The sequence below is a fragment of the Desmodus rotundus genome, chromosome 4 (assembly GCF_022682495.2).
Source record: "Desmodus rotundus isolate HL8 chromosome 4, HLdesRot8A.1, whole genome shotgun sequence".
NCBI lineage: Eukaryota > Metazoa > Chordata > Mammalia > Chiroptera > Phyllostomidae > Desmodus > Desmodus rotundus.
This window is the reverse complement of record NC_071390.1, coordinates 71,203,410-71,491,767: the sequence shown is the minus strand read 5'-3', so window position 1 is coordinate 71,491,767 and position 288,358 is coordinate 71,203,410. Positions and strand designations below refer to the sequence as shown.

At 44.1% G+C, this 288,358-nt stretch overlaps 3 protein-coding genes and 1 pseudogene across 17 annotated transcripts; 2 read left to right on the top strand and 2 right to left on the bottom strand.

Annotated features, from left to right (window-relative positions):
• Positions 1–21,006: 21,006 nt before the first annotated feature.
• Positions 21,007–99,039, top strand: RET (ret proto-oncogene). Of its 5 annotated transcripts, XM_045196112.2 has the most exons (21): positions 21,007–21,249; positions 27,511–27,555; positions 66,546–66,809; positions 68,503–68,790; positions 70,968–71,209; positions 72,416–72,611; positions 74,128–74,327; positions 75,685–75,943; positions 76,693–76,818; positions 77,559–77,669; positions 78,251–78,373; positions 79,294–79,550; positions 84,138–84,285; positions 85,745–85,852; positions 87,192–87,406; positions 87,488–87,610; positions 92,865–92,935; positions 94,207–94,344; positions 95,460–95,559; positions 97,039–97,186; positions 98,469–99,039. In XM_045196112.2, the coding sequence occupies exons 1-21, from the start codon at positions 21,183–21,185 to the stop codon at positions 98,624–98,626; spliced, it is 3,387 nt and encodes a 1,128-aa protein (XP_045052047.1). In that variant the 5' UTR covers positions 21,007–21,182; the 3' UTR covers positions 98,627–99,039. The 5 variants fall into 5 exon arrangements, with proteins under 5 accessions (XP_045052047.1, XP_024417046.1, XP_045052049.1 ...); XM_024561278.3 differs by lacking the exon at positions 27,511–27,555; XM_045196114.2 differs by lacking the exon at positions 78,251–78,373.
• Positions 99,040–139,921: 40,882 nt separating this feature from the next.
• On the top strand, positions 139,922–254,172 carry CSGALNACT2 (chondroitin sulfate N-acetylgalactosaminyltransferase 2). 11 transcript variants are annotated; one of them, XM_045196011.2, is made up of 10 exons: positions 139,930–140,057; positions 140,897–140,947; positions 183,192–183,270; positions 183,410–184,121; positions 185,445–185,661; positions 186,964–187,065; positions 190,846–191,024; positions 193,914–194,008; positions 197,148–197,229; positions 217,898–220,213. In XM_045196011.2, exons 4-10 carry the CDS (start codon positions 183,461–183,463, stop codon positions 218,188–218,190), a joined length of 1,629 nt encoding a protein of 542 aa, XP_045051946.1. In that variant the 5' UTR covers positions 139,930–140,057; positions 140,897–140,947; positions 183,192–183,270; positions 183,410–183,460; the 3' UTR covers positions 218,191–220,213. The 11 variants fall into 11 exon arrangements, with proteins under 11 accessions (XP_045051944.1, XP_045051947.1, XP_024416923.1 ...); XM_045196009.2 differs by lacking the exon at positions 140,897–140,947 and having other exon boundaries at positions 139,922–140,057; XM_045196008.2 differs by having other exon boundaries at positions 183,192–184,121.
• LOC112305407 (proline-rich protein 3-like) lies at positions 153,723–156,252 on the bottom strand (annotated as a pseudogene).
• On the bottom strand, positions 238,790–274,859 carry RASGEF1A (RasGEF domain family member 1A). The gene is made up of 13 exons (XM_045196018.3): positions 274,830–274,859; positions 255,676–255,875; positions 249,075–249,197; positions 246,429–246,566; positions 245,347–245,568; positions 244,602–244,676; positions 244,093–244,185; positions 243,532–243,634; positions 243,369–243,448; positions 242,421–242,612; positions 241,418–241,541; positions 240,880–240,952; positions 238,790–240,550 (listed from the first exon to the last, which is right to left on the bottom strand). Exons 2-13 carry the CDS (start codon positions 255,868–255,870, stop codon positions 240,526–240,528), a joined length of 1,443 nt encoding a protein of 480 aa, XP_045051953.1. The 5' UTR covers positions 255,871–255,875; positions 274,830–274,859; the 3' UTR covers positions 238,790–240,525.
• Between the last annotated feature and the right edge of the window lie 13,499 nt (positions 274,860–288,358).

Genomic DNA, 288,358 nt, shown 5'->3' with positions numbered 1-288,358 from the left:
GTGAGTAATGAATTTCACCAAACATTTTCTCAGCAGTAGGACCATTGTAGCATTTCTATCCCTCTCCAGCTCATGGGGTTCATTTATATAGAGGTCCACCTATTGTGAAACAGAAGGGGAACATCCAGCTGTGAGGGCCAGCTGAAAGCTCAAATTCTCATGGGACTTAGCAAGGCCCAGAGCTGTGTAGACCAGATCCAGTGCTTCCAGGGTGCCCAAACCAATTTCCAAACTCAGCTACCTCGCTGCCTAGATGGTTGTTTCTGAAAGCTGCAGGTCAGCAGGAGCACTTCTGCCCACTTCCTCCAAGGCTGTTAACTTGTTTTCTATCTTCTGGGCTTTGTGAGCATTCGGGCAGGCCAGCCAAGGATTTGGCGGCTCCCATGTGTAACACCGCAGCCTCCTTCATGTCCACTGGGCAGGCTAGGCTGATGGTATCTAGTTCCTGGGACCCCACAGTGAACTCAGACCCCAGATACACTTTCTTGATAACAGTTTAACTTTTTCTTGAAAAGTTTAACCATTTTCTTGATAACAGTTGGTATTTAACAAATACCAACTTCGGGCTAAAACCCAAACTCCTAGCTAAATACCAACTCCTGGCTGAAAACTCTTTGCTGCTTCCCAGAAATGAACCTGGTCTGAGGCAGACAGTGGAGGAGAGGCAGGATGAGGACCCAGGGCTCCCTGCATGCCCCAGGCAAATTAATGCCTTTTCTGGGACCGCATTCCTCATCTGTCAAGCAAAGGGGCAGATCAGATGCTTTCTGGTTGTTCTCCTCCATAAATATTCAGTGGGAAGATTCCTCTGACTCACCCATCATGGTGCCTGGATTCTACACCAGAGCCAGACACTGTCTCTGTGACTAGCCATAGGCCACCTTTGGCAGGAGGGCCACGGTCACAGTTCCAGACCTTGGAGGAGAGGCAGTTCATTATTTCTGAGTTTGTGGGAAGTACACTTTGAACATTTTGCATCAATGAAAGAAATAATATCTCTTCCAAGAGACCAGAAAAGAAGAAAAATTCAAATTGCTTAGACATCCAGCCCTCGGGTCCTGCTCTTACTACCTGTGTTCTTGGCCACTGAGAGGCAACAAATCCTCATGGGCCCAGAGGAAAAGGAAGAAAAGCATCAAACAAGGGGGTATTTAGTTCAGGAGCACGTTTCCACTTTCACGGTGATTTTGGCCCCCATACAGAACAATACTTGTCTTTAAGGCACTTTCTCATCCCGTGAGTGTCACCTTGTACCTCACCAGATGCAAGGATGCATCTATACAAAGTCATTGTCCCACTGGGGGCCTCCCTTCTGCTCCCCTCACACAGCCTGTGAGTCTGTGCTTGTTTGTTCCATTTTCCAGATGAAGAAAAGGAGGCATTGGAAGGCCATACCTTGCCTGAAACTGCAGACAGAATTTGGACCTGAGCCTGGTCTTGCAACTTAGGATGCTCCGCCACCCACCTGCACCTTCAGCTGTGACTGACAGCTGTTCCCCCAAGGCTTCTGTCCTGCCCCCAGCACCATGGAGGATCAGTCAAGTGTATCTTGGGTTGGTCTCTTCTCTCTTCTGTACAGCTAATCATCATTTGTTCCCCAGCTTCTCACAAACTACATGAAACAAGGCAGTCAATGTAACATAAGATTGAAGGCTGAACCTTGTCCAGGTCAGGAAATTCCAAGAGCAGTCTCCCAGCTTGGCTCCAGTTCTCTCAGTTACCCCCAGGGTCACTTGATCACCAATGCGGCTGAATGTCAGGGCACCAGAATCTGCTGCAGGGGCCCTGCACTCTCCGGGACTTCCTAAGCACCAGATGTTCATTTCCCACTGGCTCCCAGTATAATTTCCTCCCCTCAGTCTAACCCGTTCCTGCATCCTGGTGTTTCCCCAGTCTAGGTGAATAGTTTTCTTGGATTCAAATATACTGTTACTTCTCCATCGAAGACACCCCTCTGTTGGACTCACTTTGCCCTTCAGCTGTGGCCCTGTTTCTTTGCTCCTCTTGACAATAAAACTGGTTCAAATTGTGTCCCTTGTATAATCTCTCAAGCCCTCTACAAAGGCTTGAGACACTTTCATTGCCAATGACCCTTGAGATGCTAAACCCCAGTCAATGCTTGGCCTCACCTTACAGACCTGTCAGGAGTGACTCACCTGTTTCTCACACTTTCCCTATCTGTATCCAGACTCCCTGTTACAGCCCCCCTGCCCCTCAGCCCTCTCCTCACCTTCTGCATACTCCCTCCTGCCTCAGGGCTCTAAAAACTCTATAAGCTGCCTGGCCCAGCTCTCTGCCTCCAGGTCAGACAGGCATCTAGGACTTAAGCTGTGAACCCTGACTTCCAGGTATCCTCAGACCTGCCTGCTGCCTCCTTCCTTTTAATGTAAGAACAGCTTTCTTCCTTCATATCCCATATCTAATCCTGTGGTCATCTTTAAAGTAAACCCAGGACCTTACTTCCTGCTGGTCATCTCCCTTCTACCCCCACCTTCCCAAACACTCTTATTGCCCACCTGGACCCTGTTAAAATGTGCAACTTCTCAAAGTCTTATTTAAAGGCTCCCTTTCCCCAAAATCAAAGTTGAAGCCCAAATGCTAGCATGACACCTCCCTCCCCTCTTTGCCCTCCCCCATGCCTCTCACTTCTTTCATTCATTCCAGCCACCCTTGTCCTAAACTCCCACAGATTCATAACTCTAAGTCCAGCTCTGCCCCTGAGGTCCTATGGCTATCTCTTTTTCAAGTCTTTTCTCAAATAACTCCTTTCCCACCCTGTTTTAAACTGCATTCCTGCCCTGGCACTCTCTATTCCCCTTTGTGTTAGTTAGCTATTGCTGAGTAACAACTTAACCCAAACTTAGTGTCTGAAGACTACTATATTTGTGCATTTGTTATCTCAAAGTTTCAATGGTTTGGAATCTGGGTGTGGATTAGCTGTTGCTCTGGCTATGTGCCTCTCACAGGCTTTGGCCAAGGTGCCTGCTGGGCTACAGTCATCTCAGGGTTGGATCTGCTTCGGGCTCTTTCAGGAGGCTGTGGGCATGAATTGTCTCCTAGAGAGCTGTTGGTGGAGACCCACCATTGTGCTGCTCAAAACAACAGAGTGTGCAAGGGAGAGAGAGGGAGAGTGCCAGAAAGACAGTCACAGACATTTTTAACATAATCTTAGAAGTGGTGTCCCATTATTTCTTTCTTTTCTAGTCATTAGAAGCAAGTCATAGGTCCAGCCTACAGTCAAAGGAATGGGATTGCACAAAAGTGTGAGCTCCTGAAGCCACTTCCAAAACTGGCTTAAAAGGGTGGGCTATCACACTGTTCATAGCATTTCTCTCCATCTAACATACTAGTTTCCTCATATGTTCTGTTCATTGTCTATTTTCCCAAGTAGAATGCAAGCTCTTTGTAGGCAGAATTTTTCTGTTATTGCAGACTGTATCCTTACCACCTATAAGAACATCGTCATGGCACATAGCTGGTGCTGAATAAGAGCTTTTGGGTTGGTGCAGGTGAACTTCAGGAAGTTCTTTAGGATGATTTACCACCATCCACCCAGAGTATTGTGCTTTTATCTCCCTGTGTCACAAAAGCGATCCAGTGACCAACACTGAGGGTTGATTTCCATAAGAATGAGAAAGACTGGTGTGTGAGACCCCACGCTGAGGCCATCCTGGTTCCACAGCCAGTGGCCAAGAAATCACAGTCCCACACCCTCTCCAGGCTCAGGATCACCACTGTGAAATGACACCTAGACCCAGAGAGTGATCTCACAGTCTCAAGACCTCAAAGAGGAGTGGTGCTAAACATGTGTTGTCAAACTATTAAGAATCATGTTTTTAAAAATTCATTGTTGTTCAGTTACAGTTGTCCTATCTTTTTCCACCTTGCTCATCCCAACCCCCCACTACCACAGTCAATCCCCCTCCACTTTCTGTGCCCATGAGTCCTCTATTCATGTTCCTTTACTTGCCCCTTCCTCCTCTTTCCCCCACTATCATCCCTCTTCCCCTCCCCTCTGGTCACTGTCACTGTGTTCTTTTGTTTGTTTGTTTGTTTCTAGTCTTATTTTTTAATATATTTTATCGATTATGCTATTATAGTTGACCCACTTTTCTCTCTCCTTTATTCCCCTCCTCCCTGCACCCCGCACCAGCATTCCCCCTCTTTAGTTCATGTCCATGGGTCGTACATATAAGTTCTTTGGCTTCTCCATTTCCTCTACTATTCTTAACCTCCCCCTGTCTATTTTGTACCTACCATTTATGCTTCTTATTCCCTGCACCTTTTCTTCCATTCTCTCCCTACCCCTCACTGCTGATAAGCCTTATGTGATCTCCATTTCTGTGATTCTGCTCCTGTTCTAGCTGTTTACTTTCTTGTTTGTTTTTTTAGGTTCAGTTGTTGATAGATGTGTTTGCTGTCATTTTACTGTTCATAGTTTTGATCATCTTTTTCTTAGATAAATCCCTTTAAGATTTCATAAAGTGAGGAAATTCCACACTGTTTTCCACAGTGGCTGCACCAGTCAGCATTCTCAGCAACAGTGTACTAGGTTTCTTTTTTTCCACAACCTCTCCAGCACTTGTTGTTTGTTGATTTGTTAATGATGGCCATTTGACTGGTGTGAAGTGGTATCTCATTGTGGTTTTAATTTGCATATCTCTGATGGCCAGTGATGCTGAGTATTTTTTCATGTGTCTATGGGCTCTCTGTATGCACTCCTTGGAGAATATTTTTAAAATATTCTTATAGGAGTTTGGCACTATTTACCAAAGCTTTAAATGCACACACTCCTTGACCAAGCCTAGAATTATTGATTTTTTTTCACTATAGTGACACATGAATGCAAAGATTAGTATATGAGGGGGGAACCACAAAATGATAGAATTATCTTTTGAAGGGTGCACCCCTTGTAGTACAGACTTCCCCCATGAGGTGAGTGTTCTCAGGACCCATCTGTATCAGTGTACCAGCTGGCATTGTTGTGAGAAGCTAAGTTCAGCTTCAGTGAGTTTTTTGAAGACTCTTTCAACGTGTTGGCCCATTTCATGATGGGTGATTTATGAGTGTACCTATCCACACCATGCTGAGTGTTCAGCAGTTTTTGACCAAAAATGGCATGACTCCCATCCCCCACCCTCTCTATTCACCCAATCTCACCCGAGTTACTTTTTTTGTTTTGCCAGGTGAAAAGAGTCTTCAAAGGGAAACATTTTGCTAATGCAAAAGAGATAAAATATAAAATGGCAGAAGAACTAAAAGGCATCAAAATTGACACGTTCAAAAACTGTTTTTGAGCAGTGGAACAAACATCTTGATAAGGTGTATTGCATTAAATGGAGAGTACTTTGAAGGAAACTGAAGTATAAAAATGAAAGAATAATACACAATTTTTAACACATAAATTCTGGGGGATTTGGGGTCTCCCCTCATACAAAGATGTGCAGTGCAACTTTTTTTATAATAGCAAAAGAAGAGAAAGGCTAAATGTTCTCCAGTAGGAAGGTGGGTAATTAAACCTCAGGATATCCACACAAGAAATGTCAGGAAAACCAAGGTAAGCCATGTGTCCTGATGTGGAAGCATTGCCATCTCATTTATTCATTTACTCTACAAATATTTGTTGAGAATCTAATGTTCCAAGCATTGGTCTAGGCACTGAGAGATACAGAAGAGCAAACTCCCTGACATCAGAAGCTTACATTATAGTAGAAAACCACACACACACAAATAAATATGCAAACACATGCAATGGTGCAAATATAACAGAGTTCTAAGGAGAGCAAAGCAGAGCAGAGATAGTGTGTAGGCACTGATTTATTTAGCATGGCCAGGTAAGGCCTGCTAAGGAGCTACATATGAGTAGACACCTGTGCAAAGTGAGGGAGAGGCCATAGGCATCAGAGCTGCTACCACCTCCCAGATAGGGGATACAGCGAGTGCAAAGGACCTGAGGTTGTGAAGTTTCTGAATCCCTCCTGTGAACTTGAAGCAAGCTGAGTTCTGGCCTGTAGAGATACTGCTTTTACTAAGCTTCTACTGAAAAGCCACAGTAACAGGGCTGCTGTGAGCACCAAAACTGGCACTGAGCAGGGTGGATCAAAGGGTACTAGACAACATGCTGCAATTCTCTGGAATAAATTTTACCACGTGAAAGTATATGATTTTGTAACAGGGTGCAGCCAAGGGTGGGGCCCCAAATGGGGATTTGTAATAGGGTCCAGAATTCAGGGTGTGCAGGAAATATTAGAAAAAATATATATATAGGATGTCCTCACCCTCACAAGTCTGAGCTGGGGGATGGGACACATGGAGCAGGGCCATTGAGAGTTGTTTTGAATGGCAACAGTTTTGCAGATAACCTCTAGAGCAGTCATTTAACATATCTATGACCTTTAACTGGTTTCATAGATATGTTAAATAGCTGTGGCCATGCTTTGAGCCAGGGGAATGGGAATGACTTCAACCCATGATGTAACTGGGAGGCTACTCCCTCTGGGTACAGCACCTGCATAAAAGTTTGCAGATGATTGGCTCCATGCCATAGGGCCACACCTGCCCAGACTTACTATGGTAACCCAGTAAGGCTGGAAGAATACGGGAATGCTGGCAGGTGTAACAGATTGTGGGAGGAGTCGGAAACGGTGCTGCAGAGGCAGATTGGCACTGGGATTTAAACCCAGGTGCAGCAGCCACGCTGGGGATTTTTGAGAACATGTAGCTTTGGTGAAAGTTGTGACCATGCAGCTTTAGGGTGCTCGCTTTTTGCCACATGGCTTAGGAAGCATGAGGGACTTTGCCTGGAAGAAAAGGGGTGAAAGGATTCTTGCTGGTGAGCCATGAGAAGGTGCCACATGTTTTTGGATTAACTGGAGATTGACAGCGACACAGCTGATGGTGCCGGAACCGAGGGGCTGCCTGAACTACAGACTTCTACTTCTTTTCCTGAGATATGGTACCCTGGACTAGGCAAAGGAGAGAAGGAAGGACTGTGAATTTGTGGGTATTCTAAAGGACTTCAGTATTTTTAATGAAGACATTAAGTCACTAAGTCTGTATAACTTTGTAAATAAATAATCCCTTTCCTTTTCACCAATCTCTGGCATTGAGAGACATCTTTCCCTGGTGGCAGGCAAGGCGAACCTAGTACAGAGCACAAGGGTGGGTGCATTTGGTAATAGTATATCATTCGTCAACCCCCCCCCCGCCGGGCCTGTTCTGTAACAGTTTTATTTAAAATACATATTGTATGATTACACCTATACCAGCAATGCCCAGGAAATCCTTTCTATCGAAATAACACCAGGCTATTATGTAAAAGGACAAGCAAACACTCAGAAGCTCATTCCTCCATCTCTTTGACTGGAGAGAAGTGCCTTAGTTGGGGTGCCACGGGGTTCCTGATCAATGTCACTGTCATCAACAGAAACAGCAAATCATCACCAAGATAGCAGGAAACGTGGGCTGTGGTTCCTTTGCCCACTCGGTACCTCCAGCAAATCTCTGACCTCCATTCCAACAACGTTGGAACCACCCTCCCTTAAGGGCCACTGCCCCAAGATGTACCAGGCAGCCTTTCCCATCAGCATCTACTCCTAAATCTCTTATTGTTAATCAATACATTTTGATGTGTGGATCAATAAAAACAAACTAAAAAATTAAAAGCAAAACAAATCTGAAACACCACCATCCCCAAAATCAAAAACAAACAAAGCTATCAGCACTTCAAGTTCATTATCATGAAGTTCTTTACAGTCTATATTAGTTTCCTGTGGTTACCACAACAAGTACCACACACTGGGTGGCTTAAATATCAGGAATGTGTTACCTCACAGATCTGGAAGTTAGGAGTCTGACATCAGTGTTGGTTACTTCTGTGGCTGTGAGGGAAGGATCTGTCCAAGGCCTCTCTCCTTGGCTTGAGTCTCCCCACATCGTCTTCCCTCAGTGCCTGTATCTGTGTCCAATTCTCCCTCTTTTATAAAAACCCCAATTACCTCATTTTAGCTTGATTACATCTGTAAAAACCCTATCTCCAACTAAGGTCACAGGCTGAGGTCCCAGGAGTTAGGACTCCAATGTCTGGATCTGGGGGACACAATTCAGCCTGTCACACAATGTAAAGAATGATGTCTGGGTTTACGTTTATCTCCTCAATAAGATTCAGTACCACTCTGTGGTGCCCAAATCAGCATTATGGGCAACACTGCAGCCAGGTCCAATAGGCAGGAGGTACTGCCCTGGGGCCAAGAAGGCTGCTTTGCTCTGTGGCCTTGACCAGTCTCTCTGGGACCCCAGTATCTCCATCTGTATGATGAGGCTTAGATTGGGTGGTCCATCAGGGCCTTTCTATCCCTGAGATTGCGTAGGGTCTCTTGTTCCTGGCTTTAGGCCCTGGAACAGACCCCGTGTGGGTGAGATTATAGAGGCTGCTGTCCTTGGCTGCTCAGGGAAGGGCATGAAGAGATGTCATCAAATGCCTCCCTGGAAGTGCTAGATTCTTATGTCATCAAGAATAGGGAACCAACACTTCCCTGAAAGTCTCCTCCCTGTTAATTCCTGCAGTAATTTCCTTGGGTGCTGTATGGTCAGAGCCCAACAGAATCAGAGGGCATACCTGAAGAACAGTGAGTAGGGCTTAGTGTAAGAGTAGAAGACTAGGCAGGACATGGGGAGAGGATGGCACAAAGAGGAGCTGGTATCCTCTACCCTCTGTGGTTGTGGGAACTCCAGACCTGGCAGGGAGTGTGGCTGATGAAGAGGAACTCCCAGGGGAAAGTTGGGGCTTGGCAGGGAGGGGCTGGGGGACAAACACTCTGTCTCCTGGCACTGGTCTCCTCCAGGGCCTCAATATTGAGGGACAGATGGCAATGTGTTCCTTCCCCCAGGACCAGGTCTAGGGCAGACGCCTCTACAGAGGAGGCCAGGCTCACCGTTCACCCACTGTTCATCCTGCCCAGGTACAGCATGGGCACGGGGGTCTGGAGATGGAATGAGCAAGCACAGCCCTCACCACAGGGGAGCACCTCTACTCTTACCTGGCTCATCTGGCACAGCAGGAAGGCCAGACCTGCAGCTGCAAGATACCCATCTACTTCTGTGCATGAGCCCCAGCTTGAAACTCCCTGCAGAGAATCATCCAAGCACAAGCTAGGAAGGGCTTAGACTTACATCTCCTTGAAGAAAACAAAAGATCCCAGATTAGTAATGGTGAGAATTCATGCTTGCTTAGGCAAGTTTCACCAAAACCAGGAGTTTGGAGCAGTAGTTGTCACAGAGGAAAGATGGGTGTGTGTGTATGATTACCACCAGGAGGTTCCTTGAGCCCACAGGTGTCTCACTGCTCTGGTCTCAGTCCGTGCCTGGTCCAGTCTTCCCTGCCTTCTTTTTCTGGCCACCTCCTGCAGCCCCTTGGAAGGGGAAGGGGAGACAAGGGTGCGGCCTGCCATGGACCAGGCCTTTGTAAACTTCTCAGCCAGTGGCCTGGAGAGGTAGAAGAAGGGGAAAAAAGGAAACTGGGTGGGTTCAGATGGACCCCAGTAGCCTCCAGGGCAGCCCACGTGCTCCCTTTGGCTCCCTTCACCCCAACCACATGGGTAGGCACAACCAGATGGCTCCATTTCTCATCCCTGTGAATTATGCTGTCAGAGCCCTGAAGCATAAAATGTAAATCATTGTCCAAAGGTATTTAACCCAGAGAGTGTTAGATGGAGGTGGCCTCCCTTAGAAATTCTGCATCTGATGTTTTTATATTAATCCCTATAGGGCCAGATTAATTTTTATTCAAATGATTGTTTTCTTCATTGTCTAGGAAATATTTATGAACAGTACATATCTTAAGTATCCTCTGGCTGCAAGGTCTTCATTGAAAACTGAAAATTCCTTTGCTCCAAAGGCTCAGTCTTGGTAAATAGCAATTCATAGACCAACCATAGTCACTGCCACCACTGCCGCTGTCACCTGTGTGTGCTGTCTGGAGGGGTGTGCAGGTCCCCAACCAAGGACACAGGGTCCCTTGACATCCCCATGGCTTCCCCTCTTCCCCAAGCTTCCTCAGGCCCCTGTTGGTCATACAGAAGTCCTGAGTCAGCCAAGTGACTACAGCCTGGCAAAGGCCAGCTCCCCTAGAGCTGAGCATGTGGTCATCAGGATGATGGCAATAGCTGACCTGCTTTGCAGATAAGAGAAATGTGTTTGCTGTAGATTCCCTAAAGCTCAGTATTGTACAAGGGTTGGGTCGCAGATTAGGAATTGAATTTGGCCAAATCATGGGAATCCCCACCCTGTGTACCTGTGCACTGAGGACACTGGACCCTCCATTGGACTCTGAGGAGTCTGAGTCTCACATGAGGGACCCAGCTGAAGAAATGGGTCTTAGAAGGAGATAGAACTGTCTGCAACCACAGGTAGATCCCTGTAAAGCAGCACAGCAGATGAGCTCTGGGTGGGCTCCCAGCAAATCCAGGGCCATGGGCATAAATCAGGGGTGGATGAAGGCTGGGAACAGGGAGCAGATAGAGGAAGAAGAGAGGTATCCTGGCTGGAGGGGGAAGTGGGTGGGAACCTTCCCCCTGAGACCCTCACTGCCTTTCTCTCATCCAACCTTGCACCCCAGTAGACCCCACAGTCTGGGCCTGGAACCAGCAGCATCTGTAGCCACTGGTAATATGTTCCAAGTGAACTCTCTCATCTCACCCCACATTCAGAGTTAGAATCTGGGGGTCAGGCTCAAATTGTTCTTAACCAGCCCTCTACTGAGTGGTATGGAGCAAAGCCTCCAGAAAATGAATACCTGGGCTGGCACTTCAGTGACCTCACCTATAAATAGGACACTGTTATCACCTGAGCAGGAACTGTAATTCTGAATAAGACACTTCCGTCCAGGGCTACCCCAAGGTAGAGTGTCCATAGCCGACAGCTGTGAGCTGTTCTTACTCAAGCCTACTCTCCCCAGGCTTGCCTTTTTTCTAGGAGAGACAATTTAAGCTTTCAAAGGTCTGCCTTAGAGTGACTTCATGTGTACTTTCTTCCAGGGGTCAGACATGTGTAATTAAACCCCAAATCTTTAGGATTTGGAGAAAGCTGCTAAATTACAGGTGCAAACGGGTAATCGATCAATACTTCCCCCCAGCCTGAGAAATAAAACAGGTTATTCCCCCCTGCCCCCGACACAGGCAAAATCATGAGAGCCCCCAAAGTTGGTTCATAGTTGATGGATTGCTTCCAATGTGTGGGCAGGGGCTCCCAAGATATGCTATGAAAAAGCAGAAAAGATTGTTGTGAATGATACAAGAAATAAGCCACATCCAAGTATTCAGATCCTGCAAGGAAATGAATCACAAAGAAGGAGCAAAAATTTAGAAGATTGTGGACTCTTGGTGAGGGTCTTGGCAAGTCCCAGGGGCTAAGGGGGAGGGGGTTAACAGTAGGGGAGGAGTGAGTGGGCAGACACTTTGGGCGGGGAAAGGGGAACCAGGTTCAGGCCTCTCAGCATCCACTGCCTGAGACAATGGGATAAAATGACTGGGACCGGTGACCACACTGGATCCTGTTCACACACAAACTCCCGTTTAGGAAGATGCCAAGATCCTCACAAGTGAGGGTTGGGGCAAATTCTGAGCCCAACCCCTGAGGGCCACAGCTATAAGATGGAGGGGCAAGGTGGGAGGACAGAATAGCCACAGAAACGGAAAAACTGAGGCCGAGTTTCTCTGTTACAGCAGCTGGAGCTGTTGAAAGCATGGTTCCAGGTGTTCACAGAAGTCACCTGATGAAATGTGAAGCTGCTTCCTGCAGCCAACATTGAGTCTTGGTGCATTGATTGATTAGACATTTATGCTGCCCTCAGGAGGGGTGCTATCCTGTCTAGGGTGCTTCTGTCCAGATCCTCACTACCCCCAGTGCCTGTCACAAAGCTGTGTTAGGAGGGGGCCTGCCAACCTGTTCCCTTGGAGCCCACACCACCACTAATCCCCCACGGATTTCCTCTCAATTCCTTCTGTATGTTTTCTGTGAACCAGATCCTGGGTCTCCACGGTGGCCCCCCCTACTTCTGCCTGGGCTCCACATGCCACCTCCCCACCCACACCCACTTTACTGGGAAGACAAGCCTGAAATCAATCCAGCTTGGCCAGGCGAATCCCTCTACCCCCGGGTGGCCCAGAGCCACAACACAGATAATATGAGCTATAGTTGTTTGGTGCTGGCCTCATTTGAGGATGAGTCACAATTCAAAGAGGGCAACCCCCCCCTTCACAACAAAGTTTCCATCCTGGGGGGGAGCAGGTGGGGCTGAAAACAGAGCAGCACCCAGGGCTTGTTAACTAGGCCAGAGCTGGGAAGAGGGTGGCTGCAGGACCCAGAGCTTTCTGCTGGTCCTAGACCAGACAGAGCCCAAGACAAGCAGGTGGGAGCCTGTCTCTAAGCTAGAAGGCAGAAGCTTCCAGACATGATTGCATCTGGCCTTCTCCTTATGTCTCCTCTCTGGCGTAGGGCCCATAGGAAGCTCAGCTCCTGCATACTCCTGGGCTTCAGCATGGGGAACTTTGTAAAGTTTCCAGTCCATAGAATATTTCCAGCCTCTGGAGGCACCCCATCCTCCACACGGAGCCCTACTCATCTTCGAGGACCAGCCACCCAGGCTCCTCTTTGGGTGGATTGGGAAGAGAAACTGCTCTGAGTGAGGAGGACACTTGTAAGTTTCCATATCAGCTTCCTGAGAGACCACCCTCCTATGTGCCCCACCCCCAACCTCTGCTAGCTTGGAGCACTGAGGTCTCCAGAACCTTCCAGAACATTCCTCATTTGAGCAATGCCATCTCAGGGCAAACCCCCAGGGAACCTGGAGGAGAATGTTCCCCTCACTGAGGATTCTTATATCCTTATGTTTAAAAAGCCAGAGAGAAAAGGAGTGGAGCTTTTAAGAGAAAGTCTCTCAACAAAACACCTCCTGATGCTTGTGTTACACTGAAAACCTATTAAAGCCATGAACTTCTATGAAACACTTCTCAAAAAGAAATTTATCGAAAGGGCATCTGTATTTGGTCTGAAACTCAAATGTTCCAAATGTCAGGCATTAAATGATTTATATGAGGCATCTTTTACTCCCCCCAAGAGAGGCAGCCCAAAGGAAGAAGGGGTGCAGAGGGGCATATGAGTATGCATGTAGGGTCTCAACAGATAGCCCCCTACTACCCCAACTGCAGTCCATAGCATACTGCTTCACCTTGGCCAAGCTGTCCTCTCTCCCTGGAGATCCATTAATCACTGTAAGACATTTGACCAGCACTCTGAATCCTCTCTAGGTCCCCATTCCAGGTACTCAGACATAAATTCAGCACAGTTAGACTAGGAGGCACACCAAGCCCCCTTTGGAGTGTCTCCTTGGAGATTTTGAGCATGGACCAGGAAGAGAGGTACATTGGAGCTGAGATTTCTGAGTGATGAGAAGGAGTTGACCAACAGAAAAGGCCAGAAAGAGGCAGGAATCACTTTCTGGGCAGAAGGAACAGCTGGTGGAAGCCAGTGGCCAGGGAGCAGGTGTTAAGTCTGGGGCCACTGGAGGGCAAGGTCTCAGGAGCAGAGCGTTGATGGCTGTGGAGAGGGGACCAAGTGCTGAGCTCCCAGCATTAGCAAGCAGGACCTTGAGTCTCAGGCTGCTGCACAGAGTCCCCTGACAACCCTTCATCACTGCATCTTAATATGCACAAATTCATCAGCCCTTCCCAAAGAGGCCCATGAGAGGAGGGCCCTACCTCTACTGAGTTGCACTCACTCTGCCTTCAAGAGGCAGGGCTTTCAGGAGGCAAGGTCAGGCCAGGGACTGGGCCTGGAGAGGAATAGAAGATGCTCCAAGGCAACTGGGGTGTCCAGGGTATGCCACCCCAGCAACACCACCCTTCTCCCTGGGGCTGTGGATCTTTAAACCACCAGGAAGTTATAAACAGTCTGGAAAGCTGCTGGATCAGAGAGCCTGCTGGGGTTCCCCAGTGCCCTCAGGGCCTGGGGCTGGAAACCCCAGCAGGCTCTGGCTTCTCTGTTCACACTGCAGTGGGGCAGGTTTGTGCCAGGAGTCCATCCCACCCCCAGGAGCTCCAGGGAAAGGCTGGGGAGCTGTTTCTTAAACTTCACTGCCCAATAAGTATACTGGCCACATGTGACTATTAAATTTTACATTATTACAAATTCAGTAAAATTATAAATTCAGTTCCTCAGTCACATTAGCAACATTTCAAGTGTTCAATAGCCATAATTGGCTAGCGGCCATCATATTGGATAGCACAGAGTGGAATGTTTCCATCATTGGGAACATTCTATCAGACAACACTCTTCCATGGGTAAAGGTCAGATTGGCCAACTTCTCAGCAAGGAAAGAGCCAGCCCCATCTGGCCTCTGATGGGTCTGCAGCAAGGGTGGGAGCCCTGTGGGTTCTAAGCTCAGGTAGCTACCTCAGGGAGGTGCTGGAGAGGAAGCAATGAGGGCACCTGTGATTCACTTGAGACCAACACCCTAGGGCTTCTGAAATAGCTGGGTATGGTGTGCAGGGGCTAGTGGGGGTTGGGGCAAGTAAGTGGCATGCTCCTGGCCCAGTCTGCAAACACAGGGATCTGGGGCAGGCATCCAGGCTGTGCCTTTACACATTATACCTTCCCACTGGCAAACAGTGGTCTCCCTGCAGCTCACAGTACACCACCTCAGCACCCAGGCCTGAGATGGATCTGAAAATTGCACATTGTGCTTTGAGCTGCAGCCCATGCCATCCTGGGCAAGGAACCTTCAGAAGCCATTACAGGACATTAAGTCAATGGACTTTCTATTTGTCAGCATGCCAACAGCACAGCAGGTTTTTCTGTCTCCAAAAGACCACCTAGGCCAGAATATTTGCCAGCAGATATTGTGGCTGTAATTGTTTCAGACCAGAGCTGCAGCTTCCAGGGGGGCAAGGGTAAGGTTGCTAAGGAGATGCTCTCATAAGGAGATGGAGAAGAGTATGGATCCTGTCCCTGCTAGGGCAGCGTGGGGAACTCTAAGGCCAACTGCGGTCTCCCTCCCATATCCCAGTGTTTACAGGGAGGGCAGTGATGTCCCTGTAGCTCCATCCTCTTTTCCCAAAGTCAGCTCTCCAGGGCACCCACCCCTGATGGACATACTGCCCTGTATCCCTCACTAACTGGGTCACTTAATAGATGTACTGTACATGTGCATTGTGTGTTGGTGATTGTGAGAAACACCACGAAGGAAGGGTCTTTGTTTTGTTTTTTGTAGTATCTCCATTGCTGAAAAATGCACCTGGAATATAGTCAGCACCCAGCAAATGTTTGTTAAATATATGAGTTCTTCATATGGAAGGACAAATGAGAAATTTGAAGTATAGGCTCACGTATGAGTTTTTAAGCAAAAATAAGTCTCAGCTTTATGCTAGTTGATCATTTTAGGTTCCATCACTGAGGAGAGGGAAACAAAAATATTGGTGACATTGAGGGGGGTCCCATTGGGTCCACATCTACTTGTGGACCCTTGTTAAGTCACTATTCCCCTTTGCCTCAGCATCCTTCCCACAAAGTGGGCTTCCCTGCAGGGTCTTGAGCTCAGACCTCCAGCTACCTTGTTACCAGTTTTTTGTTTGTTTGTTTGTTTGTTTTTATTGTGGGCCATAGACCAAATTAAGAAGCATCACACATCTTACCTGATGGTTTTGCCATTTTAGTCTGAAACTGGAGAAGTCCTATTTAGGTTTTGAGATGGTAATAGTGAGCTTAATTTTTCATTCTCCTCCAGCTAATAGTCAGTCCTCCTCCAATTCCAGAACCAAAAGGAGAAAGAAAGGCTTCCTAGTGACAGGATAATTTGTCAGAAAGTTATGAGTGAATACAAGCAGGGCTGTATAGGAAGTGTGTATTGAATGATATGACACACTGGCTTCTAATTGCTGCTACCCTTCTGATCAATAATACATGTTTTCAAAAAGCCTTCTGTTTGCATTTATGCAATGGACTGTAACTACTGCAAAGGATCCATTAAGACCTATTTTAAAAAGTGCATTTGTAAAAACTTGTCTAAATCTGCATTACAAGGCAGATAATGAAACCACCTGGGGAGATGTTTTTTCTAAAAAGCATTCAGGCCATATTTGCTGTACTTGCCAATTCAAGTTCCCTAATATCTGCACAGCTTGCTTGTGAGCCAGGACTGCCCTTCTTGGCCACGATGATGCAAGAGGCAGCTGCCTTAGGCCAGCTGTGCCCTCGAGCTGGGTAATCTCAGACTCAGTGTGAGCAGAGCCCCTAGGAGCCATGTGGGGCTCCCAAATGTGTAATGAAATAGTCAGTAAGTGCTGCTTTGGCAAAGAGGACTCTCAGGTTCTAGGGCTTTCTCTCCTTCCACTGAGAAGGCTGCAGGTCAAGTGGTGAGGGTGAGAGACAGGTGTTAGCTCAGGCAGTTCAGTCTCAGTTTGGCTGCCATCCCCATACAGGTGTGCATTGTTACCTGTGCAGTTGGGGAGCCAGCCCAAGGGAAGTAGTCATTTAGGTTTAGGGGCCACCTGTTCTCCATGCTAACTTAGCTAACCTCTGTGACTTGTTGGCCTCTATTCCTACACCTAATTATCATCAGTAGTAACAGCTCATCCTGGCTGCCTGGAGATTAACTTTTCATCGGGCAAGCTCCTCCTGGAGAGGTTCTCACAGAGAGAAGACACTGCCAGGACACAACTCAGGGCTACCTGTAGCCTTCACACCATGCCATTCCCCAGCCTCCTACCCAGACAGCTTCCTGGACTTCAGAAAATCTTGGAAGAAGAATGAGGAAAACACTGCTGATTTCCTCAGTGAATGAGGAACTATGCTGATTCTGTTGATGCTTCCTGTGGGTTTAGGCTCACAACACTGCAAGGCAGTTAACATATGACATTCCCATGTTATAGGTGAAGAACCCAAGGCCCAGTGATGCAGTTAGCCAGTTCTTGGGCTAGGTGACAGGAATAGGGACAGATTCCTCTAAGAGAAGGGGGAGGGGAGGAAAAGAGAAGGAACAGCAGAGAAGAAAAGGGAGAAGCCAGGGGAAGGAAATTCAGAGGAGAAAAATAAGTCTGTTGTGGAGGCCCTTGGAAGGGTGAGTTTGGGCTAAGAGTTGAGGTCAGGCCTTCTGGGTGGAGGTGGATCTTATCTGAGCCTCAAGGGGTCTCTGACAGATAGGCAGGACCCAGTTACTTGTGCTCCAGAGCCTTGGGCTCAGGCCTCAGGCACCCAGTTCCTAGTAAGGCCTGAGGAGGGTCCTCTCACCGGCCAGGCTGAAGCCCTGTCTACAGACGCTAGCTGTGGACATGAGGCAGGCAGGCAGGGCCTCCACAGAGTCAGGGGAAGAATTTCCCTGGCCCACATCCTGGTAGCCCAAGCCTGGCGTGGTGTGAGTGTGTTATGGAGACAGCATATTTGACATGGGGGTGTGCAGGCAGTAAGGTTTGCTGGGGGCCCTCAGAACCAACTGGCTCTCCTTGAAGCTGCACCTAGAGGAGAGCAAACAGAAACACCCACAGGGGTAGCAGTGCAGTGGTAAATACTATTACTTATGCTTAGAGAGGGGAAACTGAGGTACAAAGCAATTAGCTACAGCACTCATAATCAGCCTCAAAGTCTCTGCTTCCAGCCTCTACATCAAGATACTTGCAAGAAGGAGTGGGATCCTATCCCATGTCCACTCTGACCACATCTGACCCTAAGTAGGGGACTGAGGGGCCTACATCAGCAGTTCCTGGAATGCTGCCTGGCCTTCAGTACCTGCAGGACTGGGCTGTGCTCCTGGCTTTGTTTCCCCATCCCTGTAAAGCCCCAGGGCCCTGTTTCCTGTCCCTGCACTCAGCCTCTACTCCTAAAGGTAGTTCTCCCCAAGTCCCGACAGCCAACTGGGTCCATGGTCACAAAGCATCCTGCCCTACCTCCTACCCCCACCAGCAGCTCCTCCATACCTGGGCAAGCCTGCACCAAATACCAGATGGGATCCCTGTCCATTGGGCTTGATCTCTATTCTTCCTTCCTTGCGCCATGTTTTAGAACCAGACCCAAGGGAGCTCCATGTAGGCCTCATCTGCTCAGAAGCAAGGAATGCTGTAGGAATAATGTGAGCTACCCACCCACAGAACACCTTATCCTGTGTTGGAGGCAGGGCCTCACAAACACTATTTTAGTCACTCCTCCCAGCCACCAAGAGGAGGTAACACTATTTCAGCCCCCACTTTAGAGATGACAAAATTGAGGCACAGAGAGATAAAGCGAGTTATGCAATGGCACATGACTATCAGTGGCACAATTCAAACAGAGGTCTAACTTACTTCTAGCAGAACCCTGTATCAGAACCTCTTGTGGTACCATTTTTTAAAGATGTGGATAGAAGTGGGGCCCAGGAATCTGTTGTTAAACATTGCCCTGGTGATACTTCAAGGTGGGCTGTGAGCAAGGGTAGGGAGAACTAACCACACTGTGACCCACCTCCTCCCCCAGCTCCCATGTAACTTTTCAATGCCTGTGGGAGCCCACACCCTTCAACAGTGTGGCCAGGCCAAGTCCTAAGTCTGGGCAAGATGATGATTGTGATTTATTGAGCATTTATCATGTGCCCAACACTGAGCTCCACCTTCACACTCCCTTTTTTTAATCCTCATTCCTTCTGAGAGGAGGATGTATACAGTTGGAAACCGAGGCACAGAGGGAGATGATGAGGAGAAGCCAGGGCAAGGAACAGGACAGGAAACCTCCTACATACTCTCTCCAGGGCCCCTGGGACAAAATGGAGAGATTTCTTAGGGAATCAGACTAGCATCTTTGGATTCTGTCCCAGCAGGGCTCTGATCTCACCCCATGGGACCTCAGGGAGGCAGCGTTCATTTCTTCTCTGCTGGGGAAGGAAGTACCTTCCTGCTGCTCTGATGTTCTGGATCCTGAGCCAATACACAGTGCCAGGCAGGGCTGAGTCACTCTCTGCCTACAGTCTGAGGCTAGCAAGCCCAGGGTTTCACAACTGCCCTCTACTGGGTGTCCCTTCAGTCAGGTCCCTGGGCATGCATGTGGGGGAAGGTGTGCAACTATATCCATGTGTGTGAACATATATATGCATGTGTGCCCACATATGTGCATATACATGTATGTACAGTGGTACACATGTGAGGACCCCCAGACACTGATGTAAAAAGAGGGCAATGTCCTCACCATAGTGTCAGGTGTCCACTCAAGACCACAAATGGTGGAGGTAGACAGAGGGTGGAAGGGAGGAGGGAGCCCAGGCAAGAGCATCACCTCAGACACGACACACAGAGCTAAGCAGACATCCAGCCTGTCCAGGATCAACCAAGGCCTGGACAGGGTACTCCCTGGAAGATGGGGGTGTGGGCTGGTTGGAAGAATAGGCCAAGCCACCCCTATTCCTTCTGCATTTTTCTGCCACAGGAGGCTGTTGTAACAAAGAAGTCCCCCCTCCTTCCCTCCTTGCCTACTCACATTCCTTCCCTGGACATAGCCCTGAGAGCGTAGCCTTGGTAGCCATTAGCATCAGAGTTAGGGCCTGTCTACACCCAAGGGAGCCCTCTGCAGCCAACTGCAGCCCCATAAATCCCAGGAGTTTAGGCCCTGGGCATAGGTAGCAGGCAACACAAAGGTCTGATGGCTGCAGGGTAGCTCTACTGAGCTGGCAACTCTGTGTCTTGGCCTCCTGCCAGCAGGCCCACTCCACATATCCTGGTTGGCAGAGCCCCCAGCTAGTCTCTGTCTTGGCAGCTCCTCCTCATGCTTGCAAGGATGACTTCACTTTGACTTCATACCTGGAGAGTGATGTGCAGATCTCCTAATCAGCTCTGAGCTCAGGCAGGCAAGAGGGCCCAGCTCTGTGCACAGCAGGAAGAAAAAACCCTAAAGTAGTGGCCCCATAGGCCTACCTACCCTGGACCCTCCCACCCCAAGGCTTCCATTCCTCTGGCCCAGGTGGAGGCTAGGCCTCAAAAGGCAGCTACAGGGTGGGAGGAAAACAGTGGACCTTTCCTACAGAGACATAGAACCCACCTCCCCCTAGGAACCCCCTGGTAAGGGCCCTGAGTTTTCCCTTTTTAGGATTACATTGCCAATATATGTTTGTGGACATCATTTCTTTGGCAAAAATTAAATTATTTGGGGCCCCACCCTGCAGTGTTCCACCCTGCTACTCGCTCACCTACCCAGTCAGTCCCACATCCAAAGAGTTCTGTTGTGGAAGGGACGGGGTGCAGAATCTAGCCTCCGAGCACCCCACTGGGCCGCCAGCGCCAAGTCTCTTCGAAAGGTGTGTCCAGGCCCAGTTTCCTGCTCCCATTGGTTGCACCAATCCTAAAGAGGTGGTATCACAAACCGACCCTGGGAGACCCCTACCCTCTTTTCCACCGCAAACGCGGACATTGTAAGCCACACTCCAGCTGGTCCCGGGGTTGCTCAGAAAAGACAAAAAGCGCTCAGGCTCCTCCCGGGTCGTGCTCCAAAAGGCTGCGCTTCCAGCGCGCCTCCAGCTCTGAGAAATGGCGGAGGATGCGCTCCGCGTCAGGGCCCTTGAAAGCGGGGCACCCTCATAGCCCCTATGTCCACTCAGGCACAACTCAGCCAGGCCTCCCAGACCCCACATCCCCGCGTAGTTTCCCAGCCCTGTGTGGGCTGCGGGGAAGGGCGAAGCGCTGGCACCGCAAGCTGGTGCACAGGCTAAGAAAGAGTGGCTGCGCTTGAGAAGGGGCGTAGATTGGGCTGCAGACGGCAGGCCGGCACCGGAGCCCTGCACCTCGCCCCAACTCCTGCCCAGCCCCGCTCAGCCCAGGCCCGCACCCAGTGTCCAGCACTAGTCTACTACCAGGGCCTCCCCAGATCCGCACCAGCAGTCACCCCGCGAGTACCCCGAGTCCCACCCCTACTAGCACCACGCCAGCCTCCTGGCCCCGCCCCACCCCGCCCCTGCCAGCACCTCTCACGCAGCCCGCAACCGCCTCATTTAAGCTTCGCGACCAGAGGCTGGTGCACAGCACCGGAGAGCTCCCAGAGTCGTTCCCCAACGTTCGGTGTCTGCAGTGTCCCCTGCGTCCCGGGCGGGATGGGGCGGCCCAGCTGAGCGCCGCACCCCGCTGCCGACAGCCCCTGCCAGAGCCACCACCCCTCTTGCCGCGGCCGGGCACGCACAGGAGATGGCTAGGGCGACGGCTGGCACCACGGGGCTGCGGTGGCTGCTGCTGCTGCCGCTGCTCAGCGAAGGTGAGTCCTAGCGGCTGCTGGTATTCCCAGCGGCCAGGGCGAAGTTGGCGCCGCTTGTGGATGCGTTCCAAAACGCTGTTCTGTGTGCAGTGGTCATTTGCGGGCTGAAGGGACCTGGCAGGGAACGAGATAGCGCAGTGAGCAGGGAGCCTAGGGAGGACTCCGAGTTGTGTGGGTCTCGGGCTGGAGCGTGAAGCGCGCTAGGCCGGGCTGCCAAGATCGGAGCCCAGAGTCTGAGCTGCAGCCCCACATCGCAGCCTGGTGATTCTTGGAACGAAGCAGACTATCTTGTCGCGGTACCGGCGCAGGTAGGGGAGGACGGGAGAGGTAGCCCTAGAAAGCCAGTGACCTGCGCAGGGAGTTCTATTTCTGCAGAAGATTGAGCCCTGGTTTCCTTTTACGCTGCACGTCGGTGCATTCCTCCTCCCGGTAGGATCCTCGGGGCGGCGGCGAGTGCGGAGGCCATCTGCTCTTTCATAAAAGGTTGCTTTTTACCTTGTGAGATTTTTGTCGTCCAACTCTTTAAAAAACCTAAATGCCTGTAGTTTCTTGGTAGGCTGCACTCGGTGGCATGCTCAGACTGGCCCAGCACAGCGGTGTGGAAAGCCTGCCATGATTGAGCCCCACTAGGCTGCTTTAGAAAACACCGCTGCCAGGCAAGTCCACCTGAAGGTGCGGCCTTTGGGTCCATATTGACATCCCTGGACCAACCTTTACCAAGAGCTTTTGACAATCTTGGAGTGGGCTGTAGGCCTCTGTGCCACCATGTTGACGCTAGGTGCTAGGAGTTTATATATGGCCTTGCGAAGGCTGGTCATTGCCCCCACCCCCAAATCCTCATAGGATGAACCTCAAGGCTAAAGAATCTGACCCCTGTGGCCATGCATTTTAGCATTTTAGTTTCCCTCAAACCACCCCTGACTGATCTGCACCTGTAGTACCTCTGTATGCACCAACTTTTCCTTAGACAGAGAAGGAACACTGACCACCCTCCCCCACTGCTTACAAAGAGATTTCCCCCTCTGTGGCCTTTGGAAACAGAAGAGGGGGTGACACTTTGCCTCTAGTCCCAGGTTCTGCATAAATTCTGGGTTCACAGGTCTGCTAGTGGCTTAGTTTCTGTGACTGGATCTCAGTATCAAGGAGCAGATACTGAAGCCATAATGGTCCCCAGGGTGAGACAGCCTTTCTTTGCCCTGGGGAAGAGTGGGAGGAGAGAATCTGCTTCCAGTGCTGGTGCTCCGAGGTCACAGTGCTGCAGGAGGAAGACAGGTTGTAAACACAGGCAGGGCAGAAGTAAACACAAACAGGGTGTTTTAAAGATCTTTTGTAACTCTTGGGTCGCAACTTTGTAATTGTGGCCTTATAATCAGGTGTAAGCCAGATGCAGTGTGGGCAGCCAGGCACTGGCCTTGGGCACTTGACAGGGACAAGGGGCTTTTCTACATCCCTGGCCCACAGAGTTGGGTGGCCAAAGACAGGCTCTCCAACCAAGGGAAAGGGAGACCCACTCTGCCCACCCTTCCCTTGGGATGACCAAGAAACAACAATTGGTGGCACTGAGAGTGGAGAACTGGCCTCACAGCGCCCTAGAGGAGACAGCTGGAGCCTTTGGAGAGGCCTGTGGGAATCCTTTGGAACTACAGGCCCTGATTCTCTGTGAGCTGCTCCAGATTGCTACTGCATCCATACCCACCTAGGTTGGGAGCAGCTCAGCCTGCCAGTGCCCTCTTGTGGATATGGTGCTCCAGTGGCCTGGTCTGTTGCCTGGGGAGGTGGGCTGAGCCTCTAGAGGATGAAGGCCATCCTCTAGCTGGCCAGAGGCCTTCCCAAGACAGAAAACTCCCTTCTGTGCTGGGGGACTGACAGGAGGGGGTTAAAGAGGCAACCCAGATAAAGAGATAGTGGCCAAGACCAGAATGCAGGGAAAGGAGCAGTGCTGCCCCAGGGCCGGTAGGGGTGGGCTGGAGGACCCAAAGAGGCCCAGAGCAAGGTCATAGAATATAGATTGACAACTCCCCCTCCCCCAATACTGGTCCTCCTGCCTCCTCAACACATGTGCACATTCTTGTTATGTGTAACCATGTATACCTTCAGAGAAGTGTGCCAACCCAGGCACAGACTCCCAGAGCAGGGCAGGACTCCTCTTCTCACCCACACCCTTGCATCCATGCTCACACTCACTCAGTCATCACCAAGATACACTCCTGCCCTTTCTCAAGCACACATGCTCATGATGCCTATGGGCAACTCCCACAGCATGGCCTGGCCCCTCATACTCCACCCTCACATAGGGAACACAGACCCTCTCCCTGTCACGCACACACACTGGGATTCTGCATATGCATACAGGTCTCATTTTACTCATAATTGCTCGCTGGAAAGAAGGACTTGCCCTCTCTTCCTGGGGACCTCAGGCCTTTGACTCCCAAGCACCAAAGAAGGGAAAACTTTTCACGACTTGGCAGGCCCTCTCCCCAGGCTGCTGGGCCCAGTCCTCTGTAGTGGGTCCTGGGCAGGCACTCCTGCCTGGACCAGCAGGTACCAGAGCAGCCTGTTGGTCAGGAAGGCTGCTCCATCTAGTCTTCCTTCCTCTTTCAGTTTCTCTCCTCTTTTTGGCTAAGGACTATTAGAAAATGGATCCTGCTTTGCCAGGCTCACCTAGGTCTTGTCCTCTTCCCTCCATCCTGCTAAGACTCTCTGGCCTCTTGGAGCTGCCTTTGTCCCCCACTGGCTGCTCTAGGTCCCAGTAGGGCTCAGCTTACCCAGAAACAGAGGGCTTGAGCCAGCCTGTGGGCTCTAAGGGTGGGGCCTGAGAGCAGAGCACAAACAGGGAAGTTTATTGAGCACATTGCTAAATTGCCTTTATTCTGCAGAATTGCTTTAGGGATGGCTAAGTAAATCACTGTTTCTTTGGTGGTGCGAAGAAAATGGGATGCATTTACCTAATGGGAGGCTAATGACCTTTTAGCCAAGGAAAGAGAGAACAAATTTAAAATTGTGGTATCTGTTAAAACAGAGCCTGAGGTGCCAAGGTAAAGAAGGGAGGACCCTGAAGTTGCCACCTCCCCTGAGGCCTTCCCCCTCTCTGCAACCTGAGAGAAAAGAACTCTTCTGTGTTCTGGTCTTAACTGGATAAGGATGATGCCAGTAGCAGCCGCACCCCACAGGGAGCTCGAAGCTGGTCTATGCTGAGTACTGCTTGTCTGCCAGCTCACTGTGCCCTCCTGAAACCCAGAAGGATGTGCCTTGTTTCTTCATTTCACAGGTTAGGAAACTGAGGCTCCCATAGCCTGTGAACTTGAGCCCAAAGAAAGGACTTAGTGACTCCCATTCCTGGTCCTTTGGCTTTCAGCAGGCCTGTTCTTTGGGCCAGCAATGGTGGAGACAATGGGTAGGGCTGAGAAAGTATTCTGGGAGAGGAAGGTTGTCCTGAGCCTACTCACCCACCTGTGACTCACCTACTTGGGGCTTCAAGGGATCTGGGGACAGCCTGACCCAGGTATGGAAGTAAAGTGTGGCTCTGTGCTGAGTTGCCTGAAACAGGAACCCCCCCTGGGTCCCAGCTGGTTTCTCAGGTGGAACCATTGCTTTAGCTGATGGGGCCTGGGGACTGCCACCAGTCATGGCCCTGTTATAGATGGCCCCAGGGGAAAAGGCATGTGTGCTCTGGTGTGACAGGAAGGGGTCTCCGTGCTAGTGGAACAGGTCTGAAGTGTGTCCCTTGCACCCATCTTCTGCCTAGGGACCCAGCACTTGACAGAAGCAACTGTGCTGAAGAGAGAGGTTTCAGAGGAGGGTAAGGGGATAAATGGGAGGGGCTGGGCTTCGGGGGGGGCATGGGTGCAGTCAGGCTCTCTTCTTCAGGGCCCTCCCCCACTAGGGCTCCAGTACAGGCTGGGAGAAGACAGCACCCAACCTGGCACTCAGAAAAAACAGAAGAGTTGGAGAAGTGTCCCACTAAAGTAGTACTTCCTTCCATCCTGTGGAAGTAGCTACATTTCTACTGTGGGGCCTTTTCCTCCTTCTTCTGAGTTTCGAGGAGGACACTTCCTAGTGTGGGGGTCTTGTGCAGGCTCCTGACCTTGGCTGCCCCTCATCTCAGGCTCCTCCACATGTCATCATCATCATCTTTCTCCTCCTCCTCATTTTTGCAGTTTTTCTGAGTGACTTAATAATAACAATCACAGTAATAGTGATCAATCCACACACACTCCCCAAGGTACCACCTGCTGCCCAGGGTACTTTAAAGGCCTGGGGATGCACAGCAGAGCACAACAGAAGGGCCCTTTCACCTCAGAGCTGTTACCTGCAAGGAGAGACATAGGCACTAAAAGAAGCTGTCACTTATCTCAAGTGTGTATATGTGTATGTGTGTATGTGTGTGTGTATGTGTGTGATTTCAGATGGAAGAGAGGCAGGTTGAGCAGGAGGTGGTGAGGTCAGTAAAACTCAGAGAAGTCAGGCTCAGGGTGTCCCTCTAGGGGTCTGGGGAGGGTGCTTCTGGGGGACTTCAAGGGGTGAGAACACTCAGGCCTCTTGGATCTCACGTGGCTTTCCCTCCCCCACCCAAGTGGCAGAGAACAGCATCCCAGGGCCAATGTTAGGGGTTTAGGGGAGGCTGTGACTCCTGAGTCAGGGCTCTGACTCACCTCAGAGGACCTTAGAAGACAGACCTTCTTCTGGCTGAGGCTCCAGAATATTTGGGAGACCCTGCAGACTGGGCCCTCCTCCCTCCTCCCTCCCCACCTGGTTTTCCCATGGCCCACTTTCCCTGAGCTCTGGAGCCAGACAAAGCCTTGGCTTCCAGAGAACTCTGGCCTCACAGCCATGTGTTTGTTGGATCCTCTGGTACCCCTCTCTGTCCCCAAGGCTAGAGGCTGCAAAGCCAATGGACCTCTGAGCTGTCCATCCTGAGAACCCTGGGCAAGGTAGGTTCTTGCCCTACCTTGGTTGGGCAAGAGGTGGCAGCAAGGTGCCACTGTTTCCTTAGCTCCTACACTGCTGGAACTGATACCCCTAAAAAGGGTGGCTGTGGAGTAGACGATGCCAATGGGACCTTGAGGGAGGCAGTCCAGGCAACACCTGGACCCTCAAGGAGAGCAGGTGGCCAGCCTCGAGCAAACACCTCTGTTTGCTTTTTGCCTTGTGGGTGGCTCCACAAAGTATAGCAGACAAGGTACCACAGAAAGGTCACCTGTGCACCTACATGTACAGGTGTGTGCTCACCTAGAGGGCCAGCCAATGCAGGCTCTCCATGACATCAGCAATGTCCATTGGGGCTCTTCAAACCTGCTCAGGGGAAGCACCTGTACCTCTCTAAGCTCAAGTCCTAGGGGCCCCAGTTTCCCCTCCCAGATTCAGGTACTGGCAGCCGCACCTCATTGCAATCTTAGGCCTTCACTCCTCTGTGACGTGGGTGCAGATGTCTGGGTTTTGTGTGGCCCCGGGCTCCAGAGAAGTGCCTAAGGGACAGTGTGGCCCTGGAAGAAGAGGCAGTGAGGCAAAGTTCCAAGCCCTGCCCAGAGCTCCAGCCCTGACCTGGGCTCTGATTGGAGAAAGGTATCTGCTGCTAAAACAGTCAGAAAGCCCCTGGCAAGGCAATGACCATCAAAAGTGGTTCTAGGCCACCCTTACACCACATGTACCTATGTGATTGCCAAAATATTCTAATGATTCTCACTCTTCCAGAAAGGGAAAAAGAAAAAAATTAATTTCCTAAAATGTAACTAATAGCTCAAAAATGGTAGGAAAGATATGTACTCTTTATGCCAGGATCCAACCGTGGGGGTGAATGTGGGGGCTAAGATGGGGGTACATAGTGATGATGGGCCTCTGAGCAGAGGGAGAGAGTCTATTGAGCTTCTTCCTCAAACTTTTCTAGCCAGTGAAACAGGCAGAGACAGTGAAAGGTGAAAGATACTTGAGGCAGCTGGTCCTGGGCACCGGCTCTCTTTGCCTGCTCTCTATCCTACCCTTCCAGCACTGGCTGTGGGGTCTGCTGCTTCCCCTTCTCTCCTTTCTGGAGAGGAAAAGGTTGGAGTCAGGAGTAGGGATCTTCCAGGCACCACTTAGCCACAGAGTGGGTGCAGTGCCTGTGTGTAGAAAACATTAACAGGCACTTAGCACCACCACTAAGAGGGGTTGAGCCTTTTCAGGTGGGCAGCCTGCAAGTGATCCTTGCTGGACCACAGACATGACTCCACAGAACCTTGAAATGCCTCAACCAAGGATCAGCTGGGATTTTCTTTGTTTCCCTAGCCTCCCACCTAGCTGTATCAACGAGGGCAGGTGATACTGCACATGGTAAGTGAAATCCCTACAAGTCTCACTGACTCAACAGTCTGTGTGTCTCCTGCTCATGACACCTTCGTCAGCCACTCCACACCCACACCCGGGGGTACATGGGGAGGGGCTCAGAGCTCTAGGCAGCCAGGCCTGGAGAGTCCCACAGCAAGCTGCCTATGTTCCATACCCTCCTGGGGGTCTCTTCTCTAGACATGTGCCACTACACACCAGCTTTTCCAGGTCAGCCTCTCCCAGTCAACACAGCAAGCACCTGTGTTGGGCCTAGCAGCTAGGGGAGGAGAGGGAGAGGGACAACATGGCAAATGATTACCATTTCCTTCTTTTTTTTTCTTGAGGTCAAGTTCACATAACATAAAATTCAAGATTTTAAAGTAAACAATTCAGTATCATTTGATAGTGTTGCATAAGCATCACCTGCAGTTGTTCCAAAACATTTTTATCACCCCGAAAGGAAACCCCATATCTATGGAGGGACTCTGCCCACAGAGCCCCTCCCCCTACCTGCCCACCACCATGGATGAGAATAAGTCTACCAAGACATGATCTGCTTGGGGAGGAAAGTGGCCAATCTTTCAGAGGAGAAGGGCTTTGAGTCTGTTCTTCAGTGGGCTTTTATTGGGTTTAATTTGCATAGGAATTCAGGGTGTATATGTAAAGCTCATCAATCATTGTCAGGCAGTAATGATCAAACAATAGATAACATTCAAAGAACTATGAGGGCTATTCTGACTCAAGGTCAGATAGCCAAAGGGCCATAAAACTTTGGGAAACAAACTCATTCTCTGCTTGGACCCTTATCATTTAAGTTGAGGGTGTTCTTAGCAAAGCAGGTTCCACAGAGTTTTATGCATTCTTTCTTAGGCCTGATTGCCTCGGGGGAACCGCCTTTTCCAGCACAGGGCCACACCCACCTCTGGCATTGTTTCAGGCTTAAAATCAGGTGGGGGATGCAGGTAGCCAAGAGATTAGGAGTCTTTTTACAGATAGAATGAAGACTCAGGCTATGACAAAGCTGAGGGGTAAGGGTCCATTGCCCCATTTCTATAGTCCCTTAAGTCCTCCCCTGATGTCCCCTTCATGACTGTGCCTGTCTTAGGTTGCCCCTCCATTTAAGAATCTTACCTGTCATTGGCTAACCAGTCATCCACCTGGGGTCAAGCAGGGTGAAGTAAAGGGGACAAAGGCTGTGCCCTGCTGGGAGCATAAGCTTTGTCTCTTTAGTGGCTTATGGTCCCAAGGTCTTTTTACTCAGCCTTAGCCATGCGGGGTTACAGTTTCTGAAACCAGGCAGGGCAGTTCCTAACACGTAACCATTAAACAGTGCTGCCTATTTTCCCCAGCCCCAGCCTCTGGTAACCACCACTCTGTGTTCTGTCTCTGTGGGTATGTCCATTCTGGATATTTCACACCCACATTGTAGCATGTATCAGTACCGCATTACTTTTGAAGGGTAAGTAGTTTTCCATTGCATGTATAATTACATTTATTTATCCATGACATTTGGGTTGCATCTACCTTTTGGCCATCGTGAGTAATGTTGCTATGAACATTCATCTGTTTGAATCCCTGTTTTCATTTCTGTTAGGTATATGCCTAAGAGTGAAATTGCTGATTCATATGGTAATCCTGTTACTGTTTTGAGGAACTACAAACTCTTTTCCACAATAGTCAAACCATTTTACATTCCCACTAATAGTGTGTGAGCATTCCCATTTCACATCCTCACCAACACTTTCTGTTTATTTGTTGTTGTTTTTTCTTAATGATAACCATCCTAGTGGGTACAAAATGGCATCTCATTGTGGTTTTGATTTGCATTTTCCTAATGCGTAGTCAGGTTTAGCATCTTTTCATGTGCTTCTTGGCCATTTATATCTTCTTTGGAGAAATATCTATTCAGGTCCTTTGTCAATGTTTTAATTGAATGATTTGTCTTTTTATTTTGGGGGTTTACTTTGCTGTATCAAATCTGCAAGTGTTTCTGAGAGGCACTTTCATCCAGTGGCATTTGTGCTAGTGTCTGAGCCCCAGGCCTCTTTGGGGGAAGACAGGAGTTCATCTGATGTGTTGTATGAGGGTTGAGTCACCATGACAACACTGGAACCCTGAGGACATTCTCAGAAAACATGGACTCTAAAGCCACATTGAGCGCAAACTTCCCAGAAGCAATGGTGTGTGAGAGATGCCGATGCCTAGAGACTACCCTGTGAAGGACATGGGAAGGGAGGGATGCTGGGAACCAGTGACCCACCAGCTTATCTGACAAGGCAGAGCTCAGCAGCTGGGGAATCCAGGGCTTCCTTGTCTTGCTAACCCTCAGTCCAGATTCTAAAAACAACCAGGCAGGTGGGGTGGATTACTGTAATTTCCACTGTGTGACATCATGCTTCCCATCTGTTGAAGCAATTTTGGGGGACAGTGGTGCTTACTGAAGCAGAGCTGCCACCTTACACAACTGCCACAGCCCAGCACAGAGGCAGGAAGGCCTTGACTGTGAGGAGTAGCAGGAAGTCTTTACAGGCCAGGACAGATCTGATTCCAGGTCAGGGGAGGGAGAGAGGAGGAGAACTGGCTTCTGTCAGCAGGTGCTCTTTGCTTGGGCCCTCCCAGCAGTGCTTCCAGTGAGGAGTTCACAGCTGGGAACAGACCCAGAAAGGCCAAGGGCCAATCAGGTCACACAGCCGGGGGTGAAGGACCATAGGCCAGCTCTTCCCTTTTCTTCCTGCTTCCTCCTGTCACGCTGAAATCTCTCCTTCAGATTTAGGCTCATGTCTTCCTGACTTATCATTATGGCCTAGGAGGACATGTGTGGTTCTAATCTTATTCCAGCCCCATGTCCCTCACCCCACAGTGGCCACCTAAGCCAAAGCCCACCCCAAGTTCCATCATGTCTCTTGGCCCCTGGTCAGGAAGTTCATTCCATGACTGCTCATGCACAGATGTCACACAGACTCATAGGGGAATCCGAATTTGATCTGAAAGGAGTCTCAGCAGTAGGTACAACCCTCTCATTTTATAGATGGAGAAATTGAGGCCCAGAAGGAGGTGTGAACTGTCACATGCAGGAGAGATATCAGTTGAGGACTTGGTTGCCATGACCCATTCTCCACACAGCCACCCCAGCCCTGAAGTTGGATTCCTTTTTTTACTCTTAAAATTGAGGCATTCATTCAAGGTCTGGTGCCCCCAAGGGACTTGATGACAGCAACAAAATGCCAGTGGTGTGGGCCCCACCACTGGTCTGCTGGGTGTACATTGGGGCCTTCAGTATTCACTGGCTTGTCTGGCTCTACGTCCACGTTCTACCAGCACCTACCTCTCTCAGAGGCTTCCCCAGCTCTCTTAATTCCACCATCCCAGCAAAGCAGACCCTAAGGCTTTCTTTGGGGTCCCCTGTGCTCATGCTCACAGCAGGAGTAGAGAAAGGAGAGGACAGCATTGTGACATCTCAAGCCTGCCCTCCCCCCAGAAGAAGGGAGTGTGTGCTGGGGGCAGGAGGGCAGGTCGGCTTGGCAGAAGTCCCCTAGTCCCCAAGAAGATAGGGCTCCCTTTGAGGGGAGTGACTCACAAGTATGACAAGGAGGCATGTCCAGACTGCAGTGGTCCCAATGAGGCCCAGCTCTGACAAACAAAGTGCTGAGGACTCATGGAGACATCTTTGTCCCAGTTACCATGTATAGGTGTACCATGGTGTGGGCACTGCTCTCCCAGGGGCTGGCCTGACTGTCCCCCCCCCCACCAGAAGTTATAATAATGAGTCACCATCAACATGCAGAATCGGACTTTGCTGGATCCACCTTCTCAATCATTTGGTAGTACTAGGACCTGATAGTGCCATAGGGAAGGACCCCTCAAGACTCACTTCTGTGCCCAACAGGGGTGGTTTTGTCACATCTCTAGCATCTTTGGGCCCCTGGCAGATGCCCCTGTGCATACAACAACCATTATTGTGTTTTTCCCTGTCAGGCAGGAACAGCCTGAGCAAACCCCTGCCCCATTATCCTTTCCTAGGTCTTCACCTTATTTGACAGAAATGTTAAAGAGCAAATTTATGTGAAGAAACATTTAGAGGCACCTGCTTTTTAGAAGAAGGTGAAGGAGGCTGTGGATGTTTATTTATGGTAATATTTTCCACCTGATCTGCAAGCAGGTGGGTGGGTGGCCTGGGTCCCCAGGTCACAGTGCACATGTGTGCATGGCTGACCCTGAACAGGAGCCCTGTGGCTTTGCACACTTCTCTGTGGTGGCCCTGGGCTTAAGACCCAGCTCACTGTCTGAGTGGCCTTGTGCAAGGTACTTAGCCTCTCTCTTTACTTTGATTTCCCCTTCCATCAGAAAAGGATCATAATTGCTCCTACCTCTGGCAGTTGTGTTGATTAAGTTAGGACAGTGCATGTGAAGCACTTTGAATGGGGCCTCTCACAAAGAATGCTCTGTAGAAGTCTCACTAATTAATGTTGAACACCAGTGAGAAGGGTGCAGGGGGCAAGGGGACAAAAAATGGGCAGGCCATGGCTGGTATACCCAATGTTTGCTGGGGCTGCCGGATACGAGAGCCCTGGAGCCAAAGGGGCCTGATGACCTGCACAAGGTCATGAGCAGGCCCCTTGAGTGGCCATTCGTTTTCCAGAAAGGCCTTACCCTGAGTAATAAATGAATTGTAACCTAATTGACAGTTGCCTTTGCATAGAAGCCGGAAGGCACTACCATTGAGGCTGGTGATTAACTTGGAAGCTGGGAAATTACATTTGGGCAGGAGTGCCCACCACCTTAGTCCACTGCAGCTGCTCTGGTCAGCGGTCGGGAGAGTGTAGGTAGTAGCCGCAGGTATATGCTGGGTGCAGTCTGGGTCCCTGGTCCCTGGAAGCAGAAGGCCAGGGCCTGTAGGCAGAGGATAAGTCTGGGCTGCTAGGTCCCATGCTGACTGGCTGCAGATCTCAGTCCCCCAAAACTCAGCCAAGCCCAGCCCCTTCCCCACCTTGGGCAGAGGGCTCCATGGATGACATGGGGGGGTTTTGGGAGAACAAGACCTTGTTTTCAGTTCCACCATGAGTGTGAGAGGTAAACTCTGGATTTTTTTTACAGCATGGAATGGGGAGAGTGAAGTCCCTAACCTATATGGATAGCTCAAGCAAGGTGTGCAAAGAGGGACTTTTCACACACATAGAGGAGTCCCTGTGTGTACAGGTACTGTAGGGTTTTTAAAGCAAGGGCTGGCCCTGGGCCTCTCCTCCTCTACCAGATGCTCTTCCAGATGGCCAGCCACCTTGCCCAGCCAGGGCCCAGGAGGACAGGTGTCAGGGGACATACCTCTGTTCCCCTGCCTTCTCCCACCATGGACCACCCCATGGGGGTTCAAGCTAGAGGGATGATAGTGGGAAGGGCCTTGAGAGCTGTGCCCTGGACCAGACAGGTGGGTAGAAGACCTGGGCTTTGTGCTAGTAGTGGAGTGTAGAAAGCTCCATTGCTCATTCTGGAAAGCCCAGGTACTCAATGTGTGCCAGGATGGATTTTTCTCTTTTCCATGTGCTGGGCCCAATGAGTTTGCTCTTGCTGTGTGTCCAGCCCAGGAAGGCCACTCAGCCTTGTGGTCACAGTGGCACAGTGTCTTGCAGCCATTCAAGGTCAGGCAGGTTCATACAGGATTTGGGCATATGGAATAAAATTCGTGGAGCCATCAGAATGTCTGACATGCATTTATTCTGGGATGGGGATCCACGCATGCTGCAAGCCATGTATCACACCATGGGAAGTCCTGAATCCCTTATATACTAAGTGCACACAAAGCTGGCAGGGTGTCAAGATATTATATAACAAAGTGTGATTCTGTACATGCGGGCCGCCCATTCTCAAGGTTATGGGAATACTGCTTATCTTAGTTGCCCAGACATCTGGGTGAGGGAGCCTGACTGACTCCATTTTCCCTACAATCCACCCCTTCATGGTTCCTCACCATACAATCTACATGAGGGTGTCCTCCACTAGGGTCCCTTGGCAGGAAGGGCAGAGCGCTTTACCCAAATGCTGCAACAGCAGCACAAACTGAAACAGCATGCAACCAGGACACAAGTGCTGCCACTGAAGACAGCAAGGACCTACTGCTACTCAGTGGTTAGGGATGCCCACCATTCCTGCAAGGGATCACCTGTCAGGCATTTGATAGCATGGGTCTCAGAAGCTAATGCCAGTAGAGCTTGGCTAACATTATGGTAGACATCTGGAATGTATACATAGCACTCAGCTCCTAGGGCACATACCCCACCTTGTGATGCAGTTAGCATATCTAAGGCCATACGATTTTGTAAGGCTACTTTTCTTAATTGATAGACTTCCTCATTTAAGAACCTTAAAGAATCATGTGTTGCATTAAACTCATGGGCAGTGTGCAAAGCCAAAGCTGTTATCTCAGTCTCTGACTATTGAAGCAGCTTAAGGAGAAAAAATAGCTAATGGGTAATACCAACAGGGAGTATGCTTTACCCTGTGTCATGCCTTAAATGCTTCCCAGTTGGTTGGCTGGATTGCAAGAGTTTTCTGAACTTGAGCACACAGATAAGGCCATCTCCAGGTACAATGGCCAGTCCAATTTCCTGGCAGGTAAGGCCACCCATGTGAGCCACACACCCAGAGTGTCCCAGTGGGAACTGCAGCCCACATACCATTCTGTGCCTCTCAGTAATGATTCAGAGTATGAGTCTGACATAAAACTATTGGAGTCCAGCCCACTTAGGCTTGTCCTTTGAGGTTCTCAATACAAAGGGGAGCTGGTCCTCAGCCTCAGCCATGGGCCACTCCGAGCCAAACCATACAGAGTAGCTGCCTAACAGCCAGGGCTGGTCATACCATTGCTTTGCCCCAGCATAGATGTCAGTCCAGGTTGCATTCCATAAAGGATGTGCACCGTCCCACTGGTTCTGTAACCAAGTCCAATTTGAGACAGAAGCTGGAGAAATGTACCATGGGAAGCTGGCAGACATGCTCAAGGGGATTTCAGTGTATACCCAGCATGCTGATTGGTCAGCTACTGAGGCATAGGTATGCACCCAGTCCATGAAGGTGTTACTTTGCACTGTAGGGGCAGAAAGACAAAGCAGTTATCAGAACTAACAATGGCAGATCACAATACTCAGGCAATATACAAGCAAGTTTCTAGTCAGCCGATAAGACCGATAAGACTGGCCGAGGCATCAGAGGCGTCTTTTCTAGGCATGAATATCATACCTTGTGCACCTCAACTAGGGGTTCAGCATCTATTTGCAACAACAGTGGAGAACTCATAATGGGCCCTAACGATATCACCAAGTTGCCATGCAGAAGTATTTTGTGGTCTGCTGGCCCTGGGTATGTTGCCTTTAAAATTAGGGGCCATATCCCAATCACCCAGGGCACTATTTGCAAGTTTCTCTTCCCTCTTTGTCCTGAAGGGGCAACAAAAGCCACCTAATGCATGGGGGTGGGGGGGCTTTTATTTCCCAAGACCATGTCCAAGTGGCTGTTTGCCCTCGTTCCAAGCCCTCAGGTGCAGGCAATAGAATATTTCCTTGTTTTCCCATGCCTGCTTTCAGCAAAGCATCCTTAGTCTGTACTTGTAGCTGAGTTGGAGCAGCAGTCTGGTGGAGCAGCATTTCCCCAGAGATGCACCACCTGACTCCTCTCATTTAGAGTCCAGAGGACAGTTCATAAGTGTTTCATCCAGCCTCCCAGCATAGGGGGGGCAGCTGTGGCTCACAGGCCTTGCTTTAAGAGACCATTATACCGTTCAATCATCTCAGCAGCTTGGGGGTGATAGGCCACATGGAACTTCCAGTCGATCTGCAGGTCTCAGACTCATTGTTGCACTGAGGCTCCAGTAAAGTGCATCCCCTGATTACTTTCAATGATCAAGTGTTGCCCATAAGCAGTGCTCCAACATAGCGATTACCACTTTCTGATCTGAGTGGTGTACAGGGTATGCTGCTAAAAGTCCAGTAGTTGGGTCCACACATGTGATTGCATACTTATACTGCTCTGAACTAGGTAGCGGCCTGATTACATCTATCTGCTACGGGGTCAGCAGTACCCCCGGCCCTGTCCCTGTACCACCTGCCCAGTAGTTCCCACAGGCCTCTGGGGATGCTCTCACAAGCAGACAACACAGGTTTCCCAAGCTTCCTATACCCTGCTAAGGTGACAGGTAATCCCCAAGCTTTTATAGTAGACCACATGGTCTTCCGTCCAGCATGTAAGAGGTAATGGCGTAGCCACTGGGCGATTTCTGTTCCTGACAGCCCAGCAAGCACCTTTTCCAGCCATTGCACCTTGGCTAGCATGTTAGCCACATCATTGCCAGAGGAAAAAAGGGATGCATGCCCAGTCATATGATATACAGTGATTTGCTTTTGGTGGCCTAATTCCCATAGGCCTTGCCATAGACCTGCCCTGATAGTGGCCTGTGGATAACCATCCATTTATTTGCATGCCATGTAGAGATCCACAGTGTTAGCCCCCAAAACACTGCCCAACTATCTGTGCAAATAGTCAGGGGCAGTGCTTCATTGGCAGCCATGAGCCACATGGCTCGCAGTTCAGCCCACTGGCTACTCCAACCTGCTCCAGTATCAAACCAGATTGTGTCTGTTTCTGGTTGAATTGCCACAGCAGTCCACACAGCAGGCTGGCCCCTGTTGGACCCATCAGAATACCATGCATCTGAGGGAATAGGTGCCCACCCTTCGTGGAAGGGGCTAGCTACCATTCCTTCCATAGGGGCAGAAGTAGTAGATTTTTCATCTACATGGGTAACAAGGCCCAACACTTCCTGCAGCTCAGTCCATAGGGAGCTAGTCAACAGAGTACTTCTTGTTACAGATAATCCCCCCACTTAGCCATCGTGGACATCTGAGCCATCCCACTACAAGGCTTGGCCATATAGTCTTGGATCCACCCGGCATTGGGGTAAGTGGTCCTTACTGTCACGGGGGCAGTCCCTGTTAGAGCCTCCATGGCCAACAGGGCAGCATACACTGCAGCCAGTTGCTTTACAATCAGGAAGTACCGTACCTCTGCTCCCTTCCATTGCTGGGACCAGAAACCCAAGGGTTGACATAGCCGTTCCAATCACTGACACAGTTCAATGATCCCATCCACAACCTTCTTGTGTCACATGCACATCTAGCTCATAGGGTCTAGCAGGTTGCAGAACATGCAAGTCCTGAGTGTGTTTAACGATGCGCTTCACTCCTTGGAATGCTTGTTCTGAGATTGGGGTCCAGTCCCAGCTCTCTCCCGTTTTTACCAAAGCATACAAGGGGTGAACAACTTGAGCAAGGTGGAACATGAACACTCTCCATTACCCTAGCAGGCCCAAAAATGTCTGGAGCTGTTTCACGATGGTAGGGGTAGGATATACCTGAATTTTATCTATCACCTATTCAGGGACAACTTTTGTCTTACCCAACCAGACAACCCCCAAGAATTCGACAGATAACACAGGCCCTTGCAGCTTGGATTCGTTGATTGCCCAACCACATGACTTCAGGTGTGACAGCATTTATGGCACTGCTTTCTCTAACTCTGTAAGAGAATCACTGGTTAGAAAAATGTCATCAATATAATGGAACAGACACACTCCTGCAGGCCATGGCCACTTGGCCAGGTCCTACGCCACAAGTCCATGACAGATAGTTGGGCTGTGCAAGTACCCTCGAGGGAGCACTGTAAATGTCCACTGTTGGCCCTCCCATGTAAAGGCAAACTGATCTTGACTCTCTGGAGCAATATCAATAGAGAAAAAGGGAGGGATTTGCTAGATCAGCCACAATGTGGTAAATTCCCAGCTCATTAGTTAATCATTCCACCACGTCTACCACAGAAGGGAACATTGCATATATTGGAGGAATGACCTTATTGAGCTCCCAGTAATCTACCATCATTCTCCATTGTGCCATTTGACTTCCTCACTGGCCCCATGGGGGAGTTAAAGGGACTCTGAGTGGCCCTATTTATCCCCACCTTTTCCAACTTTCCTGTAGTAGCTGTGATCTCCTCATGGCCTCCGGGCAGTCGGTATTGCTCTATCACCATCACCCACCTTGGGGACAGCAACTGAATGGGGGGATGTTCAGCATGTCCCCAAAGAATGGCTTTTACCAGTAGCACCCTTAAGCAAAACTCTCCCTCACAGTGGTTTGTAGCCACGATCCATGGAGCACATCAATACCCAGGATATACTTAGGAGTAGGGAATACATAAACAGTATAAACACGGGGGGGGGGGGGCAGTCGCCCAATACCCAGAAAGAGCAGCAAAGCCTTCACCTTTACACTAAGTCCCTCATAACCATCAATAGAGGCGTCAGGCCCCAGGAACTAGTCAGGGTTTCCATATAGGAGAGTACATTCAGCACCTGTGTGCACTAGAGCCGGGACCTGCTGGACATTTGTAGGGGACCAATGAATAGCCAATTCTACATATGGCCTCTGGTCCCTATCCATACCCTGTAGACAGGTTCCTTGGCCTTCCCATTTTCAAAGTCCAAAAGATATCTCCACCCTCTTCTCAGGAGGTTGGCACTGCCAGGTGGCCTTCCAGCCAGACTGGATGGGCCTCTCAAGTTATGTCCCTGGGCTTTCTCCTCATCGCCTTCTTCTTCTGGAGCCACAGGAAAGGGTCAGCTCACAACTGTTTCCAAAGTTCTAATAAGTACACATTTGGTATGCTATCAATCTTAGTTTGATCGACTCCAGCCCCTAAAAGGTCTGACCACATCTGCATCCTAGTCACCCACATGGGAGCACTAGGGAAAGCTCAGGACACCATCCGCACTCCTTTCTGCTGCTGGCGTGTTTCTGCCTCCCCAAGAGTTACCACCATCGTGGTGACGTCATTAATGCGATGGAGTAGACACAGGGCCAGGATTTCTCTGAGGGATCCAAAAGAGGCAGAAGGGGTGTGTTGCAACACTGGATCCTGTATCCCTGCTGTAAAGCATTCACCATCAGGGCCCTGAGTATTGGGATTGAACATAGCCTGGCGCATGCCCAACTCCCTCAGAATTTGCACTAAGTACACAAAGGACTAGCACTTGCTCACAGTGTCTGGCATGTCTCCTGCATCTTCCCAGACTGTATGAATCGCTGCCATGATCCACTCCAACAGAGAATGTGATCCCTGCCCCCTTCCATGCTGCCGGCTATTCTGCAGTCATTGGTGCAGAGAGGGGTGAGTAGTGGTAAAAGCTAACTTTTCCATCTCATTGTCAGTGCACATGATGCTATCCACCTCTAAATCCCAAAGGCATAAGAGCCATGCTGCTGAGGCCTCCCTGGGTCGCTGGTGAAACTGATTTGCGAGGTCGACCTGTTCGGCCTGTATATAGGGGCTATAGGTTGTGTGCTCAAATTCTGGGCAGGACCGGCAGAGTAGCCCCCAGATGCCATGGGCTGCTGCAACTTTATCTTCTATAGCACTACTGGGCAGGCCTGCAGGGAACTTGGTTCCTCCTCCCCCTTCTCTGACTTGTCTACTACGACTGGGGAGGGAGATTGCCCTTATCCCACCATTAGGAGGTCTTCCTTCAGTGTGTAGATCCTTGCCTCCAAGGCTTCCTCTCTTCCCTGGAGTTCACATAACGTCACTGCATCATGAAGTGCAGTCTCCATCTCAGCTTGCAAAGCTGAAAGAAACACCCAGCCCATGGCCCTGTGGCTGCCCAGGCACTCAGCTTCTCCAGGGTCTCCCCTACCACTCACAGGGCCTTCTCTACCATGTTGGGTGTGCCACTAACATCAGGCCAATTCTGGAGGGGAGCCTACACTGCCAGGAGACTCACCACCAAATACCACATACCAATGACTGGCCGCCCTTCCAGAGTTCAAGGGAGCTGATGGCTCCACCATGTTCATATTGTACTGCAATGAATCCTGCTGATGGTGCCAATTGTCTTGCAGCTGTTCAAGGCTGGGCAGGTTCACATGGGATTCGGGTAGACAGAAGAAAATTTATAGGGATGTTGGGCTGTCTGACATGCCTTTATTCTGGAGTAGGGTGAACCATGCATGCCACAAGCCACGTGTCATGTTGTGGGAGGTCCCGACTCCCTTATATATACTAAGTGCACACAAAGCTGGCAGAGTGTCAAGATATTATATAACAAAGTGTGATTCTGTGCATGTGGGCCGCCCATTCTCAAGGTTATGGGAATACTGCTTATCTTAGTTACCCAGACATCCGGGTGAGAAAGCCTGACTGACTCCATTTTCCTTACACACAGGCTGTCCACTGAGGGCTGCTGGCAACGTTTTGGGAAGAAGAAATTTAGGACTGGGACTCAGACTGCACTAGTAGTGACAAGTATGCTCACTGGCATGAGGGAAGTAGCTGGTCCTGGCATTTATTGAGCGCCCATTGTATGCACTAAGCAGTCTATCTGTTGGGCATATATACTCACAGAGGCCAGAGATTTTTAAATTATTTTATCAATGGTTTTGCAAACAGGCTTAAATTCAGAGTTGCAGGATTGGGACAAGCTATCAGATTTCCCCAAATGAGGCATTGGCTGTTGAGTGAGTACAGCTGAGCTAAGCCAGAGAGCCATGAACAGAGACAGCTGGCTCTCAGACTGAAGTGCCTGGGGGACCATCAAGTTGTTAGGGCCTTCCCCAAGCCTTCCCTTCACACCTGCTCTGTGCCAGGCATCAGGCAAGGTTCTGGGGATACAACAGTAAGCCAGAAAGGCCTAGTACTGACTCCATAGGTCTTTACAGCCTCGTTTTTCTCCCACAACTTATTTGGGTCTAACCTGGCAAAGCTGCTTTCATTTGGAAGCCTTAGGATGGCTGGCAAAGTGATGATGGTGGTGGTGGTGATGAAGTAGTGATGGGGTGAAGGTGATAAAGGAGTGGTGATGATTGTGGGGAGGTTGGTGATGGTGGTGATTATGGGAATTTGGGTATTAGGAAATAGTGTTGATGATGGTAGAGGTGGTAGAGCTTCACACTGGGAAGCACTGAACATTTTGTTAGCACCACCTACTCAGGTCCACAACAGGGATGGCCTGTGGGGCCCTGCTCTGTGCTCACAGGCAGGGCTGCTGAGGAAGCAGCCCTTCTATCCACTGTTTGCCCCTGAGCAGAGGCCTGCCTCGCTGCTCCCATCCCGTCCATGGAGCCTGGCCAGGTCCACAGTCTCTCTGATCTCAGCTTCTTCCCTCGAAATTGGAATAATGAAAATAGTCCCTGGGAGGTTGTGATGGTGCAATGAGGTAGAACAGGCACCATGCTGAGGCCAGCACCTGGTACTGGGAAGCATCAGTTATTGCTTCTATTAGCATGAGGTAAGTGCCCTGAGAGTTAAGGGAGTAGTGGCCAGCATTGTCAGGGTCATGGGGGAAAGGGCTGAGCTGAACATGGGCTCATCCAGGAGAGAGGGTAGGGAGGACTGGGCATGTGTGAACTATAGGCAAAGCTGGGCAGAATGAGCTCAAGGCCCAGAGCCAGGGTCTGACAGCAAGAGTGGCAGGCAGTGGCTGCAGGCTCTAGGCCGGGCACAGGAGGCCTGACAAAGTGGTTGGAAAGACACCTGGGTAAAGGTGTGTGTGATAGATGTCCAGGGAAAGTGGGAGGCTGGGAGGCCACTGAACCCCCAGGTTCAGGGAAGGAAGGAAGAAGATAGAGTTTAGTGAGAAGTCAGGAAGGGTGCAGTGAGTGGTTACATGGGGCTCCTGGGAGTGGCACCTTGGCACACATTGGAAGGAGACATGGCCAACAGGCAGAGGGAAGTACTCTGCAACAAACTTGACTGGCCTGGGTCTGGATTCTGTCTTCTCTGTGGGGACCAAGTGACTCTAGAACCATGGCCACATCATGACCACTGTGAGTTCAGACCCTGTTACCTCCATGGGGCCCTTTTCCCATAAAAAAAAGTGAAGTTATGTTTTATGACTATGTTGGTTTGAAGACAAATATAATCCATGCCCCCTTTATTATTATATGTTCTTATTATATTTCCTTTTTCTTCTGATTTTAAAATAAAACTAAAACTTTTGTGTGGGCTTCAGGCACTGTGCCCACTGTGCGTGCTTGGCAGTTGGCGTGGGGGAGCACACAGCAGTGGCTGCAGTGCTGGTGCCTGTCTAGAATGGAGGTCCCCGGGATCCTAGCACTGGGGGTTAGCCCATTTGGCCAGGCCTGTGTGTACCCTCACCCATGGGATGGTGAGCTTCTCAGCCATTCAGGCCTCTCCTGTGGCTGGGCGCTGTGGTCTTGTGAGTGATGGTAGCCATGGCAGGAAGCACAGAAGAAACCAGCAGTGCTGAGTAATTACCTCACCTATGGCAGGCAGGCAAGGGAGCATTGGTGGGATGCCAGATGGGATGCAAGAACTTACTGTTCTGATTGGCCCTCATTCTGGCTAAAGATAGAGCAGTGGGCACATCTTTAAAACTGAGATCCCCATATATGACACCAAAAGCTCAGACAACAAAAGAAAAACTAGATAAATTGTACTACATCAAAATTTAAAACTTCTATTCATCAAAGGTCACAATCAACAAAGGGAAAAGGCAACCTAGGGAATGGGAGAAAATATTTGCAATCATATATCTGATAAGGGTTAATATTCAAAATATAAAAAGAACTCCTACAACTCAATCACAACAACAAAAACACAATGAAAAAATGTGCAAAGAGCTAGAATGGATATTTCTTCAAAGAAGGCATACAAATAGCCAATAAACACATGTAAAGATGCTCAACATCACTAATAATTAGGGAAATGCCACAAATCAAAACCACAATGAGATATTTCCTCATACATCAGGATGAATACTATTAAAAACACAGAAGATCACTAGTGTTAGCAAGTATGTGGAGGAATTGGAACACTGCACTATTACCTGCTGGGCATGTAAAAGTTGTGGCCACTATGGAAAACAATATGAAAGCTCCTCAAAAATTAAAGATAGAATTACCATATAATCCAGCAATTCCATTGCTGGGTATATATTCAAAACAATTGAAATCTAGGCCTTAGAAAAATATTTGTACTCCAATATTCATAACAGTGTTATTTACAATAGCCAAGAGGTAGAAGCAACCCAAGTATCCACTAATGGATGAATGGATAAACAAAATGTTGGTATATACGTGCAATGAAATATTATTCAAACTTATAAAGGAAGGAAATTATGACACATGCTACAACATGGATGAAACTTGAGGACATTATGGTAACTGAAATTAAGCCAGTGACAAAAAGGAAAATATTGGATGATTCCATTTATATGAGGCACCTAGAGTCATCAGATTCAGAGGCAGAAAATCGAATGGTGGTTACCAGGGGCTGGAGGGAGTGAGTAACGGGGAATTGTTATTTAATAGGTACATAGCTTCAGCTTTACAAGATGGAAAGAGTTCTGGGGATGAATGGTAGTGATGGTTGCAGGTCAATGTGGATATATTTAATGCCCCTGAACTGTTCACTTAATCATAAAGACAGTAAATTTGATGTTATATTTTACCACAATTAATATAAAAAGCTGTGATTCCTTTTAAACACCAATCCCCCAAATTTGTTGTTTGCCATAGATGTTCCCCTGATCTGTGCTTTTTTCTTAAAGGCAAAATTACATTACAATCCCTTGAAAAAGCAGTCTCCCACTGGGACAATGCCTAATGATTGCAAGGTGTATGAAGCACACTCCAGGTGACCCTGCCTATAAACATGTGTGCTCATGTGAGCACACATGTTCTGGTACTGTTCCTCAGTCACCAGTAAGTCATTTCCTGAGCTGGGGTCAGTGATTTTATTCTCAGCCTGATGGCTGTTTGCTGGCCTCACCAGGAAGGTGGAGTACTAGAGGGCACTGCATGCCCACATGAGATCTGTGAGCAGAAGGGGCATCTATCCACAGGGTTCTGTGTGCCTCATCCTGCTACTAGCCAGCCACCCAACAGACCAAGCTAGAGTATCTTAGCAGTGTCTGATCTCACCCACATACCTGGTACCATCCATCTCCACCCCAAATTCTGACCATTTCTTATCAGTGTGCAGCCATTTCCCACCCTGTTCATGAAACCACTTATTCACAATTTGTTCGTCAATGACTCATTCATTGGTTCACTCATATGTGAGTTTGCCACTGTGGCCAGAAGGTGGGGCACCTGAGAGAGTAGAAAGGAATGAGTTGGTGTGGGGCAGATTGAACCTCTCCCTGTTGAAAAGCTGTGTTTTATTCTGCTAGCAGTGGACAGTTAATGCTGCACTGCAGACAAAGGGTGACATGATTCAACTAAACCTGATGCTCTTTGGCAAGTGGCAAGTGGACTGTGGCATTAAGAGTGGGCTCAGGGAGACTGGTTGAGCATTGTCATATTGTCCAGGTGAGGGGGGTGAGGGAAAATGGTGGCTTGCCTAAGGTGTGATACAAGGCAGTCCATGAGCTTGTCTAAAGGATAGAAAAGGGAAGGGCTCAGGGTAGTCTGAGGTTTTTGGGCTAAACAGGGCAAGGAAGAGGGACCTTGGCTGGGGTGGGAAGAGTGGGAGGAGACAGACTAGGACATGGCAGTGGAACAGGTTGATGGAGATATGCACCTGGCACTTGGGATTGAGTTGTCAGAGCTGGTGGACTGGTGAACACTGCAGTGTCAGCAAAGGCAATAATTAGAGCTGTAGTGTAACCAAACAACCAGTGGGGTCCTACCACTCACTGCCAACAGGCAAAAACTCTGGAGTCAGAGTTCATTGGAAATGGAAAGTAATCTTTTATTCAAAGGCTATGCAGTTTGAAATAATGGCAGGTTTCTGCCTCAAAGCCCATTTCCTCTAAGACACCCAAAGAAAATCACCCTGCCACCCTCTGCTGGCTCAATTGAAGGCTGCAACAGGAATCTCTTCCCCCACCCAAAAGTACCATCCTTTAAGAAATGCAGGTGGCTTAGCTGGTTTCCAGTTGCTGTCTGGCTTCATGTATCTTTCCGAGTCTTTGTATCTGGGTGTCCTACTCATAGCATGCTGCCCTCTTACTCTGGTGCCTGCCCTCTGGTGCATCTGTGCCTGGCTGGGCAGGACCCACACAGTGCATCTCCAGTCTCCAGTGCCACCATTCCTTCCTGTGTGGAAGTGGGGCATGGGGTTTGTCACCTAGCCACACAACTTCCAGGGACCACCAGCCTGGGCTTCCTTCCCTTCTGCCCTACCAGCCCAGAGCCTGCTGTGCTCCTGGCCAGGCAGGCCTGTGCAGTGCTAGGGGAGAGGTGCCAGGAACATTCCAAGACCACCAGTTCCAAAGCCTACTGGCTCAGGAACTCAAGCCCCTGGCTTTCAGGAAAGAGAGGAGAACACAGATAGCAGCGGTTCTATGCTCTCCACTTACATAGTCTGGTCCCAAAATCCTCTGTGTGGCAGAAGCACATAGGAAAGTATTTCCCTCCATCATGCTGCAGTGTTGGGTTGCCAAGGCACCTGCTCATGTGCGTCCCCAGAGCTTCCCAACCTTCCCCTATCTCCAGGGTTGGGGCAACAGAGTGCAGCCTCTTGTGCTGCCCCTGGGATCCCCGCTGCCTTCTGCCCAGAAATCCAGCCAGTCTCCCCGCCTCCCATTACAGTAGGACTGGCTCCCCTTTTCTAGAGGAGAATTTGGAGAAAGAACAGGAGCTCCCATCACCCAGAGGAGGAGCCCCACATGGGAGGTGAGCAAGCTGGCTAATTGTGGTAAAACAGGAGAACACCAGACAAGAGGTCCTAAAAGCAACTGAAGAGAAGTGAGAACACCAACGAGTGACAATTACAATGAGCATGGAATTCTCAGCAGCCACGGAAACAAAGACATTGGAATCATGCCTTTGCAGGACTAAGAGAATAACTGTCCTACAGAATGCTCTGCCCAGCTAAAGTGCCTTCCAAGAATAAGATGAAATTATTAATTTTTTAAAATTTTTTCAATTACAGTTGTCATACAATATTGTAGGAGTTTCAGGTAGACAGTCCCCTCACCCCCATTCTCTTGCTCACTTAGTACAGACACTAAGCCCTGCCAAGCCCTAACTGTTGGCTCACCTTAGACATTTATATACCTTAAGAAGTGACCACCCCTATAACTCTAGAGTAGGTAAAAGTATTTTTTTAAAGGCAGGAGACAGGCAAGACCCAGGTCCATGTTTGCCATGAGTGGATGGAGTGGATGATGGGGATGTGAGGACAGCAGTTTGCTTAGTACTCAGGCTGGCCATGGGTTCATGGTATTTGTTGTAGTGTTTACTTCCAGGGTGAATATCATGCAAAATTTATTCCTTCTATGTATCAAATATTCAACTAGAATAAAAAGAAAATGTGAATGGGATATAGGAGGAGGGGCCCTGAGTGAGAGGTTGATGGTGCCAAGTATTGGTGTCTGGGCCCTGAGTGAAGGCTGGAGGTACTCTCACACACACACATACAGGGACAGATGGCCTGCAGGGGGAAGGGCCACCCTGGAGAGGAGCCCATGATATCTGCATGCCCAGTGAAGGTATTACCAAACTCAAGGGGTTCACCACTTGGCATGTTGAGACATGGTTCTTAGGTTGTTTTACTTACTTGCATCCAGTAAAAGAGATTGGATGCACACCCAAGCCCTGTCTCCCTAATGGGAGACAGGGGTCTCCCATTAGGCCATTTGCCATTAGCCATTTCTTTTTTATTTTAATTTAATTTTTTAAATTTTTATTCAGTTACAATTGTCTGCATTTTCTCCTCATCCCTCATTTCTTATATACACTGTTTAATTACATATTGAATTCTTCTTTGAAATTAGCTACACTTATCAGGTTGGGTTCCTGTCAGGCTCATCCTGTTTACAGCTGTATCTGCAAAATACTGTGTTACATTTTAATATTTAGCAAGAGTAGCATTTAATAAGAACCTACTAGACCTTAAGACTCTTGCCCTATCTAACAAAGATGACGGCATTAGAAAATAGTCTGTTAAAGAGACTCTGCTGGGACTTAATAAAACTGTCACCTGTACCATCTGGCACTCAGCAAGGGTGGGAATGGGCTGCCTGGTGAGTGGATCTACAGGAAGGGCCTGCACTACACATATATGCATGTGCTGTTGCTGACCACACACACTTCTTGGATCATACTATTTCACAATTTCTTTTTCTAATGAGCCCCCGATCTGGCTTTTGTGTTACCATTTTTAGTTGTCTGGGACTCTGTGGATTTCCATGGCAGGGTGAACAATGCTCAGAACAGCCTGGAGGGCAGGCTCAGAGGTGGGATGAGAGACCAAAGGCATCTGGCCAGGAGGTGCCTGCATGATCAGATGGTAGAACACCCACCACAGAAGGAAGTGAAGAGGTTGAAGGAACCTCAGGTGGCTGTGTGACCCCTAATGGCCTAGGCTGGCCAGGACCATGGAGAGCTGATGAAGGTGAGACATAATCAGGTCTGGAAGGGCTCAGTGTGTCTGCACTAAGTGAGCAAGAGAATGGAGGTGGAGGAAGTGTGCAACAATGTGAATGTGTGTGTTGTGTGAGAAAGACTATTGCAACCATGTCTGTGTGTGTGTGTGTGTGTGTGTGTGTGAGAGAGAGAGAGAGAGAGAGTGAGTGAGAGTGACAGATAGAGTTTTGGGGGAGAGAGAGAGAGTTGTGTATCAGCTTGGGTCCAGTCAGGAAACAGCACCTACACTGCAATTGAAATTGGAGTTCACATAAGCATTATTAAACAATGATGAGAGAACACAATGAGGCATGTGAGAGTGTTTTGAAACCAGACAGTGGGGGTCTTACTGCACGCATGTGCAGTCCTCGGTGCTTCCCAACCCCTTCCCCATTTTTGGGGGGGAGTGTCCTCCTGTTACAATTCCCCCCTTTAACACTCTTCACACTTGTAAACTAACAAGGGCAAGTGGACAAAGTCCCATTCTGTAAATAATTCCTGCTAGCCAAGGGGTGTAGTCCTACCTATCCCCTGGTCCAGAGTTTCCTAACAAAAGGGAATCTGGAGTGTAGGGAAGCCTTCATGCAAGGGAAAAGGATCTTGCAAAGTCCAGGTCAGTTTATTGTCCCTGGAAAGTGTCATGTTTGATGTCCAAAGAATGGCATTACTGGACAGATTAGTAACCTTGTATTCTGGAGGTGAAAAATTTGGCAAGAGGGTTAGAAGGCACAATCAGAAACCACAACTAAATGACAAAGATAAGGACCAGTTCCACAACATCCCAAATTAAGAAAGGGTGGCTTCCTTGGAGGAAAGTGTGCAAGGGATGTCACACCTGTCCAAAGACTGATTGCCAATGCTTTTTAACTTAAATCAGGCAGAAGGGAACACTCTGAGATTCCTCCCTTTAACACTCCTGGGCCCTTGCTGTCTAAACCATTAAGGCAGAAAGGAAATGAATTTTAAAGCAAATAGACTGCCCCATACTTCGCCAACTTAACCATTTAGTCCAGCTAAACTGTTGAGTCTCAGGATACAGATGGGCTTCCTCCAAGGGCCTATACTGTGTAAACAATCACCTAGGTAATGCGATTATAGGCATGCACCCCGTGAAAACAGAAGGAAGAACACAGGTTAATTCACACAACAATCACAAACCAGTCTCTGAGTCTGCAAGAGGATGTCCAGTTGTAAGGCCTTTGCTGGAATAATATCAAGCAGTGAAAATTTGATGAATCTTTGATGAATGTCTATAAATTGGACATCTCTGGTGATGTCATCAAGTGTTGAGGTAATCAAGTTTAATTCTTTTTTTTCTCTTTATACCCCACCCTCCACCAGTTTAATCTTAAGGGAAAATAAACTTTGAGGACATTCAACTGTAGTAGAGTCCAATATTCACAACTAAGCATTGTGATTTTCCTTAAAAACTGATTCTTCTCCCTAAGATCACCCACATCATCAACAAAAGACTGTCAGTTTTAATTTTTTCCTCATTTTTTGCACAAAGACAACAACAGCAGCAATTGATCACACATAGACTATTCAAATCTGCCTTGCAGGAACTTGCATAAGGAACCTTTAAATTGACCCTTAGTGCACCCTTTACAGCACAGAAGTCAAGCCCCATACCTGCCATCCAGTTTTGCCTGCAGTACCTGTATTCCTCAAGTCCTTGAGGTTCTCACTGTGTGGAAAATAAGGTTCCTCCTTGCCATATTTTCAGGAGAGCAACCTTTGTTTCTTCCCTAGAAAGACTGGCATGAACCATATGACCAAACAAGGTACCAGGCCATTTCTCCAGTGAGCTTTTGTTAGCTTCGAAAGTCAGTCTCAGTTCCTCAAAGCTTTCTGGTGACAGCCAGAGTCCAGGCATGTCCCCTTCAGGCATGATATTCCTGTCAAAGTCTTAGTTATTAAAACCATCACTGGAAACTGGTCTTACTGGTTTTATGCAAAGAAACTATATGCCATCACTCACTCATGAATGCCAAATTCTGGAGGGATCAGGTAGGAACGAAAGTACAAAGCAAAGAGGAAAATCCTTGTCCTTAAAATAGCCACCAAAATTGCAGCTCCATGTCTTATCTTTCATTACTTTACTTCCCAACTTAGTGTGAAGTTTTAACCTTTAGAAACTTCAATTTCTTTTCAAAACAGAAACAAAACAATTCAAAGCAAAGACAGAGCTTCAGAAAAAAAGGGCACCTGTGACTAGCCTTAGAATCTTGTCTCACACCAACTGGTCACACAGATGACCTCTCTTAGGTTCAAATGGCACAAAGCCCCAATGGCAGAAACATTCTCTCACCTTACCAGTGCATGTACTGGTTTCCTGGCAGAGACACAACCTCTCACCCCAGCTGGACTCTATCCGGCACCAATGTCACAAAGCCCCAATTTAAGAGGCATTCTTTCACCCCGTGTGGACTCTAACTGGCACTCAACAACCCTTCTAGGTCCCAATGGCAGAGACATGACTTCTCACCTCAGCAAAACTCTCACCAGCACCAATGGCACAAAGCCCCAGTGGTAGAGACAGAGGATTCCCATTATACACAAATGAGCAAAGATCAAACCAAATCTGCACAAGATCAGAAACCAAACAAAGAACAAAGCAAACAAAGAATAATCACACCCAAGAGCTGAGGTTTTCTTTCTTTCAGGTTTAAAACTTTCACATTCTTCTACACCTTCCACAAACTTCTTCAGCTTTCTATACAATTTACAACTTTCTACACACCCTCTGCAACTTTAATAGACCTTTTTACTCACACAGGAATAACCAAAAGTCACAGGAAGGGCCTGCACTACACATATATGCATGTGCTGTTGCTTTCAATCCTTATGCTTGTTAACAATGGAAAGGACCATACTCTAACTCTGCATCTAACAGCCAAAAGTCCTCAAATCTGCAAACATATAAGTAAAGTAAAAGGAACATTGTCACTTTTTATTAGGGCTTGTTGTCTTCTTCCAAAAAAGAAATTTCAAATCTCCTTCTGGAGTACAGGTCTAGCTGTCCTTTTCAGCATCAACCATAGCAGCAAGTTTCCAGTCCTCCCCCATTTTATGTGTGTGTGTTGGATCCAAGGCTTGCTTCCTGTGAGCTTTAGGGAAGAGTGTATTGTCAGTAGGATATCATAGGGACCAGTCCTTTGCTCAGCTAGCTGCTGTTCAGAGTCTTGAATTTTTCAGGTCTTTAGTAAGACTTGGTCCCTTGGCTGGAATGGGTTTAAGGGCTCATCACATGGGTAGGCAAACCTGCAATTGCAAACATGTACAGAATTGTTAGTGATTGCCCTAAGTGTTTCACATATTGCTTAATTTTTGACTCATGCTCGAAATCTGCAGGGTCGGCGTGGGGGAGGTGGTCCCAAAACTGAGATTTGTAAGAGACTACTATAAACTACTTCAAAAGGGCTTAACTTAAGCCCACTTCTGGGTGCTACCCTAATCCAGAGCAAAACAATAGGAAGTGCTTGGGCCCATTTCAAATGTGTTTCCTGGCATACTTTTGTGGGGGTCTTCTTTATCGTGTGGTTCATATTCTCAGTCTTTCCTATAGATCAGGGGTGTCAAACTCATTTTCACTGGGGGCCACATCAGCCTCACAGTTGCCTTCAAATGTGCAAATATAATTTTAGGACTGTATAAATTTGACTACTCCTTAACAGTTAAGCAAGAGCTCAGTGCTGCTACTGAGAAGAAATATGGTGCTGGGCTGGATAAAACAAGGTGGAGGGCTGGATTCAGCCCACAGGCCTTGTGTTTGCCACGTCTTCTCTAGATTGAGGTCTCCAAGATGCATGTAATTTCCATTGTATTTGCAGTGCCTGTCCAACCTTCTGGGAGATCTCCAAAGTGAACAGTGGTCTATTGCCACTCTAAATGTGTGAGGAAGCCCAAACCTAGGAATTATTTCTTTAAGTTTCACTATCTAAGTTGCCTTCTCAGTACTATAGGGGTATGCCTCTACCCAATCAGAAAAAGTGTCCACAAAAACTATTAAAAATTTGAAATTCCCTCTGGTTTTAGGCATTTGTGTGAAGTCTAATTACCAATCCTCCAATGAGCATAACCCTTCATATTGTACTCCCTTTTCCACTGGGGTGTGTTCTGACTTAGGATTGTTTCTGGCACATATCTGAAAGGCTTGGATGATCTTGTGAATGGTCCTTTGCAAATGAAGGCCCTTCAAGTGTAACCTAACGAGGTCCATCAAACTATCCCTTCCATAGTGGGTCCCTTCATGTAGGTGTTTGAAGGTGGCATACACTAGAGAGTGGAGGAATAAGAGCATACCACGGGTGTTGAACTTCCATACGGAATTGGGGTCAGTGTTACTGAATCCCCATTCATGGGCCCATTCTTCATCTTGCTCTGTATACTGGGGTTTAAATTCTAACAAGTCCAAGCAGGAAATCAAAACCCCTTGGTGTAGCAGCCCTCCAGCTGCTTGTCGTGCCACCTTATCAGCAGTTTGGTTTCCATGAGTCATTTATGAACAGTCCCTTTGGTGCCCCGGGCAGTGCATTATGTCAATTTGGTCCAGTAGATTCACTGCCTCTAAAAGGTCCAGTAGATTTCACTACCTGTAAAATCTCTTCTACATCTCTTTTTCCTTGTTCTCTAAGATTATGAGCCCTCTCTTCTTCCATATTGCTCCATGGTCATGGACAATCATGAAGGTATATTTGGAGTCTATAGATGTTAACCTTCTTTCCCTGGGGTAGTACTAAGGCTTTTGTGAGGGCAATCAACTCAGTCTTTTGTGCTGACGATCTCAGCACAAGGGCTTAGGCTTCTATTACCTTGTCTATGGTGATTACCATGTACCCAGCCTGTTATTGGCTGTTATCCATGAAGCTGCTCCCATCTGTATATAGCTCCCAGTCTGGTGCTGCCAGAAGCTGGTGCAGTAGATTTGGCCTACTAGACTGAACTTGGTCAATGATTTTCAAGCAGTCATGGTGGATGGCTGAATCTCCCTCTGTGTTTGGGAACAGAGTGACCAGGTTCAAGGTTGTGCTAGTCTAAAAGGTAACATTTGGGTTGCCCAACAGAATGGCCCGGTATTTACTCCATGCACCTTGTGTCAGCCAATGTCCTCCTTTCAGTTCCTATAGAGTTAGGACTTGGTGTGGAACCAATACCATAGTAGGCTTCCCCAAAGTGAACTTCTCAGCTTTCTGTAAGATATCACAGATAGCTGCCAGTGCTTGAAGACATAGTGGCTATTTCTTTGTCATGTAATCCAACTTCTTTGAGAGATAGGCTATGGGTCTTCAATGCCCTGCTTTTCATGAATGTACAATTGGAAAGGTTTCTGTAAATTGGGCAATCCTAGTGCAGGAGCTGAAACTAGCTTTTCTTTCAAGGTATCAAATGCTACCTCACAATCTCTTGTCCATTTGAAAGGTTCAGAGTCCAGGGGCCTTTTAAGGAATTGTACAGTGATTTTGCTATAAATCCAAAGTTTGGAATCAAATTCAACAGAATCCAATAATCCCTAATAACCCAGGAAGTTGCCTTCTGTTTTCTGGAATTTTTACTGTAGGGTTGGCTCACTTTCTATCTGCCATCAAGCACCTAGTACACTGTTTCAGTTGAAATCCCAGGTAGGCCACCTCCTGTTTGCAAATCTGGGCCTTGTGAGGCAGTGTCTTCTATTTTCTTTTTGCCAAATGATTTAGAACTGTGATGGTGTTGAGTAAACAGTTCTCATAGGTATTGGAGCTATCAATATGTCATTTATGTATTGAAGAAGAACTCCTGATTTCAATCGAATATTCCTTAAGTCCTTTCCTAATACTCCCCTGAATGTAGTCACGGAGTCCTTGTGGCAGCACAGTTCCATAGTGTTGGAGCATGGCTTTAGTGTCTAGGCACTGCCATTGAAAGGTGAAAAGTAGTGGAGCCTGTCCCCCTATTGGAATGCAGAGAAAGGCATCCTTCAATCTAGGACTGAAAGCCATTTTCTATTTCCAGGCACCATGGCCAATCAACAGAGTATAGCGGCTGGGCACTGTAGGATGAATGTCCCAAACAATGTCATTTATGACCATAAGATCCTGTACAAATCAATATTTGTCCGAGTGAGGCTTTTTGACTGGCAAAGTGAGAGGGTTATAGGGAGACTGGCATTACCAAAATAGTCCCTATCTTAAGAATTTTTGTAGTATTGGTTGAATCTCCTCTAAAACCTTCTTTTTAAGGGGTACTATTTTTTCCTTGGGGTCTGCACCCCTTTTTTAAATTAATTTTTATGGGTTGGATATTAACCACTTTAACTGGGGTTCCATCAGCCCAAACAGTTTCATCAACCTGTTCATAGACCTCAGGTGGGAAGAATTTACCTGTGGGAACTTCTGGGCAAGTTAGGAGTGCCTGGAGCTGGAGAGCATGTTCCAGTGGGACCTCTACACATAACTGTTGCTTTTCAGGAGAAAAAAGCTTGTTCATGCAATTTGCCAAGTAAATCTCAGCCTAGCAATGAAATATGTAGTCTGGCATGTAGAAAAAACTATGCATAAACTTTTGATCACCAAGCTGGCAATCTAGAGGTTGAAGAAATGCCTGTTTTGTAACTGTCCAGTCACTTCACTAACCATTACTAAATCTAAACGTTTTTGGTTAACTTCATTTTCAGCACTGATTATGTAGCTCCTGTATCTACAAGGAAGTCAACTAGCTTGTTCAGCAGAATTAACTGTACCCAGGGCTCCCAAGAGGAAATAATAATAGGTCAGGAGATGTCCAAAGGAGTTTCTGGGCCTCCTCATTTGTCATCAGCCTCCCTTCTCTTTTTAAACATTTGTTGATGAGGGTTTTCATCTTTCATCTTATTTTCCCTTTTGAGTTCCAGGCGCTCCTTTCTCCAATGGCCCTTCTATTTGCAATAGACATATTGATTGATGCCCAGTGGGCCTCTCCTTTTCCCTTTGGGGTCCCGCCTCTTCTTCCGGTCTCATCACCCCCATTTCTAAAAGCACTGTGGCCTGTTTTATCTTTCTTGCTTTCTGGGTGTTATAAACTTTAAATGCTATGTCCCAATGCCCCCCAATGCCCCCCACCTAAATGCTGAAGTTTCTTTCTAATATCCAGAACTCTTTGCCCAATAAAAGTCATGTTCACTATCCACACATTTTCTGATGCCTCTGGGTCAGCATCAGTGTGCCTTTTGTTGAACTGCCAGTAGTATCATATTCAGGCTCTTTTGCTTGGGTATCCCTTTCTAAAGCCCTTCCAAAATGCACCTTCTACAATGTTCCAGGAATGCAAAGTCCCCACTATTTAAGTCCCAAACTGTTTCTGTCAAAGGAATTTCCCCAGCTTCACTGAGGGTTCACATTAGGATTATCTTGGTGGAAGCATTGAGCCTCTTTGTTAGCTTTATTTATAACCAGCCATGTCTCATCTGCAGTTAACAAGATGTTAAGGAGCGCCTGTATATCTGCCCAGTTTGGACTATGAGTGGCAAAAATGGAGGTGATAAGACCTACCATTTTCTGAGGATCCTCCCTATAGGAGAGGTTGGAATTCTTCCAATTCAGTGAGTCTGAAGTGGAAAACGGAATACAGGCCCAATAGTAACCAACAGGCTGAACTTGCTGACTTGATCCATCTAGAGGATATTGCCTCCAAGGGAACTGTCTTGCTCCAGATTGGGAGGCTTCCTGGCCAAATTTGGTGCCTTGATGGATCTTCATGGGGGAGACTGATCATTCATCCTACAGGGGTGGGACCTTTGGTTTCCTAGGTCCTATTTCAGGAGTAACTAGCAGTGAAGGTGGTGATGGAGGAGATCCTCCTGCTACTAACCCTGTGTCCCCTGGGTTCAGGGCATTAATGAGGCTTATTTTCTCATTCTCGTTTTCCTCCTGTGTCTTAATTTCAGGAAGAGGTTTTGAGGCCCCCTCCCTTCTCTGCACCATCAAGCAAACCTCTGTCTCTGGTCAAAATCTGTTATGTAATGAGATAAATGCCTTTACATAACAGACTTCATCTCATTTGTATACCTGTTGGAAATATTGTTCCAATTGCATAATGGTACAGCAATCTAGGGAACCATCCATAGGCCACATTTCCCTGTAATCCAAAACATATGTAGGCCACACAGTGTTATAATAATAAACTGATACCTCCTTAGACATTGGATAATAGCTGTACACACTCCAGCCCGCTAAAATTCTACCCAGTGGGCTCCCTCCAGGAACCAACACAAAACAGTCTCTGTTGGCCCAAATGCACAGCAGGCCCAACTCTATGACCAGAAGAATCCAGGAAACCTGGGAACACATAAACAAAACTGGAATCCATGATTCCATTATTCCAACAAATGCTCACAAGCAAGTTTTCTGCCAACCAGTCTCACAAACAGTGACCCCCAGGCAATGGCCTCCCCAAAACTCAACCAGTCCTCCTCAGGCCCAAGTGGCCAGGAAAGAGGGGAGGACAAAGAGAGCAGCACTTCCATATACTCCACTTTATATAGTCTGGCCCAAAATTCTCTGTGTGGCAGAAGAACCTAGGAGGGTATTTCCTTCCATCTTGCTGTGCTGCCTGTTTGCAGGCATCTCTATTCATGTGCAGTTCTCAGCTCTTCCCAACCCCTCTCCCATCTCTGGGAATGGGGTGTCCAGACTCTCATGTTTCTTCTGGGGTCGCTGCTCCCCTCTACCTGATGACCTGGCCAGGCCACCCGCCATTACAAGCTGACAGCAACCCCACCTTGGCTCACTTCTTTCATTGTGACTTTTATTTCTCAGTGAACTAAGGCAGCCCAGCTTAGGCTCTCTTGTTGCTTCTTCTGCCCTAAGCCCTTCCTTGTGTAATTGTCCTCAGCTTTAATAATTGTACTCTCAAAATAGAAATTTAAAAAAAGGAAATTAAGGTTAGGAAATTATGTGCAAAGCTGAAAGTAGATGCCAGAGAACCATTTGGGTATTTTGCCTTTAAAAAGTTCCTCTCTCTGCATTTTCTTGCTTCACAGCTGCTTCCCCATAGTCACAAATGCACATAAGAAAGCACCTGTAGTCCAAGAGCAGTCAGTTGCTTGTTGTTTCAGCTCTAGGCAAGTCTAAGATGTGCTGTAACTTTGAAATGTTTAAGAAGAAGGTGTGTGGCATTTTCAGAAGGTAGCATGGTCCTCAGGTGAGTTATTGGTATTTACATCAGCAAAAAGCTCAACTCTATAGACAGCAAACAAAAATAATAGCTCTTTCTGTTCATGCATTTTATTCTTTTAGAATAAAATAACTACATGCTGCTGTAATAACATTACCTTTAACCACTTAATAAATGAAGAAGGAGAAGGAGATGGAGAAGAACAGGAGAAAGAGGAGGAGGAGGAGGAAGAAGAAGAAGTAGTAGTAGTAGCAGTAGTAGAAGTATTCTCAGCCTAGTTTTTGCCAAAATGGATACCTTTTTAGTCTGTACAAACTGCTAAAACAAAGATACAATGGGCTGCACCATTTATGAATAACGGAAATTTATTTCTCACCATTCTGTTGGCTGGAAAGTCCAAGATCAAGGTACTGGCAGATATGGTGTCTGATGAGTGCCGACTTCCTGGTTCATAGATTGTTGTGTTCTGATGCGGATCCCAGCCCGCAGGATCCAGTGTTGTGGCTGCAATATACAAATACACACGGACTACAGAAATCCTGTGGCAGAAAAGGGGCGGCATGGCCACTCTCTCGAGAGAAGAGCGCCTCTGAGCGCCTCAGCCACTCTCTCAAGAGGAGAGCACCCCGACCCTTGCCTTGACAGGCTTTCATTGTTTTTCTAGGCCCCTTACATCAAAGATGGTCCTCCATTTACTATGCATAGGTTTGTTTTGGATGATTATCTTTTGCAGACAAAGGAGAGGATGTCGCTGAATTTATCAAAGAAGGATATTTGCAATGTAAAGGGAGAAATGGTTGAAACTGGTTATGCTCCACACCTGGAAGGTATAGCTCAGATTTTAGGAAGATAAAGATACTCAGTAGACATTTGCTGCCTCAATTCAGGGTAAGGGAGTTTTTTAGCAAGAGCAAGTCTCATAGCAGTCTGGGTACAATGCAGGCCTGATTTCCCACGGGAGAACCTATCCATGGACATGGGTCCTGCCCACCAACCTCGCTCCCCACTGGCTTTTCTGAGTGGGGGCTGAGCCACATTTCCCACACGTGGAACAGTTCCCCACAGTGTTCTTACTGTATCCTCCTTACACAGCATAATAGGCAAGGGAGATTTCTGTGTCTCTTTTACAAGGACACTAATCCCAAACATGAGAGTTCCACTCTTATGACTTAATGACCTCCCAAAGACCCACCTCCCAGTACCATCACATTGGGGATTAGGAGGACATAAACACCTGTCTATAGATACTAACCCCTGGGTGTCAAATAATGATCATAATCCTAACTCAGACCCATTTTACAGATGAGAACACCAAGGCTTTCCATCACTTTCCCCCAGGCTGAGACCTAATTATAGTGACCACCTGGTCCTGCCAGAAGATGACTGCTCAAAATGGCCAAAAGCAACAGTGTCTGCTGAAAGTTCACTTTCTGCATGGAAAGAGTCCTCAGGAAGGGTACTGACAAGGCATACATATTAATGATATAAAACATGTAGTATAAAAAATAAAACATTTTTTAAAAAGCACAGAGGGAATCTGACATGCCAGATATGCAAGAAATGTGTTACATACCTATTTTCCCACAGATATAAATGTAGACTGATTTTAAAAAAAGAAATGTAGACTGGTTTAATAAAAATTACATATAAATACATAGAATAGTTGAACAAATGTAGTGGTTACATCGATATTGAGAGAATGAAAAGTGTCACATAGTGCAAAAATTAATTCTAAGGGGGAAAGTGGTAGAAGTATGCATACATACACACATACTTATTTTTGTAGGTTGATAAAGGTATGAATTTGTATGTATATAGTGATTAGATAAATGTTTATGTGGACACTATATGTAGAACTTCTTTTTTCATACTTCTTGATAAATAAGATATATACAGTGATTTAATAAATACATGCTCAGATATTTAATAGTTAATTAAGTACAGTTTTAAGGCACCTGGACATTATGAAAAGGTTTTCCCACCAAAATTTCATCAGGTCAAGCTGAGAGTGGTCTTGTCCAGTGCTGTGCCCTAGGGCACCAATGGGAACACAGACCCAAGGGGACAGCACAAGCCAGTGGTGAGAATGGATGAGAAATATGACAAAGTGATGGTAATGATATTGAATCAGCATTGAGCACTCAGTATGTAACAGGTGAACACTGCATTTCAAATTACCTCAAGAGGAAAATTGGTTCTTTTCCCCCAAGGTTAATAGCTCTCTCTCCTATATGTTCCGTGGGCATAGACTACCATGAAGGCATATTTGGAGCCTGTGTAGATATTAACCATCTTCCCCTGGGACAGTACCAAGGCATTTGTGAGGGCTATCAACTCACCCTTTTGTGCTGAGCTTCCCAGTACAAGCTCTTGGAATTCTATTACCTTGTCTATGGTGACTATTGCATATCCCACTTGTTGTTGGCCATTGTCCATGAAACTGTCCCATCTGTATATAGCTCCCAGTCTGGTGCTGCCAGCAGCTGGTCCAGTAAATGCAGCCTGCTAGAATAAACTCGGTCAATTATTTCCAAGCAGTCATGCTGGAGTGGAGGGCTGAGTCTTCCTCTGAGTCCAGGAGCAGAGTGGCCAAATTTGTGGTAGTCTGCAAGGTAATGTTGGGGTTGTTCCAACAGAATGGCCTGATATTGGGTTGGCCAAAAAATACGTTGAGTTTTTTCCATAAAATAAAAGACACATTTTCCATTTTCACCAATAACTTCATTAATTTGGATATTTTGAGTATGCCCTGGTATAACATTGATTTTTCTCAATTAATGTCCCCATTTGATTGCTATCAACTTCAACTGTTCTATCTGACCATGGAGCACATCCAGTGAGAAATCTCCAGCACGGAACTTCACAAACCACTTTTGACATATTTGATCAATCAGTCGCAGCACCTTCCCCATTCACTGCAAAAATCTTTTTATGCATTTCAATTGTGTTTTTACTTTTTTTGAAATAATAACACAAAATACGCTGAAAAGTTGCTTATTTTCTTCCATCTTCAATGGCTATACATTGAACAATAATAAAAAATAAATAAAATGGCTACAGAAAAAATCGCCAATTTTGATGTTTTTAAAAAATGGATGCTGATGTGACAGCTGTCACGATAGAATCTAACAAAATTGTTTGGAATGAAGTTAAAGACAACTAAGGACTACTAGAACCACATTATGGAAGAAAACAAAACAAAATTTTTGCCAACCCAATACTTTCTTATGCTCCCTGCCATCATCAGCCAATACCCTCCTTTCTGTTCCAATAGAGTTAGGCCCTGGTGTAAGACCAGTACTGTAGTGGGCTGCCCCAAAGTAAACTTCTCAGCTTCCTGTGATATGTCACAGGTAGCTGCCACTGCTGGAAGACATGGTGGCCATCCCTTTGTTGTGTGATCCAACTTCTTTGAGAGACAGGCTACGGGTCTGGGATGTTTCCCAAAGTCTGGGTTAGTAAACTCAGTCCAATCCTTTCCCTTTCATGAATGTATCATTTGAAAGATTTCTGTAAATTGGACAATCCTAGTGCAGGAGCTGAAAGCAGCTTTCCTTCAACATATCGAATGCTACCTGACACTCTGTTGTCCATTTGAAAGGTTCAGAGTCCAGGCCTTTCAGGGAATTGTATGGTGGTTTTCCATATGTTCAAAGTTTGGAATCTAAATTCAGCAAAACCCTGTAATCCTTAAGAACCCATAGAGCTGCCTTCAATTCTTTGGTATTTTTATTGTAGCAATGGCTTGCTTTCTAATCCTCCATCAAGCTGCTAGTACCCTGTTTCAGTTGAAATCCCAGATGTGCCACTTCCTGTGTGAAATTCTGAAATCTGGGCCTTGAGAGGTGATAACTTATATCCCTTTTCTGCCAAATGTGATTTTGTTGAGCAAACAGTCCTCATAGGTATTGCTAGCTATCAGTATGCCATCTACATATTGCAGAATTCCTGATTTCAATAGAATATTCCTTAAGTTCTTTGCTAATACTTCCCCAAATATAGTTTGGGAGTTCTTAAAACCTTGTATCAGCACAATCCAGCAGTATTGGAGCATGGCTTTTGTTTCTGGGTCCTGCCACTCAAAGGTGAACAGTAGTTGAGCCTGCGGATGTATTCGAATGTAGAAAAAGGCTTCTTTCAAGTCTAGGACTGAAAATCATTTGCTATCTCCAGGCACCATGGTCAACAGAGTGTAAGGGCTGGGCAATGTAGGATGAGTGTCCTGAACAATGTCATTTATGGCTGTAAGATCCTGTACAAATCGATATTCGTCAGAGTGAGGCTTTTTGACTGGCAAAACAGGAGGGTTATAAGGAGACAGGCATTACCAAAATAGTCCTTATTTTAAGAATTTTTGTAATATTGGTTGAATCTCCTCTAAAACCTCCTTTTTAAGGGGTACTATTTCTTCCTTGGGGTCTGTGCCCCTTCTTTTAGGTTAATTTTTGTGGGTTGGATATTAATACTTTAACTGGGGTTCCATAAGCCCAAACAGTTTGATCAACCTGTTCATAGCTCTCAGGTGGGAAGAGTTCACCTCTGGGACTTTCTGGGCAAGTTAGGAGTGCCTGGAGCTGGAGAGCATGTTCCAGTGGTACCTCCACACATAACCATTGCTTTTCAAGAGAAAAAGACTTGTTCATGCAATTTGCAAAGTAAATCTTGGCCCAGCAGTGAAGTAGGGCAGTCTGGCATGTAGAGAAAACTTTGTGTGAACTTTTGATCACCAAGCTGGCATTCTAGGGGTTGAAGGAACTCTGTTTCTGTAATTGTCCTCTCATTACAATTACCATTACTGCATCTGGACTTTTATTGGTTAATTTTGTATTCAGCACTGAGTATGTAGCTTCCATACCTGCAAGGAAATAAATTGGCTTGTTCCCCATCATCAACTGAAACCAGGGCTCCCGTGGGAAAATAGTAATAGGTCAGAAGATATCCGAGGGAGCCCCTGGGCCTCCAAATTCATCATCAGAATCCCCTCTGATTTTAAGCATTTCTCGCCTAGGGTTTTTGTCACCCCTGTTCTCTCTTTTCAGTTTTGGGCAGTCCCTTCTCCATTGGCCCTTCTCTTGCGATGGGCACATTGATGCCTAGTGTGCTTCTCTTTGTCCTCAAGTTCCTGCCTCTCCTTCTGGTCTCACCCCCTGTTTCTAAGAACACTGTAGCTTGCTTTATCTTCCTTGCTTCCTGGGCGCCATAGACTTTAAATACTACATCCACTAGCTGAGAGGGATTCATTCTCAATGCCCCATCCAAACTCGAGTCCACTTCCAATATCTGAGGCACATTGCCCAACAAAAGTCATGTTCACCATCCTCACATTATCTGGTTCCTGCAGGTCAGCATCAGTGTGCATTCTATTGGCCTGATAGATCCTTTCTAAAAATTAAGAAGGTACCCTTCTTCTGGAAGGCCTGCATCATATTCAGTCTCTTTTGCCCAGGCACCGCCCTGCCAAGCCCCTCCAATATGCACCCTCCGTAAAGTTCCTGGAAGACTAAGTCTCCACCACTTGGGTCCAAATCGGGTTCTGTCAAGGGAATTGCCCAAGCTGGGTTGAGGGTTCCATTGGGATACTCTTGGTGGAAGCATTGGTCCTCTTCATTAGCCTTATTTATAACCAGCCATGTCTCATTTGCAGTTAACAAGATGGTAAGGAGAGCCTGTACATCTGTCTAATTTGGATGATGAGTGTCAAAAATGGAAGTGACAAGATCTGCCATTCTCTGTGGATGCTCCCTATGAGGGGTTGGAATTCTTACAATTCAGTAAGTCTGAAATGGAAAATGGAGTATAGGCCCAATAGTAGCCAGCAGGCTGGCCTTCCTGATTTACTCCACCTATAGGATATTGCCTCAGAGGGAACTGCCTTGCTACAGATTGAGAGGCTTCCTGGCCAAATTTGGTCCTTGATGGGTCTTCAAGGGGGAGACCCATCCTTCATCAGACAGGGGTGGGGCTGTTGGCTCTCTAGGCCCTATTTCAGGGGTAGCTAATGGTGGGGATGGCAATGGCATAGATCCTCCCACTACAAACCTTTGTCCCCTGGGTTCAGGGCATCAGTGAGTCTTATTTCCTCATCCTCCTTTTATTCCTGTGTCCTACTATCAGGAAGAGGCTTCCAGGCTCCCTCCCTCCTCTACACCAACCAGCTGACATCTGTCTATGGTGAAACCCTGTTATACAATGACATAAATGTTTTGACATAATGGATTTCATCCTATTTGTGTAACTGTTGGCAATACTGTGACAATTACATAATGATACAGTAATCTAGAGAATCATCCATGGGCCACCTTTCCCCACAATCCAAAACATTCAAAGGTCACAAAGTATTACAATAATAAGCCAATACCTCTTTAGGCATTGGATAATGGTTGTACATACTCCAGTCCATTAAAATTCTACCCATTGGGCTGCCTCTAAGAAGCAATCCAGAACAACCCCTGCTGGCATGGATACACAGCAAGCCCAACTCCATGACCAGAAGAAGCCAGGCAACCTGGGAACATATAGATAAAACTGACATCCATGACTCCATTAATTCAACAACTGCTCATAAGAAAGTTTTCTGCCAACCAATCTCACAAACAGTGTTTGCCAAGCAATGGCCTACCCAAAACTCAGCCATTCTTCGCTCAGATTCTGGTTTGCAGCCTCAAAACTCAGGTGATCCTTTCTTCTTCCCAGAGTCTCTTCCCTTCCCAGACCCATTTCCTTTCCACCTGCCAGGTGTGTTTAAGTGACTAACACCTCTAGTGGACATGCAGAGAAATTCCCCACAACTGGGAAACCCCACAGTCCCACTCCCTGGCTTGGGGTGGGGAATTGACCTCCCATGACCAACTAGGGCCCCATGTTGGGTGCCATTACTGTTACCAAAAACTAACCAGTGGGGCACTGCAGCAGGAGCTAGAAAAGGCACAGTGTGATAACAAGAAGCATGAGCAAAGCCTTTATGTGCCTACAGTGGCCTCCACTGATGAGGCTTAGGATCTTACTCACTGCAGAGGAGGTACTCAGAGAGTCCCAGGAAGGCATGAGAATGTGTGTGTGTGTGTGTGTGCGCGCACATGTGCTCTTGTGAATAGTTGTACTTAATAAATAAGAAGGAGAAGAGGACTCGGGCCTTGTTCCATCTGCATCAAATATAAATCAATTAAACATCCCAACCAAGTGTGGAGAACTGGAGCCTGCCTTGCCAGGCTATAGAAAGGTAAAGGCAGAAGCAAAACCATAGCCAGGTGACTGAAACTTACAGTTCCCACTTGGCAAGGCCTGTGGGGTTTACTTGTAAAGGAGATGCTAAATAAGGCCCTGCTGGGAGTAGGATGGCACTTCACCCCATTGAATGTTAGTTCTGCATCTTCTCCTTATAGGTGGGGGCAGGGTGAGAAAAGATGGGGTTTTGGGTTGCTGGGTCCTGTCTCTGTTTCTATCTCCTGCACACCTATGTGGACAAACAACATTACACTCATGTGTAGGCACACACAAGTCTTGAAGTATCCTGTAGTTTCTTGGCAAGTGTGCAGGACCTGCCTGTCCCGTGTGAGCAAAGGCCAGCTCCTCACCCCTCAGCATGATGCCGGGGCCCCAGGGCAACCTGAGGAATCAGAAACACAAGGTGCTGCTGGAGGATGATGCTAGCCAAGCCTATCTAGGCAAAAGATGTTAGATATCAGGGGAGGACTCTTTCACCATGTGGCCTTCCAGAGGTGGAAGGCAGGGGATAGTAAATGCTTTGCAAGTCCTGCTGTTGACCTGTCCAAAGTACCAGAGGCAAGTGGTAGAAAGGTGCCAGCAGTAGAGGGGGAGTGGTCATCCAGAATGGCCCTGGGCCTCACAACAGTCTCAGCAGCTGCCTTTATTCTGACTCCTGCCACAACTTTGTTAGCCGTTGTACTGAACTCCAAGATGTAGAATCTCTAACTGTTTGATGTCAGTGATACCTCACCACCCAGTCTCAGTGTTCTTAACTGTGAAATGGGGTAGTAAAGGGATATGCACACAGTGGTTTTGAATCTGAAGTGAGAGGTTTATAGAATACGTACCTATGCAAAGGGGAGGCCTATCTGCACTGACACTGGCTGGTCTCTCTTCAAAATGTCCTCCTCCAGAGAAACTGAGACCCATAGGAAGCCAGCACTCTGCAGGCTGTGGAAATGGACACCAGTGGCCCATCATAGGTTCTCCTCTTCACCCACTGAGATTAGGTGCATCGTTTGTGGGACCCAGTATACAATGAAGATGTGTACCCCTTGTTCTAAAATTATGAAGAATTTCAAGACAGTGACAGTGGAGCATTAAACCAAGTGGGGGCCCTTTAAGACTGCCCAGGCTATACCCCCTTGAGACCAGCACTGAACCTATATCCTCTCCCCATCCTCCAAAACCTCCTTGCAGCATGTGTTTTTCCATCAAAAATTGTGACAAGGGGAAGCATTAAGGCAGCCATGCCCTGCTTCAGGGACCACCTGAAAGGCATTTTAAGTGCATTTAAGTTTGTTTCCACTCACAGTCATTACCTGGTCCACAAATCCCTTTTGGCAGCAACAGACTGGGCTCCGTATGGATTCTGCAGGGCTGGGCTCCGTGAGCCAAGAGCAGGTAGGGCCTATTCTGCCCTGGAAAATGTAGTCTGTGTTGGGCAGGGGACTGGATCACCTTGGAGATAGGGGCTCTCAGGAGCTTGGCTCATCCCACCTCCCAGCCCCTGAACCACTGAAAGTGTGTGCACTCAAGGAGGCTCCCCAGGGAAGGAGCCCCATACTGGTTATGCTCCTATTTGCCTGGCAGCTGGGACACTCTGGGTGAAGTGTCTCTCCCTTGACAAGACCCATTTTCAAGGTGCTCCTCTCAGGGTGGCTCTAAAGGCATCAGGTTCTTCCAGTGACCAGGGCCAGGGGTATGTGTCCCAAGATGTGTCCTCAGAGGCTATGTTGCCTCTCATAACATAAGCTGTGTTGTCAGGTTGTCACACAGTGTTCTAGTGCTGGTACCCTGGAGCAAGAATGAAGAACCCACTTCTGTGGAGGTATCAGGCACACTGAGAACAGCTGGTAGTCTCATGGGCTTCTGGAAGACCCAGACGGCCCAGGTCTAAGTGTCATCTTGTGGATGCACAGCTGCCCTTCCCTCCCCGCACCCAGCAAGGTTCCCTGCAAGCCTTGGGATTTGAGACCTACTGGCAGCATCTCAGATCACTAGTGGTTAGTGCATGCCCTTCTGCTGGCTGTGGTCAGCATCTGCTTTCCTTGTGGCATTCCTAACGCTACCCACAGCCCCTCAGTGAGTGGTTTTTTAGGCACAATTTACTTAGGTTGAAATGCACAAATCTTGGCTGTACATTGTTGACAGATGGATGTGCCCATGTGACCCACACCCCTATCACAATATGGAACCTTTTTATTCCCTAGAACATTCTTTCCTGCCCTACCCAGTCTGTTGCCTCCCCACCCACAACAGGTAGCCAGTTTGATTTCCATCACCTAAAATCAGTCTAAAACCATGCCATGTGTATTCTTTTGTGCCTGGCTTCTTCTGCTTGGCCTGATGTCTGAGACCTGTTCAGGTCATTGTGTGTATGAATAGCTCATCTCTTTTCATTGCTGCATAGGATGCTGTGCTGTTGACTTATCCATTCACCCCTGAAGGTCATCACGGTTGCCTCCTGTTTGTGACCGTGAATAGCCCTGCCATTTGTGAATAAGTCACTTTTATTTCTCTTGGACAAGTGTAGTGGAATTTCTGGGTCATATAGTAGGAATGTATTTAACTTTAGATAAAAATTTGTTGCTTTGTCATAAAGTTATTTTTTTTAATTTTATGTATTTATTTTTAGAGAGAGGGGAAGGGAGGGAGAAAGAGAGGGAAAGGAACATCAATGCATGGTTGCCTCTCATGTGGCCCCCCACTAGGGACCTGGCCTGCAACCCAGATTTGTGCTCTGACCAAGAATCAAACCAGCAACCCTCTGATTCGCAGCCTGTGCTCAATCCACTGAGCTACACCAGCCAGGATTGTAGTAAAGTTATTTGATTCATGTTTGGCGATTCTTGTCTGCTCTGCTTATCTGGCTCCAGATGATATATTCGAAAGCCTGCAGGAACTCCCCAGGTGTGTTGTTTATGTGCTTACCAAGCTTGGGGAATTGAGAACAAGTTTGCAACTATTGTATACTGCTCCTTTTCCTCCATATCCTGTTTTAAAGCAGTACATTTTTAGCTAGTGTTTAGCTATACAAATAATTGTGTCAATGTTATTGGAAGTACAGATGAGAGTCTTACTAAGTTCAGATTTTTTAATTAGTGAAAAATAATTTTTTTTGGTCCACGTGAATCTTTTATCAAAGTCTGAAATAAAGCCACTGTGGAATGCCAGTCTGCCTAGGAGGCCTGCTCCTGGCTCAGTCATCATCCCCTCCTCCTCCCTCACTTGATTCCCTGCTCCCTGCAGCCCCGCTGGGACTCTACTTCTCCAGGGACACTTACTGGGAGAAGCTGTACGTGGACCAGCCAGCTGGAATGCCCCTGCTCTATGTCCACGCCCTGCGTGACACCCCTGAGGAGGTGCCCAGCTTCCGCCTTGGCCAGCATCTCTACAGCGCCTACGGCACACGGCTTCATGAGAACAACTGGATTCGCATCCAGGAGGACACAGGCCTTCTCTACCTTAACTGGAGCCTGGACCACAGCTCCTGGACAAAGCTTAGCATCCGAAGTAAGGCAGCAGAAGCCCTGCCCCCACCCCTTCTTCTCCTCCCACAGCCAATGGCACACTTACACTAAGGCTCAGAGGGTGGACTTCTGCTGAAGAGTGAAAGAGATTGGCCTGACTTTGTATCCAGCCTGGCAAGGGAGCCAGGGCAAATTTGGGGGCTGTTGATGGCCCTGGGGCATTCTGATGCTGCTAGCATTTGGAAGGACCTGTGTGGAGGATGTGGGTACTCTATCCATGCTGGACCCAGATGACTTTACCAGTTGGGTTAACAAGGATTTAGGACTTTGAGAGGGGTTAATAGGCACTGGACAAATCCCAAGGTTTATATTTAACAAATAATCTGGAACTTGCTGGAGAAGGAAAAAGCTGCCCTTGGTACCTGGTAGGGATTTGAGTCTAGTGCCAGGGAGGAGAGTGGAGTGGAAGGAAGAGTTGGCCAGATCTTCAGAGCAGCAGTCAGAGCCTAAGTGAAGCTGTGTATGACCCTGGCACAGCGGGGAGGAAGGCGTGTTAAGTAGAGTTTGGCCTTGTGGCACAAAATGGTGATTGTATACCCAGTAGCTCCCTAGTGGACCCTCACAGCAGCCCTGAGCTTCCATGTGTGGGTAAGAGGCAGACAACCTGTGAATGCAGGTGGGTGGCACTACACTCAGTGCCGTGAATGACTGCACCCATTTGTCAAGTAAAATCAGGGTTCCCAAGTAAAAAGCACACCCTAGGTGGTTCCTGAAGGAGGTGGTATCTGAGATGGGTTTTGTTTATGCACACACTTACTTGCCATCATCTTCATCCCCATCTGTGGGAACTTCAAGAGCCAGGGTCCCTGGGGTAGAGGCCAGAGTGGCATTTGCTAAGGGTACCATTGCATAGGAGGCCTCTTCTGTTCATGATTGGAGCACAGTTCCATGCACCTGTTGAGTAGAGTCAGGAGAGAAATCAGTAATTTAAACAGGGAAAGTTTGTATAGAGAATTAGTAACTATGACAGGGGATTGAAGCAATGAAAAACAGGCTAGTAAGAGGCAAAGAGAACTAATGAATACATAAAAGCAGATGTGAGGAACAACCACTACCCTAGGGCCCAGAAAGAGGGTTCAGAAACAGTTTCATACTCTAGCTGAGGTCTCGACCTTATTGGAAGGGCAGTCACTGTGGTGCCCCATGATGAAATTTGCTGGAAATCCCACCTCTAGGAGCTAGATACTCTGTCCACAGGATATGTCTCTGCAGAAGCGCTCGTAATGAAACTGCCTGGGGGAGGGTGTGAAGGAGAGGCCCACATTAGCAGAAGTGGCCCTGGGGAAGCTCCTGACCTGGTGTTAGACCCCAGGCTTAGGGCACCCCTCTGAGTGACAGAGAGGCTGGTGGGGGATACGGTGTGGGGAAGCCGGGGGTGGGGGCAGAGAGAAGGGGGTGGGAGGTAGGCTTTAGACCCAGCACTCAGGCCACCTTCCTGAGGAGGAATGAGCTGAGACCTGAATGACAAGAGGGGTGGGCCTGTGATACTCCTCTAGTCAGTGGGGGCCAAGCAGGAGGTACTGGCTGAGTCAGAGAGTCCAGCAGATCCCTGCAGACCATGATGAAGACTGGGCTTTATACCACCCCTGGAGCTCCTGCCCCCTCCCCTCTCTGTTCCACATAATCTGACAGGTGTGGCCGATACCCCACTGGGCTTGACTTTTCTCTTTCTGCAGATGGCGGCTTTCCCCTGCTTACCGCCTACGTCCAGGTCTTCCTGTTGCCCACATCCCTGCGTGAGGGTGAATGCCAGTGGCCAGCCTGTGCCCGTGTGTACTTTTCCTTTATCAACACCACCTTCCCAGCATGTGGCTCCCTCAAACCCAAGGAGCTCTGCTTCACGGAGACAGGGCTCTCCTTCCGCATTCGGGAAAACAGACCTCCTGGCACCTTCCACCAGTTTCGCCTGCTGCCCATGCAGTTCCTCTGCCCCAATGTCAGCATCGCCTATAGGCTCCTAGGAGGTGAGTTTGGCCTCATGAGCCATTCCTAGGGGCCCACTGTGTGCCATGCGCAGTGCTCCAAGCCCACAATGTGAGCCATGCAGTTTACTCTTCGCTACCACATCATTCATTTAATGCTACAGAAGTACCTGTCATACACCTGCAGTGTGCTAGGCATGCTCTAAGGGCTAAGGATACAACAAAACCAGCAGAAATCCTGTCTGGTTGCAGCTTCCCCTCCTGTGAATGATGGAAAACACACCCATGTACTAGGAAATCAGGTTGCCTCCAAAAGGGGCCAGGTGGGTAGTAAAGTCAAGAAAATGTGGAGTGTGGAGACTGCTGTCTTCAGTTGGGTGGCCAAGGAAGGAGGCACTAGAGCCAGGGTAGGAGGGTGCCAGGCAGCAGGGCTAGCCCCTTTGAGAGTGCCAAAGTGGAACCCCATGAAGCTGGAGTACTGTGAGTGATGAGGGAGGGTAGAATTGGATGAGGGCAGAGAAATTCCAGGGGAGTGGGCAGAGCTTCCCAGTGAGGGACTAGGGAATCATAGAAGGGTTTTGAGGAGGGCATTGACAGGACCTAATTTATCTTTAAGGGATTAGTCTGGCTGCTGTGAATGATTTGGGGTGGGGTGCGGTGGTTTAGAGGGGGAAGCATGGAGAAAATTGGGAGGCTACATGAGGAATTTCTGAGCAAGAGGATGAGGACTTGGAGGAGGATGGAAGCCAAGGGGCAGTGGGAAGTAGCCGTGTTTGGGGCATGCTTTGAAGGAAGATCCAGCAGAATTTCTTGATGAGTTGAATGTGTGGTGTTGAGGGAAAGAGGAGACCAAACAAGGTTCCAGGATTCTACCCAAACAACTACAAGGACAGTCAACTTGACAAGATGGCCCAGCTTTCAGATGGCCACATGCTGGTCCTGGGTGGTATAGGGGAGGGGAGGGAGTTGGATCCTAGTGGAGATGAGCAAAGGCAGCTGAGCAGTTACATGAGACACCATTTAAAGACAAAGACCTGGGACTCAAAGAGGGTGCAGAGGCTAGACTGCTAGTATGTGGAACCTGGATTCATACCAGGTTTATTGCACACACACAGTAATAATGTTAAAAAAACCCTCAAAATAAAAGTAGTCATGCACCCTTCCCATCACATTTGGTTTGCCCCATGGCAGGGATAGCTCTTTTTGTGCAAGATTATTGCAAAGCATATGGTTTATCATGCTGCTCATTCGGCTAAAAATTACATAACTAAATTTTGTTGAGCATTTTTTTTGTAACCATCAACAGTAGAGGGAAACATTATATGATAAGCATTTCCCACATGTATAATCCATATGTTAATATGTGGCTGTGATGTGAGAGTCTTGCAATTTCCTACCAAGTGAAGTTAACATAACCCTCCTGTGTTGACTTTCAAGCCTTTGGCATTTCCCCTTTTCTAGGTTTTTCCTGGGGGATGAAATTCCAGGACAGGCTTGGATTAAAGAGTGTGTTGTTGCTGGTTCACCCCATACTGAGTTGTGGGAAGATATATGAATTTAATAAATGTACAGAAGTGCCTGGTGAAAAACAGGCACATTATTCTCATCCACTCCCCTTCTGGTGAGGAAACAGGCAACAAAGAACACAGCAACCAGCCTTAGGCCAGACAGCCAGGAGCTATAGAGAGGGAATGCAGAATTTGCTAGTCAGAAGTATTATGTGTTAACATCAAATCATTCACCGAATGTCCTCCATGTTTGTTTTCAAGTGATGGGATTGTGGCTTCCCAGATCCTCTAAAATGAGCACATATTTCTTCCATAATTTAAAAAAAACTAACATTTTTTCAAAAAGCAGCAAATGCTGGCAGATGGATGTCTAGGGCTATAACCTGTTTGAGCTGGTGCCACTCCACAGCTGAGACAAGGTGGGCAAGGGGTGCAGCATCTTCATAGGTGATGAGGGTGAGGACCTGATACAGGCCTCCCAGTCCCCACTCCCTTTGTCAGCACGAGAGAAGGCTGCAGCTACAAGAAAACTCACTAGCATATAGTTTTGCAGACTGTTCTTGGAGTACTGTGTCCCCTGCTCAGCCAAGCAGGGGGAATCCCACAGAGCCCCTCCCTTGCCACCATTCCTGCTGGGCCCTTGAATAAGGCAGCTCAGAATGTCACCAGCCCAGAATCACACTGGCAGTTCCTGGTCTGCTTGTTGTGCAGGTGAGAATCTGCCCTTCCACTGCGCCTCAGACAGCCTAGAGGTGAGCATGCGCTGGGCCCTGGACCGCGAACACCAAGAGAAGTATGAGCTGGTGGCTGCCTGCACAGTACGCTTGGGCACACGTGATGAAGATGTAATGGTGCCCTTTCCCGTGACTGTGTATGACGAGGATGACTCACCGCCTACCTTCCTCGAGGGTGATGACACCGCTAGCGCCATAGTGGAGTTCAAGCGGAAGGAGGTGCCTGCCCCCACCCTGTATGCTTGCCCATTGTCTATCGTCCATCTGTTCAGTGTCTGTCTCTGCTTCTGCCATTTATTCCATGGTCTTTTTGGCTGTCTGTTTAGCCATCCATCCGTGAGGATGACAATCCCTCTAGTTTTTCATTTGTTGGTTATCTGTCAGGGCTTTCCGCCTGCCTCCAGGGCAACCCAGCCAGCTCCCAGCTGGCCCCTGATTGGGGAAGCCAGGGCCCTAGGAGCTCAGCTTGTGTTCCAGCAAGCAGACAAGGCTGAGGGCACGCATCTGGGGACACATTGTGCCCCCCAGGAGGGTAGAGGTTAGCAGCAAGCCAGGAGGACACTTCCTTCCTCCAGCACTCAACTTTCACAGCTGGGCTTTTGAGGATCCTGGAGGGTAGCCCGGGATTGGAAAAAGGCAGGACTGGAAAATCTGAAGGGTCACCCCCCAACCCAGCCTAGCCCCAACCCTCTCTGGTCACATAAATAGAGCAAACTGCCACCTGCTGGGCCTTAGGCTGTCCTACAGCAGGCCAGCTGGAGGTAGCAGTGGGAGAGTGGGCAAGTGGTATGCTGTCTTTGTTTGCCTCTCTGGGTACCCCAGGACTAGGATGGTGAGGGTGCCAGTGGAGAAAAAAAGCACATCTTGTGAGGAGATGTCCCTGAGTCTGGCAGGGCTGCCTTGGAGTGACAGCAGGGAACCTGGTTAGCAAAGAAAGCAGAGGTGCCCTATGACTTTGCTTAGAACCTTCCTTATAACCATCTCCAACCTAATGTACAGATGTTTGGAGGAGAACATTCTGAAATACACCTGGGCATGGATCCTGGCTCTGCTGTGTATCGCTGAGTGACACTGAGCTAACCCTCCACCCTGTGAGGCATGGCTGCCTTGGGGGAGAATGGAGTGCTTACTCTGCTCTTTGGGAACCTGGGTAAGGCCTGTCAGCAGAATACCAGGCACCTGCTCTAATGCATCCTTGTAGGAAGTTTATAGATACCTATTATACTTGTTATACGGGGTAGGTGTGGCAGAGTGGCCCAAGTAGGATGGCTGGGCCAGGCTGGCAAGTGACCCTGTGGAGACTTGAACCCAAGTCAGTCTGTCCCTAGAGCCAACTCTGTGCATACCTGGTCCATCTGTGGGGCACATGCCCTCTCTCAGTCTTATGCTGAAGGAAATCTGACTGGCACCTCCTGTTTTCTGCAGGGCACTGTGGTGGCCACACTCCATGTCTTTGATTCAGATGTGGTACCATCGTCTGGGGAGCTCCTGAGGCGGTATACAAGCACACTGCTCCCTGGAGATGCTTGGGCCCTCCAGACCTTTCGTGTGGAGCACTCACCCAATGAGACATTGGTCCAGGCCAACGGCAGCCTCATTCGAGCAACTGTGCATGATTACAGTAAGAAGGGCTGAGCATGGCCTGGCTGGGCCCCCAGGAAACTGGCAGCCCCTGTTCCTGGGCAGGGAAGCACCTTGTACACACCAACACCTGGCCTGGCCCTCTGAGCCCCAGGCAGCTGCTCCTTCCACCCTCTGCCCAGCCCTTTGTCTCTGCTGGGCTCACCTCAGCCACTGTGGTGGGTTTTTACAAGATATCCTCTCTCCCTGAACTACCTCATGGCTGACCCTGACAGGACCCTATCACACATCCCCATGCTGACCACACCAGGACTCACTGCCCACTGCAAACACATATGTCATTGCCTGAGTCCTTCCTCAGACACTGGCACCTATTTTGCTGCACCTCAGGTGCCCAAGTGCCCGGGGATTATTGCCCTACCCCATTCCTGCCAGCAGCTCTCTACTAACAGCAGTTGGTGTACAGTAGCGGCCCCACGCCCTTGAGCTGGAAGACCCTGAGACAATTGTCCTGTCTGGCTCCTAGAATGGTGCCAGCAGTGTTCTCCTATAGCATAGGGCCTCTTCATTAGCTGCTTGGCTTCCATGCCTCCCTTTCCAGCCTTCCTGCCCATGTTTTCTGTGATCACCTTCCAAATACCCCACTTATACTTGGATCCTTGTCTTGGGATCTGCTTCTGGGGGATCCCAGGTCACTGGTGCCTTTACCCCTTTCTGTCTGGCCTGATTCTATGTGTTTCACATCCTTCCCTCTACTACCAAGCCTTTGAAGGCCTCCTGCTTTGTGTGCAGGAAAACATCACCCATGCCCTGGCATGCTCATTCTGTACTCTGTACCAGAGCCCTCTACCTCCATCTTTCTGTCTCTGTGAAGCTAAAACCACAGCGTTGGCTCATGGCCAGTGCACAGAAATATATAAGATCCAAGGCTGGGGTGGGGGGCAGGCTGTGGAGTCCAGGCTCCACTGGAGGCTGCTACTCTTGAAAATCCTTTGGGGGAACTGGAGGGCCAGCACGGTGTTCCCAGGGCCTCAGTTGCGTTATATCTTTACCTCTTGTGTGGCTATATATCACACACACTCCCAACACACATACCCCATACACACCACACACACTTCTACACACATACCTCACACATACGTTCCCTCACATACATATATACTCCATACATACTCCCACACAGATACACATTCCCATACACATTCCCATACACGTACATATCGTGTACACATTCCCTCATGCACACACACTCATACATATACATGCTCCATACATACCCCTCACAGAGAAACACACATATACCCCATATACAACACACATACACATTACATACCCATTACCTCCCAGCTGAGAAGGGTTCTCTGGACTTCCAGCTCAGTACAACAGCTAACATTTAAACAATGGTTCTAACTTACTGCCAGCTGCTAGATCTTTTATCCATATACCATGTGTGTGAAAGTACCTGTTTTCACCCATGTGCATGTGTGGGCAGGGCATGCATCTGGGAGTAGGCATGCAATGGCATGGGGCAGTCATCACCATGCCCCCACCTGCAGGGCTGGTTCTCAACCGCAGCCTCCCCATCTCAGAGAGCCGCACCCTGCACCTGGCTGTGCTGGTCAACGACTCAGACTTCCAGGGCCCTGGGAAGGGCACCCTCCTCCTCCATTTCAACGTGTCCGTGCTGCCAGTCAGCTTGCACTTGCCCAGTGCCTACTCTTTCACTCTGAACAGGCGGGCTCGCCGCTTTGCCCAGGTGAGCTTTCAGCCCACTGCCATCCTGGGAGGGAGGTTGCACGGTGGGGAGTCTAACAGATTGCAGGCTAGACTAGGGGTGAGTGACACCCTATCCCTGGGCTAATAAGTACACAGAGTGGCCTAGAGAGAGGCATGGACACAGGTCCTCTCCCTTCTTGGTATCTTTAAGACGTGTTTTGTATTAATGTAAGAGCAAAACCAGGTAAATATACATATGCTAACTTGGAAAGATGTTTCAGGAAAATTAAGTGAAAAAGTGGCTTCCAGAAATGTTGGTGTCACATGGCTCCACATGTTCAAAAACAAAACTTTATCAGTGAGAATTTATAAATAATGGTGCCTTCTGCTGGGGGTGGGGGTAGGTGGGGAGCACTTCCACTTTTCTTCTATAAGTGTATTTATATTTTTCAGGATAATAATAATGATTAGAAGTAGAAAAAATAAGAGTAATCAGTATTTATCAAAGAAGATAAGTCAGTATTTAGCATTTGGTGCAGTTCTTTCTAGAATGTAAGCACTTTTAAAGTTACTTGACATTACAGCAGGCATATGGTATAACATGCTGCTTCCTCCTAGTGGAGCAGCTGTGGATGTCATGTTTAAGGCCATGTATTATTGTCTTAGTAGTAGTTTCTGTGGTTGGTTCCCCTGACCCCTTCACTTCCAGCAGCCACCTGGATCCAGCACAGGAAGAGGAGGGCATCCTTCTCCTCCCTAGTACATATCAAAAATCCCTGACTTGCCACCACCCTGGGCCTTTCTTGGAGGGAGACATCAAGGATGGTAGGATGTGACAAGGCAGTCCCTCTTTCCCAGGAGTTTTAGCCAAAGTCCCAGGAAAGCCCCTGGTCCTTTATGAGACAGGTAATCACTGTGCACGATCACGTGGCCAGTGGCAGTTCTCTGGCCAGGTGGGTGACCTGGCAGGGGTGGGCCATCCCAGCCACATGCAGTGAGAATAGGAACTGGTAGTCCCCAGGGCAAAACTGGCCTGGCCAGAAACAGAAAGCATGTTATGTAGGAGAGAGCCAGTTAGCCTTTGTGCCTGAGTGAGGGAGCCAATGTGGAATGAACCAGTGTGTCAGCCTTTCCTTAGAGGGCCAGCTGCTAAACCAGACCTCAGTTTCCTGCTCCTAGAAGTAGGGGTGTATGGTGGTATGATGGCCTGGGCAAGGCAGGGCATGGCCAGGCAGGTAGATGGGACATGGAGGATGGGAAGTTCAGGGGGTAGGGGGCTGCCATTGTCAGGTGAGCAGGAGACTATTCCAGGACTTAGACTGCCAGGAGTCCCTCCAGCCAACATCACGAAGCTGTTTAGCTACCCAGCTAAGGCATCCCCTCTGCCCCACACCTAGGTTGGGAAAGTCTCTGTGGAACACTGCCAGGAGTTCACCGGCATCCATGTGCAGTATAAACTGCAGCTCTCTGGTGCCAACTGTAGCGCCCTGGCAGTGGTCACCTCGGTAGAAGACGCCACCGGGACCCTGTTCGTGAATGACACGGAGGCCCTGCAACGGCCCGAGTGTAGCCAGCTCCAGTACACAGTGGTAGCTGCCGACCGGCTAACCCGCAGGCAGGCCCAGGCCCCATTGCTTGTCACCATGGAAGGGACATGTGAGTTTTGTGGCCCTATGGAGGGAGGGTGGGGACAGATGAGACATGATACTGCTGTGGGCTTCTCCCCAACAGAAAGGACCTGGTCTTGCTCTCTCTCATGGACTGGTGGCTTCCTTGAGCCTGAGTCTCTTTCTCTACAAAATGGAAATAACAGTGCATACCACATAGCAGAGCTGGAAGTATGACAGAGGGGGGAGTGTGAATCAGCTCAACCCAGAGACTACATAGCAAACAGAACTGATCCCCATCACCACTGTGAAAGCATCCGCACATGCACTTGCTTTGGGGATGCCAGATAAAACACATAGCATCCTGGTTAAACTTGAATTTCAGGGAAAAAAGAAAAAGCAATGTTTTGGTGTATGTCTCATGCAACCTCTGCACTTGGAAGACAAATTTCTAGATATATCAATGAAATATAAGGGACATACTTACACAAAACAGGTATTCACTGTTTGTCTGAAATTCAGGATTAACTGGGCATCTCTGGTGTCCTTGGCCAGGCCTGGCCACCTCACATCCTCCCTCCATAGTATCCCAGCCCAATAGCTATCCCCACTTTGTGACTGTGGTGCCACCCCCCTTTCCCAGCAGCCCCATCACTCCCTTCACCTGGTGCTGAGTTACTCCCTCCCGTTTGGGTTCAACCCATTGCAGCAGCTCAGCAAGTACTGCCTCTGTCCTTGGGTGCTGGCTGGACAATGGGCTCAGGCTGGCCTCTGTAACCTGTTTTCTTCTGCTCCTAGATAAGGCTGAGGAGCCAGGCTGCCCCCTGTCCTGCGCAGTCAGCAAGAGGCGGTCTGAGTGTGAGGAGTGCGGTGGCCTGGGCTCTCTGACGGGCAGATGTGAGTGGAGACAGGGAGATGGCAAAGGTAGGCCCCGTAGAGAGCCAGGGCCCTGTGGCCAGGCAATCAAGAGGGGTGATAAAAGCTGAATGGAAATGGGGTCTGTGCAGGCCCTTCTCAACCCTTGTCTATTCCTCAGAGCTTGGTCCCCACTGTGGCTCCTGATACTTGGAGATGGGTATGAGTTCAGGGTATGGGTGGCCCGAGGACATTCAGGTTGTCCATTGCCAACAGAACAAAGGTCCTCAGGGCTGGAATCCCTTTTGGCTTGGGAAGGTCTGGGCCAAAGCTGAGATGTGCAGGGAACAGAGAGGCTCTACCTGGGAGGTCCCAGGCCACAGAGTAGGAAGGACCTAAACTGGCTTAGGTGTGAAGAGCAGCTAACTCCAAGCTGCAACTACCACTATAAGAGTCCCTCTCACGGTGCAACTTTGAGATTGGCCTGGCATTGTTTGCACTCTTCTGGTCCCCTGGGTGTGAGGCTGGCACAGCCCTGGGACAGCTGGCCCCTCCATCCCTTACCACCCAGGCTGCATTCAGGCCCCACAAGCACTTCTCAGGGGTGCCCCTGCTGGTGAGGCCGCATATGTGATTTTCCTCTGCTCAGGCCTTGGAAGGGCAGGACTGGCCCTCAGGGCCTAGGGTATTACCCTTCTGGCTCTTAAAGTCTTCCCAGGGCTGTGCCACCTCAAGGCAGTTACCAGCCTACAGTGCATTGTAGGAGCAGCACCCCTGTGTAGCAGTGACCAGTCTACTGTGTGTTGCAGGTATATCCAGGAACTTCTCCACATGCTCCCCCAGCATCAGGACCTGCCCTGACAGCCACTGTGATGCTGTGGAGATCAGAAACTACAACATCTGCCCCCAGGACTGCCTCCGTAAGCACCCTGTAGGGCCTACCCAGCCCATGTGAGCTGGGACAGGGCACAGGAGGTAGAGTGGCAAGTTAAGGGAGGCTTGGACTCCTCCTGCAATTCAGCCAAACCAACCATGTTCCTGGGTTTTATGTGCTCGGCCTTTTCTTAACATTTTATTTAATGAAGAGCTGTCTCCCTCACGAAATACTGGAGCCTGGTGCCCTGACCCACACTTCATTGTCACCCTGGCTACTCACAGGGGTACAGCTCCTTGCCCCCCAGTCTGCTGGTCCCCCCTGCTACCCCTTCTCTGTTTCTGAAAAGCAGCCATGTGTGGGCCTTAACAAAGGCCCCAGGCAGCCTATGGGCTCCTCCTCCCATCCACTGTGACCAGGGAACTGGCTTGGGAACAGGTCATGCTGAGACTTCTGTCTAGATGATGTGGACTTCTGAGTTCATTACCAGCCCCCACAACCCCCCAACTTCCCACCCTGGGTTTGAGCAGTTGACAGGAGGCAGGGAGGGACCTCTCACACTCTTGTCTGGGTAGTGCTAGCTAGCCAGGTCACCCAGGAGGCTAAGTAGGCTTCCTCTGTCACCAGGGGGCGGCAGCATCATTGGTGGGCATGAGCCAGGGGAACGCTGGGGGATTAAAGCCGGCTTTGGTAACTGCAACTGCTTCCCTGAGGAGAAGAAGTGCTTCTGTGAGCCAGAAGACAGCCAGGGTGAGTGGGGCAGGGCCACATGTGGGGCAGGGCTGCCTGTACCTCCCTGCAAGCCAGGAAGGAAAATGCAAGAAGGCACTTTGAAACCCAGGAGACCTTCATCTTTACCTCTGGGTCTCAGTTCCCCCATCTTTGTGACAAGGAGCTGGGTCAGGGCCTCCATATAGTGGCTTATGACCCAAAGGCTTGATGGTAAAGATTAGGCTGGGAGATTAGTTCTTCCACCAAATAACTCAGTGTCTGCTCAGATTGTCCTTGTGCAAGGCCCTTGGCTTGGTCCCTGGCACTGTTCAACTGGGACTCCACTCTCCCAGCCAGAACCTCCAGGTGCTCCTTCTGGGACAGCATGTGTGGTGGGCAGCATGTGCCCTAATGAGCACATGGGAACATTTCCTCCCTGAGCCCAGGGACACTTTTCTGGTATTTGAGTTGTTACTGCATGGCCTTAGGTCCTGAGCCACTTTCCTTCCCTCCCCACTTTTTAAAAAGGAAGCACAAAATACATTGGAAACACAGAGGAAGAATTTTACCTCTCGAAGGCCCTCCAGGTCGAGCTGACTTCAGTGCAGCAACTGGCGACTGGTGCTGGTGCTGTGGGCACTACTTCTGCTGTGTGGCCTCAGGCAGGCTGCTGACACTCTTCTATGTCTCTCTTTCCTCTGTAAGAAGGTGATAACAGTCTCCAGATAAGGGAAACTTCTCTAAAAGTACCTGCCATGTAGCCAGTGCTGTTGGAGTTTGTAGTTATTCTCATACTTTCACGCCAGCAGCACTTGCCAAGTCACTCATAGTTTGCCACAGCAGCCACTTCCCAGCTGCTGTGGGCATGGCAGGCTAGAGAAGGGTGCCATGCAGACTCTTGTTGGGATATGGGGGAACCCTCCTAGAGCGTTGTCCCTCAAGGCCACCCCTGCCCACAGATCCACTGTGTGATGAGCTCTGCCGTATGGTGATTGCAGTGGCTGTGCTCTTCTCCTTCATTATCTCTGTGCTACTCTCCACCTTCTGCATCCACCGCTACCACAAGAATGCCCACAAACCACCCATTGCCTCAGCTGAGATGACTTTCCGTCGGCCAGCCCAAGCTTTCCCAGTCAGCTACTCCTCATCCAGTGCCCGCCGGCCCTCACTGGACTCCATGGACAACCAGGTCTCTGTGGATACCTTCAAGATTCCGGTGAGGTTCCATATCTGGCTGCCAGAGGCCCTGCAGGTGACACTGGCCTCTGGGAGCTAGAGAGGAGAGGGGGGCAAGCAGCTAATGCATGAGCATTCCAGCAGCCACCCTGCCTTCATCGAAATGACATCCAGGGAAGGCAGAAGGCCATGGGGCAGAGAACATGGAATCAGGTAACAGAGTGGAGACTGATGGGCTCTGACCCAGGTGGACTGAGATTTGGGTTCTGAGGACACAGCGAGTTCTGTCCATGCTATACCTGACAGGGAGCTCCTGCAGATGTCCCAAGGGATTGGGGGCCCTGAGGAAGAATATGGATTTTTCTCAAAGAGTGGAACCCCTGGAGGTTTGGGGTTGCTCAAAGGAAGCCTATGGTCTGCCTTCATTTTCATAAGATTCTCTGTTGGGGAGTCTATAGGGTGGATACAGGAGTGGGAGCCCAGTGATGAGGTACTCTTTTCATACAGGTGAGAGATGGCAGCAGTCAGGGGTTTGGTCAAGGTGGAAGCAGAGAAGAGAGTCCATCTGTGGCATGGAGGGTGGGGCACCGAGGGGTAAGCCGCCTGTGGGGAGGCAGGCCCCTTGACTCCATGACTGGCCAGCTGACAGAGTGCCAGCCAGAGCCAGAAGTTGTCCAAGTCCCCTTCTCAGTGGCCACCAGGATCTGTGGCCTCCCAGTGTTCCTCAGAGCTCCCATCCCATCTAGGTCTCCCCTTGGCCTGCAGCACCCCTTAGTGATTCTCACTGAGAACTGTTGGAGGAGCTAGAAACCACATTTTAAAGTATATATTTTATTGATTATGGTATTACAGTTGTCCCATTTTTTTCTCCCCTTTATTCCCCTCTGCCCTGCAACCCACTTCCAACCAACATTACCCCCACCCTTAGTTGATGTCCATAGATTGTAGATATAAGTTATTTGGTTTCTCCATTTCCTATGCTATTCTAAACTTACCCCTGTCTATTTTGTACCTACCATTGATGCTTCTTATTTCCTATACCTTTTCCTCCATTCTCTCCCACCCCCTCACATCTGATAAACCTCCATGAGATCTCCACTTCTGGATTCTGTTCCTATTCTAAATGTTTGCTTAGTCTTTTTTTTTTCTTTCTTTTTTTAGGTTCAGTTGTTGATAGTTGTGAGTTTGTTGTCATTTTAGTATTCATAGTTTTGATCTTCTTTGTCTTACACTTCCTTTCTTAAATCCCTTTAATATTTCATATAATAAGGGCTTGGTGATGATGAACTCCTTTAACTTGACCTAACCTGGGAAGCACTTTATCTGTCTTTCCATTCTAAATGATAGCTTGGCTGGATAGAGTAATCTAGGTCATAGGTCTTTGCCTTTCATGACTTTGAATACTTCTTTTCAACCCCTTCTTGCCTGTAAGGTTTCTTTTGAGAAATCAGCCAATTGTCTTGTGAGAACTCCTTTGTAGGTAACTCCCCTTCTCTTGCTGCTTTTAAGATTCTCTTCTTATCTTTAATCTCGGCTAATGTAATTATGATGTGTCTTGGTGTGTGCTTCCTTGGATCCAACCTCTTTGGGACTCTCTGAGCTTCCTGGACTTCCTGGAAGTCTATTTCCTTTGCCAGATTGGGAGAGTTCTCCATTATTTTTTCAAATAAGTTTTCAGTTTCTTGCTCTTCCTCTTCTCCTTCTGGCACCCCTATGATTTGGATGTTGGAATATTTAAAGTTGTCCTGGCGGTTTCTCAACCTCTCCTCATTTTTTTGAATTCTTGTGTCTTCATTCTGTTCTGGTTGAGTGTTTATTTCTTCCTTCTGGTCCAAATCGTTGATTTCAGTCCTGGTTTCCTTCGCTCCTTGTACATTTCCTTTTATTTCACTTTTCATAGCCTTTACTTCTTCTTCTATTTAGGGACCATACTCAACCATTTCTGTAAGCATCCTGATTAGCAGTGCTTTGAACTCTGCATCTGATAGGTTGGCTATCTCTTCATTGCTTAGTTCTATTTTTTTGAGCTTTGATCTGTTCTTTAATTTGGGCCATGTATATATTTTTTGTCTTGGCGCACCTATTACAAAAGTTGTAAGGGGTGGAGCCTTAGGTATTCACCAGGGCAAGGTAACCCTGTGTTTTGGTGCTGTATGTGGGGGAGGAGTCAGAGAGGGAACAATGCCACTTGCTGGGCTCTCAGCTGGCTTTCAGTCACTTTCCCCGCTACCCACAAGCAAATTGGGCCCTTCTGGTGCTGATTCCAGGGTGGGTGGGTTTGTATACATTCTAGGACCCTGTGGACCTCTCCAACGAACTCTCCTGCGAGACTGCAAGTTTCTGCCGTCGCCACAACCCCCACAGGTTTTTCCAGTCAGAGGTTGTGAGGCTATGTTTTTCCATGCTGGAATCCTGGGTTGCGCAGTCTGTCTTGCTCCCCAGTTGCTCCTCCCAGTTTATTGGCATGCAGATGTGGGACTGCCTGGTCTGCCAGCCACTGCCTTGCTGGTCCCAGTCCACCTGCTGCCACCAGCTGCTGCCTCACCCGCCAGTCCTCCAGTTGCCATCTTGCTGTGCATCCTCTCTGCCCAGCTGCCCATCTCTGCCCCTCCTACTGGTCTGGATGAATGTTTCTTCTTTGACTCCTTGGTTGTTGGACTTCCATACAGTTTGATTTTCTGGTAGTTCTGGTTATTTTTTGTTTTCAAATTAGTGTTTTTCCTTCTTTTGGTTGTGTGAGGAGGCAAATGTATTTGCCTATGCCTCCATTTTGGCCAGAAGTAGAAACCATGTTTTGAGAGAGACTGAGGAAAATACTCTCAGAGTGGATGGTACATGGAAACAAGTCCCATCACAACGCTGGGAAGGGAGAGTTCTGTGTGTGTACCTCCAGGTATCTCCAGGCAGGAAGTTCAGTATCCAGTGGCTACATTGCCCTGGCAGTCTCTAGTCAGGGCTGGAAGGTAGCTGGGGTTTGTAGGAGGAGCCTTTCCCCTTAATAGGGGTTCAGGCCATCAAAGCCTTTTGCAGGTGCAGTGGCCACTGCAGTCTCCCTTCCAGCTTTTCTAGTTCTAATCACTCTGCAGGTGAAAGGCCTGCAACCTGAGCCAGTAGCATCTCAGCTTCCACTGTAGGCCTCTGGAATGAGTCATGTGATCCCTTTATATATCCTGGTAGTTAGTAGTGGAGCCCACTGGAAGAGAAGGACTGAAGGGTGCTCATGCTGGTGGACACATACCACCATGGTCCATGTCACCTCCTGCCCAGAATACAGAGCAACCAGAACCCAGCCTGAGACCCAAGGGCCACACTGATCAGCTCTGAGGCCTCAAATATGTTACTCAACCACTCAGCCTCAGTATACTCATTTATAAAGTAGGGAGAATGATATTTAATATTTTTAAGAGAATCAAATTGGTGATAGCCACATATGCTCAGCATGGTCTCTGTGTAGTAAATGAAGTTATCCAGTCCAGTGTGGAGGAGAGGACAGCAGGGCAGTGATGACACTGTTGTCAACTCTGACCCTGACTTTGATTTACCAAGGAACCTGAGATAACACCAGGATACCCAGTAGCTAGCTGGAAGGTGCCCCTCGCCAGAAGAAGCTGCCTTTGTACCCAAACATCAAACAGCATAGTTTTGATCATTCAGGGGCAAACACATTCCCAGTGGTGTCGTCTTTATGGGTCTGGCAAGCCTGGTAGTGCACATTGTGAACAGCTCCCAGAAGCCATAGCCATGCCCAGCTGCAGAGAGACTTGGAGAGACGGGTGCCCAGTTCTGGCATAGGAGGGGAGAATCCAGACAGGCTTCAGCATCCCGGTCAGAATTCAAGTGTACAGGCCAAGCTGAGTGTCTGAGAAGGCATCCTAGAGTGGTCTTGAGAATGTGGACAGACCAGTAGGAATGCAAGGTATGTGAAGGGGAGCATGATAAGCAGGTATATGCAGGTTCAGGATGATGGCCGGCTCCATAGGAGGAGCAGCCTCTTCCACAGAGCTATGCGAAAGTTCCTCAGGAGCACAGTAGTACCTGTCCAGAGGCTGCCACACAGGGAAGTTGCCCTAGACACTTCTACTTGTAGGTGCGGATCCTGGGATGGGAGGCAACTTGGGCCACTGGTGCCAATTCAGTCTTTTGGGCATCTCTGGAGAGGGCACACCTGGGCTGGGGATGTAGCCTAGTCAGTGCCTTGTGTACCTGGTATCTAAAGCAGACCCAGTGCCAGGAGAATTGGTCCTGACTCCCAAGGAGAAACCATGCTCCCACATGAGTACCTTTATTGCTTAGTAAGCCCTGAATACCTCATTGGAAAGACAAGGACATGGGCCCAGGGTAGCCCAGGGTATGTTCAGTAAAACAGGGTACAGGCATCCAGAGTCCAGACCAGTCCATGGCAACACCTGCTTTGCCATGGTGGAGACCTGTCATGGAATGACACCTTAGGGCCCACCCGTGGGATCCTGCCCTTATCGACATGAATGACTGTTACCTACTGGTTCAAATCATGGTCAGTTCTCTGCAGAGTAGAGCTTGTTCATGGGTCTTACCTTACTCCTTTTCTTTTATCCTCACCATCTTCCTCTCCACATCTCTTCTTTCCATTCCTTCAACCCGAATATAGGAGGATCCAAAGTGGGAATTCCCTCGGAAGAACCTGGTTCTTGGGAAAACTCTGGGAGAAGGCGAATTTGGAAAAGTGGTGGAAGCAACAGCCTTCCGGCTGAAAGGCAAAGCAGGATACATGACTGTGGCTGTGAAGATGCTGAAAGGTACCTGTCTAGGCAGCACACACCAGTAGCTCTGCCATGCACACCTGTGGGAGCCCCAAGGAGTAGATGAAGCCACCCAACAACCAATATGCTGGCAGCTGTCCTGACACCTACTCAAGAGCCTCCCATGGTTGTTCTTGAGTGGATGAAGTCTGGGAGCCCCACCTATCATAGGTGGCATGGATCAGGGTGGTTCCTGAAGGAGGGCAAGGACTTTCTTCCCTTGAAATGTTCTAGAGTGGTATTGGTATTGCTTCAATACCAATGTTGGGTAGAGATTCAAGTTTTTAAAAATTTAAGAGCCCTTTTGGTTTTGAATTGATAGTTCTTCCCACCACACTCTGCCCCATTCATTTCTCTCAGCTAACTGAGTGCTGGGGTCCTGGTGAGAAGACCACCTGAGAGGACTGGCCCTACCCCCAGAGTCCCCAGAAGACTGGCCCTCCCCAGTCTTGCCATGAGTGACCAGTTGTGCCACAAGCTTGGCTATGAGTGGTCACACAAACACACATTCATGTTTCTCCACAGACACTGGGTAGATGGCCCTCTGCTGTGGCTGGGCTGTGGCCCAAGTAGACTGACCCAAGGTCCCAGCAGAAGTGTGGTGGGCGAATGTTGGTTTGTGCACACATGGATTCTAGTGCAGCAGTCATGGGGCCACTTATTACAGTGCTTCTGGATGCTTCCCCAGGCCCTCAGACTGGGGTCACCCCTTACCCAAGAGAACCCACACCCTAAGAGAGCACAGTGATCTCCCTTGTGTGATACAGGGGGTCCTGATTCCTGATGCACCATCTCCTCTAGAAGCTGTCCTCTCACTTCCAGAGAATTCTGCAGCCAGAGGTAGGGCATGGCACAGATGGGCAGTGAGCCATGGGACTCTGAGCCAGGAGGACTGTTTAGCCACAGCTTCTCACACAAAAACCTCCACACCAGGCTCCTGGTGGGAGATCAAACCCAGCTCCACCCACTCTCAGGATGTACATCCTCCTTATGGTGAGAGGACTTCTGTGAAATCTTGTGATCTTTACCTTCCTCCAGGGCCTTGCCTCCAACTGTTGAGTGCTTGGTCATTGGGTGTTTGGGGGCATCAGGGAGTCACCTTACCTTTCCAGAAGGATTAATGAGAGGAGTCTCTGAGCAGTTCTGTCTTTGGAAGATGACAATTGCAAGGAAATTACTCCACTTACACATAACCCAGTCCTGGGAGGCTATCCATGGAGAAGTCCTATTTACATGGACTTTGGGTCCTCAGGTTGTTATTCCCAGAGGTGGAAGAGGCCAACCATCCTATGGGCTGAGAGTAGCCCCAAGCTGTGGGATCCTGGGGTAAGGTGTTTCAGAAGGAGATAATGGGTCCTTGCAGAGCCCCAGTGTGTGTTAATGTGACCCTGCATGGTCACAGAAGGGGTCTTCACGGGGATAGGTTTGCAACCTTCTTTGTTTACATGTGTTTCAGAGAATGCCTCCCCAAATGAGCTGCGGGACCTACTGTCAGAATTCAACCTGCTGAAGCAGGTCAACCACCCCAATGTCATCAAGCTGTATGGGGCCTGCAGCCAGGATGGTAAGGCCAGCCACAGGGCAGCAGAAGCCTGGCACAGGCCAGGAGCTCTGGGCTGCTGCACTCTTCTTCCTCCTCCTCCCCATCCTCTTCTTCTCTGGCCTTTATTCTGTCTTCCTGGGAGCATGATCTCTGGTTCTGGCTCCTGGCTAGAGCCTCCTATGTCAGTGAGAAGGCTGAGAGGGACTGCTGCAGGAGTGCCTGCATGAGGCCACTGCTCTGGGAGCCCTAGGCCTGCTGGAGCTGCCCAGAGGTATCTGGTAACATTCTGGTTGTTATCACCCTGCTCCAGGCAGAGCTGCAGACAAAGAGCTCCAAAAATGGATGGTGCCTTCTAGGGACCTACTGGGGACTAACCATGCCATGATCTCTAGGTGACCCCAGTCCTTCATGACAAAGGCATTGTCACTATTTCTCACATAAGGACACAGGAGACCAGCCATGAGGGGCCTCTCACTATTTATGCACATGTGTGTGTTGGGGGTGTGAGGGGCCAGGAAGCCAATTGGGAGAGGACAGCAGGGATGCTGGTCCTAGGGTTGGGTGTAGGATGGGGACAGAAAGCAGGTAGGCCGTGTGCAATCCAAACTCTGCCTCCATCAACCATTCCCAGGCCATGCTATGGCAGGACCAAGGATATAGAAAGGCCTGACCTCCTAGCAGCAGGGGTGTGCATCCCCAGGAAGCATTGAGTGCAGTAGTCATCTCCTTGGGCACCCTGGGATAAGGTCATGCTCAACCACATAGGCAGTGGCTTCAGCACTAGCCTCACAGAATGGAGAGCAAATGATGTGAGAATGACCTGGAAATCACCGTATTTTGCCATGATGACACACTGCTGTATATAATACACACCCACGTTTTTGGCCCAGACTTTCAGGAAAGAAATCTTTAATTTTAATTTTTTAATTCAATATTTTATTTATTTATATTTAGATCGTTGTTTTTTGTTTAATAAAGGAATTTTAGCATTTATTTTTGAATGTATTATGGCACAAGAAATTTTATGTAACAAATAATTACAAAACACAAGAACAGATAAAAGGCATTTCAGGTACTACCCATGTATAATGCACATCTTTATTTTTCCCTCAAAAATCTGAGCAGAACAGTGTGCATTATACACATGAAAATATGGTAAGTCCTGAAGCTGCCTGGAACCCAGACATTTGCCACTCAGCAGGGCTGTGTCCACCTGCCTACTTACTGGTAGGATGCGGAGCTGTCCTGAGAAGGCCTGCATCCCCTCCTTCTTTTGCTGTGGGAGGTACCCAGAGTTGGCTTGACCTCCACCTGCCCAGAGCTTGGCAGGCAACCAGCCCACAGTCCCCTCTGCCCCCAGGGCCACTTCTTCTCATCGTGGAGTACGCCAAGTATGGTTCTCTTCGGGGCTTCCTGCGAGAGAGCCGCAAAGCAGGTCCTGGCTATGTTGGCAGCAGAGGCAGCCGCAGCTCCAGCTACCTGGACAATCCAGATGAGCGGGCCCTGACCATGGGTGACCTCATCTCCTTCGCTTGGCAGATCTCACGGGGGATGCGGTATCTGGCCGAGATGAAGGTGTGTGCTGCCCCAGCCTGCACCCCTACTGCCTATGATGGGCCTGGGTTTTAGAGGTCCCCGTTATTATCTTCCTTACAGCTTGTTCATCGGGACTTAGCAGCCAGAAATGTCTTAGTAGCCGAAGGGCGGAAGATGAAGATTTCGGATTTTGGCCTGTCCCGGGATGTGTATGAAGAGGACTCCTATGTAAAAAGGAGCAAGGTACCAGGTTCCAGGTTCTAGGATGTGCTTGCCTGAATCCTCGGATGGGTGGGGATAGCAGTCATAGTGCCCATAGAGGCAGAGCCCTTAAAATACCTGGAGAATATCAAGTGGATTTTTAGAGTATAAACTTCTAGCCGTCATCCCTAAATCCTTCCCTGATCTTGAGTCTCCAAAGACCCAGTTTAGGACTAATCCCTGAGTCCGTTCCTTCTCTTCCTGAGGACCACATCTGCCATTCCTGAGCTGGGCCCTGAAGTTTCTGTTGCTTTTAATCACTATCATTTTTGAAGGTCACCTAATGCTTCAGAAATAGCCATCCTCTTCTCACAGTATCCCTCTCCCTTCTGCAGAACGAAGGTCACTGTTTCCTTTCTGTGTAATTTATCTATTTTCCCAGAGGAGAGTGAAGGGCTGTTCTTTGCAGGAAAGAATGAAGCATATTACAGGTGGAGGTTCCCCTGGGGAAGGGGCCTGGGAATCCCTGGCTGGGTGAGTTTGGAAGGTGCAAGGAGGGCCCTGGAAGTGGGATCCAGAGACTCATTATAGGATCCTCAAAAAGCTTTCTCCAAATTTCTGAAGTAGGTGGTTGGGCCCCTCTGGGGGAATCTGGTCCATGGCATTGGCCAGTTTCCTATGGCATTTGTCTTGGCCCTCTCAGCTCTATTGCCCACTTAGACCCTCTCCTGCAGCCTCCCTATGACAGACAAGACAGGGCCAGCTCACAAGCCATTCGAGTCACAACTGACTTGACATTCAGAACAGATGCTGCTCAAAAAAAACACCACCAAAAGCAGCTGCATACACTTCAGCTTCACTCTGAGGGGTGGGGCAAAGCCCTTATGTTGCCACGGGCTGTAAGGACAATATTTCATTTTTTCTGGGGTTTCCGTTGTGATAGCATATCTCAATGCTGCCAAAGGGGAAGTGGAGAGGGGCTACTCCCCACCCTGTGAAGGGATGTGGACAGAGCCTTCCTGTTGTCGCACTGATCCTCCAAGAAGGTGCTGTGTCACAGAAAAGAGAAACATAAGGAGTCTAAACACAGGGCCCTGGAGAGCACAGGCTGCAAGCAGCATTGTTACAAACGTGTGCCCCAGAAACAGCCACACTTCATTAAGGTCATGAATCCTAAAGAATGCTTTAAAGAAGAAGAAATTACAGTAAATGCTGCATTAAAATTCAGTGCACATATTTTTTAATTGATATGTGCCTGAAGACTTACCTACTGAAAAGCTATCTATCAGCTTGCATTGGGGACACTTCTAGTCAGGATGGCAAAATAAGAAAATTATGCTTGCCTCCTCCTACAACCATATCAAGATTACAACTAAATTATAGAACCACCTGAAAAGACTATAACCAAGAATATAAAGAAGTAGGCACATTGACACTGATAGGGACAAAGGTGCAAAATGGGCTTGTGTCATACCCATGTGTGGCAACTAAGGATCAGGAGGGACATCTCAGCTGTGGAGGTCCTCAATGAGGAGTAAGGGGTCCCATCCCCACACCAGGTTCTCCAGCTCAGATCACCAGTGCCAGGAAGAGGAGTTGCCACAACAGATGACTGTGAAAATCAGTGGGGATTCCTTCCAGGTGAGACAGAGGGGCTACTGTAGACCAGGAGTCCTTGTAAAGGGCCCAAGCACAGACTCACTCACTCACAAACACTCACCCTAAGGTCCAGAAAAAAAGATAACATCTTAAAAAGTGCCAGTGACAAACAGGGAGGAACTGAATTATCTGCCTTCAGAGCAAGGGTAGGAAGGGCAGTTCTCTCCAGGAGCAAAGTGCCTGCAAGCGTCATTGTTGCTTTATTGAGCCATCCACCAACCCAGCCTACAAGTGCAGCCTGACACAAAGTCTGAGTCTCCATTAGCCAGTATAATATGGTTCCCATCCACCCTGATGATTCTCTTACACCCTACCTGGCCCGAATCTCTTTCAGAGGCTAATCCACAGAAGCTGCCAGCCTGTGTTTGCACTGCAGAATTTTCTAAAATCTCTCAAAGGTCCACAAACCCAAACAAGAATCCCCTGGCCTCAGTGTGCTCCAAATCTCTTACTATGTGGCCCCAAGCCTGGTAGTAGTGGTAACTGGCCTTGGTTCACAGCATAACCACCCTGAGATGCCTCCAAGCCCAGGACAGGCAGCTACCAACCGAAAGTCACTTTGTAGCTCCTACCAGGTGGCAGGCACCAGCTGACCTTGGCCTGCACTGAAGCCTCTCCAAGGGGCCCCCGAACCAACACACCTGGTGACTGGCTTCATACCATACCAGAACACCACCCAACTAGCACTACAAACATCATACCCAAAAGGTGAACTCAGCAGGTCCCTGAGCCTCACTATGGCAAATCTCATTCCTGGGGTAAGTCAAGCCTTTACACAGTAGCTTGTCTGCTGTAGTCATGGTCAGTTCTCACAGCTCATCATCAGGAGGGTCAGTCCTACGCACTTATATGCCAATGGCAATCAAGGCTCAACTACAACAGAAGGGCACAAAAACCCACACAAGGGACACCCAAAGAGTATCTAGCTCAGGTAAACAGGGAGACTGTGCCACAGGGTCCCACAGGACACCTACTACATAAGACCACTCTGCCAAGACTGGGAGATATAGATCTGCCTAATACATAGAAACAAACACAGGGAGGCTGTCAAAATGAGACAGACCTGTCCCAAATGAAAGAATAGTGCAAAACTCCAGAACCAAAACTAAACAAATTAGAGGCAAACAATCTACCAGATACAGAGTTCAAAACAAGGGTTATAAGGACGCTCAATTGAACTTAGGGGAAGAATAGATTATCTCAGTGAGAACTTCAACAAAGAGATAAGAAACATACAAGAAGAGATAGAAACAATTAAAAAACAGAAATGAAGAATACCATAACTGAAATGAATACATTAGATGGAGTCAACAGCAAATTAGATTAAGCAAAGGGTTGGATCAGTGATTTGGAAAACAAGGGAGTAGAAAACACCCAATCAGAACAGCAGAGAGAGAAAAAGAGAGAAAGAGGGGGCGGGAATCTCTCAAAATAAGGCTACTTTAAGGGATGGGACCTCTGGGACAACATCAAGCATAACAACATACACATCATAGTGCTACCAGAAAAGTGGAGAGAGCTAGTGAGCAAGGGATTGAGAACCTATTTGAAAAAAAAATGACTGAAAACTTCCCTTACCTGTTGAGCGAAAAAGACACAGAACTCCAGGAAGCACAGAGAGTCCCAAGTAAGATGAACCCAAAGAGGTCTACACAAGGACACATTTTAATTAAAATACAAAAGGTTAAAGAGAGAGAGAGAATCTTTTTTTAAAAAGCAAGAGAAAAGCAGTTAATTACCTACAAGGGAACTCCCATAAGACTGTCAGCTGTGTTCTCAGCAGAAACTTTGTAGGGCAGATGGGATTGATATGAAATATTCAAAGTGATGAAAAGCAAAACCTACAACCAAGATTTTTCTACCCAGCCAGGCTATCATTTAAAATCAAAGGACATAAAGATCCTCCCAGACAAGAAAAAGCTGAAGGAGTTTGTCACCACCAAACCATTATTACAGGGAATGTTTTAGGGACTTTTTGAAGAAGGAGGAGGAAGAGGAGAAGAAAATAAAAAATACAAATAAAAAATATCACTGACAAAGGCAAACATATAATAAAAGCAGTGGATCAACCAACACTAAAGCTATGACAAAGGTTAAAAAGCAAAAGTAGCAAGATCATGTGTAATTACAATAAATTAAAGGATACACCCAAACACACAAAAGAAGTAAAAAATGACAAAAACATAAATATGGAAGGGGTGAGTAATAATGGTAATGAGTAAAGAATGTGTTCAAATTTAAGTGACCATCAACTTAAAATGGACTGCTATAAACATAGCTTAGAACATATGAAGCACATAGTAACCACAAAAGAGATACAAGAAACAGAAAGGAATCCAAACACAACACTATAGAAAATTATTAACATACAAGAGAAGTGAGCAAGAGAACAAGAAAGGAACAGAGAAGAACTAAAAAAAAATCAGAAAATAATAAAATGGCAATAACTACATACCTGACAATAATTGGTTTAAATACAAATGGATTAAATGTTCCAATCAAAAGATGAATGGATAAAGAAGAGGTGGTACATATATGTGATGGAATATTACTTGGTCATAAAAAAGAACAAAGTCTTAACACTTGTAACAACATGGATGGACCTAGAGAGTATTGAAGTAAGTGAAATAGCTTGGACAGAAAGACAAATGCTATATTATTTCACTTACATGTAGAATCCAACAATATAATAAATAAACTAAGAAGCGAGACAGAAGCAAACTCATAGATACAGAGAACAAGGTGATGGTTGCCAGATGGGAGGAGGGTTGAGAGGCTGGGTGAAAAGGGGAAGGGATTAAGAAATACCAATCGGCAGTTACAGAATAGTTTCTGGGATGTAAATTACGTGCAGTACAGGAAATATAGTCAATAACATTGTAATAACTGTGTATGGTGTCAGATGGGTACTAGACTAATCAAGAGGATCATTTTGTAAGGTATATAAATGTCTAATCACTATACTTTCCACCTGGAACTAATAAAATATTGAATGCCGACTTTGACTGAAAAATAAAAATTTTAAAAGTTGCATTGGAAATGATTTGTTAGGTCTTACCCCAGTACCTCTGCAGTGGGGGGCACTGTTCTACAGGATGCTAAAAGGGCCCTGGCATAAAAGGGAAAAAACAGCCTCAAGGCACATTAAACATATTTCTTCCCTCAGAGCTTCTCACAAGAGCCTGCAGTGAGTTAGTTTGCATTGGAAGTCTCCCAAAGTCATTCACCCTCAGATATCAGGTTAGATCTTGCTAGATGATGTCCTTGGCCCCTTGGTTGGGCAGCAGCACCCAGGGTGCCTCAGAGCTCCCAAGATGTGGCCTAGGGGACCTTCCTTGGGCTTGGTATCAACTTCTTGGGTTTTTTTAAGCAGGGATGTGGTTTGTGACAAGCAAGCCCTGTGTATCCGTGGGCAAGCCAGCTGACTACCTCCGTCATCTCAACCACGCCTGGAAAAGCTAGGCTAAATCTCTGGCCCCTCTGAAGCTGTGCTACCAGTTGTGTACCTAGGAATAATCTGGGTGTCATTACTCAGTCCCCCCCCAGAACTGGAAGCACCTGGAACAGGGCCACTCCTCTCCTCCAGTTCAAAAGGTGTCAGAGTAATATTAATGCCCTTCTTTCACTCCCTTTTTAGGGTCGTATTCCAGTCAAATGGATGGCAATTGAGTCCCTTTTTGATCATATCTACACCACCCAAAGTGATGTGTAAGTGTGGGTGTTGCCTTCCTAGGGTGGAGGTCACATGTGAAAGGGATTATGATACTTGTCTGGGCAGCTCAGCTAGCGAACAGCACTGGCCCTGAGTGCCTCTCAGCTCATGCCAACCCATCTGCAGTGAACCCCAAGAGGGAGCTTCCTGTCTTCATTGAGCAGATGACCAGGGCCCAGGCAGTAGTTCTGAAAGCCACTGTAGCATGCATGAGAGCAGTGAGCAGTGGCTACAAATGCCCTTCTCTTCCTCCTCTTTTCCCTCTTCCTCTGCCCTCCCTTTTGTGGGAGTCTTAGCGACACCCAGGTCCAGTCAAACAGTTCCTGTGGGCCTGAGCAGGACTGGGCTCAGGCAGCGGCCCTGGGATTGATCCCTGCCACAGGTGGGAATAGCCTTGAGTAAGTTCAAGGCTGCTGTGCCCCAAACTGCTCAAAGACAGGAACCAAAACTCAGTCTTCCAGGTCAAATTACAGACTTGATAATTTTCAAAAACACAACAGATTTGTTTCTTCTAAGTGTTCTGACATCAACAGATGTGCATATCTTGAATAATGTGGGCTATGACAAGGCAGTTCTTATAGTATTAAACTCTTTTGATTATGGAAGTTGACTATAAGACAATTGGAAAATTTAGAGTAAAGCACGATGAAGAGACTAAAAGTCACTTGGATCCCTAAGTAACTACTGCAGGCTTTCCTAAGCATGGCCTTCTAGTGTTTTCCACAGTGTGCAGGTATTTTCTCTTTACCACTGTAAGTGGGCGCATGTGATAATGCTGTTTTGTGATATGATTTTGTTCCCACTTTACAATTAAATTTCCCTCACAGTTAAGTATTTTTTCAATAGCAGTGATTTTTTTTCTTCTAAGACTTTATGAAAATTTCCAAGCACAAAAAAGAAGGTGAAGGAAGTATGCCCGACACCTGGGCACTTGACCTGGGTCCAGCCTGCATCTTGCTGCACTTGCTGGGCTGGGCTGGGTCATCCCCGCTGCTTCAGGGAACCATTGCCCAGTGCCCCTTATGGGTATAGGTACTGAGCTGGGAAGCATCAAAGAAGCAGGGGCAGGGCAGACAGATGGCTATTCCCACCTCCATCCTGCATCAGTTGGTGCAGTGGAATCCAGGCTGAGACCTGCACTCTGCAGGTGGCAGTAGGGGACTCTAGGCTGATGAGTCAGTAGCTGCTGGGAGGATGAATGTCTGAGCTTCCCAGAGGGCACTGCAGGCCTGGTATAGCCACTCACTGGCTGTCTTACTCCTTGTAGGTGGTCCTTTGGTGTCCTGCTGTGGGAGATTGTGACCCTGGGGGGCAACCCTTACCCTGGGATTCCTCCTGAGCGGCTCTTCAACCTTCTGAAGACGGGCTACCGGATGGAGAGGCCTGACAACTGCAGTGAGGAGATGTGAGCAGGCTCTGTGTGGGTCCAGCCTCCCTGATACAGACACCCTGGGTCTGACAAGGGAGGGGCTTATGCATGTATTCCCTCCCCACTCCTGGCCAGCCCTTGGTGCCAGTCTGTGGTGAGCTAGGTGGTGAGTAATAGCAGGGCAGATGTCACAGAACCACCCTTGGACACGGTGGCAGATGCTGGGGATCCAACTCCACTGGGGACTGGGCAGGCTTCCTGGGGGACCTACAAGCATAAGGGGGAGCAGGGCCCTGGGAGGGCTTGTGGGAAGAATGAGATGAACTTCACACTAAGAGAGCAGCTGAGCCCAAGGCTATACAGACCTGTCCTTTCAGGTCATTTGAAGAGGGGCAGGTAATTCAGACTGGCCCATGGGGCACTTATTGGGGTATGCCCAAGTGGAGGTGCAAAGGCAGACAAAGGGTAAGCAGGAGAAGCCCAGACTTCGGCCCAAGGTCACACACAGAGGTTCTCTCAGATGATTCTTGGAGGACAGGTTGAGAACATACGAGAAAGTGGTTGTTTGTATGCAAAGACATGCTGGTCCATTTATTCCACAAAGTCGGTATGCTTCTGCCGTGTGCCTAACTCAGGGCTAAAAGGTGAGTGGCACCACCACCCTGGCAGCCTGGACTGGCAGCCAGCTGCCCAGAGCTCCACACACAGCAGCGCAGGAGGCCTTGCAGCCAGGCTGGGGCCCCACAGAAATGAGGAGGTGATAAAGGTATAAGACAGAGGTGTGATTGGCAGAAGTTTTTGTTTGTTTCCACATCTAGTTCATCCTTCATAAGAGTTTTAAGGACTGGCATTTCCCACTCAGCCACCATAGTGAGCACAACATCTTGTTAGCTATGTACCTACCAGTGTACCTGAAAGGGACATGAAAACAAATCTCTCGCAAGGAAAGGGAAGCTTATGGTACAGACCACCCTGAGCCCCCAGTGACCCCTTAGACCCTGGCCCATCTCAGAGAAGGATGCAATGATGCAGAAACTGATTTTGGGTTTGGGAACAGAGCCCCCCGCCAGGCCCTGGCCACAGCTGGATGTGCTGGCTGTGACAGGGAGGTCCTTGCTGGGTTGTAGTCACCTATCTACACTCCCCACCAGGTACAGTCTGATGCTGCAATGCTGGAAGCAGGAGCCAGACAAGAGGCCAGTGTTTGCCGACATCAGCAAAGACCTGGAGAAGATGATGGTTAAGAGAAGAGTGAGTACCTAGAGCAGATTCCCAGTGCAGGCCTCCTACAAGCTGACCATGACAGTGGGGTGTGTGTGGTGGGTGGGGAATGGCAGGGGTGGTTTCCAGCCTCAACACAGGTACGTGGAGGTCCCTGTGCAGGCACAGAGCAAGGCTATACAGGGGAAGATAGTCATAGTGACTTCTGAGGGCATCAGGCTTCTTGGGCTTCTTTTCAAATCATGAGGACAGCAAGATTCTCAGTTCGACACTTAGGAAGAGCTCTCAAAAGACAGGTGTAGGAGGAAAATATTCCAAAGCCAAACAAAATCACAGGAAAGAGTAGATGTGAGTGTTCTCACTTCAGATGTTCTGACAGTCCCATCCAGGGTGAAGTGACTAGGGAGTAGGACACCAGCCCCCTCTAAAGGACTCCTTGCTGTAGCTGCGTGTGACCTATAGGAAAATGAATTAAGCATGCCAGGTCTTCTGAGTTTTAAGGGATATTTATGTCAAGTTTCCCACTTTTTAATGTTAGCAACTCATTTAAATGTTCAAAATCCCAATGTGTGCCTCCAGTTTACAACTCTGTAGGAAAATGAGAAAGTCAACAAAGTTTCAACTAATTTATTGAACAACTGCTGTGCACCATATTCTGTCTTAGACCATGGAAATGCAAGTAAACAAACAGACGAAGACCCTGCCCTTGCATTGTATACATAGACCATTCATCCTCACATGTACACATTTACCGACAGTTGTAATTTCTTCAAACAGGAAAAGCAAGATGCATGGTCTAGGCCATTTGTAATAAAACCTAACATTAATGTATCACTTGGGTAAAGCCTCCAAATCCTGTGAATGAAGGGTCACCCCAAACAAGTGTTAGCTAATGCCAAGAGACAACCTTTCCTAGAGCAGTGCTGAGAGGCAGTGAAGAAAATGCTGGGACTGTTTTTATACACATTTAACTAGAGCAGTGGGAGTAGCAAGCACTGCAGGATTGTCCTGCTTGGGACCTGAAGCCTATGAAAAACCCACATCAGTGACTGCAGATTTCAGAGTCTTGATATGATGTTCTAGATGTCAGGAGTCCTTGGAAGAAAGCTAAAAAGTGTCCTGCAGATGGAGGATGAGTCTTGGCACTTCTGCATGAGTAATGGGGCTGCACCAAGCTCCCCCAGAGATCCTCAGGGTTTACAAACAGACCAGTTCCCCACATGGGGCATGTTGCCCACTGCTGCAGAGATAGGACCAGAATAATAGTGGAGGACATTACTGTCCCCAAGGAGGTGACTTTCTAGAGGGAGGAGCAATGAGGACTATGGAACAGGGCTTGGTGAAGCAGGGGCTGTGGGACCCTATGCTGGTAATCTGGTGAGGGGCTCAGATCTCTCAAAGAAACTGATAGGCTGGCATGGGATGAGATATGGCCAGGGTTTCTGCCTAGGGACATGTTCAGTAGTGGCACATGTTGTGGGGTGGTGACCAGCCATCTATCTCTTCTAGGACTACTTGGACCTGGCCGCGTCCACCCCATCCGACTCCCTGCTTTATGATGATGGCCTCTCAGAAGAGGAGACACCCCTGGTGGACTGTAATAATGCTCCCCTCCCTCGAACTCTCCCCTCCACGTGGATTGAAAACAAACTCTATGGTAGAATTTCACATGCATTTACTAGATTCTAGTGACATTGTTCCTCTCTGCACTATCCTTACTCTCTGGAATGCTTTTTAAGAGTCTCTCTTGTCTGAATGAAACCAAAGTCTACTCTGAACCTTTTTATTTGTAATGTCTGACTTTGCATCCATTTACATGTAGGCATTTTTGCAGCTATGTTTTTTTTAAAGGATGTGAAAATAAGTGTAATTACCATACTGCCTAGCAATTTAAGATGATAGAGAGCAGGGCAGAACACTCAGGGGATATTGAGAAAATTATGAATAAATCATTTCTGGGGTGGGTATCAAGTCAAAGTACTTCTAATTTAACTACTGGGATACACTTACCCAACTGGGGGGGAAGGGGCATGTAATTTAGAAAGGAGGAGGCAGCACCACCCTGCCTGCACTGAGCACAGCCAGTGGTCCCTGCAACCCTGTCTGGGTGGGTGGGCAGCTCTGGGAGACCCCTTGGTAGGGGGTTCCCAGCCACATGTCCCACATTGGGGAGGTCACACACAAGCTGCTGTTTCACTCCTTTGCATTACACACTGTCATGACAGTTGTCACTTAAGAAGTCAGTGCTAAAAGCTAGAGCAAATACTTTTTGAAATAACGTAGCCTGGGGTGCTGTGGTCTTGCAATGGACAGTAAGTGTGGTTCTTGCCAAAACTCCTTCTTTTGTCTTCAATTAAACACTTGAATTTTTTTCTGTTTCCTAACTTCATCATTGATTGTTTTTTTGAAATCTTGGAGTTTCAAGCATTTTGCAGCTGAGATTGTTCTTTTTGCATGCCTTGTGAGTCACTTGATTCCTTGCTGGCTTTGGGTCTAGTGCTACATGCCATTTCTCCTGTCACCACTGTGGGACTCACCTATGTGCATCCTTGATCTGGCAGATCCTCTCCCCAAGGATTACAGACATTTTATAGAAGCTGCCTGCTGCAGTGAACCATTTAGTACAGCAAGGTGCTGGTGCTTTACACTGCCTTAGAAAAAGAGTTATAGATAGGCCATCAAATATATGTCAAGCTTGAGAGTTTGAAGCTTATAAAAGTCAAAATTGGTAGTTTCTGTTAAGTTACAGTTACCAAGAGAGCTCATAATATTTCCTCTGAATACGTTTTAGAAACCTGGAGCATGAAACCATTCATGTAATTGACACAGAAACCAGAAGTTTGGTTTGAACCTCAAAGGGAGTTTTGCCAAGGCCTTACTGTCTGCACATGAAATTTTGATTCTTCAGTGCAGAACAAATGATCTGTTTTCATTTTTAGGCATGTCAGACCCGAACTGGCCTGAAGAGAGTCCTGTACCACTCACGAGAGCCGATGGCATTAACCCTGGGTGTCCAAGATATGCCAATGATAGTATATATGCTAACTGGATGGTTTCACCCTCAGCGGCACAATTAATGGACTCATTTGATAGTTAACATTTCTTTGTGAAAGGCAATGGACTCACAAGGAGAGGACACATGCTGAGACCATCACCAGTCCCTCATTTTTTTCTTTTCCTTTGGCTGGTGACTTTCTCTCCTAGCAGATGTTGTGCTCTGGATGGGAGCTGCAAGTGCAGTGTTCAGGTCCTTCATTCCTCTTCTGCGCTCAGCAGCACCAGTGTTGGTCTGTGTTCATCAGGGATCACCATATTCTGTGCTCACACATTTGATTCCCTCACTCATTACCTGGTCTGTTTGATTTTTCTTGTTGCCACCAAATTGGGCAACAGTATTTAAACATGAAGCACACACACACACACACATACCCCACAAAGACAGCAAGGAAAAAAACTGGCCCAAACAACCTGTCCTCATTGAGAATGGGAGCCTTGGCAAGGCCCAGTGGTGGTGTCAAAACCCTGTCAGGGCTGGAATGGGAGAGGGATCTTGGGACAGGCCTCAGTTCAGCATTCAAGATCCTGAGAATATTTTTTTAATTGAATGATTCTTAGGTTTAGCACAATGGAGATATTTGATGCCATATTTGCCATGTAGACAGGCAGTGTAAGGGAAGAGAGCTCACAGACATTTTCCCCATCACTGAGTGGTCACTACGCTGTCAAGAACAGTATGAAGAAAAGGGGCATTGGAGTGGAGTGGCCTCCAGTCCAGAGACTACTGACAGCAGAGATGTGGCTGCTGTGAACCCATCCCCAGCTTTTAATACACTCTATGCCCAACATCAAAAAGCAGTGGCTCATGTGGCACATTATGAGTGGGTGGAGCTAGTGCTCAGTTTAAAAGGGACTGTTTAGCTAGTTATGTTAGAAGTAACATTGACAACGACCAAGGACACCTCCGAATGCAATTCTGATGTGAAAAGGTGTTTTGGCTCATAGAGAGCTTGTATGAAAAAAGTACATGTATCCACTCTTCCTGCGTTTGTAACTTAATGCTGCTATAGCAAGACATTGTTAGATTCTGACCATGATTCATAAGCTTCCTATCATTCTTCTCTGCTTGTCTGTGGTCATAGACACTGTATTCCTTCTGTCTTGTGGGAGTAGCTTTTGGAAAGTCCTAGTGGTTCTTCTGTTGTCTGAGCACTGTAACTTTACTGGAGAGGATTGGTTACCAAAACACTGTCTGGTCTTCAGATATAAAGCACTGTGAAAGGACTCAAGTGTAGTTTTATTACAATACTGTATTTTATTGTCATTTCACAAAAGGAGTAAAATTATCGCATTTTTGTGGCCAAGAAGTCTTGGCTGAGAATCTATTGGAGCCTCATGGTGTGTGTGTGTGCCTCTGTATACACACCCAGGGAGAGAGCTGGAAAAAAACTTACTGGAGATATAACATGGCTGTAGCTGGGCCATTTTTCAGATACACTATAATTAGTTCTTTTACAAATATCTAGTTGTAAGCTTTTGGTTTTCAGATGTGCTTAATGCTAATCTTATTAAATAAGGATAAACTCTCAAATTATTAAAAATGCCTACTCAATAAGTGAGTTGCTATAACAGGTTTGTTTTTATCAGGGTGATAACCTTGAGTCTCAGTGCTGACTCAGTGATTAACTCTCAACTAATAATCTAATTGTCTAGTCCTAAGCTATAAAAGTACTCATACTTACTAATCCTATCAGAATTTTCCTTCATATATGCAGAATTACTAAGTATTAAGTATTACTGAGTATTAAGTAGCAATCTGTAGTTATTAAAATTTGTAAAATCTATTTATGAAAGGTTATTTAAACCATACCATGTTAATTTGCTTTTGTAAATCAAGGTAACTAAGAAAACAATTTCAGTTACGTAAATAAAATCATGTATCATAAAATGTGTAAACTAATTTTCTCAATTCAACATCCTAGATGGAAACATCAGCCTTTTGATTTTGAAGTTTCAATGCAAGGATTAAAATGTCACAAGGGAATCTATTGGAGTAACCACTAAGGAACTAACAGTGATGGAAGGTTAGGAGGCTCTTGGTGATATTAGCAACTTGTCTTGCACAATATGTATGTGTAGGGTAAATGGAGGCAGTCTGGCTTCCTCACCCAGATGTCTGGGCAACTAAAGGAAGCAATTTCCCATAACCTTGAAAATGGGCCTGATAAGTAGTGTTCTCATAGCCTTGAGAGTGAGTCAGATAAGTATTCCCATAGCCTTGAGTAGGCTTGCATGCTCAGAATCTTGCTACGTTATACAACCTGTTTTGGCTCTCTGCCAGCTTTTTTTCTTTTCAGTATTTAAAGGGTTAAGGACTCCCCACTGGGTACCATGCTGGGGGACAAGTGCCACTCTGGGTGCCACGAAGAGGGACAGGTGACATGCAGAGACATGCAGGGGGACATGCAGCTTGCAGCGGGGGTGGCTTGCCCACCCTTGAATAAAGGCATGTCAAGCATTCCCAACAGCTCTGTGAATATTCTTCTGTCTGCCCAAATTACATGAACCTGTCCAGCCTTGAATGACTGCGACACAGTTAATGTTGATGGCAGAATTCGTCACAGAATGGTATGAGGACTCTCCGGGTCCCCAGAGGGGGGCCTGGACAGGTGGCCAGGCTTCTGGTGGCTTGGCCTCCCACCCCTAGACTGGTCCAATGTTAGTGGCGTACCCAAATAGAGAAAGCCCTGCGGGTGGTGGGGAATACCCTAGGAAAGCCCAGTGCCTGTGTGGCTGTGGGGGCCATGGGCTGAGTGTTTCTTTCAGCTTTGCGACACACGGAAATTCCAAGATTCCCCAGAGGGAGCAGAAACCCTGAAGGCTGCAGAAGAGGAGACTGCACTTCCCAATGCAGCAAAGTTACCAGAACACCAAGTCAGAAAGGAAGCCCTGACGGCTTGAATCTGCATGCTGTCCTAAAGCCTCCAAGCGGCTGAGCTGCTGCCATCCCCTCCCCACTCCTGAGCGATTCAGGGGAAAAAGTGGGGCGGAGAGAAACTGAGTTGCCTGAGAGCAGCAGCCTATGGTGCATGGGGGAAGTTTGGGTTTGGGAATCTCTTTCCCTCCCCCACCCCGCACAGATGTGGAACACAGTTGCGGAGAGCAACTGGACAGAAGGACTTCAGCCCGACCTGGAAAGCTAAGAGGCAGGGCCCTCGGTGAGCAAATAGCGTGAGCTGTGCCTGCCAGTCAAGGCCAGGCCTGCGGGGCTGAGCTTTGCAATGGCATTCCAGACGGTGGGGCTGCCAAGGGAGGTACCGACGCTGGCGCGACCAGGGAAGCTGCGAGAAAGCAAGTTAGAGCTGGCACAAACAGAGAAGACTATGGTGGCACCCAGAGCCAAAGGGGCGATGGCGGTGGGCTCCTGGCCTGTGGAACTGTGGAGACCGCGACGCTGCCAGCACAGTTGCAGGCGATTGCGGCGCCGGTCAGCGTGGCCTCAGAAGACCGAGGCGGCGGAGCCCCAGAGAAGCGCAGTTGCTGGAGTCGCAGAAATGGTGGCAGGGCGACCCGAGAGTTTGCAGCGGCGGTGCCAGCAGCCAGCGCTCACCCAGGCAGTGAGCTGGGTGGATGTAGGGGATGCCCCAGAAACTGCTGCCAGGGCCTAAATACACTGGCAGAAAAGGCAGTACAGCTGCGAAAAGATCCAGAGCCTGCGGCCAGCGTGCGGGGTCTCCAGGCACCAACAAGTGAGGAGCTCCTGGTGCCCACACACGGGCAACGGGAGCTGGCCTAAATTATCTGTGCACAACCTGGGGGTGTGACCTGAAAAGGCCTGTCCTGTGCATCTAAAAGACCATATGACTGTGCCAACCTCCCAAGAAGAGGGAGGAAATATCCTTTGAAACTTTGAATAGGGAAATGGCTGGAGTAACCTGTCTATAGGAGACTGGTGGGGACCGACCTGAAGGGTGACCATCCCCTGTGAGTATACAGTTTAGGTGTCCCCCATTCCTGAGTATATCCTGGGTATCAATGTACTCCATGGTCTGTGACTACACAGAACCACAGAAGAGTTTCACCTTGGGTACAAGTAGTAAAAGCCATTTTGTGGGGATGTGCTGAACATCACCCACCCCCAAACCCCTTGCAGTTGCCTCCCCACTACAGATAATGGGGTGAAACAACACCGGTTGCCCAGAGGGCATGAGACTTGTAGAAGGTGGGAATAATTAGGACCACCCACAGTCCTTGTAACTCTCCTGTGTGGCCAGTGAAAAAGCCAGATGGTACATGGAGAATGACAGTTGATTACCAGGATCTCAATGAGGTCATTCCTCCAATACATGCAACAGTCCCTTCTGTGGTGGACTTGATGGACCAGTTAGCTAATGAGTTGGGAATTTACCACTTTGTAGATAATCTAGCAAATGTCTTTTTCTCCATTGATATTGCTCCAGAGAGTCAAGATCAGTTTGCCTTCACATGGAGGGTCAACAATGGACTTTTACAGTGCTCCCTTAAGGGTACTTGCACAGCCTGGCTGTCTATCATGGGCTTGTGGTAGAGGACCTGACTAAATGCGCACAGCCTCCAGAAGTGCATCTGTTCCATTACATTGATGACATTTTGCTAACCAGTGATTCTCTTGCAGAATTAGAAAAGGCAGTGATGCAAGCGATATCCCACTTTGAGTCATGTGGCTGGGCAGTCAATGAAACCAAGCTATAAGGGCCCGGATTGTCTGTCAAGTTCTTGAGGGTTGTCTGGTCGGATAAGACAAAAGTCATCCCTGATGCGGTGATAGTTAAAATTCAGGCATATCCAACCCCTACCACTGTGAAACTGCTTCCCTTAGTTGCCCAGATATCTGGGTGAGGAAACCGGACTGCTTCTGTTTACCTTACAGTATGTGAACGGTGGTCACATTATAGAAACATAAAATCTCACTAGTTCTGCCATTTAAAGAATTCCTTCAGGTTTCCTTCTCAAGAACAGAGCAACAACCAGTGTCAGGTTCAGGTGTTTGCACTTACGTGGCAATTTGCTAGCTGCTTATTTCTTGAAGCTGGAGTTGGACAGCTGTGGGAAAGCGGATGAAGAAGACTATGATCTTGATTGAAAGTCCATTAGAAGTTGGAAAAATTATGCCCCAAACCACTGTGAAGTTTACAATACGAAATGCTTCTGTTTCCATCCTCCTGTTGGACTATGTAGGAATTCTATGAGCTCCTCCTCAAAATGCCTGGCAAGGAGCAAGTAGGTCAGTTGTCAAACATGAGTTGTTACCAACATAAATCTTATTTGTAGTTGCTGAGGGCTTATGTCATTCCCAGGTGCATATGCACACAGAGCTCCTCCGTGCCTCACCCTAGGTCTACCCAGGCCTTGGTCCTACAGCTGCTGGCCCTCAGTGCCTGCATCTGCTTTCAGTTTCTTCCTTCTTCAATCTGGATCATAGGGACTGGGAATAAACCTAATTTCTAGGGTCAATTATTTGTTACAGCCTTTACCTCTGAATGCTTAGAAACACATGATGAGGAAAACTAACACAAAAATATTAACAGCCCCTTTTCAGGAGCATAGAACTCCCATTAAGTGTGTTTGTGTTTGGTTAATTTTTCTTAAAAAGCACATTCTCTGACAGCCTCCACAAACAATCCCTTCTCACTATAAGGCCAGCTTATTTGGGTGCAAATTTAGTTGAATAAAATTTCTGAGAACAGGACTTGGACAAATAATTTATACATAAAAGAAAATTAAAAGGAAAAGCACAATTTACCACAGTATAAATAAAGCTTTTTTCCAAGGCAGAGCAGTAAACAGCTTTCTCTCATTCCTCCAGCATATTCACACAAAGGATATTTAGTTGGTGGTATTTAGGGTGGTTCTGGGAAGTACCTAAGAAATCCTTACCTCTGTGTCCCTGGAAGATGTAGTGAGAGGGTATGAGGGACATGTGCAGCATGGGGCTCACCCCACCTCATATATCAGCATAAAGATAGGTGTGGACACCTGGCTGGTGTGGCTCAATGGATTGAGTGCTGGCCTGTAAACCAAAGGATCGCCGGTTCGATTCCCAGTCAGGGCACATGCCTGGGTTGCAGGCCAGGTCCCCGGTGGGAGGTGTGCGAGAGGCAACCACACATTGATGTTTCTCTGCCTCTCTTTCTCTCTCCTTTCCCCCTCTCTAAAAATAAATAAATAAAATCATTTTTTTTAAAGACACATGTGGAGTTTGTCTGCTCATGTGCCATTATATACAGAAAGCACTCTCACTGCTGAGGCTGTCTGCCATCCTCATTCCTTCTCCACCGCAGCAGCCTCGACGTCCTTGCTAGAATTTTGTAGAGTCTCCAATCTCTTTAGGAAGCTACCACTCATGTGAAGGATTATCTTAGCTAAGATGATACGAAACCAGAACCTGTAGGTAGAGAAGTTTCCAGTTTAGGGCACACTGCCATGTTCTGCAGCTGAAGCTGTAGGTGGTTGTCTAACAGCTGGGAGAATAAGCTTCACTCCTTAAGCTAATGAGGCACACACTTTGAACAGCGCCCCCCCCCAAAAAAAAAATCACAGTTAATCCTTGCAACTCAGGTTTTGATTGTTGTGTCAAGTTACAAGATATATTTGCAGATGTTTCGGAGATGTGCTAAATCATAGGACCTGGCCAACGGAGATCTCTCAGTGAGAGCCCAGGCAAGGGAGAGTGACAGGGAGGATATCTGGCTGTGGTGGCTGCAGATTGCAGGGACATCAGCATCACAGGGAACTGGGCCATGCCCATGGAGGGAGAAATGACCTAAGACTACCCCAACAACTGTGACTCTAGGAGTTCTGTTCCACATGAGGAAAGAGCATAATCCTGCGTCCCTTCCAATGACACTGAACAATTCAAGCCCAAAATGTGGGCAGGCAAGGTAAATAAAGTGTATTCTAAAACTTTAATTAAATAAATAAATATTTTTGAGAAGGAAGTCATTTTGATGTTTCATACAGACAATATTTACCAGGCACACTATCAATTCTTGAATAAAAATGTGAAGTCCATTTTAATTTTGTGTCCACATTTTATTCTTTGCCAATTTTTTAAATAGTACCAAAGTAAACCGTATCCTTTTTGGCTGCTCCTGTTTCTCACCTACCCTCTAGTCGTTTTCTGCACTTGTCACATTTCCCCACTAAGGAAAGTCATTCCTATGGGTTGAGAAAGGGCCTCACCCTGGATAAAGAATATAAAGCTACCTTTTGCTGCCTGAGGCAACAGAGTTTGTCCAGAGGACTGCAGGGAGTCCATACAGTGCCCGTGTCACAGCCCCTGTCCTGAAAGGCTCCTGTCATCAAGGTCACATGACCTGCTCCATACTTTGTGCCATTCTTCTAAGATATTTAAAGAGCTTGAAAATTTTCCTGGAGGTTCTGTGGCCACAGGGCCTGAGGGGCCAGGAACAACCCAAGGGTTTGGGAGACTTCATGAATGTCTGGTGGGGGAAGGAAGACTATGGGAAGTGATTCTTAAGAACAGGAATAACATGGAGAAGGGGAGGATTCTGGTCTCTTTCAAGATAGTCACTGAAAGAAGTAAAAGAAGTGTTGTGGTAGAATATTATATATTTTAAGAGGTCCAATTATCTATAATCCTTGGCTTTGTAGAAACAGAGACCACCCAGACCCAAATGAGAACAAGCAGAAGCTATTTATTCTGAACTTGCTATAGCAAGGGACTCCACCACTATCACTTGTTTTTGACAGAGACTCAAAGGCAGGCAGGGGATTGCAAGACCTTGGTAGTACAAATAAAAGGAGGTGGGGAAGCTTCAGATGTGCTGTCATCAGAGGTGGTTGGCATGGTGAAACTGGAGGCAAGCTAAATAGATGCAAGGCATATTATGTGATTCACTTGGGGAACATTCAGCTTTGTTAGGTTGGTTCTAAGTTGCAAATGGGAGCAAAAAATAAAGAAGCTGGCAATCATTGACCAGGGCTTGATTGTTCTGAGCTGATCACTACACAGGTTGTAAGTCAGAGTTCTTTGGTTTTATGTGGCTGAGCCATTGTCTATTTGCATATTCAGTCTCTCAGTCCCCAATTTTGGTCTTTTTTTTTTTTTTTTTTTTTGCTTATAGGTTGATCAATTCAAGGAAGTAAAAAAATCCAGATCTTTACCACTTGGAGATTGATTGTTCAGTCATCTCCATGGTCAAATATATCAGGAGGTCTTTATCTTTCTGTTATATCATCATGGTGATCATCTGACAAGAAAGTGCCTATGAGGAGCATTTCAGACCCTGGATAGAATGCAATGGACCAATATCATGATTACTATAACAAAGACAAGAACAATTAATAATTCCAGTAAGGTGCTTTGAACCAAGAACTCCAACCCAGGCAAGGAACAAGTTCTATATAGGACACAAGGATACACTTTAGAGAGCCAGGTAGCTTTTGCGTTAAGGCACAGGTGACAAACACAGGGCCTGCTGGCCGAATCCAGCCCTCCACCTTGTTTTATCCGGCCAGCACCTTGTTTCTACCTGGCAGCAGGGCTAAGCTCTTGCTTAACTGTTAAGGAGTAGTTACATTTATACAGTTCTAAAATTACATTCAACCCTTTGAAGGCTACCATGAGGCTGATGTGGCCCCAGGTGAAAATGAGTTTGACACCCCTGCTTTAAGGCATTATATATCGCCTGTCCCAACTTCCTGGTTTCACTGATACAACTACAGTATTAGGAATGGCAGAAACTGTTAGGTCAGAGTCGCTCAAGAAACCAGGCAGACACAGCAAGCTAAGGAGCACGGTTTATTAGCAGGGAGTAAGAGGAAAAGTGGAGCCAACCTAGGGAGATTAAGACTCGTGGGGGAAAGTGGAGAAAGTGCAGCCAACCTAAGGAGGTTGGGGAGCCAACCAAGGGAGGTTAGGACTCACTCAGTTGTTCTTAGGGCAGGGTTTTTAAGTGCAAAAACCCATGAAGTGTAACTGGTTGGGGTGTCAGAGTCTGACTGGCTAGAGCTGGTTGCTGTGTGCTGTTTCTGCTGACCATTGTTCTTGATACATCTTGTCAGGCTCAAGTTAAAGCTACATCCTGTTATGCTGGATAGGCTGACCCCAGACCCTAATCTTAGCTGGGCATCTGTTTGTCCTGGGTAGGGTCAGCAGGCAGTTTCCCAGGCAGGCATTTTCCCAGGCTACAGTTTCCCTCCTGGTGATGTTCCATTCCTGCTAGGCCCACCTAGGTCTGTCAGAGACCATGACGAATCAGCAAGAAATCCATGGACAATCCATCATTGTCCATGCCAAAGAGTTGAGATTGATCTGTGTTTCATCCAGGGAAGAGGTGGTACCATTAACGACTTCTGCCAGAGTTAGTAGTAAGTTTCTTATAATCTCACATGTTTAATTCCCACTAATGAGATTCTGCTAAACAATGAACAGTTATTCCCCCAGGTATGCATTCCATCCTGAGTGCTGAATTTTCAAGGGTGGCTCCCTTTTGGAACTTGTGTCTGAATTAGAATTTTCAGTTTTGATGATTTATAGAATTAGGATCACTGTGTACAGACAAGTCTTGAAATACTATTCCTACATGCATAAGATGTTAGGGTGAAGCAAACAGAACCAGGCATCCTGACCACAAAAGATGTAATATCTGGCAGGGGCACATGGAGATGTGGGGGAAAAAAACCTGCTCAAGACAGAAAGCCAGACCAGGTCTTATACTAGCTGGTTACATAGTTGGATCCCTCTTGGTCTCTTGCAGACAGCAAGTATTTGACTCATCATCTGCTGAAGGCTGTGTGAGTGATAGACTAAAATAACTGGTTCTTTTTCTGAGGAAGCAGGATACTATCAAAGTCACAGGTTAATGTTTTAAAGTAATTTGTCCATGTTGCTGCAAATGGATCTGCCATACTCTATAACTTCCTATTGTTTCCTTTGATGAAATTGGAATTTCCCAGAGGTTTTCATTGTGGAGTTTTGGGGATGATTGGCAGTTGCTAAGATCAAAGGCAGTGCATATTGTTTGGGATAAACTAACAATGGCATTAGAATTAGTATATTCCCACCTAGCAATTATATAAAGAGAGACAGGGGAAAATGGTGGATGACAACCAGGAGTCTATACAAAATAAAAAGAATGCTTACATGGAAACAGATAAAAAACAAAACACAAATTGGACAGAGGTCTTCATCCAACATAATTGGGCAAAAGTTGTCTACAGTCCTAGGTCATGTGCTCATTCTATAAGTCTTGAGTCAGCTGTCTGCTTCTGAAGATTGGCTGTTTTACAAGATCTATGAGAATGCTCAGCTTGAAGTTGCCTATTGGAGTACCCTTCCAATTGTTTGGAATTCAAGGTTTCTTTTTTCTTTTTTTTACAACACTTAATATGCATTTTTTCTTTTCTAGGGCATTGCTTTATTTTTTTAAATTACATTATTGTTGTTCAGTTACAGTTGACTGCATTTTCTCCCCACCACTACCCACCACCCCAACCAAACCAACCTCCCTCCATTGCTTCCACCTTCCCCCTTGGTTATGTCCATGTGTCCTTATAGTTGTTCCTGAAAACCCTTCTCCCCACAGTCCCCTCTCCCCTCCCCTCTGGCTATTGTTAGATTGTTCTTAATTTCAATGTCTCTGATTATATTTTATTTGCTTTTTTTCTTTTGTTGATTATGTTCCAGTTAAAGGTGAGATCATATGGTATTTGTCCCTCGCCACCTGGCTTATTTCACTTAACATAATGCTTTCCAGTTCCATCCATGCTGTCGCAAAGGGTATAAGCTCCTTTCTCTCTGTTGCATAGAATTCCATTCTGCAAATATACCATAGTTTTTGGATCCACTCATTTGCTGATGGACACTTAGGTTGCTTCCAGCACTCGGCTATTGTAAATTGTGCTGCTACGAACATTGGGGTGCATAGGTTCTTTTGGATTGGTGTTTCAGGGTTCTTAGGACACAATCCCAGCGGTGGAATTGCTGGGTCAAAAGGCAGTTCCATCTTTAGTTTTCTGAGGAAATTCCATACTATTTTTCACAGTGGCCTCACCAGTCTGCATTCCCACCAACAGTACACTAGGGTTCCCTTTTCTCCGCATCCTCTCCAACATTTGTCTGTTGATTTGTTTATGATGGCCATTCTGACCGGTGTGAAGTGGTATCTCATTGTGGTTTTAATTTGCATGTCTCTGATGGCTAGTGATGCTGAGCATCTTTTCATATCTCTCTGGGCCCTCTGTCTGTCCTCCTTGGAGAAGTGTCTGTTCAAGTCCTTTGCCCATTTTTTAATTGGGTTGTTTGTCTTCCTGGAGTGGAGTCATGTGAGTTCTTTATATATTTTGGAAATCAAACTCTTGTCTGAGGTATCATTGGCAAATATGTTTTCCCATATAGTTGGTTCTCTTTTTATTTTAATGCTGTTTTCTTTAGCCATGCAGAAGCTTTTTGATGAGGTCCCATTTGTTTACTCTTTCCTTTATGTCCCTTGCTTTAGGGGACATATCAGTGAAGATGTTGCTGCATGGAATGTCTGACATTTTCCTGCCAATGTTTTCTTCTAGGACTTTTATGGTGTCACGACTTATATTTAAGTCTTTTATCCACCTTAAATTTATTTTTGTATATGGTATAAGTTGGTGCTCGAATTTCATTTTTTGCATGTAGCTGTCCAGATCTCCCAACACCATTTGCTAAAGAGGCTATTTTTATTCCATTTTATGCTTCTGCCTCCTTTGTCAAATATTAATTGACCGTAGAGACTTGGGATTATTTCTGGGCTCTCTGTTCTTTTTTTTTTTAAATTTTTATTGTTATTCAATTACAGTTGTATGCCTTTTCTCCCCTTCCCTCCCCCCCACCCCAGCTGATCCCACCTCCCTCCCCCACCCCCACGATCCCCCCCAATTTTGTCCATGTGTCCTTTATAATAGTTCCTGCAATCCCCTCTTCCCACTGTCCCCACCCCACTCCCCCTGGCCACTGCTAGACTGTTCCCAACCTCAATGTCTCTGGTTGTATTTTGTTTGCTTTTTTCTTCTATTGATTATGTTCCAGTTAAGGGTGAGATCATATGGTATTTGTCCCTCACCGCCTGGCTTATTTCACTTAGCATAATGCTCTCCAGTTTCATCCATGCTGTTGCAAAGGGTATAAGCTCCTTCTTTCTCTCTGCTGCGTAGAATTCCATTGTGTAAATATACCATAGTTTTTGGATCCACTCATTTGCTGATGGGTACTTCGGTTGATTCCAGTACTTGGCTATTGTAAATTGTGCTGCTATGAACATTGGGGTGCACAGGTTCTTTTGGATTGTTGTTTCAGGGTTCTTAGGGTATAATCCCAGCAGCTGAATTGCTGGGTCAAAGGGCAGTTCCATTTTTACTTTTCTGAGGAAATTCCATACTGTTTTCCACAGTGGCCCCACCAGTCTGCATTCCCACCAACAGTGCACGAGGGTTCCCTTTTCTCCGCATTCCTCTCCAACATTTGTTTGTGGATTTGTTTATGTTGGCCACTCTGACTGGTGTGAGATGGTACCTCATTGTGGTTTTAATTTGCATGTCTCTGATGGCTAGTGATGCTGAGCATCTTTTCATATGTCTCTGGGCCCTCTATATGTCTTCCTTGGAGAAGTGTCTGTTCAAGTCCTTGGGCTCTGTGTTCTGTTCCATTAGTCTATATGTCTGTTCTTATGCCAGTACCAGGCTGCTTTGATTACACTTTCATATCAGGTATTGTGATCCCTCCTGCTTTGTTCTTTTTTCTCAAAAATGCTACAGCTATTCGGGGTCACTTATGGGTCCATATAAATTTCTGAAATGTTTGTTCTATATCTGTGAAATATGTCACTGGTACTTTAATAGGGATTGCATTGAATCTACAAATTGTTGGGTAGTATGGCCATTTTGATGATGTTAAATCTTCTAATCCATGACCATGGTACATGCTTCCATTTGTTTGTGTCTTCCTTAAGTTCTTTCATCAGTGTTGTATAGTTTTCTGAGTACAGGTCTTTTACCTCCTTGGTTAGGTTTATTCCTAGGTACTTTATTTTTCTTGTTGCTATATCGAATGGGATTTTTTTCCTGATTTCTGTTTCTGCAGTTTCGTTGCTGGTGTACAGGAATGCCTTTGATTTCTGGGTATTGACTCTGTATCCAGCTGTTTTGCCAAATTCATTTATTAGGTCGAGTAGTTTTTGAGTGGAGTCTATAGGGTTTTCCATGTACACTATCATGTCGTCTGCAAACAGTGACAGTTTCATTTCCTCCTTTCCAATTTGGATGCCTTTTATTGCTTTTTCTTGTCTGATTGCTGTGGCTAGGACTTCCAGTACTATGTTGAATAGGAGTGGTGAGAGAGGGCATCCCTGTCTTATTCCTGATCTTAGTGGGAAAGCTCTAAGTTTTTGCCCATTGAGTATGATGTTGGCTGTAGGTCTCTCATATATGACCTTTATTATGTTGAGGAATGCTCCCTCTGGAATTCAAGATTTCTTCTTTAGTTGTAAACATGAATCCAAAGATTGATGCCATAAAGTTTCATTGCTGTGACACATTCAAATCTAAAACATATTCAAACCCCATGGAGGTTAGAAACAATAAAATCCACCTGAAGGTGTAAAAAGAACCCTGGAGAATTCGGTTCCTGGCCATGACCCACTTTTATAGTTTTTCCAGGATTATGTTGTTGACTGGTGACACATGACCCAAAAATAGCCTCGAGTCCTCTCGCCCCTGCTGCCCATCTCTGATCCTCCTGATGGTCTGGATGAATGCTTCTTCTTAAACTCCTTGGTTGTTGGACTTCCATACAGCTCAATTTTCTGTCAGTTCTGGTTATTCTTTGTTTTTAAATTTGTTGTTATCCTTCTTTTGGCTCTGCAAGGAGGCAGAGTGTATCTACCTACATCTTCATCTTGGCCGGAAGTCTACCTTTGAGGGTTTAGATAGGGTTATGACCTTGATTAAGGCTACTTGTTTGTCAGGATAACCTTCTAAAACATTTCTTCTAGCATCAACATTATCTCCTTTTTACATGGTTCTCAATGTTTATAATAGGTACCTCTCTAGTATGTAAAGTGCTTAACTCGTTGTCCATTTTGGTGAGGGATGTAGCATCCCAAAGTCATATACTATTACAAAAGCATTTATGCTATCTGTATGTATGTTTACTATCTAGTCTTCAGCTAATTGACAAGTTCTAACAAATTCAATAAGTTCTTCCATCTGGGCTGATTTTTACCTCAGGTAGAGAACTATATTCTAAAAGAGACCATAAATTAGTGAAAGCATATGCTCTTTGATAACTTCCAGCTTTAGTTTTGACATATCAACAAACAATAAGGGTTTGTTGGGTAAGGGTTCTCAATAGGATACTAATAAATCTGAGTGAGGTACAGAGAGTTCCCTAATTATCTGAAGTAAGATAACCACAAGGCTCTCCTTCTTCTACTGGTGAAAGAGAGTGGCAGAATTCAGGGTGTTTCATGCTCACAGTATGAATAACAGTATGAGAGGGGGAGGTAGAGTAATAGAATTTTATAAGAGGTTAATTAGCTGGCAAATAAATGTGTTCTCAGTCAATAGTAATGTCTGTCCTGTAGGAAGAACCAAGAAGGCAAGTAAGAAGTCTAAAGATAGTGCAGAGAAGAATCAATAAATTTTGTGGCTGGTCACAAGGGGGCTAGGCCTTTGAACCAGATCAAAGGAAGGCTGTAGTAAGCAACAAGTTTTGGGATCATTCTCGTGAAACTCCAAGGGCAAGTGGAGATTGCTCACAGGCAAATAGACAAAACAGCTTCACTTGTTATGGATGATTAGGAAAGGAGGCCATTGAGCAGCTGTCTTCAGTTTTCAGAAGTGCTGTTCACATTTGGCTCTCAGAGGAGAGAAGCAATTTCTGAGAACTTAGTCAATTCATAAAGAGGTATCAGAGCACCTAAATATACAGGCAAACACTGAAGGACATAAAGGCAGAGATAGACAGTAGTAGAGTCATAGTAAGAATCTTTAACCCCCATTGACATCAATGGATAGGTCTTCCAGAAAGAAAATCAAAATTGTAGCCTTAAATGACAAATGAAACCAAATGGATTTAATTGATATTTTGAGAGCATTTCATCCCCAAGCAGCAGAATATACATTCTTTTCAATTGCACATGAAATATTTTCCAGGATAGACTGCATGTCAGGGAACAAAATAAATCCTAGTAAATGTGAGAAGACTGAAATCACATCAAGCATCTCTCCAACCACAGTGGTATTAAACAAGAAATCAATTATAAGAAAAAAACACGAAAAATACAAAAACACATGGAGGCTAAATAACATGCTACCAAACAATGAATAGTTAACAATGAGACCAAGGAAGAAATAAAAACATACCTTAGACAAATAATAACAAAAACAAAATGACCCAGAATCCATCTATAGGACATAACCAAAGCAGTCCTAAGAGGAAAATTCATAATAATACAAGCCTACCTCATGAAGCAAGAAAAATGTCAAATAAACAATCTAGAGAGTTGGAAGACGGCAGCAAGTAGGTGGGAGCAGAGTCCACTTCCCCCTATGCACAGATGGAACACATAGATGATCTTCTGAGGAACAGAGTGAACAGCCAACAGAATCCCAGCATATATGAAGGTTGGAGGCCAAAATTGTAGAGGACACTGAAAAACAGATGGTAAGGAGAATGCTTTGGGATGGTAAGGTCCCTAGGACCACTCCAGGGACTGGGGCTGCTGCAGCCCCAGGCCTGGCACCTGCGGGGCCTGATGCAGGAGTCTTGGAAGAGAGCCAAATCAAAAGCTCCCTCCCCTGCCGAACAGGGAGAATAGAGTGGCACCAGGATGGACCTGGATGCTTGAAGTCACTGGGGGAAATAAAGATGAAGTGGCAGACATGCAGGGGCAGTGTTCGCCCACTGAGACTGTGGACGCTGGCTGGGTAATTACCAGAGAAATTGAGTAGCTGGGTGACGCCTGGAGAAGGGGGGCAAAGTTGGGCTGTGACAGACCCTGACCCGGATAGTCTCTGGTCTGCTTGGAAAATTAGGCTGTATGAGACGTCAGGCACTTGTTAGGAGTGGCAGGCTTGAACAGGAGAATTTTGTTCAAAAAAGGGCTCTCAGTAACTGTTTAGGGAACTCTCCCACAGCAGCCGCCCCTACCCCCACAGACCATGCCCCCACAGCTACTGTAACCACAACCTCGGCCACACCCTCCACCACAGCTGTGGATGCAACACCCCCGCCCCCACAGCCACAGCCTGTGGACAGACTGGCTTACTAAGAGTAAGAAGGAGGCACACCCCCCAGACAGACAGCAGCAGGGCTCAGGGACTTAGCAGTTCCCAGAAAGATTTAACTCAGTGGGGCAACTGAACTACCCTGAAGAGATTTTGAGAGTGCCTAGCACCTGGGACAGCAAAGAGTGAGAATGTGGTATGTGAGTTGCCCCTAATTGGGGCACATCAAGGACAGCACAACTGCTGGATTGAAGGAGCCAGCCTGGCGCAGAAGGGCACTGGGGGCCCAGCAGTGAACTGAGGAACTGGGCTGGAGGCTGGGCAACTGTGAAGAGTGCAGCTCAGACCTGGTCCCCATCCTCAGAAAACCATTGGAAGGGACAAAAGCAATCCCAACCCCCCTTAGCCTGCTGCAGCCACTGAGACCAGCAGAACTTCTCTGGCCGATTTCAGGTCAGCAGGAGGCTTTTCTTTTTTCTTATTTCTTCTTTTTTTTCCCCAAGTGAAATAATAAGACCTAGAACTGTTAAAGGACCAGAGTCAGAACCAAAGAGAGATCACAAGGCTAATAATCCCAGCAACTGAGAAACTGAGACAAATTTCACTTTGCTATTCCAGAGAACTTGCATGTTGTTGTTTACTTGTATTATTATTATATATTCATTGTTTTTACTTCTTTTATTTTATTAGTATTTTTTATTTTGCTTCTTTCTGTTTAGTTTTCCTCATTTTATTTGTTTGCTTAATTGCATTGTTTGTCTGGTTTTCTTTGTTCTCTCTTTCATAGTACATTTTTCATTTTTCTTCATTTACTCAACTTGTGTTCCAATGGCACACTACTCTAGGTTGTGTACTTCCTATTCTTGTTATCCAGATCATATAGATTCTGTCATATAATTGTTGTTCTAGTATTATTGCAAATAATTCTTGTTCCATACAATTCTAAGTACTACACAGCACCCTTCCCAGATCTTAGCCCATTACACTGTCTTCCAGAACTTTATTACTGTTGTGGTTAACTCTATTCTCTCCCACACTATGCCTATTTTCTATCCTTTACCCTCACTATGTCTCATAATCTGACATCCCACAAGCTCACTGTTTTCTAGATTCAACTCCCAATCCTTCCCCCCTCTAACAAATCTTTTTCCATCCTTTCTAAAAATTGGCTAGTTGGATAAAATATCATGGTGAACACTATGCTTATCCAAAGGATCACCTATCTCTTCTCTGCGGGTCAGTACTTTAAATCCCATAGAATACACTCTCACTATCTTAATCCATTTTGCCTTCCCCCTCCAACTGCTCACATAACAGAGTAGGTGGGAGCTGTGAACACCAGCATATCCACTGTAAGAGAGAAGCCACCAACAAAGGAACCACCAACAGATAATAAAGGAAGATGGTGAAGAAGTGAGTGGAAGCCACACTAAACTCCACTGAGGACCAATCTGGAATTACAAGTAAATGATGGAGAAATTAACCAGAACAAACAACTGAACAATAGTGAGAGAAGGCTCATAACCTCACATAGAGAGAAAACCTTCAACACAACCTGTCCGCAACTGCACAACAACATACAAGATGCAGTGGGCAGAGTGACCTTCAGTCAACCAGCTAGACAGTCAACCAGCTAGAGGGAAGGACCTACCAAAGAAAGAACCAACAATAATCAAAACCCAAATACATTCAGAGAGCCAACATAAACAGCAGCCCAAGAGCAGCAAGTTCAGGAGATCAGGGAGACTGCACCACTGAATCTCAACCCAGGGAGTCAGAACAGATCAATTTAAGAAGCAGAGGGAAACATGAAAAGTCTCACAAACAATGGGAAGACAAAGAAACAAAAGAAGGAAGCCTTAGAAAGAATGCTAAATGAAATAGAGACAAGTCAACTATCAGATATTGAGTTCAAAGCCATGGTTATCAGGAAGCTCAATGAGCTCACTGAGAATTACCAAAAACTAAAGGGAAATTACAATGAACTCACTGCAAACTATATCAACATGAAAAAGGAAATAGAAACCATCAACAAGAGCCAAGAGGAAATGAAGAATACAATTTCTGAATTGAAGTACATGGTAGGAGGAATCAAAAGCAGGCTAGATGAAGCAGAGGATTGAATCAGTGAGCTGGAGGACAAGGTAGAAAAATACCCCAGAAAGAGCAAGAAAAGGAAAAGAGGCTCAGAAAGAATGAAGAGGGATTAAGGGAAATGCAGGACAACATGAAACACAATAATATCCATATGATAAGGATACCAGAAGGCGAAGAAGAAGAGCAAGGGATAGAAAACCTGTTTGAAAAAGTAATGATGGAAAATTTCCCTAATTTGATAACAGAAAAAGTCACACAAACCCAGGAAACACAGAGAGTCCCAATCAAAAGGAACCCAAAGAGGCCCACTGCAAGACACATCATAATTAAAATGGCAAAATTCCAAGACAAAGAGAGGATCTTAAAGGCAGCAAGGGAGAAACAGGAAATAACATACAAGGTAGCCCCATTAAGACTAGCAGAAGACTTGTCAATGGAAACACTAGAAACCAGAAGGTATTGGGAAGGAATATTCCAACTAATGAAAAACTAAGGCCTGCAACCAAGGCTACTTTATACAGCAAGGCTCTCAATTAAAATGGAGGGCAAAATGAGGAGTTTCACAGACAAAAGAAGGCTCAAAGAATACACTTCCTCCAAACCGGCACTGCAAGAGATGCTAAAGGATCTCCTTTAAGAAAAGGAAAAAAAAAAAAAAAGTGAGAGAGAGAGGAACGCAGGTACAAAGGAAGTAAATGGCAATGAATAAGTACCTACCAATAATAACCTTAAACGTAAGTGGGAGTTCCAGCCTACATGGAGGCATAGGTAGAAAACCTTTGCTTCTTCACACAAAAAGGAGGATAACAACCAATCTAAACTCAATAAACAACCAGAAGTGCCAGAAAAATCAAACTGCATAGAGCTCCAACAACCAAGGAATTAAAAAAACGGTCAAACAGAAAAAACAGACTGCTAAGAACCCACTGTGAGGGAGCAGGCCATGCTGGTGGGGCTGGCTGCATGGGAAACTGAGACTCAGGGCACACTGTGGACCACAGTGGTTGCTGGGAGAAATGCCCAGTCTCACACGAGAGTTCATTGGAAAGTGAGCTAGAGCCAAACAGGAGAGCTGCATTGTTCCTTCTCTGACCCCTCCACCACAGGCAGCGTAACAAGGAGGGTTGCCTTGCTCTGGTGAATACATAAGGCCCTGCCCTCTTACAACTTAACAGGTTCTCCAAGACAAATGAAAGAATGGAGCAAAGCTTCAGAAAGAGAGCTAACTGATGAGGAGATGGCCAACCTATCTGATGGAGAATTTAAAGCCCTGGTTATCAAAATGTTCACAGAACTGATTGAGCGTGGTCGAAAAATGAAAAAACAAATGAAAGATACCCAAAATGAAATAAAGCAAAATATTCAGGGAACCAACAGTGACAGGAAAGAAACCAGGACTCAAAGCAATGATTTAGAACAAAAGGAAGAAATAAATGTCCAACCAGAACAGAATGAAGAAACAAGAATTCAAATAAATGAAGAGGGGCTGAGGAATCACTGGCACAACCTGAAACATTCCAATATCTGAATTATAAGGGTTCCAGAAGGAGAAGACAACAGCGAGAAATTGAAAACTTATTTGAACAAATAATGAAGCCAAACTTCCCCGATCTGGCAAAGGAAATAGACATCCAGAAGACCGGAGAGTCCCAAAGAAGTTGGACCCAAGGAGAAACACACCAAGGTACATCATAATTACATTACCCAAGATTAAAGATAAGAAGAGATCCTAAAAGCAGCAAGAGGAAGGGAGAGAGTTACCTACAAAGATGTGCCCATAAGGCTATCAGCTGATTTCTCAAAAGAAACCTTGCAGGCAAGAAGGAGCTGGAAACAAGTTTTTGAAGTCATGAAAGTCAAGGACCCATGTCCAAGATTAATCTATCCAGCAAAGCTTTCATTTAGAATGGAGGGGCAGATAAAGTACTTCCCACATAAAGTCAAGTAAAAGGAGTTCATCATCACAAAGCCATTATTATATGAAATGTTAAAGGGACATATCTAAGAAAAAGAAGATCAAAAATATGAACAATGACAACAAACACAACTATCAACAAATTAACCTAAAAGAAAAGAAAAACCAATGAAAACAAAAACTAAGCAAACAACTATAACAGGAAAACAATCATAAAAACGGACATCACATGGAGAGATTTCAGTGGGGCAGAGTAAGGGAGGAATGGCGGGGGAAGGTACAGGGAAGAAGAAGCACAAATGGTAGGCATAAAATAAATGGGGAGAGATCAAAAATGGTATAGGAAACAGAGAACTCAAAGAACTTATATGTACAACCCATGGACATGAACTAAAGGGGGAATGCTGGAGGGTTGGGGGATGCAGGATGGAGGGAGGTTAAAGGGGGTGAAATTGGGAAAACTGTAATAACATAATCAATAAAATATACTTAAGGAAATAATAATAACTTAAATGTAAATGGATTAAATGCTGCAATCAAAAGACATAGAATAGCTGAATGGATAATAAATCATGACCCACACATGTGTTGCCTACAAGAGACCTACCACAAAACAAAAGACCTACACAGATTGAAAGTGATGGGCTGGAAAAAAATATTCCAAGCAAACAATAGGGAAAAAAAGCCAGGGTAGCAATACTCATATCAGACAAAATAGACTTCAAAAAAAAAAAAAAAAAGAACCATAAAAAGAGACCCAGAAGGTCACTTCATAATACTTAGGGGAAGAATCTATCAAGAAGACACACACATTGTAAATATATATGCACCAACATAGAAGCACCCAAATACATAAAGAAAATCTTGTAAGACTTTAAGAAAGATGTTGACAGCAACACAATTATAGTAGGGGATTTAACATCCCACTGTCAAAAATGGATAGCTCTTCCAAACAAAATATCAACAAAGATATTGTAGCATTGAACAATGTCCTAGATCAAATGGACTTAACAAATATATGTAGAGCCTTTGATCCCAAAGAAACAAACTACACATTCTTTTCAAATGCACATAGAACATTTTCAAAGACAGACCACATGATAGGACACAAAGCAAGCCTCAATAAATTCAAGAAAATTGAAATCATATCAAGCATTTTCTCTAACCACAATAGACTGAAAGTAGAAACCAACCTCAAGGAAAAAACTCAAAAACGCTCCACCTCATGGAGATTGAATATCATGCTATTAAACAGTGAATGGCTCAAGAATGAGATCAAGGAAGAAATCAAAAAGTTTCTGGAAACAAATAAAAATGAACTCACAACAATGCAAAATCTACAGGAAACCAGGAAAACGGTCCGGAGCGGGAAGTTCATAGTGATACAGGCCTACCTAAAAAGAATAGAAACATTTCAAATAAAACAGCCTAACCCTACACCTACAGGAACTGGAGGAACAACAACAAAGAAAGCCCAGAGCAAGTAAAAAAAGGAAGGGAATAACCAAGATCAGAGGAGAATTAAACAACGTAGAGACTAAAAGCACTAAGGATCAAGGAGCTGGTACTTTGAAAATATAATCAAAACTGACAAGCCTTTAAACAGACTCATCAAGAAAAAAGTGAGAGGGCACAAATAAACACAATCGGAAATGAAATGGTACAGATTACAACTGATACCACAGAAATACAAATGATTGTAAGAAATTACTACGAAGAACTATATGCCAAGAAATTTGAAAACCTAGGTGAAATGAACAAATTCCTAGAAAAATATAATCTTCCAAAACTGAATGAAGAAGAAGCAGAAACCCTGAAGGTACCAATAACAGCTGACAAAATTGACGCAGCAATCAAAAAACTCCCGGCAGACAAAAACCCTAGACTGTCTGGTTTCTCAGGAGAATTTTACAAAGCATTTAAGGAAGAGCAGGTAAAAATCACTGATGAACATGGATGCTAAAATCCTCCACAAAATATTGGCAAACTACATCCAGCAATACTGAAAAAGATCATACACCATGATCAAGTTGGATTCATCCCAGGGATGCAAGGATGGTATAATGTCTGCAAACCAATAAATGTAATACATCACATTAAAAAAAGGAAAGACAAAAGTCACATGATCATAGCAATAGATGTGGAAAAAGCATTTGATAAGGTATAGCACCCATTTATGATAAAAAACACTCAGCCAAGTGGGAATAGAGGTACCATACCTCGTCATAATAAAGGCCATATATGAGAGACCTACAGTCAACATCATACTCAATGGACAAAAAATAAAAGCTTTCCCACTAAGATCACGAAGAAGACAAGGTTGTCCACTTTCACCACTTCTATTCAACATAGTATTGGAAGTCCTAGGCACAGCAATCAGACAAGAAAAGGAAAAAAAGGCATCCAAATTGGAAAAGAGGAAACAAAAAACAGTCATTGTTTGCAGATGACATGACAGTACAGAGAAAATCCTATAGACTCCACCCAAAAACTACTCAACCTAATAAGTGAATTTGGCAAAACAGAGAGATACAAAGATAATATTCAAGAATCAAAGGCATTTTTGTACACCAACAATGAAATATCAGGGACAGAAATTAGGGAAAATATCCCATTAGATGTAGCAACAAGAACAATAAAGTACCTAGGAATAAACCTAACCAAGGGGATAAAAGACTTATACTCAGAAAACTATGCAACACTGAAGAAAGAAATTAAGGAAGACATAAACAAATGGAAGCATGTACCATGTTCATGGATTGGAAGAATTAATGTTATCAAAATGGCCATACTACTCTACCCAAAGCAAGTTATACATTCTATGTTATCCCTTTTAAAGTACCCATGACATATTTCACAGATATAGAACAAACTTTCAAAACTTTGTATTTAAATTTAAATGACCCCAAATAGCTGCAGCATATTTAAGAAAGAAGAACAAAGTAGGAGGGATCACAATACCTGGCATCAAACTGTATTAGAAGGCCACTGTAATCAAAACAGCCTAAATTTCTGGTACTGGCATAAGAACAGACACATAGACCAATGGAACAGATTAGGGAGCCCATAAATAAACCCTTATAATTGAGTCAGTAAATATTCAATAAAGGGGGCAGGAGCATAAAATGTAGTAAAAATAGCCTCTTCAATAAATGGTGTTGGGAGATCTGGACAGCTACGTGCAAAAAAATGAAACTGAAGAAAGACTGAATTTTTACTACCTATGTTTTCTTCTAGTATTATTTTGGTTTCTTGACTTACATTTGTCTTTGATTCATTGTGAGTTTTTTTCTTGTATATGGTGTAAGTTGCTGGTCTAGTTTTAGTTTTTGCATGTATCTGTCCAATTCTCCCAAAACTATTTATTAAAGAGAATTTTTACCGCATTATATGGTCTGACCTCCTTTGTCAAATATTAATTGACAATAAAGAAGTGGATTTATTTCTGGGTGCTCTGCTCTGCTCCATTGATCTATATGCCTATTCTTTTATACCAGTACCAGGCTGTTTGGATTACAGTGGCTTTGTAGTATAATTTGATAGCATGTAGTGTCATACGTCCGACTTTGTTCTTCTTTCTCAAGATTGTTGAGGCTAATTGTTGAGGGATCCTTTAGCTTCCATATAAATGTTTGGAATATTTGTTTTATATCTGTTAAATATGTCTTTGGTATTTTAATAGAAATTCCATTGAATCTATAGATTGCTTTGGGTAGGATGGACATTTTAATGATGTCAATTCTTTCAATCCGTAAACATGGTGTATGCTTCCACTTACTTATATCTTCCTCAGTTTCTTTCTTCAATGTCATAATTTTCTGAGTACAGATCTTTTACCTCTTTGGTTAAATTTATTCTTAGATACCTTATTTTTTTGTTGTTGTTGAGTTTAAAAAAAAAAACCATGAGTTTTTTTTAAATGTCTCTTCCTGAAAATTTATTATTGGTGTATAAGAATGCCACTGATCTCTGAATATTAATTTTTTATCCTACTACTTTTCCAAATTCATTTATTAGATCTAGTAGGGTTTTTTGTAGATTCCTTAGGATTTTATATGTACCATATCATGTCACCTGCGAATAAAGACAGTTTTACTTCCTCCTCTCCTACTTGGATGCCTTTTATTTCTTTCTCCTCTCTGATTGCTGTGGTTAGAGCTTCCAGTACTAAGTTGAATGAGTGGTGAAAGCAGACATCCCTCTCTTGTTCCTGATCATAAAGGAAACACTTTTAGTTTCACCCATCAAATATGATTTGGCTGTGATTTTGTCACATATGGTCTTTTTATGTTGAGGTGAGCTCCCTCTGTTATCATTTCACTGGGAATTTTTTTAATCATAAATAAATGCTGCAATTTAATGAATGCTTTCTATGCATGTATTGATATGATCATATGATTCTTATCCTTGTCTGTTATAATATTGCTCCTCCAGCTATTTTTAGTTTCAATTTGCATTGGATATTTTTCCATCCTTTCACTTTCGGCTTGTGTGTACATTTTGTTCTGAGGTGGGTCTCTTAAAGACAGCATACAGATGGGTAATGTGATCTCATCCATTCAGCTACCCTCTGTCTTTTGATTGAAGTATTTAATCTGTTTACATTTAAAGTTATTATTGATAGGTACTAATTTATTGCCATTTTTACTCTTTATACATATGTTCCTCTCTCTATTTTTTAATTATTTTATTGTTGTTCAATTGCAGTTGTCTGCATTTACCCCCCATTATTCCCTTCAGCCCAGCCAAACCCACCTCCCTCCCTTCCTCCCACTCCCCTTGGTTTTGTCCATGTGTCCTTTATAATATTTTAAAAATTATTTTATCGTTTCTCTATTTTTTCTTATTCTTCTTAAAGCAGGCCTTTTAACATCTCTTGCAATACTGGTTTTATGGCAACAAATTCCATTAGCTTTTATTTGGGAGGCTCTATTTCATCTTCAATTTTAGATGATAGCCTTTGTAGATAGAGTAGTCTTAGATGTAGGTTCTTGCTTTTCATTACTTTGAATATTTCATGCTACTCTCTTCCAGCCTGAAATGATTCTGTTGAGAAATCAGCTGACAGCCTTATGGGAGCTCCTCTGTACATAACTAATTGTTTTTCTCTTGCTGCTTTTAATATTCCCTTTGTTTTTAACCTTTGGCATTTTAATTATGATGTGTCTTGGTGTAGGCCTCAGTGGGTTCATCTTGATTGGGACTATCTGTGCTTCCTGAATTTGTGTGACTTTGTCTTTCAACACATTAATAAAAAGTTTTCAGCCATTATTTCTTCAAATAGGTTCTCTATCCCTTGCTCATTCTCTTCTCCTTCTGTTACTATTATGATGTGGACATTGTTGTGCTTGTTGTTTTCTCAGAGGTCCCTTGGACTCTCCTCAGTTTTAAAAAGTCCTCTTTTCTTTTTGATGTTCTGCTGGTGTGCTTACTGTTATCTTGTCCTCTAAATCTCTGATTCTATCCTCTGCTTCTAACCTGCTGTTGTTCCTTGTAGGGTATTCTTCATTTCAGATACTGTATTCTTCATTTCTGACTTGTGCTTTTTTTTTTTTATCATTTCTATGTCCTTTTTAATGCTCACTATCTCTTTGTTTACACTTTTACTGAGATCACCCATTCTTTCCCTAAGATTCTTGAGCATCTTTATAACCATTGTTTTAAACTCTGCATCTGGTGTTTTGGTTGCTTCTGTTTCATTTAATTCTCTTTGTGGTCATATCTCTTGTTCTCCAATTTGGGGCATATTTCTTTGTCTCTCAGCTTTGTCTGCCTTACTGTGTTTGTCTCTCGTAGTAGAGGTAGATCTACTATGACTCTCAAGCTTGATATGAGGTCTTTCTGATATAGGTGCTTTGTTGGTCTCAGTGGCACAATATTCTTGGTCACCTGAGGTAAGTGCTCCACAAGTGATTCTTGTGTGTGTTATGTGCCCTCTCCTGTTGCAGTTGAGTCTTGAATGCTGTTGGTCCATTTGTGGGAAGAGTTAACCCTCAGGCCAAGTGACTATAAAGATAGTCCTTGTTCAGTGTGTATGATTCACTGTTTAGGGGCTTGTTTTCAAGGGAGAGTTGTTTCCAGCAGGGTCTGGTGTCTGTCAGAGTCCCCCTTTGAGTCTACTGCTTGTGTGGCTATCTGGGATGAGCTCTAGTGTAGTTTGAAGCCCACCACTGGTTATGTTGGTTCTGAGCTCCCTTAGCCAGGGCTCTGGTGCAGGTTGATGTTAAACATTGTGTGTAACCACCCTTGGGCCACCTGTCTGAAGCTACCTTGCTATTCACTGTTTGTGTCTGCATCTACTGGGCCTGGGTATGTGTGGGAGGGGCCAAGCTGTGTTCCAGGGACAGCTTTCTGAAGTTCTGAACTAAGGGACAGATTAGTAAATGTCCAAGGCTTCCTGTGGTCATCATCTGCCTGTCAGCTACTCTACCACTCCCTGAGGTTGTCTGGAATTTCTCCAGAGTCTTATAAAGAAAAGCTATATAGTGGGCCCAAGCTTGCCATGCCCCACTGTCCATTCCACATGGCTTAAGCTCATAGGGCAGGGTAACAGGGTTGGTAGGATAGGAGTAGTGGGTTCCCTACTTGGAGATAGCACAGTCAGGCACTCAATGGGGAGGATGTGGCCCCTACTCCAGAGCCATACCACTCAATCTCTGCTACATTTTCCAACTTCAGCTTCCCCAGGAGGAGTGTACCACATGTTCAGGTTGGGTATAACCAGTTGTCCTCACTGCATGAGCAAGCTCAGAAGGATGGGACCACTAGGACTTGGGGAAACAGATAAAGCTTTTCATTGTGAATACCACTGGCTGTGTCATGAGAGTGAGATGAACTGCACTCCCTCTGTCAGCTCCGTAGCCATACTTGCTCAGTTCTGGAATAGAGCCTCTGAAGGAGATGCACTCCAAATGTTCCCACTCTGGGCAGAGCTGTCTTCCCCTGTGGAACTTAGCCCAGCAGGACAGGGCCAGAAGGACTTACAAGAATCAATCAAAGCAGTCTTCCTTTGGGGATGGCACTAGGCTTCATGAGGGGAACGTGCTGCATGCCGCACCGCTAGTTCCTCAGCCATGCCACCAGACACCCTGACTGGAGGCCCAAGGGGTTATCACTGAAGGTTCCAGCTCTGAGCTCTGCCCACTTCTGCTGCAAAGCTGAGCTCAGCAGGATGGGGCCAGCAGGATTTGGAATCCAGATAAAGGCAGCCCTCCACTGAGAGTGTTGCAGGCCTGCAGGAGGCGAGTAGGCTGCATGCCTCCTATTAGCTCCATAGCAGTAGCAGTAGCAGTGCTGCCAGAGACCCTGACAAGGGAGTGTTCCGTTGTGGGTGACGCCTGCTGAGCCTGTGAGGATGTGGGGACAGGGGAGAGATTAGTCCTTGTTGCAAAGCCACACAGTTCAATGACCATCTGAAAGTCTGCCTGTAGTTTCCCCAGAAAAAGGGTGCACCAGAGATCCTTGTTTGGTACAGCCTGTGGTGGAGCTCTGCCTGCAACCACCCCGTTTCCCCCCCACCCCCCGCCCCCTGTCAGCTGTCATGGATGAGAATAATTCTACCAAGACACGATATGCTTGGGGAGGAAAAGTGGCCAATCTCTCAAAGGAGAAGGGCCAGGAGCCTGTTCCTCAATGAGCTTTTATTTGGTTCAATTTGCATAGGAATACAGGTAAAGCTCATTAGTCATTGTCAGTCACTAATGATCAAACAATAGATAACATTCAAAGAACTATGAGGGCTTATTCTGAGTCAGGGTCAGATAGCTAAAGGGCCATAAAACTTTTGGGGACAGAAACTCATTCTATGCTTGGACCCTTATGATTTAAATTGAGGGTATTCTTAGCAGAGCAGGCTTCACAGGATTTAATGTATTCTTTCTTAGGCCTGATCATCCCCGGGAACCTGCCCTTTCCAGCACAGGGTTGTACCCACCTCTGGCATTGTTTCAGGCTTAAATCAGGCAGGGGAAGTAATGCAGTCAAGAGATTAGGAGACTTCTCGTAGACAGAATGAGGACTCAGACTATGTCAAAGCTGAGGGGCAAGGGTCCATCGCCCCCTTTTTCTATAGCCCCCTAAGACCTTCCCTGAGGGCCCCTTCACACCTGTGCCTGCCTTAGGTCATCCCTCCCTTGAGGAATCTTACCTGTCATTGGCTAACCAGTCATCTGCTTGGGACCAAGCAGGGTGAAGTAAAAGGGGGCAGAGGTGGTGCTCCTGCCAGGGAGATAAGCTGTATCTCCTTAGTGGCTTAGGATCCCAAGATCTCTTACTCAGCCTTGGCCATAGAGGGTTAAAGCTTCTGAAACCAGGCAAGGCAGTTCCCAGCAACAGCCAATAGTCCTTTCTGATGGACTCCAGGTTTGCAGGATGGTGTTGCCAATATTTGGAGGACAAGGTTAGTGCACTTCCCCTAGCTGGTACTGTAAGAATAGGAGTGCCTGACCCTAGGAGATAGTGCCTGAGGATGGTGTGGGATAGGGACTCAGGACAGGGACCTCGGTAGCTGACCCTCCAAATGTCTCTCCAGAGCCACGCGACCAAGATCTTTTCCTTATGACTTCCACATGCCCTGAGTTGCCTTCTTTATACCTGAGTCCGGGGTGACTAGCCAAGAGCAAGCTCCTGTGCTTTCGTCCTTTAACAGAGTACCTGGGATTCTAACAGACTCCCTCCTCTTCTCAGCAAAGTCCCCACTGATTTTCACAGCCAGATGATACACAGGTTCCTCTTCCTGGCCCTGGTTCTGGTTTGTGGGTCCCTACATGGTATTGAGACCCCATGCTTCTTGGAGGGACTTTTGCGGTCAAGATATCCCATCACACCTGGGTGCAGGGACCAGCCCTCTCTGTATCTCCGCCCTTCTTACCAGTTTCTGTATAGCTTCTTCTGTAAGTCCTTGGATATAATACTCCTGTTCAGTTGTGTTTCAGTTATTTTTTCAGGTTGATTGCTTTGTAAATTGGTTCCAGGAGGAGATGTGTGTGTAGCTTCCACCTACTCTACAACCATCTTGGATCCCTGGACTACCTTCTTACACCATCTATAAAAATAAACTCCAGCCTTTTGGTTTTTATTTGAAGATGGCGGCAACATAGGTGGGAGCGGAGTCCACTTCCCCTCAACGCCAGGGAAATACCTAGCTGATCTGAGGAGCAGAGCGAACAGCCAACAGTATTCCAGCATATATGAAGATCAGAGACCAAAGATAGAGGACACTGAAAGATCTGACGGTAAGAAGAGTGCTCAAGGACAATAAGGTCCACGGGACCCAGGACCGCGCGGTACAAGGGCGACAGAAGCGCCAGCCCTGGCGCAGGGGCTGCGGCAGGAGTCTTGGGAGAGGGCCAGGCTGCGCTGTGAGCAGCCAGGTGCTTGATTAGACCAGGGGGGCTTGAAAAGGAGGAATTTCTCAAAAAGAAAAAGAAAATAGAGACACTCAGGGGCTAATTAGAGAACTCTCGGTAGTAGCCGAGGCCCCTGGCGCCCCTCCCCCTCCACCCCTGGACTGCTACGCTCACCTGAGGTCCGGTCGCGCGAGCGAGCAGATTAGCGAACGGGACCCACACTTGAAACCCAGGAGGGGCGCCCACACCTGAAACCTCCGAGATAATTTGGACCAGAGTCTAGCTGCTCTACCCACAGGCCCAAAACCTCGGAACCGAGTGCCGCGTGATTCAGTCCCAGGGCGGCCCCGCCCGCCCGAGAGACTCAAGCCCAGGGCGGCTGGATTGGGCCCCCAAGCACAGAGCCTGTGGCTCAGTGGGCTGCGCGCGCTCACCAAGCACAGGGCCGGCTGGGTGCCTGTTTTCCAAATACAAAGCTGCTGGCGAGTGTCCTAACCCCAAGGCGGCTGAATCCGCCACCTGCGCGCCAGCGTTCCAAGCCCTGGCGGCTCTATTGGTCCACCGGCTGCGCGCTCAGGGCACAAAATAACGTCACAGACCCAAAGCGGCTGGATTCCCCTGCTGCGCGCGCACGCGTCACAAGCCAAAGCAGCTGGATTGGCTGATCAACGGACTGATTGACTGCCAGGGACCACACTTACAAAACAGCGAAGAGTGTGACCCAGGAAGAGAGAAAAGTGAAACCAATCCCTCCAAACACCCCCTCCCGTTGCACAGACAGGACACCAGCAGAAATAACCTGACCGGTTTAAAGCCAACAGAAGGGTTTTTTTTTTTTTTTTTTTTTTTTTTATCCTTTTTCTTTTTTTTCCTTTCCCCCTGAATTCCTTCTTCCTCTCTCTTTTTTTCTTTTTTTTCATTCCTTCTTCCTCCCATCCTTTACCATTTTTATGTCTTCTTCCTGCCTTCTTTTATCTATTTCTATGTTTTAATTTTTGCTAAAATTCCTTCTTATCTTGCCTCCGATCTTTCTTTATTCCTTCTTCCCTCCTTCCTTCCTTTCCTCCTTTCCTATTTCCTTTTTCCCTCCTTCCCATCTTTCTTTTGGTTTGTTTTGTGTGTGTGTGAGTGTGTTTTTTTTTTTTTCTTTTCTTTCGCCCCCCCTTTCTCTTTTTCCCACAGGTGAGACAACAAAACCTGGAGTGCTGAAAAGACTAGAGTTAGACCGTGTTAAACACATAAACGTCAGCTCAAGACCAGTGAGCACAGGAGAGTAAGGAGACAGCACCAACGAATCCCATTGGCATTCTACCATAGAAGTTCATATCATAAATCCAGGGAGTCAGAACAAAGCAATTTAAGACACAGAGGCCAACAAGAAGAACCTCACAAACAATGGGAAGACAAAGAAACAATTCCCAAATGAAAGGAAAGGAGGAAGTCTCAGAAAGAATACTAACCGAAAAAGAGGCAAGTCAACTATCAGATACTGAGTTCAAAGCAATGGTCATCAGGAAACTCACTGAGCTCTCTGAGCTCAAAGAGAACTACCAGAAACTACAAGGAAACTACAATGAACTCACTGCAAACTATATCAACATGAAAAAGGAAATAGAAAATATCAACAAGAGCCAAGCGGAAATGAAGAATACAATTTCTGAATTGAAGAACACAGTAGAAGGAATTAAAAGCAGACTTGACGAAGCAGAGGATCGGATCAGCGAGCTGGAGGATAAAGTAGAAAAAAACACCCAGAAGGAGCAAGAAAAGGAAAAGAGGCTCAGAAAGAATGAAGAGGCAATAAGGGAAATGCAGGACAACATGAAACGTAACTATATCCGTATAATAGGAATACCAGAAGGAGAAGAAGAAGAGCAAGGGATAGAAAACCTGTTTGAAAAAGTAATGATGGAAAATTTCCCTAATCTGAGGAGAGAAAAAGTCACCCAAATCCAGGAAACACAGAGAGTCCCAAGCAAGAGGAACCCAAAGAGACCCACTGCAAGACACATCATAATTAAAATGGCAAATTTCCAAGACAAAGAGAGGATCTTAAAGGCAGCAAGGGAGAAAAAGGAAGTAACATACAAGGGAGCCCCGATAAGGTTAGCAACTGACTTCTCAATGGAAACGCTCCAAGCCAGAAGAGAATGGCAAAAAATATTCCAAGTAATGAGAACCAGAGGCCTCCAACCAAGACTACTTTACCCAGCAAGGCTCTCAATCAAGATAGAAGACCAAATAAAGAGCTTCCCAGACAAAAGAAGTCTAAAAGAATACAGCTCCACCAAACCAGCTCTGCAAGAGATGCTAAAGGGACTGCTTTAAGGAAAGGAAGGAAAAGAGAAAGACAGAGGAACACAGGTAGGAAATAATGGCAATGAATAACTACCTATCGATAATAACCTTAAATGTAAATGGATTAAATGCTCCAATCAAACGACATAGAACAGCTGAATGGATAAGAAAACATGACCCACACATATGCTGCCTACAAGAAACCCATCTCAGGACAAAAGACTTACACAGACTGAAAGTGAAGGGCTGGAAACAAATTTTCCAAGCAAACGGACAGGAAAAAAAAGCAGGGGTAGCAATACTCATATCAGACAAAATAGACTTCCAAAGAAGGGCCATAAAGAGAGACCCAGAAGGTCACTTCATAATACTCAAAGGAAGAATCCACCAAGAAGACATAAACATTGTAAATATATATGCACCCAACATAGGAGCACCCAAATACATAAAGAAAATCTTGGAGGATTTCAAGAAAGATATTGACAGCAACACAATTATAGTAGGGGATTTTAACACACCACTATCAAAAATGGACAGGTCTTCCAAACAAAAGATCAACAAAGATATTGTGTCACTTAACAATACCTTAGAGGAAATGGACTTAATTGATATATACAGAGCTTTTCATCCCAAAGAAGCAAAATACACGTTCTTTTCAAGTGTCCATGGAACTTTTTCAAAGATAGACCACATGATAGGACACAAAGCAAGCCTCAACAAATTCAAGAAAATTGAAATCATATCAAGCATCTTCTCTGACCACAAGGGTCTGAAACTAGAAACCAACCCCAAGGGTAAAAACCCAAAACACTCAAAAGCATGGAGACTGAATAGCATGCTATTAAACAATGAATGGGTTAAGAACGAGATTAGGGAAGAAATCAAAAACTTCCTGGAAACAAATGAAAACGAACTCACAACAACCCAAAACCTATGGGACACAGCAAAGGCAGTCCTGAGAGGGAAGTTCATAGCAATACAGGCCTACCTTAAGAAGTTAAAACAGTTCACACAAACAACCTAACCCTACGCCTACAAGAACTGGAGGAACAACAACAAAGACAGCCCAGAGCAAGCAGAAGGAAGGAAATAACCAAGATCAGAGCAGAACTAAATGACATAGAGACTAAAAGCACAATTGTAAGGATCAATGAATCCAGGAGCTGGTTCTTTGAAAAGATAAACAAAATCGACAAGCCTTTAAGTAGGCTCATCAAGAAAAAAAGAGAGAGGATCCAAATAAACAGAATTAGAAATGAAAGTGGAGAGATTACAACTGATACCACAGAAATACAAAGGATCGTAAGAAATTACTATGAAGACCTGTATGCTAAGAAATTTGAAAACCTAGATGAAATGGACACATTTCTAGAAAAATATAACCTTCCAAAACTGAATGAAGAAGAAGCAGAAAACCTGAACAGACCAATATCAGCAAAGGAAATTGAAGCAGTCATCAAGAAACTCCCATCACACAAAAGCCCTGGACCAGATGGTTTCACAGGAGATTTCTACAAAGCATTTAAAGAAGAACTAACCCCTATCCTTCACAGACTATTCGAAAAAATCCAAACTGATGGAAGACTCCCAAACTCTTTTTATGAAGCCAACATCATCCTAATCCCAAAACCAGATAAAGACACAACGAAGAAAGAAAACTTCAGGCCAATATCGCTGATGAACATAGACGCTAAAATTCTCAACAAAATATTAGCAAACCGCATCCAGCAATATATTAAAAAGATCATCCACCATGACCAAGTGGGATTCATCCCAGGGATGCAAGGATGGTACAATATTCGCAAATCAATAAACATAATACATCACATCAACAACAGCAAAGACAAAAATCACATGATCATATCAATAGATGCGGAAAAAGCATTTGATAAGATACAGCACCCATTTCTGATAAAAACACTCAGCAAAGTGGGAATAAAGGGAGCAGTCCTCAACATAATTAAGGCCATATATGAGAGACCTACAGCCAACATCACACTCAATGGACAAAAACTTAGAGCTTTCCCACTAAGATCAGGAACTAGACAAGGATGCCCTCTCTCACCACTCCTATAGTATTGGAAGTCCTAGCCACAGCAATCAGACAAGAAAAAGCAATAAAAGGCATCCAAATTGGAAAGGAGGAAATGAAACTGTCACTGTTTGCAGACGACATGATAGTGTACATGGAAAACCCTATAGACTCCACTCAAAAACTACTCGACCTAATAAATGAATTTGGCAAAACAGCTGGATACAGAGTCAATACCCAGAAATCAAAGGCATTCCTGTACACCAGCAACGAAACTGCAGAAACAGAAATCAGGAAAAAAATCCCATTCGATATAGCAACAAGAAAAATAAAGTACCTAGGAATAAACCTAACCAAGGAGGTAAAAGACCTGTACTCAGAAAACTACACAACACTGAAGAAAGAAATTAAGGAAGATACAAACAAATGGAAGCATGTACCATGTTCATGGATTGGAAGAATCAACATTATCAAAATGGCCATACTACCCAAAGCAATTTATAGATTCAATGCAATCCCTATTAGAGTACCCATGACATATTTCACAGATATAGAACAAACATTGCAGAAATTCATATGGAACCATAAACGACCTCGAATAGCTGCAGCAATTTTGAGAAAGAAAAACAAAGCAGGAGGGATCACAATACCTGATATCAAACTGTATTACAAGGCCACTGTAATCAAAACAGCCTGGTACTGGCATAAAAACAGGCACATAGACCAATGGAACAGAATAGAGAGCCCAGAAATAAACTCAAGTCTATACGATCAATTAATATTTGACAAAGGAGGCAGGAGCATAAAATGGAGCAAAAACAGCCTCTTCAACAGATGGTGTTGGGAGATCTGGACAGCTACGTGCAAAAAAATGAAACTCGATCACCAACTTACGCCATACACGAAAATAAACTCAAGATGGATAAAAGACTTAAATATAAGCCGTAACACCATAAAAGTCCTTGAGGAAAACATTGGCAGGAAAATCTCAGACATTCCACGCAGCAACATCCTCACAGACTCATCCCCTAAAACAAGGGACATAAAGGAAAGAATAAACAAATGGGACCTCATCAAAATAAAAAGCTTCTGCATGGCTAAAGAAAACAGCACCAAATTACAAAGAGTACCAACAGTATGGGAAAACATATTTGCCAACGATACCTCAGACAAGGGCCTGATCTCCAAAATATATAAAGAACTCACTCGACTCCACTCCAGGAAGACAAACAACCCAATTAAAAAATGGGCAAAGGACTTGAACAGACACTTCTCCAAGGAAGACATACAGAGGGCCCAGAGACATATGAAAAGATGCTCAGCATCACTAGCCATCAGAGAGATGCAAATTAAAACCACAATGAGGTATCATCTCACACCAGTCAGAATGGCCAACATAAACAAATCCACAAACAAATGTTGGAGAGGATGTGGAGAAAAGGGAACCCTTGTGCACTGTTGGTGGGAATGCAGACTGGTGAGGCCACTGTGGAAAACAATATGGAATTTCCTCAGGAAACTAAAAATGGAACTGCCCTTTGACCCAGTAATTCCGCTGCTGGGATTATACCCTAAGAACACTGAAACACCAATCCAAAAGAATCTGTGCACCCCAATGTTCATAGCAGCACAATTTACAATAGCCAAGTACTGGAAGCAACCGAAGTGCCCATCAGCAAACGAGTGGATCCAAAAACCATGGTATATTTACACAATGGAATTCTACGCAGCAGAGAGAAAGAAGGAGCTTATACCCTTTGCAACAGCATGGATGAAACTGGAGAGCATTATGCTAAGTGAAATAAGCCAGGAAGTGAGGGACAAGTACCATATGATCTCACCTTTAACTGGAACATAAGCAATAGAAGAAAAAAGCAAACAAATTATAACCAGAAGCATTGAAGTTAAGAACAATCTAACAATAGCCAGGGCGGGGGTGGGGGGTGGGGGCGGGGATAGTGGGAAGAGGGTATTACAGGAACTACTATAAAGGACACATGGACAAAACCAAGGGGGAGGGTGGAGAGGGGGGAGGGAGGTGGGTTCACCTGGGGTGGGGTAGAGGGATGGGGAGAAAAGGCATACAACTGTAATTGCATAACAATAAAAAAATTAAAAAAAAAATAAATAAACTCCAAATGGATTAAAGACTTAAACATAAGACCAAGAAGCATAAACTTCTAGAACAAAGAATACAGGGGCAGTAAAATCTCTGACATTACTCTTAGTAATATTTTTTCTTATGTCCCTCAGACAAGGGAAACAAAAGAAAAAATAAACAAATAGGACTACATTAAACTAAAAAGTTTTTGCACAGCTAAATAAATCATCCACAAAACTAAAAGACACCCTACTAAATGGAATAAGATATCTACTAATGATACATACGATAGGCATTAGTATGCAAAACTTAAAAAAAAAACTCATACTATTTAACACCAAAAAAAGCAAACAATGTAATTAAAATATGGGCAGAGGATCTGAATAGACATTTCTCCAAGGGGACATACATATGGCCAATAGACATATGAAAACATGCTTGATGTCACTAATCATCAGAGAAATGCAGATTAAAACCACAATAAGTATCACCTCATACTTGTCATAATGACTAACATTAATAAATCAACAAACAACAAATGTTGGAGGATGTGGAGAAAGGGGAACATTTGTGCTCTGTTGGTGGGATTGCAAGTTGGTGCAGCCACTATGGAAACAGTATCGAGGTTCTTCAAAAAAATTAAAAATAGAGATACCATATGATGTAGCTATTTCACTTCTGGGATTTATCTGAACAAATGCAAAACACTAATTTGAAAAGACACATGCACCCCTGTATTCAATGCAGCATTATTTATAATACCCAAGTTATGGACGCCACCTAAATGTCTATAGACTGGATATACTCAGCCATTAAAAAAATAATGAAATCTTACTATTTGTGACAATACGGATAGACCCTTGAGGGTATTATGCTAAGTGAAATGAGTCAAGTAGAGAAAGACAAATACCATATGATTTCATATGAGGAATCTGAAGAACAAACTAAAGAAACAAACAAAAACAGAAACAAACTCATAAAGAGAACAGACTGTTTTCACATGGAAGGGTGATGGGGGACTATGAAGAAAAAGTAAAGGGATTAAGAAGTACAAATTGATAATTACAAAATAGTCAAAGGGATATAAAGTAAAGCATAAGGAACATAGTCAATAATATTGTATAATAACTATGTATGTGGCTAAGTGAGTACTAGAATTATCAGAGGGATCACTTAATAGATTATATAAATATCAAACCACTGTGCTGTACATCTAAAACTAATTTGAAATATATTGAATGCCAGCTGTAATTAAACATTGTTTTAATTTAAACATTTAATTAAAAAATGGCACAATCACAGAAAAAAAATTGGTACCCCATTGTCTATAATATCTAGTTAAACATGAAATTCCTCTCAAATGTAGCTTTGTGAGGGGCCTAGGATAGATTTGGATAGTTTTTAGTCTATCAGAAGAAAGTGTTTATTTTCCTTTAGAAGAGTCATGTCCTAAAAACTGGACTGTTTTGGCAAAATTTTAATTTATCTTTTGAAACTTTATGTCTATATTCTGCTAAGGGTAAGAATAAATGGAATCCTCTCAGCAAAGCAGGAGACTTTCTACAAATTGTATAAGAACTGAATCACAAGGAAAATTTTTATTATAGAAGTCTTTTAAAAAATATTTCATTTATTTATTTTTAGAGAGAGGAAGGGAGGGAGAAAGAGTGAGAGAAACATCAATATGTGGTTGCCTCTTGAGCGCCCCCAACTGGGGACCTGGCATGCAACCCAGGCATGTGCCCCAACTGGGAATCAGACTGGCAACCCTTTGGTTCACCGGTCAGCACTCAATCCACTGAGCCACACTGACCAGGGCTGATTATTTAAGTCTTGATTAAAAACCCAGATAAAATAACAGTAAGCTTCAGTCAACCCTACGGGCATGACTGTCCAGGAGGACTGTTGTCCTTACCAGACAAAAGCAAATAGCTATTGACTGTCCTTATTTAACCTTAAAAAGAATGAAATTCTGACATATGGTATAACATGGATACATTTTGAAAACATGCTAAGTGAAATAAGTCAGACACACAGAGACAAATACTGTATGATTTCACTTATATGAAATAGTTATATTAGTGAATTCATAAAGAAAAAAGTTGAATGGTGTTTACCCCTTCATTCAGGGGCTGGAAGAAGGGCAAGTGAGAAGTTAGTGTTTAATGGATACTGAGTTTCAGTTTAAGTTAGTGAAAAATTTCTGAAGATGGATATTGGTGCTGGTTGCACAACAATGTGAATGTACTTAATGCCACTGAACTGAAAACTTAAACATGGTTAAAATGATACATTTTATGCTCACACACACACACACAAAGTTATTGACTGTCCTGTTGCATAAGCACACTGGAAAAAGTTGAGGAAAGATTCACTATAGCAAGTGTCTTCAGCAAGTGTTTTGCAGGATGGTATCTGAGTTTGATGAAATGAGGAATAATTTTGTAGGTGGCTCTTTAGTCTTAAACAAATGGATGTCCCTGTCCACTTGGTTTCTTTACTTCCAGGATGGATGTATTACAAGGGCTAGAGCAGGACATGAGAAGACCTTTGGATCTGAGGCTTCAACTATAGTTTTGACTCCTTCTTTTACTTTTGGCTTCAAAAGATATGGGGAAATTTGAGTGATGGTAAGTAGGTTTTATCTGACTTTTAATAGGTTCTGCTCCAATTATTTTCCCTTATCAGTATTGGGTACAGTGTCAAATACTTATCTGGCATATGCATCAAATATAATGGAGAAAGCAAAGATATATTCAGAACAGAGTCAACTTGTTTATAAATAGAGGAGTCCTCTGGAATCTCACAAATAGTCCTAAATACTCTGGCGTTCATTTAAAGTTGCAAAGACTCTGCTCATTAAATTTTCAGAAGGGTGTCACAGAGCAAGAAGGAATGTTTTGCAATCAAGGGTTCTAGGCTTATAGTTAAAGGCTGAGAAATAGAGAAGAATCTGTGGGTTATTTGAAATGTTTACTGCTTGTGCTTGTTTATGTTTACTCCCCAAGAAGAGGTTGAGCAAAGATGGCAGGATTAAATGCAGAAAGAGTAGTACTTGTGTGTATCAGAAATTCTGAGGTTGCAGTATATAGTGGGTAGAACTGTGTCTGACAGAAAGATATGTACCAATTCTCACCCTCAGAACCTGTGAATTTGACCTTATTTGAAAATAGGGTCTTTGTAGATTCAATCAAAATGAGGTTATACTGGATTAGGGTGGTGTCCTTAGAAGAAGAGGGAAATTTGTACACAAAGAAAACACAGGGAAGAATACCATATAAAGATGGAGGTTGAGATTGGAGTGATACATCTACAAGCCTAAGAATGCCAAGGATTGCTAGCAACCACCAGAAACTAGAGGAATTGAGAAAGGATCCTTTCCTAGAGCCTTTGGAGGCAGTGTGGCCCTGCTATGAGAGAATAAATTTCTGTGGGAAGATCACTGAAATGAAAACAGGTCTGTTGTAGCAATGGAGTCAGCTCCCATTGGTTGCTTTTGGCAGAGACGCAAAGGAAGGCTAGGGGAGTGGGAAAGCTTTATGTTATGTTTTTTTTTAAGCATCAGATTGGAGATTTGGGAGGAAAAATGTCTTTTTTTCCCCAAGAAAAATTACATTCTTCTGATATTACTCATACCATAATTGTACTTTAGTATTTTCCCCAAGGGAGCCACTAATTTAGAAACCCCAGTATGTCATCCATAATCTTCCATAAAATTTGAATTATGTATTATCTTCTCTCCAAATTCAAATTACACCCATTTAATATTTGATTTGGCTGGCAAAATAATAATAAGCTAACAATTTATGTCCATTGATGGAACCTTAATTATTTTGAAAACAATTCTAATGGAGGAGTCAAATAACAATTTAAAAGAAATGACAGCTAACCTGAATCCTGCTGCTTTAATTTCATACCAGGTCTTGTGCTGGGAGAGGCTCTGAGTTTCTGTTTACTCCACTGTAAATTGAGGACCATAACCTACTCCACAGAGATGGCAGGAGACTTGCACAAGGCTAATCTCTGTACTAGAGCATAACTAGAAACCAGACAGAAAGCTTAATTGTGACAGGCAGTAAATTTAATCAGGCATGCTGTGTCCTTGAGGAGCTGATCAAGCAGTAAATATTTTAGACAATGGAGGGATTCTTCCATGTTCTTATTTTAATCGATTCAGTACATATATATTGGAGACTTATTATGTGCGAAGTACTGGGAAATGAAAAGACATGGTCCTCATCTTCAGGAGTTCACATACCCATGGAATCTATGACTAGTGAGTTCTTTACTCTTGGGCCAGCTTGGGAGAAGTGTTGTTAGGAACAAATCCTCTCCTCCTGGAATGCCAATTCTACTGGATGCACACCCTAGTCACCTTAGCCTTCTGTTCTTAATACTTAATACACTTAATGATGACAGTGAGCGTTCTCTGCCTGCCTCCTGCCAGACAAAACACCAAACACTTAAGATACAAAATTGTGTTTAATCTTCACAACAATCTTAGGAGTCACATGCTATTGTTATTGTCCCCACTAGGCAGCCAAGGAAACTGAGGCTTAGCGAGCCTAAGCCCAAATAGCCTACCAAGGCAACATGGTAAGAAAAGCAGAGCGGTGGGAGGCAAACCCCGGAGCCATTCTCAGCATGGCCGGTCTGCCCAGACGCAGGCAGGATGTTGCTGTCCCGCAACCTCTCGCCTGCGCAGAGCAGGACAAAATATCCTGGGGATATTCCTGGAATAAGTAGTTGAACAGAGAGCCTTTCTTTTTTCCTTTACTAAATTCATACAATGTGAGACTAAGAAGCCATTTCCCATAATATCTACCTCAACTACCTCATTTTCACTTAAGGAAATTCAGGTCCAAAGAAGTGCAGTGACTATTAGCCTAAAGGTCACTGGCAGCCCAGGGCCCCTCGCTGGGGTCTCAAGGGCAGTCCAGTTCCCGAGGACGCTCAGACACCTCTGGCAACCTCTCAGTCTAAGGGCAACCGCTCAGTGCGCACGCAGGTAGGCGCTCATCGCTTTTGCCAGGTGCCAGAACAGGACACCGGGTCAAGTCAGCAGTGGGCCTGAACTGAAATTTCTATCCCTGCAGACGATTGCTTGGGCAGGTTCGCTTTCCTGCTTCCGGCACTCTGCCTCCACTGACCATTTCTGGATCTACACGGACTTTCACAACACACACATATTTTTAACGGATAATCTATTTATTAATACTGTAGGCCAGTAATTGAGCTTTGCAAGCCGGGCAATGGGCTTGGGCGGGGAAGTGGGAGGGGCTGGCGCAGGCACGGGCGGGGCTGGAGCTGCCGTGAGCCAGAGCTGTCGCCTCGTTTTCTTACGCAGGCCGGAAGTGGCGGGTGTGGACGCGGCGACCGGGCTTCCAGGCTGTAGGGCTCCGCTATCGCTATCCGGGAGGCGGCGGTGTGGCCGGGGCCCTGCGTGGCGGGGCGGTGGGGACCGTGCGCAGACTCGTGAGCGTGGTGAGTACCCAGTCTACTTGGTTTGGCCCGCCTGCGACTGTGACGACCCGGGCGCGGCTCGGGGGTTGTGCGTGTCTGTCCGGGTTGGGTCACCCTCGTGGAATTGCCCCCTGGAGAAGCCTTCCGAAGTCTCCGTATCAGGAAAAGCCGCGGGTTTTCGGTGCAGTTTGAGTTTTCTTTTGAGAACGATGCTGCCAGAGATCGTTGGTCTGCTTGTTTATTTTTATCTTTTTAAAAAAACAACCAAGTGCTCTCGTACAGCAGCCCTGTGTGGCAAACGGCAGCACCTTTAAAAGATGAACGGTTGTGTGGGAATCAGAGGGCCAAGGAGACGGCGGAGGGGGCCGCAGGCATTTTCAGAGTTCATCTTGAAAATTACACTAGTCTAGAGCAATTTGCTGAGGAATGATTTGTAAACGCACTAGCGATGCTTTCGTTTGTGACGATGCTTTTGGCAGAACGAAAATTTGATTATAACTCAAACTCTTATCCTTCATTGAGAATTATATACCCTTCTGGACAGTTAACCGTCATTGAAGGTTCTCAGGAGTAGGGTCTTAATTTATGGTAGAATTAATGTTATCTTTTCATGTTGTATTTAAAATAGTACTTTCAAACTGGGAAATGGGAAACCATGTATTTTATGACTGAGAATGTTAATGTTCACTTTGTATTATTATTCTATACCACTCGTTTAAAAGTGTCATGTGACTACAACAATGTAAAAAAGGGATGTTGGTTTCCAGTATTTATGGCTCAGAGAATTTTGACGTATATAAGCACAGTTTAAGTTTAAACGAGTTTGAAAATTACACTTTCTTCTTATCTTTTTTATTGAGGTATGAAATACATATGAAGTCACTAAGGGCACTTGTGTAACCACCAGCTAGGTGAGCATTTTATATATATATAAAACATTTCTATCATCCCAGGAGTTTTCTTCAACTGCTTCCAGCTCAGTAATACCCTTGCCGGGTAATCAGTATCTGCATTTCTGTCTTTATCTATTGGTTTTGTCTCTTTTGGGCTTCATGTAAATGGAGTCGTGCAGTATGCTCAGCACACTACTGTGAGATTGATTCATCCATGATGTTTCATGTAACAGTAGTTCACTCTTCTTTATTGCTGTGCAATACTCATTTGCATCGATTACATGACTACTCTTCTGTTAATGGATATATTTGTGTTCCTAATATTTGATTATCATGTATTTTGAAGACTACTGTGACCATTCTTGTAATGTCTTGGTGCACATCTGTATATGTTTCTGTGAGCTATGGAATGGCTGAATCATAAGATAGGTGGAAAATTACTTTTACCATGAAGCTTTCCTTTTTCATAAAATAGAATCTCTTATTTTAACTTCTGTAACATTAAAGATTAGTAAAAGGCATAACTTATGATTTCAAGACTTAAGTGACTCATTATCTTATTATTATTTACTCCTTGGATTGCAGTATCTATGATGAACTTGTACCAGACTGTCATTACTTCTTTGTTTGTTAGAAAAGTCTGTAAAAGTTGGTAATGATATGTCCCTGAAGCCTGCCGTATAACACTTAGGTAAGATCTATGTTGCTCAAGTTAGTCGTCGTTAGGGGAAATGAAACACCAAAAGATATGACAAAAAATGCTTTGAAGAAACATGGGATTGCAAATCAAAGAGCTTACTGCGTTTTTATCATCATACTACACAAGTATGGGTATAAACATATAAATGAATTATAGGATTAGTTACAAATGTGAATTTACTACAGGAGTACTGTGATTTCCAGGGTACTAAGATACTGATACATTTATAATGGGAACAGACAACAAAAATCACTGTGCATTAGTGGGAAATCAGTAACATGTAAGACAGGCCCCAGACTGAACAAATATAAGAACCAGACTTGAAACAATGGAGTTAATGTCAGAAACAGAAGAAACTTCAAAATAAATATTAGTATGCTTAGATTTAGGAGGATATTATGCCTTTTGAACACATACAAGCTGCCCTGGAAATAAGCAGTCAGTTATTCAATATTAAAACATAGAAAACAGGAAAAAATAGCCATGACATGTAGATCCAGAAGAGTCATTTTACATCTCATACATGTTCCAGGAGTTAATAGAAATTGGAAGAGAATAAATAACCACAGAGAGAACAGAGATCATGAGGGTAGGAGTTCCCAGGCAGAGTCTTGGGCAGCAGAACCCAAACTGAAAGGTGTATCAGTTATGAGACAAAGTACTAGAAAACATATATCAACCCTTTGATGTCTGGTCTGTTTCTTCATCTGTACAGTGGGAATGATCAGGAAATACACCTTTTCAGAGCTTGTGGAAAGATGTGGCACAGATTCAGGGGTTCTGGCTGTTTTAGCAGCTCCTTTTCCCCATTTTCTTCCCCTCAGAAGTCACAACAGATGACAGCTTTCTCATTCCTACTTTATAATAGAATGGAACCAAGATACTGTCAAAGGATTAAAGGAAGAAATCAAGGAAATGTTCCCTGAGTAGAAGTATTTGAGTTTATGAATGGAAAGACATACTGAGAGTCTTAAAAGAATATTGATAGACACACCTAGATATGTTCTGTTGAAATTTTTATAAATATACAATCTCATAAGCTTCCAAAGAGAAGCATATGGTTATCTGTAAAGGAATAGAAATCAGACTTGGCAATTAGACTTCTAATCTGGACATGGAATGTTAAATGACAGTGGAACAGTCATCTAACTAAAATGTGCTCACGGGACTCAGAATCTTATCCATAATGAACTGCCATTCAAAGTGGGAGCAAAATTAAGTCATTTTTACCCATACCCACTAGGAATATTCTAGTATGTGCTATATCAAATTAATAAAATTAATCCAAGAAAAATAGATGTGGAGTTCAGGAAATAGTGATCAGAGAAAATGGTAAAACTTATTTCTCAGCTCCAAGGTATTTTTACCTATAGCTAAGAAATTTAATGTAATGCAGTGCAAAGAAAGGATTTATGAAACAGAGTAGGTATACTTTTAAAGTCTATAATTCTTTTAAATTTTTTATTTATTGATTTGAGAGAGAGCGGGGGAGAGAAACATCAGTTTGTTGTTCCGTTTATTTATGCATTCATTGGTTGCTCGCACATCAGGACAACCTGACAACGGTCTAACCAACTGAGCTACCTACCCAGGGCCTAAAATCTATAATTTGGAACAAACATTCAATGTGATTTGAAGTTGGTTGGGAAGGCTTATCATGTGCAAGGGAGAAGCTATGCATACAGACCAATTACATGTTAGAATAAACTCTTTAAGGAACTATAACCCAGTAGTTCCATTTCCAGGGATTTATCCTATATGAACTAATGTGTGGAAAGTCATGTATATATAAGGTTATTTATGCTGAAATGTGTAATAGTGGCACTAGATTTGGAAGGATACACAAAACTGGAGAGGGGAAGTGTGCCTCTGGGATAGAAAGGAGAGATTTCACTGTATGGCCTTATATCATGTTTAGCCTTGTAATCACATGTATTTATTTTGGGGAATTTTAGAAATATAAAAAATTGGGGGGAGTGTAAAAATGTAAGGATTTAGAGCATGGTCACCAAATCTGGCTGGCCACTTATTTTAATATGGCCTGTGTCCTAAGAGTGGTTTTTACATTTTTAAGTGCTTGGGGAAGAAAAGGAAAGAAGAATACTTTGTGACATGAAAATTGTATGAAGTCCAAATTTCAGAGTCCATTGGACCACAGCTGTACTCATTCATTTACACATTGTGTATGGCTGCTTTCGTGCTACAAGACAGAACTGACTGGTTGTGATGTATACTGTCTGACTCTTCACCTAAAATGTTTGCTAACCCCTGATAGAGGACAGAAACAGACCTCTGTATATACAGGAATTTTGCTTATGATAAAGGACATTACCAGTTAGTGCCTGACACACAATAGGTACTCAAAATATCTGCTGAGTGAGGTGCTGTCTTCCGGTGATCATATTTTTAATTCTAAATACTTACAAACCAGTGATTCATTGACATGTTAAAGAATTCATATATCATTTTTAATACTCATCAGTTGCTCAAGGAATAAAATCTAATTCCCTTCCTTACAAATATGTATGCTTAATGATGTTTTAGTTTTATTTTTCTGACAGTGGTCATGTGTACCAAATAATTTTGTGATTTTGTTTTTGCTGTGTAAAAAGGGAACTGAAAACTACAAATTTAGTTTTTGAAAATTTTAGTAATTATTATTTTACACAGAATATTTAGGAAAATTATACGGAATGTAACTTTAAAATAAGTAGATTGAAATGGATTATTTGTATTGTGCAGTAGGCAGTAGGTTACTCTTACCGCAGAAGTTAGTTTGGTACACTGCAGTGTAAGTATCCTGGAAATGATGTATGAAATACGTATTAGTAGGACCATAAAACTGTAGAATCAGAAGATTAAGTGGTAACTGCCTAAAAAAAAAGGTCATGTCACGAACTAACACTTTTCTGTTGTCTCAAAAACACAAGGCCAATAGAAAGATGTGACAAGACCTTCAGAATAATATTCTACTTTTGGGGAGTGACAGGGGGGCTTAGTTTTGCTTTTAAATCCAAACTTATAGACAACAAATATTCACACTTTTTATTCTTAATGAACAAAATGGGGTTTTCTTACACATGCCTGTTTCGCACTACTGCTAGAACTATATCTGATTTGTTTTTATTTTTTAAACAACTTCATTGAAGTATAATTAGCATACAATGAACTATGCATATTTGAAGTATATAATTTGATGATTTGAACATGTGTATGCATCTGTGCATACATATGCACAAAAATGATGGACATTATCAATCACTATCAAAAGCTTCTTTGTGCCCTTTTATAATTCCTTCTTTGTATATCATCTCTTATGCTCTACCTCCTCATCTTCTCCTCCCTCCTCCCTCCGATCCCAGGCAACCGCTAACGCAGTCTGCTTTCTGTCACTACAAGTTACCTTACATTTTCTAGAATTTTATATAAATGGGGTTTGTACAGTATGTACTCGTTTGTTTTCTAGCTTCTATCAGAGTAATTATTGAGGTTCACCCATGTTGAAGCATGTATCAGTAATTATTCCTTTTTATTGCTGAACAGTGTCCCAATGTATGGCTGTACCACAGTTTGTCCATTCACATTTTGATGGGCATTTGAGCTATTTTTAGTTTTTGGTTGTTATATACAAAACTGCTCTGAACATCTGTGTATGAGTCTTTGTATGTATATATGCTTTCATTTCTTTTGCATAAATATCTAAGAATGGAATGGCTTGATCTTATGGTACAGTAGGTTTATGTTTACCTTGTTAAGAAACTGTGACAAATCTTACATTCCTGCCAGAAGTTTATGAAAGTTCTAGTTCCTCCACATTGTGACCAACACATCAGTCTTTTTTTAAAGATATTTATTGATTATGCTATTACAGTTGCCCCATTTCCCACCCCCCTCACTCCACTCCATTCTACCCACCCCCTCCCTCCCACATTCCCTCCCTATAGTTCATGTCCATGGGTCATACTTATAAGTTCTTTGGCTTCTACATTTCCTACACTATTCTTACCCTCCCCCTGTCTATTTTCCACCTATCATCTATGCTACTTATTGTCTGTACCTTTCCCCCCCTCTCCCCCTCTCACTCCCCTATTGACAACCCTCCATGTGATCTCCATCTCTATGGTTCTGTTCCTGTTCTAGTTGTTTGCCTGGTTTGCTCTTGTTTTTGTTTTAGGTGTGCTTGTTAATAACTGGGAGTTTGCTGTCATTTTTACTGTTCCTATTTTTTATCTTCTTTTTCTTAGGTAAGTCCCTTTAACATTTCATATAATAAGGGCTTGGTGATGATGAACTTCTTTAACTTGACCTTATTTGAGAAGCACTTTATCTTCCCTTCCATTCTAAGTGATAGCTTTGCTGGATACGGTAATCTTGGATGTAGGTCCTTGCCTTTCATGACTTTGAATACTTCTTGCCAACCCCTTCTTGCCTGTAAGGTCTCTTTGGAGAAATCAGCTGATAGTCTTATGGGAAGTCCTTTGTAGGTAACTGTCTCCTTTTCTCTTGCTACTTCTAAGATTCTCTCCTGTTTAATCTTCGGTAATGTAATTATGATGTGCTTTGGTGTGTTCCTCCTTGGGTCCAGCTTCTTTGGGACTCTCTGAGCTTCCTGGACTTCCTGGAAGTCTATTTCCTTTGCCAGACTGGGGAAGTTCTCCTTCATTATTTGTTCAAATAAGTTTTCAATTTTTTGTTCTTCCTCTTCTCCTTCTGGCACCCCTATAATTTGGATGTTGGAATGTTTCAAGGTGTCCTGGAGGTTCCTAAGCCTCTCCTCATTTTTCCGAGTTCTTGTTTCTTCATTCTTTTCTGGTTGGATGTTTCTTTCTTCCTTCTGGTCCACACCGTTGATTTGAGTCCCAGTTTCCTTCACATCCCTATTGGTTCCCTGTATATTTTCCTTTGTTTCTCTTAACATAGCCTTCATTTTTTCATGTAATTTGTGACCAAATTCAACCAATTCTGTGAGCATCCTGATTACCAGTGTTTTGAACTGTGCTTCTGATAGGTTGGCTATCTGTTCACTGCTTAGTTGAATTATTTCTGGGGCTTTGAGGTGTTCTGTCATTTGGGCCATTTTTTTTTTTTTTCTTTTTGGTCTTGGGGCGTCTGTTACTTAAAGGGGCGGAGCCTTAGGTATTCCCCGGGGGCGGGGTAATGCTGGTCGCTGGGCTGTGATGCTGTACGTGGGGGAGGGGCCCAGAGGGAGCAATGGTGCCCGCTCCACTCTTCACCGGACCTCAATCTTTCACTCCACTACCCACAATCAAACTGGGCCCCTCTGGTGCTGGTTCCCAAGTGGGTGGGCTTGTGCACACTCCTGTGAGGCCCCTGTGGGTCTCTCCAATGACCTCTCCCGTGAGGCTGGGAGTCTCTCCTGCTGCCGCCCCCAGCCCCACGGGCGTTTTCAATCAGAGGTTTGAGGCTTTATTTCCCCGAGTTGGAGCCCTGGGTTTTTCGGTCTGCTTTGCTCCCCGCCATTTGTCCGGTTTATCTGTGCGCGAATGTGGGGCCGTGGGGTCTGCCAGTGGTCCCACTGCCTGCCCCCTCCGCCAGTCTCTGTCCCACCACGGCAACGGAAGTCCTCTCTGCCCTGGCTGCCTGTCTCCGCCCTGGCTGCCTGTCTCCGCCCCTCCTACTGGTCTGGATGAATGTTTATTTTTTATTTCCTTGGTTGAACGGACTTCCTTGCCGTTCAATTTTCTGTCAGTTCTGATTGTGCGAGGAGGCGCAGTGTGTCTACCTACGCTGCCATCTTGGTTCTCCAACACATCAGTCTTTAATTTTAGCCATTCTAAAATTACCCATTCTGTGTAATGGTATCTCACTGTGGTTTGAATTTGCTTTTCCTCATGACTAACAAATACCATATGATCTCACATTTAACTGGAACATAATAAATAGAAGAAAAAAGGAAACAAAATATAACCAGAGACATTGAAGTTAAGAATAATCTAACAGTGGGCAGGGGGGAGTGGGGAGGGGACAGTGAGGAGAGGGGATTACAGGAACTACTTTAAAGGACACATGGACCAAATCAAGGGGGAGGGTGGAGGTGGGGGAGGGAGGGGGGTTCGGCTGGAGTGGGGTGGAGGGATGGGGAGAAAAGGCACACAACTGTAATTGAATAACAATAAAAAATTTAAAAAAAAACTGTTGAGCATTTTTTTCTTGTGCTTCACAGATGTATTCAAATCTTTTACCAGTTTTTAATTGAGTTGTCTTTGTTTTGTTATAATTGTATTTTGATAGTTTTTAAAATATATTCTCAATACAAGTCCTTTATGAGATATATGTTTTGCACATATTTACTATAGGTCTGTGACTTGTCCTTTCATACTTTTTTTTCAATTACACTTGACATTCAATATTATATTAATTTCAGGTGCACCGCATAGTGATTAGACATTTACATAACTTATTGATTCATTGGATTGTTTTTTTGGTGTTAAGTTGTATGAGTTAATTTATAAATTTTGCATATTAACCCCTTATTGGATATAATTATTTGCGAATATCTTCTCCCATTCAGTAGGTTGTTTTTTTTGTTGTGTTGATGGTTTCCATTGCTGTTAAAAAAAAAAAAGACTTTTAGTTTGATGTAGTCCCATTTCTTGATTTTTTGTAATGTTTCCTTTGAGGAGATATATCTAAAAAATACATATATACATATATTTATATGTGTATATATACATTTGCATACACACACACAAGTTGGCACTGCTAACGAGTTTGCGATCTCTGTTTTCTTTTGAGAGTTTTATGGTTTTTGGTTCTCATATTAAAGTCTTTACTCCATTTTCAGTTTATTGTATATAGTGTAAGAAAGTGGTCTATGTAGTTTCATATTTTTTTTTGCAGATATTTGTTCAGTTATCCCAACACCATTTATTCAAGATACTGTCCCTACCCCATTTGTATATCCTAGCCTATTTTATCATAAAGTGATTGACCATATAGCCATGGGTTTATTTCTGGGCTCTACTCTGTTGCATTGATCTATATGTCTGTTTTTATGCCAGTATCATGCTGTTTTCATTACTATGGCCTTCTAGTATTGTTTGGTATACTCAAGATTGCTGTGGCTATTTGGGGATTTTTGTGGCTTCATATAAATTTTAGATTATTCTAGTTCTGTGAAAAATGTCATTGGTATTTTGTTAGGGATTGCATTGAATCTGTAGATTGCTTCGGGTAACATGGACATTTTAACAATATTAATTCTTTCTACCCACAGTAAGAATATCCTTCTTACTGTGTAAAAATGCAGCCAATTTTTGAATATTAATTTTGCATTTGCTACTTTACTGAATTTATTTATCAGTTTTAGTAGTTTTTTAGGGGCATAGAATCTTTAGGGTTCTCTATATGTAGTGTCATGTCATCTGAAAATAATGACAGTTTTACTTCTTCCTTTCCTATTTGAATACCTTTTATTTCTTTTTTGTGTCTTGATTGCTGTGACTAGGGCTTCCAATTGTTCGTGATCTTAAGGAAAACACTTTCTGGTTTTTCTCATTGAGTATGATGTTAGCTGTGGGTTTGTCATAATAGCCTTTATTTATTTATTTATTTTTACTTATTTTTAGAGAGAGGGGAAGGAAGGGAGAAAGAGAGTGAGGGAAACATCAGTGTGTGGTTGCCTCTCACGTGGCCCCCACTGGGGACCTGGCCCACCACTCAGGCATGTGCCCTGACTGGGAATTGAACTGGTGACCCTTTGGCTTACGGCCTGCATTCAGTTCACTGAGCTACACCAGCCAGTCATATATGGCCTTTATTATGCTGAGATATGTTCCCTCTGTTCTCACTTTGCTGAGAATTTTCATCACAAATAGATGCTGGATTTTGTCACATACTTTTTCTGCATCTGTTGATATCGTGTGGTTTTTATCCTTCATTTTGTTTATGTGTTGTATCATGATAATTGATTGTGGCTATTGAACCAACCTCACGTCCCAGGAATAAATCCTACTTGATCAATTATGTATGATCTTTTTAATGTATTCCTGAATTAGTTTGCTAATATTTTGTTAGTGATTTTTTTATTGGCATATATTTTTTTCTTTTTGTAGTGTCTTTGGCTGGCTTTGAAATAGGGTAATGTAGGCCTCATACAATGACCTTGGGAGCTTTCCCTCTGGAATTTTATGGAATACTTTGAGAAGGAGAGGTGTTAATTCTTCTTTGTTTGTTGAAATCAACCACGAAGTCCTTCCAGTCCAGGACTTTCCTTTGCTGGAAGTTTTTTGAATACTGCCTCAACTTTGTTGGTTGTAGTAAATCTGTTCAGATTTTTTGTTTCTTCTTGATTCAGTCTTGGAAGATTGTATGTTTCTAGGAATTTATCCATTTCTTTCAGCATGTTCAGTTTTTTGGCATATAATTGCTTGTAGTATTTTTAATAAACCTTTTTATTTCTGTGGAGTCAGTTGTCACTTCTCTTTTATTTTTTATGTATTTGGGTTCTGTCCTTTTTTCTTGACGAGTCTACTTAAAGTTTTATCAATTTTGTTTATCTTTTCAAAGAACCAGCTCTTGGTTTCATTGATTTTTTGTATTGTTTGTATAGACATTTATTTCATTTATTTCCATTCTGATCATTTTTTACTTTCTTCTTTTACTTTGGGCTTTTTGTTGTTGTTGTTGTTCATTTTCTAGTTCCTTTAGGGATAAGGTTAGTTTCTTTTGAGATTTTTCTTGTGTCTTGAGGCAGGCTTGTTTTGCTTTGAATCTACCTCTGAAAATTGCTTTCGTTGTATACCATAGATTTTGGGTCATTCTGTGTTGATTTTCATTTTCCTCAAGGTATCTTTTGATTTCTTCCTTGATCTCATTGTTTACCCATTTATTGTATAGTAATAGTGTGTTTTTTTAGCCTCTGTGTGTGTGTTTTTCATTTTTTTTTCTTGTAATTGATTTCTGGTTTTATACCATTGTTGTTGGAGAAGATGCTTGATATGATTTTAATCTTTTAAAAATTTGTCAGACTTGTTTTGTGGCCTAAGGTGTGTTCAGTCTGGGAAAATGTTCAGTGTACCCATGAAAAGAATGTATATTCTGCTCCATGGGATGAAATGCTATAAAAATATCAATCTGATCTAATGTATCACTTAAGGCCTCTGTTTTCTTCTTAATTTTCTGTCTCGAAGATCTATTCATTGATGTTAATGGTATGTTAAAGTGCCATAATGAGACTGTATTACTGTCGATCTCTTCCTTTATGGCCATCTCTGTTTGCTTTGTATATTTAGGTGCTCATATGTTGGGTGCATAAGTATTTATAAGGGTTATAGCTTTTGTTTGATTGATCCTTTTATCATTATGAAAAGTTCTTTATCTTTTTAAAGTCGATTTTGTCTGATAAAGATATTGCTACCCTAGTTTTTCTGTTTTTCATTTCCATTGGCATGAAATATCTTTCTCTATCCCTTTACTTTCTGTCTGTGTGTGTCTTTCGATCTGAAGTGGGTCTCATGTACACAATTTTCTTAACTATTCAGCTACGCTATGTCTTTTGATTGGAACATTTAACTAATTTACATTTAAATTGATTATTGATACTTATGTAGTTATTGCCATTTTATTATTCATATTTATGTTTTTTATTCTTCTTGTTCTTAACTAAGTTTCTTTAAATTTATTGTAATACTGGTTTAGTGGTGATGAACTACTTTAGCTTTTTCTTTTCTGGAAAACTCTTTATCTCTGAATTTTAAATTACAGCCTTGCTTGGTAGAGTAGTCTTGATTGTAGGTCTTTGCTTTTCAGCACTTCAAATATTTCATGCCATTCCTTTCTGGCTTAAATGTTTAGTTGAGAAATTACCTGACAGTCTTATGGGTGCTCCCTTATAAGCAACTAACTGCTTTTCTTTTGCTACTTTTAAGATTTATTTCTTTATCTTTAACCTTTGCCATTTTAATTATGATGTGTCTTGGTGTGGGCCTCTTTGGGTTCATCTTCTCTGTGGTTCTGCCCTTTTCAGACCCTGTGTCTATTTCCTTCACCAGCTTGAGGATGTTTTTAGTCTTTATGTCTTCAAATAAGTTTACCATACCTTGCTCTCTTTCTCTTCTTTTAGTATCTCTATGTTGCAAATGTTATTATAGTTGATGTTGCCCCAGGGTCCTTTAAACATATCCTCATTTTAAAATTCTTTCTTTCTTTCTTTCTTTCTTTTTTTTTTTCTGTTCTGATTGGGTATTTTCTGATACCTTGTCTTCCAAATCACTGATTCAGTCCTCTGCTTTATCTAATTTGCTGTTCATTTTATCCAATGTATTCATTTTTGTCATTATATTCTTCATTCTGACTCTTCTTTTTTATGGTTGCTATCTCTTTGTTGAACTTGTCACCGAAATAATCTATTCTTCCTTTAGGTTGACTGAGCAGCATTCTTATAACCAGTATTTTGAACTCTGCATCTAGTAAATTGCTTGTCTCTTATTTTGTTTAGTTCTGTTTCTGGAGTTTTTTTTCTGTTTTTTCATTTGAGGCATGTTTGTTTGTCTCCTCATTTGGGCTGCTTCACTGTGCTTGTTTCCATTTATTATGTAGGTCTGCTATGTCTCCCAGTCTTGGTAGAATGGCATTAATGTAGTTTGTGTCTGTGAGGCCCAGTGATGCAGTCTTCTCTGATCACCTGAGCCAGGTGATTCATGAGTGTCTCTTGTGGTTGTTGTGTGTGCTCTCCTGTTGTAGTTGAGCCTTGATTGGTGTGACATGTAAATGGGTGGGATTGATCCTCAGGCTGATTGGTTGTGAGGACTGTACATGAGTACAGTGGCTGAGCTGTTATGCAGGGGCTGACATTATGTAGCAGGATTTGCTTTAAGGGGGCTCTGGTAACAGCCATTTCTGCCCTTTGGGTGTGTTCCTTGTGGAGCTAATTGGATGGTGCTTTGGTGTGGTCTGAAGCTGGCCACTGGGTGTGTTTGTTCTGAGGCCTCTGGGGAGAGGCTCCAGTTCAGGCCATGGTCAGCAGCTGCCTGTGCCCTTCCTAGGGCCTCTTAGTATGAGCCACAAAGTGATCTGTAGATGTTTGTAGGTACCTGAGAGAGTCTAAGCTGCTAAATGAGGCTGGCTGCCACTGGAGCCAGGCTTGGGGCTGTTGAGCAAGGCACGGGGTGGGCATGTTGAACCCAGATTCTGACTTGTTTGGGATTTGTAAACATTTGAGAGATTTCAAGAATGTCCGAGGCATAGGCTGCAATAAGATAATTTGTATGGGAAAGCTGTTCAAAGTGTCTTGGATGGGTCTGCATGTTGAATGGGGTGAGGTCTCAGGGAATCACCAGGCCAGGGCAAACAGTGTTACCAGGTTGATGAAGACTTAGATATGGCACTGGCCTGCACCTGCAGTCTGGGTTGGGGGCAGGCTCAACAAAGGAATAATGGCATCTGCCAGCACTTCTGTCTGGAAGAAACCAGCCCTTCCAGTCCTAGACCTAAGACAGACAATTCACTTCCTCTCTGCTTATCCTGGCTCTTTTCAAGCTGCTGTCACTGTGATGGAGCTGAGAGCAAATGAGTCTGTCAGCAAGTAAGTAAGTAAATGAGTCTGTAAGTCAGTCTGTGTGTCGCCTCTTTAAGAGGAATGCCTAGATCCTAGAAGCCCTGTGTCTCACTCATCCACAATCCCTACTAGTTTTCATAACCAGAAGTAATGGGGATTTCTGTTCCCAGCACTGGAAGCCTGGGCTGTGGGGCCTGGTAGAGGCTGGGACTCCTTGCTCGTCAGGGGTGACCTCTCCAGCCAAGATATCCCTACCGATTTTTCACTGCCACTCATGGGTATGGGACTAGCCCATTCAGTGTTTCTACCCCTCCTACTAATCTCAGCGGGGTTTCTTCTTTATATTCTTAGTTAGAGGACTTCTGTTCAGCTACACTTCAGGCATTTCTCAATGATGGCTGTTCTATAGTTTAGTTGTAATTTTGATATGGTCATGGGAGGAGGCAAGAACAGTGTTCGCCTACTCTACCACATTGACTGGAAGCCCCCTAGTCATCAGTTAATAATTTTGATGAAGTCCAGTTTATTGGTTATGCTGTTAGTGTCATATCAAAGAAATCTTTGCCTAACTCAGGGTCACAAAAATTTTCTACTATGCTTTCTCCTAGTTTTATAGTTTTAGGTTTTACATTTAGATCTGTGATTTATTTTTAATTGCGTACTAGTGGATACGATGTGTACCGCATTGTGAGTTTTTTGTTTTGTCTTCTAGTTCCACTCCATTTATTACTAACATAAAAATTGTTAAAAAGAAAAATTCATTTCAGTTCTCTCACAGCTCTCATCCCTCCATCCTGCCCACACAGTTCCTAACACGTTTCTTCAGGGCCAGTTCAAAACTGAGCCTGTTCAATATTGTTTTCACAGAAAACGACCAATGCCAGAGATATAGGGGAAGAAGGTTGGAAGAAGGCAACAGTACTGTCTAGGTTCTACCCAAAGATAGGCCAGATGGAGATTCAAGAATTGAAATGAAAGGGCTGGTGGCCTCACAATGACGTAGTCTAACTAAAATGGGCTGCAGATAGGATAGTGTAGGCCCATCATAGGATTTAGAGGACATCTTATGGTCTTTGTCAAACTGACACTAGAAGAATCAGGAGGATCAGGGAGGCAGTTTTGTATTAAGTTTCACAATTCTCCCCTTTGGGGAGATAGAGAAAGTCTGGAGGGCACCAGGAGCCTAACTCATTTGGGCAGATATATTCTAGAGTTGGGAAGCCACAAAAATGTCATGAACACTGGGGAAGAGTATGAGGGGATGCATGTACCACAAAGCACAATGATCATAGACCATAGTGGCAGGGATTATGCTAATGATGCAGTAACTATGAAATCTAAAAGCAAGGAGAGTGGCCTTGCAGGGAGTGACTCCATACCACTTATCCAAACTTGACTTCAGGTCAGACAACCTGGTGGTTTCACAGAGCAAGCTTACAACTTTGAGGTTAGGGGATATCACATAAAGAGGTACTTAAAACAATCAACTACAAGAAGGGAATGGTAGGAAACTTCCAGGGCTTAGGAATTGAGGGCACTACTTGGGGCTGGGTGGACAAGTGCACAAGAAACAGCACCTAATACGTTTCCTACTCAGCAGTCAGTTGACAAGGGGAAAGAGGATCCAGAAGGCAGTTGAAGGGAGCAAGAAGGGATCCTGAAGGCAAATCTCTGGAGTCTGAGCAGAAGAAAAGGGCTCTCACCATGCAAGTGATGAAACCCCAAATGGTAGAGGTGATGGATTGGGGTGGGCATCACAGACTGGGGGGGTGGTAGGTGGAATAGCCTCACAGTAGCCGTCATAGGGCCACAGGGAAATATGTGACCACTAGGTCACAGAGCTTGGAGGGGAAGGCACAGTCTCACAGAGGAGATCCATTGATGCCTGGGTGGTAGAAAGCACAGAGGTCCTCATATCAACAGTACCCCTTTTTGGCAAAGTTTTGGCAAACAGGATAGTCAGATTTGTCTTCCATAACCTGTGGTTCATCCTTGGGGAGGGCAGGTATTCTTGACAAGTGACCAACTTTTGAGCCTTTGAGAAAGTCTCTGTTCTTTGTGAAAACCTGCCCTGGAGGGACTACGATGGCCTGATCTAGGAAAAGGAGGCTCAGTATTGACCACCCCCCACCACCAACAACCACAACCAGAGGCCAGACCTGGGGCCTAAGCCTTCCCAAATTGGGTCTCCGCCTGGGAGGAGGTTGGAGACTCAGCAGTGGTGGAATCATCAATCACCTTCATTCTGGAGTACCTCTGTGAAGAGAACTTGCATTCTTTTGTGTCTGCCTTCTTTTCTTCAGTGTCATGTTTGCGGGATTCATTCATTGCCTGTAGCAGTTGTTCATTTTTTATTGCAGTGTAGTGTCCCATTACATGCACATGCAACTATTTATCCGTTCTACTGTGGTGGACATGTGGATAGATTCCAGTTTGGTGCTGAGTTGTAACTACCAAACTTCCCATTGGTCATGGGAGGGGCCATAAGACTGGGTGGTCCAATAGGACTCCCATCCTCTTGGTCTCCAGTTGGGCTGTCCAGTTGGAGCTGCTGCTGCTGATTCTGCTTCTTTCATCATGGTTACGGCAGTGGGATTTGGAGGAAGGACAGTTTATTTTGGTTTTGGTGTGCATTTTCCTGTTGGCTAATGATGTTGAGCATCTTTCATGTGCTTATAGGCTGTTCTTATATTTCCTTAGAGAAATGTCCATTTAGTTCTTTTTCCCATTGAGTTATTTATCTTTTTAATATTGAGTTGTAAGAATTCTTTATATATTCTAGACAAAGACCTTTATAAGATATCTGACTTACAAATATTTTCTCCCATTCTGTGGGTTGTCTTTTCACATTCTTGATGATATCCTTATTTTATTTTTTTTTTCTATTTGTTTTAATAATATTTTATTGTTTATGCTTTTAGAGTTGTCCCAATTTTTCCCCCTTCACCCTCCTGTGTTAAGCCCGTCCCCCACTTCCATAGTCAATTCCCACACTATTGTTCATTTTCGTGGGTTCTTCATATATATTCTTTGACTAACCCCTTCAGCTCCTTTCAAACAGCTCCCACCGCCATCCTCCCTCTTACTGCTGTCAGTCAACTCCATGATTCTATGCCTCTGTTCTCTTTTGCTCATTCATGAGTTTCTTTCATTCATGAGATTCCTTTTATAAGTGAGATCATATGGTATTAGTCTTTCACCGACTGGCTTATTTTATTTACCATAATAGTCTCCAGTTCCATCCGTACTGTCACAAAAGGTAGAAATTCCTTCTTTTCTCTGCTGCATAGTATTCCGTTCTGTAAGTGTACCAAGTTTTTTAATCCACTCATCTATTGATGGGCACTTAGGCTGTTTCCAGCTAGTGGCTATTGTAAATAGTGCAGATATGAACATAGAGATGCATAAGTTCTTCTGAATTGGTGTTTTGGGATTGTTAGGATATACTCCCAGCAGTGGAAATGCTGAGTCAAAAGGTAGTTTCATTTTTTAAAAAATTTTTACTGATATTCAATTACAGTTGTACGCCTTTTCTCCCCATCCCTCCACCCCACCCCAGCCAAACCCACCTCCTTTCCCCACCTCAACCCTCCCCCTTGATTTTGTCCATGTGTCCTTTATACTAGTTCCTGTAATCCCCTCTCCTTACTGTCCCCTCACCACTCCCCTCTGACTATTGTTAGATTGTTCTTAACTTCAAAGTCTCTGGTTATATTTTGTTTGCTTTTCTCTTCTGTTGATTATGTTCCAGTTAAAGGTGAGATCATATGGTATTTGTCCCTCACCGCCTGGCTTATTTCACTTAGCATAATGCCCTCCAGTTCCATCCATGCTGTTGCAAAGGGTATAAGCTCCTTCTTTCTCTGTGCTGCATAAAACTCCATTGTGTAAATATACCATTGTTTTTGGATCCACTCATTTGCTGATGGGCACTTAGGTTGCTTCCAGTACTTGGCTATTGTAAACTGTGCTGCTATGAACACTGGGGTGCATAGGTTCTTTTGGATGGGTGTTTCAGGGTTCTTAGGGTATAATCCCAGCAGCTGAATTGCTGGGTCAAAGGGCAGTTCCATTTTTAGTTTTCTGAGGAAATTCCATATTGTTTTCCACAGTGGCCTCACCAGTCTGCATTCCCACCAGCAGTGTACTAGGGGTCCCTTTTCTCCGCATCCTCTCCAACATTTGTTTTTGGATTTGTTTATGTTGGCCACTCTGACTGGTGTGAGATGGTACCTCATTGTGGTTTTAATTTGCATCTCTCTGATGGCTAGTGATGCTGAGCATCTTTTCAGATGTCTCTGGGCCCTCTGTCTGTACTCCTTGGAGAAGTGTCTGTTCAAGTCCTTTGCCCATTTTTTAATTGGGTTGTCTTCCTGGAGTACAGTCGTGTGAGTTCTTTATATATTTTGGAGATCAGGCCCTTCTCTGAGGTATCCTTGGCAAATATGTTTTCCCATACTGTTGGTTCTCTTTTCATTTTAATGCTGTTTTCTTTAGCCATGCAGAAGCTTTGTATTTTCATGAAGCCCCATTTGTTTATTCTTTCCTTTATGTCCCTTGCTTTAGGGGACATGTCTGTGAGGATGGTGCTGCATGGAATGTCTGACATTTTCCTGCCAATGTATTCCTCTAGGACTTTTATGGTGTTATGACTTGTATTTAAGCCTTTTATCCATCTTGAATTTATTTTTGTGTATGGCATAAGTTGGTGATCGAGTTTCATTTTTTTGCACGTAGCTGTGCAGATCTCGCAACACCATCGTTGAAGAGGCTATTTTTGCTCCATTTTATGCTCCTGCCTCCTTTGTCAAATGTTAATTGACCGTAAAGACTTCAGTTTATTTCTGAGCTCTGTGTTCTGTTCCATTGGTCTATGTGCCTGTTTTTATGCCAGTACCAGGCTGTTTGATTATGTTGCCCTTGTAATACAGTTTGATATCAGGTATTGTGATCCCTCCTGCTTTGTTCTTCTTTCTCAAAATTGCTGCAGCTATTCGGGGTCGTGTATGGTTCCATATGAATTTCTGAAATGTTTGTTCTGTATCTGTGAAATATGTCATAGGTACTCTAATAGGGATTGCATTGAATCTATAAATCGCTTTGGGTAGTATGGCCATTTTGATGATGTTAATTCTTCCAATCCATGAGCATGGTACATGCTTCCATTTGTGTCTTCCTTAATTTCTTTCTTCAATGTTGTGTAGTTTTCTGAGTACAGGTCTTTTACCTCCTTGGTTAGGTTTATTCCTAGGTACTTTATTTTTCTTGTTGCTATATCGAATGGGATATTTTCCCTGATTTCTGTTTCTGCAGTTTCGTTGTTGGTGTACAGGAATGCCTTTGATTTCTGAGTATTGACTTTGTATCCAGCTGTTTTGCCAAATTCATTTATTAGGTCAAGTAGTTTTTGGGTGGAGTCTATAGGATTTTCCATGTACACTATCATGTCATCTGCAAACAGTGACAGTTTCATTTCCTCCTTTCCAATTTGGATGCCTTTTATTTCCTTTTTTTGTCTTATTGTTGTGGCTAGGACTTCCAATACTATGTTGAATAGGAGTGGTGAGAGACGCCATCCTTGTCTTGTTCCTGATCTTAGTGGGAAAGCTCTAAGTTTTTGTCCATTGAGTATGATGTTGGCTGTAGAACGCTCATATATGGCCTTTTCCTTTGGGCTATGTTGAGGAATGCTCCCTCTATTCCCACTCTGCTGAGTGTTTTTATCAGAAATGGGTGCTGTATCTCATCAAAAGCTTTTTCCGCATCTATTGATGTGATCACGTGATTTTTGTCTTTGCTGTTGTTGATGTGATGTATTATGTTTATTGATTTGCGAATATTGTACCATCCTTGCATCCCTGGGATGAATCCCACTTGGTCATCGTGTATGATCTTTCTAATGTATTGCTGGATGCGGTTTGCCAATATTTTGTTCAGGAATTTAGCGTCTATGTTCATCAGTGATATTGCCCTGGAATTTTCTTTCTTTCTTATGTCTTTACCTGGTTTTGGGATTAGGATGATGCTGGCTTCATAAAAAGAGTTTGGGAGTCTTCCATCAGTTTGGATTTTTTCGAATAGTCTGTGGAGGATTGGGATTAGCTCTTCCTTAAATGCTTTGTAGAATTCTCCTGTGAAACCATCTGGTCCAGCGCTTTTGTGTGTTGGGAGTTTTTTGATGACTGCTTCAATTTTGTCTGCTGCTATTGGTCTGTTCATGTTTTCTGCTTCTTCTTCATTCAGTTTTGGAAGATTATATTTTTCTAGAAATGTGTCCATTTCACCTAGGTTTTCAAATTTCTTGGCATACAGTTCTTCGTAGTAATTTCTTACAATCCTTTGTATTTCTGTGGTATCAGTTGTAATCTCTCCTCTTTCTTTTCTAATGGTGTTTATTTGGATATTCTCTCTTTTTTTCTTGATGACCCTACTTAAAGGCTTGTTGCTTTTCTTTATCTTATCAAAGAACCAGCTCCTGGAATCATTGATCCTTAGAATTGTGCTTTTAGTCTCTGTGTCATTTAACTGTGCTCTGATCTTGGTTATTTCCTTCCTTCTGCTTGCTCTGGGCTGTCTTTGTTGTTGTTCCTCCAGTTCTTGTAGGGGTAGGGTTAGGTTGTTTGAAATGTTTCTATCTTTTTAAAGTAGGCCTGTATTGCTGTGAACTTCCCTCTGGGAACTGCCTTGGCTGTGTCCCATAGGTTTTGGGTTGTTGTGAGTTCGTTTTCATTTGTTTCCAGAAAGTTTTTGATTTCTTCCCTAGTCTCGTTCTTGACCCATTCATTGTTTAATAGCATGCTATTTAGTCTCCATGATTTTGAGTGTTTGAGTTTTTTTCCTTTGGGCTTGGTTTCTAGTTTCAGTCCCTTGTGGTCAGAGAAAATGCTTGATATGATTTCCATTTTCTTGAATTTGTTGAGGCTGGCTGTGTGTTCTATCATGTGGTCTATCTTTGAAAATGTTCCATGTGCACTTGAAAAGAATGTGTATTTCGTTCTTTGGGATGAAAAGCTCCATATATATATATATATATATATATATATATATCAGTTAAGTCCATTTCATCTAGGGTGTTGTTAAGTGACACAATATCCTTGTTGCTATTTTGTTTGGAAGACCTGTCCATTTTTGATAGGGGGCTGTTAAAGTCCCCTGCTATAATTGTGTTGCTGCCAATATCTTTCTTGCAGTCTTCCAAGATTTTCTTTATGTATTTTGGTGCTCCTATGTTGGGTGCATATATATTTACAATGTTTATGTCTTGTTGGTGGATTCTTCCTTTGAGTATTATGAAGTGACCTTCTGGGTCTCTCTTTATGGCCTTTCGTTTCAAGTTTATTTTGTCTAATATAAGTATTGGTACCCCAGCTTTTTTTCCTGCCCCTTTGCTTGGAAAGTTTGTTTCCAGCCCTTCACTTTCAGTCTGTGTAGGTCTTTTGTCTTGAGGTGGGTCTCTTGTAGGCAGCATATGTTTGGGTCATGCTTTCTTATCCATTCAGCTAGTCTATGTCTTTTGATTGGAGCATTTAATCCATTTATGTTTCAGGTTATTATCGATAGGTAGTTTTTCATTGCTCTTTTTTCATACCTGTGTTCCTCTCTCTTTTCCTTCCTTTCCTCAAAGCACTCCCTTTAGCATCTCTTTCAGAGCTGGTTTGGTGGAGGTGTATTCTTTTAGACTTCTTTTGTTTGGGAAACTTTATTTGGCCTTCTATCTTGATTGAAAGCCTTGCTGGGTGAATTAGCCTTGGTTGCAGGCCTCTGGTACTCATTACTTGGAATATTTTTGCCATTCTCTTCTGGCTTGGAGTGTTTCCATTGAGAAATCAGTTGCTAACGTTAATGGGGCTCCCTTGTATGTTACTTCTTGCTTCTCCCTTGCTGCCTTTAAGATCCTGTCTTTGTCTTGGAATTTTGCCATTTTAATTATGATGTGTCTTGCAGTGGGCCTCTTTGGGTTCCTCTTGCTTGGGAATCTCTGTATTTCCTGGATCTGTGTGACTTTTACTCTCATCCGATTAGGGAAATTTTCCATCATTACTTTTTCTAACAGGTTTTCTATCCCTTGCTCTTCTTCACCTTCTGGTATCCTTATCATATGAATATTATTGTGTTTCATGTGTTCCTGCATTTCCCTTAATCCCTCTTCATTCTTTCTGAGCCTATTTTCCTTTTCTTGCTCTTTCTGGGTGTTTTTTTCTACTTTGTCCTCCAGCTCACTGATCCAATCCTCTGCTTCATCAAGTCTGCTTTTTCATTCCTTCCACTGTGTTCTTCAGTTCAGAAATTGTATTCTTCATTTCCTCTTCGCCCTTGTTGATAGTTTCTATGTCTTTTTTCTTGTTGATACAGTTTGCAGTGAGTTCATTGTAGTTTCCCTGTAGTTTCTGGTAGTTCTCTGTGAGCTAAGTGAGCTTTCTGACACATTGCTCGAATGTGTCAAAAGTGGTTTGTGAAGTTTTGTGTTGGAGATTTCTCGTTGGAGGATGCTCCACAGTTGGGTAGACCAGTTGAAATAGATAGCAGTTAAATCGAGATGTTAATTGAGAACAATCAGCATCATACCACACAGGAGATAGCCGACATAATCAAAATATCCAAATCAATAAAGTTATTGGTGAAATTGAAAAATGTGTCTTTTATTTTACAGAATGAACTAAATGAACTTTTTGGCCATCACAATATGATGTCTAATCACTGGGGAATACAGCTGAAACTTATATAATAATGTATGTCCACAGTAATTGAAAAACAAAAATATTTTTTAAAAAATGATTTGTTAGGCAGGACCATAGTCATGTTTAGTGTAGAGCAAATTATTTTCCTACTGAAGCAAGGCCTTACTGAGTACTGAGTACCCATTTCCACATGAATTTTTAGGTTTTTCCTGCCTGTCTTTTGGGAACATGCACTATTCCTGGCCATGTATGAGTGCTGAGTTCTGTGTCTAATTCTTGGTGTGGTTCTGTGTTTAGTATCAGTTAGTTTCTTCATATGCCTGCATTTATCAGTGTTTTGCTGAATACCCAGAGAGTGTCTTCTGAGATATCTGGAGTTCTCTCTCTCTATAGCTCTATCCTGTCAAATTACTAGACTATCCCTTGAACCTAGTTGCCTTGGTCCCCTCAGATTGTCAGCTCTATCTCATCAACTTAAGGAATCTCCTGGGCCCTGTTTAGGTTCTACAACCTGTGCTATAGCCAGGAAACAAAGTCCTTAAGCTAGGCAATTGTTTGTTTTTTGTTTCTCTAGGGACCATTGTTTTTTATTACCAATATTCAGTATCTTGAAAACCATTCTTTCGTATTTGGTTGGGGTTGTTTGTTTTTTGGTTGTTTTAAATCCAAGATTAAATCTGGTGCCTGTTACTCCATCTTGGCCATTAGAGAAAGTTTCTTTAGTCTGTTTTAGAAATAAGAATGAAGGCTTCTAAGGTTTTTTGTAACCCTGTGATCTTTGATTTGTATTCCATATCTTTAACAGCAAAATTTTTGTTTCTTTTTTTAATTTTTAAAATATATAATCTTTGTTATATTTTTTCCTATTACCATTTTCCCCTTATACCCCTTATACTCCTTGGCCCCTGTTATCACCACACTGTTGTCCATGTCCAGGAGCCCTTTTTCCTTTTTGCTCAATCCCTCCACCCCCTACCCACCACTAGCTGTCATCTGTTCTCCATCTATAAGTCTGTCTCTGTTTTGCTTGTTAGTTTAGTTTGTTAGATTCCACATATGAGTGAAATAATATGGTATTTGTCTTTTTCTGACTGGCTTATTTCACTTAGCATAATGATCTCCAGGTCCATCCATACTGTTTGAAAGGGTAAAATTTCCTTCTTTTTTTACAGCTGAGTAGAATTCCATTTTGTAAATGTTCCATAGGTGTTTTATCCACTCATCTATTGATGGATACTTGGGCTGCTTCTGTATCTTTGTGATTGTAAATAATTCTGCAATGAACATAGGGGTGCTTATGTTCTTTCAAATTAGTTTTTTGGGTTCCTTCAGATATATTTCCAGAAGTTGGATCACTGGGTCAAAAGGCAGATTCATTTTTAATTTTTTGAGGTATCTCCATACTGCTTTCCACAGTGGCTGCACTAGTCTGCATTTCTACCAACAGTGCAAAAGGATTCCTCTTTCTCCACATCCTCAGCAGCACTTGCTGTTTTTTGATTTATTGATGATAGCCATTCGGACAGGTGTGAGATAGCATTTCATTGTGGTTTTTACTTTCATTTATCTGATGATTAGCAACATTGAGCATCTTTTCATATGTCTATCGACCTCTTTGGAGAAGTGTCTATTCAGGTCCTTTGCCAATTTTTTAATTGAGTTTTTTTGGTGTTGAGTTTTATAAGTACTTTATAAATTTTGGATATTAACCCCTTATCAGATGTATTGGTAAAAATATGTTCCCATTCTGTGGGTTGTTTTTATTTTATTGACAATTTCCTTTGCTGTGCAAAAACTTTTTAGTTTGATTAAGTCCCATTTTACTTTTTCTTTTGTTTCCCTTGCCTGGAGGATATATCCAATAAAAATTTTCTAAGAGCAGTGCCTGAGATTTTGCTGCCTATGTTTTCTTTTAGGATTTTTATGGTTTGGGGTCTAACATTTACGTCTTTGATCCACTCTGAATTGATTCTTGTGTGTTGTGTAAGCAGGTGGTCTAGTTTCATTTTTTTGCATATATCTGTCCAATGTTCCCAATACTATTACTGAATAAACTAACTTTAGCCCATTGTATGTGCTTGCTTCCTCTGTTGAATACTAGTTGACTATAAAGGTGTAGGTTCATTTCTGGGTTCTCTGTTCTGTTCCATTGATCTATGTGTCTGTTTTCTTGTAGTATAGTTTGATATTAGGTAGCATAAATCCTCCAACTTCATTATTCTTTCTCCGGATTCTTGTTGCTGTGCAGGCCCTTTTATGGTTCCATATGAAATTTGAAATATTTGTTCTATTTGTGAAATACATCATTGGATTCTTGATAGGAATGTTCTCCATGAACATTCTTCAACTTTTTTCTTCAGTGTCTTACAATTTTCCAAATACAGGTCTTTTATATCCTTGATTAGGTTTATTCCTAGGTATTTTATTCCTTTTGAAGCAATTGTGAATGGAATTGTTTTATTAATTTCCTTTTCTGTTAGCTTATTATTGGCATATAAAAATGCAACTAGTTCCTGGATATTAATTTTGCATCCTGATACTTTGCTAAATACATTTATCAGTTTTAGTAGTTTCTTGGTGGAGTCTTTGGCATTCTCTCTGTAAAGTATTATGTCTTCTGCCAATAAAGACAGTTTTACTTATTCCTTTCCAATTTGGATGCCCTTTATTTCTTCTTCTTATCTGATTGCTGTGGCTAGGACTTCCAGTACTATGTTGAATAAGAGAGGTGAAGGCGGATATACCTTTCTTGCTCCTTATCTTAAGGGGAACGCTTGTAGTTTTTCCCATTTAGTATGGTACTGGCAGTTTCTTTGTCATATATAGCCTTTATTATGTTTAGGTTATGTTCCCTCTATTCCCACTTTGCTGACAGTTTTTATCATAAATTGGTGCTGGATTTTATCAAAAGCTTATTCTTCATCTATTGATATAATCATGCAGTTTTTGTCCTTCATTTTGTTTGTGTGGTGAATTACATTTATTGATTTGCAAATATTGTACCAAACTTGCATTCCTGGAATAAATCCCACTTGATCATGGTGTATGATCTTTTTGATGCATTGCTATATTCTGTTTGCTAATATTTTGTTGAAGGTTTTAGCATCTGTGTTTATCAGTGATACTGGACTATAATTTTCTTACTATGTAGTATCTTTATCTGGGTTTTGGAATTAGGATAATCATGGACAGCAAAATGAGTTTGGGAGCCTTTCCTCCTCTTGAATTTTATGAAATAGTTTGAGACAGAGAGATGTTAGTTCTCCAAATGTTTGGTAAAATTCACCTGTGAAGCCATCTGGTCCAGGGCTTTGGTTTGTTGGGAGTTCTTTTGATTACTGCTTCAGTTTCATTAAGTATAATCTGTTTATTCAGATTCTCTGATTCTTCCTGATTTAGTTTTGGAAGATTGTGTGTTTCTAGGAATTTACCCATTTCATCCAGGTTGTCCACTTTGTTGGCATGTAATTCATAATATTTTCTTACAGTCCTTTGTGTTTCTTTGGTGTCAGTTATTTCTCCTCTTCATTTCTGATTTTATTTATTTATGTTCTTTCTCTTTTTTTCTTGATGAGTCTGGTTAAAAGTTTGTCAATCTTGTTTATCTTTTCAAAGAACCAGCTCTTGGATTCATTGATCTTTTGTATTATATTTTTAGACTCTATTTCATTTATTTCTGCTCTGAATTATTTCCTTCCTTCTACTCACATTGGGCTTTGCTCCTTTTTCAAGTTCCTTCAAGTGTGAAGTTAGATTGTTTTTTTAAGCTTTTTCTTGTTTTTGAGATAGGCCTGTCATACTATGAATTTCCCTCTTAGGATTGCTTTTCCAGTGTCCCACAGATTTTGGATTGTTGTGTTCTCATTTTGTCTATAGCCTTGGTTTTAAAGTCTATTTTGTCAGATATAAGTATTACTACTCCAGCTATTTTTTCTTTTCCCTTTGCGTGAAATACCTTCTTCTATCCCTTTGCCTTTATTTGTGTGTATCTTTTGATCTGAGAAGGGTCTTTTGGAGGCAGCATATATCTGGGTCTTGTTTCCTTATCCCTTCAGTTACCCTCTGTCTTTTGGTCCAAGCATTTAAGCCATTTATATTTAAGGTGACTTTTGATAGATACATATGCAGTGCCATTTTATTGTTTGGCTGTTTTCCTTTGGGGTTTTTTTTTTTTCCCCTTTCTTCTTCTCCTCCTCCTCCTCCTTCTCCTCCTCCTCCTTCTCCTTCTTTCTTCTTCACAAGCCCTTTAACATTTGTTGTGGTATTGGTTTGGTGTTAACAAACTCCTTTAGCTTTATCTTGTCTGGGAAGCTCCTTATCTCCTTTAATTTTAAATGATACAATTGCTGGGTAAAGTGGCCTTGTTTGTAGGTCCTTGCTTTTCATCACTTTGAATATTTCATGCCACTCCCTTCTGACCTGAAATACTTCAGATGAGTAATCAGGTAAGAGTCTAATTGGCACTCCCTTGTAGGGAACTACCTGCTTTTTCTCTTGTGTCTGTTAGTATTCTCTCCTTATCTTTAAGCCTTGCCATTTTAATTATGATGTGTCTCAGTGTAGGCCTCTTTGGGTCCAACTTGTTTAGAATTCTCTGAGCTTCCGGGACTTGTATGACTTTTTCCTTCACCAGATTAGGGAAGTTTTGGTCCTTATTTCTTCAAATAGGTTCTCAATCCCTTGCGCACTCTCTTCTCCTTCTGGTGTTCCCTTGATGCGAATGTTGTTATGCTTCATGTTGTCCAAGATGTTTCTTAAGCTCTCCTCATTTTTTAATGCTCTGCCTATTTGGTTTTTTTTTCTACCTTGTCTTCCAAAACACTGATTCAATCCTCTGCTTCATCTAATCTACTGTTTATTCCTACCAGTGTATTATTTATCTCAGATATTGCATTCTTTATTTCTGACTGATCCTTTTTTATGTTTTCTATGTCTTTTTTATACTATTGAGTATCCTTGTAATCATTACTCTAAACTCTCTATCTGATAAATTGCTTGCTTCCATTTCATCTTTTTCTTCAGGAAAATTCTCTTGTCCTTTCATTTGGGGTCTATTTCTTTGTCTTTCCATTTTGCCTGCTTCTTTGTATTTTCTGCCTTGGATGTCAAACCAATCAGGTAAACTGATTGGCTGTTAATCTAATCAGTCTGTAATCAGTAGTCTGAGTTAAGCAGCATGGGCAGGGCAGAGTAATTCCTGCAGGCGGGGCTATTGCTTCCACTCAGGCTGATGCCCTTCAGAGAGAAGTGCTCTGCCTGAGAGAGGTGGCTCCTGTAGTGTGGGGAATGACTCAGCATGTGGATCCTGGCAGCTATTACTACAGTTCTCTCCCAGAGCCACCAATTCCAGACTGTCTTCAAGTGTCTCCAGTTCACTCTACCCTCCCTTTACTGGCATCCAGGGTAAGTGGCTACAAATGAAATTTTGTGCTTTTGCCCTTTAAAAGGCTCTCTGCATCCCAGCCGTCTCTGTCTGGCTGACAGAACCACTGCTGCTTTTCACAGCTGGATGTTATCTGGGTTCCTTTCTGAGGCTGGTGCTACAGGCTAAAGGAGCCCAGTGTGGGATTTAGACCCCACACTTCTGTGTGTGACCCCCTGGTTACTGAACTATCCCTCCAGCACTTCAGCTGCTGCCTGTGGGAGCCCAGCCAGCCCTCTCTTGTCTGCTCTGCACTCCCTACCTGTCATATTGTGTTGAAGTGTTTTCTTCTGTTTGTCCGTGGTTGTAAGGCTTCTCTGCGGCTAGTGTTCAGTTGGTTATTCTAGATGGTTTCTTTACAATTTAATTGTAATTCTAGGTTGGTCCTAGCAGGATGTTAGTGTAGCTTCCACTTATTCCTCCACCATCTTGTATCTCCAACAGCTCATTTTTTCATTTCCATAGTATGTTTCATTCTCTCCTCAGAACACTTAACCATCCCCTGTTTATGCTTAGATGATTACTTAGGACTAAATCTGTGCTATGAATGAACCTTATTTATAATACCAACACTTGACATAGAATGATGGCAATCACGATATAACAGCAGAAAAATGTATAAATGTGTTTTTCAGGTTTTTTGAACCAAATCCTACTTATAAATACATTTTCTGTGGAGATTATATATGTATGTATAATTGAAACACAAAGTACTGCTATATGTGATATACACTGATATTTTCTGTTGTATTTCATTGAAAAATAAACTTTTGGTAATTACCGATTGATGGGTTATATCTCATAGTTTAACATCCATTGTCTATATAAAGAAAAAACTATGAGCTACCGTATTAATAAAAGGTAGAGGTACTTAGATTACATGCTGTTAGTTCCGTTATTAAGTTTCACTTCAAAACAGTCAGTATAGAGTAAATATGTATAACTTTATTAATAATTTATACAAGATTACGTCTCTGTGTTTTAGTTTTAGTCTTTCTTTTCCATAGTAAATGGGTTAGTAATAACTTACAAATATTTAAAAGAGGTACTGCAGAGTTTTATTTTTAATTAATGAAATTTGAGTGGTTTCTTATGCAAATAGAGTTTTGAGGCATGGTAAAGTCTTGGAACTAATAATAGCTTTACGTCCTTATTTTTTAATTAGATAGTTTTTTAAAAGTTTTATAAGAGTTTATTTGAGCCAAACTGATGACATATTCCAGGGAGAAAGATCTGAAATGGTTTGGAGAATAACAGTTTGTAGTTTCTTTGCATTTGAAATTAAGGAGGGGACTTCAGGAAGATTGGAGAAGGCAAGATTGGGATTGGATTACAGGTTAGTTAACAAGATTATGTGCTTTCTTGAGAGTTAATATACCTCTTTAGGGGTATTATTTTTAGTATTTTAAAGGTTTGTTAACCTGGATGCATGAGAACTATGGACAGGACTGGCTTAAACCCTTTCACTAAGTTATTCCTGGAGCGTGACTGTCCACCATGACCTGCCCAGTTTGGAATTTATCATCAGAGCACCACATGAGGTTACTTTCCATGGAGCCACCTTTTCTTCCTCAACGTTCCCCCTTTTGGTCATAAATCAACATGAAAGATATATTGATGACTGACTTTTAGGTCAGATAATGTGTTCTCACTCCTAGGAAGTCTCAGTGTCAGTGTCATCTTGTTGACCATTGGGAGTGGGGTAGTACTGGAACCATGGGATCTGAGTTGAGGTCAAATTTTTTTTCCCCAAAAGAGAAGGGCAGGTAAATGGAAGTCTTGCAAATCTTATAGCCTTCATTGTGAAAAAAACACTCTGGATCATTTCTGTCCTATTAATTATCATGATTCAAATTTTGCTTTCTCTTATTTTTCTGCCTTTGGCATCTAGTATAGCAATTATATAGGTCATGGAAAGAGTATTAATAGTTATCTTATACATGTAGAGTAATGATAAATAATTGGATTATATAGAAAAAGCCAGAGAACAAATGTTACTATTATTGAGACCACTATTATTAGCAGACAGGTAGACAATCAATACAAAATGGATTCTAAGTTCAATATCAATCCATAAGTATTAAGATATTGTTGATGTGTTGGAATAACTGTTTATTTCTGATGTCAGCTACCCTAGAAGGCTTTGGTGACCTTTGTATGTGGAGATGAGTGTCAGAGACAAGGGTGGATATCCATTCGTGGTTAGAGGCCTGATAAGGTCCCTTCCAACAAAGTTGGAGAGTGTCTTTTATTTGACCTTCTTTCCAATAGTCAAAATGTAAAGTCTTCATCTCCTTAAGTTCACTGTGAAAGGAAGCAGTTACCAACTTGGCATTTTCTTGATGTAAGACTGTGGCAATAAACTTTGGCAGTAGTGTAAGGTGCCTTCTTTCAGTAATTTCAGCTCATAGTTTCTTTTATATAAGTTCAACTTAAATGTACTGTGAAGCATGAAGGAATGCAAAAACTGAAAAATGAGAAGAACCACGCAGCCGTGTTGGGTGTTCCATAGCCCTAACTCTTCATTTTTTTTATCTCTTATTTTCCCATGCAATTGTACATAAAAGACAAGTATTTTGATATGTTCCAGGGGCCCTTCTGGAACACCACAAAGTTATTACTATATATATATAGTAATATATATATATATTCTATTGATATATATATATCAATAAAATCTCAATATATATATATATATTGAGATTTTAACCCTTAAAATTCCTAGTGAAACCTCAATTTCTAATGGAAAGCATTCTTTAGCTTAGACATTTTATAGCATCTGGAAACATTTTTCATAGATACAAAAGTCAATTATTAACATGGACTAATTTTTGTGAAACCCAGGCAAAATAAAGATATGTCTTTAGTTTATCTAAAAGTTTACCTAAAGCAACAAACTTAAGCAAGCTTTGTTTACTAAGGATTAATCTTAGGTCACATGTACTTGGAAAGCATCTGAGTTAGTTTTTATATTGCTGAGAATTTTAGAGTATCCAATTCTTACAAGTGCTTGACTTTAATTTTAACAGTACCATCCAGAGGTAGAAAATTATCTCACATTTACAAAATACATATGTAGATATATACAGACAGACACAAAGAAAGGATTGTCATATCTAAATTATGTTTAGGAGGCATTTACAATTCATATTAGCCCTTGACAAGTCAAGTTCCAAATGACCTTCTCCCTTTTAAAATAACAACAGCCATTTGTAATAACACAAAGAATTGCATTGACATATGTTGATCAGTTTATCTAAATTCTCTTTTTGAAGCTTTAAGAAATCAATTAAATATAATTTTTATTCATTCTGCCTAACTTATAGCCAGTCTTTTTCTAATTATGCACACAAAAAAATAATTCAGAAGTATCAAAGGATCCTCATTTTGGCCATCTCAGTTATAAATGGGGGGCTGACTGTGGTGAGCCTGCGAGGCATGATTTCCCATGTTAATTTAGAGTCTGAACAAAGTTCTAGGAAAAACCAGCCCTTACATGCATGTCTCTGGATGAGCTAAATGTAATGGATATCTCTATAGGACTGCTTTACACCCTAGAGGAAATTTTTTCTCTAGAAATCCCACAAAGATTCTTCGTCATCTAAGAATACCCAAACAAGGGCCAACAAGAGCTTACTGAATGCAGTAAAAACTACAACACTTTCAACATACAGGCCCCTCTCTCATGTCTCTCTCTCAGGATGAACTCATTCCAGGTGCCCTGTCCTTTTCCTGGGGGTCACACCTGCTTCTCTGGGATCGGCTGCGCTACTTCACTGGATGACTTCTAGTACTCATCTTCGCCACTTTGGATTTGGGGGTCTGAAACAACTGTTGTCAGGTTGGAGAAGCAAGAACTTTCTCTTTTGGAGCTAAAGAGAGCTCAGCCTCTCATTTAATTAGCAAATATTTTGTTCAGACTCTCAGTAAGCAAGCCAATTAAAGAGTTGAAATTAAAAGAGCTAAAGAGAGCTCAGCCTCTCATTTAATTAGCAAATATTTTGTTCAGACTCTCAGTAAGCAAGCCAATTAAAGAGTTGAAATTTAAAACAGCAACCCACCTTTTCTTTCCTCTCCTTGGGTTATCTCTACCATTATCCACTCAAGGATTTTCTAAGAACACCTCAAATAAAGTCATGGCCCAGTATTCACCCAACTTCATTCTGAATACTGTGGCATACAATGGACCCTTGTTTGTACTTAGTAGGGGGACCAGGGCTGCAGAGTGTGGTCCTGGGTGGGTGTCTTTTGAATACTGCTATATTATACCAAGTAAATGTTGATGTAAGAAATGTCCAAACCTGTAGAGAATTTTTATGAGTTTATTTGAGCCAAACTAACAACATGTACTGGGGAGTAAGATCTCAAATGTTCTCTAGATAATCTTTTTTTAAAATACATTTTATTGATTATACTATTACAGTTGTCCCATTTCCCCCCTTTATTCCCCTCTGCCCTGCACACCCCCTCCCACCCACATTCCCCCCTTTTAGTTCGTGTCCATGGGTCATACATGTAAGTTCTTGGCTTCTACATTTCCTATACTTTTCTTAACCCTCCCCCTGTCTATTTTGTACCTACCATTTATGCTACTTATTCTCTGTACCTTTTCCCCCCCTTCCCCCTCCCACTACCCCACTGATAATCTCCATTTCTCCATTTCTGTGATTCTGTTCCTGTTCTAGTTGTTTGCTTAGTTTGTTTTAGGTGTGGTTAATAACTGTGAGTTTGTTGTTATTTTACTGTTCATATTTTTGATCTACTTTTTCGTAGATAAGTCCCTTTAACATTTCATATAGTGAGGGCTTGGTGATGATGAACTCCTTTAACTTGACCTTATCTGGGAAGCACTTTATCTGCCCTTCCATTCTAAATGAAAGCTTTGCTGGATAGAGTAATCTTGGATGTAGGTTCTTGCCTTTCATGACTTTGAATACTTGTTTCCAGCCCCTTCTTGCCTGCAACGTTTGTTTTGAAAAATCAGCCAATAACCTACTGGGAACTCCTTTGTAGGTAACTGTCTCCTTTTCTCTGCTGCTTTTAAAATTCTCTTCTTATCTTTAATCTTGGCTAATGTAATTAGGATGTGCCTTGGTGTGTTTCTCCATGGGTCCAGCTTCTTTGGGACTCTCTGAGCTTCCTGGACTTCCTGAAATTCTATTTCCTTTGCCAGATTGGGGAAGTTCTCCTCCATTATTTTTTCAAATAAGTTTTCATTTTTTTGCTCTTCCTCTTCTCCTTCTGGTACCCCTATGATTCGGATATTGGAATGTTTAAAGATGTCCTGGAGATTCCTAAGCCTCTCCTCATTTTTCTGAATTCCTGTGTCTTCATTCTGTTCTGGTTGAATGTTTCTTTCTCCTTTCTGGTCCACACCGTTGATTTGAGGCCTGGTTTCCTTCCTTTCACTGTTGGTTCCCTGTACATTTTCCTTTATTTCACTTACATAGCCTTCATTTTTTCCTCTAATTTGTGACCATATTCAACCAATTCTGTGAGCATCCTGATTACCAGTATTTTGAACTGTGCATCTAATAGGTTGGCTATCTCTTCCTCGCTTAGTTGTATTTTTTCTGGAGCTTTGATCTGATCTTTCATTTGGGCCATTTTTTTTTTGTCTTGGCACTCCTGTTAATGTAGTAAGGGGTGGAGCTTTAGGTGTTTACCAGGGCGGGGCAACTCACACACTGCCTTGTATGTCTGGGAGGGATCCGAGAGGGAACAATGCCACTTGCTCTGGCCTCTGCCTTTTTTCAGTCACTTCCCCCACTACCCAGAAGGAAATTGGGCCCTTCTGGTGCTGATTCCTGGGTGGGTGGGTTTGTGAACGTTCTAGGACCCTTTGGGTCTCTCCAACGAACTCTTCTGTGAGGCTGGGAGTTTCTCCTGCTGGCACCTCAACCTCCGCAGGTGTTTCAATCAGAGGTTTGAGGCTTTATTTCCCCTCACTGAAACTCTGGGTTACGCCGTGTGTCTCGTTCCCCAGTTGTTCCTACGGGTTTATCAGCATGGGAATGTGGGACTGCCAAGTCAGCAATCTGCCGCCTCGCTGGGTCTGTCAGTTGCCACCTTGCCCACCAGCTGCAGCCTTGACCGCCCTGGTCCTCCAGCCGCCACCTTGCCGCGAGTCCTCTCTGCCCGGCTGCCCATCTCTGCCCCTCCTACCAGTCTGGATGTTTCTTCTTTAACTCCTTGGTTGTTGGACTTCCATACAGTTCAATTTTCGTCAGTTCTGGTTGTTTTCTGTTTTTAAATTTGTTGTTGTCCTTCTTTTGGCTGTATGAGGAGGCACAGTGTGTCTACCTATGCCTCCATTTTGGCCAAAAGTCTCTAGATAATTTCTTCATACCAAAACTTTTCCTATCTTTTGTCTACATCATTTACAATAAAACAAGATTTACAATTTGTAAAATAGGTGATATCATAGAAAAGCTCAACCCACTTATACATTTATGTGAAGATCTCATAAATATACATAATTTTTATTTTTTTATTGTTGTTCAGTTACAGTAGTCCCACATTTTTCTGCATTGCTGTCCCCTGTCCTGCCACCCCAACCTGCTCACACAATCAATTCCCACCCAGTTGTCCATGCCCATGGGCCCTCTATACATATTCTTTGACTTGCCCCTTCCTCTTCCCCTTGTTATCCCCCTCCCTCCTCATCTCTGGTGTCAATTTGTTTTTTATTTCCATGTCTCTGGTACTGTTTTGCTTGTTTGTTTCATTGATTAGTTTCCACTTACAGGTGAGATAATGTGGTATTTGTCTTTCATCACCTGGTTTATTTCACTTAGCATACTGCTCTCTGTTTCCATCCATGCTGTTGTGAAGGGTAGGAGCTGCTTTCTTTCTGCTGCATAGTACTCCATTGTGTAAATGTACCACAGTTTTTTGATCCACTCATTTACTGGGGAGCACTAAATAACGCTGCTGTGAACATTGTGGTGCACAGTTTATTTCAGATTGGTATTTCAGAATTCTTAGGGTATAATTCCAGCAGTGGAATTACTGAAACAAGAGGCAGTTCCATTTTTAGTTTTTTGAGGAACTTCCATACTGTTTTCCACAATGGCTGCACTAGTCTGCATTCCCAACAGCATACTAGGGTTCCCTTTTCTCCACAACCTTGCCAACACTTGTTGTGTATTGATGTGTTAATGATGTCCATTCTAACTGATGGGAAGTGGTGTCTCATTGTGGTTCTAATTTGCATTTCTCTGACAGCTAGGGATGTTGATTCTTGCATATGTCTCTGGGCCCCCTGTATGTCCTCCTTGGAGAAGTGTCTGTTCAGGTCCTTTGCCCATTTTTTAATTGAATTGTTTGTCTTTCTGGTGTCATGTGAGTTCTTTATATATTTGAGAGATCAAACCATTGTCCAAAGTATTATTAGCAAATATGATTTCCCATTCAGTTTGTTCCCATTTCATTTTGTTGACCTTTTCTTTAGTCCTGCAGAAACTTTTTAATTTGATGTAGTCCCATTTGTTTATTCTTTCTTTTATATCCCTTGCCCTAGGGGTCATATTGGTGAAAATACTGCTTTGTGGGATATCTGAAATTTTCCTGCCTATGTTCTTCTCTAGGGCTTTCATGTTGTCATGACTTATATTTAAGGTTTTTTATCCATCTTGAGTTTATTTTAGTGTATGGTGTAACTTGGCAGTCTAGTTTCATTTTTTTGCATGTGCTTGTCCAGATCTCCCAACACCATTTATTGAAGAGGCTACTTTTACTCCATTTTATGCTGCTGCCTCCTTTGTCAAATATCAATTGATGATAGAGACATGGATTTATTTCTAGGTTCTCCATTATGTTCCTTGATCTGTGTGTCTGTTCTTATGCCAGTATCAGACTGTTTTGATTACAGTGGTCTTGTAATATTTGATTTCAGATATTGTGACCCATCCTACTTTGTTCTTCTTTCTCAAAATTGCTGATGTATTCGGGGTCATGTATAATTCCACATAAATTTTTGAAATATTTGTTCTATATCTGAGAAATGTGTTTGGAATTTTGGTAGGGATTGCTTGGAATCTATAGATTCCTTTGGGTAGTATGGACATTTTAATGATGTTAATTCTTCCAATCCATGAACATGGTATATGCTTCCCTTTATTTGTGTCATCCTTAATTTCTTTCTTCAGTGTTGTATGGTTTTCTGAGTATAGGTATTTTATCTCCTTGGTTAGGTTTATTCCTAGTTACTTATTTTTCTTGTTGTTATAGTAAATAGAATTTTTCCTAATTTCTGTTCGTGTATTTCATTGATAATGTACAAAAATGCGTTCAATTTCTGAATGTTGACTTTATATCTCTCCCTTTTCCCAATTTCACTTATTAGGTCGACTGGTTTTTGGTGGAGTCTGTAGGGTTTTCTATGTACACTATCATGTCATCTGCAAACAATGACGGTTTTACTTCCTCCTTTCCAATTTGGATGCCTTCTATTTCTTTTTCATGTCTGATTGCTGTGACTAGAACTTCTAATATTATGTTAAATAGGAGTGGTGAATATGGACACCCTTGTATTGTGGCTGATGTTAGGGGTAAAGAGCTTTGGTTTTGCTCATTGATTGTGATGTTGTCTGTAGGTCTCTCATATATGGCCTTTATTATGTTGAAGTATCCTCCTCCCTCTACTCCCACTTTGCTGAGTGTTTTTATCATAAGTGGGTGCTGTACTGTATCGAATACTTTTCAAGCATCTATTGACATGGTCATGTGATTTTTGTCTTTTTTTTATACGATGTATTACATTTATTGATTTGCATGCATTGTACCTTCCTAGCATCCCTGGGATGAATCCCACTTGATCATGGTGTATAGTATTTTAATGTATTGCAGATCTGGTTGGCCATTACTTGGTTGAAGATTTTAGTGTCTATGTTCATCAGTGACATTGTCCTCTACTTTTCTTTCTTCATTGTGTCTTTTATCTAGTTTTGGAATTAGGATAATGCTAGCCACATAAAAAGAGTTTGGGAATCTTCCCTCATTTGGATTTTTTTTCAACAGTTTGAGAAGGATCTGGGTTAGCTCTTTCCTAAGTGTTTACTAAAACTCTCCTGTGAAGCATCTGGTCCAGGGCTATTGTGTGGGATTTTTTTTTACTACTGTTTCAATTTCACTGGCTGTTATTCATCTATTCAAGCTTTCTGCTTTTTCTTAATTCAGTTTTGGGGGAATATGTGTTTCTGGAAATCTGTCCATTTCACTCAGGTTTACAAATTTCTTGGTATATAGTTCTTTGTAGTAATTTCTTACAATCCTTTGTATTCTGTGTTATTGATTGTAATTTCTCCTCTTTCCTATTTTATTTTATTTGTTTCTCATTTTATTTATTTGGGTCCTCTCTCTTTTTTTCCTGATGAGTTTGTAAAAGGCTTGTTAATTTTGTTTATCTTTTCAAAGAACCAGCTCCTGGATTTATTGATCCTTTGAATTATTCTTTTAGTCTCTAAGTAATTTAATTCTGATCTAATCTTGGTTATTTCCTTTCTTCTATTTGCTCTGAAACTTGTTGTTGTTCCTCTAGTTCTTGTAATTGTAAGGTTAGGTAGTGTATTTGAAATGTTTCTATTTTAGGTAGGCCTGTATTGCTATGAACTTCCCTCTCAGGACTGCCTTTGCTGTGTCCCATAGGTTTTGGGTTGTTGTGTGTTCATTTTCATTTGTTTCCAGAAACTTCTTGATTTCTTGCTTGATCTCACTGTTTACCCTTTCATTGTTTAATAACATGTTATTCAGTCTCCATGTATTTGAATGTTTTTGAACTTTTTCCTTGAGTTTGGTTTCTAGTTTCAAGCCATTGTCATCTGGGAAAATGCTTGATATGATTTCAGTTTTCTTGAGTTTGTTGAGGCTTGTTTAGTGTCCTATCATGTGGTCTATCTTTGAAGATGTTCATTGTGCTTTTGAAAAGAATGTTATGTTTGGCTTCTTTGGGATGAAAGGTTATATATATATATCAGTTAAATCCATTTTATCTGGGGCATTATGCAATGCCAAAAGATATATCTATTTTTGACAGTGGGGTGTTAAAACCCCTAATATAAGTATGTTGCTGTCTATATCTTTTTGAATTCCTCCAAGATTTTCTTTATATATTTGTGTGCTCCCATGTTGGGTGCATATATGTTCACAATGTTTATATATTCTTGATTGATTCTTCCCTTAAGTATTATGAAGTGCCTTTCTCTTGTCTGTTTTTAATGGCCTTTGTTTTGCCATCTATTTTGACTGATATAAGTATTGCTACCCTGGCTTTTTTTTTTTTTTTCATGTCCATTTGCTTGGAATATTGTTTTCCAACCCTCACTGTTGGTCTGTGTAATTGTTTTATTCTGAGGTGGTGCTGTTGTAGCCAGCATATATGCTGGTCACGTTTTCTTATCCATTCAGCATACCTATGTCTTTTTGGATTGGAGCATTTAATCCATTTACATTTAAGGTTATTATTGATAGGTATTTATTCATTGCCATTTTTTCCCTCGTAGCTGTGTTCCTCTCTCTCTCACTCTTTTCTGTTATCTTCTTAAAGCAATCTCTTTAGCATGCAGGTGTATTCTTTTAGCCTTCTTTTGTCTGGGAAACTCATTATTTTGCCTTCCTTTCTAAATGACAGCCTTGCAGATGGAGTAATCTTTGTTGCAGGCCTTTGCTTTTCATTACTTAGAATATTTCTTGCCATTCCTTTCTGGCTTGTAGTGTTTCTGTGGAGAAATCAGCTGCTGACCTTACTGGAGCTTCCTTGTGTATTACTATCTGTTTCTCCCTTGTTGCCTTTAAAATTCTCCCTTTGTCTTTAACATTTGACATTTTAATTATGATGTGTCTTGGAGTAGGCCTCTTTGGGTTCATCTTGATTGGGACTCTCTGTGCTTCCTGAACTTGCGTGATTTTCTGCTCCCCAAGTTAGGGAATTTTCTATCATCATTTTTTCAAACAGGTTATCTATCCCTTGTTCCTTTTCTTCTGGTATTGCTATGACATGAGTGTTCTTCCATTTCATGTTGTCCTGAAGTTCTCTTAAAGTACCCTCATACTTTCTGAGTCTTTTTTCATTTTGTTACTCTGCCTGAGTATTTCTTTCTATCTTGTCTTCCAGCTCTGTGATTCAGTCCTCTGCTTCATCCAGCATGCTTATAATTTCTTCCAATGTATTTTTTCAGATATTGTATTCTTCATTTCTTCTTGGTTCTTGTTTATAGTTTTTATTTCCTTTTTAATGCTGTTGTAGTTCCCACTGAGTTCCTTGAGCACCCTTACAACCATTTTTAATTCTGTGTCTGATAGATTGCTTGCCTCAATTTTATTTAGCTCTTTTTCTTGGGATTCCTCCATTCCCTTTGATTGGGGGGTTCTTTATTTGTCTCCCCATTCTAGGTGATCCTTTTTGGGTTTGTTTTTTTTTTTCTGTGTCTCAGGATGCTTTGCTTTGCCTACTTGTCTTCGTGGAGTGGACTTCTGTGGTAGGAGTTCTGTGGGACTTATTGGTACAGTCTCTTTGATCGTCTATCTGGCTGACCTAAAGTTGCCCTTTATTCAGTTTGTGTGGGCTCTTTTGTTGTACTTGGGCTTTGCCTATTGGTGACTCACTTTTTTTGGGTTCTCCCCTCCATCTGGCTTACTGGTATTCACAAGTACTGCTGTGTCTTATATGCTGTTGTACATGTATGTTAACAAAGCAGTATGAGCAGTATCCAAACCCACACTAGAAGAAAAAATCCTACCATATCAGCATGAATGACCAAGAGCGATGAGCAAAGAGATTAAGAATATTACATACAGGACAAAGGGAATATGAGATGACTAAAAGAAATAAAAATGACTTTGAGAGGGAAGAGGGAGGCAAAATAATAAGAGTAGGGAATAGAAATGAGGCAATGAAAGGGACAGGAAAAATTTAAAATATCTGTAAAACTTGTAAGGGCGATGGCAAAAATGGAGTAAGAAAAAGGAAGAGTACTATGAGGTTTGAAGGAAAATTGAAAAGGTACTGAATCAACGGAAACAAAATTGCAGAAAAACCACAGGAGGGTCAATAGCAACAATAGCTGAATGAAGATTATTAAAGGTGGAAAGGGAGTAAGAATACTGTATAAAGAGAAAAAGTAAATGAGATATCTACAGTAAAGAAAGATAATTTTAGCCCTGGTGGGTGTGGATCATTGATTGAGCTCACCCTGTGAACCATAATGTCACTGGTTTGACTCCCAGTCAGGGCACATGCTTGGGTTGCAGGCCAGGTCCCCAGTAGGGGGCGTGTGTGAAGCAACCACACATTAATGTTTCTCTCCCTCTCTTTCTCCCTCCCTTCTCCTCTGTTTAAAAATAAATAAATATTTTAAAAAGAAAAAAAGTGATTTTGAGTGGGTGAGGGATGAAAACTAATAAGAGTACGCCATAGAGCTCAGGGTAAGAAGGGGAACAAGAAAATTAAAATTCCTAACTCATGTGATTAAGGTCAGGGGGAAGGCAAAATGGAATAAGACAGGTAGAAAGTATCCTAGGGTATTTAAAGTACTTTAAAGTACAAATAGTGAACAAGTAGGAGTTGTGTTGGAGAACAGCAATAACCATGATATCCTCACTCAGCTAGTTACAATTTATAAAGGTGGAAAGCATATAAGACTATTACAAAAGGGGAAAATTAATGTGAGCTGACTTAAGGAAGGAAGAATGTGTTTGCAAGGATAGATGGAGGAGAAATAGTAAGAGTAAGGAATAGGAACATGGCATAGCATGGGAGAAAATAAAGATACGACAACAGTGAGAATGGTCAATCACATGGCACAATGGAGTTAGACCAGGGACAGATGCTATGTGGGATTTGAAGTGTCAATAATATGAAAAATATATATAATCTCAATAAAAATAATAAAAAATAAAACACCAAGAGTGGTGAATTAGTTGGAATCTGATTGAAGTGAGAGAAGAAATATTAAAAGGCTATATGAAAGGAAAAAAGAAGAAAGGAAAAAAGAAAAAAACAAGTTCTGAGGAAGAGCAAGGTGAAATTTATCTCAGCTGTTGGAGTTTGCCTTCTGACTTCTTTCTGGATCCCTCTCTGGTTTTTTATCAGCTCAAGTTCTGGAGTGGCTTGTCCAGCTTCTGGTAATACTGCCTATAAATAACTCTTTCCCCTGCCTCTAGAGAGACCTACTGTTGTGATTGAGAGGGTTAGGCCTCTGGGAGTCACTGTTCATTCTTTTAGGAAATTTGTGTGTGCGTTCCCCCTGCTCCTGCACCTCTCGTCTTAGTCTGTCCCAGTTTATTATTTCCAGTATTGTATAGTTTCTGATTAAATAGCTGTTTGTTTCATAACGGTGCGGGGGACAATCTGCTTAAGAGTGTCAGCTCTCTCCTACGTGGTGTAGACTGCAGCTCTGTATGTGAATCAAGGCTGGGTGGCACCTTGAATCTCCCTTGCTGCATGCTTTCTGAGCTTCCTGCTTTGATGGCCTCAGTGAAATAGGGCCCTAGGACCCACTGTACTTGTCTCCCTGTGGGGAGTTCAAAATGGGCCCTTTTAGACATTTGTCTTGCTGTCTCACTGTTGTGGAAATGCCCCTTGCAGGTTGTTTAGCCTGCCTAGTTGGTTTTGCAGATCTTCGCAGCTCTTGCAGGAGATGGGGGTTGGGCTCAATCTTCCCTTCCCAGAGGTTACACCAAGGAAGGGGGATCAGTCTGGCCTCACTTAATTTCAGATGAACATTTCCCAGTCCATTGCCCTCACAGCAATCAGTGTCCCACACTCTAAACTGTACCACTGTACCAGGCTGGGGCCAAGAAACCACCTCACTTTGCACCCCTTTGATCAAACTGCCCAGGTGTATTGATTGGGAGCAGATTGCACCCACAGTCCTCCCTCCTTGTTGGCAGGGCAGCTGCACATGCAAGGTTCCTGCCAAGCACACTTCAGCTGCTCTTTTAAAAAAGTCTCTTTGGGCACTCCCACTATAGTGCCCTGCTTTCCACACACTCCACCTCTCCAATAAATCAAGAGTCTATCTCGGTCATGCCAATCAGAGCCCTCATTTTCCCACAGGTCCAGGTGCAGGCACTCTCCTGGTTGGCATTCACACCACAGCTAGGGTGTGCTGCAAGCTGTGTGAGTGTGTAGCCTGTTTCTCCCCCATGATTTGCTCCAAGTAGCTCCTGTCCTGGTCTGGGGATTCCTTGCCCTGGGAGAGGAGGGAGCTGCTAGGCTACTCTCTCTGACTGGACTCTCCACAGATGTTAGCACCACGCCTGGAGACTTTTTCCGTTCACCTAAAAACATCCTTACCACCCATTTTGAAGTATCCTCTTTACTCTTTGGCTTTCAAATTTCATATCAGTTAAGATTCTGTTGACTGTTCACATTGTTTTTTGGGAGATCAGCTAAGTGTCTGATTTGGGTGCACAAGCAAGTGGGCTCGGCTCCCACCTCCTTTACCACCATCTTCTCTCTGCCTCATGTGTATATGATTGTAACACAAATCTATATGTGATATACACTGTTATTTCAGTGATGAATTAAACTTTTCAAGGTACTTAGTTGTCATTTGGTTAACTAAAGTAATAAATGGCTAAGGGTAGTTAAGTCCATTTAGGTCTACTAGCCTATATTTTATACAGATATGTGCCACATAAAACACACATATTGCAGCATTTCTCGCAGAAGTATCTACACTTTCCTAATCAGTGAAAAAGTGACTAGGACTCATGTTCCCTGGTGATCATCTTCCACAGGTTCTGCTGCACTGGTAGAGAACATCTGTTAAAAGCTTACTATATTACATATAGTTCTTGACAAGCACTTCATTAGAATGGAGTTTCTCTCTGGGGCAGAGGCCTCCCCTGTTCTCCTGTCTGCTAAGTTTAACCATCTCTATTTCTACAGTTAAGAATCCTTAATTTACAAAGAAAACAGGAGAGCTCACACAACTGGTTGTGGTATGAACTGTACTATGTATTGAATAATTTTGTAAATTTATAAAAGGTTTTTTAATACTGTTTCCCTGAAAAAAAAAAAACCATTAAAATGTTCATGTTTTTTCTTTATATAGACTCTAAGCCCTTCTAGACTTGTAGGAAATTTGTTGCTCTGAAAGAATTATGTGATCTAATGCTGAAATAATCTACTGGAGGATTTTGGATGTAAAAATGTTTCTTAATGTGTTTTCCAGATGTTTCTGATCTTTTGAAACTGTTTTTTCCTCCACTTAATTTTAAGGCTCTTAGATTTGAGCCGTAGAAATTAATGAAGTTGAATTCTTGAATTAATTACTGGAAGAATCTCTCTCTCCCTCTACTAAGCCACTATTAATATAACAAAAACAATTTATAGAAACGTAGTTCCCAAATTGTGATACGCAATAGGTGGAAAGTGGTGTGTTTATCAAAATATTATGTTAATATAGAGCTATAAGCAATATAGTTTCTAAATAATTACATAATTGTAGAATATATGTAACACAAACTATTCTAAATGTAATTTTAATGATTTTTTATTTATTCAGGAGGTTATGGATATGTAGACATTCTGGTTGAGTATTACATGTCCTATCTTAAGATATTTTTCTTAATAATTTCTCCCACAATTTACTGAATATTCTGAATTGTATCAGTGCCTCTCATGGTGCTCGACATATAGTGGTCACATAAGTTTACTGAAGTTGTCAATAATTTGATGTAAAAGATCCAGCAGAAGTAACACAATTGAGCGTGGTGGCTAGGGTACATGAATGTCTCGTATGAAATGGACAGCAACTTGAACATTTCATGTAAAATGTCATATGGTATGCTTGAGTGTGATATTGTTATGTTATAGAATTACATGCTTATGATTTTGTAATAAAAGATTTTTATGTAATAAAAGAGGGGAGTTATTTGGGCTGGACCCTGTATTTAAGGAAACAAAATTCTAATTGGTTCTGATTTGTTTCTTTCAGAAAGGCCACCACACATATAATGGAATTTTATCTGGTTCTGTAGATCTTCATTATGGATATCAAGGTAACGATACAGGAGGTATGCATAATTTCTCATTTCTGCAAGTAGTCTTGACTGCTGAAGGAAGAAATTTTTTAAGCTATGGCAAAATTCATTTTGGTAACTTTTATGGAAATCCTAATTTTGTTTTTAAATTTTTGATAACCTTTTGCTAAAGGTATGAACAAGCAAAGAACTTACCTCAGTAGGCAAGTCCACATTAATAAGAATGTCTAGAAGAGGACTGATTCTTCAGACCCGGACCCAGTGGCTACTATTGGGTCTTGCTTTAGTTTGCATTTTGGTACTGTTTCTGTATCTTCTGGAATGTGTCCCCCAGACTGATGGAAATGCATCTCTTCCTGGGGTCATTGGGGAAAATTATGGTAAAGAGTATTATCAAGCCCTACTGCAAGAGCAAGAAGAACATTATCAAACCAGGGCAACCAGTCTGAAACGCCAAATTGCACAACTAAAACAAGAATTGCAAGAAATGAATGAGAAGATGAGATCATTACAAGAGAGAAAGAATGTAGGGTCTAATGGCATAGGGTATCAAGGTCACAAAGAACAAGTACCTAGTGATCTTTTAGAGTTTCTTCATTCCCAAATTGACAAAGCTGAAGTTAGCATAGGAGCCAAACTACCTAGTGAGTATGGCGTCATTCCGTTTGAAAGTTTTACCTTAATGAAAGTATTTCAATTGGAAATGGGTCTCACTCGCCATCCTGAGGAAAAGCCAGTTAGAAAAGACAAGCGAGATGAATTGGTGGAAGTTATTGAAGCTGGCTTGGAGGTCATTAATAATCCTGATGAAGATGATGAACAGGAAGATGAGGATGGTCCCCTTGGAGAGAAACTGATATTTAATGAAAATGACTTCATAGAAGGTAATGTGAAAAATGTGTTGGTCCATAGTTATACTAGTATGACAGAATGTTGTTATTGTATGATGGTAATATGTCAGTCATTTTCCACAGTATTAAAACATTTGTCTACCCATTTCATTCCACCAAGATTTTGAAGTGGCTTTTTGGAAACAGTTATAATACGATTGTAATAAAGTAGAAAATAAGAACCAGGAAAATAGAATAAATCTAAGCTTATTTAGAGGACTGCTACCCAAGTTGGAGAGCTCTCAGGGCTCTTGTGTATTTACGTGTATATGTATTTGCATTCCTGTCTTCGCTGGTCTTGGTGTTCCTTTTTTATATATTTTAAAAATGTATGAACTAAGGCTTAAGATTTTAAAACTATTTGATAAAGTAAAGGAAAAAACCTCATTCTGTAGATCAGTGGTTATTCTATATTTTGGAGGGAGGAGAGCAGCACATATGAGAATATCAAGGAGGCATACATAATATTAAAAAGCATATTTGGCATTTGTAAAAGTATTTTCCTAATACAAATGGCAATAAGGGCATGGGATTTTTACACATCAAATGGGACATGACTCAAAAGTTGAGGAATACTGCTATAAATCTTAGATAATTATTGATTGATATAAACAGGAATAGATCCCCACCTATCCCCATCGTAATATCCTCTACTGGATATTTAATTGCAGACTTAAAACCATTTTAGATACAATCTTTCTTACAAGTTCTCTTTAGTTGTCATATACACTGTGTGCCACGAGTCATCATGGATGTCACTTGCTATACGTAATACTGCACCTCTGGGCCCTTAGAGGCTATCAGGGAGAACATTCTACTTTCTGGCATTTCAACTGTCCTCTCCCTGTAGCCACCTCTTTTTTCTGCTGTCATTTCCTGCCATTTTCAATGGGTTGTTCCTCTCAAAACTATTCTATTTTTTCTGCAAGCTCAGCTTTTTGTCTTTTCACTCTATGTTTGTAGCTTACAGCAGAATTGAAAGCTGCCAAGGAAATAACTAAGTAATGTGTAAAATGTGTTCACATCTGCCTGAAAAAAAAGGAACCAACACCAGTTTTATATTCTGCTTATATAAAGCAGAATATTTGTAGCATATGCTATGGATTGAATAATAATATAGATAATTATAGCACATCAGTGAACTTTTTTAACTTCTCCTTTTATAAAGAAATAGTTGTGGGGATAAATATTTTCACAAACAGATAAAAACCCTACAGATCTGGTTTAATACTTTTGATCTTTGAGTAAAATCCATATTCACATTGAATTTATAAACTTTGACATGGAGACATCTTTGTCCCTAACTCTTTCCTTCAGGTTATTACCGCACTGAGAGAGATAAGGGCACACAGTATGAACTCTTTTTTAAGAAAGCAGACCTTATGGAATATAGACATGTGACCCTCTTCCGCCCTTTTGGACCTCTCATGAAAGTGAAGAGCGAGATGATTGACATTACTAGATCACTTATTAATATAATCGTGCCACTTGCTGAAAGAACTGAAGCATTTGTACAGTTTATGCAGAACTTCAGGTAACTCTCAGAGCTTAATGATTGGTCTAAGCATGCCTGAAAAAAATCAAACTTCATACACATTTACTTATCTTCAGTGAGTATGATTATTTAGAATTACAGGATAATTTTATCTTTTTTCTTAAAACATGTATAACATATTGTGTTTTTGACAATTTCAACTATGAAGTAAAATAAATTGAGGATGACAGTTACAAGAAACTAACTTTGATTACCTCTATAATTGTGTGTGAATTCATGTAAGGATAAGTTGCACTTTTAAAAATAACATTATTGAGGCATAATTAACATAACAATAAAATCCACATATTTCAGGGGTGGGTTTTATGACTTTTGACAAATGTATACTCTTGTAGCCGCCTCTCTAATCAAGATATGGAACATTGGTATTTCCCCAGAAAATTCCCTTAAGAACAATTTGAATTTTAAAATTGAAATAAGTTTTAGAAATACAAACATTCAACTAAAAATGGGAGAAAGTTATTCCATCTTGGGAAGCAGAGACTAACAATTTTTAAAAGGATTTTTTTGCCATTAGATTTGGATATTTTCAAACACCGAAGTGTTAAAGAATTAACAACTACATATTAGAATAACTACTTGAGTAAAGTTTTGCTTTTTTTGTTTTAACAATTGCCTTGTTTTAAATATTTTAATATGTTCTTTTTAATGCTTTGTAATTCCAGTCTTTATTCGTAACTGAAATTGTTGGATTTAAAGTTAGTTAACACTCTTCTGTAACAATATGTAGAAGTCATGCGTCCAAGTGAGTTTTGCATGTCTGAAATGGCTTACCTGAGATCTGATTTCCTAAGTCATTTTTTATTGCTTTTCTTGGAATTGCCTTTAGATACTACAGTATTCTTTAAAGTTAGTATCTTATTAGTAGCAAATATTTCTTAAATATAAGTGTAGTTTTGGTACTAGTCTGAAGACAAAGTAAGTCTCTAATCAAAAGATGCATATTTATTTATTTGCTTCTGAACTGATTGGGTTTATTTCCTTAAGTAGCTTGTAATTTGCTCCTGAAGGAAATTCCAAAGCAGAAGTTTCCAAAATGTTTTGAAATTTAGCAACATTGTTGGACTGCTTCCATGACCCTCCAAGGGTTGCTCTCATTTAGTCATATACATTGTTATTCATCCACAGTGATGTCTTTAATAATTTAGTACTTTATATTTACTTAAAACTCATGTGATTTTGTCTTTAATAATGCCTCATTCATTTTCTTCTCGTGATTGCTATCTGAATAAGTAGAGCCTCATGTTTTCCTGAATAAACTTTATTTTTTAATTCTGTTAGGGATGTATGTATTTATCAGGACAAGAGGATTCATCTGACAGTGGTGTATTTTGGTAAAGAAGGACTGTCTGAAGTGAAGTCCATCCTAGAATCTGTCACAAGGTGGGTGAGCCTTGTCTATATAGAAGTCCTTGATATATAACATTAGAAGAGTGAGAATGTCAGATATTTAGTGAGTTAATTTGGAATAGCTGCTGTTTAAAAGTTGGCTGAGCATGTGAGTGGTGGTAAGTTTCCTCATTTCACCCCAGGTTCCCTCATGCAACTGTATGACTCATCTTCCCTTACCCTCTTAGCAGAAAGCCTGGTGTGGTCAGTGTGCTGTCATTCTGGAGCCCACTTACTTTCTATGTTTGTCTCCATTTATCACTCCTTGGTTTCCTCCTGTTGAAATCTTTCCTTTTTCTAAATCTAATCCCTTCACTTTGATAATGTCTCTTAAATTTGTCTCTTACTTGTCACTTGTCTTTCCATTTCTTCTCACCCTGTAAATGATGCTTAGGTCTCCCCTTATCCCTAAGAAACTTCCACCTGACTCTACAATATCCACTAGGTAGTACTGTTAGGTTTCTGTCCCTTCATAGCTTAACCTCACAAGACAGTAATTCTCTAACCAGACAACTCATATAGTACCTGGCATATAGTAGGTGCTCAGAATTTTGAATGAATTAATAATTCCTTAATACTTCATTATTAATTCCATAGCTACTCAGCCTTTTTATCTCTAAGTTATCCCAAAGTTATGACTTAATTGCCAAATTCAGCCTTTTCTCTGTCATCCTTCTATCACTTTTTTACGATTGATACCTGACACATACTTTCTTCTTGAAACGTTCCTCTGGTATTAATAAAATGTAAGTATTTTGTAAATGAAATATTTTATAATGTAAGATATTAAGTTGATTTTGTTTTCTGACCATGCCAATTCTGTATCCTTTACTTCTTTGCCTTTCTGCTAGCTGTGGCCATTTCCGAAGAGTCCAGGTTTGTCTGGCCATTCTTCTTGAATCATTCCACTAACATTCATTGAATCCCACCAGGTACGTTCGAGATACCCTGCTTAGAGCCTGGCTGGCGGTGGTTGGAATAGGACTGGGCATGGAAGGGGGAGTTGTAGCTCCTAACTCTAAGGGGCCTTCTCACAGCATTGATGTGCAAACATTGTCTTCCCCTACTGATGGCCCTCTTTTAGTTCAGATTAAAGCCATTCCCATGATCCCCTGCAATAACCAGACAACTCATATAGTACCTGGCATATAGTAGGTGCTTAGAATTTTGAATGAATTAATTAATAATTCCTTAATACTTCATGTTTGATGCCTGAGAGCTAGCATCTTTCACTCATTTTCCATGTCTTATTAGTCAGTCCCTGCTTACTGCATAAGATCTCTTCTCTGTCCTTTCCTTGCTGCTGCTACCACACATCTTCCCTGTAACCCTTCATTTCTTCCCTTCTCTTCCTTCCTTACCATTTTCAGGTCACCTACTAATTGCCAGGCACTCACATCGGTATTTCTGAAGCCATCCCCGCATTAATCAAGATTTCTCTGTAATAAATGATGGAAACCTGTCTTGAGAGCAAAGAAAATGAGTGTTATTGAAGAATCTTGAATAACTTGCAACTAAAGTGATCATTACAACCAGACTTAAAGAAGAAAACCAAATCAGTTTTGATATCTTATGGACTTGAACCAGAGACTTGAATACCATCAAAACTCTCTTATCTTCTTGTCTGTTTTTCTTTGCATCATGACTTTATTCTCCATTGCAGGTTGTCTTTTTCCACTTGTGAGCTTTGCTATCAGAGAGGAAGACATCTTTCTCTCAGATCCAGCTAAAAAAATACCAGGGAGGAACTTTTGCCCACTCTTGAGCCAATCATTATGGCCAGGTGGGGGTATTGCAATTAGCCCAGCTTGAGTCTGGTGCCTGCTCTTAGGAAATTACTGTGGTTGGGATGCTCTATGATTAGTTCTTCCACTGGGTGCTAAGAGTGTGAGGTGGTGCATGGCAATTTCCCTAAAAGGAGAGATTTATATCCTATAATATGTAAGGATATATTTGAATAAGGATATATTTGGGTCCGCCCCTTCATACACTATTTGAATCTTTGCTTCCATCTCTCCATTTCCCATTCTAAGAGGGGGGGACCCAAAAAACCCCAGAATTTATTTATAAAAAATTGTGTACTTATTCTTACATGTTTAAACTTCAGTCACCTTCAAAGTACTTGCCTTGATGCAACACACCTATCAAGATTTTTTTTCAGTGCTCAGTTTTTGAATTCATCAATTTTCATTCCTTTGCCATTTTTTGTTTCACCTCTTCCACATGGGCAGAACTTTTTCCTTTGAGGACTTTTTTCATCTGGGAAACAAAAAAGTCACTCAGGGCAAGATCAGGTGAATAGAGGGGGGGAGCACAGGGGTTATGCTGCTTTTGGACAAAAACTGCTGACCATTCAGCCCAGTATGGGCAGGTGTGCTCATAACATAACTCATCCATCATGAAATGGGCAAACGCATTGAAAGATTCTTCAAAAAAGTTCACTGAAGCCAAACGCAGCCACTCACAACAGTGCCAGCTGGTACACTGATACAGATGGGTCCTGAGAACACTCACCCAGCGGGGGAAGTCTGTAGTACAAGGGTCCCACCCTCCAGAAGATAATTCCAGGTCTTTTTTGGGTCCCCACTTAGTACATTATTATAAGAGTAATCTTCCTGAAAGGTTCCTTTTTTGATCCAACTATACCCTAGTGCAGCAGTTCTCTGCCTTTGACATCAGAGTCACCTGGAGGGCTTACTAACACAGATAATCAACCTTACACATAACACTTGATACAGGAGTCTGGGATGAGACCTGAGAATTTGCGTTTCTAATACATGTCCAAGGGAAGCTGATGCTCTGGATGCAGGGACTTAACAGTGAGAACTACTGCTCTGATGTAAAAACCCTGACTCTTCCTTCCCTTTAGACACTGAGCAAGATCTCTAACTTCTCTTGGAAGGTCCTACTCAGTCTGACCCTTTTCTGTTTTTCTCTTATTGTTCCCATTCTAGGATCCATCTTAGCCAATTTGATTTGTTTGATCCCTGTTATTTACAATGCTTTGTACTTACTTTCCTCTTGCCTTTGAGGATAATTAATTGGAATGACCTTCACACTAGCCACTGAATTCAGGATTTTAACCAAGGCCTAACTTAAATTCCAATTCTAACATCTTCTCTTACTACTCCAGGCAAAAGCAATCTTTTTTTCTCAGAACTGCTGTTTGTTCATTTATTCAGCAAATATTTATTGAACTCCTACTCTATGAGGTCCTCTGTGTCCAAAGTAATGAACAAAACAGAATTCCTCCTCTAGTGGAGATTGCATTCCAGTGGAACTGAGGAAAACAAAGCTGGGCAGTGGGATGGAGATTAAATAGAGGGAGTAGGGGCTACTTCACGTAGGTATGAGGAGTATCTCTCTGATAAGAGGACATTTGGGCAAAGATCTGGAGAACTCAGTAGAAAAGTACTCCTTATTTGTATCATTCATGTGGAATATATTATTTATTACCAAACATTATGGCTGTTTTCCATGTATATATTTCTTATGTTCTCCAATAGGTTTTTAAGATTCTGAAGGGCAGCGGCCCCTCAACACTTACAAACCTCATACCACCATGATGTTGCCTCACATGTGGGTATTTAGTGAATATATGTCTCTGATGATGATCATACACATGAAGCTGATGATTTCTTTACCTTATATGAGTGTAAAACCAACATGATAATATATCTGAAGCCTAAAACATATTTGTAAATTGTATTGAAGGGAGAGAGTTGTTAAACTTTAAGTGGGACTTATAATTTGTTGTATGTGCTTTCCTCATAGTGAGTCTAATTTTCACAATTACACCTTGGTCTCATTGAATGAAGAATTTAATCGTGGACGAGGACTAAATGTGGGTGCTCGAGCTTGGGACAAGGGAGAGGTCTTGATGTTTTTCTGTGATGTTGATATATATTTCTCAGCCGAATTCCTTAACAGCTGCCGATTAAATGCTGAGCCAGGTGCGTAAAATGTTAATAGATGAGCTGAGTGTAGAATTTAGAATAGTGTCAGCATGTCCCATTTTATGAATCAACTTATGTTTTTAAAGTTATATTAGGCATAATTTAACTGGAATATTAACTAGAAAAGTGAAAATTTCTCCCTCTGAAGTTCATACCCTTTGTTCTCTCATGGCCAAATTCTGATGTTTACATTTGAATGCAAATGAACAAACGGCAAAGAAATAAAAAGTCTGGAAATTGACAAGGAAGAACCAGCACCGATCAGAAAAAGAACCAAGCAGACTGTGGAGATGTGTGAGAATCATAAGCACTTAACGTCAGGTGGTGGCACCAACACATACAGAGGCATATACAGGCAGAGAGGTCTTGTTACAGAGAGTGCTTGGTCTCCAGACTATGCATTTAGGATGACTTACTATATTTTGCTTTATGTTACAGATATTTTTGAAAATGTATGAGCAAATGATGTTTTAATAAATTATTTTAAATGTTTTTTAATCTTTTAAATGTAATTTAAATCTTTAAGTGAAAATCTTTTTTGTACTTAAAAAAATCTCATAGTTCTTTTTTTAATGTAGAACTATTTATATCATACAAATTATTACCTCTTACTAATTGGTTTAATAGGATAACTGTCAGGAACTCTCAGAGCCTAGTAAGTATGTAAGGGTTAGGTTTACTGTTGTTACACCAAACAGCATGTTACATCGCAGTTCAAAATGTGGAAGTCGGAGACATTGGTTCAATGTGAAAGAAATATTTCTATAGCCAGAAATACATTTGCCTCTGGGAAACTGAGCTCTTCATCCCAAACTGGGTTTTGAGGAAGGTGAGATGAGTATCAGCTAAGAATGTTGTAATAAAAAGGCCACTACCTTTTTTACAGGGTCCTGGACAGTTACTGAGCATTTCATATTATCTATCTGATTGACCCCAGTCTTAGCAAGGAGTTCCCTGTTGAGAGGAGATGGACTAGTTAGCCTTTAAGGGCCCTTCAGTGCTATCAGTTTGAGTGATAATGATAAGGCTTTCTGCAAGAGCTGATGTAATCATCAGGTCATTTTGATTCTTATCTTTCCAACTTTCCCAAATCTTGTTCAAATCTATCTGCAGTTCTATGTTTTAATTATTTTCTAGTTAATGTATTCACTTTGCAATATCTTTGGATTTACTGTTTCCACGGTTTATTTTGAAGAATGGATTTAATTTAAGTTTCTAAGTTTTTTTGGTGATTGCCAAGGTTAACCTGTATCTACTCTTGCTAATTAGATGAAGTAGTGCATAGTATTGGGTTGGCCAAAAAGTTCATTAAATTCCTAAGTAAAAATAAAAGGCACATTTTTCATTTTTACCAATAACTTTATTGAACAACATATTCACTGTTTTGTCCCACTACCTTCTGCCATCTTTCAGGCAACTTCATAATTCCATCTTCTCAAAACTTTTTATCATTTTGAGCAATGAACTGTTCTGGGTGCCTTTTGTAGTCTTCCAGGGAATTGAAATTTTTTCCAGTAAGAGAATTTGGAAATCTGAAGGTGCAGTGTCTGATGCTAATGGCAGATGAATCAGAAGTTCCTAGCCAAACTGTAACAGTTTTTGCCTGGTCATCTAAGAAACATGTGGTCTTGTGCTATCCTGATGAAAGATTATGCGTTTTCTCTTGACTAATTCTGAATGCTTTTCATCGAGTGCTGCTTTCAGTTGGTCCAATTCGGAGCACTACTTATTGGAATTAATCATTTGGTTTTCTGGAAGGAGCTCATAATAAAGGATTCCCTTCCAATCCCAACATATACACAACATCACCCTCTTTAGATAAAGACCTGCCTATGGTGTGGTTGGTGGTGGATCATTTCACTTGCTGCTACAATCTCTTCCATTCCACATTATTATAAACTATCCACTTTCGATTGCTCATCATAATTTGTTTTAAAAATGGAACGTTTTCTTTACATTTAAGTAGAGAATTGCATGTGGAAATACAATCAAGAAGGGGTTTTTTTGCTTAACTTAAGTGGAACCCAAACATCAAAGCAATTAACATAACCAAGTTGGTGCAAATTTTCAGTGCTTGATTTGGATATTTTAAATGGGTTGGCTATCTCCTGCATGGTATAATGTTGATTGTTCTCAATGTCTCTATTTGATCGCTGTCAGATAGCTTTAACTGGTTCACCCGACTGTGGAGCATAATCCAGCAAGAAATCTCCAGCACACAAAACTTCACAAACCACTTTGACATGTTTGATCAGTCACAGCACCTTCTCCATACACTGCAAAAATCTTATTTTGCATTTCAGTTGCATTTTTACCTTTCTTGACATAATAAAGTATAATATGCCAAAAATGCTGTATATTTTATCATCTTTGATATTAAAATGGCTACACAAAAATTCACTAATTTTGATAAGCTTTTTTTTAATGTACACTATGTGACAGCTGTCACAAAACAACCTAATAAAATTGTTTTGAATGAAGTTAAAGACAACTAAGTGCTACTAGAACCACCTTATGGGAAAAACCAAATGTTTTGGCCAACCCAATAAATGGCTCACCTAATGAATAGCTGAGAGAAGGCCTTTGTGTATCTCCCCAGAGTCAAGGAATAAATGTGTGGAGCACCGTTTAGTTTATTTTTTCTCTATTGTTTTTCAATGCTATAGTTCCATAGCCTAGCCTACTCATATGTTATTAAAAAATCATCATGTTCATCAAATCAATATGATGTTCAGTAGTCTGATTATTGATAATATATAATATTGATAAAATAAAATGATGGAATCAAAGAAAGACTTTAACAGACTATTAATAGATATTGTTATAAGATCAGCCCTTCATTTTATGACTTCTTTATGTGATATAAATGTATATTTTAATTTTTAGGCAAGAAGGTGTTTTACCCTGTAGTGTTCAGTCTTTACAACCCTGCCATTGTTTATGCCAGTCAGAATGTACCCCCTCCTGTGGAGCAGCAGCTGGTAAGACTCCCACTGTGTTATGAAGGGCCACAAAGATCCTTTGTAGGTTATTTTATTCACAAGTAGAATACAAAGTTTCAGTAAAAAACTAGTTATTATAAACACATTTTCATAGTCTCTTCTACCCCCACTCCCTGTGAAATGCTTTCATATTTATTGTTTTAGAATTGTGTCATTGCGGAGGGGAAAAAAAGCTTAGGCCACAGAGAAAACTTCATGTTCCAGAATGTGAAAACTGTACAATTACTTACGCCAACGTATTTATAGTAATACTAAAAGTAAATTTTAATTTTAAAAATATTAACTAGAAATTAAAACTACTAGGTAACTAAGTAGGAAATTACTTAGAAAGCCATTGCATGGGAAAGTCACATGTCACAACTTAGAGTTGTACTTACATCAGCTTAACAGTTACACTTAACGTTTTAAAAATTTTAAATAATTTACTATGTTAAAATAATTTAGATTTACAGAAAAGGTAGAAAGGTAGTATATGCATTTCTAGACTTCACCCAGTTTTTTATAATGTTAACATTTTAAGTAGCCATGGTACATTTGTCAAAAACAAATTAATATTGGTAAGTTACTGCTAACTACACTATGAAATTTTATTAGAATTTCACCAATTTTTCTAATATCCTTTCTCTGTTCCAGGATCCAGTCCAGAATACTATATTGTACTTAGACTAAATTTTTATTGTTAGCATTAAGAAAAAATAGAAACAAATTAACCAAGAAGTCAACTTAAGATGTTAAAAAATTGAATAACTCAGAGGGAAAAAGACAATGACAGAAATTAATTAACAAAAATAATAACTTGACAAATATGAGGTTATTATTTATATGCAAAGAAATTTTTTTAATCATAAAGTAGGTAGATTCAAGGTAAAAAGGAAATTACAGTATTGGAAATTATAATTAGAAAATTGAGAGAAATGAATTTTACATGATAAGCTCTTAAAATTCTGAATAAAAGGAAAGATTTGAGAATTTAAAAACCATTAATGTGGACTAAGTTTATGTTAGTATTTTATAAAAACTGATGTTAGTATTTCTAAATAAAAGAGATGGAAGCTTTGAAGAGATTAATTGCTGCTTAAAAATTGGAACAGTTATCAAAAACAGTATTATACAGTTGGATAGAGATGATGTTTTACTTGGTGAGGTTTTCCAAATTTTCAATGAGTAGGTAATATTTGTGCCATATGATCTACTTAATATATTTTATGAGGCCAACATTATCTTTATACTAATACCTGGCAAAGCATATACAAACACACATACACATCTCTACCTTATCTGTAGACCAGTATTACTTAGGAATATTGATACAAATGGGATAAAAATGGCAAATCAAGCACCCACATTTATCTCACCTGACACCATAAATCCTTTGTAAAAATTAAGAAAAAGGCATATTAGTACTGGAAAGTGATACAGTTATCATTAAGAGTCTGAAGTTTGAGAAATTTCTGTTAGATGGCAGTGGTGGATGGATATAGAATTGATGGAGTAGAGAACAATCTGGAACCTGTTCAAGAGGACACAAAGGAATATATATGCTTGCTTCTCTGGGGTTGTGCAGAGCAGCAGGCATCACAGAGATTGACTTGCAGGCTGAGGCAGTGTGTGTGGCCCCTAGAGCCAGAAAGGTGGGACAGGGTTCTGGGAATATTGAGTTGTAGGGAGGATGCAGACCCTCAGGCTGCAGGGATGAGCTGCTATTGATATGTGCCCTGGACTGTGTTCAGCCGCTCCAGTATCACTGGATATAGGCCCCTGTAATCATAGCTAACAGCCATGGTTTTTTGAACACTGATTTTTCTAACAAGAGTGTACAGTGGTTAGCCAGACACTTGGGGGAAACCAGTGCCATGAGTTCTTGTCACCTCTGCTCACTGTTGTGTCCCAGCTCTCAGACCCATGTCAACAAATTAAACACTTGTTGCACCTATGAGTAAATAAAGGTGGTTTATGAGGCTTCAACCTTTACTTGATTCTGGGGACTCAGGATCATCAAAGCCCTGATTTTCTTTGTTTAGTTGGACTTCAGTGGTGACAACTTCACTTCAAAGCTGATTTCCCTTGTGGTAAAAGGACTGTAGCAATTCCAAACGTCATTACACACTACACCTGGGGTCAGCAAACTTATTCTGTACAGAGCATTGTAAAAAATATTTGGGGTTTTTCAGGCCATATAGTCCCTGTTGCAATTATTCAACTCTACCATTGTATCATGAAGTCAGCTGTAGAAAATTTGTAAACAAATGGGTATTGACTGCATTCCAATAAAATTATTTACAAAATCAGATGGCACACTGAATTAGCCTGGAGGCTGTAGTTTGCTGACTTCTACCCTATACCATCTACAATAAGCAGGTGTCTTTTCTAGTAGCTCTTTTACAAGGACAAGGGAGTTTTCATTTCCAAAGTTCTCAGCCCCTCCCATTTTAGCATTCTGGCCTGAATTTTGTCTGATGCCTGTTAATGAACCAATAATAGGGGGGTGAGACTGTCACATTAGTATAGAGTCCTCATGGCCCAGTCTGAAACTACTGGTGGAAGGAGGTTGCTTGAAGGTCATGAGTTTCATGGGGCCAAAACTACACAATTAGGAAGGCAGTAGGGGAATAAAAGCTGGGTAGGTACCAGATAAGGTTTCCTCTGTAGAATTGATCGTAGTATATTACCGTATGTACAACTGTTGGCGTCCTAGATTGGATGTAGTCCTTGAGATCAGGCACCACACTGTTTGATTATTAGTAACCTCAGCTTGCACCTTATACAGGGCTTTAATGCAAATAAATTGAAAGTGGCCAGAATCTTTGCTCATGGGGATTATAATGCAGGGTGGGGCAAAAGTGGGTTTACAGTTGTGAGTATGTGAAACACAGTTTATTTTTGTATTGTTATTTATTTATTATGGTATTATTTTCCATACAATGACTGTAAACTTACTTTTTCCTCACCCTGTATGTTTTTCGGTTTTATAAGGATTTAATAATATAAATGTGTATTATTCATTATCAGTCATATAAATGACAGGAGAAACTATTTGTAAAGTATTAATTTTTTTCATTGTTGATTAAAACTCTAGCTTTTAAGGGACTAAATTTATTTTTTTTCCTTCTAACTTAAGGTTCACAAAAAGGATTCTGGCTTTTGGCGAGATTTTGGCTTTGGAATGACTTGTCAGTACCGATCAGATTTCCTGACCATTGGTGAGTGTACCTTACATTTAAGAGTAGGACTTTACATATTACCTTATGTCATTTTTCTAAAAGATCTCAAATTTGAGTGTTTTCCTCTTAAATTGTCAATATCTGAGAATAGCTGCAGAGTCTGGAGATAGGAAAGGCAAAATGAGTCTATAATTATTGTCTGTGAATACAAAAATGAGGTAGGTCATAAAAGTAAAATAAAAAGTAATGTTTCTTCAAAATCAAAACACTAGTTTTTAAAAATATCTTTGCAGTTGATTTAAGTTTTCTAACAAAAGATCTTTATATAACTTTGGTGTTGTATTCATGGATTGTTATAACTGGAAGTAATGTTGGGTTATCTAGCCCAAGGGCTTTTATACTTTTTATTGAGAAACAAAACCCCCATTAGTTGTCTATTGAACTGTTATGAAAAATTTCAGTATTTAAAACAAATGAAAAAACTGTTGCACTTTCTGACTGGTTGAAGTTGAAGTGAGGGACTTAGGGTTTACTAGTTTAGTCATTACTTCCCTAAACTACAAGTGACCATGAAGAATTTGGTTGAGGCTTCCTGCCATACCCCAGCTCCATTCTTACACAGCAGAAAATAAAATGTCAGAGCATAGTTTCAGAAAGCAGGCTGAGACTTTCAGTCATGATGGCAGAGTAGGTAAGTACTGTGCTAGTCTGCTTCTGTCATTACATCAAAATTATAACTAACTTATCAAACAACCACCCTTGGGAATCAACTGAAGACTCTGTGAAAAGAATGCCCATAAATAAGCTGAAAGGAATATAAAATGTCCAGGATACAAGGAAGTCATGTTGAGACTATTAATGGGACTATGTGTAACAGGCTAGTTCATATCCACATGTGAGTCAGGAGGGATATCTTGGCTGTAGAGGTTTACTCTGAGGAGCGAGAGGGGCCCAGCCCCACACTGGGCTCCAAGCTCAGACCATCAGTGCTGGGAAGAGTAGTCCCCACAACCTGTAGCTGTAAAAATCATCGGATATTCTGTCCAGTTAAGACAGAGGGCTTCTATAGTCCCTGATATCCCTATTTAGGGACCCTTGCACAGACTTACTTGCTGATGGACACATCATTCTGAGCTCCAGCTCTGGGGCAGCAGCTTGAAAAGTGCCAGGGACAAACAAGGGAGAACTGGATTATCTGGCTTTGGGGTGAATGCTCGAAGGGCAGCTCTGTCTAAGACAAGTGCTGGCAGGCACCATTTTCCTTTGTTGAGTTCTCCCTGTCACCAGCCTGCAGGCACAGGCAGGCAACCAATCTGTGTCTCCGTGAAACTAGTTATCACAGCTCACACCACCTTAGTGATGCCCTGAGACCACCCAACCCAACCTGTGCACCAGCCTGAACATCTTTCAGCCGCTGTACCTCACAAGCAGCAGGTTGCAACCTGTGCTATGAATCTCCTTAAATCTCTCAAAAGTCCACAAATGCCAAATAAGCATCAGCTAGCCTCAGCATACCTTGTACTTCTGGCACTGGTAGCCAGGCTTCAATTTATAGCATAACCACTTCCAGGTGCCTCCAAGCCCAGAACAAGCAGCTACCAAGTGCAGATTTCTTTGTAGCTCCTACCATGTAGCCTCAGGTAAGGTATAGACAATGGCTGACCTGGGCCTGCACTGGAGCCTCCTCCCAAGAGGCCCCAGGAACAACACAGCAAGGCTAGCTTCAGACCACACTAGATCACCAACCAATTATCTCCAAAAAGGACATACCCAATGGATGGACTCCACAGGCAGTAGAGTCCTGCTACAGTGAATCCCATTTCGTGGGGTCAGTCTCCACTCAACAGCTTTTCTGCTCTACTCAGTCAGTCAGTTGGAGGGTCAATCCCACTGATTGATGTGCCAATAGCAATCAAAGCTCAACTACAACAGAAGTACACACACAACCCACACAAAGGATAATACTGGATTACCTTTCTCAGATTACTGGGGAGATGGTGCCGTGACATCTATTACGTAAGGCCAACTGGCCCAAACTGGAACATGTAGCAGATCAACCTAATGTATACAGATACAAAGAGAAATAAGGAAACAAAGTAACATGTCCCAAATGAAAGAACAGGACAAAACTTCAGAAAAAAAAACTTAATGAAATGGAGGAAAACAATATACCAGGTACAGAGGTCAAAACACTGCTTATAAGAATGCTCAATGAACTTAGGGGAAAAAAATAGATGAATTGGTGAGACCTCCCACAGAGACAGAAACCTTAAAAATGAACTAGTCAGTGGAATAGGTGGAAGTTACTCTTACCTCCTCCCAGGACCAAATTGGAATTACAACTAAAATGTAGAATAATCAACCTGAATAACCAACTGAAGACTGGCTGAAAAGAAATCTTACAACCAAGGGTTTACAGAAGAAGCCACATCAAGACTGGAGATGCAAAAGGTGCTGGCCCCAACCCTACAGGTAGCGGTTGAGATTCCAGAGGGATATCTCAGCTGCAAAGGTTTCCCCTTAGGAGTATGGGGTCTCAGCCCCATACTGGTTCCCCAGCCCAGAGCCCCAGAGCTCGGAAGAGGCACCCACATAACACCTGGCTCTGAAAATCAGTGGGAATTCAACTGCCAGTGAGAGAAAAGTCTGCTAGAGACCCAGGCACCCTCTTCGAGGGTCAATGCACAAAATCTCATTCACAGCCATTGACCCTGGGCTCCAGCTGAGGGAGGACAGAGTGGATGAGAGTCTTGTGAGGAGAGACTGGGATTTTTTTGACTCCAGAGAGAGAAATGATGGGACAGCTACCAGGGTCCCTGTGCTGAGTCCTCCCACACCACAGACACCATCTTTCTTCAGTGAATCACTCCTCTCCATACAACATTAGCCTGGGGGAATGCAATAGTCCCACCCTCTGACTTCCCTGTCACACCATACTGCAGGGCTTGAGCCTTGTAGAGGAGTCAGTTGCCTGGGCCCAGAGTGTAGACTTCCGAGCAGACTTGAGGTGTCAGTGACTGAGCTGTGTGGCTCTGAGGTGGAGGCCGTTCTGCCCCCACCTTCCTATGAGTCTGGCCTACGCCTCCCACCCAGGGGAGGTCTACTGGCTCCACCCTCCGTATTTCCAGTGACCTCACCCTGCTGATCTTAGGCTCTCCAGGAGGTCCAGGCAGAGTCTGGGAAAGATTGAGTTGTGTGATTCTAGGACTGGGGCCATTTTAACCTTTCACACCTGAACTGTGCAGAGTCCTCTCTTCATACAGCCAAATCCTGGTATGTTTGGGCCTGATGAACTCTGCTGGTCTCACACTGATGACTCTCTGACACCCCACCATACCACAAAGGTCTGAGGTCACCAGGGGGGGTGGCAGCTAGCCTTGATGTACTGTGGGCCTTTTTATTTTAATCCTGACCCGAGAATATGTTTATTGATTTAAGAGAGAGAGAGAGAGAAAGAATATCAATTGTTGCCTCCCATATACACCCCAACCAAGGATCAAACCCACAACCCTTTGGTGTATGGGACGATACTCCAACTAGCTGAGCCACATGGAAGAGCTACTGTGGGACTTTTGCTCAGTGGCTTCAGACCCAGCACTAACATGGAGTTTGAACCTATATCAATCTGTTGAATACCACCCAGCCCTACCTGGTGACTCACTGAGAACGTACCCCATGCAACTTGAGTACTGGCAGAGGCTCTTTCAGAGACTAGGCTGATAGGCAGCCAACAGGTGGAGGCAGATGGAGGCAGGCAGAGGCAGATACCAGGGTGTCTTGGACCTTGTACTTACCTGCCCTGCAGCTTGGTGCTGGTAGAAGCTGGCTGTGCAGCTTAGCTCCCATACACACCCATGCCTAGCAGAGGCAGCCACAAACTGTGTATTGCATTCTAACTTCAAACAGATTGCTTAGGGCCAATGAGAGGTAGCATCTGACTTTGATCTGCACCAGAATCCCTCCCAAGAAGTCCCAGAACCAATACACCCAGTTGAGGGCTTCAAACACCAGAGCAGGATCCAGTTAGCTTCAGTAGCAGCACATCCAAAGGGAGATTTCAGCAGGCTCTAGCACTTGCTGGGGCGAATTCTGATTTGTGTGGTCAGCACCCACACAGCAGCCCTCTCATTGCCAGCCAGCCTAAGGGTTGACCCCATGCACAAATGGGCCAATAAAAATCAAGACTCAGTTGCAACAGGAGAGCTCACATAACCCACACAAGGGACATTTGTGGAGTACCCAACTCAGGTGATCAACGAAACATTGCCTCTGGGTCTCACAGAACACCTACTACATAAGACCACCCTACCAAGACTGGGAGACATAGCAGATCTAACTAATACACAGAAGCAGAAAGAGGCAGCCAAAATTGGAAGACAAGGATACGTGTGCCAAATGAAAGAACAGGAGATAATTCCAGAAAAAGATCTAAATGAAATAGAGGTGACGAGCCACCAGATAGAATTCAAAACAATGCTTAGAAGGATGCTCAAGGAACTTAGTGGAAGAATGGGTGAAATCAGTGAGAACTTAAAGAGATAATAAGCATGGAAAGGGACATAGAAAGCATAAAAAATAACCAGTCAGAAAAGTAGAATACATTATCTGAAATGAGAATACCCTAGGAGGAATAGACAATAGAATAGATGAAACAGAGGATTAAATTGGTGATTTTAAATAGAAGATAGCAAAAAACACCCAATTAGAACAGCAGAAAGAAAAAAGAGTTTTTAGAAATCAGGGTAGTTTTAAGGTACCACTGGCGCAACATGAAACATAACAACATCTGCATCATAGAGGTGCCAGGAGGAGAGGAGACAGAGGGATTAAGAACCTATGTGAAGAAATAATGATCGAAAACTTCCCTAACCCAGTGAAGGAAAAAGACATATAAGTCCAGGAAGCACAGGGACTCCCAAGCAAGATGAATACACAGAGGCCCACACCAAGACACATCATAATGAAAATTACAGAGGTTAAAGACAAAGAGAGCATCTTCAAAGCAGCAAGAGTAAGACAGTTACCTACAAGGGAGCTCCCATAAGACAGTCAGCTGATTTCTCAACAGAAACATTTCAGGCCAGAAGGGATTGGCAAGAAATATTCAAAGTGATAAAAAGGAAGTACCTATAACCAAGATTACTTCAGCCAACAGGACTGTCACTTAAAATCAAAGGAGAAATAAAGTTTCTCAGACAGAAAGCTAAAGGAGCTCATTACTACCAAACCAGTATTACAGGAAAAGTTAAAGGGTCTTCTTTAAGAAGAAGAAAGAAAAAAAATCAGAGGGACATAGTTATAAAGAATAAAGTGGCAATAAGTACATACCTGTCAGTAATCACTTTAAATATAAATGGTTTAAATACCTCAATAAAAAGACGTAGGTTAGCTGAATGGATAAGAAAACAACACCCAAAAACATGCTATCTACAAAGGACCCACCTCAGAATGACAGGTGCACACAGAAAGTAAATGAATGGACAAAAGATATTTCATGCAAATGTTAGTGAAAAATAAAAGCTAGAGTAGCAATACTTATGTCAGACAAAATAGACTTTAAAAGAACAGGTATAATAAGAGACTAAGGACACTATATAATGATAAAGAGATTAGTCCAACAAGAGGATTTAACTCTTGTAAACATTTATGCACCTATGTTGATAGGAGCACCTAAATATATAAAGCAAATCTTGATGGATGTAAAGAGAGAGATGCCTAGTAATGCAGTTATAGTATAGGGGATTTTAACACCCCATTGACATTAATGGATAGATCTTCAGACAGAAAATCAACAGAAAACAGTGGCCTTAAATGACACACTAGACCAGAAGGACTTAATTGAAATCTTCAGAGCATTTAACCCCAAAGGAACAAACTAGACGTTCTTTTCAAGTGCACATGGAACATTTTCTAGGATAAGACCACACATTTGGACACAAAACAAGTCTCAATAAATTTAAGAAGATTGAAGTCCTATCAAGCATCTTCTCTGACTGGAAGTCACAAAAATAAAACACACTGGAAAACACATGAACACACGGGGGCTAAACAACATGTTACTAAACAATGAATCGGATAACAGATCAAGGAAGAAATTTTAAAATACCTTGAAAGAAATGAAAACAACACAATAACCCATAATCTATGGGATGTAGCAAAAGTAGTCTTAAGAGGGAAATTCATAGCATTAAAGGTCTACCGCAAGCAACAAGAAAAATCTCCAAAAGTATCATTACACTTAAAGGAACTAGAAAAAGAACAACAAACAAAGCCCAGTGTCAGTAGAAGAAAGGAAATAATAAAGATCAGAGAATATAAACAATAGCTTGTAAAAAAACAATACAAAAGATAAATGAAAACAAGAGCTGGTTCTTGGAAAAGATAAACAAGATTGATAAATGTTTAAAGAGACTCATCAAGAAAAAAATAAAGAGCCCTGGCTGTTGTGGCTCAGTGGATTGAGTGCTGGCCTGTGAACCAAAGGGTTGCCAGTTTGATTCCCAATCAGGGCACATGCCTGGATTGCAGGCCAGATCCCCAGTAGGGGGCGTATGAGAGGCAACCATACATTGATGTTTCTCTCCCTCTCTTTCTCCTTCCCTTGTCCTGAGTCTAAAAATAAATAAATAAATCTTTAAGAAAAAAAAAGAAGAAAGAGAGAGGACCCAGATATATAAAATCAGAAATGAGAGAGGAGAATAACAACTGACACCATAGAAATACAATGGATTATAAGGAAGTACTACAAACAAATTGGACAATCTGGGTCGAATGGATAAATTACTAGAAACACACAATCTTCTAAAGTTAAAGCAAGAAGAATCAGAAAATCTAAATAGATGGATTACAACTAATGAAATTGAAAGAGCAATCAAGAAACTTCCAACAAATAAAAGTCCTGGACCTGATGGTTTCACAGGCGAATTGTTACCAAACATTCAAAGAACTAACACCTATCCTTTTCAAACTATTCCAAAAAGTTCAAGAGGAGGGAAGACTCTCAAGCTCTTTTTGTGAGTCCAGCATTATTCTAATTTCCAAACCAGAAAAGAACACTACAAATAAGGAAAATTATAGATTAATATTCCTGTTAAACATAGATGCAAAGTCCTCAACAAAATATCAGCAATTGAATTTTAGCAATACATTAAGATCATACACCATAATCAAATGGGATTTATTCCTGGGATGCATGGTTGGTACTATATCCGCAAATCAATTAATATATCACATAAAGTGAAGGATAAAAGTCATATTAATAGATGCAGAAAAAGAATTTGACAAAATTCAACCCCCAATTATGATATAAAAAACCTCTCAGTATAGTGTGGATAGAGGAAACATACCTAAACATAATGAAGACCATAACAAACCCACAGCTATAACATCATAATCAGTGTAAGGAAAATAAATGTTTCCCTTAACATCAGGATCAAGACTGGCATGTCCAACAGAATAAGTCCTTGCCTCACCAATCAGTCAAGAAGAAGAAATAAATTAGAAAGAAAGAAGTCATATAGGCCTTATTTGCAGGTGACATGGTATATTCTGATTCCTAAAGATTCCTTTGAAAACTACTAGACCTGATAAATGGAGTAGAGGATATAAAATAAATACTCAGAAATCAGTTGCATTTTTATACACCAATAATGAAGTAACAGATAGGAAACTTAACAAAACAATCTTGTTTATAACTGCAACAATAAAAAACACCTAGGAATAAGTTTAACCAAGTTTTAGGTAAAAACCTAAACCCAGAAAATTTTAAGACTGAAGGAAGAAATTGAAGAAGATACTAATAAATAGAAGCATATACTGTGCTCATGGATGGGAAGAGTTAACATTAAATGTCTGTAGTACTCAAAGCAATCGATAGATTCAGTGGAGTTTCTATCAAAATACCAATGGTGTATTTCACAGAACTAGAACAAATATTCTAAAAATTTATATGGAACCACAAAAGACCTCAAATAGACCCAACAATCTTGAAAAAGAACAAAGTTGGAGGTATTACACTGCCTGATATGAAACTATATTATAAGGCCATAGTTACCATGACTGGTATAAAAAAAGACATATAGATCAATATAACACAGTAGAGAGCCCAGAAGTAAACCCATGCTTGTATGGTCAACTAATATGTGAAAAAGGAGGCAAGAACATATAATGTGGTTAAGACAGTCTCTTTAAAAAATGGCTTTGGGAGAATTAGACAGATACATGGAAAAAATGAAACTAGACCACCTTTTTACACCATATACAAGAATAAACTACAAATGAATCAAAGACTTTATAAATGTAAGACCCAAAACTATAAAACTCCTAGAAGGAAGCATAGGCAGTAAAAACTCTGACATTTCTCTTAGCAATATTTTTTTGCTGATGTATCTCCTGGGGCAAAGGAAACAAAAGAAAAAATAAACAAATGGGACTACATCAACTAAAAAGTCTTTGCACAACAAAGGAAACCACCCTATGTATGTTGGCTGGTGAGAAAGGGAGCCCCTGCCCTCAGGGGCACTTATTTGGAAATTTTGGAGTTTTTCTTTCCCTTTCCTTTCCTTCTGGTAATACCATTATATGTAGGTTATTCTTTTTGTAGTTGCGCTGCAGTTCTTGAATATTTTTTTCTGTTTTCGTTTGTTTTTCCCAGTCTTCTTTGTCTTTGCTTTTCAGTTTTGGAAGTTTCTGTTGACATGTACTCAATCTCAGATGTTCTTTTCTCAGCCAATTCTTTCTACCTATTGTCCTACTAGTAGGACATTCTTCATTTCTGTTTCATTCTTTTTTATCTTTACCATTTATTTTTCATGTTTTCTTACAATTTCTCTTTCTTTTCTTCATTACTCATCTGTTCTTTTATGTTGTCTGCTTTTTCCATTAGAGCCCTTAGCATGTTAATCATTGGTGTTTTAAATTCTAACATCCCTACCGTATGAGTCTGGTTCTGGTGCTTGCTCTGTCTCTTCAAATTGTTTTTTGCCTTCTAATATGCCTAGTTTTTTCTTCATAGCTGGACATGACATACTGGTAAAGGAAACTGCAATAAATAGGTCTTTAATAATGTGGTAGTGGGCTGTGGGAGAAGAGGCGCATCTGGACCATGAACTTCACAAGTGTTTGTCAAACACTGCCCCTCACCGTAGGTGGAACAGGGGGACTAAAGTGGGTTATTAAAATGCTCTGGAAGAAAGTTCTCTGTTGGAACATAGTGGCAAAGTAGGTGGGAGCTGATCGCATTTGTTCAAGCACCCAACTTGAACACTTAGCTGTCCTTCTGAAGAACTAAGTTAACAGCCAATGGAAATTGAGCTTACATGAAGTTTGAAAGACAAAGCAAGCAGAGGACACTTCAAAAACGGGTGGTAAGGAGGTTTTATAGGCAGATGGGGAAAGTCCCCAGTGTGGCACCTTAGGTTAGGCTACAGCTTCCACATGGACAACCATTGGACTTCAGAGGAGAGCCAGGCGAGCGAGGCATGGGTCCATGCCCTGAGAGGCTTGCGTAGTCGCTGGAGTGGAAACAAAAGGTGTGCAGGCACACACAGCTAGCTGGGCACCAAAGCCAGGGTGGTGGTCACCAGCTGACCCAGGACAGTCCCTGGGCAGGGCGCCCCAAGCCACAGCTCCTGCACAGACAGCATCGGACCTCAGAAGAGAGCCTGGTCCAAGATAGTAGGCTAGTGGCTCCCTCCCCGCCTAGGGTAAGAAAAACACAGACCTGCCCAGAGAAACAAAAGGTGAGCAGGGCGTGCAGGCACAGATGCAGCTGGCTATGCACCCAAATGGGGCAGTGGCCTCTGGCCAGTCAGGGATGGTGCCAGAGAGTGGTCAAGGTCCTAGTCACACTTGGAGCTGGGAGAAGAGGAGGGCCACAACTGGCAGTGTCTGAGATAGACTCTGGACGTGCCTCAAGAATTGATCAAAGGGGTGTGAAGTGAGGTGGTGTATAAACGTGCAAAGCCACAAAGTGGAGAGTGTGGGTCATACAGGACTCTGAGGGTGTGGGCTGGAAACTAGGCACCTGTGATTACTGCAGCCCAGAGTGAGCCCACTTTGGAACAGAGTAAAGTAAAGTAAAGTAAAACAGCCCACCCTCCACTGCCTGCAGGAGCGGGGAGGATCTGCAAAACCCACCAAGCACGCTTATTAACTACGAGAAGAGTGGGCACTCGCTCTTCATTTTCTTTCCTTTTTTTTTTTTCCCTTTATGTTTTTTTATTCAAGAGTAACACAATAAGTCCTGGAGCTGAGAGAAAACCAGAGACAGATCCAGAAAGAAGTCAGAAGGCAAACATCAACATCTGATAAAAAGTTCACCTTGCCCTTCATTAGAACTTGCATTTTTTAAAAAATTCTTGTTTATTCTATTACAGTTGTCCCAATTTCTCCTTTTTGCCCTCCTTCCTGCAGCCCACTCTGCCATCCCACAGCCCTTCCCCACACCATTGTCCTTGTCCATGGGTCACTCAGTCATAGAACTTGCATTTTTTTTAACTTTAATTTCTCCTTTTTGATTACATAGGGCATTGTTATTTGTTCATTTTTTCTGATTGTTTTGTTGTGGCTTGTTTTTCTCCCTGCCATTGTATCTTTTCTTCTTTCATTTTATTCATATTCCAAATAACTCTCTACTCTTGGTCTTTTACTTTTTATTATTTTTATTCAGATTATATATTTTTTATCATATTGTTATTCCAAAGACCTTGCAGCACCCCTTTAAAGACCCTTGCAGCAGTCTTTATCCATTTCACCATCTTCCTGAGCTTTATTACTGTTGTGGTAAACGTATTTGCTCTCACACTACACTGACTTCCTATCCCTTACTCTCACTATTGCTTCTCCATCTAACTTTGTATAAGTGCTCCTCTTTCTTAAGTCAGCACACATTCTTCTCCCCCTCTAATAAGAGTCTTATTTCTTTTCTTCCTTATATAAACAGTGGATAGTTAGGCAAAATACCATGATTATTGCTGTATTGCTCCAATGGAATTCATAGTTCTCCAATATTTGTTGGTTCTTTAAACCTCATAGAAATCCTCCCACCCCCCCGTCTTACTGCATTTCACCTTCTCCTTGCCCTGGGTCGGTGGAGTTAGGAATCTTATTTCATTTTTTAAAAATTATTTTTATTTGTTTTGGTTCCCCCTCTCTCAACCTGGGCTTGCTTTCTTTCTTTTTTTTTTTTTTTTTTTACTTCTTACTCTTATTAGTTTGCTTCCCCATCCTCTTAAAATCATTTACTTTAAGGTACACATTTCATATTCAATTTTCATTTTAGTACAATATTCTTATTCCAGTTCCACCTTTATACAACTTCTTTCAGCTGTCATTGCTATTGGCCCTACTGTGATTTTTCGCCAGTTTTGCTCCCATTGGTCTAATGCCCTTATTGTACCTCAGACCTCATAGTATACTTTTCCCTTTTCTTACCACATTGTTCCTATCACCCTTACATAATTTATTTACATTTAAAATGTTCTCTCCCTCTTTTCACCTCAGTTCTATCCCCACTCTTATCAATTCTCCTCCCTTGTACCACTCAATAACATTTTTCCCTCTTTGATCATCTCAAATTCCGTTTATCATATCTTTTAATATCCGTAAGCTCTCTTCTCATTTATCACTATTTGCTCAAGTGCAGTGAGATTGCTGATGTGGTAGGGCAGTCCCATTTGCTGGGATATGTTCAGTTGCCTGGTAATACTGCTTTGTTAATCAACACTTATACAGCAGTATAAAAGACAAGGTGGGATTTGTGACTACCAGTATCCTGCTAGAGGGGATAATCCATCAACATAGAAGCTACCAGCAAGTAAAGCCCAAGTACAACAAGAAGTGGAGCTGCCACATTTGGAAGAAGGGCAACCTTCAACCATCCAGACAAAGAGATCACAGAGGCCGCACCACTGAGTCACACAGAACTCCTACCGCAGAAGACCACCCCACAAAGACAGCTGACAAAGCAGAACATCCTGGATTACAGAAATACCCAAAAAGAGTCACTTAAAATGGGGAGTCGAAGAAAGATTTCCCAATCAAAAAGAATGGAAGAACACCCAGTAAAGAGCTAAATGAATGTGAGGCAAGCAATCTACCATGCACAGAATTTTTAAAAATGGTTATGAGGATGGTCACGGAACTCAGACAGCTACAAGGAAGTGAGTGGGAATTACAACAATATGAAAAGGAAATAGAAACTATAAACAAGAATCAGGAAGAAATGAAAAGCACAATATCTAAAATGAAAAATATACTAGTAGGAATTACAAGCAGGCTGGATGAAGCAGAGGACCGCATTAGTGAGCTGGAAGATGGGTAGAAAGAAATACCCAGGTAGAGCACCACCATGAAAAAAGACTCAAAAAGTACTAGGAGAGCTTAAGGGAACTGCAGGACAACATGAAACATAACAACATTTGAATCATAGGAATACCAGAAGGAGAAGAAAAGGAGCAAGGGATAGAAAATCTGTTTGAAAAAAATCACAGGAAATTTCCTTAAGTTGGAGAGAGGAAAAGCCATGTGCAGGAAGCACAGAGGGTCCTGAGGAAGATGAGCCCAAAGAGGCCTGCTCTAAGAAATGATAAGTAAAATGCCAAATGTTAAAGACAGAGAATCCTAAAAGCAGCAAGACAGAAACAGTAACATGTAAGGGAGCTCCAATAAAGCTAGCAGCTGACTTCTGAACAGAAACACTACAAGCCAGAAGGAAATGGCAAGAAATATTCCAAGTAATGAAAATGAATGGCCTGCAACCAAGACTGCTCTACCCAGCAAGGATATCATTTGAAATGGAAGGTGAAATAAGGAGTTTCCAAGACAAAAGAGGGTTAAAACAATACACATCTACCAAACCAGCAGTACAAGACATGCTAAAGGGACTGCTTTTAGAAGATGAAGAAAAAGAGTGAGAGAGGGGAATACAGGTACCAAGGGGGAAAATGGCAATGAATAAGTTCGTATCAACAATAGCCTTAAATGTAAATGGATTAAATGCTCCAATCAAAAGACATAGGGCAGGAGAATGGATAAACAAATATAATCCACACATTCTGCCTACAAGAGACTCACTTCGGAACAAAAAAACCTACACAGATGGAAAGTGAAGGGTTGGAAAAAAATATTCCAAGCAAATGGACAGGAAACAAAAGCTGGGTTAGCAATACTTACATCAGACAAAATAGACTACAAAACAAAGGACATACAAAGGAAACATGGAAGGACATTACGTAGTACTCAAAGGAAGAATCCATCAAGAAGACATAAATATTGTAAACATATATGCACCCAACATAGGAGCACTGAAATATGTAAGGAAAATCTTGGAGGACTTTGAGATATAGACAGTAACACACTTATATTAGGGGATTTTAATACCCCACTGTCAAAAATGGATAGATCTTTCAAACAAAATATCGACAAAGATATTGAGGCACTGAACAATGCCCTAGACAGAATTGACTTCACTGATATATATAGAACCTTTCACCCCAAAGAAGCAAAGTACACATTTTTTTTAAATGCACATGGAATATTTTCAAAGATACACCACATAATCGAACACAAAATCAGCTTCAAAAAGTTCAAGAAAATTGAAATCATATCAAGCATTTTCTCCAACCACAAGAGACTTAAACTGGAAAATAACTTAAAAAAAAAAAAAAAAAAAGACAACTCAACCTAGCTGGTATAGCTCAGTGGATTGAGCACAGGCTGAGAACCAAAGGGTGGCCGGTTCAATTTCCAGTCAGGCACATGTCTGGGTTGCGGGCCAAGTCCCCAGTGGGGGCCACGTAAGAGGCAGCCACACATTGATGTTTCTCTCCCTCACTTTCTCCCATCCTTCCTCTCTCTCTAAAAATAAAGAAATAAAATCTTAAAAAACCCTCAAAAACAAACTCACAGAGATTGAATAGCATGCTATTAAACAATGAATGGGTCAATAATGAGATCAAGGATGAAATCCAAAAGTTCCTGGAAACAGAAGAAAATTAACATAAAGCAGCCCAAAACTTATGGGACACTGCAAAGGCAGTCCTGAGAGGGAAGTTCATAGCGATACAGACCTACCTAAAAAATTTAGAAACATTTCAAATAAACATCCTAACCTTACATGTACAAAAACTGGAGGAACAACAAGAAACAAAGCTTAGAGCAAGTAGAAGGAAGGAAATAACCAATATCAGAGCAGAATTAAATGACTTAGAATCTAAAAGAACAATTCAAAGGATAAATCCAGGAACTGGTTCTTTAAAGAGATAAACAAATTCAACAAGTCTTTACCCAGGCTCATTAAGAAAAAAAGACATGCGAACAAGATGCAGGTGTAAGTAGGTAAACTTTGCCTCCTCGCACAACCGAAAGGAGGACAACAAATTTAAAAAGAAAAAATAACCAAAACTGCCAGAAAATTGAACTGTACAGAAGCCCAACAACCACAGAATTAAATAAGAAACATGCATCCAGACCGGTAGAAGGGTTAGAGACGAGCAGCCAGGATAGAGAGGACTCAGGGCAAGGCAGAGGCTGGTGGGCAGGGGCAGGCGAGGCAGTGGCCTGCATACCAGGCTGTCCCACATTTGCGTATGGATAAACTGGGAGGAACAACTGGCAAGCCAGACAGACAGCCTAAATCAGGGATCCAACGCTGGGAAGATAAAACCTCAAAACCTCTCTCATTGAAAAAACCTGTGTAGGCAGGAGAAACTCCCAGCCTCACAGGAGAGTTCCTTGGAGAAACTCACAGGGTCCCAGAACGTACACAAACACAGCCACCTGGGAATCGGCACCAGAAGGGCATTGCTTGTGGGTAACAGAGGAAGTGACTGAAAGCCCACCAAGAGCTGAGCAAGTGGCATTGTTCCCTCTTGGACCTGTCCCCCACACACAGCACTACAACACAGTGACATGGGTTGCCCGGCCCTGGTGAACACCTAAGGCTCTGTCCCTTACTACATAACAGGCCAGCCGGGACAAAAAAAAATAAGGCCCAAATCAAAGAACAGATCAAAGCTCCAGGAAAATTAAAACTAAGTGATGAAGAAATAGCCAATTTATGAGTTCAAAACACAGGTAATCAGGATGCTCACAGAAATGGTTGAGTATGGTTGCAAAGTGGACGAGAAAGTGAAGGCTTTGAAAAGTGAAATAAAGGAAAATGTATAGGGGACCAACTGTAAAGGGAAGAAAACCGGGACTCAAATCAATGGCTTGGACCAGAAAGTAGAAATAAACATTCAACCAGAACAGGATGAAAAAAGAAGAATTTAAAAAGATGAGGACAGACTTAGGAACCTCCAGCACAACTTTAAACATTCCAACATCCAAATCCCAGGAGTGCCAGAAGGATAAGAGGAAAAGTAAGAAATTGAAAAATTACTTGAACAAATAATGAAGGAGAACTTACCCAATCTGGCAAAGGAAATAGACTTTTAGGAAGTCAGTGAAACTCAGAAAGCCCCAAGGAAATCAGACCCAAGGAAGCACGCACCAAGGCACATCAAAATCACATTACCCAAGGTTAAAGATAAGGAGAGAATCTTAAAAGCAGCAAGGGAAGAGTAAAGAGTTACCTACACAGCACTGCCCATTAGACTATCAGCTGATTTTTCAAAAGAAACCTTGCAGGCAAGAAGGGGCTGAAAAGAAGTATTCAAAGTCATGAAAGGTAAGGACCTACATCCAAGATTATTCTACCCAGCAAAGCTATCATTAGAATGGAAAAGCAAGGAAAGTGCTTCCCAGATAAGGTCAAGTTAAAGGAGTTCATCATCACTCAGCTTTTATTATATGAAGTGTTAAAGGGACTTACCTAAGAAAAAGAAGATAAAAAATACGAACAGTAAAATGATAACAAACTCACAACTATCAACAACTGAACCTATAAAAAGAAAAACAGAAACAAAAATGAATTAAGCAAACAACTAGAACAGGAACAGATTCACAGAAATAGAGATCACATGGAGGGTTATCCGCAGGGAGTGGGGACAGTAGGGGAAAAGTACAAAGAATAAGAAGCATAAAGGATAGGGACAAAATAGAGAGGGGAAGGTTAAGAATAGTATGGGAAATGGAGAAGCCAAAGAACTTATATGTGTGACCCATGGGTATGAACTAAGGTGTGGGAATGATGGTGGCAGGGAGGTTACAGGGCAGAAGGGAATAAAGGGAAGAAAAATATTGGATAAATGTAATAGCAAAATCAATAAGATATATTAAAATTGAAAAGGAGAGAGTGCCCAAATAAAATCAGAAATGAAAGAGGAGAAATTACAACTGATAAAACAGAAATACAGAGGATTTTAAGAAATTACTACAAACAACATGCCAAAAAACTTCTAAGACCTGGATGAAATGGACAAATTCCTAGAAACCTATAATCTTCCAAAACTGAACCAAGAAGAAGTAGAAAGCCTGAACAGACAGATAACAGTTAGTGAAATTGAATCAGTAATCAAAGAACTCCCAACACACAAAAGCCCTGGAGCACACGGTTTCACAGGAGAATTTTACAAAGCATTTAAGGAAGAGATAACCCCTATCCTTCAGAGACTATTTAAAAAAACCCAAGAAGACAGGACACTCCCAAACTATTTTTGTGAAGCCAGCATCATCCTAATACCAAAACTAGATAAAGACACAACAAAGAAAACTACAAGCCAATATCGCTGATGAACATAGATGCTAAAATCCTCAGCAAAATATTGGCAAATCACATCTAGCAATATATTAAAATGATCATACACCATGATCAAGTGGAATTCATCCCAGGGATGCAGGGATGTTAACGATATCACAAACCAATAAATGTAATACATCACATAAACAAAAGGAAAGACAAAAATCATATGATCATATCAATAGATGTGGAAAAAGCATTTAATAAGGTACAGCACTTATTTATGATAAACACTCGATAAAGTGGCAGTAGAGGGGACATACCTCATCACAATAAAGGCCATATATGAGAAACCTATAGCCAACATCTTACTCAATGGACAAAAACTAAAAGCTTTCCCACTAAGATCAGGAACAAGACAAGGGTGTCTACTTTCACCACTGCTATTCAACATAGTATTGGAAGTCCTAGCCACAGCAATCAGATAAGAAAAAGAAATAAAAGATATCCAAATTGGAAAGGAGGAATCAAAACTGTCATTGTTTGCAGATGACACAATAGTGTACATAGAAATCCCTGTAGACTCCACCAAAAAACTACTCGACTTAATAAACGGATTTGGCAAAACAGCAGGATACAAAGTCAAGATACAGAAATCAAAGGCATTTTTGTAACCTAACAACAAAATATCAGAAACAAAAATTAGGGGGGAAATCCCATTTGCTATAGCAACAAGGACAATAGAGTACCTAGGAATAAACCTAACCAAGGAGGTAAAAGACATGTACTCAGAAAACTACACAACAATGAAGAAAGAAATTAAGGATGATGTAAATGAAGCATATACCTTGTTCATGGATTGGAAGAATGAACATCATCAAAATGGCCATACTACCCAAAGCAATTTATAGATTTAATGCAAACCCTATTAAAGTATCAATGGCATATTTCACATATACACAGCAAAGATTTCAAAAATCTATATGGAACCATAAACGACCCCATATATCCTCAGCAATTTTGAGAAAGAACAAAGGAGAGATCACAAAATCTGATATCAAACTATATTACAAGGCCACCATAATTAAAACAGTCTGGTACTGGCATAACAACGGGGAAAAAGATCAATGGAATAGAATAGAGAGCCCAGAAATAAACTCAAGTCTCTATGGTTAATTAATATTCGACAAAGTGGCAGGAACATAAAATGGAATAAAAATAGCCTCTTCAACAAATCATGTTGGGAGAACTGGACACCTACATTCACAAAAATGAAATTCAACCACCAACTTACACCATACACAAAAATAAATTCAAGATGGATAAAAAACTTAAATATAAGTCACAACCCCATAAAAGTCCTAGAGGAGAATATAGGCAAGAAAATTTCAGGCATTTCATGCAACAATATTTTAATTGACATGACCCCTAGAGCAAGGGATATAAATGAAAGAATAAACATATAATACTACATCAAATCGGAAAGCTTTTGCACACCTAAGGAAAACAAATCAAAAGGAGAACATCCATATGAGAAAATATATTTGCCAATGATACCTCAGACAAGGGTTTGATCTCTAAAAAGTATAAAGAACTCACACAATTCCACTACAGGAAGACAAACAATCCAGTGAAAAACATAGGCAAAGGACCTGACTAGATGCTTCTCCAAGAAAGACATACAGAGAGCCCAGACACATATGAAAGGATGCTCAGTATCACTAGCCATCAGAGAGATGTAAAATTAAAACCACAAAGAGACCTACACACCAGTCAGAATAGCCATCATGAACAAACAACAAGTGCTGGAGAGGATGTGGAAAAAAGCGAACCCTAGTACACTGGTGGTGGGAATGCAGACTGATGCAACCCCTGTGGGAAACTATGGAATTTCCTCAAAAAACTAAAAATGGAGCTGCCTTTTGACCCAGCAATTCCACTGCTAGGATTATACCCTAAGAAACCTGAAACACCAGTTCAAAAAAAACTATGTTCCCCAATGTTCATAGCAGCACCATTTATAATAGCCAATACCGGAAGTAACCTAAATGCCCATCATTAAATGTGTGGATGGAAAAACTGGTACATTTACACGATAGAATACTGTGCAGCAGAAAGAAAGAAGGAACTCCTACCATTTACTGTAGCGTGATTGGAATTGGAGAGTATTATGCTAAGTGAAATAAGCCAGGCGATGGAAGACAAATGCCATATGATCTCACCTATAAGTGGAACCTAATTGACAAAACAAACAGGCGTGCAAAATAGAAACAGAGACATGGAGGTAAAGAACAAACTGACAGTGGCCAGAGGGGAGGCAGGAGGGAGACAATGGGGAACGAAGGGGAAGAGTCAAGGAACATGTATAAAGGACACATGGGCAAAGATAGCCAGGGGTGGAGGAAGATTGAATGTGGAAGATGAGGGAGGGGAGGGTGGGCGAGAGTAATGGGGGAAACAATGAGGACAACTGTAACTAAACAATTAATAAAAAAAAAATTCACGTGTTTCAGCCATTACTTTCCCTTCCCTCTGCTGAAATCATTAGGGAATTTTTCTCCCATCTTCACTGTTATAACCTTGTAGAGCTCCTAGAAGTAAAACTCACAGAAGTGTAGGGGCCCTCCTATGAATAGGCCCTCCTGGAGTTGAGCCTCTAGCAATTCGTCGATTACAGCTGAGATTTGTCTACCCTTACACTGGTTCCCCTGGAGATCTCTACTCACAATTTCTGTTCTAATAATTGTGATTTTATCCTACCCATCTATCATGTCTCTCCAGCTTGGGGCAGGGTGGGGGGCAGTTTGCCCCGTGACCTTATTTCTCTGAGTGGTCTGAGAAAAGTTTTTGGTTTTTTAATTTGTTCAGCTTTTAAAATTTGTTGTTAGGACAGAGTATTGACCTCTAAGCTCTTTACGTGCTGAACCAGAAACTTGAAGGTCCGCATTTATTTTAAGTAATACACCATCCCTGACATTTGAAGAATTTATTTGTACTTACAAGGAGGAAAAGCCCAGATGTATCAGATACAGCATTTGGTAAAGCTGTTGACTATTTAAAATAATGCTTTTTAGAGATCCCTGGATTATAGTCATCCTATGAATGTGAAGTTAAGTGGAGTAGAATTACTTGATAGAAGACATAATTTGGAAACCTAGCTTTTAATAAAGTAATTAATTTTTTTAGTATTTAAGAATCTTTTGGAGCTTTTCAAAAAAGAACTGAAAATGGTTTGTGTTATCCATGCTTCTTTAAAAAGATTTTTTGTTCAACTCAAACTAGTTGAACAAAACTCACTCACTCAACTCACATTTCATGTGCCCTCTCTAGTTAGCCTTCTGCCCCGTCATTCTCAGAATTGTTCTACATGAGCTTCTAGGTGGCATTTATGTTACAAGATCTACTTGATTCCTTTTTATGTTCTTAGTTGAGCAGCACATACTTGACCATTTCTTCCTCAAGACACTTTCTTCACTTAACTACTGTGATAGCACATTTTTCAGAATTTTCTCCCTCCTCTGGGGCCATTTCTCAGTCCCTTTTGCAGACTTACCTTCCTCTGTCTATTTAACCTCTATTTATTAGCATTTAGACCTGGCCTCTGCTTTTTTTTTTTATAAACCAGTCATTTCACCCATTCGTTGTGTCTATATCATCTGTGTGCTCATTCTTAAATTTATATCTCCGGCTTAGACATTTCTTTTATCTCCTCTCTGGTAAGTATTATGCAACCCAGAAAAACTTACATCTCAAAGGAGAGAAAGAAAACATAATAAAATATTAATGGTGGTTAGATTATGGGTGATTTATATTTCCTTCTCCTTGACTTTCTAAATATTTTCTATAGAACTTTGAAGTTTCAACGTAGTCTCAGATATTTCATTTCAATATTCTCAACAACAGACTTAAACTCCTAGATGTCATCTGGCAACTGGACTTCCAAACTAGGACATCAGTCCTCAACATGAGGTGTCTGTGGGCTATATTCCATGCCATCTCATTTGAAGCAGAACGTTTAAATCTTTATCAGATTTGACTGTGTCCTGGCTGCTAGGCAGTTACTTAGTGTTAATTTTGATCCCACAGGTGGATTTGACATGGAAGTTAAAGGCTGGGGTGGAGAAGATGTTCATCTTTATCGAAAATACTTACATGGTGACCTGATTGTGATTCGGACTCCGGTTCCTGGTCTTTTCCACCTCTGGCATGAGAAACGCTGTGCTGATGAGTTGACCCCCGAGCAGTACCGCATGTGCATCCAGTCCAAAGCTATGAATGAAGCCTCTCACTCGCACATGGGAATGCTGGTCTTCAGGGAGGAGATAGAGACACATCTTCGCAAACAAGCATACAGGACAAATAGTGAAGTTGTTGGTTAATGTGATCATTAGTCCAAACCACAAGCCAGCACTGAACCTCAAACAAGCACTATTTATTTAGCCTTAATTCCAGTTCCAGATGCAGTGCCTCTTTCAGAGAAGACATGCTTATATTTTATGTTCTTTCTGACATTACCTTGCTCTAGCAGTTTAACTTCATAGAAAAGAGAAAACAACTGTTTCAATGCAAAGTCTGCACTATGGAATCCTTGATAAATTGAAATTTGGTGTTTGGTTCCAAAAATAGTTTTGAGTTAGTTTCTACTCTGTGCCCATGTTCTCATGTGTCCTGGTTGCATCTGTGATGATGATGGATAAGGAGCATCTTGTTCCTGCAGAAATGGAGAATTACAGATGGAGTGTGTGGACAAAGGTTTTTCACCTGCCAACCACTGAGTCAACTTGCTTGGTTTTTAAATGAAGATCTTTGGTCGGTTGCTTGAAGAATCCTTTTTCACTGAAGCAGAGGATACTTAAATGACAATTCTGAAATCCCCAACCAATCAAGAGAAGACAAAAGTAAAAACCCCTTCTTGTTGTTTAGTTCCCTAAATGTCTGTTTTTAAAGAAGTAGGTAATAGTAGGAAATACTTAGAATCTATAACTTGATTAAAAATATAGTGTAATTACTTTGTCATCATGTTCAGGTTTAGAAGTCAAAGTTTCTTCAGACTGTTTTGAATAAACTACAATCAGCATGGAAACGTCTTTAACAGACATATAATTATGTTGGAGCACAGGATACCAGTGGTCTGGGAACATCATGAGCCAGGACTTAAAAGGGCCTTCTACTGGTGGGTGGTTCAGAATAGATGAGCATAGCATGGTGCTATATGTTTTTGCTTTGTATTGTCTCATTTAGCATGGATCCATATGTATTAATGTGCTTTTCCCCTAATGTGTTAATATATGCTACATCTGTATTTGCATTATTACAATACTTTGAGTTGATAGGTTCACTGAAGGGAGAGAAGCAAAATGAGGTATATATACCATAAGATCACACTGATTTGAGGAAAGAGGAGGAGAGGAGAGCAGTATGAATGGAAATCTGGATTACAGAATATTTTAGAGATATATATTACTTGCAGAGAGTAGGATGTTTTGAGGTATAAATTATATTAAGAGACAAGATGAATAGGAAATTATATTCAGCTAGGACTATTCTATGTTATGTATCACACATGGATCTTTTACCATAGGGTCAATTGCTAGATCCAGAAATTAGAGATATGGTAAAAGCCATGTGTAGATTTTTTAACCTTTGGCTTTTAAAAAGGGACCTGTGTTATATTCTATTTATATATAAACCTGTGAGAAATTGCAGAAGAAATTACAGGGCACATAACTCTTTCAGCTCAGTAAATCATATCATTTTGAAATATTATGAATTCCAAATTTCTTGGTGCTATATGACTTCAATTTTATAATAACTCATACTAATTATCCTTACAAGTTTTAAGTTGGGGTAGCACTTAGGCTTGCTTTTTTAAGATGTGTAAAATGTTCTGTGCAAAGTTATTCAGGCTGTTGGCTGCTTTTATGTACAAGTATTATGAAGGCCAGTGAAAAGCGAGGGAACCTAATATTTTCAAAGGTAAGTTCCAGCTTGTTTTTTGACAGAATCAAATGATTTTATCTTTCCTGTTTTTTTAAAAACTAGCCTTTATTTTAAAGATGGAAGCTAAGCATGGAGACATTACCATGTTTTTTACATTAACTGGTACCAATAAAGTATTTTATTACCAAAAATTAAGTGAAAATGTGATAAATTAATTTCTTTTTGTTGTAAATATCATAAGTACAGAGATGTGTATAACATATAGTTGTGTACTTTAAAGAATAATAATGCAAACACCAGGGCACCAGCTACCCAGATTAACATACAGAGCATTAGCAGTAAAACACCTTCTGTGTGTTGTTTCTGATCACATAGCCTCTCTCTCCATAATAATCACCAGCTTGATGTTTGTGGTAATTTTTCACATGTTTTTCATCTTAGTTTTCCCAACTGTCTATTTATATCTACCCAATGAATTTGTATACATATTAATTCAGTATATATTTTTAACTTTCAGTTTTTGAGGTTCACCCATGTTAATCTCAAAATTAATTTGTTTTTATTACTGATTAGTACTCTACTGTGAATACAGCCATGCGCTGCATAATGACCTTTCAGTCAATGACAGACCATATATATGACAGTGGTCCTATAAGATTAAAACTGAGCTGATAAAGTCCTGTCACCTTGTGATGTTAAAACATCACAATCACTGTCTTGAGGACTAAGGAGTACACCATTGCCTTTAAACCAACTGTTCCAAAATGTTTCTTGAAACCCCACTATAGAGAACCAAGATGGCGGCATAGGTAGACACTGCGCCTCCTCGCACAGCCAGAACTGACAGAAAATCCAAAGGCAAGGAAGTCCACACCAAGGAAATAAAAAATAAACATTCATCCAGACCTGTAGGAGGGGCGGAGATGGGCACCAGGGTGGAGAGGACTCCCGTGGCTGTGGCGGGTCCGAGACTGGCGGAGTGTGGGACGAACGGGGCAGGCAGTCTGACCACTAGCAGACCCTGCGGCCCCACATTCGCCGCACACAGATAAACCCAGAGGGCCGGACTCAGAGTGGCGGAGAGCGGGGCAGGCAGAGCAGTGGGTAGCACCCAGCAGACCCACATTCGCGCACGGATAAACCGGACAAATGGCGGGGAGCAAAGCAGACCGCAAAACCCAGGGCTCCAGCTCAGGGAAATAAAGCCTCAAACCTCTGATTGAAAACGCCCGTCGGGCTGGGGGCGGCAGCAGGAGAGACTCCCAGCCTCACGGGAGAGGTCATTGGAGAGACCCACAGGGGCCTGGAGTGTGCACAAGCCCACCCACTCGGGAACCAGCACCAGAGGGGCCCAGTTTGATTGTGGGTAGTGGAGTGAAAGACTGAAACCCGGTGGAGAGGGGAACGAGCGCCATTGCTCCTTCTCGGCCCCTCCCCCACGTACAGCGTCACAGCGCAGTGACCAGCGTTACCCCGCCCCGGGGAACACCTAAGGCTCCGCCCCTTTAAGTAATAGCCACACCAAGACCAAAAAAAAAAAATGGCCCAAATGAAAGAACACTTCAAGGCTCCAGAAAAAATACAACTACGGGAGGAAGAGATAGCCAACCTATCAGATGCACAGTTCAAAACACTGGTTATCAAGATGCTCACAGAATTGGTTGAATCTGTTCGAAAACCAGATGAAAAAATGAAGCCTATGCTAAGAGAAACAAAGGAAAATGTACAGGGAACCAACAGTGATGGGAAGGAAACTGGGACTCAAATCAATGGTGTGGACCAGAAGGAAGAAAGAAACATCCAACCAGAAAAGAATGAAGAAACAAGAATTTGGAAAAATGAGGAGAGGCTTAGGAACCTCCAGGACATCTTGAAACGTTTCAACATCCGAATTATAGGGGTGCCAGAAGGAGAAGAGGAAGAACAAAACATTGAAAACTTATTTGAACAAATAATGAAGGAGAACTTCCCTAATCTGGCAAAGGAAATAGACTTCCAGGAAGTCCAGGAAGCTCAGAGAGTCCCAAAGAAGCTGGACCCAAGGAGGAACACAAAGGCACATCATAATTACATTACCGAAGATTAAAGGCAAGGACCTACATCCAAGATTACTGTATCCAGCAAAGCTATCATTTAGAATGGAAGGGAAGATAAAGTGCTTCTCAGATAAGGTCAAGTTAAAGAAGTTCATCATCCCCAAGCCCTTATTATATGAAATGTTAAAGGGAGTTACCTAAGAAAAAGAAGATAAAAAATAGGAACAGTAAAAATGACAGCAAACTCACAGTTATTAACGACCACACCTAAAACAAAAACAAGAGCAAACTAGGCAAACAACTGGAACAGGAACAGAACCATAGAGATGGAGATCACATGAGGGTTGTCAATAGGGGAGTGGGAGGGGGAGAGCGGGGAAGGGTGCAGGGAATAAGTGGCATAGATGATAGGTGGAAAATAGACAGGGGGAGGGTAAGAATAGTGTAGGAAATGTAGAAGCCAAAGAACTTGTAGGTGTGACCCATGGACATGAACTATAGGGGGGGAATGTGGGAGGGAGGGGGTTAGCAGGATGGAGTGGAGTTGGGGGGGGAATGGGACAACTGTAATAGCATAACCAATAAACATTTAAAAAAAAAAACCAACCCCACTATATGCTTAGTTAGCACTGTTCTAGACACTGTACAACAGTGAACAAGAATAGTGGAGCTTAGCCCTGACCATGTGGCTTAGTTGGTTGGAGCATTATCATGTGCACCAAAAAGTTACAGGTTTGATCCCTGGTCAGGGCACATACCTAGGTTGTGGGTTCAATCCCAGGTCGGGGCACAAACAGGAGGTAACCAATTGAAGTTTCTCGTTTCTCTCTTTAAAAATCAATAAAAACATATCCTTGTGCGAGGATTTAAAAAACAAAAAAGAATAGTAGAGCATATATTGTAGCTCTGGAGTGTCCTGGCCAGGTAGCTCAGTTGGTTAGAGTGGATTCCAGATGACACGCCAGGATTGCAAGTTTGATCCCCAGTCAGGGCACGTACAAGAATAAAACAATGAATGCATAATAAGTGGAACAAAAAAAATCACTGTTTCTCTCTCTCTCCCCCTCTCCCTCTCTTTCTCGAAATTAATCAATAAATATACTTCCGGAGAGAGAAAAGTTGCACTCACGTGTGTGCTGATACTGGTATAAGGAAACCTATGCTGCTAGTCATAGCACATACAATTATGTCAGTACATCATACTTGATAATAATAAATGACTGTTACTGGTTTATGTATTACTGCACTACACTATCATTATTTTAGAGTGTACTCTTACAAAAAAAGTTTGCTGTGAAACATTATGTGGTATTACACTAGCAGCAGCCTCCTACAAATCATGTTTACCACTTCCTATTGATTGCATAATTTTCTTCTGCTTGATTTAATGTTGTGTTTGATAAATTTTGTGTAGCTGAAGTGTAGTGTTTTAAATCTACAGTAGTGTACAGTAATAGCCTCAACCTTCACATTCACCCATCGCTCACTAACTCACTCACTCACCCAGTGCAACTTTAGTCCTGCAAGCTCCATTCATGGTAAGTGCCCTACACAGGCTTACCATTTTTTAATTTATATACTGTATTTTTAGTGTACCTTTTCTATGTTTAGATATGTTTGAATACACAAATACTTAACCATTATGTTACAGTTGCCAACAGTACTCAGTACAGTAACATACTGTACATGCCTGTAACCTAGAAGCAATAGGCTATTCCATATATAGCCTATTGTAGTAAGCTATACCATCTAGGTTTGTGTAAGCACACTCTGTGATGTTCACACAAGGATGAAACTGCTTAATGACACGTTTCTCAGAATGTATCCCATCATTAAGCAGCATGTAACTGTATACTACAATATTCTACTTTGAGTTCGTAGATTTTTGTCATTTGCTTGTTTGTTTCTGGCTGTCACAAGCAGGGTTGTCATAAATACTGCTTTACATGTCTCTTAAAAATGTGAGAATTTGTCCAGGAGTGATGATGCTAGATCATTCATGGTATGCACGTTCAACTTACTTTCCAAAGTAGACTGACCACATCCAGCACTGTGAGAGTTCACTTTGCATTCTAGGCACTGCTTAATTTTGTCAGGCTTATTAATTCTTGTTAATCTAATGGGTTTTAGGCATGAATTATAGTTATAATTTCCATTTCCAGTCATTTTGCCCATTTTTCAGTTAATAGGAATTTTTCACATATTCCAGATAACAATTCTTGTTGCTTACATGTTTGCAAGTATCTTTTTCCAGGATGTGCTTTGTCTTTTCCCATTCTTTTTGGTACTTTTTGATGAATAAAAATTAACTTTACTGTGTCTAATATTCCTTTATGTATTCCACTTTTTTTTGCATTCTACTTTTTATTATCGAGTGCTGACCTCAAAGGGAAGGATGTTTAAAGCTATTGTTTTTTATATATATAATTTTTTTTAACCAAAAAAGTTGGACTTTATGATGCAATGTGGGGATTTTACATTGTTCCCACTCCTCAGCTTTCCCAGAACAACCCTCCTGGCCTCTTGCCTCATTCCTCACCTAGGCCTCCCCCTGGAGGGAGATGGGAAAGAGGCAAAACTCATATGATTCTGCCACTTGCTGCTTAGTTTAATCCCAACTGGTGCAGAAGAAACATGAACCAGAATGTATTTTATTTTAATTAAATGTATTGGGGTTACATTGGTTAATAAGATTGTATAGGTTTCAAGGGTACATTTCTATGATACATGATCTGTATATTGCATTGTGTGCCCACCACCCAAAGTCATATCATCTTCCCGCACCATGTATTTGGCCCCTTTACTCCTCCTAACCCCCTTCCCTCTGGTGACCACCACACTGCTCTCTGTTTCTATGAGTTTCAGTTTTATATCCCACATATGAGTGAAATCATATGGTTCTTAGCTTATTCTGACTGACTTATTTTGCTTAGCATAATATTCTCAAGGTCCAACCATGTTGTCACGAATGGCAGTACTCCATCTTATAGCTGAGTAATATTCCATTGTATATGTGTACCACATCTTTACCTAATCTTCTATTAAAGGACACTTTAGTTGTTTCCATGTCTTGGCCACTATGAATAGTGCTGCAATGAACATAGGGGTGTATATACTTTTGTAAATAAATATTATCTTCTGAATACTTCAAACATAGCTTTGCTTTTCCCAATTAGGTCTTTAACCTAAGTAGAAGAGATTTTTGTGAATTTGTGAGTAATGATTGCATTTTACTTCTTTCCAGCATCACCTTCTTATAAGGTCCATATTACCTATTGATCTGCAAAATCACTCTCATCCATCACATGTTCATGCATTCACAAGTCTGATTTGCGCTGTCATCTGTTCAGTTAGGCCAGCAGTGTCAAACTCATTTTTACCAGGGGCCACATCCACCTCACAGTTGCCTTCAAGGACTGAATATAATTTTAGGACTGTATAAATGTAACTATTTCTTAACTAGGGGCAAGGAGCTCGGCACTGCTGCCAGGTAGAAATAAGGTGCCAGGCCAGATAAAACAAGGTGGAGGGCCAGATTCAGCCTGGGGGCCTTGTGTTTTACACCTGTGAGTTAGGCTTTCTGTCACTGTACCATTACATCACAGTCTAAATTACTGTAACTTTATACAAGTCATTATCTCTGAGGGTAAGTCTATTTGCCATGTTCTTAAAGATTGTCTATCTGAAGCCTTGGTACTTTCATACAAGTTTTAGAATAAGCTTGTTAATTTCCACAAAAACTTTTATGAATGCAGTTGGAATCTCATTGAATCTGTATGGTCACTTCGGAGAAAATTCACATTTTTATGCTAGAGCCTTTCAATCCTTGAACATGACTCATCTGCTTAGATCTTCATTGTCTTCAAATAAGTGTTATACTTTTCACACAGTGGACTTAAGTATCATTTTACATGTTTTCTGGATATGTTGCATTTTTGATGGCATTGTTGTAACTATCTTTTATTTTTATTGTCTATTGCTGGGGTTTAGAAAAAAAAATTAATTTTTGTGCTCAGCAACTTTGCCAAAACACCTAATTCTAAAATGTATTTCTAGTTTCTTTTACATTTTTTTCTGTTATGTAATCACATATATGCCTATGTTACTGACATCACAGGGAAGGAACACTCAGTGTTCCATCACTAAATATAATATTTACTGGAGGTGTTTTTGTGAATACCATTCATCAAGTTAACAAAATTACCTCCTATTACTACTTGGTGAGTTTTTTATCATGCTTAAGAGCATTTATCAAATACTGTTACTTTATTAAGATAATCACATGATTTTCTTTCTATCTTTAATATGTTAAATTGATGAAATGAACTAATCAAACTTTTGAAGTACCCTTGCATTCCTGGGGTAAACTACAATCTGTAATGATGACTTATCTTTATGCCAATTTGCTAGATCATTTGCATATATACACACACATGCCCACACACATACCATGTGCATATCTGTGTATGAATTTGTGTGCACAAGGATGTATGTGTATATGTATTTCAGGTATTTGTCATCTATGTCCATGAGTGAGAATGCTTCCAACTTTCCTTTCTGATCCTTGTTGAGCTTTTCTATAAAAATATACTAGCTTATGCCCTGGCTGGTGTAGTTCAGGGAATTGAGTTCAGGCCTGTGAACCAAAGGGTCGCTGGATCAATTCCCAGTCAGGGCACATGCCTGGGTTGCAGGCTGGGTCCCCAGTGTGGGGGCATGAGAGAGGCAACCACACATTGATGTTTCTCTCCCTCTCTTTCTCCTTCCCCTCTCTCTAAAAATAAATAAAATCTTTTTATAAATAAATACAATATTCTAGCTTATAAAATAGGTTGCAGATGTTCCTTCTTACTCTTCCTCAAAAAGTTTTGTAAGACTGGAATTGTTTCTTGAATATTTTCCAGAACTACCTGAATGCCACCTGGGCATGAACTTTTTTTTTTTTTTAATTTTTATTGTTATTCAATTACAGTTGTATGCCTTTTCTCCCCATCCCTCCACCCCACCCCAGCTGAAGCCACCTCCCTCCTCCACCTACACCCTGCCCCCCGATTTTGTCCACGTGTCCTTTATAATAGTTCCTGCAAGCCCCTCTTCCCACTGTCCCCACCCCACTCCCCCCTGGCCACTGCTAGACTGTTCCCAACCTCAATGTCTCTGGTTGTATTTTGTTTGCTTTTTTCTTCTATTGATTATATTCCAGTTAAGGGTGAGATCATACGGTATTTGTCACTCTCCGCCTGGCTTATTTCACTTAGCATAATGCTCTCCAGTGTCATCCATGCTGTTGCATAGGGTATAAGCTCCTTCTTTCTCTCTGCTGCATAGAATTCCATTGTGTAAATATACCATAGTTTTTAGATCTACTCATTTGCTGATGGGGACTTAGGTTGCTTCCAGTACTTGGCTATTGTAAATTGTGCTGCTATGAACATTGGGGTTCACAGGTTCTTTTGGATTGGTGTTTCAGGGTTCTTAGGGTATAATCCCAGCAGCTGAATTGCTGGATCGAAGGGCAGTTCCATTTTTAATTTTCTGAGGAAATTCCATACTGTTTTCCACAGTGGCCTCACCAGTCTGCATTCCCACCAACAGTGCACTAGGATTCCCTTTTCTCCACATCCTCTCCAACATTTGTTTGTGGATTTGTTTATGTTGGCCATTCTGACCAGTGTGAAGTGGTATCTCATTGTGGTTTTAATTTGCATCTCTCTGATGGCTAGTGATGCTGAGCATCTTTTCATATGTCTCTGGGCCCTCTGTATGTCTTCCTTGGAGAAGTGTCTGTTCAAGTCCTTTGCCCATTTTTTAATTGGGTTGTTTGTCTTCCTGGAGTGGAGTTGTGTGAGTTCTTTACATATTTTGGAGATCAGACCCTTGTCTGAGGTATCATTACCAAATATGTTTTCCCATATTATTGGTTCTCTTTGTAATTTGGTGCTGTTTTCTTCAGCCATGAAGAAGCTTTTTATTTTGATGAGGTCCCATTTGTTTATTCTTTCCTTTACGTCCCTTGCTTTAGGGGACATGTCTGTCAGGATGTTGGTGCGTGGAATGTCTGAGATTTTCCTGCCAATGTTTTCCTCGAGGACTTTTATGGTATTACCACTTATATTTAAGTCTATTATCCATCTTGAGTTTATTTTTGTGTATGGCGTAAGTTGGTGATCGAGTTTCATTTTTTTGCACGTAGCTGTCCAGATCTCCCAACACCATCTGTTGAAGAGGCTGTTTTTGCTCCATTTTATGCTCCTGCCTCCTTTGTCAAATATTAATTGACCGTAAGGACTTGAGTTTATTTCTGGGCTCTCTGTTCTGTTCCATTGGTCTATGTGCCTGTTTTTATGCCAGTACCAGGCTGTTTGGATTACAGTGGCCTTGTAATACAGTTTGATATCAGGTATTGTGATCCCTCCTGCTTTGTTCCTCTTTCTCAAAATTGCTGAGGATATATGGGGTCGTTTATGGTTCCATATAAATTTCTCAAATGTTTGTTCTATATCTGTGAAATATGTCATGGGTCCTCTAATAGGGATTGCATTGAATCTATAAATTGCTTTGGGTAGTATGGCCATTTTGATGATGTTAATTCTTCCAATCCATGAGCATGGTACATGCTTCCATTTGTTTGTGTCTTCCTTAATATCTTTCTTCAGTGTTGTGTAGTTTTCTGAGTACAGGTCTTTTACCTCCTTGGTTAGGTTGATTCCTAGGTACTTTATTTTTCTTGTTGCTATACCAAACGGGATTTTTTTTTTATTGTTATTCAATTACAGTTGTATGCCTTTTCTCCCCATCCCTCCACCCCACCCCAGCTGAAGCCACCTCCCTCCCCCCTCTCCACCCTCCCCCTTGGTTTTGTCCATGTGTCCTTTATAGTAGTTCCTGTAATCCCCTCTACCCACTGTCCCCGCCCCCCACCCACCCCTGCCCTGGCTATTGTTAGATTGTTCTTAACTTCAATGTCTCTGGTTACATTTTGTTTGCTTTTTTCTTCTATTGCTTATGTTCCAGTTAAAGGTGAGATCATATGGTATTTGTCCCTCACTTCCTGGCTTATTTCACTTAGCATAATGCTCTCCAGTTTCATCCATGCTGTTGCAAAGGGTATAAGCTCCTTCTTTCTCTCTGCTGCATAGAATTCCATTGTGTAAATATACCATGGTTTTTGGATCCACTCGTTTGCTGATGGGCACTTCGGTTGCTTCCAGTACTTGGCTATTGTAAATTGTGCTGCTATGAACATTGGGGTACACAGATTCTTTTGGATTGGTGTTTCAGTGTTCTTAGGGTATAATCCCAGCAGCGGAATTACTTGGTCAAAGGGCAGTTCCATTTTTAGTTTTGGGATTTTTTTCCTGCTTTCTGTTTCTGCAGTTTCGTTGTTGGTGTACAGGAATGCCTTTGATTTCTGAATATTGATTTTGTGTCCAGCTGTTTTGCCAAATTCATTTATTAGGTCGAGTAGTTTTTGGGTGGAGTCTATAGCATTTTCCATGTACACAATCATGTCATCTGCAAACAATGACAGTTTTGCTTCCTCCTTTCCAGTTTGGATGCCTTTTATTTCTTTTTCTTGTCTGATTGCTGTAGCTAGGACTTCCAGTACTATGTTGAATAGGAGTGGTGAGAGGGGGCATCCCTGTCTTATTCCTGATCTTAGTGGGAAAGCTCTAAGTTTTTGCCCTTTGAGTATGATGTTGGCTGTAGGTCTCTCATATATGGCCTTTATTATGTTGAGGAATGCTCCCTCTATTCCCACTTTGCTGAATGTTTTTATCAGAAATGGGTGCTGCCAAATTACAAAGAGAACCAACAGTATGGGAAAACATATTTGCTAATGATACCTCAGACAAGGGCCTGATCTCCAAAATATATAAAGAACTCACATGACTCCACTTCAGGAAGACAAACAACCCAATTAAAAAATGGGCAAAGGACTTGAACAGACACTTCTCCAAGGAAGACATACAGAGGGCCCGAGACATGTGAAAAGGTGCTCAGCATCACTAGCCATCAGAGAGATGCAAATTAAAACCACAGTGAGGTATCATCTCACACCAGTCAGAGTGGCCAACATAAACAAATCCACAAACAAATGTTGGAGAGGATGGGGAGAAAAGGGAACCCCAGTGCACTGTTGGTGGGAATGCAGACTGGTGAGGCCACTGTGGAAAACAATATGGAATTTCCTCAGAAAACTAAAAATGGAACTGCCCTTTGACCCAGCAATTCAGCTGCTGGGATTATACCCTAAGAACCCTGCAACGCCAATCCAAAAGAACCTGTGCACCCCAATGTTCATAGCAGCACAATTTACAATAGCCAAGTACTGGAAGCAACCGAAGTGCCCATCAGCAAACGAGTGGATCCAAAAACCATGGTATATTTACACAATGGAATTCTATGCAGCAGAGAGAAAGAAGGAGCTTATACCCTTTGCAACAGCATGGATGAAACTAGAGAGCATTATGCTAAGTGAAATAAGCCAGGAAGTGAGCGACAAATACCATATGATCTCACCTTTAACTGGAACATAAGCAATAGAAGAAAAAAGCAAACAAAATGTAACCAGAGACATTGAAGTTAAGAACAATCTAACAATAGCCAGGGCAGGGGTGGGTGGGGGGCGGGGACAGTGGGTAGAGGGGATTACAGGAACTACTATAAAGGACACATGGACAAAACCAAGGGGGAGGGTGGAGAGGGGGGAGGGAGGTGGCTTCAGCTGGGGTGGGGTGGAGGGATGGGGAGAAAAGGCATACAACTGTAATTGAATAACAATAAAAATTAAAAAAATAAAAAATAAAAATGAAAAAAAAGAAATGGGTGCTGTATCTTATCAAATGCTTTTTCCACATCTATTGATATGATCATGTGATTTTTGTCTTTGCAGTTATTGATGTGATGTATTATGTTTATTGATTTGCGAATATTGTACCATCCTTGCATCCCTGGGATGAATCCCACTTGGTCATGGTGTATGATCTTTTTAATATATTGCTGGATGCGGTTTGCCAATATTTTGTTGAGAATTTTAGCATCTATGTTCATCAGCGATATTGGCCTGAAGTTTTCTTTCTTCGTTGTGTCTTTATCTGGTTTTGCGATTAGGATGATGCTGGCTTCATAAAAAGAGCTTGGGAGTGTTCTGTCTTCTTGGATATTTTGGAATAGTCTTTGAAGGATAGGGGTTAGCTCTTCCTTAAAATGCTTTGTAAAATTCTCCTGTGAAACCATGTGGTCCAGGGCTTTTGTGTGTTGGGAATTTTTTGATTACTGCTTCAATTTCTGTTATTGGTCTGTTCAGGCTTTCTGCTGCTGCTTCATTCAATTTTGGAATATTATATTTTTCTAACAATTTGTCTATTTCACCTAGGTTTTCAAATTTCTAGGGATGTAGTTTTTCGTAGTAATTTCTTACAATCTTTGTTTTTTTGTGGTATCAGTTGTAATGTCTCCCCTTTCATTTCTGGTTGTGTTTATTTGGGTCTTCTGTTTTTTTCTTGATGAGTGTGCTTAAAGGCTTGTCAGTTTTGTTTATCTTTTCAAAGAATCAGCTCCTGGATTTATTGATCCTTAGAATTGTGCTTTTAGTCTGTGTGTCATTCAATTTTGCTCTGATTTCGGTTATTTCCTTCCTTCTACGTGCTCTGCGCTGTCTTTCTTGTTGTTCGAGTTCTTGTAGGTATAGGGTTGGGTTCTTTATTTGAGATGCTTCTTTTTTTTTTAGGTGGGGCTGTATCACTGTGAACGTCCCTCTCCGGACTGCCTTCTCTCTGTTCCATAAATTTGGGGTTGTTTTGAGTTCATTTTCATTTGTTCCTAGGAACTTTTTGATTTCTTCGTTATTCTCAATCTTGACCCATTCATTGTTTATTAGCATGCTATTCAATCTCCATGAGTTTGCGTGTTTTTGAGTTTTTTCCTTTAGGTTAGTTTCTAGTTTCAGTCCCTTGTGGTCAGAGAAAATGCTTGATATGGTTTCAATCTTCTTGAATTTGTTCAGTCCTGTTTTGTATGCTATAATGTGGTGTATTTTTAAAAATATTCCATGTGCATTTGAAAAGAATGTGTATTTTGCTTCTTTAGGATCAAAGGCTATAGATATATATCAGTTAAGTTCATTCGATCTAGGACATTGTTCAATGCTGCAAATCTTCGTTGATATTTTGTTTGGAAGACCTGTCCATTTTTGACAGTGGGATGTTAAAATCCCCTACTATAATTGCGTTGCTGTCAATATCTTTCTTGAAGTCCTCCAAGATTTTCTTTGTGTATTTGGGTGCTTCTATGTTGGGTGCATATATATTTACAATGTTTATGTCGTCTTGATGGATTCTTCCCTTGAGTATTATGAAGTGACCCTCTGGGTCTCTTTTTATGGCCCTCTTTTTGAAGTCTATTTTGTCTGATATGAGTTTTGCTACCCCTGCTTTTTTTTCCTGTCCATTTGCTTGGAAGGTTTGTTTTCAGTCCTTCACTTTCAGTCTGTGTAGGTCTTTTGTCCTACACAGCTCCTCACATGGGTCTCTTGGAGGCAGCATATGTGTGGATCACGCTTGCTTAATTAGTCAGCTACTTTTTTGTCTTTTGATTGGAGCATTTAAGCCGTTTACATTTAAGGTTATTATTGATATGTACTTATTCATTGCCATTTTTTTCGTACCTGTGTTCCTCTCTCACTCTTTTCCTTCCTTTTTTTAAAGCAGTCCCTTTAGCATCCCTTGCAGAGCTGATTTGGTGGAGTTGAATTCTTTTGCACTTCTTTTGTCTGGGAAGCTCCTTATCTGGCCTTCCATCTTAATTGAGAGCCTTGCTGGATAAAGTAGGCTTGGTTGTAGGCCTCTGGTTTTTATTACTTGGACTATCTTGCCATTCTCTTCTGGCTTGGAGCGTTTCCATTGAGAAGTTATCTGCTAGCCTTATTGTGGCTCCCTTGTATGTTACTTCCTGTTTCTCCCTTGCTGCCTTTAAGATCCTGTCTTTGTCTTGGAATTTTGCCATTTTAATTATGATGTGTCTTGAAGTGGGACTCTTTGGGTTCCTCAATTGGGACTGTGTTTCCTGGATTTGTGTGACTTTTTCTCTCATCAAATTAGGGACGTTTTCCATAATTACTTTTTGAAACAGGTTTTCTATCCCTTGCTCTTCTTCTTTTCCTTCTGGTACTCCTATTATATGGATATTGTTACATTTTATGTTGTCTTGTAGCTCCCTTACCCCCTCTTCATTCTTTTTGGGTCTCTATTCCTTTTCTTACTCTATTTGGGTGTTTTTTCTACCTTGTCCTCCAGTTTGGTGATTCGATCCTGGCTTTCATCCAGCCTTCTTGTAATTCCTTCTAGTGTGTTTTTTATTTCTGAGATTTTATTGTTCATTTTTTCCTGGTTTTTGTTTATAGTTTCTATTTCCTTTTTCATGCTGCTGTAGTTCTCAATCAGTTCCTTGTAGTTGTCTGTGAGTCCTTGAGCATCTTTATAACCACTATTTTGAATTCTGGATCTGATAGTTTGCTTACCTCCGTTTCGTTTAGCTCTTTTAGTGGGAAGTCTTCAGTTCCTTTTGATTGCATGTTCTTTTTTTGTCTCCCCATTTTAGGTGACTCTTTTTGTTTGTTTCTGTGCTTCCTGATGTTTCACTTTGCTAGCTGTGTTTGTAGGGTGAACTTCTATGCTAGAAATTCTGTGGGGTTTAGTGGTATGGTATCTTTGATCTCCTTGTCTGGATGCTCCAAGTTTGCCCTTTCTTCTGGGCTCTCTCATTGTACTTGGATTTTTACCTTTTGGTGGTTCCTTTGTTGGTGGGTTCTCTCCTCCAGGAGATATACTGATGTTTGCAGCTCCCACCTATTCTTGTATGTGATCAGTGGCAGGGGGTAGGCAAAATGGATTATGACAGCAGGAGAATATTTTATGGGACTTAAAGTACCAGCAAGTAGAGAAGAGATAGGAGATTCTTTGTATAAATATAGCGTTAACTGTGGTATTTCACCCAACTAGCCACTTTTTATAAAAGGTGAAAGAGAGGTAGACTCTTATTAGAGGAGAGGAGGATTGTGAGCTGAATCCAGAAAACAGTGTACTTGTGCAAGGTTAGATGATGAGATATAGTGAGAGTAAAGGATAGAAAGTAGGCATAGTGTGAGAGAGAATAGAGTTAACCACAACAATAATAATAATGCTCAGGATTGAAGTGCAGCGGGCTAAGATCAGGGAGGCTTGCTGTGTAGTGTGTACAATTGTATGGAATAACAATTATTTACAATAGTACTGGAACAACAATAATATGACAAGAAATACATGACTTGGATAACGAGAATAGAAAGTACCCAATCAAGAGTTGTGTGTTATTGGAACACAGGTGAAGTGAAAGAAGGAAAATTAAAATAAAATAAAGAGAGAATAAGGAAAACCAGTCAGACAATGCAATTAACCAGAAATAAAATGAGGAAATCTAAACATAAGGAAAAGAAATTTAAAAAATACTAATAAAAGTAAAAATAATGAAAAGGTAATATATAAACAATAAAATGCCAACTCTATAGGATAGCAAAGTGGCATTTGTCTCAGTTTCTCATTTTTTAGGGTTAGCCTTGTGCTCCCCCTTTTGATCTGTCTCTGGATCATTAGTAACTCCAGATCTTATTGTCTCACTTGGGGGAAGAAAAAAAAAGAGAGGGATCCAAAAAGAAAAGAAAATAAGCCACCTGCTGGCTTTAAACCTGTTCAGAGAGTTTTGCTGGTTGTCCTAGATGCCACAGGAAGAGGGAGGCTGGGCTTTGCTTTTCTCCTTTCCTATGGTTTTGAGAGGATGGGGAGCAGGTCTGGGTTGCAATATTCACAGTTTCCCAGCCTCTGCTGGCCCAGCTCCTCCATGAGCTGCCATGGTCAAATAAGACACTCAGTCTCTGGGCACTCAGTGTGAGCCAGTCTCAGGCGCTGAGCCCAAGACAAGCTGGGCACATGTGGTTCTGCTCAGCCTTCAGTCTCTATGCCTGTGCAGCTGAAATCACCCTCAGGGTGAGTCAGCCGCTGCTGGAGAGTTCCTTACAAAGCAGCTGCCCACCTTCTTAACAAATGCGAGGCTTTTCACACAGCCCAACTTTCCAGCCAGTCCAGAGACTATCAGAGTCAGGGTCCAAGACAGCCCAACTCCTCCCTCCTCTAGGTGTCAGCTTGGCACCTCAATTTCTCTGGTGCTGCCATCTACAGTCCCATTGGATGTGTTCCGCCTGTGTGTGTCTCCCACTTCATCTCTATTCCCCCCAGTGGCTTCCAGCATCCAGGTCCCTCCTGGTGTGGGGCTGCCCTCCCTGCTCTGGTAGGGGAGGGAGCTGGTGATCTAACTCTCCTCCCCATATCCTGCCGCAGGCTCCTGGCGGGGGGGGGGGGGGGGGGGGGGGTGCAGGGGGGGGCGGGGGGGGCTGCAGCAGCCTTGGTCCCCACACAGATCCCAGGGACCTTACCTTCCCAGCACAATCTCCTCACCATGTTTTTCAATGTCATCTGCAATTTCTGGCCTCCAAACTTCATATAAGCTGGCATTCCATTGGCTGTTCACTCTGTTCCTCAAACGATTGGCTAGGTGTTACAGCTGGGTGCAGGGAAAACTGGGCTCCACTCCCACCTACCTTGTCACCATCTTCCTAGCCCTCACTTTTCCTTATTTTTGTCTCTGTGTTGTATTTTTGTAATTTCTTCAGAATTATGACCAAATGGATTTGGGAAAGCACCTCTATTTGGTTCTTCTAGCCATGGAAATAAATTTTTAAAATCCAACAGATGGGTTTAACAGATTAGACACAGCTAGAGGGAGACAGACACTTTTTAAACTAGAATATAGGTCAGAATGTTTTCTTCTACTGGGTAACTCAGGGACAGTGCTATTTCAGGGCCATGTTAAACTAAATCCTTGGCTTAAAATTTTTTTGACCACTGATTTATGCTGCACAATTTAATGAAATTCACTGATTTGTGGTTACAAACTATCAGGGGTAAAATTTTCCTCATCTTCATTCATGCTGAGGTTCAAAACGGATTTTTTTTTAGCCAACCCCCTTGGTGGGGTTGGAGGGTAGAGTATTTTACTTTAAACTCTCTGTTGTGCAGAGGGGTGCCAGCTTTATGGACAAGGGTCTCCTGTTTGACCCTTCTTCTGAAGCAGGCCCTTGACTTTATTCTCCATCCCCCCCGTGGACTTGAAAGTAGAAGCTTGGGGTCTCTTTCCTCAGGGTAAATGCTGGCTTCAGAGCTTCCCTAACCCCTCTGGGTTCCTGTGTCCGCTTGGACTTTTTATTTCACGTAATTTTATCAGTTGATTTCAGCAGGCAAGCACTTAATCTTTTATGCTGCTAGAAATGGACAAGTGCATAACTCATATTTTTGATACCATCATTTCCTCCACATGTTGCCACTGATCTATACCAGAGATTCCTGTTTATGTTGCGGTAGATCTCTGGGGGGTTTCCGGCAGCTCTTACCTTCCTCATGGTATCATGAATTCCAATATTGGGAATTAAGATAGAAATTGTGCTGGTATAATCTAAGGTTACCAGCCTGTAGGTGGATAGTAGGTTTTTCATTTAGAAAGTAGTTTTGAATTCCAAATTTGTGGAGAAGTTTATATACTGGTTAAGTTTAACATTTAAGTGACTCTTTGTTAATGTTTTTAGAATGTATTTGTATTGACCAGGACTTCAACTGTTCCTTTGAGAAGGGCACTTATATTCCTCTGTTTCACTTTTCCAGAAGACTCTGCCCTCTGCAGGAGGAAAGGCATTCATTGTCAACAGAAGTGCCATAGCGAGTACCCAGCTAACACTACTTCTAAGGAACAGGGGCCACACTTTCTGCCATATACCATTACAACAACCCTATGAGATATAGAGTATTGTAATTCCATTTTAATTGAGAGAAGATGGAAACTTGAAAATGTAAACAGCTTGTTCAAGGGTACCCAGCTGGGAACTGGAAAGTAGAACTCAATTCCTATACACATAGCCTATCTTGCCTCCCTAAGCGATCTGATATACATTTTACTTACAGGTATAGTTGGTGTATATTTCACAAGAAATCTTACAGTTTTGCCGCAGAAGTCTCTATGGCCTTAACTTATCTTCCAGTCACAGCTGATCTGTAACATAGATTTGTTCCTGAAACATATGTGAAGTGAAAGGTAGCGTTCAGTCATCATATGATGTTGTTAGGAGCTATGCACCATGCTGGTCGCCACATACAGCTACACACAGCTAAATAATTGGCTCCTACATAGAAATAGCCGAGACTCTAGTACACAGGTGGCAAACACAAGGCCCGCGGGCTGAATCAAGCCCTCCACCTTGTTTTATCCAGCCTGGCACCTTGTTTCTACCTGGCAGCAGCGCCAAGCTCCTTGCCTCTAGTTAAGGAGTAGTTACGTTTATACAGTCCTAAAATTACATTCGGCCCTTTAAAGGCAACTGCGAGGCTGATATGGCCCCCAGTGAAAGTGAGTTTGACACCCCTGCTCTAGTGCATGGAACGAAAGCCAACAGTATGATGTGGAAAGGAGCAGCGCCTGGAGGAGCAAAGAGTGACTCTCACAGGAAGCTGTGCAAGAATGTGTATGTGTGAGAACAGTAGGGGACTTGTGTTAGATGAGGTGCACAAGTGTGGCATGTTTTGAGTTTACTGTGTCTGAGAGAGAAGGTATCTGAGAAAGGTAAGCAGGAGCCAATTCCTGCAGAACCTCACCTGCTGGAAGAGCTTCTGAAGCTTGCCTGGACTCTCCTTACCCTACTCAGTAGGTATAGTGGAGCCCTGAGCACAAATTGCAGACAAGTTCCCAGTGCTAATGTTGCTAGACTTGGACCCACATCTTAAGCATGCCCTGGAGGGACTATACCCTATGGGTGATGGTGAGAGAACCAGCTAGCCAAGTGGATTGATGTCCATTCCCAACTCAAGCTCCATGTCCAAGATGCAGACCAAAAATGTGCTGCCCCTTCTCAGATAAGATAGGTAGAAACCTCCAAAATTAACTTAAGAAATTAAGGATGCAATTGAATTTAAAGACCTAAAACATGGTGTCATTTACCCAAACTCTCATCCTTACAGGTGTCCTCCACAAACACCTAAGCACCTATTTGGTGCTGTCCACTCCATGAGGCACTGTGGGAAGGAGGCAGACTTCTGTCCAACACAGTGATCATGCTATTTAAACTTACACTTTCAGTTAGACTGGCTACATTTCAGTGGACAGTACAGATACAGAACCCCCCATCACTGCAGAAAGTTTTATGGTGGGCAGTGCTAGGCATGACAGACACTGAACACAGTAAAGATGGCTGAGCTAGCTCTAAGGAGTAGAATGAGGTTTGGTAAGCTATGACCAGTGACCTCATAGGGCCCAGGCATTGTAAGTGTTGTGGCAGTAGAGTTGGGTTGGCCAGAGAGAAGCAGGTGGGAGTTGGCTTCCATTTTAGTATCACTCTTTTCCTTCAAATCCCCAAGCTCCACCTGCTCCTAACAAATCCCTTTTCTGTAGTGCTTTTGAATGTGACTCATTATAACAGAAGGAGCCCCTTCTTGAGCTGCATTTTGCAAACTGCTCTTCAGAAAGATGCCAGCAGGTGTCCCTCAAGTGCCCCCGCCCTGGGAGAGACCCACAGTGCCCATGGGCACTAAAAGTCCTAATGAATCTGACAGGAAAGGAACCTTTACAATCTTAATTTAGCTTTCCCAAACTTGCATGACCATGTAATACAAGGAGCTCTTGACATCTTTTTGGGTCCGACTTTGAGGAAAGCAGGACTGGAACACACCACCTGTATAATTTTTGTTTTGTTTTCTTTCATTTTGAAAAGCCCATTGTCAGAACGTGTTGTGCAGATAAGAGCTACTTGCTGCTCATGAAAGGCTGTGAGAGCCCTGGCAGTCTTGCCTTGTGCCTGCAGCACAGCTGTTTGTCATTGCCAGCCCCACACAGAGTAGGCACATGAAGGGAGCAACGTGTCCTTTTATTGATGCAGGTATGTCCAGTTACACCAACAACCGACACGCTGTGTTACAGTACAGCTTTATACTCACAGTTCATCTCACAATACCAAAACAGCATAGTTAGGAAATGTATCCAACTGGGAAAATAAAGTGGTAAACACAGACGATTTGCCAGGTGGGCACTAAAACTGAGGCTCCAATGATGTGTATATGATAGGAAAGCTCCATAACACATGTACAGAAAATGTTCTAATGTCATATTCCAAATATATACTCTTGAGTTTCAAGTCTTTATCTCAAATACATAAGCAAAGCAATATGTACTATCAATATACAACATGTACTATCTAACACATCTAAAAAGTGCAAAAACACTGTGACAATACAGTGTAAATATTCTTGCTCCACCCAGAGCTAAAGGTGGTATCAGCAGTGGTTCAGAGCCACCTCCTTCCTGAGGCCTTGCTCCGTATCTCCAGGCTCTCCTGGGAGCTGTGGAAATTAGCAAGTGACAGGCCTCCAACTGCAGGCTCCTGCAGAAGCCAGGCATATGAAGAGAGACCAGGGTGAGTAGTTCCAAACTACTCACAAATAAAGCCTCCTGCAAGGCAGATTGAGTCAGCATGAGTTGCCTACCTCCCACTTTCTAGGGAATAGGGCAGTCATTGTCCCACAGCCAGGGATGAGTGTGCTCCTTGGGTTTGGGAGTGAAAAACACCTCCAAATGTTGGGCAATTGTGTGTAAGTGGGCTCCAGAAGTTGCTGGCCTGGCTAATTGTTTCGGATTTCATCAGCAGAGCCCCCACCTAGAGGGGAGGAGCCACTGTCCACTGTAATACTGGTCTGTGAGTTGCTTCTTTTCACTTGGTAGTTGGGTTTTGAAAATGGCCTAAGTGTCCCCATCCTCAAGTACCCTTAGCATGCTCTTCCTTATAGCTAAGTGTATCTTCCAGTTATAGCCTGGAAAACTGACAATCCCACAACTCCCCACACCTGACATTATTTCAGATTTTCTATTTTTCTAGAAAGTAGTTGAAGAAAGATTTGCCAGATATATTCCAACAGAAAAGTATGCTGCCAGGTGTCCCTCTGGCCCTTCCCAACCCCATAAATCCCTGATAAACGAAAAAGAAAATGTAAACTTTGGAAAGCCTGCAGTCAGAGGTTTGCTTCCAGAAGTATGCAAATGAGACCTTCTGGCCTCCCAAGGCTTCACGGGAACCTGGACCCTCAGTGGCCCAGGCTTTGAGGGCAGGCGCCTATAGTCTAGGGCCGAGGATTCACAGAGCCTCTTGTAGCTCAGGGGGCCAGAGCAGAGTGGGAGACAGCCCTCCAGTATCCTCTAAGGCACTAGCCCTGACGTCACAGACACTGGCTGGAAGGGCATCCAAGCAGGCAGGGCTCACATTAGTTTTGGTTGTTTTTTTTTTAAATATATTTTTCATAAGATGTGAATACAATCAAAAGTAGAAGATAAAATCTACATTTCATTAGACCAAGATGTTATCATGGATGCCATCTCCCATGATACTCTTTCCCCACCCCTCCCCAAACCAGGGCACTGCCCTGTTATTCAAAATAAACAACAACAAAAAAAGTGCCAAAGGTTAATGAATGAAATAATTACCGTTTTTTCCCATACAAGTTATATACAAAATGGACCCCAACCAGTGAGGCCACCTCATCTCAACCCATATCAAGATTAAAGCTTGGTTCCCACGTGTGCTTCATCCTGTGTCTGCAGGCTGCATCCACACCTTCAGGCTCTGTTAAGGAGAGTGGCCCTAAAGGTGGACAGGGCACAATAGTCAGGTGCTGGCTGGCCTTTCCCCAAGCCAGCAGAGGGCAGGACCATGCTGTCAGTGGAGGCCTGGTCTCCAGGAACTGGTCATGCAGGGGAGGAGTCAGGAACATTCAAACTCCAAATCAGCCTCCTTATGACTGGCAGCTGTACCAGGGACATCTACCTTTCCCTGGGCTGTGCAGAGGGGCCTTCAGCTGCCTTTCAGAAGGGCGCATCTGTTAATGCCCACCCCCACCCCACCCCCAGTACTCTCCCTTCCTTGCAAGGAGCCAATCTTGGGGATTTATATAGTCCCCTTAGTTTTCCTACCTTAGGGTCTTCCAGCTGTCCTTTTCCATGTGGTTTTCAGGACCTTCACTTTCAAAGGAGGCGATGAACAGTGCTGGGAGACAGGGAAACCATTCAGAATCCATGTCCACATGCAGTCAGCCTGCCTACTATACCAGGCTGTCCCTTCTCAAACTGTCATTATAGGGGTGTAGCCAGGCTAAGAAGTAACTCCTAGGCCACATGGTATAGAGACCTCTGGCCTGAGCTCGTCCATGGATCCATGAGGCCTAGGGCTCCCATCTTCCTGCTCAGGGACACTGAGAAGTTTGCCCGGTTCTATAGCACTGGCCCAAATCCGTCCTGGCTCTCTTGTGTGGCCCTTGAAGCCTGGTCTTGTCTTGTTCTTATCCTTCCTCCGTCAGCTGCCTATGACCCACCCTCATGAACTCACCCTGTGAGCTGAGCTTCCTCTGTGTAGCATGGGGGTAATGATCAGGCCATCCTCCAAGGGAGTCAGGGGGACAGGGACATGCACCTGTGTGGGGAGGGGGCTGCTGCTGTGCAGAGGCAGCCTCACCTTCCTCGCTGTAGATGGGCGCTGTAAGCAGGTAACTCTGAATCTTCTTGTCCTTTTCAAAGGGGCATTCTACTTGTGTCCATGTCATAAACTCATGGATCTGTCTGGAGATCTCCCAAAATTTCTGAAGGGGAAGAGGACAAACTGGATGTTCACTTGTCACCATAAGCTAGAAATCTTTGGTCAAGGGCAGGGGATGTAGATTCTGAGGTCTGCCTGCTGCTCACGTCTCTGGTCCTAGCAGGTTGAAACTGACTGCACAGCTGACTTCATGGCCATTGAAGCACTTTGTGCAGCATCAGCACAGCAGGTGTCTCAGAGGGCACTCTGCCCTGCCCTCTGCCTGGGCCATCAGGCTGGCAGCAGGAACCCCAATAGGGCCCCATCTATGACTCCAAGCTGAAGCAGGCATCCCAGCCACAACCAGCACAGCACCAACAACTAGCACATGTCATAATGCCCTCTTTTGGGGCCTGTGTGGGAATCTGTAACTCCCTCCCACCCCTTACTTGTGTGAGGTGAACACTGGACAACCTAGTACCCCTATACCAACCCAAGCACCTTTGTCCTACTCTCATGCCAGGTGTCAGACAAGTGTTCACTTACATCTGGAATTCTGCTGCCTCTTCCTCCCTGCTCGAGTCTTTCTTTCCGAAAGCCTTCCCAAATCCCAAACCCCCAAGGGTGGCCCCTTCTTTGTCTCCCTGGTGGGGTCAGTGCTGGGACCAGCATCCTGGGTGAATGCAGGTTCCCTGTGGCTCCAAGTCCTATAACCAGATCATCCACCCAGAAGGACAGTGCCACTGTCACATCTTGATGTCAAATAGTGTGACCTACCTTGTAGCTGTCAGTTTTAAAGGCCCTTCTGCAACAGGGGCATGGCTTTGCTGCTCTCCTGGCACAGATGGATTCTTCCTGCCTTGGGGCAAGGCCGGGAGGTCTGCCCTCCCTTATGCTGGGACAGCCGGCCCCTCCCCTTGGACCACAGTGGGGCTGAGCTCACCTTGAAGTTAATGTGCCCATTGGGCAGGTGGTTGGTATGGATTTTGTGCAGGAAGTAGATGTCCTTAACAAAAAGATTGAACACAGGTATAACAATCTTCTCTTGGCTGCTGTTGGCTGTCTGAGACCTCTGTGTGGCCCCCTGGAGGGCTGTGCGGTAGTTGCAGAAGTTGCTGGATGGGTCCATGTGGTGCTGTGGGCAGAGAAGAGGGAGGACACACATGGTGGGTAGTGTTCCCCCTGCACCCCTTTGCAGAGCAGAGCAGAGAATGAGCTGATGGGAAAGGCACTTCCCCTCTGGGCAACTTGACTGTCACCCAGAAAAGGTCTCCTTTCCAGGAGGGAAGTCCAGAGGTGATGAGTTGAGCACAGGGCCAAGGCCTTCAGGGTTGGGTCTGAGTGTCATTGGGAAAGCTGTAGAGAAGTTTCACAGCCCACACACAACTCTTCCCTGCCCTGCTGAGCCTGGGTCTCTCCTCCTTCCTTTCAAAACTTTCTTTTGCCCCTCTGTTTGCACTGACAACTCCCAAACCTGATCGGCTCCACAGACACATGTTTGCAGAAAATTAGTTCTATGATCAAATACATATGGGCAAGGCTATGAGTGAGCTTACCTGTCAGCCTCTGGCCACCCAGATGATCTAGTGCTGTGGAAAGTTGGACAAGGAAAAGCCTATCTCTGCTTAGCATCAATCAACAGGTCTCATGGGCTCATTTTTGTCAAACTCTTTACTACTCCCCAAAACTTGCTTTAGGAGATGCCAGATCTGACTGAAATCAAGGCTGAGGAGAGCTCAAGCTACTGGCCTCCCCAGTGTGGCCAGGTCAGGTAGGCTCAACAGTCCATACCAGCCAGAGCTGCAGGAGGCAGGTCCTGAGCAAGGGGTAGGTAGAATGTGATGGGAGACCCTCCTCATTAGGCCAACACAGGATGAGGCTGGGTGCCTACCTCTAAAACATCGAACTTGGCCATCTTAACTTTGGACCATGTTTTCTTCAGCCGAGCCACAGGACTGAGGTTCATGCCAGCTGCAGAGGACAGCAGGTAGGGTCAGGATGGGGAGATGGGTCACACAGAAGCAGGGTGGGAAGCTCCAGGCCCAGACACTCACAGATGATGGCCATCATGGAGTTGAAGTTTCCAATGTTGAAACACTCCCGAGCCACATCGATGAAGAACTCCAGCATGCGGGTCCGGTGCTTCTTCTTCACTACCTGGGGAGCAACTAGCAGCCTCAGCATGAGCCCCAAGATGGGGTCATCTCCTCTACCACCAGTCCCTTAAGGACATCTGTCTGGAGCTGCCCCAAGGCCCACAAAGCTGTTAGATCAGGGATAGGGCTGGGGGATGCTGGCAGTCTGCAGAGGCAGGAAACACAGCTGTGGCATCTCTGATGCTGGAAAGAGGACGGAAGGCAGGCTGAGAGGATTAAGGGACCCTGTGCTAGGCAAAGAGTGCACTCCACAGATGGTCTCAGTCATCACTGAAGTCATCACTGTTGGGCGTGGTGGGGGTGGGGCTCAGTACCTTCAAGGCCCTACCAATAGAGGCTTTTTCTCTCTACTTTCTGTTTCAACATCTGAGGGGGCAGGAGCATCTGGTATCTCAGGCAGCACTGTGGGATTGGGGAGGAGATGGCACCACCTTGCTATATCCACTGTGCAGTGCTTACCCGGCACACCTCGGTAGCCACTAGCAGGCTGAGGCAATTGAACCAGTTGTCATAGGCCTCCAGGCTGTAGGTCTTGGTCAGGTCCCCATGGCACTGGGGAGAACACAGCAGGTCACAGGAAGATCAAGGATGCTGCCAAAGGGTGCTGCCAAGCCATGCCCCAAAATGGAGGAGCAGGAACCTTGGCCAGAGGAGGACACTGAAAGTGATGTTGGTTGGAGGCAACTGGACAGGTCCCCTTGGCCAGCCTGGGTCTCCAGGATGCCCAGGGATAGCCTTGGAGGACAGGCTGGCTGTCTGAGGGCCTGGGAGTGTTGGACCCCTCTCAACATGTATTACTCTGTTTGGCCATCCGCTGAACCCCTGGGGTAGGTGCCAGGAGGCCAGACCCACATCCACGGGGTTGTGAGGTCAGACAGTGCAGAGGTACTCAGGTGTGCTGGTGGGGTCCCCAGCCACCCTGCATGGGATGTTGGTGCCAGGCCCATCCTCTGGCCACAGCCCCTCACCCTGTGCTTGTCTGGAGTGTCCACATGGCTGATGATCTTCATCAGGTCCTGGGGGTGAATGCTGCTGACTTTCTCCTGCAGTGGGGGAGATAGCACAAGGAGTGATAAGCCTGCTGCCCTTGGGCAAGCCTGACACTTAGGGTGTAGGACGTGTTCAGAGCAGCAGCCAGGACTAGTTGAGAAGTGTGTACAATGGTCCCTCCTTGACTAGAGCACCCAGCCAGTGGGCAGGTCCTGCCCAGGTCCCCCCAAAAGTACTCCAGGGACTTAATAGGCCCTCCCCTGGAGGAGAGGAAACAGGGCTGCACGGGAGTGAGAAGGAAGCCTCAGGGCAATGACTGCCATGCACAGGGGAACTTCCCAGCCCAGAGCACAGGCAGGAGGAGGTGACAGGGTAGAGTAACTAGCTCTCACCCTTGAAGCCCCTCACCTCCTCCCAGGCTGGTCTTCCATCCTGGGGTCACTTCAGACCTTACTACCCCAGCCCCTCCCATTAAAACAGGGCTGCTATGCTCCTGGGGACCCAGGCACCAAGCATAGAGAAACCTGCTGTTTAGGTGGACACACACTAGCTGGAGGCAATGGTCAGGGCTGGCAAGCAGGGTTTACCTGAAACCCCAGTCTGCCTAGTGAGGGCAGCCCTGTAATGCTTATACTGAGAAAGACACTGGGAGTCTAGTGGCTCTGGATGAGCATGAGTAAATGATCCCAGACCCTCCCTAGGCAGGCACATGGCAGCACTGACCAGCTCAATATGAGTCAGCTGCTGGGCCAGCACCATAGGGTCACAGCACACGCCCAGGATATCCTTCTGAGTGGTTGGTGGCTTGGCCTTCAGGATGGGCCCTTTGTCTACAGCTGGTGAGCAGAGCCTCTCTCGAAGCTCCTGAAGCTGGCTCTGGGCAGCCAGGGATAGCAGCAGGTTCTGCATCATTTGGGCAATGGCCTTCTTCACTGTGCCATTCTCCTGTGGAGGTCAGGAAGCAATGGAGGTGCCTGCATAGGATGGCAGCAAGACCACCACCTCTCCGCAAAGACCCATCTCATCCCCAGGGATATGCCTGACTTTGAGCCCACAGCCCTAACCAATCCTGCCATGAGCACTTGGGCCTGACGGAGTGGAGTAAGTGTGGGCTCCTCTGATGCCTTTTGGAGATGGTGGCTTAGTAGGCTGTTCTGTGAAGAAGGGATCTGAGGGCCAGAGCAGGGCCAGAGCTAGGCTTCTGGGTCTGAAAAATGTAACTTCACTTGAGGCGAAGGCAGCCAGCTAAGCTACTTCTCAGGGTCATCCTACAGGAAGAGGGATGAAGGCATCTAGAAAGGTTTACTCTGTAGTCAGGAGCCTTCACTCTCTGGGTGGGAGTAGCACTGGTCCTTCCCAAAGCACTCCTTGGGCTTTCTGAGCCCTCTGGGAGCAGCTGAATACATGGAGCACCTTCATTGTCAAGGCACAGCCAGCTTAGGCTCCCCCTCGGTTCTCCAGGTTCCTGTCGCCACTGAAGACAAGAGCAGGCTGGGAACCAGGAAAGGTAGACAGGCTCTTACCCTTCTCACTAGGCCCTCACTCTACCCACAGAGTCCAGGAAAGGGTGGGGCCTAGGCTCATTCCACATTCTCAGGGTGAGGCCCACCCCACTGCTCAAGTTCCCCCACTTGTCAAGGGCAAGTCTGGCCCACTGCTGACCAGGGTAGAGGAGATGACAAAATGGAGGCAACCAGCAGTCCTCATGGGGGAGTGTCAGGGAAGGGGATCACATTCAGAGCTGCCTCTAAGGACTCCTCCCTACCACACAAAGGAGCTCCACCAGAATTGAGGGAGGACCTCACCTCATCACACTGCATGACCCGGTGGGTGATGGCCTTCAGTTCGGCCATGGCCTTCTCATCCTGGAAGTCACAGGGGAAGGCCTCTGTCCACTCCTTCAGCAGCTGCACAATCTTGGCTGAGAAGGTCTTCAACATGGCCTGGAGGGGTGGGCTCAGAGTGAGTCCTAAACCACCACAGTGAGCAACAAGATGACAAGTAGTATACCAACTCCCCAGGATCCCTGTGCTGGGGCACTGACAACCCCCAGCCAGTCCTCCTAGAGTTTTGTCATACTTGCTTTGTTTCATATTCCCCTTGTGGAACCTGAGAAAGAAGATACCTACCAAGAAGGATTCCTGGTGGCTAACTGGGCCCAAATTTTTAAAAAACAGCTTAGCAGCTATTTCCAAATGGGCCTTTCACACAAGTCATGCTTCAGGAAGAAGCTTGCACTGAACTGCCTGTGGGCACTGTGTTTCTGCCATGTGAGCCAGACCTTATAAAGGAGTTACTAGAATCCTATTTCAACCAATAGGACTGAGGCTTTCCCCATCCAATTGGAACTTTGTAGCTATATCTCCATTAGCATCTTCACCCACCAGAGCAACTGCATTCTGATCAATCAGGACAATGCTTTTCTGGAACAAAGTGTAAGGATTTGGAGTACTCATTTACAAGGACAAACCAATCAGGGAACAGGAGTGGGGACTTTTCTCTCTATATAAAGTGAGCTCCCCTCTTTCTGAGGGGGCATACTTTCCCTTTCCAATGCAAATGAAGGCTGCATTTCCCTGGCTGGAGCTGAAACACCAAAGAAGGCTGGCCAGAGCACCTCAGAGCTGCCTCATAGCTGTGCTGCTTCATAATTGAGCTGTAACACTATTGAGTTGTTCCATAGCCATGGTATTTTCACAGTTATGTTGTATCACAATTGAGCTGTTTTGCACTGAATAAAGTTTCCTTCTTCACCACACCCCAAAACGGGGATTTTTGTTGGCACTGAATTGATGCCAAAAACCATCAGTTGGCACCATTAATTCAGCTCTTTTTTTTTTCATTTAAGTAAATTCATTTTCACAAAACTTGCCCCATCACTACCATGACATAGAAAACTAGTTTCATTTCTTGTAGTTAGAAATTACTCATAAAAAAGAATGCAATGAAAACCAAGCAAATTCGTTAACAATAAATAAGAGGCTCTTGCCTGTCCCCTCTCAGTAGAAGCAGGTTAACAAGTGCTGGGAAGGAACACAGACACGTGGAGGCAGCCTTCTCCCCATTTTGTGTCATTAAAGGTGGTCCTGACATTCCTGCTGTGGCTCCAGCAGAGGAGAGGAGGGAGTGTCAGATGCTTGGCTGAAGCATCCCTCTGAAATGCCCACATGGACCCACAACCACCACCACCACCACCACCACCCCTGCCTGCTCTTGTGCCACCATCACTTTTTCTTGCCCTCCCCGATTACATGCCTATTCCTGTCCAACCTGGATCATTCCAGGGTGGCCATAACTGCCCTCAGGGCCAAGCTCCCAGAGGACCCAACTCCCCAGCCCTGTAGCTTCCCGAGGCCTCTCTACTTCCTCCAACCTGCCTGACCCTGGCTGCCCCAAGCCTCCAGCTGGTTCCTTAGTGATGATTTCCCACACGTGGCAGAGCCTCCCTGGCTCTGTGATTCTACGGACACTGCCTCTGGCCAGAGTCTAGTGCACGGACATCCCTGAAAGCTTTGCTGTTACTTCCTCCAACTGTTGACCATATCCACACTTAGCAGGAGCCAGAGCCTCATCAGAGTCCCACCAAGCAGGTCACCATAGACAGAGTCTGGCAGGCTCAGCTCCAGCTCCTTTCCCTTAGCATCCCCACTCACCCTGCTCTAGGTTATTTCTACCTGTCCCTCAGGAACCTTTCCTGATGGCCAGGCTTTTGCCAGAATCTCTGCCCTGCAGAACCCCAAGACAGTCCCTCTGAAGAGGAGATGCTGAGAAGGCATGGGCATTCACAGACCTTTGCTGCAAACCCTCCAGAGCTCAGCTTCATGGTAGAAAGGTGGAGGGGAAGGCCACCAAGAAACAGGAACAGGCCCTGCTGTGCCAAAGCTCGTATTGCCAACTCTGACAGCATGCTCACCACCCCCTCTTCTGCACCAAACCCTGGGCTTCTCAGACCTCACCCCAACACCCAGGGCCTCAGACTTGAGCTGTGGTTTCTTGACCATCCTGACTGCCAAAAGTCTGGCTCAATCAGAAGGGACAATAGTGGCAAATAGCCCTGTTTGAGTCACTGAATACTCATATGAGCAGGCACCAGCCTGAAGGTGCTGCTACCTGACCCTTTTGAGGAGGCTGTGACCCAGGCCCCTTTGGCTTCTTTTCCACCAAATGCAGTCAGGCCTCCATTGGAAGGTCCCAGCACTGATCAGGACAGCTGGCAGAATGTTCGCTGTGGCCCTTCCTTGGGAGGGGATGTTAATGCTCACCAACAACAGTTACTTCCACATCCTGGGATGTAAGCCGTATCCCAGGTGTGCCCCCATCAGGGAGGGATCCAGGCCAGGCTCAACCAGACCCTGTCTTGCAGCTCACTCTGAGTACGTTGTCTTGAAGTAGGAGTAGGAGTGTTAGCCAGGGACACAGAGACAGGCAGCATATGGTAAGCACACCTTTACCTTCTCAGATGCAGCCTCTAGCTGCTGCCTCTGTTTCAGGTAGATCTGCCGCACACGGGCCAACAGGTCATGCGGAGGTATGAAGACCCGGGAGCTCAAGAGAAATGTGAAGATGTACGTTCCCTGAAGAAAAAAAGAAAAAAAGGAAGAAAAGGGAGAGAGAGCAAAGTGTGGGTCAGGCCTGACACAGCCCCCAGTCCTGCTGCTCCACTTGGCCCTGCTAGCTCCCAAGCCCAACATCACTATGAAAGTGGCCACAGTATCTGCATGGTTTACTTCACCTTGAATTCCCTCCTTCTCTCCCACTGCCACCCAAATCCTGCCCACCTTGCATGGAACAGATCAAACCCACTTTGCCACAGCTCAAGGAGGCCTCCCTGATGAGCTCAGCTCCCAGCAGTCTTGCTCTGATGGGCTTCTCCCCACCCTCTGTCTGATCCCAAAATGGGTGCTAACATAGCACTGGATGTTGGCAAGACTCTTCAGACCTATGTGAGCCTGTTGCCTATTTCACTGTGCTCCCTGAGCCTGGCTCCAAGCCTGCTTCTTCTCCATGTTCTTATTGACCTGGCCTGTGGGCCCTGGCTGGTGGGGTGTGGCCTTGCCCTTGGGGAAAGGTAGGGCCTTATTGGCCTCAGTACCTGTGCAATCACTAACCTGTTGTGGGCCTTGTCTACAACTGCAACACCATGGCCCCTGTTCCACATGCATGTGCCCTCCTCACCAGGCTTTGCAGTGCAAACTCTGAGGATTCCTTATGATCTGAGCTGAAAGGTGGCAGGGGTAGCCCCAGCCAGACCATGAGAGGGATTTATGCAATGGAAGGAAGGACAGAGGAAGAATAGACAGAGCTCAGGAAGAAGGGAGGAGTCCTGATATGGGTGGGTCACAAATCCCCAGAAGGTTAGTTGTCTCCAGCACCATTAGATTAATGCTGGAGGGTAAAGGGGGCAATTCCTCCCTGACTTTCCCTAGGCCATGTCTGACTCAAAAAGGCCAGGGAGCCCAGCTCTGCCCTGTGGATAAAGTTGTCACTGGAAGGGTCAGTAAAGAGTTAAAATTTTAGCTTTAGTTACAGTCGATAGACTTAAATGATTAATGCACGTGGAAAGCTATTGTTCCAGAAACTAGAATATATAACCTACATCAGTGGTCTCTAACCTCATGGAAGACAATTTTTCCATGAATGGGGGGTAGGGTGGGGAGACAGAAGCACAGAGCTCAGGAGGTAATGCAAGTGAAGCTTTGCTCCCTCACCCACTGTGACAGGAGATGGAGCTCAGACAGTAATGTAAACACAGCTTTGCTTGTTTGCCCGCCACTCACCTCCTGTTGTATGGCCCAGTTCCTAACAGGTCATGGACCAGTACCGGTCCATAGCCTGGGATTTGTGGACCCCTGACCTACATGATTCCAGAAGGTCAACAAGCAAGTCAACCGTTGTGTCCCAGGGTATCTGCAAGTGATGAGATAATATCTGAACCATTGTGTTCCAGGGAGAGAATGTCTGTGATGCACATAAAGAAATTGTTGATCAGTAGATAAAGAAATAGTAGGAAAACTGCTGCCAGACTGCAATTCTTATCTGATTAACCTTTTTCCAAACCACTTACCTACTCGTTTCTTCTCCTTATAAAAAGGTCAGCTTGAGGTGAGATGTTAAGATGGTTTTTAGGGTATATTATCTGCCATCTTCTCATATCACCAGCATTTGAATAAAGTGGCCATAAAGATTCAATTCTTGTTTCTAAGTATTTGTTCTGGTAGTGACAAGCAGCACAAATGCTGACTTTTCCAGTTTCATTTTCTGGCAACTCGGGGGGAACACCTTGAGGACTCTCCAATAATTCTGGGTATTGACAGGGAGTCCCATTGGCTGTCTGGATTGGGGGCCCTGGGTGTGCTGATTTGGAGACTCCTTAGCAGCTGTCAAGTGATTTCAGGGGGAACACTCTTTCTCCAATTCTGGGCATTCTTCATTGCCTTCACTTTCAATTGAATTGCTGGTTCAGGATTACAGTCCTGGGTTACAATTTAGAATGGTCATCAGAAATGAAGATGCCTTTTGGTTTGTGTGATTTCACAGTGCTCTGTCTGGTAGAATGGGCAGGGGATCCTCCATTCTGGAAACAGCCCTTTGAGGCTAAATCTGACTGATTGGTTGACCAATGCTTAGGAACCTATGGCTAAAAATGGAACGTTTTTATTGCAATAATGCTTGGCTTATGTATAATTTAGACTCAGGAGAGTCTAAGCCACTGAATGGGTCTTTAAATTACTATACTATACTGCAATTAAAGTTGTTTCATCAAAGATCAGGGAAATGGGATGAAATACCCTATGTACAGGCTTTTATGACTTTATATAATGAAGATGCAGATGCAGGACTAAAAGGAAATAGACTGATGGCCCAGAGAAAGGGGAATTTACCTGCAGCAGATAGTATAAGCTCCAAAGAGAGGGACCAGGAAGATCAGGATGTCATGGCTGCTGTAAGCATGTTCCAGGTTCCCACAGCCCCTCCAACCCTGGGGTATCCTCCTCCTTACCCAACTGAGAGAGCTGAAGGAGGTGAGCCGGAACTGGTCTCTCCATCCCAAGTCCACCAGGGAACCAAATTTGGTAGAAGACAAGCTCCTACTGGAACAGGGCAATATCTCATGTGAAAACTTCCAGGGGAGTATGGCCAGAGGCCAGCCTGCTGGATATTATTGGGCACCTACTCCATTTTGTACATCTGATCTGTTAAACTGGAAAAGCTCAAATCCTTCTTATAGAGATGATCCTACTAAAATGACTGACTTAGTTATGTCAACTTTTGCTATCCACCATCCCAACTGGTAGACTTACTGAATACTTTGCTTATGAGGGATGAGCAGAGGTTGGTACTGGTACTGAATGAAGAGGCATGAAGACTGCACCAAGAAAATCCAGATGAGGCTCCCAACTGTACTAACGCAACACTTCGGAGTTCAACTGGGACCCTAATGAGAATGACCTTCTTTTCTTAGAGTATTATAAGATGTGCATCCTTGAGGGACTAAAGAAAGGAATCCCTAAGCATAAAAGTCTGAGTATGTAACATATGGTACAACAAAAGCCCTCTGAGGATCTCTTTGAGTTTCTTAAAATAATACTTGTGAAAGAAACTAGATCACACTGTCCAGAGGTGACCAGACTACTTGAGAGCTGGGGCAGCCACCTGTGAACTTTTATAGGAAGCTGGAAAGTTTTCCTTGGGACAGCCATTCACCATTTATGCACCCCACCAAGTGTTGAGCCTGCTAGAACAAAAAGGAAATTTGTGGCTCACTGCTGGAAGAATGGGCAGGTACCAAGCAATTCTTCTTAACAATCCCAATGCCTTCCTCAAAACTGTAAGTTAAATCCTGCCTCCCTTCTCCCAAACTGACTTGGCTCTGCTAAAGCATGACTGTGCTGAAATAATTGATGAAGTGTATTCTAGTGGAATTGATTTACAGGACCATCCTCTAGAAGAGGCAGACTGTACTCTATATGCAGATGAAAGCAGTTATATGGAAAAAGGAAACAGAAAAGCTGGGTATGCAGTTGTGAGTCCAAGTGAGGCCAAGGCCTCACTGCTGCTCAGAAAGCTGTACTGACTGCAGTTATGAAGACACTGGAATTGTCGCACAAAATGAAAGTGAATGTGTATACTGGCTTGAGGTGCTCTTTCCTAATTTTGCCTGCACATGGTTCCATCTGGAAGGAAAGAGGACTATTAACCTCTAATAAAAAGAAAATTAAGCATGCACTAGAAATTTTAAAATCATTAGAAGCTGTTCAGGTACCTTTACAGATGGCAGTTGTGCACTGCCTGGGGCATCAGAAAGAGGACACTGAAATGGCTGGAGGAAACAATCTGACCAATCAAGCAGCAAAAAAAAAAATCTGCTAAAGGCACATTTATAATGCCTTTGGTACCTGTTCTAGACTTGTCACATTTTGACCCTGAATATTCGACTGCAAACTTAGAGAAAGAAGAGCTTGGGTTTTGATGAAGAAGGCCCCGATAGTGAATGGAGAAAGAATAAGAAGTAGTATTGCTTCCTGAAGATTAAGCAGAGCCAGTCATGAAGCATTTGCATGAGTCTACTCCCTATGGAACAGATTCATTAACCACCTATATTAAATCATGACTCACAGGTCCTAGAATTTCTAAAGCCATACAGAAAACAATAGTTAGATGTGTTGTATGCCAAACGATACCCTGACTGATCCCCATAAGAAGAAAGAAAGAAACAATACCAAGAACAGTGCCCATTTGAGGACTGACAAATAGACTTTACCCAGATACTGAGGTTCTGAGGATGGAAATATTTGTTAGTCTTTGTTGATACCTTTTCAGGATGGGTAGAAACATACCCTACTAGACCTGAGAAATCCTCAGAAATAGTGAAAGCCCTACAGAAGGAAATAACTCCTTGCTTTGGCCTAACTGGCAGCATCCAGAGCAATAATGAACCTGCTTCTGTTTCAGAAATTACACACAAAGTTAGTAAATTTTAGGAATCAGGTGGAGACTCCATATGGCATGGAGACCTCAGGCTTCCAGGAAAGTAGAGATGAATCAGACCTTAAAGAAAAATATACCCAAACTGTGTCAAGAAAATCATCTCCATTGTCATTAAGCTTTACCTATTGCTCTGCTCAGGATAAGGGTGGCTCCTCAAAGTGGGATCCAGTTAAGTCCCTATGAAATTGTGTACCAGCGACCATTTTAGGTTATGATTGGGGAGGGAGATATGTATTTAGATCAAGAAGTGAAGGTACAGAACTACGTACAACATTTAAATCAGACCTTAGCTGTGGTTAATGACCTCACTTGTATTAGAGATCTCTCTCCCACAGGTTTGCTACATTCCTTTGAGCCTGGAGATAATGTGCTACCTAAGACTTGGAAGACAGGAAAGCCAAATAGAAGAAAAGTGGACTGAACTTTGGGATGTACTTCTTACCACCCCAACCATGATGAAATTGTCAGGAATAAAACTTTGGCTTCACACCAGAATAAAGAAAGCGCCAGAAGAACAATGGATTGCTGATCCACATGAAGACCTGAAAGTCATCTTTTGAAAACAATGACATATTCTTTTCCCATGTTATGGGAACTTATTCCTTTCAAACAAGATGAAAATATTTGGGTATATTTAGTAAACATTTTCTAAATATCTCTCACTTTTGTCTTACAGGAGGAACCTATGTTGAACAAACTTTCATTTCATGTCTTGCACGTATATGTACTCCCCTGGAAAGCCTCCAAAAATTATTAATATAATTGGGGACCTACGGTAACTCTAAGGACAGGGAAATGTTTAAAAATCACTAATGTAGCCCCAGCTGGAGAGTGTGCAATCTTTGTCAACTGTATTAAATACAGTTTTGTTTTCAGCAGATTTGGAGATGAATTGCAAAACCACCACTGATGTATTTTATCCTTCAGTTACATCAATTTGCCTGCAGGATAGTTTTTACTAGGTAGAAGAACAGTTTACTCCTATATGCTCAACAGTAAAATGATTACTTCCATATATAACTAGTCTCCTAGAAATAAAATGATTAAAACTAACAGTGGGGAATGATAGGGGAACACAAGAGTTAAACATTTTAGCTTTAGTTATAGTTGTTAGACTTAACTGATTAATGTGGGAAACTGTTGTTCCAGAAACTGGAATACATGACCTACGTGATGCCTGTAGGTCAACAAGCAATTCAACCTTTGTGCCCCGGAGGGTCTGCAAGCAATGGAGGTGGCATCTCAGCCACTGTGTTCCAGGAAAGGAATGTCCATGATGCAGATAAAGAATTCTTGGTCAGTAGATAAAGATTAAGAAAATCTCCACGTGACTGCAATTCTTATCTGATTAGCCTTTTCCCAAACCACTTACCTATACCCTTTTCTTGTAAAAATGTTGTCTTGAGATGAGATGTTAAGATGGTTTTTAGGGTACATAATTACCATCTTCTTGGATTGTTGGCATCTGAATCAAGTACCCATAAATATTCAATCCTTGTCTCTACTTATTGGTTCTGGATATGAGAGGCAGCACAAATGCCAACTTTTCCAGTTCCATCACCACTGCTATCAGAGGCAGAAGGGAACCTCACGTGACAAGGGAACTCTTTCTCTCTGTTCCAAGAATGTTCCCGTCTCATCTGGAGTTGAAGAAGGAGACTCTGGATTATAGGTGAAGTCTGGCCAGGGTGGTGTGGGCCTGTGTCTTAGAGTCCAAATGCTGGCAGGTGTAGCAGGGCTATCCCCTCTTTATTCTGGACTATGGCAGTTCATGCACAATGCAAACTTCCCAACCCAGGGACAGGACAAGTGCAGGGAAGGGCCTCACCAGGACTCTGAAGAATTGGCCTGGCCTTCAGACATCTCTTCCTCCCCTTGGGCCCTGCCCACAAAATATGTTGCTCGCTTATTCTACCAGGACCATCTTCCACCTTCCTGGAAACCACAGGGAAGTCACTCCCCACTGGCCTGCCATGACCCTCCGCTGGCCCTCCCCCCCATCCCAGGATCAGCTTCCCGTAGAACCCAGGTCACCCCCACCTTTCTCCAGGCTCAGGCACTCACATCAGGGTAATAATCCACTGTGGGGACAAGGTGCTCCATCAAGGCCTCCAGGGACCCGGAGATGAGGCGTCCATCCTGGAAGATGAGGTCCCTGGAGCCACTGGCCCCGCCTCCTTGCTCCCCCATTACAGGCTGTGCCTGTCCACTACAGCTGGGCCCAAGTATGCTGGAGAAGATGATGGAAGTCTGGGGCATAGTTTCTGTGAGAGAAGAACAAGGCCATGAGACATCAGAGGAGCCTCCTCCAGGTCCTCCTCCTGGCCCTCATGGTGAGTGGTACACCATTCATGAGACATCAACTCATGTGGGAGGGCCTACAGACACTGGATGTCTGATAAATATTTCTTCAGCATCTGTGTCATGTACACCATGCCTCATTCCAGGTGCCAGGACACATAGAACCCAGCCTCTTAGGATTCTATACCACTGGGGGGAAAAAAAAACTATGGAGAAATACAACCCAGGAGGAGAACTTGAACTTATGAGGTGGAAGAGGTGAGACGAGGCAGCCTTGGCAAGGTGATATTGGGACCCACTGATGGCATCAGCTGTGTAGCTCCCTAAGATAAGAAATGAATGTTCTAGGCATAATGGATATAGCAGGTGCCAAGATCCTGAGGCCAGTGTGTGTGGAGGGGATGAGCAGTGAGAGTATCTGAAGAGTAATAGTCCAGACCATTCATATTCTCAGGGGGCCAGATTATGGTGTGTTGTTTCTCTGAGTAAGACAGAAGGTGAGGGAGCTCTGAGCACAGGCGTGACCTGGCTCACGGTGAAGGTCACCTTGGCTACCATGTGGAGACCCAGCAATGAAGGGATCTGAAAACCAGTTGGTGGGTTTTGCCATAACCCAGGGAGAGAGTTCTCAGGTCAGGTGGTAGTGAGACAGGCTAGTCAGCCAGAAAAAGTGGAATAGGGAAACTGAGACAGACAGTTAAATAGCCAAGCAGTTTACAGCCATCTCATAAATCACAAAATCCTATCTTCCCTAACCAAGGACACTTAAGAGTAAATGGTTTATACTTCTCCCCAACAATGGTGCAAATAGCTTAAATGACTTTACTGAGGGAGATATATAACAAAAATCCAATTAGTTTCATTTGTGCCAACCATACCCAAGGATGGATGAAGTCAGAGGGAATAAATCTTATTTTGGCACATCAGTATAAAGCTGATGAATATGCTTTTGAGATCTCCCCTAAGACCTCCCCTAAACCCCCAGTCTTTAAAAACCCTCAAGATGAAGGACCCAGCACACATTTTCCCTCTGGGAGCACACCTGTACCTTTCCCTTTTCCCCCAGAGGTATTACCTCTGCCTTTCTCTCTCTTAAACTCCAAGGGCCCTTATAGTACCTCAGTAACTTTCTAAATAAGCTTTCTTTTATAATTTGAGTTGTTGGCTCTGAAATCTTTCTTTGCTGAACTCAAGAACCAAGGTCCAATTTTGCCACCAACACCGCTGGTAACAGTAACAGAGGAGGAGGGGAGCAGGATTGACTTTGGACATGTAAAGAATGGCCTCTGGCTTGAGTGACTGACCAGCATAGGGAAAGCATGAAGGTGGGGTTTGAGGAAAGATCTAGAACATGCTTTTGGACATGACTTTTTGAATTTGAGGTGCCTATTAGACATAGATGTTGGGCAACAGTCTAGGGGCTGGGTGTCCCCATGCTGGGGCTGTTCACCGTGGCCTGGCCCTGTGTAATGGGAACAGGGGGTTTCCACCTCGTGCTGCAGCAGGGCCTCTGCTGGAAGCTCTTATGAGGCCTGGGAGAGCCTGCAGCCCTCTGATTCTCAGTGTCCTCACTGCCTAAGGTAGCCAGCTGCACCTGAAAAGAACTTTATGGGGATTTGCCAGCCTGAGGCCTTGAAAGCTAGTGCTCCATCAGGCTGGTCTGGTGTGGCCTGAACCCCCACACCCATCCCCTTGCTCAAACAGTCCCACCCTTGGAGGGCAGGTGGGCTAAGGTCCAAGTGAAGGAGCTGGGCCTTTCTGCCTTTGTGGGGCCATGACCAAGCTGTGCCCTCTCTAGTCACTGGCAAGCAGGTGCCCCTGCCCCCAGTGCCTGCCTCCCCAGGGAGCCACATATCCTCCCTCTCTGGTGGCAGGGCTGCCTCCTCATGCCTAGGAAAATGGAAAGTGCACACACCCTGCCCAGGCTCCCTTGGCTCTCAGTGCTGACCTTGCCATTGATACCACTGCCCCTAGCCCCAGCCTGCTCTCTGACCCAACTGGGGTCTAAGCCATTCTGACTTCCTGCTCCACTGTGCAGAGCAAACCATAGCCGTGATTATTTAACTGCCATGAGAGGGCCCTGGGCTGTTGCCCTCCAAAGAGGGCACGAGCAGAACAGGCTCTTTCCCAAAGCACAGCAACTGAGCCTCCTGACCAAACACCTAGAAGCCACCTTAAAATCCCCTGGAAATCCTTTGCAAGGAGGTCAAGAGTTCAAGGCAAGTCCCTGCAATGAGGCAGGATTGGAAAGTTCATGGCCCACACTGAGATGCCTCACCCAGGATAGGGGCTCAGACTCACAAACACACCACTCAGCATATGTCAGAATGCACATTCTCAGGCCCTGCCATATCAGAAACTCGGGGCTGGCCCTCTATCTGAGCTCTAACAAGCCCTCTGGGGATTCTGATGCAATTTAGACAAAGAACCCCTGACTTGAGCAAACTCTGAATTTTTTTAGATGTTGAAACAGGAGGGAAGGATCTTAGCTGAGGAAATCCTAAGGTTTCCAAGTCCAGTCCAGGTGTCGCTACCTCCAGGAAGCCTCCCTGGACTGATCCTTAGACTACTGATGCACAAGACTGAAAATGATCTTCACATCCTCCCACCCAGCTGGATCCTGGCCCATGATGCTTAGTAACTATGGGATGAAATAACAAAGGTGGGCTCCCCAGGCACTTCAGCACCCTCAGCTGTTCTGTTGTGCTATCACTGAGCCCCAGCACTTCACCTGAAACCCATGTGCTGTGGGGCAACTTCCCCAAGATCACATAGTTCTGGTTTCAAAAGGTGAGTGACCTAAGGTGGTATCCTTGGTCAGTTGGACCTCCTGATCCCAGGCTTCTTCATCAGAGTTGGCATTTTCTGAGCCACTGGCCTCTCCTGCTATGGAGGCTACAGGCTACTCTGGACTCAGCCCCAACTCTGCTGCCCATGAGGGGTGGTTGGGCCTCGCAGGAGGCCACGGTACTGAGTTTTATGCTGGGCACAGGCCCACAGCTGCACCCACATGCTATCTGGGTACACCCCAGGAGGCCTATCCTTGCAGCTTGGGGCAGTGACACCTGCTGCAGCAGCTGGACCAGGGATCCCACAACTGGACTCCCCAACTGCACAAAATTCTATATTTGTCATTTTTAAATGACATCAATATAAATGTACATGACATGTACATAAATGCTTAGAAAACATCTGGCTACCCACAGCCACACTAACTATAGAGTATACTGCAAGGGAAAGAGGGGATGTTCACTTTCTGTTCTAAATATTTGTAAGCTATCCAGTGACTTTTCTAAACAGCACATCTGTTTTTATCACTTTTTCAATAACTTTTTTATTGCAAAAAGGCTCAGTTTTGAAACTGGCATTTTTATATAGGCACATTAAAGAGGCAGGAGCCCCAGGGCCGGGCCTGCAGAAGAGTAAGTACAACCACCTGCAAGGGTGGGCTTCGAGACCAGGGCTAGAATCCCCTTGGGGATGGGCAGAGACCACAGGAGCCTGGGGTAGATCTTCCCGACCAAGAGTCCTGCCTACATGTCACTCCTCTTCCCCTCTTCTGTGCACAGAGCACCATGTGTACCAGAGATGTGAAGAGCCCCTTCCTTGTCCCACCTCAATCCCTAGGAGAGCCCATCCACTCCTGGCCATGAGCGCCAGGCTCAGTGCCAAGCAGGAGAAGGCAGGTCCCCTGAGCAAGTTTCACTGGCAGGAATTTACAGGCCCCTCAGGTTTGAATCCTTGCTTTGCAACAGGCCAGCTCCTTGTTCCCAAACAAGTCTCACCAGCCTCAATTTCTTGAGCTATTAATGAGGATGAGGACAGGGCTATTCCTGCTAAGCCCTCCAGCATCTTTGCTGGCCATCCTAACCTGCCTTGTGGTCCCTGTGTTCTTACACTGACAATCCAGCAAGAGCAGGAACTGCAGGTTCTAGCCACACACCTGTGTGTCCATCACCCCCACCTGGCACCCTGCTCAGAAAAGGGTCACTCAAAGCAGAGCACCCAGAAAATCTGGGCTTCCTTCATGGGAGGAAACACACAAGAACAATCATAGTAAGAAAACAGTAGCTAAGACTCTGGGTACTTCATACTAACCATCAGTGACACTAATGCTAGAGCTTAATCACCTCATTAATCTTCACAATAACCCCACAGGAGAAGTCATTATTCTCTGCACACTGGCTGATGACAGCTACAGAGAGGTGAAGTGCCCCAGGCCACACAGCTAGGCCACAGCAGTCCCAGGATTACAGCAAAGGCAGCCAGGGAGTCCTGAGTCAGAGTCTGGCTCTGCTACTTGTGGCTTCATCAGAATCATCAACCTCTCAGAGCCTTAATTTCCTCATGTGTTCCATGGGCACAGAGACCACTACTTCAGAGACTAGCTGGGAGAATTAAACCAGGCTGGTCTGGAAAATGCTGCACCCTAGACTTGGTATTACCTCCCCCTGAGGAGTTGACTCCTAGAGACATGCATGCTCAGTGTCCACCAGAAGCATGGGGGTGCCCAGGACACAGAGGCGCTGGGTTACTCTGGACACATAGGCACCCAAAGGCCCCAGAGAGCCAGGCCCTTCAAGGATGCTCAAAATAAATGCATCCCAGAGCTGTAGTATCACCAGAGATTTATACACAGCACACATTCTGAATCAGAATGCCTTAACTGTTTTCCGGAGTTTTAAATTCTCTCCTCAAACTTTGAGGCCGCAATTGGGGCCATTACCTACTTGATCACTAAAATGCAGGACCTCGAGTTCCAGCCCAGGCTGACTGGGTCAAGCTCAAGGTTTTACGGGATATGCTTGTCCTTTGAGAGGTTTAGTCTGCAGGTAAAATGAGCTAGTTTCACCCTGTCAGTGCCTCTCAGCTGTGGCTGTGCACCAGAATCTCCTGAGGAGTTAAAAAAATATCACTTTGACCAGCACCCACCTCCATGATTCTGATTTAACTGGCCTGGGGTATAGACTGGGCATTGCCATTTCTTCAAGGTTTTCCAGGTGGAATGGGAAGCAGGAAGCACAGGGAGCATCTCTCCTGACTTTGTGGACAGCTCGAGAAACCTCCTGAGGCCAGGCCCAAGGGATGGGGAGGACGGAGCTGGGGTGGGCTACCCTTCTGTACCTGCTTCTGTAAGGCCCAGGGATGGAGCCCACAGACCCATGTCTCTGTCCCAAGTCAGCTAGGGCTGGCCTGAACAAAGCAGCAGCACTTTTGGGGGCAGTTAGGGGAGAGACTTATACCCAGCCTGCCCTTCTGACTCCTTTGCGGCCCCTCCTGTGTTCAGGCAGGAAGGAAAGCACCTTCTAATTAAAGTCACAATTGGCTCATAGTCAAGCAGATGAAAGTGAAACACCCTGTCCTAAAAGCCAGGGTTTGCAAGCTTCCCATCTCCCACACAGTGTCAGGGGGGAACAAGGGCAGGCCCACGCACTCAGGGGCAGGAGGGAAGGGTCCTGTCAGCGTGGGAGAGAGCAAGCTCTGAGTTCAGAGGCAGTGGCCACATGCTTGTTTCATACCTGGGTTTACCTGGCTCTCTGGGGGCACCATCAAGAAAAGGAAGTCCTCCCTGTATCCTCCTGGCCAAGCCTCAAGGGGTGCCTGGGTGCCACATGAAAGGCCACATCCTTTGCCCCTGCATAGGCAGAGCAAGGGCTGCTTGGGCAAAGGCTCTGTCTGAGGGGCCCTTTGCCACCTGCCTGGATGAGCTTCCATCAGCAGTGCCCAGCTGCTACTAGTAGGTGGGTGGGCAAGGTTGTCAAAGCAATAAGGCATAGGGGCTTCTTGTGGCTGCATTTTTGCCCTTTCCATCTTTCCACCCACTTTTTAGGCTCCCCTACCACTCTTCCTGACCACAGGCAGTCCTGGCCCACCAGACTCAGCCAAGGTACTCCATCTGGCATATTTCCTGCTGCTCCCCAGAGAAGAAAGTGGCTTTACTGGGATCCTACATCTGCCTCTGCTTCAGGGCTCAGACCTGCTCCCCTCTGCATGGTCCAGCACAGGGGATGCCCCTGAGCTCTCACAACTCCATTCCTTTCACACTCCGCCCTTCTACCTGTGACCACCCATTTGCACCACCAAGACCTTTCCTGTGCTGGGACTTCAGTGAGAGAACAGATTGAATCAGGAGACACACAGTCTTGACCACAGTGGGGAAGGCTCTGAGCTGTGGAGCTTCAGTTTTCTCAGCTGTACAGTTTCTTGCCTCTCCTTTCTTGCAGGGCTGTGGTGAGGATTAGATAAGAAAATGGAAGCTAAGGTCATTTCCTGAGAGCGATACCAGACGCTGTATTGTGCCACTCACATCTGTGCCTCAGTGTCACCACTCAAGGAGCTCACACCGCTACATTTCTGACCTCTCCTTTCAGCTTTCAGTGCCTCTCAGCTGTGGCTGCACACCAGAATCTCCTAGGGAGTTTTAAAAAACAACTTTGGCCAGCACCCACCCCCATAATATTAATTTAACTGGCTTGGGGTATAGCCTGGGCATTGCCATTTTTTCAAGGTTTTCCAGGTGAAGTTGGAAGCAGGAAGCTTCCAATGGCCTCTGACCTAGACCTCACAGCCACCAGCAGGCCACATGCTTCCCGTCCTCGACTACAGGTTCTCATCCTGTGGATCCATCCAGTTCATATGAACAACTCTGAAGTCAGTGCAGGGCCAGGTAACATCTGGAGCAAATGTGGGTCTATGGGACACTGGACCCAGAAAGTAAATTCTGCTTCCTCATCCCCAGTGGACAAAAGCTTCACAGAGTCCACACAGTCTTGAGTCCTGTCAGAAGACCTCTTCTGTATCTATGTACTCTCCCTCTTCCCTCCCTGGACCACACTCCCTGACAAAGTGCTCACACATGAGATTTGCCTAAGGCTCTGATCTCTAGAAAAGCTAGCCCAGAGAAGAATGGCCATTGTCTTGTTTCCATATGCCTTCCCACATCTAGAACAGGCACATGCTGATGGCCGCATCTGTCAGACAGGGACACTGGCTACTGAACTTCATGATGCAGGTGTGGGAGCGCATGAGGGGAAAAGGTAAGCAGTGTGGCTTCCAGCCCAGAACAAGTGTTTACACAGCAGTGTATACAGTGTCATGTCAGTACAGATGGAAACACCATTCTCTAAGTTCTGCTCTATCTGGCTAAGGGACTGCTTCAACATGGTCCTCAATCTCTGGGTCCTTTCCACAGGGTACAGTCTGGAGCTCTGAGTCAATGCAGCTCAGGTCAGAAGCTCTTTGTGGGGACTCAGACAAAAACTTTAGCTTCTGAGCATTTGCAACTGTCCCACACCATACACACATGAATACAGCACACATAGGCACATACATACACAGCACACATACAGCAGACACACATGGCATGCACACAATGCACACACAGTACACACAAATGCAGTGGACAAACAGTATGACTCACAGTTCACACATATACAAAGCATACTGGCATATGCACACAGCACATACAAACATATATAGCATGTACACAAACAGTATATGTAGCATACATACATGCCACTCATAGTGTACACACAGAGCATGCACACGTACACAGCACACATATAGTGTTCACACACAGTGCACACATAACACATGGCATGTACACCCAGTACACATACAGTGGACACAGCGTGTACACATAAGCACAGAGTATAAACACAGCACACACAAGAGACATCTCTTGTCTCTCCATGCAATGCACACACATGCACTACACACAAACTGCGCACGCAGTACATGCTTGGATATGTAATACACACATGCACACTTGCTAGGGAACACATTCCACCAAAGAATCAAGAGCATGGAAGCTGCCTGGACTGAGGGCTCAGGGGGAGAAGCTCAGTGAGGGCAGCCTGAGTATGAGAGCATTTTGGGAGCGTACAGGAGAGATCTTAGGCAGCCCCAGTGCTGTGAGATATTCTAGAGGAGATGGGAAAAAAGAGTTTTAGGAACTTTTTGTAGAAGATTATGAATAAAATTCCCTTCTGCGGCCTCCTCAGGAGACTTTAGCTAGAGATTTGAGGGCCACTCTGCTACAGTGCTTTCTAAAGTGGTCCCAGCAAACTAGGGCCATGAAGGATCCATGCCCATCCATCAGGCAGAAAAATAGAGAGGAGGATATCAAAGCTGGACACATGCCCTAGGAAGGGCAGTCCTGCACATGCACATGTATACATTTTTTGTGACCTGGGGCACAGTCCTCCTACTCTCAAACTCAGTTTGTGCCTGAGATGGCCTATAGAGACCCTTCACCCCACTCCATCATCACACAAGCCCCCTGACCCCAGGGAGCAGCAGCTGTGGCAGAGGCCTGGATCCTTCTGGGCCAAGCTACAGGCTGCAGTATGACAGCATGCACACAGAGACAGCTGAGGGCACCAATGTCACTCGTCACTACATCTTCACAAATTTTTACATGCACTCGCACTTGTCCAGCCTGAGTAAGGGTTACATCCTTTGCCTAGTGTTTTTCCTGCATCCTGTACCAAAAGGCCCAATAAGATCCAAGGAGGCCTGACACTGCCCAGTGGTCTTGTAAGACTCCCACAACTGAAGTTACAAACAGTACCTGGGTAAGGAATACAGATAATGGTGACTCTAAAGAAACATCCAATTGCTGCAGTATCTGTGTGCAGAGTTTTCATGTTCACAACTGTTTGGGGCAGCCCTGCATACCTCCTTGGAAGTGTCCCCACACCCAGGGTCTGCTCTCACGGGGAACCCTCATCTCTTATCTGCCAGCCCTCCAGGGTGAGGGTCCTTGCCCAGAAGCAAGGCCTGTGGGCCTCTCATTTGCTGCCTAATCCCACCTGAGCAGGATGGCAGGGAGGGGAGAGGACAGAAAGAAACTCAGGGTGGCCAGGTGGGATAGGGGCCCCATCCTTTAGGAGCCACATGGGAGGGGTCACTGTCTGCCTACCAGTGGGCTCTTGAGGCCTCTGATGCCCAGCTACTTGCTCCCAACAACCGTTTTGCCCTCTAGGGTACATTCTGAAGGTAGGGAAGCAGCTGTCAATGAGCATTCACCTCCACTTCCCCAGGGTACCTGCACAAAACACATTTCCCAGTCCAGAGGACTAAAGGAGAAACATTGGAAGGTGGCACCAGTGATAAATACACGGCATCTGATGCAGCGAACTCTGCCCCAGCTGACAGTAGGGATAACAGCCTGGGAAGGGGACAGTCTCCTGCACAGCTGATCAGGAACAGTGCCAGGCCTCCACTCAACTGTGAAAAAGAGGAGCTAGCTGGGGCAAGTTCCCAGGACACAGACAGAATTTTAGGATCCCTTCCAGATCCTAGAGTCTGCAATTCTGGAAATTTGTGAGACACATAGAAGCAGAGACAAGCTTTCTTTTGACTAACCTTTAAATGTTGATCATCAGGAGTTGGAACCCAGTGTGTGTTGGGTGTTACACATATCACCTCACTTGATGCAATCCCTCTAACCCAGGAGGCAGTACAGAGATGCCCATTTCCCAGATGAAGAAGGCCTAAGTTTGCTCAGGTAGCAGTGGTGATACATCTGCCCAGAATTGCCTATCTCACAGCCCTGCTCCTTCTTGGGATTGTCATTTCTCCTCGTCGTTGTCCTTGGCCTGGCATGACCCTCTAACCATCAGGTAAAGTCAGAGGCCATCACTCTATACCTGTGGGAAAACACTCATTCCTGGGCATTCAGGGATGGAGGGGCTCCCAGAAGCTCATCCATGACACCAAGTTAAGAATCTCAGCTTCCTGAAAAATGGGCAAAAATGGCCCTTAGGACCTATCCTGCATGAGACCTCAGGAATCTTACCAAAGGGGAAGGAGGGGCACCAGTAGCCCTCATCTCTGCCAGGCATTGCATGGGGTGCTTCTTTCTGAGGCAGTACACATGTGGGCTTCTATTTTTTAACTTACTCAAAAAAACAAAACAACATGAAAATGGAGTCTAATTTTAAGCTCAGCAAGCTGCAGGGCATCACAATTAGCTACTGAAGATTACACATATTGCTAGTCTCCCTTCTCTTGGCTGGGAAAGAGAGAGACAGAGAAAGTACTGGAGAGAGCAGGGTATCAGATTTGTGTCCCGACCCTGGTGGGCCACTTAATTAAGAGGGCAGATTTTGGCAGAGATTTCAGAATGGGTGCTTCAGTGGAGCTGTCTTGAATTTCATCCTGGTTCCAAAAAATATTCAGCCTTGATGGGAGCAGGGCAGGAGCCCCATTGGCAGTTAGAAGACACAAGTGGGGAGAGAACCATGCTGGCTAGTTGGACCAGGCCAGCAACATGTGAGCCCAGCTCTGCCAGGGACCCTATGGCAGCTGAGGCTGGGCCTACTGTCCCATCTGCAAAACGGACTCCATCACATTTCTCAAGGCTGATTGTCTGGTTCTCTGAAGTCATGTGCACTAGTGTGTGGCAGGAGGTGGAGTGCTCCACAGAGCCCTTACTCCTTGCCCATTCATTCATTTATTCATTTATTTACAAAGGTTAACAAGAGCCCACCTAGACACTGCAGATACAGCAGTGAAGGAAGCAGGGCCCCTGTCCTGCTGAAACCCCACAGGAGCAGGCTATGGCTAGCATGCACAATGACCACACAGACAAGGCCCTGATTTCATGGGATGGAAGAGGATCAGTGCTCTGGAAGAGGAAAAAGATACTGGCCTTCCTGAGGAGGTGAGATCTGAGCAGACTTGAAGGACACTTCCGGAAAAGGACTAGTGCTGTGAGCAGAAGCAGGGGCTGGAGCCTAAGTACTCAGAGGGTCCCCAAGACCTGTGAACCCTCTATCTCATTTGCTTTCTGGAAACAGTCTGTTGAATACTTCCTACTTGCTCACTCACTCCAAAATAAGTATTTCCTAATTATCTGTGTCATCCTTGTTAAATGTGGATTTGTGCCAGGCTGCCCCCTAACCTACCCTAGCCTCTGGAGTCAGGTCACATGAAGTCCTCTCCCAGGGCTTTGGAAAGGGAGGTATGGAGGGCGGGTAGCAGCCTCAGGTAGCAGAGGCAGCTGCACCTCCTTAGTTTCCCCATAATCTCATTTAACCTTCTATCCTCCAATCCTGGTATTCCCCAACTAGGTTCGCAGACCAGAAAATGCAACAAAAGCTGGCAGACAAGCAGTAGAGGGGTCACTTCATCATGGCCTCTTGGGGTCTTGCCTGCAATGAAGGGTGTTGGGGGAAAATGGGAGGGCACTCCCATTTGTGAGAGCCCCCAGGGTTGCTAAGGGCAGCAGACCCTCTGTCTGGAGAAGCATAGGGCTGCCCACCCCAAGAGCAACCTCCCTCTCTTCTTACGTCCTCTTTCCTCAACTCACTTCTCTAATTCCCCTGTTCCTGAAAGCTCAGTGTTCCTCCCTCCCATTCCCACTCTGGAACCCAAAGCTTCTTGGAACTGTTAGGACTGCGGTCCCTGGCTGGCCTCCAATCCCCACCTGGGGCCAGGTGATGCTTGCCCAGTGACCTGCTAGTGGCCAGGCCCTCTGAGTGTCATCTACGCAGAGCACAGGCAAGTAAAATCTACTTAAGAGTCTTCTTGCTTAGTTCATCATCATTTCCAGAGATTCTAGAGGGTGTAAAAGGTTCTGGAAGCCAGGAGCCTGCCAGCTGGACCTTGCATCTGCTCCCAGGGTAGCCCCAAGCCTATCTGCCCCCTGGCTCACATGGTTGGATCCTAGAACAGCGGACCCACTTCCCCCAGCTCTGCTGCCTGTCCACATGTGGCTCCTCCACCCACAGGGATGGAAGGGCCCAACTTCAACAATCCCCAACAACAGAAGTATACAAGCAGGAAGCTCCCTGCTGTGGACTGTCCTTCCCTTCCCCAAAACCCAGCTCAGTTCTTCCTAACTTTGAGGCGAAATGTATTTCACTTAAGCTCCAGAATCCTGGGTGCTGACTGCTGGGGCCACACAACACAGATACTGGCTGCAACCATAAGCTGGGGGTCCAGCAGGTTGGGACTAAGGCCTGGGCACCCCATGAGCAGAGAGCCAGCATCTTCCTCTGTACTTCCAGCACCTATTTCACAGGTGGCAGTGTGCAAGGCATGAGGCCACTGTGCTTAGGACATGTTTAGTACCTGCTGGTTTGGGTGTCACCCAAACTGTAGAACACTGATGGGCACTTGTCCTTAAGGTTATTCACTGCCTCCCTAGACACAGATATGGGGGCTGGAGCTGCCTCCCTCTCTGATCCCTCCTCTGGGCCCCCCTCATCTCCTCATGCCTAGCACAACCAATGTGCCCCTCTGCAGACAGGGAAAACATGGAGAGAAGCTGCCTCTGGCTTCCAAGCAGGAAGGTTCATGGCCTGGTTGCACTGCCCTGTCCTGGCATGTGTGCTCTGGCCAGGGTGGCTGCTTGGATTTGCCCAGGGTGGGGAATGGCAGGGATGACACACCTCTGTGGAGAGGCCTCTTTAGTCCAGACCCTCCTCCTTCTGCACCCTTGGGAAGATATAGATATGGCTGGCCCCTTCCTTGCAGCTCCCATCTTGGCATCCTTCCAGTCCAGTGGGGGCTAGAGAGGAAGGGGTGAAATTTTCATATAAACCAGGCTTCAAGAAATCATATTCACAGATGCCATGAAGATGGCCATATTCACCCCCATGTGCCCTCTGGGCTACAAGCCAGACTCCTGCTAGGAGGCTCCTGCCAGGAGGCCGCTGCCATGGTAACCAGAGCTAGGCAGCACCTCGCCCAGCACTTCCTCTGCAAAGGCCTAGCCCAGGGGCAGGCACAGATGCTAATAATTATGGCTTTATTACAGACACATGATTCATGTTTTTCCTTCTGAATTCCTTCCTATTTCCAAATATTATTTGCATTAACTGAAGGAATCTTGCCTTCTCCTCTTCACACTCCTAAGTACAAATTCTGCCAAGTCTGGGGTTTTTCTTCTTTCTTCTCTCCCTTTTTGTCCAGTCAGTCTCTGTGGCTGCTCAGGGGACAAAATGTCATTGTCCACCAATAACCACTCCATTATTGAGACTGGAGAGGCCAGAGTGACCAGGTAGGATTTCAGAGAATCCCTGCTCTTTCCTGCAGGGCAGGATGCTGGCATGCTGGCTTCCCACTCAGGCCACTCAGGGCCCTCAGGGCTGCAGGAGGATGCCTGGGGCCTCCTATCCCTCTTCACCTCTGGCTTTTTTTTTCTCTTGAGCCAATTCTATTGGTTTCCACAGGAGTCACCCAGCACTCCCCATGTGGGTGTGTGACTCGAACTCCTGGAGGCTGAGCTGGGCCTGGGCTTGGACAAGAGAGTGTGCAAACTGAGATAAACTTGGGAGCCACTCCTGTCATTTCTGAGAATCCCCTCAAGGTACCTTTGAGGTGGAGTGGGGAGTTTGGGTGCAGATTCCCACCTCAGCTGAAATTGCTCCTCTTATATCCCCCTTGTTTATGGGGAATATCCCCCTTGTTAAGACTGCTGTTAAGCAGAATCTGACCTGTGAGGGAAGAGGACGCCAGGTTCCAGGAGGAGCTCTTTGTCTGAGAAATGGCATGGCATGCATGGCCCTTGAGCAAGCAAGGCATGAAGGGTCTGTGTCAGAGCTGAGTGTTCTTGAGAGGCAGGGAGGCTGGGTCCCTCTGGATGAACAGGTAGGGCAGCGTATAGGCCATGGCTAGGCCTTTCCAGGAGTGAGTGGCAGCCTCCACTTCCTCAAGGCTGACTGGGGGTGCTGGGGTGTGGAAAAAAAGAACACACAGTTCTACTTTCAAATAACGTCTAATTAGACTGAGCAATAATTTTCCTTTGTGATTAAAAACAAATAAAAATCAATTTCCTTCACATGAATTTTCATCCTTCTGGCAAAGGCCCAGAGTGGTGCACCAGGACCCCACTGTGCTTCAGGAAAAGAAGTATCTGAGTTCCAAGCAAGGGGTGGAGGGAGGGGCACCAAGCTCTCTGCTGGGCCAAGAGAGCCAGGGCCTTGTCCAGAGGCCAGATTCTCTCAGAAAAAGGACAAGGACATGTGTCTTAACCCTCCAACAAAAACATATCCCACCTCCTGTGCCACTCCAAACGTACACTCCCTGTGTCCCCTGTCCCTGGAAGCTTATAGCCAGGTGGCCAGAATCTGACCAGCCCCCAAAAGTACCAGTGACACAGCTACCTCCATCCCTTCCTGGGCAGTGGACCCTCACACAGTGCAGCATGCTGCTGGCATGGCAGATGAAGGAACAAGGCCCAAAGGGCTTCGGCCATCAACCCTTGGTCTTAGGGCTCCAAAGCAGGGAAGCTAGGTCTGAAGACTGGTGAGTATAACCACCATGATCTAATCTGAACCCAGGACCATCTGTGCAGGCTCAGGAGAACATCAGGGGAGCAAGGTGAAGGCCTGTGGGAGCTAGACAGCACCCCTGCAAGGGGATGATGCCTGGCCAGGGTCAGAGGTCCAGCCATGCATGTGCCCTGAGGGGCCCTGTGCTGGGCAGGCAGATTCAGGCCCTTCCAGAAACAGCCCAACACTCTTACTGCCAATGAGTGACATTCATGACCATCCTACACATCCCCACAGTGTCCTCCAAAGCATTCTTGTCCATTTTCCAGATAAGGTGCAGCCCAGTAGGCTAAGGACAACCTGAGGCCACACAATTAGTCAGGCAGAGTGAGCCAAGTCCTGCCTGTAGGCTACTTTTTTTTGTCAAGGGCTGAAAGTGAAAGTCACATTCTGAAAACATCTGCCTGCTGTGTTCAGAAGGTGGGCCTGGTGATGAAGCTGCCCTGTATGGGCCAGAGAGACAGCAGAAGGACAACTAGAACTTTCTGCACTTCCTAACAAGTGAGAGATACCCAAGAGACAAGTGGTGGGAAGGAATGGAATCCTTCAGTGTGTCTCTCCAAGGGGGATGGAGACATAAAGAGACAGGTTCATAAATGCCAAACCCTAAGCACAGGTTGGCATGTTTTTCTATCAGAGTATTCATCCACATTATTCATATACCACAGCACCAATGAAACCCCAAAAGAGTCCCCAGACTGAATGTACAGGTGACAGAATGATATGGCCACACAACTGAACAGTAATAAACAAATGGTGAACAAAAAAAATTCACCTATTTGATAAAAATGTCCCCAAATTATGTTCATGTTAAAAGCAATCAAAACTTCAAATACAGACACATCAGAAAAATCACCCTTATAAGAAAACTCCTTGTGAAATTTGATAGGGCCAAAGCTATACTCAGAGAAAAGTTCATAGAATTCAATATATTTTCAATAAGGAAGAAAAATAAAAACAAAAGAGGTAGAATGTAACTTATGTGTGGTAATATGATTGATTTCTTCAGTTTTCTAGGAAGCCAAACTGAAAATCTGTTACAACTAAGAGAGTTCAATTATCAATGACCTGACACACATTTTTAAAAAATCAATAGCTTACCTATCTATCTCCCTGGGTACAGGTGTCTCCATCCCCAAAGGCATCCCCACCCCATCCATAGGGAGCAAAAACTGAAATGCTCACTCCAGTGGCAGTGAGAGAGGGGTATGTATGAGCAGGTGTCTGCATGGTCCCAGGGCCCTGGGGCCTCCTGACTCTGCAGGTCTCCCAGCCATTGGCTGGGAGTTCTCTCCACTGGGCCTGCTCCATCACCCAGGCCTGCCACTGGCCCACAGCCCTCTCTTCTAGCCCATGACACTGCACCACTCTGTCCTCTGGGCTGGACACTGCTGGTTTCCAGCCTCCACTAAGAACTTGCTGTCTGTCTTCTATGGATGCTGCTCAGCCAGTCCCAGAATGAATGTAGGCTCTCCCTACTCCTGGTGCTGCTGCAAGTCTACATCTCAAAGCCTTGGCTTCCACTTGTGTCCTAGGAAAGCAACCTCATGAGGGTTAAATGCGACCTGCAATCTGTCTCCCAGATCTTCTAACTCACACTGGAAGGCAGGGGCAGCTGCTAGGGCAGCCACACTGACTTTTGGAAAATGCCTTGGGCTTGGTCCCAGCCCTGCAGGTAGGTGGCAGGTGGGTGTGAGCAGGTCATCGAGAGCAGGGTTATTCTGCTGGAGGCTGAGACACATTACAGTGGATTGTCCAGAGAAAACCTACTGGTGACTGTGAGGTCACAGGACCAGAGCTCTTGGGAGCTGCAGTGTTGCAGAGGGCAGAGAAGCAAAGGCCCACATTGGAGGCTCTGACTTTGTTTATATGCTTTCACCTGACCACTCTCCCCAGGGCCCCTCCGTATCTCTGTCTCTGGGCTTCCCCTGGTTCTGGAACCCCCAGGCACCTAGCCAGCATAGAAGCTGGCACAGTGGAGGCATCCTGGTCTGGGAGACAGTTCTGAAGCCTGACCTCCTGGATAAACTCAGGCAAGCTTTACCCCCTTGTGGGCCTTGGTTTCCCCATGTGTAAAACAAGGAAGCAGAACTTGGCAGTCTTCACAGGCTGTTTCCTGACCATGGATTTGTTTCTTCCTTCCTTCCCTCACTTATTCAGTCAACAAACATCCATGAGGTCCTGCTGACCTGTGCCTCACATTTGGAAATAGAAGAACTCATGGACCTTGGGACCCGGGGTGACAGATATAACACCACAGTGTAGTTTGAGAGACTTGAGATTAGGGGTTTTGCTAGGTAGTGAGGAGACACAAAGGTGGGAGAACTAATGCTGAAAGGAGAAATGAGGAAGGGCTTTCTGGAGGAGGTGGTTTTTTGAGATGTGCTGCCAATGATGACCAGGAGTTTTCCAGTGAGTTAGGAGAAGAAATAGCAGGGCAGTATCATATGTCCAGCGGACACCCCAGTCCAAACAGACAGCCCTCCTCTGGTTACTCATCAGCAGCTCTCCTCAAGGGTGAAGCCCAAGTATCCCAAAGGTATGGAGGGTACAGGCAGCTTCCCCAGGTACCCACCTCCATCTTGGGTCCAAGTCAAACTGTACCCATCCCAAAACCAATGTATGATCTCTCCCCCAAGGTGGGGGACCTCCCCAGAGTGCTCAGCCCTTGAAGACTACACCACTGTGGTCCCTGTGCTTGGTGGGTATGCGACGCAGGTGGTGCTGTCCCTGCGCCCAAGGCACATAATAGCCAAGTCATTCCAGATGCGGGGGCTCCTTCAGCTCACCTTCCCTCTCTAGGTAGAGCTCCCACTGCAGGAGGCCCAGCAAGATGGGGGCATAGTGGTTGGGCAAACTGAGCCCAGGGCCAATCTGTCCTTAGCCAACCTATACAGGTATAGGCAGTGTGGTCAGAAGTGGCAAGGGGCCTGAAGGGAAGAGCAAGCTCAGACTCTGAATTAGCATTTCAGGCCAGACCTCTCCGGGAACTTTAGACTCTCTCGGGGGTGATATCACCTGGCAGTACGGTGGGTAGTTTTGCCCATGTCACTGCCTCCAGAACCTGCCACCCTACATGTCACACACCGAAGCCCAACCTGAGGCTCCAGAAACATCCTGGCTGTCTGCTCCCCCTTGCTGTCCACTGCCTGCAACCTACCCCCCACCTGCCCACCTGCATTCTTTCTCACTTCTGCTGATGGCAATGCTTCCTGGAGTGGCCTGCCTCCTCTCCATCTGTAGCACCACACCTCTGCTATCAGCAAGGCCTTGTGCTTTACCTTCAGAGTGTGTCCAAACTGGCCCTTCTCTCTTCCTCCGCTGCTGCCCCCCTAGGTCACTACACTGGTCCCAATGTCTTCTCACCCTCTTGACACCCTGCCTCCAGTCTGGCCTCTAGACACACTGGAGGCAGGGTATCTTCCTCTTCAAAGCCATGCCAGGTCTTTTCTTGGTGTACTCCTCTGCTCCCACTGTTACACATCTCCCTCACTCCCGTTCAGGTCTTCATACACAGGTTACACATGCTAAAGCCTCCCTTGACCACCCTAATCAAGGTCAAATGGCTTACCCACATTGGTAGTCATTACTCTGGGCAACAAATTGTAGGACCCCGGCTTGCCAGGCTAAGCAGGATTGGCATAACCAGTCATAGTGAGGCACTCCTCTGGTCTCTGGTGTCCCTATCTGCACTGGGGTATCAGCTCCAGGCTAAAGGGGATTGGAACAGTGGGAGCACACTGCACCTGGATCACACTGCTGGATACATCTCAAAGGGAGGGTTTTAATAAACAGTCAGAAAATGCAATACTGCTTCATGCTCAGGATTAATTCTAGGACAGGTTCTTAGCTTCCCTCTGGTAGAGAAGAAGCTACCCCTCACCCTGGAGCCCATACTCCTTGAAGCTCTACCCTAGAGATCCACTCTCCTGAAATACACAAGCATATGTGAGCCTGTAAGGCAGAATCCTGCCCTGATACATGCCTCTTCCTCTATTTCACACATATCCCATATATAAGCATGCTGGAAGTTTCACATACTCTCACTCTTACCCAAGTTCCCACTTCATCAAAGACTCCCCCATCTCCCAGCAATGTATGCAGGGCGAACAGGTGGTTCTGGGCCCCTCAAGTATGAGAAATGACACAGAGCCATCTTGGCTTTTATAAGCTTGACTGCCAGTCCCAGAGCTGCCACCCACCTGAGCACCCTGGACATCCTGGGACTGTTGTCTCCTGTATCCCCTGGCCATATTCACCCGCAAGTGTCCCTATCAGATTTGCTAGTGCACTTAGCCAGAGCTGATCACTGGCATCAGCAGTACCTGTTGGAAGGGCAGTGGCAGTCTGGGCCACCCCAGCATTATGAGCCCTATGAGCTGTCCACCTGCCAGCAAATGCCCCCATGGAGACAATGCAGAAGTGGTTCCCAAGGGCAGGCTCCCTCTGGGCCAGACAGAGGTATTCAGGATGGCCACACTCCTCCCCAGGAGGTCAGCACCCTTTCTCCAGCTCAGAGGTGCAGAAACCCCCCACAGTATGGTCCTGCTACAGTCAAGGGGTTGCCCTGGAGATTGTCCAAGTTGCTACCTCCAGTACCCACCACCCGCATATCACACACTGCAGCCCTACCTGAGACTCCAGAAATATCCTGGCTGCCTGATCCTTGCGCTATCCACTTCCCCAGGCCTGCTTGCAGCCAGAAATACTGAGCAGGGCAGGGCAGGGGTGGGGTGGGGAGGAGGTAAAGCCCACCAGGGAACCAGGCGGAGTCGGGTCACGGTTGGAGGAGTTGGGATAGGGCCAGACACTGCAGGGAGGGCCTCAGGCGGTTGCAAGGAACAAGGATTGGGAGCGGTGAGCTGCTCAACTGGGGCCTGGCAAGTGAAATGCAGGGCCGGGGAAAACAGGAGACATTTTAAGTGTCCCACCTTTTGCCCAGGAGGTTATAAAAGAGCTGTCTGTCCTCCTGCCTACCTCTTCTTGTTTACCTGATGTCTTACCACTTGCAAGATTGACTACCAGGCTGAGTCTTGATGGACAGTATTTCTGTCTGAAGGAATTAGTAGCTGTGCTGGGTCCATTGGCTGGACAGCTTGGAGACAGCTGTGTTTCTGTTAGAGCTCTGTCCCCTTCCCTACTTTCTCTACTAGAACTGGAACTCACTTCTCACTGCTTCAACACCTGTACTATTAACTATGGCCTTGTAAGGCTCCTGTGGGTGAGCAGTGGGAGAGGAGAAAGGCACCAAGCAGAAACAGCCAGGGCTACAGACTGCTGGCATATCAGCCCTTAAACTATTTTTTTTTCATTGTTGTTCAAGTACAATTGTCTCCATTTTCACCCCACCATGCCCCCCTGCCACACCCATCCCCACCTCCCACCCTCTTTGGCTTTGTCCATGTGTCCTTTATACTTGTTCCTTGATGCCCCCCCAACCCAGTATCCCCTATTATCCCTCTCCTCCCTCCACTCTGGTTACTGTCAGTTTGTTCTATATTTCAATGTCTCTGGTTATATTTTGCTTGCTTGTTTGTTTTATTGATTAGGTTCCACTTATAGGTGAGATCATATGGTATTTGTCTTTCACCACATGGCTTGTTTCACTTAGCATAATGCTTTTCAGTTCCATCTATGCTGTTGCAAAAGGTGGGCGCCCCTTCTTTCTTTCTGCTGCATAGTATTCCATTGTGTAAATGTACCACAGTTTTTTGATCCATTCATTTACTGATGGTCACTTAGATTGCTTCTAGCACTTGTCAGCCCTTAAATTTTCAAACTGTCCTTCTCTGCCGCATCTGCTTCTGATTTCAGGCTAGCTGGAGGATACAAAGCTCAAGTGGCCTATGCAAGTGACTTGTGACACCACCAGGACAAGTCTGGGTACTTGTGTAAGGGAGTATAGGCTTAATGGGGTGTAGACATAACAAGGCACAGGCTGAGAGGCCCCAGGGTCCTCCCTACCCCCAAACCTAGCTTGGGGGCTGGGGGATTGAGAGTTATTTTGCATATCAATAACAGCAGGCTAGCTTCACAGCCTGCTTGGAGCCAGGGAAATATGCATGACTTTGACCTGTGATGTAGCTGAGAGGCAGCTCCCCCATTATAATGCCTGTGAGTGAGCTTGGAGATGGTTTGCTCCACACCATGGGGCCACACCTGGCTGAACTAACTATGGCAGCCAAGAAAGGCAGAGAATAAGGGAGTGCTAGCAGGTGTAGCTGATTGTGGGAGGAGTGACAAATGGGGTTATGGAGGAAGTTCCAGGCTGGGATTTAAACAAAAAGGCGACCACCAGGTAGGACGGGGAGAATGCAAGACCATGGGAGAAGAAAAGGGGTGAAAGGACTCTCCCTGGCAGGCTCAGAGGAGATGCCACATGGTTTTGGATTAAGGACCAGAGATCAGGGCAACACAGCTGATGATGCTGGGAACTGCAGGAGACCTGCCCAGCTGAGCATGGATTACTGGGAGGAACCAGGAGAAGTGAACTGCAGACTTCTGTTTTTTCTTTTTCTTCTGGAGGGCAGTACTTCTGATTGGCATGTTCTGAGACTGGCCTGACTGGGCAAAGGGGAGAGGGCAGGACTGTGTGTTTGTGTGTGTATCTTCATTTCTAAAGGGAGTGAGATTTAATGGTAGAATTCTGCCATTTTTCTGAACCTGTATAATTTTGAGTTAAACAGTTCCTTTCCTTTTTACCAAACGCTGGCTTTGAGAGCCACAGTTCCTAACATGGTGGTGGGCAAAGAACCATAGTGTAAAAAGACCTGGTGGGGAGGGGGGTTGTTTCTGTAACACTTGGTCCCTGGGCCTGCATGGCCACCCCACCCCTTGAGATGGCTCCAGTGCACCAAAAAGGGTGAGCCCTAGGATCCTACCCTGGAGAAGCCTGCCAGGCACATATCTTCTGTCCTTAGCCCTGACCCACAGCCTTGCAGAATATCTTGGACCTAAGGTGTCCACAGTATTGTCTCAGGGAATCCATGTGGGCAGTTAAACCCCTTGTTGCCACCAGCACTGAGAGCAAGCCTTCCCCTCTGCTTCTGTAGTTGTTACACATAGCCAGATGAGGTGGCTGGGCGGACATGGAGCCCAAAGGTGTCTTCCTATACAGTCAGAGTGGTTTCCCAGGTGTGCTCACCCAAGAATTCACCAGCATCCCCAAGGGCTTCCCTAGGAGGAAGGAGGATCCCTCTGCCCATTGTCTCTGCCAGGAGCATCCTTGCAGTAATGATGGTACCCTCTCCTTCATTCACAGGTATAAGCTCAGCATTTATGTGTATACCTGGACTATACATCTTCCCTGGTGACCAAGGAGAAAGGGAGACAGGAGTGCTAGGGCTGACCCCTTCTGGGTTGTTCCCCTCCTCGAAGCTGTGAGTGGGGGTGTGTGCAAGGAGCAAGGTCCTGCAGGGAGGGCCGTGGGGACCCACAAAGGAACCCATTACCTTGCCTGAGTCGGCTTTAGAAAGTGGAGAATGAAGAGATGGAAGATGGCGGTGAGATAGGTGGGAGGGGATCCCAGTTCTCCTTGTGCCCAGCTGGAACACCTTGCAGATCTTCTGAGGAACAGAGTGAACAGCCAACTGAATCCTAGCTTGTATGAAGTTTGGAGGCCAAAAATTGCAGAGGATATTGACAAACAGACAGTGAGGAGATTGTGTTGGGACGCTAAGGTCCCTGGGATCTGCACAGGGGACCTAGGCTGCTGTGGCCCCCTGCTCGGTGCCTGCCGCAGGATACTTGGAGGATAGTTAGATCCTCCCTCCCTTACCAGAGCAGGGGGGGCAGTCTGACACCAGGAGGGACATGGATGCTTAAAGTTGCCAGTGGGAATAGAGATGAAGTGGGAGACACTCAAGGCGGTATATATCCCCTGGGACTGTGGACACCGGCTATGTCATTATCAGAGAAATTGGGGAGCTGGGTGACACCTGGAGAAGGGAGAAGAGTTGGGTCATGTTGGACCCTGACCTGGATAGTCTCCAGTCTGGTTAGAAAGTTGCGCTGTGTGAAAAGCTGGGTGCTTGTTAAGAATGGCTGGCTTAAACAAGAGGCTTTCACGAAAAAAAAAAGTCTTGCAGCTACCTTGTAAGGAACTCTTGCAGCTACTGGCTCACCCCAAGGGTGATTTGAACTGTGTGCTCATGCTTGACTTGGGAAGCTTGCTGGGCAGCTGATTTGCTCTGCTTGCCCTGAGGCTGATTCAAGCTGCTTGCCTGCGCAACCCCACAGCAGAGTCCTGAAACTTGCCTAGAAGCTGACTGGCACTACCTGCCCTGTGGCTGATTCTGGCTGCGCTCGGCACCACTCACCCTGAGGCTGATTTGAGCTGCACAACGAAGCTTGACTCTCACTGCTCACCCAGAGGCTGACAAGTGCTGCTTGCCTGGCAGTGGGGTCTGGCCATGGTGGGCTTGCAAAGAGCAAGGAGGAGGTACACTGCACGGTCCTCTGCAAAACTGGTGGATTAAAGGTGCAGGCCTGGCACAGATGGAGAGTGGGGGCCCAGCAGCTCTTGGAGGACCTGGTTGGAGGCTGGGCAACTGTGAATATTACCTCCCAGACCTGGCCCTCATCCTTGCAAAACCATAGGAAGGGAGAAAAGTGAAGCCCAGTCCCCCTCTTCCTGTGGCATCTAGGAAGACAAGCAGAACTCGCTCAATGGGTTTAAAGTCAGCAGGAGGCTTATTTTTTTTTCTTTCCTTTCCCTTCTTTTTTCTTCCCCCAAGTGAGACAATAAGACCTGGAGTTGTGAAAGGTCCAGAGATAGATCCAAAGGGGGTACATAAGGCTAACTCCCAAAACTGAGAAACTGAGACAAATTTCACTTTGCTATCCCATAGAACTGGCATTTATTTTTATTATTATTAGTTTTAGTTTTTTTAATTTTATTGGTATTTTTTAATTTCTCTTCTTTCTGTTTGGTTTTCTTTGTTTTATTTCTCTATTTAATTGCATCATTTAACTGGTGTTCCTTATTCTCTCTTTCATGTTGTATTGTACTGTTCCTTCTTTCACTTCACTTGTGTTCTAATAACACACTACTCTTGATCATGTACTTTCTATTCTTGTTATCCAAATCATATATTTCTTGTAATATTATTGTTGTTCCATACAATTGTAAATACTATGCAGCATGCCTTGCAGGACTTAGGCCATTTCACTATCTTCCTGAGCTTTATTTCTGTTGTGGTTAACTCTCGCACACTACGCCTACGTTCTATCCTTTACTCTCATTGTATCTCATCACCTAACCGCAAGGTGCTCTGTTTTCTGGATTCAGCTCAAAATCCTCCTCCCCTCTAACAAGAGTCTTATCTCTCTTTAATCTTTTATAAAAAGTGGCTAGTTGGGTGAAATATCACAGTTAAAGATATAATTATCAAAAGAATCTCTTATCTCTTCTCTACTTGATGGTACTTTAAATCCCATAGAATACTCTCCTGCTGTCTTAATCCATTTTGCCTATGCCCTGCCACTGATCACATACAACAATAGGCAGGAGCTGTGAACATCAATATATCTCCTGGAGGAGAGAACCCACCAACAAAGGAACCGCCAAAAAGTTAAAATCCAAGTACAACAAGAGAGCCCACACAAACAGAAGAAAGGACAAACCTAGACCATCCAGACAAAGAGACCACACCACTGAATCCCATACGATGCTTACCATAGAAATTAACTCTACAAAGACAGCTAGCTAGGGAAACATCAGAAACAAACAAAAACTGTCACCTAAAATGAGGGGACAAAAAAAGAACCTGCAATCAAAAGGAATGGAAGCCTCTGACTAAAAGAGCTAAATGAAATGGAGGTAAGCAAACCAGCAGATATAGAATTCAAAATAATGCTTATAAAGATGCTGAAGGAACTCACAGACAACTACAAGGAACTGAGTGAGAACTATAACACTATGAAAAGAAAACAGAAACTATAAACAGACTTCCAGCCAAGATGGAGGCAGAGGTAGACACACTGTGCCTCCTCACACTACCAAAAGAAGGACAACAATAAATTTAAAGAGAAGGAGAGAACCACGAGGTTCTGAAGCAAGTAGACAGGTAGAGGTCCACACGGTTCTGATGAAGTCAATAGGGAATAGGGAGGACCACGCGGTTCTGAGGGGAAAGGAGGACCATGTGGTTCTGAAGGAGTGAAGAGAGGGAGGACCATGTGGCTCTAGGGTGCTTCTTTTTGCCACGGGGCTTAGGCAGCAGGAGAGACTTTGCTGGGGAGAAAAGAGGAGAAGGACTCTTGCTGGCAGGCCATGAGAAGGTGCAACATGGTTTTGGATTAACTGGAGATTGCAGCAGCCACACACCTGATGGTGCCGGGAGCCTGACCCATGGACTTCTACTAATTTTCCTGAGATACGGTACCCCGGACGGGGCACAGGGATAGGGAAGGACTGTGTGCATCCAAATCTCATAGCGGATGGGAGGAAGATGGCAGTGAGATAGGTGGGAGCAGAGTTCAGTTCCCCTCGGCACTGGTGAAACACCTAGCTGATCTGAGGAACAGAGTGAACAGCCAACAGTATTCCAGCATATATAAAGATCGGAGACCAAAGATAGAGGATATTGAAAGATCTGATGGTAAGAAGAGTGCTTAAGGACAATAAGGTCCCTGGGACCAGTGCGGGGACCAGGGCAGCTGAAGCCCCGGCCTGGGCGCAGGGTCTGCTGCAGGATTCTTGGGAAAGAGCCAGGCTGAGCCATGTGAGCAGCCAGGTGCTTGTTTGGACCAGGGGGCTTGAATAGGAAGAATTTCTGAAAAGAAAAATAGAGGCACTCAGCGGCCAGTTAGAGAACTCTCCACAGCAGCTGCGGCCTCTGGCGCCCCTCCCCCCTCAGCCCCTGGACTGTAGACACAGGATAACCAGCCCCAGCACTCAACCGAAGCCCGGCTGATGTGCTTGCACCCAGATTAGCGGACTGGAGGCCCACAGCTGAAACCCCAGGTGGCCGCCCACACCTGAAACCACCGGTGGGGCACTCACACCTAAAATTTCGGGTGGGTGCGCACCGGGAGCAGAGGCTAGCTGCCCCACACAGAGGCCAAAAGCGGAGGGACCAGCGGGCCCTGCCACCCAGGCCCAAAGTGGCAGATCGGCAGATCAACGGCCTGGCTGCCTGCGACCACACCTAAAAGCACCAGTTCTGAACAACTCCTACCTAGCTCCTGTGCACAGAGCCCTGCAGGGCCTACTGGCTCTCTAGGACAAAGGCAGAATCCCAGCAGAGGGGAACTGCAGGGCTAGGGGAGACTGCATTCCCTGGAAAGACTCGAACCAGTAGGGGGCTGAACTACCCCATAGCAGTACCAAGAGCAGCATCTAAGACAGCAAAGAGCAAGAAGGGGGAGTGTGAGTTGCCCCTAATTGGTGCACCTCAAGGACAGCACAACTGGTGAACTAAACGCCTAGTGGGGAACAGAAGGAACCAGAGGAACAGGACTGGAGGCTGAACAACAGCAAAGAGTGAGGCTCAGGAAGGGAGAAAAGTGAAACCAATCCTTCCAACCACGCCCTTCCGTTCCACAGACAGGAAGACCAGCAAAACTAACCTGACCCGTTTAAAGCCAGCAGAAGACTTTTTTTTTTCTTTCTTCCTTTCCCCCTGAATACCTTCTTCCTTTCTGTCCTTCTTTGTTTTTTTATTCCTTCTTCCTTCCATCCTGTACCTTTTTTATTCCTTCTTCCTGCCTTCTTTTATTTATTCTTTTGTTTTAATTTTTGTTAAAATTCCTTCTTATCTTGCCTCCGATCTTTCCTTATTCCTTCTTCCTTCCTTCCTTTCCTTTTCTATTCCTTTTTTCACTCCTTCCCTTCATTTTTTTCTCCCCCTTGTTTTTCTCTTTTTCCCACACCTGAGACAACAAAACCTGGAGTGCTGAAAAGATCAGAGTTAGACCATGTTACACACATAAACGTCAGCTCAAGACCAGTGAGCACAGGACATACAGGAGACAGTATCACTGAATCCCATTGGCATTCTACCATAGAAATTCATACCATGAACCCAGGGAGTCAGAACAGATCAATTTAAGAAGCAGAGGCTAACAAGAAGAGTCTCACAAACAATGGAAAGACAAAGAAACAATCCCCAAATGAAAGGAAAGGAGGAAGCCTCAGAAAGAATGCTAACTGAAAAGGAGGCAAGTCAACTATCAGATACTGAGTTCAAAGCAATGGTTATCAGGAAGCTCACTGAGTTCACAGAGAACTACCAGAAACTAGGGAAACTACAATGAACTCACTGCAAACTATATTAACATGAAAAAGGAAATAGGAACTATCAACAAGGGCCAAGAGGAAATGAAAAATACAATTTCTGAATTGAAGAACACAGTAGAAGGAATGAAAAGCAGACTTGATGAAGCAGAGGATCAGATCAGTGCGCTGGAGGACAAAGTAGAAAAAAACACCCTGAAAGAGCAAGAAGAGGAAAAAGGCTCAGAAAGAAGGAAAGGGATTAAGGGAAATGCAGGACAACATGAAACGTAACAATATCCATATACTAGGAATACCAGAAGGAGAAGAAGAACAAGGGATAGAAAACCTGTTTGAAAAAGTAATGATGGAAAATTTCCCTAATCTGATGAGAGAAAACGTCACACAAATCCAGGAAACACAGAGAGTCCCAAGCAAGAGAAACCCAAAGAGGCCCACTGCAAGACACATCATAATTAAAATGGCAAAATTTCAAGACAAAGAGAGGATCTTAAAGGCAGCAAGGGAGAAAAAGGAAGTAACATACAAGGGAGCCCCAATAAGGTAAGCAACTGACTTCTCAATGGAAACGCTTCAAGCCAGGAGAGAATGGCAAAAAAATATACCAAGTAATGAGAACCAGAGGCCTGCAACCAAGACTACTTTACCCAGCAAGGCTCTCAATCAAGATAGAAGGCCAAATAAAGAGTTTCCCAGACAAAAGAAGTCTAAAAGAATACATCTCCACCTAACCAGCTCTTCAAGAGATGCTAAAGGGACTGCTTTAAGGAAAGGAAGGAAAAGAGAAAGACTGAGGAACACAGGTAGGAAAAAATGGCAATGAATACCTACCTATCCATAATAACCTTAAACGTCAATGGATTAAATGCTCCAATCAAAAGACATAGAATAGCTGAATGGATAAGAAAACATGACCCACACATATGCTGCCTACAAGAGACCTATCTCCAGACAAAAGACTTACACAGACTGAAAGTGAAGGGCTGGAAACAAATTTTCCAAGCAAATGGACAGGGAAAAAAAGCAGGGGTAGCAATACTCATATGAGACAAAATATACTTCCAAAGAAGGGCCATAAAGAGAGACCCAGAAGGTCACTTCATAATACTCAAAGGAAGAATCCACCAAGGAGACATAAACATTGTAAATATATATGCACCCAACATAGGAGCACCGAAATACAAAAGATTTTCTTGGAGGACTTCAAGAAAGATATTGACAGCAACACAATTATAGTAGGGGATTTTAACACCCCACTATCAAAAAAGGACAGGTGTTCGAAACAAAATATCAACAAGGATATTGTGTCACTTAACAATACCCTAGAGGAAATGGACTTAACTGATATATAGAGAGCTTTTCATCCCAAAGAAGCAAAATACACATTCTTTTCAAGTGTCCATTGAACTTTATCAAACGTAGACCACATGATAGGACACAAAGCAAGCCTCAACAAATTCAAGAAAATTGAAATCATACCAAGCATTTTCTCTGACCACAAGGGACTGAAACTAGAAACCAACCCCAAAGGAAAAAACCCAAAACACTCAAAATCATGGAGACTGAATAGCATGCTATTAAACAATGAATGGGTCAAGAACGAGATTAGGGAAGAACTCAAAAATTTTCTGGGAACAAAAGAAAATGAATTCAAACAACTCAAAACCTATGGGACACAGCAAAGGCAGTCCTGAGAGGGAAGTTCATAGCAATACAGGCCTACCTTAAGAAGATAGAAACATTTCAAACAAACAACCTAACCCTACGCCTACAAGAACTCAAGGAAAAACAACAAGGACAGCCCAGAGGAAGGAGAAGGAAGGAAATAACCAAGATCAGAGCAGAGTTAAATGACAAAGAGACTAAAAGCACAATTCAAAGGATCAATGAATCCAGGAGCTGGTTCTTTCAAAAGATAAACAAAATCCACAAGCCTTTAAGTAGGCTCATCAAGAAAAAAAGAGAGAGGATCCAAATCAACACAATTAGAAATGAAAGAGGAGAGATTACAATGGATACCACAGAAATACAAAGGATTGTAAGAAATTACTACGAAGAACTGCATGCTAAGAAATTTGAAAACCTCGGTGAAATGGACACATTTCTAGAAAAATATAATCTTCCAAAACTGAATGAAGAAGAAGCAGAAAACCTGAACAGACCAATAACAGCAGAAGAAATTGAAGCAGTCATCAAAAAACTCCCAACACACAAAAGCCCTGGACCAGATGGTTTCACAGGAGAATTCTACAAAGCATTTAAGGAGGAGCTAACCCCTATCCTTCACAGACTATTTGAGAAAATCCAAACTGATGGAAGACTCCCAAACTCTTTTTATGAAGCCAGCATCATCCTAATCCCAAAACCAGATAAAGACACAACAAAGAAAGAAAACTTCAGGCCAATATCGCTGATGAACATAGACGCTAAAATTCTCAACAAAATATTGGCAAACGTCATCCAGCAATACATTAAAAAGATCATCCACCATGACCAAGTGGGATTCATCCCAGGGATGCAAGGATGGTACAATATTTGCAAATCAATAAACATAATACATCACATCAACAACAGCTAAGACAAAAACCACATGATCATATCAATAGATGCGGAACAAGCATTTGATAAGGTACAGCACCCATTTCTGATAAAAACATTCAGCAAAGTGGGAATAGAGGGAGCACTCCTCGACATAATAAAGACCATATATGAGAGACCTACGGCCAACATCATAGTCAATGAGCAAAATCAAAAGCTTTCCCACTAAGATCAGGAACAAGACAAGGATGCCCTCTCTCACCACTCCTACTCAACACAGTATTGGAAGTCCTAGCCACAGCAATCAGACAAGAAAAAGCAATAAAAGGCATCCAAATTGGAAAGGAGGAAATGAAACTGTCACTGTTTGCAGATGACACGATAGTGTACATGGAAAATCCTATAGACTCCACCAAAAAACTATTCCACCTAATAAATGAATTTGGCAAAACAGCTGGATACAAATTTAATACTCAGAAATCAAAGGCATTCCTGTACACCAACAATGAAACTGCAGAAACAGAAATCAGGGAAAATATCCCATTTGATATAGCAACAAGAAAAATAAAGGACCTAGGAATAAACCTAACCAAGGAGGTAAAACACCTGTACTCAGAAAACTACACAACACTGAAGAAAGATATTAAGGAAGACACAAACAAATGGAAGCATGTACCATGCTCATGGATTGGAAGAATTAACATCATCAAAATGGCCATACTACCCAAAGCAATTTGTAGATTCAATGCAATCCCTATGAGAGTACCCATGACATATTTCACAGATATAGAACAAACATTTCAGAAATTTATATGGAACCATAAACAACCCCGAATAGCTGCAGCAATTTTGAGAAAGAAGAACAAAGCAGGAGGGATCACAATACCTGATATCAAACTGTATTACAAGGTCACCCTAATCAAAACTGTCTTGTACTAGCATAAAAACTGGCCCATACACCAATGGAACAGAACAGGGAGCCCAGAAATAAACTCAAGTCTTTACGGTCAACTAATATTTGACAAAGGAGGCAGGAGCATAAAATGGAGCAAAAACAGCCTTTTCAACAGATGGTGTTGGGAGATCTGGACAGCTAGGTACACAAAAATGAAACTCGATCACCAACTTACGCCATAAACAAAAATAAACTCAAGATGGATAAAAAACTTAAATATAAGTTGTAACACCATAAAAGTCCTAGAGGAAAACATTGGCAGGAAAATCTCAGACATTCCACGCAGCAACATCCTCACAGACACATACCCTAAAGCAAGGGACTTAAAGGAAAGAATAAACAAATGGGACCTCATCAAAATAAAAAGCTTCTGCATGGCTCAAGAACACACATTAAAATACAAAGAGAACCACCAGTATGGGAAAACATATTTGCCAATGATACCTCAGACAAAGGCCTGATCTCCAAAATATAAAGAACTCACATGACTCCACTCCAGGAAGACAAACAATCCAATTAAAAAATGGGCAAAGGACTTGAACAGACACTTCACCAAGGAAGACTTTCAGAGGGCCCAGAGACATACGTAAAGATGCTCAGCATCACTAGCCATCACAGAGATGCAAATTAAAACCACAATGAGATACCATCTCACACCAGTCAGAGTGGCCAACCTAAATAAATCCACAAACAAATGTTGGAGAGGATGCGGAGGAAAGGGAACCCTAGTGCACTGTTGGTGGGAAAGAAGACTGGTGAGGCCACTGTGGAAAACAATATGGAATTTCCTCAGAAAACTAAAAATGGAACTGCCCTTTGACCCAGCAATTCCACTGCTGGAATTATACCCTAAGAACCCTGAAACACCAATCCAAAAGAACCTGTGCACCCCAATGTTCATAGCAGCACAATTTACAATAGCCAAGTACTGGAAGCAACCTAAGTGCCCATCAGCAAATGAGTGGATCCAAAAACTATGGTATATTTACACAATGGAATTCTACACAGCAGCGAGAAAGAAGGAGCTTATACCCGTTGCAACAGCATGGATGGAACTGGAGAGCATTATGCTAAGTGAAATAAGCCAGGCGGTGAGGGACAAATACCATATGATCTCACCTTTAACTGGAACATAATCAATAGAAGAAAAAAAAGTAACAAAATATAACCAGAGACATTGAAGTTAAGAACAATCTAACAATGGTCAGGGGCAAATCGGGAGGGGACAGTGAGGAGAGGGAATTACGGGAACTATTATAAAGGACACATGGACAAAATCAAGGGGGAGGGTGGAGGTGGGGAAGGGAGGATGGTTTTGCTGGGGTGGGGTGGAGGGATGGGGCGAAAAGGTACACAACTGTAATTGAATAACAATAAAAAATTAAAAATTTTTAAAAATTTAAATTAAAAAATACCAGAACTGATAGAAAATCGAACTGTACGGAAGTCTGACAACCAAGGAGTTGAAAAAGAAACATTCATCCAGACCGGTAGGAGGGGCAGAGATGGGCAGGCAGGCAGAGAGTACTCATGGTAAGTCAGAAGGTAGAGGACTGGGGAGGGCAAGACAGTGGCTAGAGAAACAGGCAGCCCCACATTCGTATGCAGATAAACTGGGAGGAACAACTGGGGAGTGACACAGACAGCGCAACCCAGGGTTCCAGCACAGGGAAATAAAGTTTCAAAACCTCTGACTGAAAAAAACTGTGGGGGGTTGAGGCAGCGAGAGAAACTCTCAGCCTCTTAGGACAGTTCGTTGGAGAGACCCACAGGGTCCTAGAATATATACAAACCACCCATCTAGGAATCAGCACCAGAAGGGCCCAATTTGCTTGTGGGGAGCAGATGAAGTGACTGAAAACCAGCCAAGAGCAGAGCAAGCAGCATTGTCCCCTCTCGGACCCATCCCCCACATATACCACCACAACGCAGTGACCTGGGTTGCCCTGCCCTGGTGAATATATAAGGCTCTGCCCCTTACTACTTAACAGGCATGCCAAGACAAAAAAAAAAATTGCCCAAATGAAAGAACAGATCAAAGGTCAAGAAAAAATATAATTTAGATAATTGAATATAAATACAAAATTAAAATTAAGAAAAAGGAAATCAAAGACACATAGAGACAAATTTATATATATAATTAAGAGACAAAGAGATAGCCAACCTATCAGATGCAGAGTTCAAAACACTGGTAATCAGGATGCTCACTGGTAATCAGGATGCTCACAGAATATGGTCACAAAATAAAGGAAAAAGTGAAGGCTATGAAAAGTGAAATAAAGGAAAATGTACAGGGAACCAACAGTGACAGGAGGGAAACCGGGATTCATATCAATGGCTTGGACCAGAAAGTAGAAATAAACATTCAACCAGAACAGAATGAAAAAACAAGAATTCAAAAAAAAAAAAAAAAATGAGGAGTGACTTAGG

Excerpts from the sequence above, each read along its gene's own strand:
- RET (XM_045196112.2), top strand. The coding sequence starts at position 21,183 with ATGGCTAGGGCGACGGCTGGCACCACGGGGCTGCGGTGGCTGCTGCTG. Across the intron at positions 27,556-66,545 it reads GGCAGGTGATACTGCACATG|CCCCGCTGGGACTCTACTTC; the intron begins GTAAGTGAAATC and ends TGCTCCCTGCAG. Across the intron at positions 85,853-87,191 it reads TGGGGCCTGCAGCCAGGATG|GGCCACTTCTTCTCATCGTG; the intron begins GTAAGGCCAGCC and ends CTCTGCCCCCAG.
- CSGALNACT2 (XM_045196009.2), top strand. The coding sequence starts at position 183,461 with ATGTCTAGAAGAGGACTGATTCTTCAGACCCGGACCCAGTGGCTACTA. Across the intron at positions 185,662-186,963 it reads CAGTTTATGCAGAACTTCAG|GGATGTATGTATTTATCAGG; the intron begins GTAACTCTCAGA and ends TAATTCTGTTAG. Across the intron at positions 191,025-193,913 it reads CCGATTAAATGCTGAGCCAG|GCAAGAAGGTGTTTTACCCT; the intron begins GTGCGTAAAATG and ends TTTAATTTTTAG.
- RASGEF1A (XM_045196018.3), bottom strand. The coding sequence starts at position 255,870 with ATGCCCCAGACTTCCATCATCTTCTCCAGCATACTTGGGCCCAGCTGT. Across the intron at positions 244,677-245,346 it reads AGCTGACTCATATTGAGCTG|GAGAAAGTCAGCAGCATTCA; the intron begins GTCAGTGCTGCC and ends CCCCCACTGCAG. Across the intron at positions 243,449-243,531 it reads CTCCATGATGGCCATCATCT|CTGGCATGAACCTCAGTCCT; the intron begins GTGAGTGTCTGG and ends TGTCCTCTGCAG.